Genomic DNA, 288,358 nt, shown 5'->3' with positions numbered 1-288,358 from the left:
ACATGTAGGTCGTTTGGCAGGGAGTCCATTATGTTGGAGTTAGCTGAGAATTTAATATTTCACACCAATTGTGCTATGTCCTTCTACAATCTGCAGGAGACGAGACAGGGGTTTGGCTGAAGTGTGCTTGCAGTACCACTATCGGAAACAATACATTGATCAATCAGACATTTGACATTGCTATTGGTTTTTAAATCACTATATAACCTCTAAGTTGGTTCTCTCAGCCATACCAGGATGAAGAATGAGAAGGAGGAGGAGGAGCAAGGGCCTGCCACATGATAGGACAGCAACACGAACAAATACCACTCCCGGGCAGTCCTTTCTGGCAGGTCGAGTCTGGCTGCAGACCTGCCACAGTTGCTTAGACACGTGTCCACAGCAGCCACTAGCACTACGTAATCTCTGCCCTGGGTCAATGCACGTGGACATTGGGACAAGAGCATACGCGATTTATGAGTGTTCCAGTGATCTTTGACATCTAACCATGACAGCTACTACTACGGAATGAAATGTAGTTTAAGTGTGTGGTGTTTAGCGCTTCTCAATACAGACCAGCGGACTCTATCTTGTAGCAGAAAGGTGGGAGCGGTATTCGTTGTTGTTGATGTCCTATCATGAAATACGCCCTTCCTCCTCCTCTTCATTGCTCATCTTGTTGTAGCTGAGAGAACTAATTTAGGGATTATATAGTGTTTTTAAAACCAATAGCAGCGTCAAATTTCCAAATGATCAATTTATTTTTCCGGTAGTGGTATTGTGAGCACACACCAGCCAAATGCCTACCCCATCTCCTGCAGATTATAGAAGGACATAGCACAGTTGAGCTGAAATTTTAAATTCTAGGTTATGTCCAACATAAGAACTTCCTGCGAAACGACCTACCTGTGCCAGTATCCACCAACAGGATGCAAGGAAAAAAATTTGGAAGGGGGAAGAGTAGGGTTCGAAATTGGGGAGTTGCAGGATCGAATTTCATAATAACCTGCCACTTGTACTGGTCATAGTATCCACCAATACAATGCAGGAAAAAAGTGTCCCTCACAGAGCATACTGAGTTAATTAACTAGTCAATCAATTTGATAGAGTGGGGGACGTATTTTCAAGACATCCACAGCCCAGCATTTTCAAAAGAGCTGAGTGTTTCCCAGGTATCTGCCGTTTTGCTTTAGACATGGGAAGGGTTAGTGTGGCACCATACGACAAGCAACAGGCGAAAGGGCTGGAAAGACGTCACCGATATGGGTTGATGTACTCTAGTAAACATCACAGTCCATAATGTGACAAAGATCATATGAGGATCTGCTTAGGAGAGCCAACGAGAGGAGGTTCTGTGTGTCCTTTTGGTTACAGCCATATTACCCACTCTGTTTGTACACTACAGCAATTCAGTTGAAACTTTCCATTGGTATATTGTGTAAGAGTTTATAAAATGAACCTATCATCTCTTACAGTCAGATATACTCCTCAATGTGTTAAAATCACAAATCTATCCACCCCTTATGACTAGATACACGCAATTTTTTACAGGAATAGTAGTCTGATCACTTCCAACACATGCCTGGTGATATGTCATAACAGCAACTTCACATTCAAACAACATAACATTCCCAACAAGTAGCGGGATTATCATCATTTGTAGAGTCTTGTACTGTAGGAAGTAAGGGAGAGGACGTCATAATGGGTGGCTTGTATCCTTTTTCTACAACCCGCTCTCCGAGTGGACTGACAGATGCCAAACTGGAGTGTGAGTTAGTGCGTCAGTGACTGAGGTGGTGAGGCTCTCCGGTCAGCAGCGGCGGCCTAAATACTGGCTGTCGAGAGGGCATTGGCAGTGTGTTGCTCGCGAGTCTGTCTCTGGTCTCTCTCATGATAATTGCGCTCGATCCAGCGCCTACTACCGATCTTTGCGATACATCTTTGCCGGTCGGTGTGCCGGCAGCAGCTTATGACAGCACATCATTTATTGGTGTTTAGTCTCCGAAAAATTATGGAATGTCCATATTCCCACCATCTGGGCGCCATTTCGCAAAGCCTACCATAGCCTCCCAGTGGTAAAACTCTCCCACCACATCGTCAGTATCACAAATTTGTCGAGGAATAAAGGGCATAATTACAATTAAAAAGCCCTTGCTTCTTTTATTTCTGTTACATACGTTCTTCCACGATAGCTGGCGTTTGCCAGAGCAGTAATAACTGATACCCCAGCCAAATCACAGAGCCCTGATAATTCTCTCGAAATCCCATCACGTTCCAACAGCACTGTTCCATAGTTACAAGGCTGCCTAATCCTCCATCTGTCACTGACTAGGTAGAGACCTGTCACACTGAGAAAAATAGTACACTAACTTACAGTGCACTAAGAAATTCAGAAGCCTAACACCTACAATTCATACATACCGAATGACAGCCTATAAATATCCCCCATTACAAGTCCTTTCGTTTATCGTATTCCTACAATTACCACGCTAGAAATATGACAGTGTAATGGTGTCAGAGTCGTCATTGAAGGCACATTTTCCCCCTACCTCACTCCCTCCCTCTCTCTCTCTCTCTCTCTCTCTCTCTCTCTCTCTCTCTCTCTCTCTCTCTCCTCATTATTTTTGTAACATGCAACGGAGTGAAACTCGCTAACGTCACCTGGCAGAGATTCCAATAAGATTTTACTGCGCGCCTCTCTTTCCATTTATCGGAAACAAATACCGTTTTTGAGTTGATACGATCATGAGTGCCGATCTCATTAAATATACGTGTAATGGTCCATTGGACCGATGGCCAGTGATCGAAGTCGCTTCCACGAACCTGTGTAAAGTTTTGTCGTCTGACTGGAGGAAGGCCATACCCCACAGACTATCAGTCACAATAGAAGTTTTATACATAGTTTTTTGATATAAGACATCGAAGCTGTGTACACATACATACATTTTGTTTTTCTACAATGACTTTGAGGTCTGTGTCTGGTACTAAAACGAGGTCGACACATTTCTCTCCGTTGACTCTACAGAAATCTGAACATCGAATGGTGTAAACTAAGCTGCTACCAAAACACACAGAATGGTTCAAATAAAAGACAGGGGCAGTGGCGGCAGGTAGCAGCTCGGTCTAGGCGCCTTGTAACGCTCCGTGCAGCTCCCCCCACCGGAGATTCGATTCCTCACTCAGGCATGGGTGTGTGTGTTGTCCATAGAGTAAGTTAGTTTAAGTTAGATTAAGTAGTGTGTAGGCTTAGGGACCGATGACCACAGCAGTTTGGTCCCATGAGACCTTACCACAAATTTCCAATTACCAGGGGCAGTGTTTGTTATTGACAAAAATCTAGAAGACATCTCAATACACGAAAATTGGTAGTGTTTGCGGCATTGTGGAATGTTTCCAAACAGCTGTCCGAAGGTGATGACCTTTACATTTAATCTCATCTTCCACAGTGGTGGGATAGCAGATGTCTCTGTGTTCTGTTTTCAAAGAGACCAAGAGCACTGATAGTTCATACTGGTGGTGCATATTGCAACCTGGTATGTGATCGCTGTTTCTGGTCCTAGCCAGTTATCAGTTTGACCCCCAAATCTTTGGGCACTTGTGGCGTCCTCTCAAAGCCTATCTAATGTATGACGCGATTTATTCAACTGATTTGAATGTAAACAGAGAAAATTATGTTTGTAACATTATGAGTCATTTTTTCAACTCTGATAATATTGTGTGACAAATATTGTAATTGTAATCGTAGTATATATACACAAAGGCCATGTTGCTCGACCCTGTTTGTTCTGTTTTCCGCCTGATTGTTGTCTCTCTCGCCTGTAGGTCGATGTATGTATAACTCGCTGTCTGTACAGTTGTGTGAGCTTTGAATTTGCAGTATGTTGTTAATTGAAGGTATCTCGTGTTTCCTTTCCAAAATACCTCTCCCTCCACTCGAAAATTTTTAGAGATGATAATATTGTTGTCGATTGCTCATCTGGCTTCGATTGTTTTGGTGGCGATGAGTCCGCCATTACATGTGCTAGAGAGCATTTCAGTGTTTGCAAACTTCACTCGCAAAGCAACATAATTCTAAATGCTTTTATGAATTTTTACACCTCTGCTTTATAATATTTTCAGTTAATTCAAAGGATTAAAAGCTAACTCAGTTGATAAAGAGATAAAGTTAAAGAAATTCTTTGCAATTATTTCAGTAATACGCAGGTGTTTGCACCACTTTTTCTTTCCATGTAACATTTCATGCTCTATATTCTCGCTGGGTTAGTTGCAGGTTACGTCACGTTGTCATTTATTGAAAGAGAGCGTAACATTTCCATTAATAATAAATAACTTTTTGCCTGCGTATTGAGATTACGTCACGCTACGTATATTCAAGACGCATTTACTCGCGCTCAAAGTATGCGTGGCGTTCCCAAAACAATATTCACTTTTTAAACTGGTACGTTACATTATCATTGCTGTAGGTTGAGACCGACGCCTGCGCGTGTATTTCAAACCACACGTAGCACTGAATTATACGAAATAACTAAATTAATTCTACACCACAAAAATTACGCAGAGAGGAGGTAATCGTACACACCGCGTCCTTCATTTTTATGACTTATAGTGCATAACTGCATTTAGGACAACAGGATATTCTGCAGGACTTAAACACATAGAGTACAGATAAACCACGCGGGGTACCTACGTGGTCTTAGGCGCCTTGCCACGGTTCGCAAGGCTCTCCCCGTCGGACGTTCGAGTCCTCCCTCGGATATGGGTGTGTGTGTTGTACTTAGCGTAAGTTGGTTTCAGTTACACTAAGTAGTGTGTACACCTAGGGACCGATGACCTCAGCAGTTTGGTTCCATAGGAGCTTACCACAAATTTACAACATAGATAATGTGCACCATCAGAAGTCAATTGCACCGATGGAGGAATGGAATTATTTTCATTCACGCAGGCGAGCATGTAATTATCGTCATTCTTCCATACTTTTTCCTGTATTTTCACAATTTTACGAATTTTCCGTCAATATTTGTAATACAGGTTTTCCGTACTTTCAACGCATTTTACTCAATTACTCGATGCGCAAACCACCAATTTCGACGAGTTGTCACATCAACCAAACGTCTCTTTGCGTAGATCTCTTGATACTATCAGACAATGGCATAGCAGCACGGTTCTCAATTTCTGTATCATTACTAAACCACACCGTCCATTACTTTACGAGGGTCACATACATGTGGACATATTGAGAACCCCGTTACACTGCGACCATCACTGTCTCTCAGCGTAGGAAGTAGCCATGAGCAGAGAAGAAGTGCAACAAATACGTTCCTTAGCCGAAACAGTTTATGAATTCGGTAAGATTTTATTACGATAAGCATTCTCCCACTGAGCGGATGGGAGTCACAAAGTATTCTCGCATTTGTTGGACCTATCAACTAAGGACCGTGGGCAAACTCTAGATGACCTCTCTCAATGCATCTCGCAACTCTTCCTCTGTCTTGAACCAACTCTCCCTGCAACATTGTCTCTGATTTAACTTGGAACTGCCGCCGTTGGATAAGCAGCTGAGCAGCATGTCGTATACTCCTAGCTCACTCATTTGTTACATAGTTTAATTCTTAATTTCTTTGCGTGTTTTTGGTACTTGCATTGTTTAATTCATAAATTTCGGGCGTATTATAGTATTTGAGAGTGTAGCATCGCGTTTTAGTACCTGAATAGTGTAATTTCGCTTAGTCTCCTTCCGCCGCCGAGCAGTGTCAGCAGTGCGCAAGTAGCAGCATTACTGCATTTACTAGGCAATCTTGTATTTTAATAACCGTTTAAATTTTGTCGATTTGTTTGCGCTCTCTGTAGATTAGTTCAGACGTTCTTTGCAAAACAGTTTTTAGCATGGATAGGGACTGCAACTGCTGTGTTCGGATGCAGGCTGAGTTGGCATCCCTTCGCTCCCAGCTTCAGGCAGTGTTGGCTTCGGTCACACAGATTGAGGCTGTTGCCAATGGGCATCACTGTGGGGGTCCGGATGGGGGTTTGTCGGGGATGGCCAGCTCGTCCCACGCATCCCCTGATCGGACTACGACTGTGGTTGCCCGGGATACTGCCCGCATTGAGGCTGATCCCTCACCTGTGGTAGAGTGGGAGGTCGTTTCAAGGTGTGGCAGGGGGCGAAAGACATTCCAGAGGGCTGAACGGAAAGCCTCTCCAGTTTGTCTGACGAACCGGTTTCAGGCTCTGTCTCAGGCTGATACTGATCTTCGGCCTGACATGGCTGCTTGTCCTGTTCCAGAGGTTGCCCCTCAGTCTGCAAGATCCGGGCAGTTGCAGAGGGTGGGCTTACTGGTAGTTGGGAGCTCCAACGTCAGGCGCGTAATGGGGCCCCTTAGGGAAGTGGCAGCAAGAGAGGGGAAGAAAACCAATGTGCACTCCGTGTGCATACCGGGGGGAGTCATTCCAGATGTGGAAAGGGTCCTTCCGGATGCCATGAAGGGTACAGGGTGCACCCATCTGCAGGTGGTCGCTCATGTCGGCACCAATGATGTGTGTCGCTATGGATCGGAGGAAATCCTCTCTGGCTTCCGGCGGCTATCTGATTTGGTGAAGACTGCCAGTCTCGCTAGCGGGATGAAAGCAGAGCTCACCATCTGCAGCATCGTCGACAGGACTGACTGCGGACCTTTGGTACAGAGCCGAGTGGAGGGTCTGAATCAGAGACTGAGACGGTTCTGCAACCGTGTGGGCTGCAGATTCCTCGACTTGCGCCATAGGGTGGTGGGGTTTCGGGTTCCGCTGGATAGGTCAGGAGTCCACTACACGCAACATGCGGCTACACGGGTAGCAGGGGTTGTGTGGCGTGGGCTGGGCGGTTTTTTGGGTTAGATGGCCTTGGGCAAGTACAGAAAGGGCAACAGCCTCAACGGGTGCGGGGCAAAGTCAGGACATGCGGGGACCAAGCAGCAATCGGTATTGTAATTGTCAACTGTCGAAGCTGCGTTGGTAAAGTACCGGAACTTCAAGCGCTGATAGAAAGCACCGAAGCTGAAATCGTTATAGGTACAGAAAGCTGGCTTAAGCCAGAGATAAATTCTGCCGAAATTCTTACAAAGGTACAGACGGTGTTTAGAAAGGATAGATTGCATGCAACCGGTGGTGGAGTGTTCGTCGCTGTTAGTAGTAGTTTATCCTGTAGTGAAGTAGAAGTGGATAGTTTCTGTGAATTATTATGGGTGGAGGTTACACTAAACAACCGAACTAGGTTAATAATTGGCTCCTTTTACCGACCTCCCGACTCAGCAGCATTAGTGGCAGAACAACTGAGAGAAAATTTGGAATACATTTCACATAAATTTTCTCAGCATGTTATAGTCTTAGGTGGAGATTTCAATTTACCAGATATAGACTGGGACACTCAGATGTTTAGGACGGGTGGTAGGGACAGAGCATCGAGTGACATTATACTGAGTGCACTATCCGAAAATTACCTCGAGCAATTAAACAGAGAACCGACTCGTGGAGATAACATCTTGGACCTACTGATAACAAACAGACCCGAACTTTTCGACTCTGTATGTACAGAACAGGGAATCAGTGATCATAAGGCCGTTGCAGCATCCCTGAATATGGAAGTTAATAGGAATGTAAAAAAAGGGAGGAAGGTTTATCTGTTTAGCAAGAGTAATAGAAGGCAGATTTCAGACTACCTAACAGATCAAAACGAAAATTTCTGTTCCGACACTGACAATGTTGAGTGCTTATGGAAAAAGTTCAAGGCAATCGTAAAATGCGTTTTAGACAGGTACGTGCCGAGTAAAACTGTAAGGCCGGGAAAAACCCACCGTGGTACAACAACAAAGTTAGGAAACTACTGCGAAAGCAAAGAGAGCTCCACTCCAAGTTTAAACGCACCCAAAACCTCTCAGACAAACAGAAGCTAAACGATGTCAAAGTTAGCGTAAGGAGGGCTATGCGTGAAGCGTTCATTGAATTCGAAAGTGAAATTCTATGTACCGACTTGACAGAAAATCATAGGAAGTTCTGGTCTTACGTTAAATCAGTAAGTGGCTCGAAACAGCATATCCAGACACTACGGGATGATGATGGCATTGAAACAGAGGATGACACGCGTAAAGCTGAAATACTAAACACCTTTTTCCAAAGCTTTTTCACAGAGGAAGACCGCACTGCAGTTCCTTCTCTAAATCCTCGCACAAACGAAAAAATGGCTGACATCGAAATAAGTGCCCAAGGAATAGAAAAGCAACTGGAATCACTCAACAGAGGAAAGTCCACTGGACCTGACGGGATACCAATTCGATTCTACACAGAGTACGCGAAAGAACTTGCCCCCCTTCTAACAGCCGTTTACCGCAAGTCTCTAGAGGAACGGAGGGTTCCAAATGATTGGAAAAGAGCACAGATAGTCCCAGTCTTCAAGAAGGGTCGTCGAGCAGATGCGCAAAACTATAGACCTATATCTCTTACGTCGATCTCTTGTAGAATTTTAGAACATGTTTTTTGCTCGCGTATCATGTCATTTCTGGAAACCCAGAATCTACTATGTAGGAATCAACATGGATTCCGGAAACAGCGATCGTGTGAGACCCAACTCGCCTTATTTGTTCATGAGACCCAGAAAATATTAGATACAGGCTCCCAGGTAGATGCTATTTTTCTTGACTTCCGGAAGGCGTTCGATACAGTTCCGCACTGTCGCCTGATAAACAAAGTAAGAGCCTACGGAATATCAGACCAGCTGTGTGGCTGGATTGAAGAGTTTTTAGCAAACAGAACACAGCATGTTGTTATCAATGGAGAGACGTCTACAGACGTTAAAGTAACCTCTGGCGTGCCACAGGGGAGTGTTATGGGACCATTGCTTTTCACAATATATATAAATGACTTAGTAGATAGTGTCGGCTTTTCGCGGATGATGCTGTAGTATACAGAGAAGTTGCAGCATTAGAAAATTGTAGCGAAATGCAGGAAGATCTGCAGCGGATAGGCACTTGGTGCAGGGAGTGGCAACTGACCCTTAACATAGACAAATGTAATGTATTGCGAATACATAGAAAGAAGGATCCTTTATTGTATGATTATATGATAGCGGAACAAACACTGGTAGCAGTTACTTCTGTAAAATACCTGGGAGTATGCGTGCGGAACGATTTGAAGTGGAATGATCATATAAAATTAATTGTTGGTAAGGCGGGTACCAGGTTGAGATTCATTGGGAGAGTGCTTAGAAAATGTAGTCCATCAACAAAGGAGGTGGCTTACAAAACACTCCTTCGACCTATACTTGAGTATTGCTCATCAGTGTGGGATCCGTACCAGATCGGTCTGACGGAGGAGATAGAGAAGATCCAAAGAAGAGCGGCGCGTTTCGTCACAGGGTTATTTGGTAACCGTGATAGCGTTACGGAGATGTTTAATAAACTCAAGTGGCAGACTCTGCAAGAGAGGCGCTCTGCATCGCGGTGTAGCTTGCTCGCCAGGTTTCGAGAGGGTGCGTTTCTGGATGAGGTATCGAATATATTGCTTCCCCCTACTTATACCTCCCGAGGAGATTACGAATGTAAAATTAGAGAGATTAGAGCGCGCGCGGAGGCTTTCAGACAGTCGTTCTTCCCGCGAACCATACGCGACTGGAACAGGAAAGGGAGGCAATGACAGTGGCACGTAAAGTGCCCTCCGCCACACACCGTTGGGTGGCTTGCGGAGTATCAATGTAGATGTAGATGTAGGTATTAAACCCGCTACATTTGACGTCTCGTGAAGGAACAGAACGACTTGAGTAATCGATATACTTTGACATTTTGCTTTCGCAAAGAGTATAACCCGTGTTCCAAACTTGTACTGACCGACGCTAGTGATATAGTCAGGTATTCTCATTGCAATGCCGTAACTGACGTTCTTTGAAGACTGTTCCACACCAACCTTACTCACTTCACCTGTCCAATTACACATGATCTATATAGATGCTTGCATGCTGAGGAACTGGAAACGCGCCAAGCTCTTATGATATATCCCCTTCCATTTCCTTCTTTTTTTGCCTTGATTCAACTTTTTCTTGTTACGTTCCCGAGTGGTGAAGCCCAGTTAACATCATTGGAGGTATGAAATCTGAAATGAGGCCTTTGATTTTCTTTAGACAGTAACTGGGAGATGGGGCTGTCGCACTTTATTAGGCAGGGAACGATATATGGTAGCACAGCTATCTGAGGGACAAGAGCACAGTACAGCCCACCATTCGCATCACAGCGGGTTCAATGCGTTTTCGCCTTCTATAGCAAGGCGAGCAGCATGTCCAGGACGGGGGCAGTGTCACGGCTGGAACCTCGTAAAGCACTTTAGTGCACGGGGATCCACCGTTCGTCTACCAGACGACGCCAGATAGCTGCATTGTCTGCATTGGTTCGGAAAATTTTAATGCCTGCGTTCACGGGAGTTCACAATGCGGTGCCCAAGTAGGCCACTGCCGTCCAGTGGCCAGAGGCAGTTACATGTCTTTACTTTTCCACGCATGGACAGATAAACGCCATCTGATTGGTAGCTGGGTGTCACGTGTGCTGATGCAAAAGAGTGCACTCCGAATTTGGCAGGACGACCCGTGATAGGAGGAAAATTTGTTGGGAAAATTTGTTGTACTGGTTTCGAGGGGAGAGGTGTGGCAGGATCTAACAGTATCATTGGCAGCTGTTTCTGTGTCCTCCCACTATCAAAGATTTTCCTGTGCGGTGTGGACAAGGTGCTAATCTTTCAGTGTGAAAGCAAAGTGAGGAGTTCTCAAATTCGCGTCTGGACGTCAGAGTTCTTCACTTCTAATCAGTCAGAATGAAGGTGATCGCAAGAGTCAGACGTATTAATGTCTCGATAGTCCGGGCAGAACCACAATGTTACCACCAGGTGACAGCAGTCGGATTTGTTTGCCGTTTCGCGCTCGCACTATTTTGGTCAGATCTTTATACACTGGAGTGGACAGCCACTGAGAGCAGCTAGAACATCATTTTTGCACTCTGGGCTTGCAGGTGGTAATGTGTTTGCTGCACTGGCCCAGTAGCCTAATTAATTTGACCACTCCCAGTTTACGCTGTCGCCTTATCATACACAACCACGGTTTGCACTTGTGATCTGTATCAAGGGCTCTCTTTCCTATCGATATTGTTTATATTAGTCACGGGTAATATGTTTAGGCATTCTCTCACTCACAAAGTTTGTAGTGCTCTATAACATGATAATTGATCCCACTCTTGTAAGTGGATTCAACTAACATCTCATTACCCAAGTTACATTGTTCTTATTTATATTCCCTTCAATATTTGTGTCTGGTAATACTTTAGGAATTCTCATAATAAATGACTTTATGATACCAAAATTTTTGTATTATTTAGTAGTTGACTTTCACGTTTATTATCAGGACCCTCTGCCAGTATGAGTGATCAGATATTAAACTATCATAAGCAGAATTATGTCAAAGACGCAACTCTGAAGCCAACCACAAAAATGGCCCTACCATGATTTCCTTCATAAATTGTCTGTTGTGTGATAGTAAATGGGATAGTTAAAGGGGGGTTGGAGTGTATTAGCCTAATTAATACGGATTTCTTTAACGAATCTGAGTGACATGACCGTCTTTCAACCCCAGCACCACGCATAATATGGCGACCCTGGCAGGGCCTTTCCAGGTTGCCTCTGAGAAGCAGTCCACATTTAATAAATTTCAGTTTTGTTTCTCCCTTCACTTCTTTTAACTCTGCTGTAATATAAAATGCAGTCATTAATTTACTAATCATTGTGTCGTTCTTTGCATTTAGCTGAGGGTATTTTTGTAGTTCATAACTGCACCACATTCCATGTTTTGTGTGTGCTGATATCTGGAGTTGCTAACAGTGTTGTGGATCTATTTTGGAGGGGATGATAATTGATAATGCAAATTGATGTGACAAGTTTCATTGGAAGACTAGAAGGTGTATGATAAATTTTAAAATTTTTACCATATGTAATGCACTGTATATTTTGGTTTGTTGTCCATTTGCGTGAATGTTAATCTGAAGTAAGGCTAGGTTGAGACATAATAGGAGTAAGTCCTAAATGTATAGTATGATGGACAGAATGGACAGAGCAGAAGTTACGAACGAAAGTGGGTCAGCAGATGAGGTGGTGCACGTTTTCACAGAATATGATGATGTTGATGTGAGGTACAGTTCATTAACTGGTCGCGAGTATAGCAGTAAAGGTGATAATAGGGGAGAAGAAAAAGACGAAAGCATCAAAAGGCCAATCTTGCCAATACGATACAGCAGCGCACAGCAGTCGCGTGTCATGTCAGCAATCTGTGGTCCTGAGCGCCAGTACTAGTCGAATTTACTATTCCAGGTTTTGAAAGAAATAAGAGAAGTAGAAAGAAACAGAAAAGAGCAAATGCAAGAATTTGAAAAGACACGTCAGGAGGCAGAAAAGTAGTTGGGGAATCAACTTGAGAAAATCGATGACTACCTAACAGTAGTGGGGAAGATCAGTAACGAGGCTAAGTAGACTTCGTTAGCAGCGAAGAGGGAGGCTACCTTAGTTAGGATAGAAGCGGCAGTCGCTAAAAGAACCACAGCAGTGGCAAATAACAGTGCGAGACTAGCGAGGCGAAACGCAAACATTAATGCGTTTGCAATTGAATCCCTCAAAACGCAGTGACAAGTTCAATTATAAGCACTTCTTGTCAGTGCTAAAATTCCAGACTTTTTGGGGAAACGAAAATCCGTTCCACGAGAAAGTATAGCTGTCTCAGGTTAGCCACTCATTACCAGGGCCATGGCTACTAGAGGCGAAAATGGAACTTATCTATGGACATATTGAAGGTTCAGCAGCTGAGGAAATACCCGGAGTGGCGGCAAACTGCCGATCATTCCAAGAATTCAAAGATGCGAATCTCGGAATATACTGGTCACGGGAAATGCAAGACCGAATAAAACAAGAAATTATCCTGGACTCACGCCTCGAATAGTCTGCGAATAAGAACTGTACGAAATTACTCGAAGGACTAAAAAAAAGAACCAGTTCTTAGACGCGCCGCACAATAACAGTGAAATCATTCGGTTCACCTTCTCGAAATTACCAAGCAATTGCCAGCTAGTCCTAGTTGGTAAATATGGTACAGATATCGAAATTTTTAAGTGTCTACTGCGCGAGCTTGAGCTGATATTCGACAGACAATAGACTTGAAAGAGAAACGCAGAACAGAATAACAACTACCAGGGACAACACCGGAAGAATGGCCTAAGAAATAACAGGGATGGATCGTCAGGGGGACAAGAGCACCGAGAACAGAATTCAAGAAGAGGAAACTTTCACCAATTCCCAAGAGGTAATAACGAGCGGCATTTCGAGCAAAACTGGCGAGAGGCAAACCAAGGTTCTTGGGAGGTCAAATATCTAAATTCATGCATCTAATCCCACCAGCCAACAGCGAAGTAGTAGTGCGACGTGAAACTGACGCCAGGTTTGTGGGAAGCCGGCTCAAAACGACTCCGCAAACACTCTCGGATCGAACCAGGTACACATGCTAAAGTATGAGCTCTTATCTGAGATACGCTGGAGGAGCAGGCAGTAATAACGCGACTGGACCTTCACCCATGATTACTGCAACCATGGGGGACGTGCGTTTGCACTGTATAATCGACAGTGGGAGCTACATTACAGCCATTTTGGAGTCGGCATACCAACGTTGTTCAGAGAAGAAGAGCTGGCCTACCCTACCAACGGCGCACTTGGAGGAAAATGCACGGCAGTAAGCCAGGAGAAGCGATTGGAATTCATGTATCAAGAACACCAGCTAGAAACCAACTTCTTAGTCGTGGCAAATTTGGCAATCGACATTGTAGTGTTGACAGATTGCCAACACTACGCACATTTTTTAAGGGAGGCGGTCATTAAGCAAGCAGGCGATTGAGGTCTGAAACAGGAGAAGTAAGGAATGCTATAAAGAAAAGTACGTAGCTGCTGGAATACTTAACTTTAATCCACCATTTGTATACAGCGTTCTTGATGAGACATTTCCAATACGATAACTATCAAACTATCAATTGCTATGGCGCCTTGCTAGGTCGTAGACTTTGACTTAGCTGAAGGCTATTCTAACTATCTGCTCGGCTAATGAGCGATGCTTCGTCCGTGTAGTCGCTAGCAAAGTCGTCCGTACAACTGGGGCGAGTGCTCGTCCGTATCTCGAGACCTGCCTTGTGGTGGCGCTCGGTCTGCGATCACACAGTGGCGACACGCGGGTCCGACATGTACTAATGGACCGCGGCCGATTTAAAGCTACCACCTAGCAAGTGTGGTGTCTGGCGGTGACACCACATTCATGATCATAGGTATCTATTTCCTAAGGGATTATCAGGTCATTCTCGACCTTGGAAGAGGAGAATTGTATTGCGCAATGGCAGTAACGTCCACATAAAGTTTGAGGAGCACGCGATATAAGCGCAGCTTCCAACCAATTGCACCCGTCTCAGTTATAAGAATGGTGACTACGGAAAAGACCACGCTTTGGAAGAGCCTTCTCAGCAAACAAACGAAAAGAAAGTAATGATCCAAGAAATCAAGGAGGTCATAAAGGAAAGGGTCGGTCCGTTCTACGCACTGAACCTGAGGAGCGCAATGAATTCGTAACGTGCTACTGAAGAACACAGAAGTCTTTGTGCCTAAATCAGGCTCGATTAAAAATTTTCACTATGACTTTAAGGGACGTCCACACTAAAAATTTTAGGTTCCACCCTATGCCATTCCTCTGGTATACAGAGACAAAGTGGCGAGGAAAATCACGAAAATGGTGAAGGATGGGGAAACAGTGCCCTCCAGGTCCACCTATAATAACTCATTCAAGATAATCTAGAAGGCAGATGGAGCTATCCACCTTGTCCTTGACTCACATCAGATCAACACCATTATTGCTACAGAGACAGGAAGATCCTAGAGGCTCGAGGAACTTGTCCAGAACTTTCAAGGAGTATCCATTTCCTTCTCGGTACATCTCAGATACAGCTTCTGGCAAATTAAGTTGCACCACAACTGCCGGCAGTACACAGCATTCCTAGCATTTGGGAAATCCTATCAATTCTGGAGACCGTCTTTTGGGCTTCATATTTCGTCAGCTGCGTTTATCCGAGGTCTTCATGGCATTCTAAGTGATTACCTCAAGAGACACGTAACGAGTTACGTTGACGACCTACTAATAGCCGAAAAGACATGGCAAGAACATCACACGACACTGTGGGACTTTCTTCACACTTTCAAAGAGTTTGGAGTCGTTGTGAATACTGAAAAATCAACATTTGCAACGTCATCCGTGAAATTTCTTGGTCAGATCATAACAACAGATGGAATTAAACCTAACCCCCAAAAAATTGAAGCGATTGAGAAGTTTCGAAGACCGACGACCAAAAGATAGCTAACAGGCTTCCTTGGTATCACAAGTTTTATAGCCGCGCGCTCTGAGACGTCTTGTCACAGTTCGTGCGGCTCTCTCCGTGGGAAGTTCGAGCCCTCCCTCGGGCATTGGTGTGTGTGTTGTCCTTAGCGTAAGTTAGTTTGAGTTAGATTAAGTCTAGGAACCGATGACCTCAGCAATTTCGTCCCGTAGAAGCTTACCACAAAAACAAACAAAACAAATTTTTATAATTGATTCATTCATGTGAACACGTACACCGGCCCACGTCTGAATCAGCTTATGGAAAAAAATAGCATGCCAGTGGGACGAAACTGCGTATTGCGAGTTTCACGCCTTGAAGTCGGCACTTCTAGAAGCGCTAGTACTCTCACATCCCAATTTGACAGAGGAATTCTGAGTGGTCACTGACAGTTCCTATACGGGCTTGGGCTTGATGGTCTTCCAAGATGGTATTGAGGATGGAAATCGAGTGTGGAAAAGTATTTTATTTGGGAGCAGAGTCCTTTCAAAATACGAGAAGGATTACTCTGTTACTGAGCTCGAGGCATTGGGAATTTTCTGGGTGTTTGAGAGGTTTGAAAATTTCATATACGATTGGAAGACCAGAGCCTACACATATCATAAGGTCCTGGAATTTTTGCTCACTGCAAAATTAACCCACAAAAGGCTGATAAGATGGATAACATACTTGCAACAGTACAATTTCACCATGAAATACATAGAGGGCAGTCAAAATGTAATAGCTGACGCATTATCACGGTCACCTATAGGGTACAGTCTGGTATCAAAGAGGATCTTGGCAGGAATCATTACAGTCTCTAGTACAAGAGTAATGTCGCGGAGAGGATACAGGTACGTGTTGGTTTTTATCGAACTGACATAGAAATTTGTTATTTTCACACCACTGGAAAAGACTACAGGGTTGGCTGTGCCACGAGCTCTGCATAAAGACTTTCGGCCACAGGTTGGTCACGTGGAGAGAATTATCTCTGATTATGGGTTCCAAAACAAGACAGAGCGGGAGAAAGAGACACTAAAAAGAAACAGGACTGAACCTATCTTTATCTATTCACACCACCCGAGCTCGAATTCGGCCGAGCATTAGATAAAAGAGTTAGGCAACCTGTTTTGGCTATAGTGCCAGAAGCAACACGTCTCCTGGGACGTTTTCTTCAAGGATTTCCAAGACGACATCAGTGAGACACCTCATAGGATCACGAAGCTAACGCCGATAACAGTCTTAAAGAATCGATAGCCTCAGTACTAAATAAAGAAGGAGATAGACTCCCCACCACGAACTCGACTGCAGCATCAGAAAATTGTAGACATAGATCTCTGCAGAATTCAGTCTGCCGCTCGAAGCAGGAAGGAACGTGCCAACAAGACATCAAATGAAAAAGTATTACAAGTGGGCCATAAGGTCCTTCTGAAAGGTTTTTGGCTATCAAATAAACTGAAGCAAAAATATCAAAAATTATTTTCGGTGTACAATGGATCACACCGAAGCAGGAAGATCTGCCACCAGAACGCCTTTGAACTGAAGTAGATGAAGAGCAAAAAATTAGTTGGGCTACACCATATCTCTCATATTAAACCATCTGTTGAGTAGGTTAGGGTAGCGAACTCGTATGGAGTTAGTTTAGGCCAAAGTACTTAAGACAGAAATGTACGAGGGTTATTCCAAAAGTAAGGTCCGATCGGTCGCGAAATGGAAACGACTATGAAAATCCGATAAAGCTTTGCACAGATGTGTTGGGTAGTGTCTCTAGTATAACCCCAGTTAGCATCACGTCGCTCTTCTCATTTCTGAGCTCGCAGTGAGTGCGTAAAGATGTCTAGAAAATAGTGTCTGCCGCCAAGTACGAGGGCCTGGTGAGAAATTTCGCCTGAAGCTATGCAGCCAACATTACATAACTGTCGTGCTGTTTCGTCTTCACGACAATTCTTAGCCGCATTCTGCAGGGGCAATGAAGATGCTCCTGCATCGTTTTCAAATGGAAATGTGAGATTACCCACAATACAGTCCGCAATTGTCTCCCCCTGAGTTTCATCTCTGGTCACATGAACCGCTGTCTTTGAAGACAACATTTTGACACAGACAACGAGGTGTAGGCCAGCGTGGAGAATTGGTGGAAAGCACTGGCGGCTGCCTTCTATGATGAGGCTATTGAAAAGTTGGTACAACGCTATGACAAAAGTCTAAGTCAGAACGGCGACTATGTAGAGAAGTACCTGAAAGGTGTAGCTAATAGTTACAAGTAAAACATTTCTGATGTTCACTGTGGTTTCAATTTGGCAATCAATCGGACCTTACTTTTGGAATAACCCTCGTACATAAAGTAGATGTAGGAGTGTGTAGAATAATTTTTGACCAAGTTATTTGTTGTTATGTGGACCGATGAACTAAACCAGAAGGATGATGTTATCTTGCCCGTCCTCACTGAGTGTCAATGAAATGTAACTCAGTTCCTTTTCATTCGCAACAAACAATCCGCTGTTGTTGTGGGGGCAACAATACCATCCATTCAAGACTCGAATTATGGGAGAAGTTTCTTGCGCGTGTCGAAACTTGACCGATTTTGTGACATGGATGTGGTTGGGGAAGTGCTCGCCTTATTTTTCGTTGGAGTATGGCAACTAATTGCGTAGGACCATTTTTTTCCGTGAAATTTTTCGTTGGAGAATGGGCACGCCACTGGGAGCGTTGCACTACCTTTCGAGGGGTGTTTTGCTCTAGAACGATGCTAAGGTGGCCACCTAGCCAGGCCACGCCACTGTAGCGTTGGGTACATCCCCGTGGAAGTAGCGAGTTTCTCACAATAATGCCATGTCGGTGGACGTGTGGACTCGACACCGAAGCACCGGACAATGAGTGCGAGGGTGTAAGCAGCATCTCCTCGACCAAATTTTGTCTATGAGTAGGTGAAGTCATGAACACACGCGTAATGAAAGCACTAACATAATGCACATTCAACCTGCAACAGAAGGTGAAGGAGAATGTGTGGGGTATGATACAAGATCAAGAATTCTTGTCTTGTTTCAAAGAACATCACTCTGTTACAGTGTACATCGTGTGGGCGTGGCGGAGAAAAGAGCCATGGTGAGAACGTGGCGCCCAACTGATCACAACAAGTGCAACGTCGCATCTTCAGGACGCACTAGCCTGGGAGCAAAGGTGTCATGTACTGGCAACTTTATCGGTCTGCATAGTAGGTGGATATCTTTAAAAATATCTTTATTATTACTACTTCAAAGTTCTGCGTAACGATCACTAAGATCTTTACAGTGCAAGAATAATTACCTGTGTTCTTTTTTGTGGTATGTACTATGCTCTGTCTACACATGTTGTTTTCAGATGCGATAGGAGTCGGAATTGACTCCAATGTTGCCAGCAGAGCCTAGTGCTGCAGTTTGTCATCGGTAGTTAGCGTAATGAACAATTAGTCATATGGTGATTGGTAGACAAAAATGGTTCAAATGGCTCTGAGCACTATGGGACTTAACATCTATGGTCATCAGTCCCCTAGAACTTAGAACTACTGAAACCTAACTAACCTAAGGACAGCACACAACACCCAGCCATCACGAGGCAGAGAAAATCCCTGACCCCGACGGGAATCGAACCCGGGAACCCGGGCGTGGGAAGCGAGAACGCTACCGCACGACCACGAGATGCGGGCCGATTGGTAGTCAGTTGCTGAATTTCATTGTGTTATTAGAATAACGTATCCTGGGAATAGGGTTAATTATGGCAGTAGTCTATTTTTTCTCTGTCTTGAGCCTGCATCTATTTATTGTTTTGGGTTTTCTAGGCCATAAGGAGGTTCGATTTTTGTACCATTACTTTAAGTTAGTCGGACCCTATAGGATAACATTGCCAACATTAATGTATGTAAGATAGCTAAAGTCTTATAAATAAGAATAATTTATTGTAAGCTATTCAGTCATGAATTTTTTAGACATGATAATGACAATATTACACATTCAACTTAACGCCAGCGATTAATATTGTCAGAGAAAAGACTGTATTTTATTTTATTTCTATGTATTTGTAAAATTGTATTGTGAAAATACTGGGGATAATGACCCATCAGTATCGTGCAGGTGAAGTGAGGCAGATTGCATGACGTAAGCTGAACCCACCGCTGGAGTCGTCAGGTCTGAGGGAAAAGCCTGGGGCTGCGTCAGTGTGCCGACAGGTATCCCGCTTAACAAACGTCAGGGCCCTTCCAAATTCCACAGCGGCTAACGGGCGCATGGCGGAGCAAAGCTAGAGGCCAGGCCGGACCACAGAACTGTATCTACCAACTGTCGGTGGTGGCAGACTGCATGGTGCCTGATTACAAGAGGGCATCCCGGAGACTCCCCTTCACAGCAATGGAAAACAATTAGTAGCAGACTCACCTGTATGGTGACAACGGCATCGGCTTATGGAACCAATATCTCCAGTGCACGCTGATGGTGAACACTGACGACACTACAGTCTTTTCATGGTTCAGTCTCCCATGCAATCCTCCCCCAGCACAATGCAGTTTGTGCTAAGGAGTCTGGATCCCTGAGTCTAATTCAATTTCTTCTCTCCAAGAGAGACTAAAACATGAGCATTCTATCTGGTCCTTCTCGCTGACTAACAAATCAGTGGTACCACACCATCCAGGCCACCCTACTCCTTGCTCAATCCTGAAGTGACCATTTTCTTTTCTCTCATGAGGCAGCTGCCTGATATTCCTGCCATTAGCCATATGAGGTGAGGTCCACAGAGGGAATGTGCCACATACCATGTTTCAGTCATGACTGAGACACCTACAGAGACTTCCTGCAATGACTGACCCCATCTCCCATAGAGCAGTCTACCTGGAATAAGTTGCTTGGCCACAATGTGAGCCACCTGGTCTGGCTGACGTTACTTCTATCGATGCAGAGGGATCTCTGGTGCGGACCTATCCCAGCTGTGTCTTCTGAGGGATATCAGTGTGATGGCCCTTGGAGATAGCTACACCTTCTCCTGAGAGCACGACCACACCAATGCAAACTTATATCCCTGGATCACTGTCAGAGAGGAAGAAGACCCTTGTGAAGTTAGTGAAAGGGTGAAGTGTAAGTGTATGATAAGTTCTTGGTACTGACAATCACACACCATAGTCCTGCAAAACATAGTCCCCCCCCATCAACACAAGTTATCGCTCCACAATCTTGAGACCTTGAAGAACTGTGTTGTAATATTTGACAGTCTTGGAATTGCCTAGCTTACCACTGTCTTATGTTTCTCTCCTTCTTAGTTTCTGTACAATAGAGGTCATTGGACTCATGATATCTTTCCATGCCTCTCAAACATCTAACACTATTTTTTTAATTTGACATGTTTTCTTAAACAATTTTTCTTTTTTGATTTAAGTTTATGGTAAATCAGTTAACAAGGATTCCTTCAATAGGTAGCCTCCTTCAGAGGATCTCATACAACACTCACAGTCAATGCCATTTTATTACTGAAAAAGTAAATCTCTTTTTCTTGTTTCATGCTGGGAGTGTAGATTTCTTATGTATATTTGATGCCTATGTGGCGATATATTTAATTCTGTTGGGTATTTTGTTGTGATGTTGTTGTTTTGATCTTTCGAATTGTCTCATATAATGTGCTACATAATTGTAATTGCTACAAAATCTTACACTATATACATGTCACACAAACAGTGATAATGTTTTATTGTGCTGTCAGGTGTATGAATGCCGAATATTTGTTGCAGATTTCGTGTCTCAAGTACTGAATGTGGGCTATAAGAACCATCAGTCACCTGCATTCAATGTACAATCCTCATTTAATGAGGAATGCTGTACGTACAGAACAACTTCAAAATTTAAATAACTGTAATAAGGAAATTTGCCTTCTTGGAGGATGACGATTGCGTTTGACTTGGCTACACAAAAATGGATTTTTAATTGTCTGAATTTGCAGGGACCAGATAGTCCTATAACAGCAACTTCCAGCACAGCCTTCTGCCAAGTGCCCAACTTTCATTTGTGTCGATGACTTGCTTGTTGAATGTGTATGGTATCCCTGAGGATAAGTCTGTGTTGGGTGAGGTGTTGTAGTTAGTGAGAAAGAGAGTTGGTTGCATGCTGACTTTCTCTGATTTGATTAACGCGTAATGTAACTTCCAACTTCTCAGATTTTTTTATGTGAATGACGTACTATCCTAATGGTAAGTGAGCCAATCACTATGAAACAAAATCTTTTATGAGTGAGGAGCTATGAAAGATGCCAAGCTCTCGTGGCTTACCAATTTCCATTTTTTTCCCTTGTTTCAGCTTTATCTCGTTAAGTTCCCGAGTGGTGATGGCCAATTAACATCATTGGCGTAATGAAATCTGGAATGAGAGCTTTGAATATCTTTAGATAGTAAGTGAGTGACGGGGCAGTCGCACTAGGTTAGGCACGGGACAATATGTGGTGCCAAATCTGGAATGAGAGCTTTGAATTTCTTTAGATAGTAACTGGCAGATAGGACAGTCGCACTTTACTAGGCGTGGGACAATATGTGGTGCCACAGCTACCTGAGCGACAAGAGCAGAGTGTAGCCCACTCGTTGCACTACAGGGAGTACCCAGCATTTCCGCCTGTTGTAGCGAGGCGACCAAGGTGACTGAGACATGGACAGCATCGGGGTGTGGCTGGCGCCTAGCAAATCATTTTAGTGCACTGGAGTAGTAGGACACCCTTTGTATGGCCCCACTCTGCATTGTTGAAAATTTATTCAAGATGGCGGATCCAAGATAATGTCATTAGATATGGCAACATCGCAATGATGTCATGGTGGGAAGTTCAAATTTTTGCGGGGAAAAAAGGTCAACTGGGCTTCCTTCACTAACCAAAGAAAATGGCGAGAAGAAAAGTCACTTGGGCTACCTCCACTAACCTAAGTCATCCAACCACCACCTTGCGAGGTACCGGAGTGGAGAAGAGTTTGTACCTCTTTAATTCAGGCGAATTTTGCGTGAGAACTGGACATGCACTCGAAGCCCTCCTTATATACCACCTAATTGATTATGTGTGCAACAGTAATGGAAGAAAATATTGGTGGACCCTGCTGGTTGGTAAAATAAGGAGTGCACACTCACAATAATTTAATAAAAATCGTAATCTACTCAGAAAAAAAGAGAACTTTATCATAATAAACGACAGGAAATGGGATTCTGCATGTATCTACGAAATGATATGCGGGTTAAATATTACAATAAGATTTCTTATACATCAGAACATAAATGTACATGGTTACCGACACAAACAGTGGGTTAAAGGATAGGGTATACTGAAATATTATGAGAATAAGAGATGGCTCAAGAACACCGGGGCTCCTACTATCTGTGATGCAATAGATTGACGATAATGACTGGAGGTCCTAATGAATTAAATATTAATCTCCCGACTACATAGAAGTATTGCAATTAGTAGTGAGAGCTCAAATGTGATCACATGGAGAAACAAGCAAGGTGGACTTGTAGCAAAGCGAGCGCGCGTGATGCTGAGGGATTCAGCATAAAATTGATAAGGTCCTACAATGCCAGAGCCGCAAAATACTGTACCAGTACTGCAATCTGCAGCACGTCGTCGGTAAGTAGGGTCCTGATGATGTAGGCGCCGACTTCTGCCTTACAGCAACTCTGTGTCAACCCCTGGCCACGAAGGCTGTCCGAGAATTCGAAGTTCTTCCCAAAAAGAGCGAACAAGTCGCAAGACCGTCTGACGCCGAGAAAGATCAGATCCCGAATCTTACTCTGTAATGCGATGCAAGAACGAAGCCAGCATTGCTCAACTCCCTATTCTCCTCGAAAACTGCAAATCAGCATTCGGTTCTGATTCCAAAATTCCCCCACACTGTCTCAGAACATCATTCGCGCCAATAGCGACCGTTCCCTCCAATTTCGAGCAGGGCCTTATGACGTCAACTAGCCTCAGTTTAAGTTGACCAATCATGCCTCTGCTATTCAGCTGAGGGCACTGAACTTGCCGTTTGACCAGCTACAAAAACAACCTGCCTAGACCACTGGCCATCTGGTGCCAGACAGTCGCACCCAGCAGGGCACAGCCGACAAGTATTCTCAGAATCATGCGGACAATGCAGTCAGTCAGTGCTGGGAAACTTCGTTCCGGACGCACCGGAACAGTAAACACATAAACTGCTACGACACTCAGACGTCTCGCAGGTCGTTTCGCCCTGCATACAATAGGCGAAACTCGACCGACGTCAGTTGTTCCACCAGGTGCTTAAGCCTATTGTACGAACTCAGGGAAGTGCAGCTCCCAACCGGAAACGCAGTGTGCCTCGTCCTACAATGCTCGCCTCGCCCAGGCCACCCACAGAAGTAAAACAACATGTTTAGGAATCAAGTGAAAAGTATTTTTGAGCTCTCAGTACAAATACTCCAATTACAATAACCTTATTTGGTCTGTTACTGCCATGCAATGACACAGAACATTGATAACATTGATGAAAATGAGAGGAGACATGCAAAAGAGGGCATGGAACCTCTCAACCTCTTCCTTGGAAATGGCAGGAAAAGGACTCCTCCAGTGCTGGGATGCTGCATAGGATAGACGTAAGTCTTTATTTCACAGGCAGTCTTTATTTCAACAATTTCAGTTTTCATAGGCAGTAGCTCCATCCAGTGAGTTCATCATGAGGTCCAGAGTTCAACTGATCTAGTACACAGTACCACCACTAGAGGGCGCTATAGTCCCTTCCGTGATGTAGTCCAAGATGGTGGTTTGGGGAAAATGGCGGGAAAAGGAGTCAGCCTTTTCTGGGCTGCAGGAAAGAGGCAGAACTGTACTTTATTTATTTTGGAACAATTTATTTAGCGACGGATTTGACATAGTATATTTATAACACTGGTACAAAACACTCACTCTGCTGGGGTCACACTAAATACCCTACCAGACCTGTAAACTACTCATAAATTACCGAAATAATGCTGTATAATGCTCTGCCAACAAGCTCACAACGCTTAAAAGGCCGAAAATAATGTAGTGCACAAACACTCATTGCACTTAAAAACCACATTCGAACTATAATCAACAACAACGTATCAGCAAAATATCTCCAACAAAGGTCCAACGCTCGCATGAATCGACGTCGCCGGAGAGATGAACGCAAGGGCATGAGCCATTGCGCTCAGGCCACTGCCACATACAGCTAGGAGGTGAAAGTCATGTCAGTTTTCAGGTATACAGTTAGAATTCTTTGAATGTTATACTGATGCCACATCTCTATATAAATAAGAGCCTAGTCACCCTCTGGACATGCACATGTTTACCTAACCACTGTGGCTGAGGCGTATCTGCCGGTTCAGAGCCGAGAGAGATGTTTGCATAGTGGCTCATCCTCACAGATGCAGCTAAAAGGTTCTCAATGTTATACTGATGTAACAGGTCGCACTATAGAAACCTGTTCCAATGCTACCCAGAATAGCACAGTGTGCATTAACAGGACATGCGAGCTGTGTCTAGCAGTGCACACATTTACCTGCCTGGCATGGCTGACACATCACTGTGAAATATTCCCGTGGCGACTCACCATTGCAGGTGCATCCAAAAGGTTCTCAATCTTATACTGACATCATATGACTACTTATGTACCTCTCGGAAATTGTAAAGTGTCACAGAAATAGTTAACAGTCGCTTTTGTAGGAGCTTTCATGATGTCTCAGCTTGTCCGCACGGAAGGTTTTGTCCTAACAGAACCTGTTTACGAAAATAGCCCAGAATAATACCGAATGTAGTCGTTCTGATGGTCCTAATATGGCACCCAGTCCATCACGTGTTACCCTTCCTGGAAATCGTTAAGTCCTGCTTTCAACAAACATCTCTGAAACGCAAACGTTCTCATCACTAAGTACATGCTCCTACGTCCTGGACAAAGGATGTCTTGTGAATGAATGGAGCATTATGATTGGAACTTATTGATTTACCCGCCAAATTACTGATGCTGCTGGTGTGGATGCACTGTCTGCCTTTTTCTTTCTGCAGACGAGACATTCAGTGGCAAAACTATTTTGTACAGATCGCCATATTGCACTGACAGTTAAACCCTGCAAAAGTTTCCTACAGATCGTCAAATATGGTAAGACTCTTACTCAATTACATTGCTCTGCCACTGAGGACAGAAGCATGAATATTAGAGTGTGAAACCAATCTCCAACTCGACAATATACACTGCGTACCATGACCATGTAGTAAACAACAATCCGTATCCTGCGCCATAAAAAATCGCTACCTTTGCATCATTCATATAGCTATCAACTGCTAGACACTTGTACGTATACCGCAAAGACCGACAGCACCGTATATACTTCTCATAGCTCTAGATGTTTTCCCGCAAAGTTGGGCAGTCATCCACCAAAGCCGATGGTCACAGATCATCTGCTTCCGATGCATGACCAGTGCGCCCTCAGCGGACTGAAGTCACTCTCTGAACTATTATATAAAGACAGGCTTGTTTCCCCTCAGCACAAAGGCGTTACTGTTTCTGGACCTGACCTGCTTGGTTGCTGGCTTTCTGCATGCATCTCCAGACTGTGGGATTACAAGAACATATTTAATTTCACATGGTTTGCCAGAATATCATACCATTTTGCGATACTTCTCGATATCAAGCGCACAGCAATATTGCTTGCATAGCAGTATCGCTCGCGCAGTTTAATTCCAAAGACACAGACTCGTAATTATTTCTCTAGAAACCCGAAACTTTTGCGAGGTGTAGCGTGCTGTAAACCACTGAGTTACTAGTACCTTACCCTGTCTGCGAAGACCTTTACGTGAGAGCTCGAAAAAAAATAGAGGAAACTGATATTTCCACTCATGAATTATTAAAAATAATCTTAAATTTAATTTCTGATGCACACCTAGAGAAATGAGTCACTAAATTATTTTCTTACACTCACGTTTAAAATTAGATAATGAACTCAGAAATCGGTTGGTTATCGAGGGTAATGAGGTAAATAGCTAAAATCGATAGAGTTATTGAAAAAATGAGGTATTGAGCTAAAGCTCAGAAATCGGTTGAAATGATTTAAATAGACTGAATTTAAGAAAAAATCAGTTGAGTTAATTAGAAAATGCGGTTTGAAGTTAGTGAGTCAGCTAGTGAGCTAGAACATACAAAACATATCTACTCAAGACCGCTTGTGATAGTAATATGGTCGTGTTTTTTAGCATCTGGCTGTCTGTAAGACGATTACGTCTCTCTTCCTGAGACAGATAGGTAGCACCCACAGGAAAACCTTATGGGACTTGTCCATTCATCGCTGATTTTCTCTCAGTATTGTATCGTATCTCCAGCAATCAGTTATTGGCGAAGTATTATACTTAGTAGTAGGAGGTGCATGACAGGTTCGCCATGAGCATCAGGCTTATAAAGTATGTGTGCGTGTTCCGATATGTGCAAAGGAAATGACTATGTCCTGTCGTAAGGAAGGTATGGATTTGATGTGGAATACTGTGATAGCAAAATGGAAAGTATGTCAAGTCAAAAGAATCATACAGATATTTCCAGGGCTGCAGCCGTCAGCAGAGTGTATTTCCGATACTTCGCTCATTGTCGAATGTCAACCAATTGAGACGGTGATCGTAACATTTAATTGCAAGCACAGTGATAAAAGACATACGTGGCCGGTTTCCTAAGATGACTCTGTCTGCGTCAGTAGCCTGTGGATTGAATGATTCACATTTCCGGCTAACGGTAGGAGCTGTTCAAATGGAAAGGCCTGTTAGGATGCAGGAATTTAGTTGACTTAACCATGTTGTCCTCTAGATGGCCGAATAGCAAACTAATACTTAGTATCAGTTGGACAGCTTTTGTGATCGCCTGGAAATTTGAGAAGATTCAATATGGACGTGTGTTTGCGCTGGGCCATTATTCCCTTCCATGTAAATGGTCCGGCTGACTGCTTCTACACATTTCGCGCCTTTATGTAGTTGAGGAGACATCGATTGTGGAGTGTGTATCTAGCGGGTGAAAGACGGGTGGAAGACACATTTGCTGGTTCTCTAGACATGAGAAACACCTTAGTTGACTTTGTAAATTATAAGAATGATTTGGAAACTGTTACATCACTGACACTGGTATTCACGAGTGGAAATATCAGTTTCCTCTATTTTTTTTTTCGAGCTCTCACGTAAAGGTATTCGCAGACAGGGTAAGGAACTAGTAACTCAGTGGTTTACAGCACGCTACACCTCGCAAAAGTTTCGCGTTTCTAGAGAAATAATTACGAGTCTGTATCTTTGGAATTAAACTGCGCGAGCGATACTGCTATGCAAGCAATAGTCTGCAGCTCGTGGTCGTGCGGTAGCGTTCTCGCTTCCCACGCCCGGGTTCCCGGGTTCGATTCCCGGCAGGGTCAGGGGTTTTCTCTGCCTCGTGATGACTGGGTGTTGTGTGCTGTCCTTAGGTTAGTTCGGTTTAAGTAGTTCTAAGTTCTAGGGGACTGATGACCATAGATGTTAAGTCCCATAGTGCTCAGAGCCATTTGAACCATTTTTTTTTTTTTTTTTTTTTTTTTTGCAAGCAATATTGCTGTGCGCTTGACACAAAGAAGTATCGCAAAATGGTATGATATTCTGGCAAACCATGTGAAATTAAATATGTTCTTGTAATCCCACAGTCTGGAGATGCATGTAGAAAGCAAGCAACCAAGCCGGTCAGGTCCAGAAACAGTAACGCCTTTGTGCTGAGGGGAAACAAGCCTGTCTTTATACAATAGTTCAGAGATCAAGTATACTCATTCCAAAATAAATAGGCTTATTAAATGTGATTTTTGTTTTATTAATATGGATAGCAGCAAGATTTTCATTAAATGTAGTTCTGCATTTTAAGTTTGGCTTTGCTGTAAGTTTATCACACATTTTCCCACTGGAACTAATTTTATATCCGCTCTGTTTCTTTTATTTTCCATCGTTTTACCAAACACATAATTGTTCATCAATTTTTAGAAATCTTTCTCAAAGTTATTTGAAGCCTTAGTCCTCATCTGTGTGTTCAGATCTATATATTTCTTTAGCCAATCAGATTGTTTAAATTTTAAAACTCTATGTATTTTTGTGAGTCTCATTCCAAGAGACAGATGCTGTTTAAGGTTTCTATAACGAACTACATAATTATGCTTTTCATTCAGAGTACATATCAATTCGCTTTCATTCGTCCCTGGCACAATTTTCCTTCAGGAGCTAATGGAAGATCTTTATGTAAATCATGTAATTCTTTTGGATATTCTAGATCTACTTCGAATATGTATCCATCTCGACAAGTGTTTGACATCTCACTTATTTTTGTACAATCAAAATTATTTGGTTCATTCCATTCAAGTCCGTCATATGGTAAATATTGACTCATAGCATAACCATACAGATTGTTTTCATCTAAATACGCTAAAAAATTTGATATCTTTTTATCATCAAAATCTTTCAAATATTTATTATTTGCTTTTACATATCTATTGCAACATTGTGATATAATGTTAAAGGACCGTGGTTGCAGATATTTTGGTTGTGTAGAATGAAAACCTGTTAATACACAAATGCAACAACTATATTACCAACACATGACACACGTTCACTCTGTAAGTTTTCTATCCAATACTCAAGATGAGAAAACTGCTATCTTCTACACCAAAGGGAAAAAACATACGTCCTTGCACTATACAGCTTTCCAGAGGTATACAGCACCAACTGTTCACATCCGATTACAGTTCGGGAAATATGCTATGCGTACATCTGTCCTATAAAATGATTGTCAGCGACAGAAAATCCATGAAACAACAACATCTTATAAGATTTTTAACATGCATGACCGCCAAATATAGAGTAACAAATGTATACACGTCGGATCACAAGCCCAGTTGTGGCCCCAATGTTATTGGTAACCACCTTATAGATTTTTATATAAAGTGTCCTTAGTCTAAGAGCATTGTATTATCAGCTTGTGGGTTGCAATATACATCTACAGAATGGATCGAACCTTTGATCGTGTGCAAGATTGATTACATGCTATGGACACTAAGAAAAAAAAACAATATTTACAGCGTGTTTCTCTGTACTCTCCACCAATCACAACCATGCAGTGTCAGCTAACAAATACCTGACGAAACAGTTGCTGCAAGGCTTTTGACAACATTTTGCCCTATGTGTTCTGAGGTAATAGGGATACATAAAAGTAGACTGCTGCCTTTGATGCTTTCCTGGAAAAGAGAAACATCTGCCTCTAAATTGACATGGATCTGCGTTAAAGGATAACAGAAAGTAGATGGAATAATTAGTTGAGAGGGGTTGTAATGAGGTCTAATGTAATGGCAGACTGATGATGCTTTCTAGAGAGAAAGAGATATTGCAGCAGATCATTTATCACATCTTTTACCGTTTTTTCTCCGTTGTTCGCTCTGGGTGTATCAGTTGTGTGGTATAACCTGCGTTCGAATAGTATACAACTGCGTGTTCTGTGTATGACTTAGAGCACTATCTGGGATCATTAACAGCAAACCTCTCCGTACTACAGTCATTAGAGGACTTCCCATGCATCTTCCAAAGCTTGTGTGATGAACCGTGTCCACCAAACCGACGAAAAACTTATTTCGGCACCCTCCTCTAGATGAATAAGATGTACGCCAATTACTCCATTCCCCTGCCACGTCTTGAACATAAATCGAGTCTTCAGTTTCATAATTGCAGTGATTCGAAATAGCGACAGAGGTTTGTGAGGTGCTGCAATCCCTGTGTATACATTTGTTTGAAAGATGTTATGTGTGGAAGAAAGTGTGTTCTGTTGACGGAGTTAGAGTAGCATGGCGTGTAATTTCATATGTCAAACACCACTCCTATCCGTTTATCTCTTTCCTCATAAGATGTAGTTGTTTCATGCATTTTCTGTCGTTGACTATCACTTTATAGGACTGATGCGCGCGTAGCATATTTCCCGAACCGTAATCGGATGTGAACAGTTGGTGCTGTATACCTCCGGAAAGCTGTATAGTGTAAGAATGTATGTTTTTTTCCTCTTGGTGTAGAAGGTAGCAGTTTTCTCATCTTGAGTATTGGATAGAAAACTTACAGAGTGAACGTGTGTTATGTGTTGGTAATATAATTGATGCATTGGTGTGTTAAAAGGTTTTTATTCCACATGACCAAAATATCTGCAACCACGCTCCTTTAACATTAAAGCATGCTTAAGTGCAGGACTGTGTAGCCTTAGGAGTGTGTCCTTATGGTCTACATCATTTCTCTCTTCCTATTACCTTCTTTGTATGGAATCCTAACACTACAACAATTCTACAGAATTGATTACACAAGTGATTTAAATAAAATGTTTGAAACTCCTCTCGAATGATGGCGAATTTCTCCCTAACAGTAGTGTGCTATGTTTTTTCTCATTGTAATAACTCTATACACAGCCAGTGTCAGACATAAGGATGGACGGCCTTCTAACTAATGAACATAGCTGTCGCAACGTGATGGGATTTCGATAAAATTAGCAGAGGTTCGTGACTTATATTGCTATATATATAGGGTGGGGCAGCTAAGTCATAACACCCCTTGTATCTCCCCAACCGTAATAGTTACAAAGATGCCTTTCGGGCAGTGAACTGCAGGGACAGGGGCTACTTGAATACATCACATTTCATGTTTGTGCTATTTTTTATTACAGAGATATGAGGCCATCTTTGGTTTTTTTAAAAATGGAATCCTATGTTAAATTTTAGCGTAACATGATGGACTTAAAAAGACGGTTTCAAATATGTGTATATCATAACATTTAGGCGAATAGTTTTTGAGACAGAGATATGTTCCCGTACCGTATTCGTTCTTCGAAGCGGCGTTATCCAGTGCGACCTTTCCTGTTGACAACTGAGGAACTTAACAGGGAAGGCGCTGTTTTCCTGCTTCTCGATAACACCGCATGGTGACTCATGAGGTAGCTGGAGAGAAGGGTATAAGTGTGCTGCTGGACATCGCATTTCCGTCACAGTTTCTTGAAGCAGACATGTACACCAACGAAGAAAAGTTAGATTGCTTCTAGTGTGGTGAAAGAAGAAATGCTGTTAGAGCAATAAAGCGATATGGAGAGCTGTATCCTGGTCGTGAGCGTCCTACGCGCCAGCTTCTTGCACGTATTTTCAAGAAACTACTTGAATCGGGATCATGGAACGCCATACAGAGGACAAGGCAGAAAACTGCAACTGGCGAGGTACATGAAGAGGGCGTTCTAGCGTTGGCGCATAACGACCCTACAGTTTCGTCGCGACGTATCGACTCGGAATGTGGAATAAGTCAGAGAAGTGTTCTACGCATATTGCACCGGCATAGATTTCACCCGTTTCACCTCTCATTACATGAAGTACTCTCCGGTGTGGATTTCGAACGGCACCAGGAATTTTGCCGGTTTGCTCTGCAGCGCCTACAGGATGATCCAACGTTTTTTCAACGGTTGCTTTTTACTGATGAAGCGACGGTAACGTGAATTTGCATAATACGCGTTACTGGTCAATAGAGAACCCTCATTGGCTTCGACAGGTACAGCATCAGCAACCGTTGAGTGTTGACGTGTGGTGCTGCATCGTCGGAAATGTCATTGTGGGGCCGTACGTCATTCCGGGTATACTAAATGGCAATAACCATGCACAGTTCCTGCGAAACGTTCTGCCCGTTTTGCTGGAAGAAGTTCCACTAACTACGCGTCAGTGCATGTGGTTGCAACATGATGGCTGTCGTGCTCACTCTTGCCGTGTGGCTACAGAGCTGTTAAAAGAAAAGTTCCCGGGTTGTTGGATAGGGCGACGAGCTGAAGTGAAGTGACCACCCCGGTCTTCTGATTTGACCCCTCTTGATTCTTTTTTTCTGTGGGGAGCAATCAAACATAAAGTGTATGCTCAAATGCCAACTACGCCAGGCGATATCAAGCAACGTATCATCGAATCGTGCGCTGATACCTCACGTGACACCCTCGCAGCCGTTCACAAATCATTCGAATGGCGACTAAAAATGTGCATTGCAGTAGAGGGGAAGCATTTTGAGCACATGCTTCAGTAAAGTTTTGCATCATGTGCAGTATGTATTTTGCATGTTTGTGTGTATTTGCTTCGTATTGTGATCAATAGTAAATATCTTCAAATAAAAAGCAAATACGTACGGAATAATTGTGACTAGTAAGGGCCTCCTCATTTACATTTGTATTTCTGTTACTTAAAATGTATTAACATCTTGTAGTATTTTAATACTGTATGTTGTCTACTATTCTGGTATCTCAGTTGTCAAATAACTGAATAATATTTTAGGGACATCATCAGTTAATTTTTGCGCAAAATATCGCAGCATGTATTACTATTGCCTGCTAAATGGGCGTGTTTGTGTAAGAACGGACTCGCGACGTTTACCATGTACTCTACACAACAGGAAAGGTCGCATTGGACAACGCCACTTCGCAGAACGAACACGATACGAGACCATATCTGTGTCTCAAAAACTATTTGCCTAAATATTATGATATATACATATTTGAAACCGTCTTTTAAGCCCATCGTGTTACGCTAAAATTTAACATAGGGTTCCATTTAGATAAACCAAAGATGGCCTCATATCTCTATAATAAAAAAAAACACAAACATGAAATGTGATGTATTCAAGTAGCCCCTGGCCTTGCAATCCACTGTCCAAAAGGCATCTTTGTATCTATTACGATTGGGGAGATTCAAGGGGTGTTATGACTTAGCTGCCTCATCATATATATATATATATATATATATATATATATATATATATATATATGTACTGTTTAATTAACGCACACATGCCTATCAACCAGGAGAATAAAACAAATCCAGAAAAAGTAAATAAGTCATGGGAAGTGTTAGAGAATACAGTCTCCAAAATTCCTCAAAATTATGTAAAGATTTTAATGGGTGATTTTAATGCACAGTTAGAGAAAGAGAGAAAATTTAGAAAAACGGTCGGTGAATTCCCTGCACATAAATGGACCAATCAAAATGGAAAGAGGCTGGTAGAATTTTGCAGAAATTTCAATCTCAAAATTATGTCAAGTCATTTTAAGAAAAAACCTTCAAAACAAAAGACATGGCGATCACCTAACAAGGACATAGGTGAATTCCAAATTGACCATATTGCAATCTCGTATCCATGTCACAAAGAAATTTTAAATGTTCAAGTTCGTAAAGGCGCCAATATTGACTCAGACCATTACTTAACCCGTGTGAAACTAAAGCTAAAACCCCAAAATTTCAACAAAAGGACACCATTAATCCCCAAATTTGACACCAGTAAAATCCAACCATCATTATTAGCAGACGAATTTGACAAAACAAGTGCACAAAATTGGGAACACCTCAAACACAAGATTATCAAAACAGCTCAAGATCAAATTCCTTTACGAAAAAACAAGAAACATGCTTGGTGGAATGAAAACTGTGATCATGCAATCAAAGCCAGACAAGAGACATTTAAAGCATGGAATAGCAACAAGACAGAAGACACATATGATACATTCCTGACAACTAGAAAAGACACTTCAAAACTAATTAGACAAACAAAAAGACAATATGAGAATAGTCAACTCTTAGAAATTGAAGAAGATTTTCAGAAATACAATACCAGAAATTTTTATAAAACTTTTAAAACCAAAATAAAGGGGTACCAACCCCAGAATCTTTGCTTCAAGAAGGAAAATGGACAGTTGGCTCTTAACAACCAAGAAAATTGCAAAGAACTTTCTAAATATTTTAAGAATCTTCTAAATTGCCCCGAGCCCACAGAAAGATTTCCACCAAAAGTTCCCCAACAATGCAATCCAGTTTCACTTGCACCAAATGAAGAGGAAATCATTAAAGAAATTCATAGGTTGAAAAACAACAAAGCATCTGGTGAAGATGGAATTGTTGCAGAACTTTTAAAGGCAGCTGGTCCAAAAACCGTTAAAGAAATTACTTCAATCATGCAAAACATTTGGCAAACTGAAAAAATTCCTGATGAATGGAAAACCGCCTTGATTCACCCACTTCATAAGAAGGGAGACAAAACTGATGTTAATAATTACAGAGGAATTTCTCTTCTTCCAGTCACATACAAAATCCTCTCTCAATGTCTTCTGAACCGAGCACAACAACAACTTGAATGGAAAATTGGCGAATATCAAGCAGGTTTCAGGCCAAATAGATCTTGCCCAGAACAGATTTTAGTCCTCAAACTAATTCTCAGACATCAAAAAATTTACAATAAAAAACTAGTTTGTACCTTTGTAGATTTTAGAAAGGCGTATGACTCAGTGGATCGTGAATCTCTTTTCCAAATTGTGAAAGAACAAGGCCTGGATCCTAAAACCACGGCAATTATCAGAGACACGCTAACTGGTACAAAATCAAAAGTAAAGTTCAGAGGAGAAATTTCAGAATCCTTTGAAATAAAAACAGGCGTGAGGCAAGGTGATGGACTCTCTCCGTTGCTATTTAACTGCGTTCTAGAAAAAGTAATACAAGAGTGGCGCGAACGAAAATTGGAGTTCAAAATTGACCAACCAGTGAAATTAGGACGAACAAATATTCGAATAGACTGTTTGGCCTTTGCAGACGACTTGGTTATTCTAACGCAGGACATCCAAATTGTTCTAAAACAAATAGAAATTCTTAAAGAAACAGCAGAAAGAGTAGGTCTCCAAATCTCATTTGAAAAAACACAGTATATGACTAGCAACAAACTGGCACCCAAACTTTTGGAAACTAAGTCTCAGAGACTGGTCTAGAAAAAATTGGAAATGAAATTCGTTGTCTAAAAGATGGAGACAGCTTTTAGACTTACAAAAGACATCTACAACAAAAAATGTCTCTCGAGGTACTCTAAATTGAGACATTACAACACGGTCATAAAACCAGAGTGCCTTTATGGGGCTGAAACGCTAATTTTAGACAGAAAAAAGGACATTCAAGAAATCCAAAAAAGAGAAAGAAAAGTAATCAGAAAAATTCTAGGTCCAAAATATACTGAAGAAGGAACATACAGGCTAAGAGCAAATAGTGAAATTCAACAATACACCAGCATATATTCGGATATGAAAAAACGCAGATTAAAATTTTATGGGCATATTAAAAGAATGGATGCTACCAGACTAACTAAACAAGTAATGGAATTCTACGAAAATCGAAGTAAAGCTAAATTTGAGACAATAAAATGGATTGCTGCTATAAAAGAGGACATGAAAGAGGCAGATATAAAACAAGATGAAATTCAAGACAGAAAATTATTTAGGCAAAAAATTCATGACTGGGTAGTTGGTCAAGCTGAAAAACCAAAGAAAACTGGAACCACATGGTCTGATGAAAGGAAAAGAGCTCATTCCGAGAGAATGAAAACAATTTGGGCAGAGAGAAAGTCTAAAAGAAAATAACTGAATGCCCCGTGATTGTACTTCGCGTGGTCCAGTAGGGCCCAAACGTGAATAATAATATATATATATATATATATATATATATATATATATATATATATATATATATATTGTTACGTATCACAGACTGGAAGATTCGTGCAAATATGGGAGGTAAGCGATACTCTGACAAAAGAGAGGCTGAGAGGTGATCTTTTTACCTCTTCTTCTAATTGTCGTGAACAAACATATTACTCTCTCCCACATTCGTCTTGTGAAGTGACTACAATGAGAAAATTGGTGGCTATACCTCAACTGACTGACTCATCGAGGCAGCACAAAAATGTTCACAGAAAGATGGTAATACGGCTGTATAAATACCTTAGGAACGAGATAAATAGGAAGTACAGGGCAACCACAGTTACATGGCTGCAATAAAAAAAAGGGATATTTTGTTTTTCTCGTTGTGATAGCTCTCTCTACCTAGTCAGTGACGACTGGAGGACTAGACAGCCTCCTAACTAATGGAACAATACTGTCAGAACGTGATGGGATTTCGATAGGATCAGCTGGGATCTGTGACTGGTGGGGGACACCTCTTACTCATAAAAATCAGGTGGATTCAAATGCTGTATGTCGAAAACTGAAAGATTCTCGAGAATATGGTGGGTAAGCAATATTCTGACAAAAGGGGAGTTGAAAGGTGAGCTCTATACCGCTTCTTCTAAGAGTTATGGGCAAACATATTACAGCCTCTCACATACGTCTCGCGAAGAGACTGCCATGGGAAATTAGAGGCTAATACAAACGTTTTTACTGAAAGATAATCAGCAGCTATTAGATATCAATGACGTGCCATCGGGCGGGTAGAAGCGAGGGCAAGAGTGACATGAATATGATTCATAAGTTGGAGTGGTAAGCAGGTGTTTTTTCGTTTCGGCGAGATTTTCTAACAAAATTTCAATCTCCCACTTACACAAGGAGAGATGGTCATCTTAATAAAAATCAGATACATTACTGAATTTATAAATTTGAACCATGGATCTTGCCGCTGGTGGGGAGGCTTGCGTACTTCAGCGATAAAGATGGCCGTACCGTAGGTGCAGCCACAACAGAGGGGTATCTGTTGAGAGGCCAGACAAACGTGTGGTTCATGAAGAGGGGCAGCAGCATTTTCAGTAGTTGCAGGGGCAACAGTCTGGATGATTGACGGATCTGGCCTTGTAACACTAACCAAAACGGCCTTGCTGTGCTGGTACTGCGAACGGCTGAAAGCAAGGGGAAACTACAGCCAGGCATGCAGCTTTACTGTATGGTTAACTGATGACGGCGTCCTCTTGGGTAAAATATTCCGGAGGTAAAATAGTCCTCCATTCGGATCTCCGGGCGGGGATCAGGAAAAAGAAAACCAGCGTTCTACGGATCGGGGCGTGGAATGTCAGATCCCTTAATCGGGCAGGTAGGTTAGAACATTTAAAAAGGGAAATGGATAGGTTAAAGTTAGATATAGTGGGACTTAGTGAAGTTCGGTGGCAGGAGGAACAAGACTTCTAGTCTACCACAGTAATACACGTTTATGTGCCAACTAGCTCCGCACATGACGAAGGGATTGATGAAATGTATGATGAGATAAAAGGAATTATTCAGATAGTGAAGGGAGACGAAACTTTAATAGTCATGGGGGACTGGAATTCGATAGTAGGAAAAGGGAGAGAAGGAAACGTAGTAGGTGAATATGGATTGGGGGGAAGAAATGAAAGAGGAAGCCGCCTGGTAGAATTTTGCACAGAGCATAACTTAAACATAGCTAACACTTGGTTCAAGAATCATAAAAGAAGGTTGTATACATGGAAGAAGCCTGGAGATACTGACAGGTGTCAGATAGATTATATAATGGTAAGACAGAGATTCAGGAACCAGGTTTTAAATCGTAAGACTTTTCCAGTCGCAGATGTGGACTCTGACCACAATCTATTGGTTTCGAACCGTAGATTAAAACTGAAGAAACTGCAAAAAGGTGGGACTTTGAGGAGATGGGACCTAGATAAACTGAAAGAGCCAGAGGTTGTAGAGAGCTTCAGGGAGAGCATTAGGTCGCCATTGATAAGAATGGGGGAAAGAAAAACAGTAGAAGAATAATGGGTAGCTTTGAGGGATGAAACGGTGAAGGTAGCAGAGGATCAAGTAGGTAAAAAGACGAGGGCTAATAGAAATCCTTCGGTAACAGAAGAGATATTGAATTTAATTGATGAAAGGAGAAAATATAAAAATGCAGTAAATGAAGCAGGCAAAAAGGAATACAAACGTCTCAAAAATGAGATCGACAGGAAGTGCAAAGCGGCTAAGCGGGAATGGCTAGAGGACAAATGTAAGGATGTAGAGGCTTATCTCACTAGGGGTAAGATAGATACTGCCTACAGGAAAATTAAAGAGACCTTTGGAGAAAAGAGAACCACTTGCATGAATATCAAGAGCTCAGATGGAAACCTAGTTCTAAGCAAAGAAGGGAAGGCAGAAAGGTGGGAGGAGTATATAGAGGGTCTATACAAGGGCGATGTTCTTAAGGACAATATTATAGAAATGGAAGAGAATGTAGATGAAGATGAAATGGGAGATATGATACTGCGTGAAGAGTTTGACAGAGCACTGAAAGACCTAAGTCGAAACAAGGCCCCGGGAGTAGACAACATTCCATTAGAACTACTGACAGCCTTGGAGAGCCAGTCCTGACAAATCTCCACCATCTGGTGAGCAGCCGCGCGGGATTAGCCGAGCGGTCTAGGGCGTTGCAGTCATGGACTGTGCGGCTGGTCCTGGTGGAGGTTCGAGTCCTCCCTCGGGCATGGGTGTGTGTCTTTGTCCTTAGGATAATTTAGGTTAAGTAGTGTGTAAGATTAGGGACTGATGACCTTAGCAGTTAATTCCCATAAGATTTCACACACATTTGAACATTTGGTGAGCAAGATGTATGAGACAGGCGAAATACCCTCAGACTTCAAGAAGAATATAATAATTCCAATCCCAAAGGAAGCAGTTGCTGACAGATGTGAAAATAACCGAACTATTAGTTTAATAAGCCACTGCTGCAAAATACTAACGCGAATTCTTTAAATTCGAATGGAAAAACTAGTAGAAGCCGACCTCGGGGAAGATCAGTTTGGATTCCGTAGAAATGTTGGAACACGTAAGGCAATGCGGACCCTACGACTTATCTTAGAAAATGGATTAAGGAAAGGCAAACCTACGTTTCTAGCCTTTGTAGAGTTAGAGAAAGCTTTTGACAGTGTTGACTGGAATACTCTCTTTCAAATTCTGAAGGTGGCAGGGTAAAATACAGGGAGCGAAAGGCTATTTACAATTTGTACAGAAACCAGATGGCAGTTGTAAGAGTCAAGGGACATGAAAGGGAAGTAGTGGTTGGGAAGGGAGTGAGACAGGATTGTAGCCTCTCCCCGATGTTATTCAATCTGTATATTGAGCAAGCAGTAAAGTAAACAAAAGAAAAATTTGGAGTAGGAATTAAAATCCACGGAGAAGAAATAAAAACTTTGAGGTTCGCCGATGACATCGTAATTCTGTCAGAGACAGCAAAAGACCTGGAAGAGCAGCTGAACGGATTGGATATGGTCTTGAAAGGAGAATATAAGATGAACATCAACAAAGGCAAAACGAGAATAATGGAATGTAGTCGAATTAAATCGGGTGATGCTACGGGAATTAGATTAGGAAATGAGACGCTTAAAGTAGTAAATGAGTATTGCTATTTGGAGAGCAAAATAACCGATGATGATCGAAGTAAAGAGGATATAAAATGTAGACTGGCGATGGCAAGGAAAGCATTTCTGAAGATGAGAAATTTGTTAACCTCCAGTATAGATTTAAATGTCAGCCATGTATGGAAGTGAAACATGGACGATAAATAGTTTAGAGAAGAAGAGAATAGAAGCTTTCGAAATGTGGTGCTACAGAAGAATGCTGAAGATTAAATGGGTAGATCACATAACTAATGAGGAGGTATTGAATAGAATTGGAGAGAAGAGAAATTTGTGGAACAACTTGACTAGAAGAAGGGATCGGGTGGTAGGGCATATTCTGAGGCATCAAGGGATCACCAATTTAGTACTGGAGGGCAGCGTGGAGGGTAAAAATCGCCGAGGGAGACCAAGAGATGAATACATTAAACAGATTCAGAAGGATGTAGGCTGCAGTAGGTACTGGGAGATGAAGAACCTTGCACAGGATAGAGTAGCATGGAGAGCTGCATCAAACCAGTCTATGAACTGAAGACCACAACAACAAACAACGTTGTGTTAATCTGATATTTACACCTTCTCTGTGCTGTTTCTTGGCTACCTTAAGAGACTTCGTAGGTGACGAGGCATTTGAATACCTTAAGAGGGTTCGAAATTGAGAAAGCTTCCTGTGACAGAAGTAGAGCATGCTTTAAGCACTCCGTTATGAGCCAAAAATGAGTTTAATATTCTAGTCCCGTGATGCAGGACGTAACAGATACTAAGCGTATTTGAACAAATTTTACCAGATGGAAGAATACTTAGAGGAAATGTGGCCTATGGCATAATGGTGTACAGTATTTTCACAACTAGCGATACTTTAGCAATGTGAAAACTCGTGTATGCTATTATTTCTTCTATCTTCGAAAATAACGCACATAAAATGGACGACTCCACAATTCACGCGAGAAATTCGAGATGTATAGACAACAATATCCCCGTTTTGGACTGGGTAAAGTGGATTTTTTAAACTGGGGAGTCTATGTCAAGGGTGAAATTATAGTTAGAACTCTATGTCCAAGCATTGTCTGCTTGTCCCGCAGGGTGCTGGGGTTAACGATGCCCTTTCGCTTCCAGCGGCAGGCGTAGTCACGAGGCTTCAGCCGACCAGATTGAAGGTCTGAAGGTGACCGGCAGGTACAAAGAAAAGCTCTGACCTGTCGGCTCTTCAAATACACAATACACTTGGCAGATGGCGCTGGGCTAGACTGGAGGTGACTCCCCATTGTTCAAGTAAGATGATGAACACTAGACTCGTAAAAAATATTGTACGATGTATTGCCCGTGTTTCTGTTGGCTAGGATGTGACTTGCAACTCGTAAATAGTTATAACTGGCTTTCATTTCCCAGTGCTGTTGCTGTATGTTTCCTGTAAATAGATAGAATGGATTTACAGCAGCACTGGGACAGTAGATGTTGTTCTAGTATTACTAGCCATTCTTATGTCCCTCTCAGCAGCTACTCACTTGTAGATCGGCAAGGAGGGTCCAGCAGCTATGCGCCAGCTTTGATGTAGCTGACAACAGGTTTTGCTGGAAAGTGGATCTGTGAACAGTATCCCTCCTCGATGCACACCGGTTTTTATGCCATCTACAAATACTGCTGTGTTTCCTGTCTCCACACACAAGCAGTTGCTTCAAAGGCATCCCTTGTGAACAACATCTGTCCCAGAGGACTTTGCGCTGACTTTGATGAAGCAAACAGTTGTTTCTTTCCGGGAAGGCCTGGTGAACGCTGTCGAACACATTCCCCATCTTCCCACCTGCATTCTGTATGTGGGTGGTCCTGAAGGATGTGAACAATAGCTGACGTGTCTGAACATGCAGGCCTGGGTTTTCCCACTGTACAAGCATTCCTACTGGTTCCTACCAATTTTTCACTCATGATGTCACAATTTTGAACGCCCTTTGGTGGCGGTAATGTGAACTAGATCAGTCTCCACGTGTCAAGGTGAGCACAAGCACAATAAAAAAAATTTAGGAGGAATATTCCATCAGGATAACACTCCAAAAGTATGAAATAAACAAGAAAACCATCCTAGGTCCTTCCACGCCAACAGCTCAGCTCAGACTGATCTGTTTTTCTTGCCAATTTCCAGGTTGGGGAGGGGAGGGATGGGAGGAGCCCTGTCTCCTGCAAACTGATTAAATAAGGAATATGCAAACCGGATTTTACAAATAAACAGTATATCCTCTGCCTCCCTCCAAAATTTTAACTTACCACTAATTTTAGCTCCAAAAATAATGAAATAAAGAAAATTTTCCAACAGGATAACACATAAAATAAAGAAAATAAACTATCCTAAGTCCTTCCACACCAACAGCTTAGGACAGGCTGAGTTTTTCCCACCAATTTCCAAGTGGGGGAGGGGAAAGGAAGTGGGATGAGGGGAGGGGAAGTGGGGAAGGGAGGAAAAACCCAGACATTATCTGGTGACATCATCAGTACGACATTGCCACATCTACACCAGGGGGCCAGGGGAGATGTGGGTGGGGGAGGAACCACCATCTTGAATAAACTGAAACTGTCCCAGAACTCTCTTTACCGCACAACTGATGTAGGCTATACATTTTAATGAACTATCACTAGACCTGCGATCGTCGCACGGTGGTGCTGGCAGCAGTCCACATAGGCAGAAGTGTGTTGGTGCATGTCAGAGTATGATGCAGTGAGTAAGTGTGCAGACGTTTTCAGACGTGCTAATGGTGACTCTGTGTTGAAAATGGCTCAAATAACGCATATTCATGACGTTCTGAGGAGTAGAATACTGGGCCGACTGGAGGCTGATCAAACACAGCAGGTCGTAGCATGGGCCCTCCGTGTGCCACATAGTGTGAACTCAAGATTATGGCAACGATTCCAGCAGACAGGAAACGTGTCCAGGCGCTACAGTACGGGACGTCCACAGTGTACAACACCACAAGACAACCGATATCTCACCGTCAGTGCCCACAGACGGTCACAGGGTACTACAGGTAGCCTTGCTCGGGACCTTACCGCATCCACTGGAACATTTGTCTCCGGACACACAGTCTACAGACGACTGAACAGACGTGGTTTATTCGGCCAGAGACCTGCAAGGTTCATTCCACTTATCCCTGGTCACAGGAGAGCCCGTAAAGCGTGGTGTCAAGAACACAGCACTTGGTCACTGGAACAGTGGTCCCAGTTTATGTTCACGGACGAGTCCAGGTATAGTCTGAACAGTGATTCTCGTCGGGTTTTCATCTGGCGTGAAGCAGGAACCAGATACTAACCCCTTAATTTCCTTGAAAGGGACCTGTATGGAGGTCGTGGTTTGATGGTGTGGGGTGGGATTATGATTGGTACATGTACACCCCTGCATGTCTTTGACAGAGGAACTGTAACAGGTCAGATGTATCGGGACGTCATTTTGCACCAGTATGTCCGCCTTTTCAGGGGTGCAGTGAGTCCCACCTTCCTCCTGATGGATGATAACGCACGCCCCACCGAGCTGCCATCGTGGAGGAGTACCTGGAAACAGAAGATATCAGGCGAATGGAGTGGCCTGCCTGTTCTCCTGACCTAAACCCCATCGAGCACGTCTGGGATGCTCGGTCGACGTAAAGCTGCACGTTTTCAAACCCTTAGGACACTTCAGGAGCTCCGACAGGCACTGGTGCAAGAATGGGAGCTATGCCCCAGCAGCTGCTCGACCACCTGATCCAGAGTATGCCAACCCATTGTGCAGGCTGTGTACGTGTGTATGGTGATCATATCCCATATTGATGTCGGGGTACATACACACGAAACAGTGGCGTTTTGTAGCACACGTGTTTCGGGGCGTTTTTCTCAACTTATCACCAATACCGTGGACTTACAGATCTGTGTCGTGTGTGTTCCCTATGTGCCTATGCTATTAGCGCCAGTTTTGTGTAGTGCCACGTTCTGTGGCACCTCAGTCTGCAATTATCCTTAATTTATGAGCATGAGTGTAGATCATTAGAGACAGAGCAAAGGTAATGTCCCGGCATTTAGTTTAAGCGATTTACAAAATCATGGAAAACCTAAATTTTGGTGGTCGAATGAGGGTTTGAACCGTCGTTCTCCCGAACAAGAGTCCATTCAGCTGAACGCTGCGCCATCTCCTCCAGTCACATCACTTCGTGTACAGCCCATCTGCTCCCAAAAAATGAAACACGACAAACCGTAGGCTGCTAAGACTGAATAAGATGGGGTGGGCCAACACCATATTGAATTCCAGCAGTACCGATGGAGGGTGCCACGAACTTGTAAGTCATTTTCAGCCAGGTGTCCGGATACTTTTGATCACATAGTGTATGCTGGTCTCCATAGATCCTCATTATTTTCGTAAAATGACCGTGGCGTCCCTCCGCATTGCTTGAATGTTGGACAGCTCATAGCACAATTAACGAATCTTACGTGTCCTTACGGGAGGTGTAGAGGATCTGTATCCGTTCGAGGATAAGGAGAAGGTGTGGGAACAGAATAAGGTCGTACAGGATCCGCGTGGGAGAGGGGAGACGGATCCGATAGGCGAGGCGAAGAGCATGGCGTTCGAGGATTTGAATTGATTTGTAAAAGGTAGGAGGGGCGGAGATCCAGGCAGGGTGGGCGTAGCAGAGGATAGGGCAGATGAGGGATTTATAGGTGTGGAGGATGGTGGGGGGGTCCAGACCCGATGTGCGGCCAGAAAGGAGCTTGAGGAGACGGAGTCAGGAGCGTGCCTTGGCTTGGATCGCCCGGATATGGGGGTTCAAGGAGAGGCGACGGTCAAGGGTGACGCCAAGGTACTTAAGGGTGGGGGTGAGGGCGATAGGACGGCCATAGATGGTGACATAGAAGTCAAGGAGACGGAAGGAAGGGGTGGTTTTGCCTACAATGATCGCCGGCTGATCGAGAGGCAGGCGCTTAAGTACTCTATTGGGGACGCCGCTATTGGCCGCTGGGACCACGTGTTCCGCTGTGGCGCCAGGAGGCGCACGCCGCCACAGCTTACGGCGCATAGTGCAGAGACCTCTAGGGATCTTCGACGTCCATGACGTCTGATGGGGATTCAAATTCCGCGGCGCAACACGTTATTGACTTGCTTAATTTGTGACGCTCTTCCTCTTGAATCAATCATCCACTTTTTCTGAAATTATAATCATTCACTTGTCTGTACAAGTACATCACATCTACCGACTTCGTGGTGCATTGCTCCCCCCCCTCCCCCCCTCCCACCCCCCCTCCACACACACATACACTCACTTCTTTTTCCTTGTCTTAGAGTGTATGTCGTGCTCTTCAGTTCAGACTGCCAGCGAAACCATCAGAGGATTCTTGTAAATCTACTGCTTTTTACCTTTTTCTAGGAATATATCCCAGAAAATTTCAAGAATTTTATAAAGAAATGACATCAAATGTTTATTTATGCCACAGACTACGATTAGAGCCGTTTCTGGATCAGTAAAAGATGTCTTGGGATAAAGGAGTATACGAAATACCTAGTCATTGTGGGATGGCTTCTATTGACCATACTATCCGTCCTATTCAGGACCGATGTGTGGAACACCCTCGTCACACTCGTCTGCTCCAGCCAGAGAAATCCGCAGTGCTAGAACACTGCCTTAATGAGGGACACAAGATGTTGTATAATGAGGTACAAATGATTGCTCCTGCATCCCGCTACTTGGCATGTGTTCTAAAGGAATGTATTGAAATTCGATTACCTGTTAATATTATTAATCGGGGTAAGGGTTTCCCTTCCAATAAGACGTGGAATCTGATTTCATCTGATACTAAACAGCAACTGTTTTCATTTCGACGAGCGGATTCTTTTAATCAGTGTCCGCCAGTGGTATATCGCTTTACCTACACTATGTGATCAAACGTATCCGGACACCTGGCTGAAAATGACTTACAAGTTCGTGGCACCCTCCATCGGTAATGCTGGAATTCAGTATGATGTTGGCCCACCCTTAGCCTTGATGACAGCTTCCACTCTCGCAGGCAAACGTTCAGTCTGTGATAGAAGGTTTCTTGGGAAATGGCAGCCCATTCTTCACGGACTGCTGCACTGAGGAGAGCTATCGATTTGGGTCGGTGAGGCCTGGCACGAAGTCGGAGTTCCAAAACATCCCAAAGGTGTCCTATAGGATTAAGGTCAGGACTCTGTGCAGCCCAGTCCATTACAGGGATGTTATAGTCGTGTAACCATTCCGCCACAGGCCGTGTATTAAGAACAGGTGTTCGATCGTGTTGAAAGATGTAGACGCCATCCCCGAATTGCTCTTCAACAGTGGGAAGCAATACGGTGCTTAAAACATCAGTGTAGGCCTGTGGTATGATAGTGCCACGTAAAACGATTAGGGATGCAAGCCCACTCCCCCGGCCGCTGTGAACGAGCGGTTCTAGGCACTTCAGTCAGGAACCGCGCTACTGCTGCGGTCGCAGGTTCGAATCCTGCCTCGGGCATGGATGTGTGTGATGTCCTTAGGTTAGTTAGGTTTAGGTAGTTCTAAGTCTAGGGGACTGATGACCTCAGATGTTAAGTCCCATATGCTTAGAGCCATTTTTTGAAGCCCACTCCATGAAAAAGACAACCACATCTTAACACCACCGCCTCCGAATTTTACTGTTAGTACTACACAAGATGGCAGATGACGTTCACCGAGCATTCGCCATACCCACGCCCTGCCATCGCATCGCCACATTGTGTATCGTGATTCGTCACTCCACACAACGTTTTTCCACTCTTCAATCGTAAAATGTTTACGCTCGTTACACCAAGCGAGATGACTTTTGGCTTTTACCGGCGTGGTGTGTGGCTTGTGAGCAGCCACTCGACCATGAAATCCAAATTTTCTCAAAAATGGTTCAAATGGCTTTGAACACTATGGGACTTGACTTCTGAGGTCATCAGTCCCCTAGAACTTAGAACTACTTAAAACTAACTAACCTAAGGACAGCACACACATCCATGCCCGAGGCAGGATTCGAACCTGCGACCGTAGCTGTCGCGCGGGCCACCCCAGACGGCCCAAATTTTCTCACATCCGGCCTAACTGTCGTAGTACGTGCAGTGGATCCTGATGCAGTTTGGAATTCCCGTGTGATTGTCTGGATATATGTCTACCTATTACACATTATGACCCTCTTCAACTGTCGGCGGTCTCTGTCAGTCAACAGACGAGGTTGGGCTGTACGTTTTTGTGATGTACGTCTCCCTTCACGTTAGGTAAACAATTTATTCTTATTAGGACTGATGCAACTGATTCATAGAGCCATCCCTCCCCCCGCCCCTTCCCCCATATCACCTATTACACCACTTTGAGCAAGGAGTAGTTCTGACTACCAATAAATGATAGTACAGGTGCAGCTGGGGGTAATTTTTAAAAGACAAAGCAAATACGAAAACTTGAACCACACAGAGAAAGCTGATGAAGTAACGACACGTACCTAAAAAGAGCGGTTTGAAAGTGGGTGGATAATTTCACGCAGCTATATGTGTCTGTTTTTCAACATCAGAACCAATTTTCACATTTCGGTTATAAGTTACGAAGTAGTTTGTATTTGAAGCATTTGATTAGGTGCAGTCGATAATTTACAATAGATCTTAGACTGAAAAAAAGCGCAAATAATTCAAAAGAATTATGTTAGAGCACAGATTAGACAGCCCCACTTTGCTCATTGCACGTAACAGGTGAAAGAGATTCTGTGGGAGTCCGAGTATCACTGTTGCTCGCTAGACGTCGCGTTACACGTTGACGCCTTCCAATGAAAGCGTACAGATTATCAGGCTTCTGGTTCTGTTAACGTAGCAGCAACTGGTCAGGTGGAAATCCGCGCCAGACTTCCATGAATTCCGATCAGAAAAGCCAGCAGATCTTCATCTATTGACTTCTGTCACGGCTTATAACCGACAGATGGGCTTCTGAAAGTAACATCTTACATTAAATCAGCTGAAATATCTCAGTGTCGCCACCCTCTACATAATCATAAATCAATTACGCCAGGGATCAGGTGCTAGCTTGGAGTTAGTTTTCATCGAACATGTTTTCAAAAGTCCTTTACTGGCGAGGAGTATACACTAAGGCGACAAAAGTCATGGGATAGCGATACGAACGTATACCGATGGCGGTAGTATCGCATACACAAATTAAAAAATGGTAGCATTGGCAGAATGGTCATTTGTACTCAGGTGATTCGTATGAAAAGGTATCCGACGTGATTCTGCCGCACGACAGAAATTAACAGTCTTTGAATGCAGAATGGTATTTGGATCCACGATGTCAAGAGTGTGCCGATAATACCAAATTTCAGACATTACCTCTCACCACTGACAAGGCAATGGCCGACGGACAGAGTGGTGAAATTTATGGTTAATGGGTTATGGCAGCATACGACCGACGCGAGTGCCCTTACTAATAGCATGACATTGCCTGCACCGTCTCTTCTGGACTCGTGACCTTATCGGTTGGACCCTTGGCGACTGGAAAACCCTGGCCTGGTCAGATGAGTCCCGATTTCAGTTGGTAAGAACTGATGGTAGGGTTGGAAAGTGATGCAGAGTCCACCAAGCTAAGGACCCAGGTTGTGAACAAGGCACTGTGCAAGCTGGTGGTGCCTCCATACTGATGTGAGCTGTGTTTGCGTGGAATGGACTGGATCCTCTGGTCCAACTGAACCGATCATTGGTAGGAAATGGTTATGTTCAGCCACTTGGAGACCATTTGCAGCCATTAATGGACAAACAAGGATGGAATTTTTACAGGTGAGAATGCGCCATGTCATTGGACCACAGTTGTTTGTGACAGGTTTGAAGAACATTTTGGATAATTCGAACGAATGATTTGGCCACCCAGTTCGCCTGATATGAATCCCACCCAACATTTAAGGGGCATAATTAAGAAGTCAGCTGGTGCACAAAATCCTGCACCAGTGACACTTCCGCAATTATGGATGTCTATGGAAGCAGCAAGGCTCAGTATTCCGGCAGGGGACTTGTAACGACTTGTTGAGTCCATGCCACGATGCCTGGCAAAAGGAAATCCAACACGGTATTAGGACTTCTGTCACCTCAGTGTGCACACTGACCACCTCACATAGCAGCAGTCCCAGTCACTCAAATTCACCAAGGAGTCATGCATCTGCTGATTTTGCTGTGTACAGTTGTTTGTCTCATCCACTGGTCGCCTCTAATAGACCTGGATGTATACAGTTATTGTCTAGCCTACACTTGACCACCATCTGTATATCTCAGTTATTAGTAGTATAAATCACTAGGTCCAGGATGTCTGTCAATATGTCTGGCTGATATTTGAAGGAACTAAGTTCAATTCGAAGTACTGTCCAGAATTTTCGTTGGTGGGATGCCCCCAGCCTCACGATGCCAGCTGAGGAGCTACTTAGTATTTGTGGATACAAATCACAAAAACCGACAACACATGGAAAAGTGGTGTGCTGACCCCACAACCTCTGAACCACATCCAGTGAAGCCACTGGCAGACGATGACATGGCAGTTGTTCGACAATTATGAACCCACAAGGACCTGTGGACATAGTTTACGTTGTATCGTTACATTCTGTATAATATAGAACTCTTTCAAAGTCACAGTAGTGAGGTAAAGATGGTATCAGTTCAATGTGCCTCATCTCGCCCAACCCCACCACTCCCCTCCCCCCCACCACTGCCTGACCCCACCCTGCCCCATCCCACCTCACTTTGCTTTGCTTACCCTCCCTTCCCCACCTCTCCCCTCCCATCCCCTCATCCCCACTCCCCTCCTCACTCATCCCCTCCACTCTGCTCCCCTCCTCTCTCTGCCCCTCCCCTCCACTCCACTCCACTCTCATTCCACCCCCTCCCCTCCCCTCCCCTCTGCTCCCCTCCCCTTTCCCTCACCCATTCCCCATCACCTCCCCTGCTGTCTACCCACACCTCTACTCCCTTCCCCCAGCCTCCACACCCACAAAGCCACATCTACGTCCACTCCACTGCTTCTGTTCCCTATGACTTCATCTCCCAAGTTGACCACACCTTCTCCACTTGTGTGATTGCCGCTGAAATCATTATTCACATCTGCTCCCCTGCTGCCCTTCGGCGATGGCATCAGTTCCTCCCCTTGATCCAAGGAGACTGTGTTCCTCTTTCTCAGCACACACGTCTCGTAAGTACACCACCCTGATGTTGTCATTGCCTTTGCCAACCTCCTTGGGCATATGACCACAGACATCCCTGACCCCACAGGTAGCGACCACCTCCCTGTCCTTCTCACCATAACATCTGCTCACCACTTGCCTCCAGATCCCCACCCTGCACCCCCTCCCAAGGTAGTCCCTGACTACTGTTGCGTCAACTGGGATGCCTACCTACTTTTTTAGATTTTATCTCCATTTTACAGTCACCCCTTTTGTATGTCCCACCATGTTTTCTCCTGCACACTTTTAATATCACTCGGCTGAAGAGCAGCACCTATGCTGCTGCAAATCCGCCATAGATGGGGAATTGCAAATAAAATAAAGGGAAAAAAAGAGGCGCAGACATCCTGTGGGTTGGAGTCCCACCACTTCCAAATTGGAAGATTCTGCCTCCTGGGCTACTCTCAGGAACAGCTCCCCCCTGCCTGCCGCTATGGCTGCTTCTGCTGCTGCCACTGCCACCATTCACCACTGTACCCCCTCCCACGTATTTGTTCTCTTTCCCCACTGTGGTGACAGTGACAGCTCTTTCCACCATGGACACGCCCACTACCACCATCATTTACATCTCCCCTTCCCCTGCACCCACTGTTACCTCCTGGCGGGCCTCTTCTGGGCTTCCCCTGCCTACTACATCTCCCCTCCTCACAGTCCTCTCCCCTTCTATCTCCTCTCTACCCCTGTATCCCCACCTGTATCCCCACTTGTATGCTGTTCCTGTGCCTGCTCCAATGCCTGCCCCTGTGCCTGCCCTTGTGCCTGCCCATGCTCATGCCCATCCCCATGCCCATGCCTATGCCCATCCTCCTCCCCAGTTCCCATAGCTACCACTTGTCGAGAAGACTTTCTCCCAATCCTCAATTGCTCTGCTACAACCACTCCTGCTTCTCCCACCAGAGTCATTGCCCGCCACTCCACAGTCGCCACCACAGAGCGCACAACCACAATTAAAAGTGCCTCCATCTCACATGATGGCCTGCCTCGTGTCACCTCCCATTCCAACCATACCCTCACCTCTCCTTCCTGGCCAGTCCCGCCCAAAAAATCCCCAAACACTTGAGTGCTGACCTCGCCACCACCCCCTCCTCCAAGAAACCAAAGCACACCCCTCTTCATTCCGATCCCCCCATGAACACCACCCCTCCTTCTTCATCCAAAGCCCCCATCCTGCATACAATCATCCTTTCCCACTCCAATTCCAAACTCCTCGATACGTGCACACTCATCCTAGAAATACAGAAGTATATCCCCAGTGCACCCACTGCTCAGCTTATCCTCTGCAGAGACTCCATCCTTATCAAGTCCCCCTCTTCCTCATTCCACACTGACCTCCTTCCGAAACTTCCCTGTATCACTGTTGGCCCCCATGCATCTCTCACACCTTTCCTTTCTCCTCCACTCCCAGTCAGCTCCAACCCCCTCATCATCCTCCAATCCTCACTGCCATGGTCACAAAGCTCAGTCCCATGGTCACAGAGGCGGAGGTGTTGGCGGAATTGAATGCCCACCCCACCCTGGAAATTCGCTTAGGCCAACACATCCATAACAACTCCACTTCTACCTACCTGATGCATGTGTTCACAGATCCTGCCTCCTCTATTGACCCCCTTTTCAGTCAGGGAGCACTGATTTTTAACCACTGACACCCCACTGACCTCTCCTCAATCCTACTGCTGTCAACACTGCCTCTTCTACAATGATCACCTCACCCAAAACTACAAAAAAAACACCTGGCCCGACTGTACAGCCTCCCACTTCCTAAAACGATGCCCAAAACCTCGCCTCTCCTCCTTCCTCCAACACCTACAATAAACCCCATCCCATCTACTCCTCCAAATGCAAGGCTGAACGCCCTCCCACCAATCCTGAGCTTAACATGCCTGTTCACCCCATCAATCAGCCCGTTAACCCTAAGAATTCCGTCCATGCACCCCTACAGCCAAAGACATAATCTTTTTCCCCACTATCATCCTCCAGGACGTACACCCTACCCTTCATAGTGGACTTGTTCCCATCCCACAGCACACCACCCCAAAAGTAACTCCACCTCAATGTCGTCGTCACTTCCCCCAACCTCCTTGGTCGTATCATCATGGACGTCCTAGACCCCATTGGTAGCAACCATCTTCCAGACCTCCTCACCATCTCCTCAACCCATTGCCTCATGTCCTGGCCCCCGCCTTTCTGCCTGTCCAAAGTCCTTTCATGACTACTGCCAAGCCGACTGGGATGCCTACTGGGAATCCATTCCCTCCCAGGTCGAAAGCCACACACTTGTCTTTCAACATCCTGCTGACTTCACCCATGCCTCGTCCTTCCTCCATAAGACCGTCACTGACGCTGTGAAGGCCCACGTTCCTACCAAACTTATCCACTCTCACTGCCATACTCTTCCTCCACATCCTGTCCTTCTACTCTGTGAATCACAACAGGCGCTACTGTTCCTTCCTCTGCACCCATGACTGGGATACATTCCTCCACCACCAGCAATTACAATGACACATATGTAACCACTTAATAGAAAGAAAGGCCATTACTGGCGCCAGAAATGTTCACAATTCAACACCACCCTCCCTGTCAACTCCTTCAAGTACTGGTCTGCCTTCCCCTGCCTCACTGGTACCTATCTCATACTGCGTTACCCCCTTCTCCATGACAATCACCCCTTCCCTGACAACCTCAGACAGGCTAACTATTTTGCTTCCCACCTCTCTCAGGTCTTCTCCATTCCCATCAGTCCCCACTCTCTCCTCCCCCCAGCCCTTGAATGCACCAATACCTCATCCCGACACTTGCACCCAGTTTCCAGTAGTTCCATCAGTTATACCCCTCAGATTTAAATACTCCCATTACAGCACACGACTTCAAACTCATACTCCACTCTAAATGCAACACTGCGCCTTGTCACAGTAGTGTCACCGACTGCCAAATCAAGTATCCACCCATTCCTTTCTGGCTGTCCTTGCTACCTTGTTGCCCGCATCTCGTGGTCGTGCGGTAGCGTTCTCGCTTCCCACGCCCGGGTTCCCGGGTTCGATTCCCGGCGGGGTCAGGGATTTTCTCTGCCTCGTGATGGCTGGGTGTTGTGTGCTGTCCTTAGGTTAGTTAGGTTTAAGTAGTTCTAAGTTCTAGGGGACTGATGACCATAGATGTTAAGTCCCATAGTGCTCAAAGCCATTTGAACCATTTTTTTGCTACCTTGTGCAATGTCATCTTCTCAACTGGCTTTTACCCTGACCTGTAGAAGATTTCCTGCAGCCCACTGTTCCCTAAACCCAACAAACTCCCCTCTGACATCTCTTCCTATCATCCCATCTGCCTCACCTCCATGTTCAGTAAGGTCAAGTCCATCCTCTCCCAACATATTCATCACCACCTCAATCATCACCACCTCCTTCCCCTTACCCAGTGTGGTTTCCGGCCCTCCTTCTCTGCCGATGATCAGTTCCTTAACCTTATCAATTCTCTTTCCCTCCAACTTAACTCCCATCATTCCGCTATCTTTGTTTCCCTCGACCTCCAGAACGCCTATGACCGTGTCTGGCAACCTGAGCTCCTCTTTAAACTCAAAAGCTACGCCCTTCCTATCAATTTCGTCCATCTTGTCGCTTCCTTTCCCTACCATCGTCCCTCCTATGTCACTATCCACAATACAAACTCCCATATGATTTATCCCACCGCAGGCATACCCCAAGGCTCTGTCCTTTCCCCTCTCCTCTATCTCCTGTATACTGCAGATGTGACCAAACCTCCCCCACCTGTTCATCTCCTCCAATTTACTGATACTACCTCCTTCCTGCCCCTCTATCCTACCTTTCAACAGTCCCAATGCACCCATCAAACCCACCTCGACCAGTTATCATCAATGGGAGCAACCAGTGGCTCCTTCACGTCAACCCTTCCAAGACCCAGTCAATCGTCATAGGTCGTACCACCCTCTCCTTCTGTCTCTACGATTTTTACCTTACCATTTATGGTCATCCTATCCACCTGACTCTTACCCTGAAATACCTTGGCCTCACCCTTGACTGTCACCTCACCTGGACTCCCCATCTCCTTACTATCCAACACAAAGGCCACAATAGGCTCCACCTCTTGAAACTCCTGTCCAGGCTGGACATGGAGACTGCATCCTTCCACCATCCTTCAAACCTACAAATCCTTGATCCATCCCACCCTTTGCTATGCCAGCGTCACCTGTATTTCTGCAGCACCTAAATTCTATAAAACCCTCCAAATCCTCGAATGCAATGCATTCCGCCCAGCTTTCCTTATCCACATCCCATCCCCCACACAGATCCTATATGACCTCATCCCCTTCCTACATCTTCTCCTTTTCCTCAAACACATCCACACTCCACCCCCTCATGTCTCCTATCCTCTGTACCACCCACCCACTGCCACGCCTTTACCATTGTGTCCCACCCTCTCTCCATCTCCACACACTCCAACACCTTTACCAACGTACCTTCCAGTGACTCACTAATCCCACCTTCCCCCATTTCCTACGGGCTCCCTCTTCCATCCTTTTCCCTTTAGCTGAGCTGTTTTTTTCCTCCCTCCTATGCTCTCTCCCTTTCCAGCACACCACTTCCACGTCTCTGCACTCCCTCTTGGTTTTCTTTCCGCCTCCCTCTCCCACCCTGTCCATCTCCTACCCCTTGGTGTGCTACCTGCCACCATTTCTTTTCATCCCATCCTAGCCATTCCCTCCTTCCACCACTGCCCCCTCCTCTCGCCTCTCTTCCATCCTCTGAGGCCTCTTCTCCCTTGGCTGGTCCCTCCCAGCAGTTTTTACTCTTTGTTGTATGTGCTCTGTCTCGTGCAGTGATTTTGATAGTGCCATCGTTCTAGTGTGGATTTTTAATACTGTGGCCAACCTTCATCTTGTACTTGTGACTTCGGTATATTATATGTGCTACACATATCGCCAACTGTGTTATTATCTTTATGTAGTCTTTTTTTAACTGTAACTCACAATGAAAGTCTCCGTGTAAGTATATATTTTAACCCCAATTGTGTCCCCCATTATTGTGTGCTTATGTTCTCCTTTTAAAGCCTTTTCCTAGGTTTTGTTTCATCTTTTTAAACACTATATTGTCTCTTGGCTGAAGAGCAGCGGACTGTGACGCCGACAGCCCTCTCTTGCCCATATGGGGCCAGGGAATGAAATTACAATAAAGAAAAAAAAGGCGTGGTGGGACAGTTGGTCGCTGTTTTACCTATCTTTATGTTCCTCCTAACAGCAGCTATTCACTTGGAGATCGACAGGAGGCTACTGTCATGTATTTCAGTGACAGCTTGCTGTCCTATATTACCACCCATCCTTCCCATACAGGGCTATTGGCTAGTCTGGCTGGTGCAACTCTTCATTGTTAAGCTAATGTCGACGATATCCACTCCGCATCTAGCAGTTATTGATGAAACTGGTTCAAATGGCTCTGAGCACTATGGGACTTAACATCTATGGTCATCAGTCCCCTAGAACTTAGAACTAATTAAACCTAACTAACCTAAGGACAGCACACAACACCCAGCCATCACGAGGCAGAGAAAATCCCTGACCCCGCCGGGAATCGAACCCGGGAACCCGGGCGTGGGAAGCGAGAACGCTACCGCACGACCACGAGATGCGGGCTATTGATGAAACTGGATGGGGCTACTGTCTAGTGATCGATCAACTGCAACTACAATTGTTTAAATAAACAATATACTGGTCTATGTGTGAAATAATAAAAATGTACATCCATCCTATCTGTCCTGTCTGGCAATTCAGCACAGACTGAGTCCTTTTACTGCCAGATGGAGGAGGGGAGTGGGGGAAGGCCAAAAATGCCCTCTGGTTGTAGTGATGGTGGTGTGTGGTGATGGTAGTGGTATTGTGAACTAGGTCAGTTGGTCTCCAGAGCTCAAAGAGGACACGCAAATTTTGAATCTCCTGCCAATAAATTTGAATTCCCTACCATTTTTCCCAGAGCCACCATCTTGGATTATATCATGGGAGTGGTGGGGAGGGGGAGGGGAGGGGACCTTGAGCTGGGAGGTCCATGAGGGGGACTTGTGGGCCAGCTGTGGAAAACTCATGACATCATCAGGTGGTGGGGATAATTAATTGATCAATTAATTCATTGGCATAATTAATTTGACATCTGAATTGCACCAGAACCCGCTTTGTGCCACTTTATGGGAACTTTAAGCAAGGGAGTTCGCGAGAATTGATCTGTGGTATTGTCTCCTGCCTGACTCCACTGAGATACATTTCGTTTTCGAAGAGAACCAAATTTCCCTAAGTATGTCTGACGTTACCTGAATGACACCATTCCAGGACGTTGGATTGGAAGAGGAGGAGCATAAGATGAACTTCATCGCCGATGGCCTCTCAGGTCACCAGACCCACACATTGTGATTTTTATCTGGGGAGTTACGTATAAGACCACATTTTTATCCTCCTTATGCCTGACGCTCTTGAAAGTCTTCGCATTGTTGAAGCTGTGACTTCAATAACGAGACACCAGCTGCTTTGTGTGTGGCAGGAAATGAGCGACCATTTTGCTATTTGTCATGAGACACATTGTGCTCACATCGAATACATAAAAATATTAACTTCTCTCTTTCCAGGAACGTTGGAATTTTGTTTCTATCTTTTGTAGTCTGGAAGCAATAAATGTTTGAATTCTGCCTAAAGAGGGACTTAGTAGTCCAATTTGATACTATGTTGGTGAAACTTAGCAAATTTTTCATGAGGTGAAACTTAACAGCTCCGACTGCTGCAATATAAGAGAGAGCCTTAACAGTTCGTACATTTTCAATTGTTGTCGCTATGTTAAAGAGAAGCGTAGCAGTTTATGCATTTTCAGCTGTTAGTAGTTCATTATTAGAAGTGGCAAAATGTGTATGGGTCGAAAGCTGTTGCTGAAAAATTAAAATATGAACGGATGAACGATGCAATATGTCTGCAGGACATAAGTGTTTAATTGGCGAGAGATCTGATGAGATTGCTCCTCAGGGCAATTGTATACCAAGAAGAGCATGTTGTCTTGCAGCAGACGTGTGTGGATGCACATTGTCCTACTGAAAATGCGCATCACCTTCCTTTCGAGGAAATCGCAGTAGCAAAGCCTGTGTGAGGTAGTGGCCACTGGTTACTTTACCCTGCCGAAATGCCAAATGTGTCCTTGATTTGTAACTGATGGCCACCCACACCATGAAGCCTGGGATGGGAACTGTGTGTCGTAGGTGAATGCTTCTGGAACAGGTGAGGCCTACACGGTATACATATACGAGGGCGGTTCAGAAAGTAACCTCCGATTGGTCACAGTGTGGGTTGTGGGGGGAGTAGCGACGCCATCTGTGCGTTCACGCACTCAACAGGTCAGTCGGCATCAAGCCGTGGTCGAGTGAACGTCGTACCTGCGCTAGTTTAGTTTTTGTGGCAGTTTGAAATGTGTGCTGCAATAGAAAACCCCGCCAAATGTGAAGTGCGTGCTGTCATAAGGTTTTTTTACAGCCAAAGGATATTTTCTGCAGCAGCTATTCATCGTGAGCTTTGTGCCGTGTACGGACCAAGAGTTATGAGTGACGGAGTTGTCCGTGAATGGGTACGTTTATTTAAAAGTGGACGAGAAAACGTTCATGATGAAGAGAGGAGTGGTAGACCATCATTGGTGACTGACGAACTCGTTCAGACAGTTGATGCAAAAGTTCGTGAAAATCGACGTTTCTCAATGTCGGAGTTGTCTACTGGTTTTCCATAGATTTCTAAGACTCTCTTGTACGAGATAGTGACAGCAAGATTGGGTTACCGTAAGTTCTGTGCACGATGGGTGCCCAAAATTCTTACCGACCACCACAAAACTCAAAGAATGGCCTCTGCATTAGACTTTCTGTCACGTTATGAGGACGAAGGAGAACCATTGTTAAACAGAATCGTGACCGGTGACGAAACCTGGATTAAGTACGTGAACCCTGAGACAAAAGAACAATCAAAGATGTGGGCACATTCAAATTCGCCTACCAAACCAAGAAAAGCCTCGCAAAATTTTTCTGCCAGAAAACTGATGGCAACGGTGTTTTGGGATGCCAAAGGGGTGTTGTTGGTTGAATTCATGGAACGTGGTGCGACCATTAATCAAGACGTGTACTGTGAAACAATAAAAAAGTTACGACGGGCTATACAGAACAAACGCTGTGGTATGCTGACTTCCGGTATTGTTTTTTTGAACGATAACGCCCGACCTCACTCTGCTCGCAGAACAACGGCCCTTCTTGAGTCCTTCAAGTGGGACGTTATCAACCATCCACCTTACAGCCAAGTGATTATCACCTCTTCATGCATTTGAAGAAATGGCTCGGGTCACAGCGGTTTGATGATGACGAAGAGCTCAAAGATGCGGTCACAGGCTGGCTTCAGGCACAAGCGGGTGATTTTTATGCAGAAGGAACTTCAAAGCTTGTGAAGAGATACGATAAGTGCCCCAATCGCTATGGAGACTATGTAGAAAAATAGTGCAAAGATGTAGTTGTAAGATGTATATATATTAATATATTTTTATTTAACTTGGTGTATTTTTTTAAATCAACCGGAGGTTACTTTCTGAACGGCCCTCGTACATCCATTACTCGTCTACAGGTAAAACCTACTCTTATCACTGAAAACAACAAATTGCCATTCCACTCTCCAGTCACCTTATTTACGACGCCGGAGAAGCTGTGCTCGGTGGTGTCATGGTGTCAGTGGTAGCCCGGCTGGAGGCACAAATGATCTCAATCCTGCAGCAAGCAAATGGCTCCTGATAGTCCTTGGTGACACAGAAGGTGAAACATGTGCCCAGATTTGAGCCCTGGATGATGTTCTGTCGGCCACCACTGCTCGCACATTGCATTGGTTTTGACGTGCATCAGTCGGACACAGATGTCCAGAACCTGGTCTACAGGTGTGGGAATGTTCCCAAGACCACTACGGAAAGCAGCAACACACCACCAATACACTGAGCCCAAAATATGCAGCATTCCATCAATTCGCCCATCCAGCTTCCTGCAGCCCCACAATATGACCCTGTACAAATGGCTGAAATTGTTCAGCAGGAGTATGAACTCATCAGTGAAGCATGGTTGTATCCTAGAATGGATATTGTAAATACTGATCACCTCTAAGCTCAGCACAGCTACTGCCTGCAGAGTCGAAAATGTGGGTTCTTAGAAAGACTTCCTGAGCGCCAAAGAACATGACAAATGAATCAGTAACGCTACAGTCCCTCAATATGCACGTCTTATACCCCGGTATGGCTTGATGCAGTCCTTGAGGGTATTGCACTTTTCTTTTTTTCGGCAGCGTATTAGATACAGGGTATCTCATACCTTTTGGGTTCTAATTGAAAGGGGTGGTAGTGAGTCCACAACCGATTATAATGAGATAAGGAACCAATGATTGGAAAAGCATGTTTACTGTCTTATGGACATACACAGTGTACACTGAATAATAACAATGAAGCTCATAGTAATTGTTCAAAGTGAAGACCGCCAATCCCAATGCATGCACGGCAACAATAGATGAAGTTCTGCTTCACTCTCTCAAAGTTCTCTGGTGTCTATTGTGGCAGAAGATAGGTAGCTTGGTCCCTAGCAAGCAGGTCTTCATCCGCTTCTAAGGGGTTTCATACTCCAATGTCTTGACGTAACCCCAGAGGAAAGAGTACAGGGGTGTGAAATCTGGCGATTGCGCTGGCCTTGGGCAGACCCTCTGCTTCCAATCCAATAATGAAGGTACGTCAAATGAAAACCTTAAATATTTTTTTAAATATTATTTATTGTGCAGAAGTGGTACAAAGCTGTATCACTTTTCAACATAATCTCCCCCACACTCAATGCAAGTCCTCCAGCGCTTACAAATTGCTTAAATTCCTTTAGAAAAAAATTCTTTTGGTTGTCTGCGCAACCACTCATGCACCACGTGGCGTACCTCCTCATCAGAACGAAACTTCTTTCCTCCCATTGCGTCTTTGAGTGGTCCAAACAAATGAAAATCACTTGGGGCAAGGTCTGGTGAGTATGGTGGTTGAGGGAGACACTCAAAATGCAGGTCTGTGATTGTTGCAACTGCTGTACGGGCAGTGTGGGGCCTTGCATTGTCATGTTGCAAAAGGACACCTGCTGACATCAATCCACGTCGCTTTGACTTGATTGCAGGCCGCACATGATTTTGTAGGAGATCTGCGTATGATGTACTGGTGACAGTGGTCCCTCTAGGCGTGTAATGCTCCAAAATGACTCCTTTTTCGTACCAAAAGAGAGTCAGCATAACCTTTCCTGCTGATGGTTCTGTTCGAAACTTCTTTGGTTTTGGTGATGAGGAATGGCGCCATTCTTTGCTCGCTCTCTTCGTTTCCAGTTGGTGGAAGTGGACCCAGGTTTCGTCCCCAGTAACGATTCTTGCAAGGAAGCCATCACCTTCTCGTTCAAAGCTCTGAAGAAGTTCTTCACAAGCACCAACACGTCGTTCTCTCATTTCAGGAGTCAGCTGCCATGGCACCCACCTTGCAGACACTTTGTGAAACTGGAGCACATCATGCACAATATGGAGTGCTGACCGATGACTAATCTGTAAACATGCTGCAATGTCATTCAGTGTCATTCGGTGGGTTTCCTTCACTATGGCTTCAACTGCTACAATGTTCTGTGGAGTCACAACTCGTTGTGCCTGACCTGGACGAGGAGCATCTTCCACTGAAGTCACACCATTTGCGAACTTCCTACTCCATTCGTAGACTTGCTGCTGTGACAAACATGCATCACCGTACTGAACCTCTATTCGTCGATGAATTTCAGTAGGTTTCACACCTTAACTATGCAAAAAACCGAACAACACAACGCTGTTCTTCCCTGGTGCAAGTCGCAAGTGGGGCAGCCATCTTTATATTGATATTGCGACGGTATGTGTGCATCTGCACTATGCTGCCACCTACAGGCCATTGTGCAAGCTGTTTGTAGCACGCTTACCAACTTACAGGATAATGGCGCAAAATTTCGATTTGTTATTACAAATTTAAGGTTTTCATTTGTCTCACCCTCGTACATGTTATTCACATGCTCATGGCTGCTAGCACCAAAAATGGGCTTGTGCGACATTCTGTTAAAACCGCATCCTTCCATGGACAAAAGTGGTACAATCTGCAAGAACTGTGGCAACACATCAGGTAACGTGGAGCAGTCTAATGGGGAGGCAGCAAAGAAGGTTCTATTGGGTGAGCCTGGACAAAGCACATCCATGCCTTCACAGAGAATTGTTGCTGGTGACAACCAATGTGGGTGGCATGGTGCTTGTCCTCACTCCAGATACGACTGTTGCAGCTGTTTAAAACAGCCTCATAGGGAATGAGGGCTCACCCATGAACAATACAAATTGTTTGAAGTTCAGCATTACAGTACTGTGGTGGATAATCCATTGGCAGAAGTGACTTCAGGTCTCAAAATTCGTTGGTCCCAGTGCTTTCACGTGTTATTTATGATAGAAGAGTAATACCTATTCTACCAGTACTCTTCACACTCTAACCTTCGAAGTGTGTGTTTCACAGGTAATTGACAGGTGCTTATTGCTGGGTGCTTGACCATGTGATCCAACACTCTCTCTTCAAATTCTTGTGTTTGGACATATCTTTGGTGGAAATCTTGACTAGTTCTCTGTGACGCGAATGACCCCCATCTTTCGTAAATTAGTATCCACGGAGATAAACTTTTTCCATTTAGGATGACGTCTGTTGGTCTCTGTTCATTCATATTGCTTTATGGGCACTACATCCTGCCACACTGTACATTAAATGGATTCCTGCCAACTCTCGTGATGAGTAACGTTCCATCTTTGACTTCGCACATTGCACTGTACACAGTAACACACCTCACCATGGACACATAATAAGGTGTATGATGCAATGGGCAACTGACACTATGAATAGTGGTATGCATGCCGTACACGTTAATACCCCTATATGATGCATGTGGTCATCACGTGAGACACATGCTATGAGCTAAGTGGTGTACAATGTGTCTGTTTGGTAGTTAGAGGTGTACACTGTTTATCACCCGCTGCCTCTTCCAGTGAACAACAGACACGTGAGATCTTTGCGAAAGTACAGCAGAACTGCATCTGCAATTGCAATACGCGCACCAAGGCTGGCAGGCGTCACTTTGAACAATTACTATGAGCTACATTGTTGTTATGAGGTGTACACTGTGTATGTTCATAACACAGTAAGTATGTAACCCCTGTCTCAATATAATCGCTTTGAACCCACTATCACTTATTTCAATTTGACCCAAAAGGTTCGAGACAACCTTTACACTAGCATCCATGTCACAGAAATTATGTACAGCTTACAGAATGAGCCAGTGGCTAGAACTACACCGATGGAAAAAATCCCAACACCAATAAAGAATTGCCGCGCGGGATTAGCCGAGCGGTCTGGGCGCTGCAGTCATGGACTGTGCGGCTGGTCCCGGCGAAGGTTCGAGTCCTCCTTAGGATAATTTAGGTTAAGTGGTGTGAACTTAGGGACTGATGACCTTAGCAGTTAAGTCCCATAAGATTTCACACACATTTTTGAATAAAGAATTGTGTGACATAACCAAAAATTGATAACCATGTCCTTACATCTGAAACATGATACACTGTAACGGTCGTGAGCGTTGGTTACATTCGAGATTGGACGTGGTGGGTTGATGTTAATCAAGAATACCTTTAAGACGATAAAGACGCCGTTGTTAACAACTCACTGAATTTGAACGAGGTCATGCAATAGGGCTACGAGAAGCTGGGTTTTTCTTCTGTGGTTCTGCAGGAAGACTTTGCAGAAATGTAACCACTGCACATGATTGCTGGGAGCAGTCGTCACGAGAGGTACAGTCGCAAGAAGACCAGCTCCAGACGGCCACATAGCACTACTAAGAGGGAAGACCATTGTGCTCAGTGCATTGCTCTGGCTCATCCCACATCATCTAAAGCAGCAATTCGACCAGCAGTTGGCTCCACAGTGACACAATGAACTGTTAGAAAGCAGTTACTTAAATGATAGCTCTGAGGCAGACGCCTCATAGTGTGCATTCTACTGACCCCAAACCACAGCCACTTGTCACTTCAATGGTGTCAAGCGAGAGCTCATTGGAGGACGGAGTGAAGGTCTGTTGTGTTTTCTGGTGAAAGCTGGTTTTGCCTCGGTGCCAGTGATGGCGTGGGTCGGTTGGAAGGAGGCCAGTTGAGGGCCTGTAACCAACCTGTCTTGAGTGTTAGACACACTGGACCTGGAGATATGGCCTGGGGTGCGATTTCGTACGATAGCACGAGCACTCTCATTGTTATCCAGCGCACTCTGGTTGCAAATTTGTAAATCTGTCTGGTGATTCGGCCTATTGGCTGCAATTCACGAACAGCATTCCAGAGTCTGTTTTCTGACAGGATACCGTTCGCCCAGACACCGCTGATGTAACCCAACATGCTCTACTGAGTGTCGACATGTCCCTTGGCCTGCTCGATCACTAGATCAGTTTCCAGCCGAGCACATGTGGGACTTCATCGTACGACAACTCCAGCGTCATCTACGAACTTCATTAACAGTCCCTATATTGACTAACCAAGTGTAACAGTCATGTAACTCCTTCTACAAATTGGCGCCCGTCACCCGTACAATACAATGGCCGCATGCTTGCATGCTTGCATTCACATTCGCAGTGGCTAATCTCGCGCTTAGATTAACTTGTGATCTTGCAATATTAATCACTTAAATATATTACCTAAAAAAATATGTTCCGGAAACTTCATTACCCTGATTTAATTATTTTTTGGTTTTGCGATCTTTTTTTGTCAGTGAGTGCAAGAGACATATTATTCGTAATTGTGTCTGCTTGGGTGGACCCAGCAAGGTGGAGCAGTGAAAACAGTGAAACACAAATACACTATTGGCCATTAAAACTGCTACACCAAGAAGAAATGCAGATGATAAACGGGTATTCGTTGGACATACATGTTATACTAGAACTGACATTGAAAGGTGGCTACACTGAGCCACTGCGCCAGAGATTGCGCCAAAGAGTATTATTAAGCCGCCTCCACAGTGCTTGGAGAGAGCTCGTAGTAGTCAGTGCTTGGAGAGAACTCGTAGAAGTCAGTGCCTGTTAAGAGCTCGTAGAACTCAGTGCTTGTCGAGAGCTCGTAGTAGTCAGTGCCTGTTAAGAACTCGTAGTAGTCAGTGCTTGGGGAGAGCTCGTAGAAGTCAGTGCCTGTTAAGAACTCGTAGAAGTCAGTGCTTGTCGAGAGCTCGTAGTAGTCAGTGCCTGTCGAGGTCTCGTGGTAGTCTGTGCTGAGATGTTGTAGCAGAGAGTGTTTGTTGAGATGTGCTATTAGGCAGTGCTTGCTGAGATGTGATATTGGAGAGTTCTGGTTGAGATATAATGTAAGGATTAGAGTGATTTTCATCAATATAAATGAGGTAACTAACTCCGTTTGTTTTTAATTTCAGTATCCTAAATAATGCGTCATTACAGGTTCAGTCAACAAAGCATCTGGCGTGTGTTCTTGTATTAGAGTGTAATTCTGCTTTCCTTACGCAATTATCGTATTTCTAATTTTCTTTTATCACGTCAGTATAATTGGTATTTAAAAATTCTTGTCTTGTTGAAGAAGAACCGTGCCAGATGTGTACGTTGAGTCACACTCCCACACACAGAACAATTACATTTGTGCTTGGGTTTTGTAGGTTTTATAGTTGCTGGGGACTTAATTAATTTACTGTGTTTACGAAAATTTTCTTTCATTGTTTGTTGTTATTCTATGCAGTCAGATTGCGTAATAATACTAGTCAGGGCCAACCGTTTACGAAACAGCGTATTCGGACATACAGCTACTAAAAACTAAAAAAAAAAAAAAATTTCAATCGTATTTAATTAAGCCCCCATGCAACATGTGATTACATTTTCACGCAATTTCGGTGCATAGATCCTGAGAAATCAGTACCCAGAACAACCACCTCTGGCCGTAATAACGGCCTTGATACGCCTGGGTATTGAGTCAAACAGAGCTTGGATGGCGTGTACAGGTACAGCTTCCCATGCAGCTTTAACAGGATACCACAGTTCATCAAGAGTAGTGACTGGCGTATTGTGACGAGCCAGTCGTTCGGCCACCGTTGACCAGACGTTTTCAGTTGGTGAGAGATCTGGAGAATGTGCTGGCCGGGGCAGCAGTCAAACATTTTCTGTATCCAGAAAGGCCCGTACAGGACCTGCAACATGCGGTCGTGCATTATCCTGCGGAAATGTAGGGTTTCGCAGGGATCGAATGAAGGGTAGAGTCACGGGTCGTAACACATCTGAAATGTAACGTCCACTGTTCAAAGTGCCGTGAATGCGAACATGAGGTGACCGAGACGGGTAACCAATGGTACACCATACCATCACGCCGGGTGATACACCAGTATGGCGATGATGAATACACGCTTTCAATGTGCATTCACCGCGATGTCGCCAAACATGGATGCGACCATAGTGATGCTGTAAACAGAACCTGGATACATCCGAAAAAATAACGTTTTGCCATTCGTGCCGCCAGGTTCGTCGTTGAGTACACCATCGCAAGCGCTCCTGTCTGTGATGCAGCGTCAAGGGTAACCGCAGCCATGGTCTCCGAGCTGATAGTCCATGCTGCTGCAAACATCGTCGAACTGTTCGTGCAGATGGTTGTTGCCTTGTAGACGTCCCCATCTGTTGACTCAGCGATCGAGACGTGGCTGCACGATCCGTTACAGCCATGCGGATAAGATGCCTGTCATCTCAACTGCTAGTGATACGAGGCCGTTGGGATCCAGCACGGCGTTCCGTGTTACCCTCCTGAACCCACCGATTCCATATTCTGCTAACAATCATTGGATGTCGACCAACGCGAGCAGCAACGTCGCGATACGATAAACCGCAATCGCGATAGGCTACAATTCGACCTTTATCAAAGTCGGAAACGTGATGGTACGCATTTCTCCTCCTTACACGAGGCATCACAACAACGTCTCACCAGGCAACGCCGGTCAGCTGCTGTTTGTGTATGAGAAATCGGTTGGAAACTATCATCATGTCAGCACGTTGTAGGTGTCGCCACCGGCGCCACCCTTGTGTGAATGCTCCGAAAAGCTAATCATTTGTGTATCACAGCATCTTCTTCCTGTCGGTTAAATTTCGCGTCTGTAGCACGTCATCTTCGTGGTCTAGCAATTTTAATGGCCAGTAGTGTAGGTTAACGAAGAGTACAGAGATACGATAGCTAACTTGCTAACTTAAAACTTGTACTCCAGACAAGTGCTTTCTGAAAGTTCTGTTTGCATCCAGATTAAATCCAGCGTCCAGTCCTTCAAGGAGCCCTATTTGTCTGTGACATTTTTGTCACATAAAAAAGTCTTCCTTTTGATCTCCTCTAAACACTGTGAAATTCTGTATACGTTGTTTGTTAGGGTTCCGCGCCTCAATCTGTAAAAACGGAACCTTTTAGAATCGCTTTTTTGTCCGTCGGTCTGTCTGTCCCACTGCAAAGAACCCTTTTTCTCAGGAACGGTAGACGTATCAAGTTAAAATTTATTTCATATGTGAAGGTCTGTGCTCCTCGGATGTGTAATACTTTTAAGCTTCGAAGTCAATGCAATATAAAGATACGGCTATTCATGTCACATATTTTGATACTCGAAAACTCGTTCTTCAAGACCTATAGGGTGGTCCCCTTTGCCCTAGAATTATGAAATTTTGCAAGAAGTAATGTTCAACTGTACAAACAAAGGAAAAAGATCCGAAAATTGTTAATCTGTAATTATATCACGTGAAAAAAAATTTTTTTTTTTATATTTTTTATCCGTCTGTCTGTCCGTCCGTTTTTAAGATCCCTTTTTCTCTGGAACATGTTTGCATATCGAGTTCAAATTTTTGTCAGATACTGAAATCTATCATCCCTTGACGGTGTAAAAAATTTAATCTTCTAAGTTGAAGCAATCAAAAGATTCGGTCATTTATATCACATATTATGATAATCGAAATCTCACTCATCACAACCTATTGGATACTTCCCGTTGACCTAGAATCACGAAGTTCGGCATGAAGCAAGTTTTAATAGTACATGTTTTAGTAAGTAAATAAAACATGTTTTATTAAATCATCTCTCTCTACATATACACTGAAGCGCCAAAGAACCTGGTATAGGTATGCGTATTCAAATACAGAGATGCGTCAACAGGCAGAATGCGGCGAACACCTATGTGAGACAACAAGTGTCTGGTGCAGTTGTTGGATCGGTTACTGCTGCTACAATGCTAGGTTATGAAGATTTAAGTGAATTTGAAATTAGTGTTATAGACGACACACGAGAGATGGGACACAGCATCTCCAAGGTAGGAATGAAGTAGGGATTTTCCCGAACGTCCACTGTACCGTCAATATCTGGAATCCGGCAAAACATCCAATCTCCGACATCCCTGCGGCCGGAAAAAGATCCTGCAAGAACGGGATCAACGACGACTAAAGAGAATCGTTCACGTGACAGAAGTGCAACTATTCCGCAAATTGCTGCAGATTTCAATGCTGGACCATCAACAAGTGTCAGTTTCATCGATATGGGCTTTCGGGGCCGAAGGCCCACTCGTGTACCCTTGGTGACTGTACGACAAAAAGCTTTACGCCTCGCCTGGTCCCGTCAACACCAACGTTGGCCTTTTGATGACTGGAAACATGTTGCCTGGTCGTACGAGTCTAGTTCCAAACTGTATCAAGCGGATGGACTTGTACGAGCATGGAGACAGACTCAGGAATTCAAATTTCGGCATTATCTCTCACGACAGACAAGGAAGTGGCCGACGGGATTTACATAGCGACAGAGAGCAGTAACATTTCCGTAGAGTTGTCAGTGTTGACAGACGAGCAGCACTGCGTGAAATAAACGCAGAAATCAATGTAGGACGTACGTATCTGTTAGGACAGTTCGGCGAAATATGGTGTCATTGGGCTATGGCAGCAGGCGACCGAAGCGAGTGCCTTAGCTAACAGCACGACATCGCATGCAGCGTCTCCTGGACTCGTGACCATATCCGTAAACAGTGGTCAGATCAGATGAGTACCAATTTCAGTTGGTAAAAGCTGATTGTATGGTTTGAGAGCGGTGGAAATCCCACTACCCCGTGGATCCAAGACGTCAACAAGGCACTGTGCAAGCTGATGGTGGGTCCATAATGGTATGGGCTGCGTTGACATGGAATGGACTGAGCCCTCTGGTTCAATTGAACCAATCATTGACTGGAATTGAGTATGTTCCACTACTTGGAAAGCATTTGCAGCCATTCATGGACTTCATGTTCCCAAACAAAGATGGAATTTTTATGGATGATAATGCGCCTTGTTACTGGGCCACAATTGTTCGCGACTGGTTTGAGGACATTCAGGACAGTTCGAGAGAATGATCTGGCGACCCACACCGCCTGACATGATTACCATCGAACATTTATGGGACATAATCGAGAGGCCACTTCGTGCAGAAAATCATGTACCGGCAACACCTTCGCAATTATGGACGGAAATAGAGGCAGAATGGCTCTAAATCTCTGCAGTAGTTCCTTAGACTAGCCTGAATTTACAATAATAATAATAATAAATCGAGAAGGGGACTTCAGTTGATACACCTAGGAGTAAAAAAACAACTGGTACACTTGCCTAATATCGTGTAGTGGCCCCGAAAGCACGCAGAAGTGCCGATACACGACGTGGCATGGTCTCGACTAATGCCTGAAGTAGTGCTGGATGGAACTGACACCATGAATCCTGCAGGGCTGTCCATAAGTCCGTAAGAATACTAGAGGGTGGACATCTCTTCTGAACAGCACGCTGCAAGGCATACCAGTTATGCTCAACAATGTTCATGTCTGGGGAGTTTGGAGGCCAGCGTAGGGGTTTAAACTCAGAAGAATGTTCCTGGAGCTACCTTGTAGCAATTATGGACGTGTGGGTGTCGCATTGTCCTACTGGAATTACCCAAGACCGTCGGAATGCACAATGTACATAAATGGATGCAGGTGATCAAACGTAGCACCTGTCAGAGTCGTGTCTAGACATATCACGGGACCCATATCACTCCAACTGCGCCGGCCGGGGTGGCCGAGCGGTTCTAGGCGCTACAGTCTGGAGCCTTCGACCGCTACGGTCGCAGATTCGAATCCTGCCGCGGGCATGGATGCGTGTGGTATCCTTAGGTTGGTTAGGTTTAAGTAGTTCTAAGTTCTAGGGGACTGATGACCTCAGAAATTAAGTCCCATAGTGCTCAGAGCCATTTTTTGAACTCCAACAGCACGCGCCCCACAGCATTACAGAGCCTCCACCAGCTTGAACAGTCCCCTGCTGACGTGCAGGGTCCACGTATTCATGAGGTTGTCTCCATACTCGTACACGTCCATCAGCTCGATACAATCTGAAATGAGACTCGTCCGACCAGGCAGCATGTTTCCAGTCATCAACAGCCCAATGTCAGTGTTGATGGGACCAGGCATAAAGCTTCGTTTCATGCAGTCATCAAGAGAACACGAGTGAAACTTAAGCTCCGAAAGCCCATATCGATGATGTTTCATTGACTGGTTCGCACCATGACACTTGTTGATGGCCCAGCATTGAAAACTGCAGCAATTTGCGGAAGGGTTGCACTTCTGTCACGTTAAACGATTCTCTTTAGTCGTCGTTGATCCCGTTCTTGCAGGATCTTTTTCCGCCCGCAGCAATGTCGGAAGTTTGATATTTTACTGGATTCCTGATATTGACGGTACACTCGTGAAATGGTCGTACGGGAAAATCCCCACTGCATCGGCACTTCGGAGATGCTGTGTACCATCGATCGTGCGCCGACTATAACACCACGTTCAAACCCACTTAAATCTTGACATCCTGCCGCTGTAGCAGCAGCAACCGATCTAACAACTCCGCTAGACTCTTGTCTTACGTAGGCGTTGCCGACCGCAGTGCCGTATTCTGCCTGTTTACATATCTGTGTATTTGAATACACATGCCCATGCCAGTTTCTTTGGCGCTTCAGTGTAGATTTTCCTCCATGCAGCAAACGTCCATAAGACGGCGGAGATCTTAGCCACATCATTTTAGAATTTTCAAAATGTGCTCCAAATCAAAATAAATTGTGAGAAAGTCCTACATCAATGCGAATTCCCTTGCCATAACTACTGAACCGCGAATGAGAACAATCTTGAAATTAACAGTATGTAGTGACACATCGAGGGCATCTGCCGTCGTCTGCTGTGTGTCGTTGCGTTGTCAAGTGGAAGTGCGAACGCCGCCACAGATGATGTTGCAGCGATAGTGCTCTTTATTCCTTGGTTTATGCTTACTCTCGTAGAGATTGTACATGGCTACATACAGCTTGACTAGTGACTCATCGTCAACTGTTTCAGCCTTTAAGAGATGATTTTACAGTCGTTTAAAACGTCTTCCGACTGTTCATAAGCGAGCTGGATGCAATTGTTCACTGTTCTAATAAATAAAGTTATGTTCTGCGTAATTCAGAGGGTGGACAATTTACCCACTCTTGTAGGCGGGAAGATACCTACACGCCTAACGAAGTCTAGCAGTCCTCAGCACAGCTGTACGGGTAAGTGTAATATCACGTTATCTGAAAGAAGCGGATTTAAATCTCTGGCGATCGGATAGTGACATGTGTAAATGTATGCTTATATAAAATAGCTGTATGTTGAAGATTTAACTGTCTTCACTAAAGTTAATAAACAACTATAATGACCATGTTGCTTACAACAAAAATAATAAAATTAAATTAAAAAACGATATTATGTGAGGACAGCCAGCTACCACGCAGTGATCTCTGTTGCCACTGCAATTAAAGTTTTATCTTTGAATTATAGATAAATACTGGGACACTGATGAAGTGCTGATGATAACTCTGAGCCTGCGCGGGATGTCTCTCCTGTCGGGCCAGCGGCTGATTTTCCTGCCCATTCCGGACAAGTGCAGAGTGTGGGTATGGTTGTCATTGGGAACTGCAATGTTAGGCTGGTGATGGAGCCTCTCAGGGAAATAGCAGGCAAAGCGGGAAAGAAAGCCAGTGTGAACTCGGTATGTTTGTCGGATGGTCTTGTGCTTGATGTGGAGAAGGTCCTGCCGGTGGCTATCGAGCGCAGTGGGTGCAACCGGCTGCATGCAGTGGCACATGCTGGCAGGAATGACACCTACCTCTTGGGTTCTGGGGGCATACTCGGCTCCTTTCGGCGGATGGCTGATTTGATGAAGGCAACTAGCATCGCACGCGGGGTGCAGGCTAAGTTGTCTATTTGTAGCGTTGTACCCAGGATTGATCGCGGTCCTCTGGTTTGGAGCAGAGTGTAATGTCTAAACCAGAGGCGCAGACGCAGGGTGTGAATTTCTCGACCTCTGTTGTCGGGTGTAGAATTGTAGGGGTCAACTTAATAGGTGCACTACACACAGGAGGCGGCTACTAGGGTAGTGGAATACGTGTGGCGTGCACATAGGGCTCTTTTAGGTTACAGGTACTCTCGCTTGGGATCAAAGACGATTTACCTAATAAATTAGCCACAAGGTCCTCGAGAACGTTCGCCTTCGCAGATCAGAAATGAACAGGTTAACATGATTTTAGTAAACTGCAGGAGCATCCGGGGAAAGATCCCAGAATTAGTATCGCTTAACGAAGGTTACAACGTACATATAGTATTACGGAGAGAATGTTGGTTCAAAGCGGACGTTAATGACAACGAAATCCTAAGTTCAGATTGGAATATTTATCGTAAAGATAGGTTAGCCACAAATAGTGGCGGCCTGTTTATTGCCGCAAGGAATTCAATAAAATCTAGAGAGGTTATCACGGATTCCGATCGGGAATTAATCCGGGTGAAGTTAATTATCAAAGATCGGTCAAAAATGGTAATCGGATGCTTTTATAAGCCGTCTGGAGCAGGAGCTTCAGACAGAACTTGCAGAATATCGTTAATAATCTTCCGATCACGCCGTTGCAATAGGGGATGACTACAACTTGACAGATATAGATTGTTAGTGTCATGCTATCAAAATTGGTACCAGAGACAGGGATTCGTATGACATTGTTCTGGATGTCTTGTCCGAAAATTACCTTTGAGTAGATAGTTAGGGAAACAACTCCTGAGGGCAACGTCTTATACTTCCTGGCAACAAGCAGACCTGAACTTACCGAATCGGTTGACTTAGAGGAAGGAATCAGTGATCATAAGGCTGTGGTAGCATCTATGACAACGAGTCTTACAAAGAATGTTAAGAAAGGTAGGAAGATATTTTTTCTTAACAAGAGTGACAGGACACGAATTTCAGAGTATCTGAGCAGTCAGCATCAAATATTCGGTGATGAGGACGAAGATGTGGAGAACAAATGGAAAAAATTCAAAGGCATCGGGCAATGTGCCCAATGTACACTCCTCGAAATTGAAATAAGAACACCGTGAATTCATTGTCCCAGGAAGGGGAAACTTTATTGACACATTCCTGGGGTCAGATACATCACATGATCACACTGACAGAACCACAGGCACGTAGACACAGGCAACAGAGCATGCACAATGTCGGCACTAGTACAGTGTATATCCACCTTTCGCAGCAATGCAGGCTGCTATTCTCCCATGAAGACGATCGTAGAGATGCTGGATGTAGTCCTGTGGAACGGCTTGCATGCCATTTCCACCTGGCGCCTCAGTTGGACCAGCGTTCGTGCTGGACGTGCAGACCGCGTGAGACGACGCTTCATCCAGTCCCAAACATGCTCAATGGGGGACAGATCCGGAGATCTTGCTGGCCAGGGTAGTTGACTTACACCTTCTAGAGCACGTTGGGTGGCACGGGATACATGCGGACGTGCATTGTCCTGTTGGAACAGCAAGTTCCCTTGCCGGTCTAGGAATGGTAGAACGATGGGTTCGATGACGGTTTGGATGTACCGTGCACTATTCAGTGTCCCCTCGACGATCACCAGTGGTGTACGGCTAGTGAAGGAGATCGCTCCCCACACCATGATGCCGGGTGTTGGCCCTGTGTGCCTCGGTCGTATGCAGTCCTGATTGTGGCGCTAACCTGCACGGCGCCAAACACGACTACGACCATCATTGGCACCAAGGCAGAAGCGACTCTCATCGCTGAAGACGACACGTCTCCATTCGTCCCTCCATTCACGCCTGTCGCGACACCACTGGAGGCGGGCTGCACGATGTTGGGGCGTGAGCGGAAGACGGCCTAACGGTGTGCGGGACCGTAGCCCAGCTTCATGGAGACGGTTGCGAATGGTCCTCGCCGATACCCCAGGAGCAACAGTGTCCCTAATTTGCTGGGAAGTGGCGGTGCGGTCCCCTACGGCACTGCGTAGGATCCTACGGTCTTGGCGTGCATCCGTGCGTCGCTGCGGTCCAGTCCCAGGTCGACGGGCACGTGCACCTTCCGCCGACCACTGGCGACAACATCGATGTACTGTGGAGACCTCACGCCCCACGTGTTGAGCAATTCGGCGGTACGTCCACCCGGCCTCCCGCATGCCCTCTATACGCCCTCGCTCAAAGTCCGTCAACTGCACATACGGTTCACGTCCACGCTGTCGCGGCGTGCTACCAGTGTTAAAGACTGCGATGGAGCTCCGTATGCCATGGCAAACTGGCTGACACTGACGGCGGCGGTGCACAAATGCTGCGCAGCTAGCGCCATTCGACGGCCAACACCGCGGTTCCTGGTGTGTCCGCTGTGCCGTGCGTGTGATCATTGCTTGTACAGCCCTCTCGCAGTGTCCGGAGCAAGTATGGTGGGTCTGACACACCGGTGTCAATGTGTTCTTTTTTCCATTTCCAGGAGTGTATGTTCCGAGTAAGGACTTAAGGGATGGGGAGAAGCACAATGGTTTAATAGTCGTGTTAAGAAACTGCTACGTAAAAAAGAGAACGTCATCTCAGATTCAAGAGATGTAGAAACCTTAGTGACAAACAAAAGCTGAATGAAGCGAAAATGAGCGTAAGGAAAGCAATGAGAGAAGCGTTCAATGACTTAGGAAGTAAAACTTTGTCAACCGATCTGAGTAAAAACCGTAAGAGGTTTTGATAGTGTGTAAAATCAGCGAGTGGGTCAAAATCATCTATTCATTCACTCAGTGACCATCTGGCACCGAAAGAAAAGGCCGAAATAATGAATTCGGTCTTCCGAAATTGTTTCACCGCTGAAGACTGTAACACGGTCCCTCCTTCCAATCGTAGTACGAACGTCGAAATGGCAGATACTGAGATAGAGAAGCAACTACAATCGCTTAGTAGTGGAAAGGCATTCGGACCAGATGAGATACGCGTAATGTTCTACAAAGATTCTGGAAGTAACTTGCTCCCCTTCTAGCAGTAATTTACCGCAGATAGCTTGGGCAACGAAGGGCATTCAACGACTGGAAGAAAGCGCAGTTCATTTTCATTTTTAAGAAGGGCCGTAGGACAGACGCCCAGAATTATAGACCTATATCGTTGGCGTAAATCTGTTTCAGAATTATGGAACATGTTTTGTGCTCAAGAATTGTGACGTTTCTGGAGAATGAAAATCTCCTCTATAAAAATCAACACGGATTCCTCAAACAGAGATCCTGTGAAACTCAGCTCGCTCTGTTCCGCCGTGAGATCCACAGCGCCATAGACAATGGTTGATGTCGTATTTCTTGACTTCATGAAGGCATTTGACACCGTCTCGCACCGTCGTTTAGTGAAAAAAATACGAGCTTATCGAGTATCGGAGAAGATTTGCGACTGGATTCAAGACAGAACTTAACACGTCGGTCTTAATTTAACAAAATCGACTGATGTATAGATAATTTCCGCAACACCCAAAGGAAGTGTTGGTAGACCGTTACTGTTTACAATATATATAAATGATCTAGCAGCAAACGTCGAATGCTCTTTAAGACTGCTCGCAGATGATACGGTTATCTGTTACAAAGTAGCAACACCAGAAGATAGTAATGATTCGCAGAATGGCCTCCAGACAATTGGATTCGCAGTAATGCTGGTAACTGATGGGTTATGCATGGGGATCGTATCAGTCTGTACCACATCAAAACAGCCTGAAGATGACGCAACGAAGCGTCGAAACTGATAGTAACAAAATAAAATAAAATCATAAGGACGGCTGTAGGTGTTTTTATTTTTTGTCGCATATTACTTCCTCCCACATACTTCTCGCGTAATGACCACGAGGAAAAATTCCAAGGAAGGAAGGAAGATTGGGTTAAACGTCCCGTTGATATCGAGGTCATAAGAGACGGAGCACAAGCTCGGATTGTGTCAAGGATGGAGAAGGAAATCGGTCGTGTCCTTTCAAATGAGCCATCCCGGCACTTGCCTCGAGCGATTTAGGGAAATCACGAAAAACTAAACCTGGGTGGCCAGAGACGGGTTTAAACCGGATAAAATTCTGAAAATTAGAGCCATTTCAGAAGCTTACCGACAATCATTCTTCCCACACGCTATTCGTGGGTGGAACAGTGTTGGAGGACTCAGTTAATGATACAAAAGTGCCCTCCGCCATACACCATTAGGTGGCTTCCAGAGTACGATGTAGATGTAGATGCCTTTACTGTATGTTCGACGTCAGTACTTGGCGAGAAAATTTATTTGCCGCAAGAGTCAGCTGCCTACTAGTAGACTAATCGTCCTACGAGAAATAATAGACAATCTTCCCTCATAAGGTCTACATTGGAAATTAGGAACATTTGCCCACTGTTTATGCCATCATTAGGCATACCATCGACAACTGGATTCAAACAGACAGTTATATAATCCCATTTGGAAGTTCATTCAGATATAATTTGGGAAACCTCAATATTCACCATTACAAATTTATGAAAAATTGCTTTGGCCTAATCAATTCAAATTTCAGCACTTACATTAATTTTTCTTGGCCACATGTTGTTCATGCATTACTTACGACTTTCGATATCAAGCGACTTTCTTGACCCCAAGCTGAAATTTCCCAAACAATTTCGTCTGCTCCCATACTGATCAATTTTTACCGCGAAAAAGATGGCGATTCGAGAGGCTCACATATTTGCTTGTTATGCGGGGCTCTAGAACCTGCTGAAAGCGTCAGACTCAAAGAGCATGTTGCAAGCTATTGAAACCCTGAAATGGACCATCAAATGTACAAAGCCCTTTTTTGTTTTCTGCGAGACTGTAACGTGCGTGTCTCCAGTTTGGTGTTCCAGTTGTAGTTGCGTTAACACGTTAATCTCCAGGTGTATGCTCCCCCCTCTGTTGAACTGGTATGTCAAGATACGTTAGCTATAACTGTTCAACCTATATGGAAATTACAAAAAAAAATTAAATAGTTGTTCAGACTATTTGTATAGAGTTTTCTCTGTATGTATAATTTTATATTTATACCTTTTGTTGGCAGTGTGGTTCAATAAACAGATACCAAATAAAAAATTGTAGATATATTTCTTTATTTTTTCATGTTTTCGTACACAAAAACATTTGACGTAAAATTTGGCTGTTAGGCAACAGCTGCGTTAAATAATTTGCTCAGGCAGCCATTATTTGTGGATAAGCACAGTTTTGCGAAGGTGACTCCGAAGGAATTACGTTTGAATTTGCCGCCATTTGTCTACCACTGCCATCTCGATTTGCAGCGGAGAAAATGTGTTGACGCTACCTTAAAAAGTTTATACGCCGCGGTGTAACATGTGAACTTAACATTAATTATAAACTGAAAGGTAAGAGCAGTTTAAGGGAGTGATGCTGCTATTCGAGCAAGGGCTTCTCATTGGATTGCAAGATAATACCCTACACTTTACAGGTACACTCATCGGTATCGACTTTTACGCCGCCTCTTGACAATAGCTGGAACACAGGTACAAAACAATAACAAAGTTAGGATGCGTCCATGTGAAGTGTGTGTGTGAGCGGTGTAGGTATGTGAGAAATTGATGTTATAATGGTTATTTGTGTGACGGAAGAAGTTGCTAGGAGCAGTACGGGTATGTGTAGTTGCATGTTTCAGTGTGAGAACCGAAATACAATATCCATTGAGGTAATAAAGACCAAGGTCTAGGTGATTGAACTTTGTTAGGTCATTACACGATGGTAGAAAATTGCGAGAAGCATCCAATTCTGAGTTGTAGAAGCTGTCGTTTGGTTTGTATTTCATGTAATCATCTCCCAACAACTCTGAAAGAAAGTAAGAATTAGATTTCAGGAACGGAAAGCGCACACGTGCGATTCAGCTTGTATACATAATACGCACGAATGATGGCTCGCGTAAATATTAGAGCTTTGGCGTAAACATTTATCAGTCTGAAAGAATGTTTAATGCCTATTCGAATTAGTAGTGTTACGTTTAACTTTATGTTTGGTGGAAGTGATCATTTTTGCTTTTTAAAACTGGTATCCGTTTCTACATACATTTTTTCGAACTGCTGAAAAACCTCACAATGCCATTCCCAGTACATTTATTCGCTTATGTGATTTGTCAACAAAGGTCGTACTATTTACAAAATAAGCAGTCCCTATCAAAATCATGATACAAAAAGTAAACAATATCTGTTCAAATATACCAAAAATCCTCGGCATGGTGCAGAAGAAAGTTCATTATACAAGCATAAAGGTATATAATAAATATTCATTTAATGTCAGATCAGCCATTGGGATTCTGACTAAAGTCGAAAAACCGCTAAAAACTTGTCTTTTGAAGACTCTTTCTATTCTTAACAGGATTTATTTGAGAATGTAATACTTGTCAACTCAGCTTAATTTTATTTAGGCTATTATAATGTGAACTTACAATTTAGCACTGTTAACTCACTTAAACAGAATACTTTATATATGAATTAAAGTGTAAGCCTTTTTATTTTTGTGCGTGACAATTATTACTAGCCTATAATCATCTGAGCACTTGCACCTCACTTTTCACATACCTGTTTGCATAATATTTAGAGAGTAACTTATGATCATCTACATAAGGCTGTTAGTGTAATAATCTGACGTGCTTTATATACTAGCAATTCGCTCATGTCAAGGATCCATGGTACTCAAAAATAAGCTGGAGGAAGATAATGTCTTATTAAATGTAAGATACCATTTTATTTGTTCTCGTGTTGAACAGATGAGTCGTATTTTGTCAGTAACTTGTTTGTGGATTTGTGATGCCTGTCTTGTAATAAAAAAGCCGACTTCAGTAATTTTAAAACCATTGTAGTTTAAAGGATGTGTTCTGTAGTGCCCTTCATGATGTTTCACACTGAAATGTCTGGATCGTGAATGATCTTGTAATTAATGAAGTTAATGGATATCGTTGTTGGCTATAACCAGTTGCATCACTTAAATCCATATGAGCTGTAATCTCAGGAGGAGGAAAGTATGACTTTGAGGAGGACTGAATGCTGGGATTATGTGTTGTACCTGGCCAAGACCTTTTTAATCGGTGATAAAATGTTGGAACATGGCAGTTTTATCCAAATTACTTTTTTTATTTTCCTTCATTATTGATGTATGATTTCACATTGTTGAAGGTCATTATTTACATATTCCATTTCCATAATGCGGTTTAAAGTTTGAATGTTACCTTTCTCTTCAGTTGTTTTTTATTTTGTTTATAATTTCAGCGTAGGATTCCAGAGAAGATGGGGGAGACAACGCAGTGTCCAAAGCTGTAATGTGCCCTCTTCAGCAATGGTTATCAGCAGAAGTGATATCAAGAAACGTAGAAAGGAGGAAGAATCCCTAGATGAAGATATACAGGGAAGTCCAAAAAGGTAAAAAGTATCACTTTTACAGTTTTTATGAAAATTGAGCCTTTGAATGTTTCACCCCAATACTACCCCTGGTCGCTGATAAAGTACTTTGTCAGGAAGTGTTTGTCATCTATGCTGCTTTTATGATTTCTGTAGCATAGTGCAATGTATTATTTACAAGCCTTAAATTCACACAGTGTTATTCTCCAAATTCAAAGCAAGCTTTCAAGATGAATGATTGTTAATTTTTGCGTGTAAGTTAACATTCCTCTTCTTTACTTCTTTTTACTTTTGAGAGCAAATTTGTGTGCAGTGTGGTTTTCATACCTTGTCTGTTGCTATTGCTGTATAACTTATAGCTTTTGGTTCATCTAGAACATAAAAAAAGATTATTTATTGCATTTTCCATGTCACTTCATTGTTGACAGGGCACTGGACATTACTCAAGAAATGAAATCTGTTCATCAAACAAATGTAACATATGACAATGGATTCAGTGTAAGAGAATTAATATTGGGATGTTAATCTAGATGCCAGATCGAGGGAAACTTTGTAATCATCAGGAGTTAGTGTTAGCTCACCTTCTAGAAAATGTACAAACTAGTGCAACTAGTATTGAATAAATTATCCACCAGATAGAAACAAGTAACTTTAATGTTACTGTTGTTCATCATATCTTCATCAGTTTTGGCCAGTGTGATATGTTTGTGCTGTATTTTCCAGTCCAGTACTACAAATGCAGTATAAGAGCTGTTAAAACACTACAACTAATACTTTGAAAGTAATGCAGAAACTGAATACATCTAATGAATCTTTATCAGGAAAATAAAACAAGTTGAGTAGGGATGTTATTTCCAATGCTCAACAACTGCTAGCTTACAGGACACTAAATATTAATTCACATTTGTAGGGAGGGACTCTGCAAGGGCTGCTGTTGCATAGTTCGACTGACTGATTTATTATGCAGATGACATCAGTCATGAAAACTGCAGAAGTCTAAACAACGCAGCTATGAATGTATAATTTTCTTTATAGTGACAACCCTACATAGGCCTACCCCCTTCAGTCTGTACAGTATGAAAGAGTTGGGAAACTCACTCTGGACAACTCTTGATGTCAGGCACTGGACTGGTGAGAATGGTGGTCCAAAGAGTGATTGCAACTTTCAACACGTGATTCTAGGTCATTAAGTAGGCCCCTACTCTAATGAATTGCAGAAGAGCAGATACTCAAGTGATCTCAGAACAGTTACAATGAGATCTAGTGAACAAAGTGTGTCATTGATATATTCCTTGAAGTGTGATGTCATATAGATAGTGTAAGTGTCAAATGTTCTGAGTGGCAAATCTCACATTTATCAGGAAAATTAAAAAAAAAGTATCTCTTTTTGTATGTAACTTCTTTGCATCCCAGATATTGAGAAGGTATTGTGATCTCATAGAATTATGGTGCTAAGCTCATCAGTGCGAGAAATAGTGAGATAAATTGGAAAATAAATAATTTATTAAACATGTTCTAGTACTATACCATAGAACTGAATGATTCTCAGTGCCAATAAGAAAATTTTTGTTCCAAGTGCTGTTTATACTGAGGTACTGTACTCTGTTCATTATAAGTATGAACCTGATGTAAACATTACACCATGTATTCTTCCACATTTGCTTGAATCTCATTGGATTTTGTTTCATATGAAGCAGAAGCCAAGCTGTGTCCAGTAGTGTCAAGTATGATCATAAGGATATGTTTTATGCTGTGTTACATGCACATAGCTGAATGATAGTTCAGGACAACAGCTTTACCGCCACATTAATCTTAGACAGCACTGGCCAGCCAGCTGGTCCAGCTAACCTGAGCAGTTGCAGTTCAGACATAAAAAGAGAAGAGCAAAGAAACAATGTAGCTTTGAGTTTCATTTAATTTGCAAAGAGAATGAAGTGATATTTGGCAAAACACTTCTTAGGTGACCAGACGGAAAGCACAAAATGCTATCGTTCTTACCTAAAACAATGTCTTAATAACAAACAACCATAATGAAAATTCCTAAATTAAATACAGGTAATTTTTCTGAATGAGCTACTTGTGATACAAAGGCATACTGCAGGGATTTCACCATACTGGTGAATACTGAAACCACTGAAGTTATTAATTACAATCAGTCGTCTGGTAATCTCTTAACTCCTTCCTTATCTGAATCCTCTGTCTTCTACTACATTGATAATGAGTCAGAATCCACAAAGCCACCCAGGCACAGCATTTTCTCCTCTTATCACTCTCGTTCACATGAGACTACATCTGTGGTATAAAACAAAGGACACAGTCCAAATAAAGAGTATTTGGTTTTTCTTTTTTGCCCTAAAAATTAAGTTGTTAAGTTTTCACAATTTAAGCTACCTTTAGTAACAATATTTTATAAAATATCAATAATTAAGAATTTATATTTGAAATGAAGACAGGAATTTTTAATGAAATATGTAACTAGAAACAAGAAGACGTGTATTATTCATAAAAAAGAATGACTAAGGCGAGACTTGAACCAGCGATCCATGAACTGCACTAAATTAACATGTTACTATGTAACCAATTCCACTATACATCCAGCGCATGTTACATGCGTGTTGCACTACAGAATGTGAAGCAGCCTCAGCCGTTTTGACACTCTGTATTAACAGCATGACAATCAGAGCACAACAGTACAGAGACTATGACTGTACATGATTTTTGAAATAAAAACTACATAGCTAAAGCATGATAAAGAAAAGCATTGAAGGCTGTTAATACATTAGAATATATTAAAGTTTCATTTAATGTAACGTGGTTACTCACCCAGTATTGCCTTCTGTTTCTTACACAGCTCTGTTCTTGTGATCAGATGTTATAAAGTTTATTGTAGAACTCCCCAAGCTATTGAGGAAGAAATAGAAATATTGCCATCAAGTCTACCTGTTTTACAACTGATACACATGGCTGGTCTTTCAGATTAAATATGGCATGGCATTCCTCTTTTGAATGCATTGACATTTTTCCATTCTTGTGTTTCAGTGTAAGAATTTTCAATAGCTATTTGAGATTCACTAACTGCTTTCTCCAAAAATTAATTTTGAAAATTAGTTCAGGAGCTCACTCGAAGAGTAAATGGTTGCAAGAACATACTTGCCCTTTTCGCAACAAACATAAGGTCGTTGTATCAAGACTGAATGGTGTAGCATTCAAACTCACCAAAAATAAGCACACTATATTAGACAAACACAGTGTGTTTCACTAAATGTGTTTGCCTCTGTAAGTTACGAAGTAATAGGCGGCGGAAATATTTATTGCAGTAGGTCACCGTAAGAAACGTTACACTGTCTGTGGAGCTATGAACATAGTTTATTGTGTTATTATCCAAAGAGTTACAGCAAAAAGATACAATTTTTAAATGGAACAATAGTTGTTTCTATCATGCACTGGAATCAGTAACACCAGCTGTGTATACATTAATTTAAATTACATTCCTATTACTTTTAGTTTGTGAGCTACAACCCTTCAAAGTTTCAGGGACAGATACCACATGCTGTACATAATACATGGCTGTGTGGTGGCTGATGGTTGTTCTGGCGGTGGGAAGTTGATTTAAATAAGATGTTCAAATGTGTGCCCACGTTCCTGAATGCACAATGCAATGTGCCTTCTAAAGGATCTGCGGACGAGATGTAACACCACTGGTGTCACGGAGCAACATGCGTCCTCAAAGTGGTATTTTAGATCATCTGGGGATGTGGGCTCAGTGACATAAACACGATCCTTTAGATATCCCCACAAAAAGAAATCTAATGTTGTCAAATCGGGTGACCTTGCGGGCCATGAATGAGGACCATGGCGCCCCAACCACCTTCCTGCAAACCTGTTGTTTAGTTCTTCCACAACAGCAAGCACAGAATGGGCTGGGTGACCCACGTGCTGCATCCACATATGGACTCTCGTTAGTAGACACATATGTTCAAGGAGACCACCCAAACTGTCGACTATAAACGCGCGATATAACTCACCTGTCAGTGTACCTGGGAAGTAGTGTGCACTGATGATTTCATCCCCAAGGATTCCACACCATACATTAATAGACCACCTACATTGACGGTCGACAGGTCATACCCACTGAGGATTGTATGCAGCTCAGTAGTGCACGATATGGTGATTCGCTGCACCATAATTTGTAAATGTGGGCTCATCAGTGAACAAAACACCTTGTAAAGACTCCGGCGTGAAATTACGCATGGCCCATTCACAGAATGTAACTCTCGCACAGAAATCGTTCCCATGCAGCTCCTGGGTCAGTGACAGGTGGTACGGGTGAAACCTGTGGCCGTGTACTTTACACCACACAGATGTGAGACTGACACCAACAACTGGAGCAACGGCTCGTCAGCTGACATGAGGATCGCGGTGTACTGCAGCTAAAACAAACACCTCCGTCTCCTCACTTCTTGCAGTTCTTCATCTGTAACTGTGGCGCATTACCAAGCTGCCTGTTTCCCAAAGTTGTTCGGCACATAAAGAATTTAATGGCTGCCGAGGCTCTTCGCCGCCATGGCTGCTTCAGTGGCATCATGTCAGCACTCGCCGAGCATCAGCAACATTTCAACGTACTCATTTGTGTATGCCATCTTCATCCGATGTCAGTAACTGTTGTTTATTGAGCCCCATTTGTTTGTGTGGCTCGAACTGTTGGGCCTGTGACTGTGTGCGGCGACAGTCGGCAGTTTAACAGCACATTGAGGAAGCTTCTCGCTCCGTGACACCGACAACATTACAACTCGGCCACACCACATTTAGAAGGCGCATTGCGTTATGCTCAGTTTGTGTGGTATCTGCCCCTGAAACTTTGAAGGGTTGTAGCTCACAAACTAAGAGTGATAGGAATGTAGTTTAAATTGATGTATAGACAGCTGGTGTTACTGATTCCAGTGCATGATAGAAACAACTATTGTTCCGTTTAAAAAATTGTGTCTTTTTACTGTAACTCTGTGGTTAACAACACAATAAACTATGTTCATAGCTCCGCAGACAGTGTAACGTTTCTTGTGGTGACCTACCGCAATAAATGTTTCCATCGCATATATATTTATTTTTCACCTGATGACTTCCTAAGAGACAGCTTCTATTCTGTCCGAACTAAGTGTAGACCAGATGTGGCCTAGATTCAAAGAAATAGTATTCACAGCAATTGAGACTTACACTGAATAGATTAATAAAAGACAAAACTGTTCCCCATAGTAGACAAAACAGGTCAGAACCCTGTTGCAGAAGCAGTGACAAAAGCATACCAATTTAATAATTTAAAAAAATCTCCAAGATTGATGAAGTTTTATGGAGCATGAAATTTAGTGCAGACTTCAGTGCGAGATACTTTCAACAGTTTCCATAGTGAAACTCTGTTTCGAAATCGGGCAGAGAAAGCAAAGAAATTAAAGTCTTATAAAGGTACACCAGTGGCAAGAAACAATCAATATCTTCACTGTGCAGCAATGATGATAATGTTGCTAGTAGCAGTACTACAGTAGCTGAGTTACTAATGGTGGTTTTCCAAAATTCCTTCACCAAAGAAAATGATTTTAAATTCCAGAATCTGAATCAAGAACATCTGCCAGCATGTGTAACGTAGAAGTAGATATCCTTGGTGTAGTGAATGAAGGCAACTATTCCAGTTCAAATTGTATAACAGTTATGTTCCATTCAGAGCATGCCAATATAATGGCTCCATACTTAGCAGTATTATACAACCACTTGCTCAGCAAAATGTGTGTACCTAAAGACTGCAAAGCTGTACAGGTCACACCAGTCCTCAGGAAAGGAAATGGGAGACTTCTGCTGAGTTACAGACCCATATCATGGATGTTGATTCCAGTAGGATTGTATAACATATACTGTGTTTAGACATTATGAATTACCTCCAAGAAAACAGTCTATTGACAGAAAGTCAGTATGGATTCAGAAAATATCATTCTTGTGTAACACAGCTGACTTTTTATTTTCGCGAAGTAATGAATGCTATTGGCAGGGAATCTCAAATTGATGCTACATTTCTAGTGACAAACTGCCTACCGGCTTCTGTCTCGGGTTCTTCGGCCAACGTTCATCTAATAATTTTTCTGACGTTTCGCCAGCACGAGTGGCTGGCATTGTCAAAGCTCCACCCTCCATTGCCGGTGGTGAACTGGAGCCGAGCTCGCGGGCGCAGACTATATGTACCTGGCGCGCCAATGTCCTAGGACTTCTCCACGGTCATTTCCGGTGCGGTTCTCCTCTTGCTACCTGCGACAGTCGTTCGCTGCAGTACGGGAAGCCAGGATCCGTTTACCTTAAGGCTTTCCTCTTTCTTGTTCAAACTGTTCACGTGTTTTTGTATTTCCACAGCTTCTCTGAACAAGCGCGTGTGATAGTGCTTCTCTAGAGCCAGAACTTCCGTGTCGGCGAATTTTATTGTGTGGTCGGTCTCATTCAGTGCATGCTCTGCCACGGCCGATTTCTCCACCTGCCCCAACCTGCAGTGTCGCTTATGCTCTTTGATCCTGGTGTTAATGGATCGTCCAGTCATTCCGACATAAACTTTTCCGCATGTGCATGGTATACGGTATATTCCCGACATTGCAAGTGGATCTCTTTTCTCCTTCGCCGATCTAAGACACTCTTTGATCTTTCTTGTCGGTTTGAAAATTGTCTTTACGCCATGTTTGCGCAATATACGGTCAATTCTGTCCGTCACTCTGGGAATGTAGGGCAGAAAGGCCGTATCCGACATTTTTTTTTCTGGTTCCTTACTTCGCCGAGTGTTTGGCTCTGTTACACTTCTAATATAATTTGTGGAGTACCCATTGCTCCTCAGGACAGTTTCCAGGTGTTGCATTTCTCATTTGAGGTGTTGCGGCTCACATATTCGTCCTGCTCTCGTTACGAGCGTACTGATCATGCCTCTTTTCTGGCTCGGGTGGTGGTTTGACAGTTTGTGCAGGTATCGGTCCGTGTGTGTCGGTTTTCGATACACACTGTGTCCCAGGTTTTCGCTGTCCCTTGGTACCAACACATCTAGAAATGGCAGTTTCTTGTCCTTTTCTACTTCCATGGTAAATGCTATGTTGACATGGAAGCTGTTCAAGTGTCTTAGGAAGTCACCGAGCTGTTCTTCACCATGGCTCCACACCACGAAAGTATCGACGTACCTGTACCACACCTTAGGTTTGCAAGTCGCCGAGTCCAGTGCCTGTGCTTCGAATTGTTCCATGAAGAAGTTGGCCACCACTGGACTGAGAGGACTACCCATGGCGACGCCTTCCAGCTGTTCGTAGAAATCGCCATTCCACGTGAAATAGCTCGTGGTGAGACATGCATGAAAGAGCTTTCTGAAGTCTTGCAGGAAAATGGAACCGATGTGCTCCAGAGCGTCACTGAGTGGCACTTTCGTAAATAGCGAAACAACATCAAAGCTGACCAGGATGTCGTTTGGTGCAAGTTTCAGTTTCTTCAGCTTCTCAATGAAATGTCCTGAGTCGTAATGAGACCAGGACGAATATGTGAGCCGCAACACCTCAAACGAGAAATGCAACACCTGGAAACTGTCCTGAGGAGCAATGGGTACTCCTCAAATTATATTAGAAGCGTAACAGAGCCAAACAACGGCGAAGTAGGGAAACAGAAAAAGAAATGTCGGGTACGGCCTTTCTGCCCTACATTCCCAGAGTAACGGACAGAATCGGCCGTATATGGGCGTAAAGACGATTTTCAAACCGACAAGGAAGATCAAAGAGTGTCTTAGATCGGCGAAGGAGAAAAGAGACCCACTTGCAATGTCGGGAATATACCGTATACCATGCACATGCGGAAAAATTTATGTCTGAATGACTGGACGATCCATTAACACCAGGATCAAAGAGCATAAGCGACACTGCAGGTTGGGGCAGGTGGAGAAATCGGCCGTGGCGGAGCACACACTGAATGAGACCGACCATGTAATAAAATTCGCCGACACGGAAGTTCTGGCTGTAGAGAAGCACTATCACATGTGCTTGTTCAGAGAAGCTGTGGAAATACAAAAACACGCAAAAAGTTTGAACAAGAAAGAGGAAAGCCTTAAGATAAACGGATCCTGGCTTCCCGTACTGCAGCGAAAGACCGTCGCAGGTAGCAAGAGGAGAACCGCACCGGAAATGACCGCGGAGAAGCCCTCGGACGTTGGCGCGCCAGGTACATATAGTCTGTGCCCGCAAGCTCGGCCCCAGGTCACCACCAGCAATGGAGGGTGAAGCTTTGACAATGCCAGCCACTCGTGCTGGCGAAACGTCAGAAAAATCATTAGATGAACGTCAGCCAAAGAACCTGAGACAGAAGCCAGTAGGCAGTTTGTCAACAAGTGGCCACGAAAGCCTCAACAATTTTGTACATTTCTAGTGTTCCAGATGGCCTTTGTTGCCATTCCTAACAAGCAGCTTCTAATCAGATTTTATGACTGTGGGGTATCACCTCAATTATGTGACTGGAGTTGTGATTTCCTGTCGGAAAGCTCACAGTTCATAGTAATTGATAGAAACAGAAGTTATATCTGTCATTCCCTAACAAAGTGTTGTAGGCCCTCTGCTGTTTCTGATCTATAGACACACATCAAAAAAAGTTTTGTATCACAGTTCCCAGAACTGCGGAAGATAGGTGTTGACTGTGGATATTGTATCACAGACTGACTCTCTTTGACTGTTCAGAGGTGTCACTAAAACCACCCAAAAATGTAAACAACGATGCATGCCCAGCACCTATTAGACGGAGGGGGTCCAACAGCCGATCAGTTCCAGTCAGTCCACGAGAAAGGAGGTACACGGCTTGTGTTGTCTGTAGTTCAACCTTGCCGAGGTGGCCAATACCGCGGTTCGATCACATGCGCGTTCTTACTGTGTGCCAGGAAAGGCTCTCAACAAGGGAAGTGTCTAAGCACCTCGGAGTGAACCGAGGCGATGTTGTTCAGACATGGAGGACATACAGAGAGACAGGAATTGTCGATGACAAGCCTCGCTCAGGCTGCCCAAGGGCTACTACTGCAGTGGATGACCGCTACCTACAGATTATGGCTCGAAGGAACCTTGACAGTAATGCCACCGTGTTGAATGATGCTGTGCGCAATAGACTGCATGACGCACAACTTCACTCCCGACGTAAATGGCAATCTCCATCTTTGCAACCACAACATAATCCAGTGCTGTACAGGTGGGCCCAACAACATGCCAAATGCACCACTCAGAATTGGCATCACATTCTCTTCACGGATGAGTGTAGCATATGCCTTCAACCAGATAATCATTAGAGATGTGTCTGCCTTAGACACACTGTCCAGCGACTGTAGCAAGGTGGAGGTTCCCTGCTGTTCTGGGGTGGCATCATGTGGGGCCAGAATACTCTGCTGGTTGTCATGGAAGGTGCCATAATGGCTGTAAGATAAGTGAATGCCATCCTCCGTCTGATAGTGCAACCATATTGGCGAGGCATTTGTCTTCATGGATGACATTTCATGCCTCCGTCATGCACATATTGTGAATGACTTCCTTCAGGATGTATGGAAGTGAAAAATGGACGATAAATAGTTTGGACAAGAAGAGAATAGAAGCTTTCGAAATGTGGTGCTACAGATGAATGCTGAAAATTAGATGGGTAGATCACATAACTAATGAGGAAGTATTGAATAGAATTGGGGAGGAGTTTGTGGCACAACTTCACAAGAAGAAGGTACCGGTTGGTAGGACACGTTCTGAGGCATCAAGGGATCACAAATTTAGCATTGGAGGGCAGCGTGGAGAGTAAAAATCGTAGAGGGAGACCAAGAGATGAATACACTAAGCAGATTCAGAATGATGTAGGTTGCAGTAAGTACTGGGAGATGAAGAAGCTTGCACAGGGTATAGTAGCATGGAGAGCTGCATCAAACCAGTCTCAGGACTGAAAACCACAACAACAACGACAACAACAACAACAATTGTAAAGTAAAGTGTCGATTGGACCAAATTAATTTCTGTATCCCACTTTGCTATAATATTTCTTGTACTGTACATAAGCCAGTATTGGTAATTTTCCTCTGTGATGAACTGTTGTATCACAGTTTTATATGTGATATTTATGTCCAGATAACCATTTGATGAAAGATTTAATTAATGAAAAGTTAATGTTTGTAACATTCTGGAAAGCAGGGGTGGATTCCCAATGGCACTTTCCAAAGCCCACATGTGATATTAGTTCTTATGTCGTGCTTCCATGGCTGCATTGTCCACATCACCTCAAAAATACTTTCCTGCCACTTGTAGCTGCACATTTTCAGCAACTCCACTAACTCTTGGTTTGTTTTTTGTGATAAAAGCTTGCCATCCTCTTCTTTTTACCTTTTTACTAGTGTGACATTCAAATCCCCATCTGACAGTGCAGATTTAGGTCTTCTGTGATTTCTCCAAATCACTTACAGCTATTGCTGGGATGGTACATGTCAAAAGTAATGATCACTTTCCTTCCCTGTCTTTTCCCAATCCAAACTTATGCTCCCTCTCTAATGACCTCATCGTCAATGGTACAGCAGACTCATCTCTCTTCCTTTTTACTTTTGCCCATCGTATAGGTACCTTACAAGAGTAGGGTGAAAAAGACATTGATCACATTGCACACTGTTATTGTAGTACCACCTGAAAATTCATTATCAGGACATCCAAGAGTAAAAAAAGATACTGCCACCACTAAAGACCTTTTTCCACATACAAACATGTGGCTCAATAATGAATTCCTCCACAAATGCTGGCAACAAGAGAAAACCATTTGACTAAATTGAGAGATTAAATTATCACTGAATGTAAGTATACTTTGGTATGCGGGATGTTTTTATTATCTTTTTCTTTCTTTCTTTCTTTCTTCTTCTTCTTCTTCTTCTTCTTCTTCTCCTTCTCCCTTTTTTTTAAGTGTTCCATGCTCTTAGAGGGCACAGTATTATAAAATAAAAAATAAAAAACGCCCACTCCTAGAAACATATTCCCAGAAAAAAATACATGTACTGTGATACCCATGTGCCTGATACTACACTAGTTGCTCACTGTGAGTACCATTCATTCTTCCACAACCTTCAGCTTCCTTCTAGAAGGTTCACAAACTCGTGCATTGTTAAAGAGTGTGGATTATACTAATGCCTTTCATTATCTCGATAATCTTATATATAAGGGATTAAGGCACAGAGAATGAGGAGCCCTTGCTACTGGACGTCTTTGACCATTCCAGCACTCATTAAACATTTGTTAACTACTGTTTTACAAGGTATAGCAAATGGTATGGTGCCCTGTCATGCACAAGCCACATCAATTTTGTTTTTGCAGTTTGCAGTGGTAATGTTCTCCAGCACATCTCTTCTTCATTGTCCACCCCCCCCCCCCCCCCCATATGCACACGCGTGCGCACACACACACACACACACACACACACACACACACACACACACACACAAACTTTCAAAAGAAACAATAGCAGTCAATTTGTCCAGTAAAATGTATGATGTATGGCCCTGTGAACCCACCACCCACAATTCGTGCTCACACATTGATACTTAAGTGAACTTGGTGTCTTGGTTCCATAATCAATAATTTATATCTGCATACAAGTGATGATTGTGCTGATTTTTTATCCCATCTTGTGTAAATATAGCCTCATTCATAAATAAAATGCAAGCTGTAAACTGTATATCTTCAATGTTCCGTCTCAGAATCCATTAGTAGAAGTATTATCTGACATGGTGTCCTTGTGGCCTCAGGACTCACAAATGCTGTGAGTGATATGGATAAAATAACTGTTTATGCAGAACCGACCAGGCAAGGATGTGATTTATGACTTCAGCAGCGCCAATTTTTTGCACACGTTTCAGGATAATCTAAAGGTTGTCAATTCACTCAAGTACCTAGGAATTACAATAAGGAACAAACTAAACTGGAACAATCACATGAGATAATGTTGTGGGGAAGACAAACCAAAGACTGTGTTTTACTGGCAGAGCAAGTAGAAGAGGCAACAAATCAACTAAAAGAACTCCCTGCACCATGCTTGTCCATCATCTACCGAAGTGTTGAAGTGCTGTATGGATCCTCACCAGACTGGATTGACAGAAGAAATCAAAAAATTGGAAGAAGGGCAGCTCGTTTTGTGTTATCGCAAAATAGGGGAGGGAGTGCAGAGATATAATATGCAAGTGGGGTGGCAGTCATTAAAACAAAGGTGTTTTTTGTTGTGGTGAGATCTTGTCAGCAAATTTCAATCTTCAGCATTCTCCTCTGAATGCGAAACTATTTAGTTGACACCCACCTGCATAAGGAGGAGTGATCATTGTTATAAAATAAGAGAAATCAGAGCTCACATGGAAAGACTTAAGTGTTTGCTTTTCCTTTGTACTGTTAGAGTGTGGAGTGGTAGATAAATAGTATGAAAATGGTTTGTGAACCCTCTGCCAGGCTTTGAAGTGTGTATTGCAGAGTAATCATGTAGATCGTATAATCATCACAACACTCGCTGAATCATATCTGGCATTCAAATGAATTGTGAAAGGTCTGCTGCAATCCCATGTCCTTGTTGTGAATAACACTGTGTCTACAAGTTGCTAGAACAATCTGCTGAACATCTTTGACCCTTGAGTGAATGTGGCTATGTATAAAGTGCGCCATCCACAAATAACATTGTCTTATGCCGTTACATTGTTGTTTTACAATTGCGAGCCCACATCTATTCCTTCATTATTGTTTCAGCTAACAAAGTGATAAGTTGTGGTGTCACCCCATCCAAATGAGCAGCAATAACATAAAATAAGCGGTGAGCTAGGTGAGAAAAAAATTTACAATCTGAGCAGGGAAATGCCCCACATTCCAAGTTAGCAGCACAATCCCACAATGAGCCAGTTGTCTGTGAGGTAATTAATAATAGAATAAGCATGAAGCCGGGATCTGTTGCAACTGTGCTGTTTAATGCTTCGAGTGAGTCATCACAGTGGATTAACACCTGTACATGACTACAGAGTGATACAGTGAAAGTTTATTTTATTATTGTTTAAGCAATCAGTGATTTAGCGCATATAGTATAACTTTATTTTGTCATTGTTTAATTAAACTAAGATTAAACTATTATTTTGCTCATACTTTTTTACCTTCATAACATAAAGATAGTTTCTTTTTTTACATGTGTACAAAGTGTGCTACATGCCCACTCCAGGGGTTAAGATTTAATGCATTGTTGAAGTTGGCTGACATACACAACATGTGCTGCCGATCAATACCATTGGCTAAACAATACCAGAACACCATGTCTATGAGTTCTCTATGGAATAATAAGCCTCCACTTTACTTTTGACATTGTCCACACTCCATGGAATCAAAAATCTTGCTCTGATGCCAGCAAAATCTTGGAGCAACATGTACAGATTGACTAATGTTGTAAGTGCTGTATCACACAATAGCATCATAGTTGAACTAAGCACAGAGACAAATACAACCAATAATAAGTGTTCAATGAAGATCAATAAGAAGACAATCTGTAACACTCTGTGCTTATTATTTCTAGATGCAAGTAAAATTACTTATATCTTGACAAGTTCTTGCTTCCAGACGTATGTTTAAAGGACTTTTTTCTCTAGTTTCAGCCAGAACGTCTCCTGTAAGAGTACAAGGCTCTTTTTCTAGCACCCTGTATTTATCATATAAAAAATAAGAAATATCTTTACTGATCTTATCTCTCATAAAAATTTGCATTTCAGGTGACTCAGAATGGGAGTATTAGTGCCAAATAGTTATAAAACCAAATAACAAACCGAAACACCACACAGAAGCTAGATATTTGTCCCTGTGGGAACTGGGCAGCAAATGCAGAAAAGATCAACTTGATGTCATCACAGTGAGCTGTATTACAGTTCTGTAGTAGCTACCGTATGTCCATGACACCTTTTTTAATATATTGCACATCCCTAGGTTGTGTTAATACCAGAACATGGAGAATTACTTAAATTTATTTGTATGAATCAAGTTGTCTCTCTGCTATTCTCTCATTGGCTGCTTTAAGATCAGCTGTAGACACAAATGCCACACCACATGGAGATCACTTCCAACTCAGCTTCATAAAATGCTTAAATATGAACATTGTCCTTTTTCGTAACTTTTACTGTATTTTGTGCTCCATTTATAGTAGTTATTATTTCTTCATAGTGGAACAGTTAACAGTGTTAGGAACATCACAGCTATTAATTTTGACCCGTTTTCTTCCCTCTACTGTTGCAGAACAAAAGTACACGCTCAGAGGAAATTTGCACAGGGTTCTTCTAACCTAAGCAGCCCAGCATTAACTCCAGTGAAAGACAAGGACAAAGTAAAGAGCAATGGCACCGTCGTCTCTCCAGAACTCATCCCATCGAAGCGGCCAAAGACTGAGGATTTTCTTACATTTCTATGCTTCCGAGGTTAAGCAATTTTTAAAATTACCCTTTAATGTAGTTTTAAAAACAAAATATTTTAGTGATGATTGTAATTAGTGTTGATTTTTTTATACTATTGATGACTGTAATTAGTGTTGATTTTTTATACTATTGGTTATGTAATTTTAACCTCCCCATTTTTTTACTAATTTGTGTACACTCTAGGGACACATATGGTATGTAGCCTATGTCATTTATGTACTAAAACTGATTGATGATTGTAATTAGTGTTGGTTTTTTTTATACTATTGATGATTGTAATTAGTGTTGATTTTTTTATACTATTGGTTATGTAATTTTAACCTCCCCATTTTTTTACTAATTTGTGTACTCTCTAGGAATGCATATGGTATGTAACCTATGTCATTTACGTACTTACACTGTTTGCAAAACATACTGTTGCTGTATTTAAAAGCGGAATTTTTCTTTTGCCAGTTGTTGTGCTATAGATGAAATTGTGTTACCAGTTTCCTTTTTACTATGTGTTACAGTAGTGTAGGGCATTATAAAATGTGCTGGGAATAGCATTTCTGAGATAAATGAAAACTTTTTTTGTTGTATAGGAGGTATTATTAAATTTTAACTAGAACCTAAAAAAAATCAAACTGCAGCCATAAAACTTGGTGATGGGGTTCATCCTTCTCTACATATTCAACCTTCTATGCAAATATTTTTCCTAGCGATGGATGATTTGCTTGAGACCGTGTTTGTAGATGTTTGCATTTTGACTGTTCAGGAAATGTTACCCCCCCCCTCGAAAGCCACCTCATTGTCATTCCAGAAATGCCTGCCACGCAGTGCTTTCTACATGCGAGGAAAGAGGAAGGTGTCATGTCGTGACAGTACTGGGTGCAAGGGAAAATTTAATAGCCCAAATAAGCAGCTTGTCTGTGCTTTGTGCAGAATGAGCTGGACATTGTCTTGGAGCAAAAACTCCCCTTTAGACAGCTCCTCACATTGGTTCAGCTTGACTACCAGTATAATCCTATGGCAGTTTGCACCAAGGAGCAAAACCTGTTTGCACTAAACTATGGCAGTCTCAAAAACACTCAGTTTCACCAGCCTCTATGATGCTGGGTCTATGACTTTTTTCTCACAGCGCTTGTTATGCTCGTCTGTCTTGGGTTCATAGTGATACACACAGCTTGTCTGTGGCAATTGAGTGGCTAAAGCGGTCATCTGGATTGGTGTGGCAGAGCTGCAATATTTCTGCTGCTGGCTCTATTTAGTTGGCCTTTTGAATTGATGCCAACAGTCGCATAACCCAATGGGCAGCGACATTTTAAATATTCTGTACAAGAAATTGAAAACTGATCTGCAGCTGAATTTCACTTTTCCGCTGTCACGTCAGTTGTGATTTTCCAATCTTCAAGCACCGAGGCCTTCGTCGTTTTAGGTGTAATAATCAGTCTGACTTGTTCACACATTGTCTACACAAAAAAAGATTCAAATTGCTCTGAGCACTATGGGACTTAACAGCTGTGGTCATCAGTCCCCTAGAACTTAGAACTACTTAAACCTAACTAACCTAAGGACATCACACACATCCATGCCCGAGGCAGGATTCGAACCTGCGACCGTAGCAGTCGCGCGGTTCCGGACTGCGCCCTAGAGCCGCGAGACCACTGCGGCCGGCACATTGTCTACACATTAGTCCTCCCAGTGCAAGCCTCTTCTTCTCTACATAATTACTGCCACCTACATCCAATTGAACCTCGTTACTGTAGTGCAGCTTTAGTCTCCCACTCCAATTGTTAACCCCCATAATTCTCTTGATTACCAATTTCACAGTGTACTGATGCCTCGGGTTGCGTCCTAGCCTCTATTCTCTCTTTGTCTTTATTATTTTCTGTCCATGTTTCAGTTCTGTATAAGGCTACACTGCAGAAAAATAGTTTCAGAAAACACTTCCTAACACATTTTAAATTCAGTTTTATCATATTTCTTCTTTTCAAGAAATCTTTAGTTTCTATTGTAAGGCTGCATTTTGTATCATTCCTTATTCTGTTGTCAGTTATTTTGCTGCCCAAATAGCAAAACTCGTCTCTCTACTTTTAGTAGCTCATTTCTTGATCTAATTCTCCTGGCACCATCTGCATTGATTACACTCAATTACTTTTGCTATACTTTTATTCATGTTCAGCTTACAATTTCTTTTCAAGACCCTATCCATTCCATTCCACTGATCTTTGAAATTACTTGCTGTCTCTGACAGAACTACAATGTCATTAACGTATCTTAAAGTTTTTCTTTCTTCTTCCTGAAATTCAATTTTCAAGTTCTGTCATAGTTCTCTTCACTGCTTGCTCTATCTACAAACTGAATAACATGGGGAATAGCTTACAACCCTATCTCATTGCCTTGTCAAGTACTGCCTCCCTTTCATGCCCTTCCACTCTGAGAACTGCTGTCTGGTTTCTTCACATGTATTACGTAACCTTTTGCTTCCTGTATTTTAATTTCAGACTTTCAGAAAAATTATTCGAATCAACATAATTGCCACTGTTAGAAATAATTCAGTAAATTCCAGTTCCTACTGTAGAGAAGCCATAAAAGTTGATCATTTGTCATTGTCGAAAACTCTGTATATTCACAAAACAGTGTCAACAACATGTGAAAGTTACTTCACTGTGATGTCATATGCAAAAGTCATTGGCAGAATTTGCAAATATGCATTTCTGGTATGTTGGCATTGCATGTTTCTTACACAGCAACTGTAGCCCTGTTGGTGGAACAGTGCTTTGAAATGTACGTTGGCAAAGTGTAAACGCTACTGAAAAGACAGAAGATGATTTATATTAACTTTTGTTGTTACTTTTGAATACACAGCTCTTAAAACTTTAGAAGTCACAACTGTTCTATTACAGGTACTCCGATACTTCCTGCACGCTTGGACTTTTTCAACACAGCGCCGGTCCAGGAGACGATCGAGGAGGATGGGGGCTCGGTGGTTGGGGAGAGCAGCAAGGCCGCCCCCGTGGCGAGCACCAGCAGCAGCCGCCCCTCTCGCATGGCCGACCAGCCCCCGGTGAGTGGCCCAGCGCAGTTCATAGTGAAAAAGTTGTAATGCTTTGGTGTGCAGGGTGTTCTGAACTTCACCATTTGATTACTGTTGGAATTTCAGTGCTACAACAAATTTCACAACAGTGGTTTCTGTAGGTAATAAAGACAGTAGTTAATAACATTTGTGTTACACCATCATTTATTCAGTAATGAGTACATTGGTGAATTGCTGTTCAAAACATAGGGCAGAGCGCCCACTGGAGTGTTACGTGACAAGTGGTGTGGTACAATGCATGCAACTTCAGATGGAACTCGCACAAAGTCTAATGGGATCACTCCTATCAGACTGACGCAACATAACTATGCTATGTGGCAGTGACACCACTGCCAGATGAATGCAAAGTGCTCCACTTTTGCCATGTGCCTTGGCTATACTACTATCAGTTTTTGGACATTTCTGCTTTGCTTGTGTATAGTTTTAGGATGAATATACTTTGATGTGTAGTGGTGATTGATCCAGCCACCGCGAGTTTGATTATTCCATTTTCTGGCAAGGCATCTGAGGATGTGTGTTAGTTTGTGGAGGACTTGGAAACCACTGCTGTGATGAATGGTTAGTCTGACGAACAGTTGTTACATATAGCCAATGTTAGATTAATGGGTGAAGCGAAGACATATGTAAGGTGTTCTGAGGCCTTAAGGAAGGCGGGACAGTTTAAGGAGGGGCTTTTACAGAGGTACAAGAAACAGAATAGCGCTCAGTACTTCTGGGAGAGGTTGAGTACAGTAACGAAGAGGCAGGGGGAGACCGTAGAGAAATTTGCGGACAGGATAAGATAAATTAACAAGTACACTTACGAGTTGGGTCAGAGCGATGAGGCGAATGGTGTTCTGTTGCAGGAGGCCGAGCAAAGGGCACTTGATATATTTTTTAGGGGATTACTGCCGCGTATGCCGTGGAAAGTGCATGAAGGGACTCCGAAAGATTTGTATTCGGTCATTCAGCTGGCAATTCAACATGAGGAAATAAACGGGGGTACTTGATAGACAAGCAGTGTTTACAGCGGATATAAAATGTACGGGACACATGTACCTAGTCACCAAGGAATAGAGGAGGGGGTGGAAATCAGCAGTGTGGAGGATGGAGAAGTGCAGTTAGTAGAGGTTGACGGTCGTTAAACGGCAGAGGGGGCGCAAGACCCACCAAGGGAGCTCCCATTTAATTTCAATGCTACAAACACATATGCAGAGGTGGAATGTTCCATTGTAAGATCCATAGGAACTAAAAAGTTTAAGATTTTGTTGGACACAGGGGCGCAAGTGTCAGTGGCTACTAAGAGTTTAATGGGACGAAGGAAGTTAGATCCACCACATTATAGGTTGAGTGGAGTGAGGGGTAAGGAGGTCACTCCTTTGGGGTCAGTGACAGTTGACTTTCGCATAGGGAAAGTCCGATTTGATGCATGCATGGAGGTAGTACCATGGGTAAGCCAGGGCTATGACATGATCCTAGGTGTAGATTTCTTACATCAATATCATGCCAAAACTGACCTTGGACAACGAACTGTGGAACTTGGCGGAATGTTACTTCAGCTATGGAAAACTGTTGTCAATGCAGAGCTGTTGCGAGGGGGATTCAACGTAATGAACAAACCAATTGAGCCGCCTACATTAGCATTAAGGCTTAATTCACATGAGTGTGTGTCTAGAGGCACTGGGAAGTCGCTTTGGGGAAGTGTAGAGTCAAATCGACCTGTGGGTACAGTATGTGTTATTGAACCATTGGAGGATAATGAAGTTTTGGATCCATTAGGTTATTTTGTGAAACGTAGTATTGTACGCTTACAAGAGGGAAACGACGGGCGAGTAGTCCCCGTGTTTGTGGATAATTTTAGCGCTGTAGAGGCAAATTTGGGAAAAAGAGTTTTAGTAGCGAATTTGTATGGACCAGATGACGAAGAATGGTGTTCGAGAGGTAGGCGTAGCGATCAACCACTAACTGCCGATGGAACTGCATTGCATAACAAAGTTAAGCATTTGAAAGGAGGAGAAAAAGAGCATATGGAAGAGTTTTTTGTGGGAATTTAAGGATTTGTTTTTTATTCAAGGGCCATTACCAGAAACTCCATTAGTTCTACATAGGATACCAACAGGGAACAAAGCACCTGTTTACTGTAAACCATATAGAATACCGAGGTATTTGCAGCCAGTTGTGGAGGATTTCATTGATCAGCAGCTTGCGGGCGGTATTATAGAGCATAGTAATAGTTGCTGAGGAGTGGGCATTGTCGTTCTGCCTATAAAATCTATGGATGGAACTAAAAAATACAGGTTCTATTGTGACTGCCAATACCTCAATAATAAGACAGTTAAGGACACACACCCCATGCCAAACATATCGGAGACTTTGGATCACTTAGGACAGTGTCAGTACTTCTCTACGATGGAATTGACAAGTGGTTATCATCAGTTAGAGGTGGCTCCAGAGGGTCATCCAAAACCTGCTTTCTCTATTCCTGGACACCATTACCAGTATATGTGAATGCCATTTGGTTTAGAAATTGCTCCAGCAACATTTCAGAGGTTGCTAGACAGTGTGTTGAGGGGTTTGAAACCAAGGCAGTGTCTTGTCTATTTGGATGACATTATAGTGTTTTCACATAGTATGGAGCAGCATAGACAGCAGTTAAGGGAAGTCTTCATGAGGTTAAGAGCAGCTCGTTTGACGTTGAGCCTGGGGAAGTGTCATTTTACATTAGAAGAAGTAAAATATTTGGGTCATATTATCAGTAAGGACGGAGTGCGAACAGATGTGAGGTTGGTACAGGCTGTAAGGGATTTTCGGGAGCTGAAAACAGTTTAGGAAGTGCAATCATTCTTCAGAGTTTGCAATTTCTATCGAAAGTTTGTGATGGGTTTTGCAGATTTAGCACAGCCATTGACGCGATTGTTACAGAAGGGTGTGAAATTTGAGTGGACAGAAGAGTGTCAGAAAGTGTTTGACAAACTGAAAGAAGTGTTAACATCAAGTCCGGTTCTTATGTTTCCAGATTTTGAAAAGGAATTTATCGCGCATGTGATGCATCACATCAAGCATTAGGGTCTGTTCTTAGTCAGGAAATTGATGAGAAAGAATCCTGTAACCTATGCTTCTAGGCAGTTGAATGCAGCAGAGAGGAATTACTCAACAAAATGGAGGGAGATGCTTAGCGTAATCTATGGAATCACATATTTTAAATGTTATTTACAGTGGAGAAGATTTCGGGTAGTGACAGCTCATGCTGCATTGAAGTGGTTGTTGGGGTTGAAGGATTCATCCACTAGACTCGCTAGGTGGATTGTGAGGCTTAGTGAATTCAGCTACGAGGTCGTGCATAAGCCTGGGAAGAAGCATGGTAATGCGGATGCACTGAGTAGAAAGGTGTCAAAAGTAGAAGTCATAGGTTATGACCTAGCAGTATGGCTAGAATTACAGGACGCTGACAATGATTGTGAATTGTGTCGGACACAGCCACAATTTAATATGTATGACAGTCTTCTGTGCAGGGAAATGAAGCTAGGGCCAAGGGTAGTAGTACCAGTGAAGCTGAGAGATGAGGTTTTGAAAGTGTTATCTGGTCATGGTGTGAGTAAAGCGACAAATAAGAGAGTGGTGGATGGGTAGGAAAGTAGATGTGGATCAGTATGTCAAGAATTGAATACCATCTGTGCAGAGAGTAGATTTGAGTTGGAAATGGATACAGCTACAGTGATTGCCGGAAGTGACAAGTCCATTTTCTATGTTGGGAATTGCTGTCTTAGGACCTTTCAGTCGAACACCATCAGGGAACACTTTCGTTCTGACAATAATAGACCATTTTTTGAGGTATGTGGATATGGTGGCTATGCCAAATCAACAGGCAGCAGTGGTCACACAAGCATTAATAAACAACTGGATTTTGAAGTTTGGTGTACCAGAGATAATAATTACTGACCAAGGGACCAACTTCATGTCGGATTTAATGAAGGAACTGTGTAAATTGCTGAACATAAGGAAGTTGAGGATGAGCGCGTTGCATCCACAGGTGAACGGAAAGACAGAATGGGTACACACAACAATCGGGGAAGATGCTGAGTTTTTGTGTGGGTTCTCATCACTATCTGTGGGACAAGTATTTGAAGCATATTGTATGCGCATACAATGCAAAAGTCCATACCAATACCGGTTTGTCTCCATTTGAGGTATTGTATGGGCGAAAAATGCCATCACCGTTTGATTTAGTGAAGCTACAGAAAGGAAGGGCCAGGGAATCTGTACGTCAATTGGCGAGGACAATTCAGGAGGTCTGGAAACGGGTACAAAAGGCGAATACGAAGGCTTTGGAAAGGCAGCAAGACGCAGTGAAGTGGAAAGGGAGTTTACCGCAGTATAGAGTAGGGCAATCGGTAATGCTATCCAGCCCCTATACGCCAAAAGGGAAAACGAAGAAGTTGTCACGAGGTATCAAGGGTCATACCAGGTAGTTGAAACCACATCCCTGGTTAATGTCAAGCTTCAGCTGCCAACTAGAACAACGATAGTATACATTGGGCGGTTGCGGCCATTTAAGGGTTGTCCAGATGTGATTCCAGACATGTCACAGGAAGAGAATAGGAAGAAAGAGAGCGTGGAGAGAGGTGTACCTGTGCGTTGCGATCCAGAAAGTAGTGGAGTATTTGTAGTTTTTTTTTGTTTTCTTGTTATGTGTTATTGGGTTTGCGTAGGTTAATTAGGCATTGTATTTTCATGTGTTGTATGTATTGTGAGCCTGCTAGGGACAGCTGTCTTTTCCAAGAGGGAAGGTAACAGTATGTCCAGCCAGGGTGATAAGCACCAATTCGGACATGTGCATGGTGCAGTTATTTTTAGCCAGGAGTAAAGAAATAGACTGTCCAAGGGACATCACGGAGCCAAAATGAGCTTGCAACAGGTCGGGATGCATTGGATCTTCTCCACCTATGAAAAATTAATAGTAGTAGCAATTTGTTTTGAGCAGGGAATATTTACCGAAGCGAAACACATAGAGCTTGAGGGGAGTGGAATTTTAATCAGTGGAACTGCGTGTAACATAACAGGACCAACCTTCCATCTGCCAGCATCAATTTCAGGAGTCACGCATTTGAATGTTACACAGCCACAGCTGTAATGGCCAGAAGCAACTTTGGAGTTTTTGCCAAGGCAGAATCTGACCTTGCTAAATCAAACTCTGAAGTCAGGTCTTTTGAGATCTGTAAACCAGTTCATTTCAGAGCAAGAGGGGTGCATATCAGCCGAACAGGTTGTGCAGCACGTCACTCAATACAGGGAAAGGCAATGACAAGTAACGATCATCTTAAGCACCTCTGTGCCAAGTGCCATCGCAGCCTTAACTTTGTTGTATGTTGTTTTCATTCTGATCAGGTGGAGAGCCAATCGACGGTAGTCCAAAACCCTGTGGATTGGATACCGAGGGCATAAGATGGGTAGGTAAGGGGTTGATTGAGCTTTAAGTGGAGTGGTCATCCAGTAAGGAATTTTTACATTTTGTTTCATGTCATGTGCTTTAAGAGGACTAGACCACATCTGAGTTTTCTAATAGTAGTAGTAAATATGTCATCAGTACGTGCTGGCCCAAACAAGTTTAAGAGTAGTTAGAGGTCGACCTGGGGACCAGGTCTTTCCGAAGGGGAGAATATGTAGCGGCACCACCATTTAAGATGGGAAAAGGTTAGCTTCGGTGCAATATTTCTGAGCGTGAGCCTGTTGACAGTAAGTTATGCTACCAGTGGTTACAAAGTAGAATGGAAGCCACAGGGCTGTAGACCCACTGCAAAGAGTAAACACAGCAGTTTGCATGGTGCGATTTACAGGCAGAATGGGCTCACTGGCCCAACCCAGGTGTTATGAGTACATGACTCGGAGTGGCGCGTTTGCAAAATAGAGGCGCAGAGCCGCGTATAAATAGGCACCGGTTCACTAACAAGGCATTCAAGTGTGACAGCTCTCCTGGATGGTGGGGCGCATCACACCACCAGCTACATGCAGCAGCAGATGGGGTGCCAGCATTCCAGTCCACGGCAGGTCACTGGCTCAACCCTCTGAGGCCAACACAGGGTCTGCAGCCAGCCAGCGGTGGGCCACACCACAGCTTGCTACTGTGGGCAGTCTTGTTGGCTCCCAACACACGCCGGAAGCATCCCAAGACAAGGGCCGCAGATTCAGACACCAGATTGCGGGCACTTGTTGTCGCCGCGATCTTAGCCACGCCGCCGAGGAAGCATGCTGTGGGCTGCCTTGCAACTCCCAGTTTGCGGCACTGAGGTGGCAGGGATGAAGACCGCTGAGTCGACTGCCGGCGCAACCTGATGTCACAAGTCCGCGGCCAACACACAGCAGTGCGCTGCATGGGTCGCTGAGGCAACCCTTTACATGCCAAGCTTTTTCACAGACACCAAAGTGGTGTCCTCAGCATTGCGGGACCCGGTGACGCAGACCGAGAGGAACAGGAGCACTGTAGCTGGAAATAATAAATCACTTGGGAAATTCGGACGAGTTTTAATATGTCACATCATGACAGCCCATCCTTGTCCAACATTCCTCTACAGATGGATAAAAAGTGAAGTGATGACATCCAAGCTGAACTAAATATGCAAAACATAATTGACATAATAAAGCAATATCAGTTGAGAGAATAACAATAATAATAATGGCGTGTCACAAGGGCCTCCCGTCGGGTAGACCACTCATCTGGTGCAAGTCTTTTGATTTGACGCCACTTCGGCGACTTGCGCATCGATGGGGATGAAAAGATGATGATTAGGACAACACAACCCCAGTCCCTGAGCGGAGAAAATCTCCAACCCAGCCGGGAATCGAACCCGGGCCCTTAGGATTGACAGTCTGTCGCACTAACCACTCAGCTACCGAGAGTGGACATCAGTTGAGATGGGAGGGCCATATAGACTGTATGCCAGATGCAAGAATCGCTAAAGCTATAAAACAATGTAAACCAAAATACAAAATGTCTTTGAGGAGACCAGTGAAGAGATGACTTGATCAGTTCTAAAGCAGACAGAACAGCCTTAAAGGCCCAGTCCATGATGTAAGATGATGTGATGATGATGATGATATTTATAGGATTTGAAAGTCTGTTCTCAGATACTAGTTTCCTAATGAAGTGAAACACAGCTTTAAAAAAGTAAATCTTGAAAAAGTCACCGATAAAAATGAGATGATTCCAAAGCACTATTAAGTGCAAAACAGTTATCACATGTTATGTAGATGCCTGTCGTTGAATGCTTATTGTTGAAGTCTGGGGTGGAAGTCTCCGGTTTGGATCTCCTTTACAGCATTTTTTACTTTTATTTAAATTCTATACATTTGTCAGTTGGAAATAGTAATGAACAAGTATTCAGTCATAATTTTCTAAGGAAAATAACATTTTATTGTCAGTTGTGGGTCATATGAAACAAATTAAAATTTTGTATGAACATGTAAAATGACTTAGGTACATCAATAATCGTCCAGAATGTATTTTCACTTAGCAGCAGAGTGTGTACTGAAAAGAAACTTCGTCACAGAGTAAAACCAGATTAATCTACCAGGAAGTTTCATCGACAGTACTGGTGCATTTCATATGCTCGTTTCTCCACAGAACGAAGAAATTAGTGGGCACGAAACAGAGGAAATGTAGAATATCCTGGGAAAAAATGCAGCATATCTTTCTGTGGATACTGTCCAGCCTTTTGAATTGTATGTACTAGAATCTACTAGATGACTCATGAGGGATGCTTTTTCACTTTATTCACAGTATCTCTCAACACTTTGCGTGACTGTTTCTGTAAACATCATTTGTTCAAACAAGTATGTAAACATACTGATTTTTCAATGAACTACTTTTTTTAAATTTTGTGCATGCAATCACCAGACTTCTACAGTCCTTCCTGGTGACGTAAAGTTTCAGTCTCAGTTTTATCGTGATCCAGAACGTCAGGCTGCCTTTTTTAAATTTTTTTATTACTGATGACTGTTGACATTGGTACATTATGAATGCAATTCCACATTTGTAGTTGATTGCTGTACTGTTTTGTAAATGAGCACCCGCTTGAAGACATTTTGCTGAACAAATAGCCTTCAGAATACGTTAGACTATGAAGTTGGTAGTCACATCATATAAAACACCTGCAAATTTACTATCTACATTAATATATTAATATTTATTGTGTGGTTTTCTCTTATATGCTGTAATGTGTGTTTCATGTTCAAGTACTTGACATAGAAGTAAAATCTTAAAACACCTAAATTTGTAGTCTGTGTTTTTCTTAGTTCAGTGATTTGTCTCCTGAACAAGCTTCAAAGCAGAAATATGTAGCTGCATAAATATCTTTTACATTCGCTGTATTGAACTCCACATATTGTTAGTGTAAGTAGTGCTAGGGAGATGTATTATTGCTCCAGTAAGCGTACAGTAGTATACCGTATTTACTCGAATCTAAGCCGCACTTCTTTTCCGGTTTTTGTAATCCAAAAAACCACCTGCGGCTTAGAATCGAGTGCAGAGCAAGCGGGAGTTCTGAAAAATGTTGGTGGGTGCCGCCACAACTAACTTCTGCCGTCGAATATATGTAGCGCCACACAGGCATGCTTTGTAGGCACAAAGATAAATACTGGTACCAAAATCTCTGCGTCAGTAAATAAATTAAAAAAAAAAAAGTGGAAGACGAGCCTTTCTCCTCCGCTCGGAGTTTAGACCACTGCGTTTTGGTACATTATCCAACGAAGTAAATACAAATTCTGTATTGTTGATCTTCGAATGTAGCAGCATTTCAATGTACTACGAAAATCCGACTGGCAAGACTGTTTGGGATGTTTGTCAATATGGCCAACTCTACGTTCTGAATTTTTTCCTACCTGTGAGAAGAGATGGTTGCTAATAGGAGCTTTTATGAATTGTGAATCACATGTAGTATTCTCTTCGCCATAAGATTAATACGAATATAAACATTTTGCCATGTATTGTTTCGTGTTTACTACTATCTCATTTAAATCCTGTCTGCCTAATAAACTACGAAACTAGAGTGAGACAACAGCAAACGCGGAAGAATATACATATCATGTCATGTTTATATTCGTATTATTCTTATGCCTGATAGTGATACAGTCAGAAATGAAGCACGGCAACTGACTAGATTTTTAAATCTAAGATGACTAATTTCTGTGCAGAATGTAATGAACTAAAGAGGCGCCTGCAAAGATTTTCAAACGGAGAAAAATTTTCGCTAAAATTTCGTTCAGAACATCGTCTATCATACGCAGTCTATTATTTGGTTCTTGTTGATCATTATCAAAGAAAGAAGTGGTGTAAAAAAGAACAAATGTTTCGCTAATGAGACGACTCCTCTCTATTTTTTATTTGTAAGCGGCGGTAGCGCGCACACGAGCGGCGACAGGCCGTAAACACGCACTATCAGAATGCGACAAACAATACATGACACAGTACAGTAAGCATTTTCAGCTTAGAGTGACGTAAACACCTATAACAAAGAGAACGGCACTTATCAGATCAAAGAAAAATAAGCAATCAATTCAAACCAGACGAAGCACGTGAAAAAGGAGGGATATCCGTATAAATACGGACGGAGCGCGTGACGCGTAGCAATGGCTACCTGGTAAACCGTAACTGCTAAGCTTACGACTCGAACCAAACTACTGCAGCTGTATCGTCATTCATTATACCTAAATTGTGTCTCATATTACAACTAGGCGAACTTTGTTTCGATTTGGAGGTGCGACCTAAAACTTTTCTCTCCCCTCGATTTTCGAGTCTCAAATCTCAGGTGCGGCTTAGATTCGGGAAAAATTTTTTTCCTTGATTTCGAGTCTCATTTTTCAGGTGCGGCTTAGATTCGAGTGCGGCTTAGATTCGAGTAAATACGGTATAACCCATTTATTAGTGTATTTTCTGCAATTTCATCTTATGTTTTTGCCACAGTGCAGAGGTCTAACAGCAGACTGTGCACTCGACTATTGACCATTCGTACTTTCTGTGTATAGGCTGTGTAAAGATGATTTTCTGAGTGTAACATTCACTGACAGCACTAGGTATCTGATGGCCTGACGTCACGAGCTGCGACCCCCAGAAAGTTCAGAGTTTAATGTTGAGTAAATATTCATGCTGCAGATATACCCACATTGCCTATAACATTTCAACCATAGTTATTCAAATGATAGAATAAATTAAAAAGAGGGTGAGGGGTACATATTCAAGTCTTTGAACACTTTAAATGTTTGTTGGATTTCAGCTGTAAAGTTTGGAGACATTCCTACATTTCTCTTATTGTTGAAGAGTTGCATCATGCTTCTTCTGACACAGTCGGCTAATAAATGAATGCAACTGTGTTATGACAGAACCTTATAACAAGTATTTTGTAACAGGCTGCTGTGGACAAGTCAAGTCAAATAACTGTGAAAACTTGAAATAATGTGCTTTCTGAAGCATTTCTAGTGTGATTGGTTGACAGACATGTATTTGGAAATGTGTAGTATGTTTGTATAAAGATAAATATGTTATTTTAATTATTTCATTGTAAACATTCTAATCTTACTGTCCCACACATCTCTATTAAAATTCTCTGCCCCTGCACAAGTTTTGAAAGTACTGAGAGGCATAAGATTTACAAAAGAAAAAACTTTTTACTTATATTCATTTTCTCTTGTTTTTGGCTGCAGTTCTTGCGTCTAGGGGTATATTCTTGAATCTGAAATTTTGATTTTGTAGGTTCCTGTTGATCTGAATAAAGATTTGCCTGTTTTACTCTTGAATTTTAGTTTTTGTCACGTTTTTCAGTATCACACCGTCTTTACCGTTTCCACTTCTATAACATCCCAAATTACATTGTTAGTGTCAGTCATAATAATACATCTGTCTCCATGAGAGGCATACCCACTACTACTAACATTCTGTAGTACTTACAGTATTCCAAAGAGTTTACAAAGCAAAAGAAGACTCGTCACCAAGATATAACATTATTTTATAAATGAATCCAGAAATAAATTTAATAAGTAGCATTAGATTGTGCAGTTAATAATATGAATTTTAAGTATGCCAGATATTTCTTAATTTCAAATATTTCTAAAAGAAGAGTAATTTTAACTGCACGTACAGAGTACTAACTAATTAATTTCTTTTTATACATTTTAGCCTGAAATATAATACATAGTATACAAAATCATTTTAAATTCTACATGTACATCTACATTTATACTCCGCAAGCCACCCAACGGTGTGTGGCGGAGGGCACTTTACGTGCCACTGTCATTACCTCCCTTTTCTGTTCCAGTCGCGTATGGTTCGCGGGAAGAACGACTGTCTGAAAGCCTCCGTGCACGCTCGAATCTCTCTAATTTTACATTCATGGTCTCCTCAGGAGGTATAAGTAGGGGGAAGCAATATATTTGATACCTCATCCAGAAACATACCCTCTCGAAACCTGGCGAGCAAGCTACACTGCGATGCAGAGTGCCTCTCTTGCAGAGTCTGCCACTTGAGTTTGCTAAACATCTCCGTAACGCTATCACGGTTACCAAGTAACCCTGTGCCGAAACGCGTCGCTCTTCTTTGGATCTTCTCTATCTCCTTCGTCAACCCGATCTGGTACGGATCCCACACTGATGAGCAATACTCAAGTATAGGTCGAACGAGTGTTTTGTAAGCCACCTCCTTTGTTGATGGACTACATTTTCTAAGGACTCTCCCAATGAATCTCAACCTGGTACCCGCCTTACCAACAATTAATTTTATGTGATCATTCCACTTCAAATCATTCCACACGCATACTCTCAGATATTTTACAGAAGTAACTGCTACCAGTGTTTGTTCCGCTATCATATAATCATACAATAAAGGATCCTTCTTTCTATGTATTCGCAATACATTACATTTATCTATGTTAAGGGTCAGTTGCCACTCCCTGCACCAAGTGCCTATCCGCTGCAGATCTTCCTGCATTTCGCTACAATTTTCTAATGCTGCAACTTCTCTGTATACTACAGCATCATCCGCGAAAAGCCGCATGGAACTTCCGACACTATCTACTAGGTCATTTATATATATTGTGAAAAGCAATGGTCCCATAACACTCCCCTGTGGCACGCCAGAGGTTACCTTAACGTCTGTAGACGTCTCTCCATTGATAACAGCATGCTGTGTTCTGTTTGCTAAAAACTCTTCAATCCAGCCACACATCTGGTCTGATATTCCGTAGGCTCTTACTTTGTTTATCAGGCGACAGTGCGGAACTGTAGCGAACGCCTTCCGGAAGTCAAGGAAAATAGCATCTACCTGGGAGCCTGAGTCTAATATTTTCTGGGTCTCATGAACAAATAAAGCGAGTTGGGTCTCACATGATCGCTGTTTCTGGAATCCATGTTGATTCCTACAGAGTAGATTCTGGGTTTCCAAAAACGACACGATACGCGAGCAAAAAACATGTTCTAAAATTCTGCAACAGATTGAGGTCAGAGATATAGGTCTATAGTTTTGCGCATCTGGTCGACGACCCTTCTTGAAGACTGGGACTACCTGTGCTCTTTTCCAATCATTTGGAACCTTCCGTTTCTCTAGAGACTTGCGGTACACGGCTGTTAGAAGGGGGGCAAGTTCTTTCGCATACTCTGTGTAGAATCGAATTGGTATCCCGTCAGGTCCAGTGGACTTTCCTCTGTTGAGTGATTCCAGTTGCTTTTCTATTCCTTGGACACTTATTTCGATGTCAGCCATTTTTTCTTTTGTGCAAGGATTTAGAGAAGGAACTGGAGCTGTGAAACAGCTTTGGAAAATTTGGAAAAAGATGTTTAGTATTTCAGCGTTACGCGTGTCATCCTCTATTTCAATGCCATCATCATCCCTGAGTATCTGGATATGCTGTTTCGAGCCACTTACTGATTTAATGTAAGATCAGAACTTCCTAGGATTTTCTGTCAAGTCGGTACATAGAATTTTGCTTTTGAATTCACTGAACGCTTCACGCATAGCCCTCCTTACGCCAACTTTGACATTGTTTAGCTTCTGTTTGGCTGAGAGTTTTTGGCTGCGTTTAAACTTGGAGTGAAGCTCTCTTTGCTTTCGCAGTAGTTTCCTAACTTTGTTGTTAAACCACGGTGGGTTTTTCCCGTTCTTACAGTTTTACTCGGCACGTACCTGTCTAAAACGCATTTTACGATTGCCTTGAACTTCTTCCATAAACACTGAACATTGTCAGTGTCAGAACAGAAATTTTCGTTTTGATCTGTTAGGTAGTCTGAAATCATTTAGTTAAACAGCTGAGATAATGTTCACCTATACAAGAATCAATAGTATACATGCAGTTGTTTATTTCTATAAAAAAAGGTAATATTAGAGGAGAGTGTCCTTTTACAACATGTACAACAAATGAATGGCGGATGAGAATGAAGCATCGATGGCAGCACGCACTACGATTTCTTACATGATGTGACGCTTGTTTTGTGAACGAGCGTAAATAGTGGCATCAATTCATTTGCATCACATGAATTGAGCCACATGATCGACTTGGACAATTATGTTATTGGAAAGGATTGATACTGACATCAGCAAAATCAGAGTATTAAACAAACCACATTCAGTAAGCACTGCTCTAAAACAGATTACTAGATAATGTGAGAAAGAGGCAGCAGAAGCAAATTAGTTTGTTTTATTATGTTTCAGAATAATTTACACACACAGCTATTGAAAATAACAATCAAGATAAAATAATGAAATCAACAAAACTACACCTGTAAAGGAAAATCTATATGATGATTCATGTGTGAAAAACATCAGATTTTGGTGTCCTGGCAAGGCACATTACCAGTCTCACTTATAGAAATAATTAACCATTGCATCTATGTTTCTTATTGCTGACATTTTTCTTCTTCTTTCATCCATGTTTGTGGCAGATTCAAGTTCTTTTGCAGTAAATGTGTTTTCAGTTTGCTGACACTCTCTCTCACACATAGGTAATCATTCAGAACACAGTATGCTTTAATTATATCAATAGCAAAGTCCAACTTAACATTCATTTCTCACTGGAACACACAACATGTAAACAGAAACTGTTACTGAATGTTTCATGAATGAAACTGTTAGTGCAAACAAGAAAAATTGACACATGCAGTATATTGTGCTGTTGTATCTGCTATTGTTGATTTCCACTTCTAAGCGAAAATAATTCCTAATACATTGTTAACCTAAAATGTGACTGTAACAGACTTCAGAAACCACATACGTAAGAGATACATGAGCCCAACTCCACATAGCGCAAGGCTATAGTGTCAAGTGTGGCACGACGTAGCCCTTCACAGCCAGCTGCCAAAATATATTACCTGTTTACTTAAGACTGGAAATAGATACAGCTCTCCTTCCATAGTTACAAACAGTTTCGATGTGTTAGCTACATTTCATGCGCAGCAATGTATGACCTACAGTGCACCAAATGTAAACTAGGCAGTGACTGTATTTTTCACTAAAACCTTTTTGAAATACGGGTGATAGATTGCTTGATTTTGAAGTATCATAATAACTACAAGCGATAATGAAAAGAAAGCCAGATCATTATAAAGCTGTGATGTGAGAATATAAGATGTGAAAGAATCAAAAATGTTTATATTGAAAAGTTTCTTCAAAACCAAATGAGAAATATTACGTAGCAGATAAAAATCAAACAGTGGAAAATCCAGGATGGAATGTAACAATACCAGAGTAGGAAAGTTGCTACTCACCGTATAGCAGAGATGCTGATGGCACAACAAAAAGATTCACACAATTAACGCTTCTCAGCTCTTTGAGACTGTAGACGTATGTGCAAGTTGCATTTATGTGAGTGTGTGCGTGTGTGTGTATGTGTGTCTACTGCTGACAAAGGCCTTAATGGCCGAAGCTTTTGTGTGAATCCTTTTATTGTGCCTATCGTGACTCAGCATCTCTGCTATATGGTGCATAGCAACTTTCCTTCTCTTGTATTGTTACATAGCAGATAACATACACAAATCCCAAACATGTGATTTTTAATTTCTTGCATAAAAAGTGAAAGTTGTAATAAGAAAGTAACTACAGAGACAGATATAGCTTTGTTTTATTTACATAAAAATTAACCAAGTTGGCTAAAGCCGAACGACCATCTTTGTACAAAGAAGACAAGGTGTCATATTACTTCTGTTGCTGTCAAGTCACATGCATGCCATGCCATTGTCCTGCCATGCCATGTGTTCACATCACTTATCATGCCACATCAGTGAGTACCCTGCCTAAAATCTTAAGAGTTATATAGTTCAGACAAAAATATTAACTTCCTACCCCACACACATTCTGGAAAATCCCAACCGGAGACATTGCAAAAGCTTTTACTAAGGTTTATGAAGTTACATTTCACTGGATAGCAAGTGCTGATCAAGGCCAAAACCCCTGAAGGTGGCAAACTCGTGAATACTATTTACAACACATCCTCTGGGAAAGCTTGAATAATCACAAGGCCAAAACGGTGTGACAATAGCCTCTTTGCGTTGTTTCATGGTTCTACATGTAGTCTTAAGTTGGAGCATACTTCACAAATTATTTAAAATGCTTATTTTATATAGTTTATGATCAAGTAATATTTTAGTCAATAAGACGACAATCCTTGTGTCCCCCAGTAATTTATAAGCCTTTCTAAACATTAAACTTGTTTGAAGTATAATTTAAGTTTTATTTGTTATTAAGGTTCTGTGTAAACAATGAAATATTTAAATTGAAATCATTTTCAAATTATTGCATGACATGTAAGCTAAATATATTTATATAATGGGAAAGCTTAGTATTTTCATTCAGTCTGTGTCAGTGTTCAAGCAAAAGTTTATTAGCTGGCTCAAAATTTTAGAGCTTATGATACTATGAAAGTTTAAAGATCAAGTTCTCCCGTAAAATAGAAATCCCTCAACAAAGCTGCAAAACTTACTGTCTGAACAACTGGAAATTATAAAACATATCCCTTGAAGTAATTTTGGTATTTACTAGCCAGTTGTTGTGCGGAAGTTACTTCCAAAACAGAAAAACATTAGTATTTATTTGCCCCAGGAGTAATATCAAAGAAAGTGTAGACATTCCAGTTTAAAAATTTTAGCATTTGTGTTTCTAGATCAGTAAAACAATCAATTCAGTTTTGATTAAGTAAAATGCTGTATAGTGCAAATTGTGTGTGAAGAAAAGAAGATTGTATGACGGGAACCACCCAAATGAGGCAAAAGTTGGGATGGTTGCTTCAGCAAGGGTACAGCTGACTGCCTGTCCTATCCTCATTAAAAAACATGCTTATATACTCTGTAGGTATGTGTATTCAGGCTATCTGTTTTGATTGGATTGTGATGACAAATCCTGTATCATAGCAAGATGATCCCAGGATTAATTAATAAAAAAATAAAATTGTCCTTGTCCTTCAGAACCATAGCAAGCTATGGCGGATATCCGTCCTGCAGCTGAATCTTTTCCACAAGTCTGAAATCAGATAATTCTTTATTCCATGCATCTTTTAGCCTGAATCTGCTTTATGCTGAGTGACCAATGGTAAAATGTGTTTGAAATGAATAATAATGACTCGGGTTTTTAATGAAAAAGCATTTTATTAGGTGAAAAACTTTGTAAATTCACAATGTTTTAATGCTTATTAAGTTTCAAAAATTAAATTATTTAGTTTGCTATGTATTTTAATTGGTGTATCATTACGTCCATTTAGCGGGAATGTTATGTTACAGGAAAACTATTTAACACACTGCTAATAAGACTGGTGTTACTGTTGTACTGTTTATTGTGTACTGTATTATTATTATTATTATTATTATTATTATTATTATTGTGCACACTTCATATACTATGAACATTGCAATGTCATCTCTCTAAGAACGATTGATTAGATGCAAGAGAGGGCCTGAAAGGCCGTAATATAAACTATATATATGTGTGTGTTTATATATTGTAGTGGCAGTTGGAAAATGAGGATGATACGCAGAGGTCCCATTTAACGGTTAGCCTCTCTTGCTTGAAAGCAGTGCATTCTGTCAGCCATATAAAGGAATAATATTGAAGTTTCTTGCAAACTGTTTCTTCATTTACATATTTAATTTTTTCTACCTGGTCATTTTTTCTGACAGTGAATTGTTTGTTCCTTAGGCCAGTGTGACTCAGGAATGTGGAATATCTTTGGCTGTTAAGGAGCCACTGGTAGCTTCAAGTTCCAAAGCTCATTGCTCGCAACCGGATGGTCAGGCGTCTAGCCTTGGCTTGTGTGTACGTAGCACGGGGTTATATCAGTCTGTACGTTATTTGAGCTGGAAGATTTGAAATAGCAGCTGCACAAAATGTTATGTTAGAATTTTGCTAATGCCTTGTGTGCCTTTTAATACTGCTGAGAGATGCATTTATCTTGAGTTTGATGTCTTTTATTTACATTTTTGATCGTTTGTGTTTTTGCCTGAGCTGAATTTTTTCTCTGTTAGAGGTAATACAAGGGAAAAAAATGAAGATTATGCTGTCTTCACCACATTTTTTGTGGATGCTAAAATGCATTTGGCATTACCAGCTATACTATTTCAAGTGTTAAAAGTGAAACTTTTGTTTCCAGTTGCAGTCACAAGATATGCTAGTTGCAAAGTTTTGAACTTTATTTGATGTTAAGTTTTTATTAGCAAGTGTTTTATTCAATTTAATTTGCATATAGTGTACTGGCTGTGTAGTGAATGTTCACTCTCTGTCTGTAATGTTATTAATCACACCACATCTGAATTGTTCACTAATTATTCCAAATATATTGGTGGCGTGATGGCTGAACTGAGGTATACGAATTTTTGTTATTCTTATTTAAATTTTTCGAAGAAAAAAGAAAATGTTAATTGGTATCTTTATGGGTTAAAATGGAGCATTATCATCGGGTTCTCATATTAGGCAAGTAAATTTTATAATTTAATATTTGTTAAATTTTCTTTTCTAACAAAAAAACTGGCTTCAGATTATCTGGTATCTAACTTTCTTGAGAATCAGTGTTTTCATGCTATCCACATGGGAACTCAGGAGTAAAAAAAATTTACAGCAAACTGTTTATATCTTGAGACATGCAAACTACTAAAAGTTATTGTTGATGCCCTCCATTAAGATACTTGGTGCATTGGCTGATGGGGCTAGCTGAATCAGTGCAAACTGAAAGTACAACTTTCCCTCACTGCCAGCCAAGCCTAACTTAGCAGTCAGCACTGGATTGAGCATGTTGTCTGCCTCTGTGTACAAGAGCAGAGACAACCCATTCAGTTAACGTCACATGAAACAAAACTCAACATAACGAAGACCGTATAGAATAATGACCATAGTGCCAGTGTACAGTGCATTATGTGCTGAGCTTAGATTGTTAGTTACCCGAAACAAGTGAATATTGATCCAAAGTTGTATGATGCATTGTGGCTTTTGTTGATTCTGCTAAACCCATGAACCACCATGCCAAGTGTCTTCCCAGAGTCTATAGGAGTAAAATGCTCTTCAATTCTTTCCAGGTGCTTGAGGCAAGGTGCTGAAAAAGGTATCCAGGAAGAATACTTCCCTCATTTTAATGTGACTGTAGCAATAGCTGCTGTATTGAAAAATGTGTTGAAATATTGAATGTGTAGGTATTCTTATAGTGGCATGTTGTACCTATGGAATATCCATTGTTACATCCATCTGTATCACATAAAGTGTATGAATATGTGATCCAATAGTAAAAGAACTTGTTCAAAATCCAAAAATATTTTTAGCACTTTGCATTTGCAGACAGTTACATTGACATGTAAAGGGCCTCACATGAGAATAAGAAAATAGATAAGCACAGTATGGATCGTATTGAGTAGTTCTGTAAGAGATATGTGTGAACTTGTAGAGAAGAATTTAAAGGGTGACATTATTTTCACAGAGACCATACATTTGATGAGAAACTGAAAGAAACGTACTTGACTGTACAAAATGTAAACAGCCACTTCATCTAGTCTCTCCTGCAGTCATTGATGGTATTCTTGATGCAGGTGTTTTTTTTTTTTTTTGGGGGGGGGGGGGGGGACATGTGATTCTCCTACGTATAAGTTCCACATCAATAACTGGTTGGTCATAGGGATGACTGCCATATGGAGGGCCTGAGCTTAATTGCTGGTACTGCCTGGGATTTTCCATTTGTGGGAGAACTGAAATTTGATGCACTCAGTTTCATGATGCTAACTGAAGAGCTGTTTGAAAGAGAAGTAGTAGCTCCAAGGTCTGGGAAGATGACAGTGACGGGAAGAGAGGTGTGCTGTGCCTCACCCTCACACGTCTCTGTACTGCATCCGAATTATTGCCATTGGCAGAGGATGGTGTGGCGGCTGGTCAGCACTGAATTGTCCATAAATTGGAAGAAAATCTATGGCAGATGTTATCTTTGTTGAGCCAACTGATAACGTAGTCAAGAGGATAGGCAGCTGTAAAGTAGCTCGAGAAGTAATAATTTCTTCTTCCCATTACACTTAAGAGTTTTCATAAAACAGTTCAGAAAAATGGCGATATGTTTCTGCCAGTATGAGTATGACGGAGGTACTTCCTTCATGTCTGTTCTATTGATGACCACCCCTTGCCCCATCCCCTCTCCATGTTGTTACAATATTATATCTTAATAGTAAAGAATTATATACTTTCTCTCGCGTATAAATAAAATAAGTGAGAAGAGAAAAAAGAGACTGAGTAAAGATTTGGGCTTATGACAGATTTTGTTTAATTTTGGTAGCCCATATTCCGTAAAATGTTTCCTTTTATTTTTTTTTATTTTTTTTCTTTATTATTAAGTGCACATTTTCATTGCTTGGTTTTAGTTTTGTAAGTATTGCATTTAACATATCCATTTATTTGCAGAACTTTGAATAAATTTTGTGACATTAATAAGTGATTTCTCATAAAATAAGCTACATTTTGTTTCCAGCAGTCACAACCTACTCCACGTAAAAATGAAAAAGTGGAGAGTATTGCTAAAAGGAGGCCAACAGCTGCAGTTCAGGCTCTTAAGAAGAAGTACCAAGAGCAACGGCTTGCCAGGCAGAGAGCAGGCAATCTGAGCAAACTTGTCCAGAAAGGTAACTCATTGTCTAGATTTGTTCCCTTTTCCTCCAGTCTTTCTTAAAGATGCTGAAATATGAAATGATTTAATGAAGACCCCATTGTTGAAAGAAGCAAGAAGCTATAAGCCAGGGTAAAGATTGAAATGATGATGTACATCTTCGGCTGGTTGTAAATTGAGTGACTAAGCTAAACATATTAATATTATTGAAATCAAGTTCCCTCCTAGTAGACACCATTTTGAGCCCTGTTTCTCCAATTTTGCATGAATTGATAATAAAGAGAAATCTACATGTTTGCTCTTCATGGGATTGGTAAGGACATCCCAATGTGGGGTGGACTCAAATTCTTTAAGTCTGTGATTCATAAATGTTGGGCAGATTGCTGTAATGGTTCTTTCCTGAGAAGTATGGATGTGCATACATTATCTTATGGGAAACAGACAGACAAAAAGATGCAGCAGAAAATAATAGTCCAAAATGGAAGTTCAAGCAAATAAAGTAAGGAGTAGATACAGCTATTTGCCGTTCCTTGGAGCTAGTAGACTAACATAACATCATTTGCTGGTGCCACATGCCTACCCTTTTCCCTTTTTCCCTTGCTGTCTCTCCCGTCCAGCTTGTCCAGCCTCTTGTCTCTTTTTTACCACTGTAGGAAGCTGTTGTCTGTTCATGCGTTTGTCAACTTCTCAGCCCAAAAATATTTTGTGAGTGGCTTCCCTTTACTCCTTCAATTGTACATCTATGTCTGCATCTACATCTATACTCTACAAGTCATTTCATGGTGTTGGGGAGGGGGGAGTATTTCTTGTACCATTATCTCCCCCCCCCCCCCCTCCTCCCTTTTCCTGTTTCATTCACAAATGGTGCACAGGAAGAATGGCTGTCAGTGACGGTCAATAATGAGCTCTAATTTTCTCATCATGATCATTTTGCAAGGTGTTTGTGCGAGAAAGTAATATTTTCCCTGACTCTCCTTGGAACAAACACTCTCCAAATTTCTGTAGCAAACCTCTCCATGACACATGACGCCTCTCTTGTGGCGTATGCCTCTGGAGTTGGTTGTGCATCTCTCTAATGCTCTGTTGCTGAATAAATGATCTTGTGATTAATGCGCAACTCTTCACGGACCTAGTGTATCTCCTATATTAACCCTACGTGGTAAGTGTCCCATACTGATGAACGGTACTAAGGAATTGCTTGAATGAGTGTTTTGTAAGCCACTTCTTTCGTGGGTGGATTACATTTCCTTAAGCTTCCTCCAGCGAATTTCTACCTGGCATCTGCGTGGCCTACTATCTGTTTTGTGTGATCATTTCACTTTACATTACTCCATTTGGCTACTCATTGATATTGTATGGTAGTTACTGTTCCCAGTGATTTTTCACAAGCAGTGGATTTCTTTGGCAGTGTATGTGCAATACATTAAGATTTATTTATGTTCAGAGTCAACTGCTGGTCCCTGCATCCATCACCGATCATCTGCAGGTCTTCCTGCATTTCGCCATACTCTTCTAGCCTTGCTACCTTCCTGTAGACAACAGCACTGTTGCAAATAGTCCCATGGCACCTCCAATATTATCCACTAGATCATTAAATTGTAAATTGTCGTGGCCCATAGGTCTCTTTGGGTCCCACCAAAATTTGTTAATTTTGTTCTGTTGAGAATGACATGTTAAGCTCTGTCTGCAAGGAAGTCCTCTGTCCAAACATAAATCTTGTCCCATACTCTGTAAGCTCATATTTTGTTCACGAAATGAGAGAGTGGAACTGCATCGAATGCTTTCCAAAAGTCAAGGAACATGTCATCAGTACGGGCACCTTTGTCTGCAGTGCTATGGATCTCAAGAATGAACAGAGAGAGCTTTTGAATGACCTTTGTGTGTGATCCTTACTGATTTTTCTAGAAGAAATTTTCATTCTTCAAACATGTTAATATTTGTAAGCATAAAACATGTTCCATAATTGTACACTAGGTTGACATCAGCAATAAAGGCCTATAATTTGCACATCTGTTCAACAAATTTTCTTGAAAATGAGAGTGACCCATTATTGTTTCCAGTTGCGAGATAGCCTTCGTTGCTCCAGTGATGTATGGTAAACTACTGCTGGGAGAAAAACAAGTTCTTTTGAATATTCTATCTAGAACCTCACAGGTATCTCATTTTACCCAGTTGCCCCTCCACTATTGAGAATTTTTAGTTGATTTTTTATTCCACAGTCAATATGTGCCATTTCAGCATTTGTGAGATGATTGAAAGAGGAACTGCATTATGATCTTCCTCAGTGAAACATTTTGGAAGACTTTCCAGATCAGATAGCTGCATGAAATTGACATCGTACCAATTAGAAAGGTAGATACACATTGACCATCACACACCGAAGCCATTAATAGTTTCAGCCCTTTGATACTTTGTTGACTTCTCTCTTTTTTTTAAAAAAAAAGGAAGAAGAGTGAAAAGCATAGAGATAAAAAGTATTTTTAAGGGATTCAGCCCACAAGTTGCTCAGGGTAGAAGTATATGATAAGATTGAAATATTAACACCTTAGAAGCACAAAGAGTGTAATAGCTATTGCCTTAAGAGGAGGAGAAAAGTAGAAGTTGCAGTGGAATCATTGTGTTCTGTGCTACCGGCAGGGTCCCAGTAATGTTGTTCAGAATTGCTGAATGAACCTAGCTTTCCATTATCGAAATGTTTAACATATAGTGAAATTGAAAGCAAGGATGCCAACATTAAATGTGCAGTGGAAATTCCATTCTTAAACTTGGGTTAGAGAGCAGATGGCGGAAAAGAATATGTTGAAGACCTCTACAAAGGAGAAGACTTTTACAGAGATGTGATAGAAGGAAGAAATGAAAGTCAATATGGAAGACAGAGAGACTGCAGTATGAGAATCAGTGTTTAACAGACCTTTTAAGGCTTGGGATCAAATAAAGCGGACGGTACAGATAACATTCCTTCAGAATCATTGGGCGGGATGACAGTCATATGATGATTCAAGTTTGTGTGTAGAATCTATGCGACTGGAGACATACCATCAGACTTTTGGAAAATATCATCCACTCAATTCCAGAGATAGCAAGCTCAGACAAGTGCAAGAACTATTGCACAATCAGTTTAACAGTTTGTGCATCCAAGTTACTGACAGGAATAATATACAGGAAACAGGGACATAAAATTAAAGATATACAACAAAATTAGGAAAAGGGTATATTGCTACTTGCCATAGGGAGGAGGTGTAGAGCTGTAAAAATGTGGCCACTATCTCCACCTGCTGTGGCCCAACTGCAGTCTGCATCTGCGTAGCAATCTGGTTTGGGGTTTAAGGGAGGGTTGGGGTGGGGAGGGGGGGACAGATAACAGGATAGGGTGGAGGTAGATGTGCTACCTATGAGAGCTAGCAGAGGTGTGGTGGGTACAGGATAGGGCTGCTAGGAGCAGAGTCGGGAGCGTGTGCGGGGTGGGCGGAATAGGGAGAGGAGAGGAGTCAGGTAGAGAAGGGTACAAGATTGTAGGTATGTTGGCTGAATAGAAGGTGTGTGTAGTGCTGGAGTGGGAGCAGGGAATGTGATGGGTAGGTAGAGAACAGGAACTGACAAAGGTTGAGGCCAGGGTGGTTGGGGCAGTGAAGGATATGTTGTAGGGAGAGTTCCCACCTGCAAAATTCAGAAAGGATGGTATTGGTAGGAAGTATCCAGATGACCCAGGCTGTGGAACAGTCATTGAAGTGAAGCACATTGTGTTGAATGTGATCAGAAACTAGATGGTCCAGCTGTCCCTTGGCCTCAGTTTGGTAGTGCCATTCATGCAGACAGACAACTTGTCATTTGACATGCCCACATAGAAAGCAGCACAGTGGTTGCAGCTTAGTTTGTAGAGCTCATGGCTGCTTTCATAGGTAGCCCCGCCTGTGATGGGATAGGAGATGCTTCTCACAGGACTGGTATTGGTGGTAGTGGGAGGGTCTATGGGACAGGTCTTGCAGCTAGTTATGTTGCAGGGATATGAGGCAAAACATTTGGAGCAGGGATTGAGTAGAGATGAACAAGGATATTGTGTAGGTTCAGTGGACGGTGGAATAGCACTGTGGGTGAGGTGGAAGAGTGGAGGGTAGAAGATTCCTCATTTCAGGCCATAACAATAAGTAGAATGTGATTCAGTTGCTCCAGTCCTTTGTGTTACTGAGTCACAAGAGGATTGCTCCTCTGTGGCCAAACCAGATGTACATGGCATAAGATCTCTTTCCGAACAAATTTGGGATAATGATTTCGACCTGTTGAGGCCTCAGTGAGACCTCTGGCAGGTTCAAGAGTAGGGTTAAAAGTAAGGGTTTTGATGGTACTAACCTGGTTCGAGCCTCATCTTCTTCTTTCTGTAGTGCATAAGTTTGTTGTCTCATAACTTAAAACTTTTTTTGGTGTTGAATGGTGTTAAATAATAATGTTTTCTACTACACTGTTTTTAGATCCACTTATTTCACACATTTGTTAAACTTGAATTGAGACTGGGGAGGATAATAGGTAGCATATTCCTCGTTTCAGGGCACGATGAGAGGCAATCGAAATCCTGCCAGAGAATGTGATTCAGTTGCTCCAGTTCTGGGTGATACTGAGTCACAAGATGAGAGCTCCTCTGTTGTTGGGCAATGGGTATGTGGGAGGTGACTGTAGAGACGAGGCATGGGAGATCTGTTTCTGAATCAGACTAGGATGATAACTTTTGTATGTGGATGCCTCAGTTAGACTCTTGGCAGGTTCGAGAGTGGGATTAAAAGTCAGGTTTGTGATGGTACTAATCTGGTTTGAGCGTAATTTTTTTGTCCTCTGTAAGTTCCTTGTCTTGTAACTGAAAATTTCTTTGCATTTTGAATGCTGCTAAACAATTGTGAATGCAACACTACTGTTTCCAGAATGACTTTTTTCACACATTTCTTAAACCTCCGGTGACTTTTATGGATGATGACCAGTTTCTTAACTCTGTTGATTACATAGCGCGACAACCAGGATAGTCCCTACACTATGAAACTGTTTCAGTGGTAACACTTACCATGAATCTCCCAATCACATAAATCACAGGTCATAGAAACACAGTCAATTGAGGGCAGTTTATTTATTATTAATGACACTGTAAGCATTCAACAAGGCATAAATCACAAAAACATATCCACAAAGTGTAAATTGGTAAACATAGTTTATACTTGCACAAGTCAAAGTAGTTCACATTGATATTCCACTAAGACATATTAACAGGAGAAATGACACGAGAATGTTAATCGTTCCAACTATGACAATGGAGAGGCTTTTAAACGTATATAACAGCATAACTTGATCCAAATGAGCACATACTTGCAATGAATTGTGAACTGAATTATTTGTATGCACTGACTTTGATGAAGTGTGTCATTTGGTCCAGAAAAATTAGGACAACAAAACTATAATGGTAAACGTGAGATTGCAGATACCAACACAGAGATGTTAGCAAGTAATTGCAGTATGCGTACTCCTTACATAGATGTTGCTGTGTGCTAGCTAGCCCAGGGCTGAAGATGGTTGGGTTTCAACGGGTGTTTATAAACAGAGATAATGATGTTTTTGGACTTTGGAACATACAGATTTGTTTATAAAACTACTAGGTGAGGTTTTACTAATTCAGACAAGCTACATATTTCTAGGATGACTTGGTTTGCATAAGAAGTACTTAGTAAAGTAAAAAAAGACACAGAACTATTCTGTGTATCTACACTGTGAATTTCCCATTTACAAGTAAAGTTGCCATTTTTGTAAATATAATAATTTATCCAAAGTCTTAATTAGTGGCTTAATTGATTAATGAAGTGTGTCATTTGGTCCAGAAAAATTAGGACAACTAAACTATAATAGTAAATGTGGGATTTAAACAAGTACAATGGCACCAAAGGCAACAATAATTGTGGGTACAGTATGTCTGAACTTAAGTACCAATTACATCCAAAGTTAATTAGTTATAGAAAAATTAAAACATGTTACTGTACAGCATGAATTCCTAGCTTTCTAATGGTAAGTGTCACTACTTCAAAACTTTTGAGTAGCTTACTCAAAATCTAACATTACAATCCGTTATGGTGATGTCAGTTATTCATTATTTTTAATCAATATGGTTTTCAGAAAAGCTAAACACATTAGTGTAATTAGTATCATATGAATGATGGATTTGTATGAAATATGGTCTGACTAGCATTTGGTCTGACTAGCATTTTGACAGATGTGGGTGTTCACTACAGATGTACAATATGTATGACTAGATAAAATTTGCTAAAAACAGTTCTGATAGCATAAATATTTATGCTATCAGGACGGTTTTTATCAAATTTTATTGATATACAGGGGATTGCTGTTTTCCTAGAACAATGTTCCAGAAAATGTTTAATGTCTGACTGGATTCAAGATAAAAAAGAGGAAAAGAAAAAAAAATTAATACAAGTACAATAATAGCAGGTTGGGTACGTCTGTTTAAGATTTGCTGATAATAATATTACTATCCTCAGCGAAAGTGAAGAAGAATTGCAGGACCTGTTGAATGGAGTGACTACAGAATGTGGATTGAGTGGAAACTGAAGAAAGATGAAAGCGATGGCAAGTGGCAGAAATGACATTAGCAATATATTTAACATCAACATAGGTATCCATGAAGCAGATGAAGTAAAGGACTTCTGCTAATGCGGAACCAAAATGAAATATGATGTACGTTTGAGGATAACATAAAAAACAGATTAGCTCAGGTAAAGAAGGCATACCTACCCAAAAAGGTCGTCTAGTATCTAACGTGATCTTAATTTGAGGAATAAATTTCTGAGAATGTATGTTGCAGCAAAATGTTGTACAGTAGTGGGACTTTGGGAAAACTAAAAAAGAAGAAAACTGTAGCATCTGGGATATGGTACTCCAGAAGGATGTTGTAAATTAATGGAGTGATAAGTTAAGTACTAAGGAGGTTCGTAGCAGAATCAGAAAAGAAAGGAGCGTACAGGAAACACTTGACAAAAAGAAAGACAGGATGAAAGGATGTGTGTTTAGACATAAGGGAATAATGTTCATGATACTACAGGGAACTGTAGATGGTAAAAAATTATAGGAGAAGGCAGAGACTGAAATACATCCAACAAATAATTGAGGGCAGAGCATACAGTTGGTACTCTGATGATGATGGCACAGGAGAATAATTCGTGGCAGGGCACATCAAATCAGTCAGAAGACAGATGACAAACAATATTAACAAAAATGAACTGAGATGCTAGTGAAAGAAGAAAAAAAGAAAATCCAGGAGAAACTATATACAATGAAAGAACAGAAATTATAGTTTACTAAGGAAATTCATAGGAGAAACAACAAATAAAGCACCTCACCATGAGAGTTCACTCTCAGGAAATATTGTAAGCAAAAACAGACTCTGAACTGAATATTGCGTAGTTATTTTATGTATCTAAAAAAAGTTATCTGCTCCATTGTTATATGGAATTTTTTCAAAATTGGTCAAAATATTTCATTTTCAAAAACTGTCTTGGACATTTCTTGTACATATTCCTGCCTTCTGTATCCCTCTCTCTCTCTCTCTCTCTCTCTCTCTCTCTCTCTCTCTCTCTCACGCACACACACACACACACACACACACACACACACACACACACACAGCCTCTGGCCGTTGAGGCCTCAACAACCAAAGACAAGGATCATGCGTGAATGTGCATGTGATTTCTACTTTAGATGGCCTTTTACCCGAAGCCTCAAATGTGTAGCAGTCTTTTTCGTATGCCTATCTGTAACTCTATATTTGAGTAGCAGTCTGTCGTTTTCATAATATTATGAAAAGGAAAGTTGCGATTCACCATATAGTGGAGATGCTGAGTCACACATAGGTGGGGAGAGAGGGTAGCGGAAAAGGAGAGAAGCAAAGAGACTGGGTGCGATGGTGGAATGAAGGCTGTCCATCCTGGATTTTCCATTGTTTGGTTTTCATAATATTGTCTTATATTTAAGTGTTTGAGTATAATTTTGTAGCTTAGTGAATTCTGTGAGCAGTATTGAAATGCATGTACTGAATCCTGTCAAAAGGCTTCCGTTTGCCTGGAACCATCCTCTGTCTCCTTTGCTGCCAAGAGTTAAAGCAAAATTAGTGGTGCTCCACAATGTAGCCAGAACATTGTAGTGTGAAATGAAACAAGACAGTTCTCAGGACATAAATCAGGCAGAAGTTCCCAACAAAAATTAATTATACTGACAGTAATGTACAGTGAAATTTATTGCCAGAACATGCTGTAAGACCATAAAATCTAAGTATTCTTTAGAAATATTTCTGTGTTGTTTACAGCACAAAGACAATGATTTAACATTGATGTGTTAGATCAACATTTTGGTATAATAGAAGACTATGGTGCTCCATCTACAAGTACAACAATAACAAGCTCATATTGACTCTACAGTGTTGGCATTAATACATGACCATAAAATCTCAGAAAGAGTTCTAGATCTTGACTTTTCCCATCACTGGTTCCGAATGGCACATCTCACAATACATTAAATATGATACCTGGTTTTGAACCTCTGGCATGAAAATTTGTTGCAGGTTTTTTTAACCTGTTTCATCACCAACCATACAAATCCTCTATTGTAATAAATCGAATAATTCATTAGAATTCACACACACTTTGGTATTGTTTATTTTTGCAACTGTTCAAAGCCATTATAACACCAAGAGAAAGATACAAGTATATGGCGCTGTATGAGTCTCAAAGTAGGGAAGCACATTCTCTCATCTCACAACTACTTTTTTTTATGATACAGGATTTGGGCTGGACATCATTAAAAGAAAGGCGTTTTTTGTTGCGACTGAATCTTCTCATGAAATTCCAAACATTAATTTTCTCCTCCGAATGCGAAAATATTTTGTTGACACCAACCTACGTAGGGAGGAATGATCGCCACAATAAAATAAGGGAATTCTGAGATCGTACAGAAAGATATAGGTGTTCGTTCTTTCCGTGCACTATACGAGATTGGAATAATAGAGAATTGTGAATGTGGTTCAATGAACCCTCTGCCAGGCACTTAAATGTGATTAGCAGAGTATCCATGTAGATGTAGATGTAAATGTACCAAGGTACCCCTGCACTAAAAAGGGTGAATCTTAGTAATGTTTACAAATGTTCAAAGTGACGTAGATGACACTGAGACAAGTAATTTACTATAAAACACATAGGGCTGGAAATGTCAGGAAATACTCCAAAAGCGGATGACAAATGTTGAACATATGATGTCACCAGTCAACATGCCTCGCCACACTTGCGCTGATTGGGTCTGTCATTTCTACCCTTGCCAGTAGTGTGCATTGCTACACATTGCTCCACTAGATTTTTGCTTTTGGCGTCATGTGAAGGAGCTAGTTTACATCACCCCAGTAACGTCCAAAATGGATCTCCTAGCCCACATGGCCATTGCCACTGTGTAAATCCCAAATACAGAGGGTATTTTTGAGCGCGTGAGTGAAGGAATGATTGAGCGTTGCAATACTCGCATTCAAGCAGTGTGATTTGTTGTAAATGAAGTAGTTACAGAATTATGGTCCTCATTGTAACCAACCAAAAGCTGTTCTTATTTTGTTTTTCTTTTCTTTCCTCCATTCTTTGTTTATTTACAGACATAATTTAGTAAAAAAAATGTAGATCACTTATTGGTTGCAGTACAGTATACTCATTTACTTGTAAACTTGTTTACTTGTAAACAACGCAGTAGGTTTTTGTTGTACTCTACTTTTGAATACACCATTGGAGACAGCGAAACCAATAAATTAAATAACAAATCTTACCTGAATGTAAACACAGAATTGTCTTACACACTGTGAGAAAATACTGCCTGCCAGGTGCAAGACTCAAACCCTGTGCCCCATGATCTAAAGTCGTGCACGTGCAACTATATACATTATCTGGTGACATCACATGCTCAAACTTTTGTCAGCCAGTTTTTGGGCATTTCCCGACATTTGTGGCTCCCACGTGTCTTATATGAAGTTACTTGTCTCTGCATCTTTTACATCACTTCGGAGGTTTTTAAACATTATTAAGAATCACCCTGTATAGTTGCAGATGTGCACTGCCCGATTGATGAAGGAAAACCACTGCATAATGTGCGATCTTTACCAGTCTTTATTCAAATGCATTCAGAAACTATCTTTCTCATATTTCCATTTGAACTGTCAAATTAATCCTTTTTCCTTTAGATTTTGCCTAAAGTTTGATCTTTTTTCCCCAATTCTCTTTTCAGTTAAAGACAAGAATATGGTGCGAACGAGATCTGCTGCTTTGATGGAAGAGACAAAATCGAATAAAAGAATTATTTCAGCAGCAAAACATGTTGTCAAGAAATCTCCCGTCAAAATTATTCATGCTGTTAGGAAACTGAGACCAATCAAGCGTTCACCTTTAAGGAGGTAAATTGCATGAAAACGTAATTACAAAGGTTCATTTGATTTATATTTATTGTTACCCTGTAAGTAGCTCACTAATATTTTATTCTAACTTGGGTTTATGCATCTACTTAAGGCTGTATTTCATTTGTACCTTTTTTTTAGAATCTTGCTGCGAAGAAGAGAAATATCAAGAGAGATTCTTGCGAGGCGGCGGGGACTGCGCAGTGGTGGGCAGCTTCCTGTGGGAAGTGATCAGGGAATTATAAACGAACGTGCCCTTAAGCCGGCTGAACCAAAAGGTGACAAAAAAGGTAACTGTCAGAAAACAACAAACTACACATAGGGCACAAGGGAAAAATATTCAGATATATTCCTACTGGCGACCTAATCAGGTTTGCAACTGGATGGGAAATTATCAGCATTTTATCCTGGATTGGAAAGTCATCCTTAGATTCTGAAGTAATATCTGGTGTAACCTAAGAGAGTGCAGTAGTACCACTGATTTTCATGTTATACATTAATGAGTTAGTGAGTAAAATTAGTTGCAATGTTAGGGTCTTCATTGATAATGCTGCTAACTGTGAGGAAATTTTATTGAATAAAAATTGGCCAAGTGCAAGTAGACTCACGCACTTAGGGTTCAGCACAAACTTAATTGTGTATATATAAGGAGCGTTCAAAAAGAAACGAGCCGGAGGCATAATTACAGAAACCAGTACCTGTGTGTTAGAAGTATTGATCCAGGCTGTTGAGACACTTGTCCCACTGTGACACAAATTTCTGGAGCTACAATGTTAACCAGTTCCACACATACAGATGGATGTTGTCATCCGAGGTGAATCGTTTGCCCCTCAGAGCCTTTTTGAGGGGACCAAAAATGATTTAATCACAAGGAGAGAGGTCCGGACTTTATGGAGGGTGGCCGAGAACCTCCCATTTGAATTTCTGCAGGAGTGCCGCGACTGTGTTAGCCATACGAGGCTTTGCATTGTTGTGGAGCAGAATGACCCCACAGGTGATATTGCCTGGTCGTTTTGATTTGATTGCGTGGTGAAGGGTGGTCAAGGTTTGCAAGTAACACTGGGCATTCAGTGTTGTCCCGTGCTGCAGGAAGTGAATTGGAATGGGTCCATCATGCTCAAAGAAGAACATCAACATAACCTTTCCTGCACTCAAGTGGATGGCCTTGGCATTTTTTGGTGGTGGTGACCCTGGGTGCTTCCACTGGAGACAGTCATTTTGATTCTGGTTCGAAGTGATGACGCCGTGACTCATATCCAGCCACCACTCATGCCAGGAAAGCATTCCATCCCAAGCATAGCGCTGCAGATGAACAAGACAATGGCCCATTCAGCATACTTCCTGGTGTAGCTGAAGACTGTGGGGCACCCATTGGGCACAAATTGTGCATATGTGCATTCGTTCTTTCATGATAGTGTGAACACTTACAACACTCAATCCAACCACGGCGGCTATGGCTTTCACTGTAACTCGGCGGTCCTGGGTAAAGAGTGCATCCACCAGTTGTAGGATGTCATCAGTAATGCAGTGTGGTGCTCCAGACCGTGCATCATCGGCTAACGACACCCGTTCTTCCCTGAAGCGCTTGTGCCACGCCTTGACCCTTGCAAGGGATATGCAGTGTTCGCTGTACACTTGTGACATTTGTTAATGAATGTCCATTCCTCCTACTCCTCCCGCTGTCAGAAAACGAACAACACCTCTTTGCTCTTCTGTTGATGCCTCGATGTCACTGTTTGCAATGCGACTGGCAGCATTGAACAATTGATGCATGTTGCTGCTAGCTCTGTATAGTCACGTGACATGCACGCGTGCCCTCTAGTGACAGGCTGTGAACTTCCATGCTCTGATCGGAACCACACTTCGTTACACATGCCACGATATTACCATCCTGTCACCGGTTTGCGCATTCCAGACTCCGGCTCGTTTCCTTTTGAACGCCCCTTATATATAGTTCATACATCCTGGGAATCAAGAATCTCAATCATTTTTGCCTATTATCGATACTGGCAAGATACTGATCCTGGAAATTCCAAGACCATATCTAAATCTCTACAATGGTTCCTCACAATAGTCTGGATGTACAAAAAGAAGTAAGCAGGGAACTTCAGTTTATACATGTAAAGAGAAAAGATTTAAGAAAATGTTATTTTATTTGCTTACCAAAACACGAGTACAGCTTACATTTTGTGTTTGCATGCAGTAGTGTTTGTCTATTATGCGTTTGACAGATGATGAATGCGATGTATGATCAAATGGTGAAAGATATTTTTTTGTGTGTTATATTTTTACAACTTTCATGATTCGGTCAACAGAAAGTAACCTAATGGTTTTGATGACTGAGTTTGTAAATATCAAAATATGTGACAAGTGACTGAATCTTTTGATTGGAGTGACTTAGGAGCTTAAAATTTTTCCACCTCCAAGGGACCATAGACTTTAGTGTGTGACATAAATTTGGACATGATATGCCAAACTGCTCTTTAGACAAAGGGGTCTTAATAGAGGGACAGACAGACAGACGAATAAAAAATGACAAATTTTTTTTTTTTTTTTCGGAATGAGATATAATTTCTAATTAACAAGTTTGGGACTTTCTCCTTTATTTGTACTGTGAAACCTTGTGTCTTGGCAAATTTCGTGGTTCTTGGTCAATATGAAGTACCCTGTCCGTTTTTGATGAGTGAGTTTTTGAGTATCAAAATACAAGACAGAAATGGCTGCATCTTTTGAGTGAAGTGACCTAGAAGATTAAAATTTTTGCAGCTCCAACTGACCATAGACATATGTGACAAATTTGAACTTGACATGTGTACCCGTTCCTGAGTAAAAGGGTTCTTAACAGTTGGACGAACCGATAGATGGACAGACATACAGAAAACAAAGCAATCCTATAAGGGTTCTGTTTTTACTGATTGAGGCATGAAACCCTAAAAATTGTTGCCATATCTAGTTAAATCATGAGGCGATGTAAAATTAATAAAATACGATGGAGACTGCTAATTCTGTAGTTTATCCAGTTAGACTTCCACAAAATATCCTTCTGGTGTAATGACTGGAAACTTGTTCTTAATATAGAGAAATAATAATTGTGCACTTCATGGAAAGTAAAATTGTAGCGTCCTTTGACTGCAGGATTAATTAGTTACTGCCATAGTCAGTCACAACATACAAATATATGAGAATAATAATACTTGTAGAGATATGAAGTGGAATGACCACATAAGCTCAGTCGTAGACCACACAAATCCCAGGCCGATTCATTGATTGCAGCTTGTCTTCTAAAGAGACTGTTCATACAAAATACTTGTGTGGCCCATACTCAGATCCTGCTCAAGTGGAAGAAACCATATCAGGTCCAAAAGGCAGAGAACATCAAGTACAGCGCAAATGGTCACAGATTTGTTGCCTGGAGAGAGTGTAACAGAAATGTTGAAAAATCTTAATTAGCAGCCACTCGAAAAGTGACACTCATGTCAGAAAGAACTTACTTAGGAAACTTATTGGACTGACATGTCGCAAACTACCAATATTTCCAGCCAATACGTATCTATCCCTAGAGGTCATATAGATACAATTTGGCAAATAGCTCACACAGGCGTAGGTGTATGAGTAGTTGTTCTTGCTTAAGTTTAATCTGTGAATGGGCATTTTTACTCTCTAGAAATCACAGAATGAATTCTCATGGCATGTCAGTTGCAAAGATCCCATTGCTTCAATTGGCAGTATTTTGTGATGTTCTTCACATGTTTCATGCTGTATGATTCTGCAGACATAATATGTGTGAACTCAATGCTTGCTGAAATGAATTTAAAGCTGTGTATTGTACACCATGCAAAACAAACACCATCCAGATCTTCATCTACTCTGATTTGCCAAAGAAGCTGTTTTCCTGATATACTGGGCACTAAATGCAAACAAAGCCATAGTTGATTCCATTACAGTGGTGCATGGCACTGTCAACTGGAAGCATAAACATGGATGAAAGCTTATTTTTTGTGCAGACTGTGATGCTATGGCTGGCATCATGTCAGTGTGTTGACAGGACAACCATGGAAATATCAGATGGAGTTATGACTGTTTTCAATGACGATTTATTGTGGGATCTAGAGGCCACAATAGTTGCATAGTAGCTGAGGAGAATAATTTAATGTTCATTATTCAGAAACAACAAGTTGTATGCCAATTGTTTCTTCTTGTTTTGAACAGGATGTTCACTAAAATTCCCAAGCTTTAATATCCATCATTTAGTGTCGTGTACACCAAACAACTTTCAAGATGCGCATAAAGGCTGCCCTGTGAACAGCAGAATGAGTCATTTCATTTTGTACAGTGTGCACACCTTAGTTTATCTCAGTAGAGTCATTCAGACTTACAGTGCATGTTTAAAGAAAGTGTTATGAAAAAATGTGAAATTTCTCCAGAAGATTGGACAGTTTTGTCTGATTTTCATAAAGACCCAACTCAACAATGACACCTAAATAATGCGTAACTCTTTGCGTGCAATAGCTCCCAAATTCTAAGTACATTTTATGTATTTGCCATTGAAGTGAATGAGGACCTGGTGAGTACAGATAATATTGTTCTGCGTGAAACCGTTCACCTAAAGTAACGTAAAACAGCATCACACAACAGCATAAAGCATTTTACTTTATGTTAATAATATTCCTCTCTCAAACACTGTTGAACCAATTTAATGTTTTTGTTTTTAATTGAGTTTATAGATCATTATGTGTTTACAATGATCTAGTTATAGTGTAATGACTTGTTTCCTGATGTATTGTGATGTTTTTGTTTTGAAATTGGATTTTAAATTGAAACCGGTGTATTAGAGGTTTGTGTTATTGTAACTCAATAATTTAGTAGGAATACTAAAGTTCCAAATTATAGGTACTATTGTAAAAATTGTGCTTTTGAGTTGTGATATGACTGTTCTGATTTGCAGTGACTGAGAAGAACGCCAGTAAATCATTTGCAAGCACTCTCTCGGATTTTTCGTCAGATGATGATCAACCTCTGGTGAAGAAAACCAAACCTGTGGAGCAACAAAGACAGCTGCAGAAACAGCAACAAAATCAAAAGAATCGAAAGCAACAGCTAGCAAGAAGAGTTATTAAGCGGATAGTTGAGAGGTCAAGAAGACAAAAACCACAAATTGTAACACGTTCTAGACTTCAAGAGACAGAAACAAAACAAAGAACTAGCAGTGGGTGAGTTACTGTAGGCTTTAGAATAAAATTCCTATTTTTTTATAAATGACCAAGCGAAGTACTGCTGTAGAGGCCTACTGACTTGTAATTTTCATAGCAATTTCCACTACATTTTGTTCATCCACCCCCCCCCCCTTGACCACGTATTTCTGTATTGTTTGGCAGTTGGGATATTCAATGTTCTATATCCAATAAGATATTTTCATCAGTTAAAAATATCAATTTTTTAAGTCAAGTATTCACTTATATAAACAAGACAGTTCACATCAGCAAGATGAAAGGTATGGGATACAAGTTTGAGAACTTTTAATGGTACTACAACAAAACAGTGCAAAACTTTACCAGTGTTTCAGGTGAGTGTCGTGATGTTGAGCTTAAATCTTGATACCATGCAGGGTGGTAAGACACTTGTGACAGTCTGGCTATAGGGAGGTGAATATTAAAATATTCTTAGACTGATGGCCTAACTTAACACTTTCCCAATTCTGGATGTGTAATGACTACTATGTTCAATTCAGGTGTGATAACAAGCAAAAGATGCCTAACATATATTTACAGTAAAAGTGTGATGTTCACTAACCATAAAAGTACGATCGCAATAAAAAAACTTCTTCATATATTCTGAAATCGTCATATACAAGTAGTGTGCCATTAAAATCCCAAACTACCTCAAGTCAAATTTAAATATGTACCATATCAAGCAACAGTCTTGGACCAATATGCAAAGAGAATTATCAGATTTTGAAAATGTGATAGAATTGGGGCAGCAGCCATTAAAACAAAGACTGTATTTCACTGCAACAGGACCTTCTCAGGAAATTTCAGTAACCTACTTTTTCTTCAGAATATGAAAATGTTTTGTTAGTGCCCACCTACATAGGGAGAAACGATCACCGCCACAAAATGTCAGCAGCTCATTGTCTAGTGGCTAGTGTTGCTGCCTCTGGATCACAGGGTCCCGGGTTTGATTCCCAGCCAGGTTGGGGATTTTCTCTTCCCGGAGACTGGGTGTTAGTGTTGTTCTCATCATTTCATCACCATCATCATCATTCGTGACAGTGGCTAGATCGAACTGTGTAAAATTTGGACTATGGAAAAATTGGGACTCTGTACAGGTGCTGATGACTGCACAGTTGTGCACCCCACAAACCAATCATCATCATCATCATCATAAAATAAAAGAAATCAGCTCACACTGAAAGATTTAAGTGTTCATTTTTCTCGCATGTTGTTTGAGAAGTAACTTAACATGGTTCGATGAACCCTCTGCCAGGCACTTAATTGCAAATTGCAGAGTAATCATATAGATTTAGATAAAAAAAATGTACTCACCAAGCAGTGGCAGAAGAAAATACATATAAAAGTTAAGGAAATATGAGAGCTTTTGTAGCCAGTGGCTTCTTCTTCTGGCAAAATGGTTGATGGGAAAGGAAGAGGGATGAAGGAAAAGCACTGGTGAGATTTAGGAAATGGGAAGGATTACAGAAAAGTTGCCCAGAATCTTGGGGTCGGTGAAGACTTTCTGGCCGAGAAAGATTGATTGTAGGGGACTCCCCAAATAGCACTACTAAAAACATATAAGCAATCGGCTATTATTCACTTCCAGTCAGAAATGCTTAAGAGTACCACTAAACTAAATATGTATGTGACCTGTGTACAAACAAACTGCTGCTGCTGCAGAACTCCGCTCTGTTCCGAGGCTGGAGTTCAACCAGTTCCTGTGGGGAAAATCCACAGACAACTCAGTTCCTCACCACGTCCTGACATATGCTCCATCAGCTAGCTATGATGATTGCCTGCTCAGCCTTAGTAACTTCTTGTTTTGTACCACCATTTATGAGTAAGGTGCTCTTCCCAATTTTTGTAACGTTACAGCACCCACCATCTAAGATTGCAGATCTTCTTGGATTAGTGAATGATAGAAAGTTGGAGTGCGTAAAATACTTATCCAGTGTGGTATGGTGTATTTAGGTCAGACCACATGCACTGTAGAAGAATATTGAGTAGAAAAATCAGTGCTGCCTTTACCTTTTGCAACCGATGAAGTCTACTTCTAGTGAGCACTGTATTTCTGCTGGGCATGCAGTGTAATACAGTGAAACAACAATTTTGGCTATTGGTAATTCTTTTTGGGATTCAATTGTTAAGGAGTCTGGAAGCATGGTGGGAAACCCTATTGACTGGGACGTTGTTATCAGTTGGGTAACATGTGGAATACTATTATTTGTACGATTTGCTCTCAGTGCATGTAATAGACTATGCTTAGGGCCATGGTGATCTGCAGCCTACCAGGCATCTGAGTTTCACATTTCTGCAATCAAGGATGCAGTGCAGCAGTGTGGTTGGTCTTGCAACTACAAATCTTGCTCCAAGAGTGGTTTTACAAGGGTCAAAACAACTTGTGACGACATTGGAAAATCCATAAATTCTGCATCCAGCTTTGCCCCTTTCGCCGTGTAAATAATCAGGGACCATATGTGTTTATATTTCAAGTTCATCATCAGCAAGAGGAATCATATAGCCGGGATTACCAGTAAATGGAAATCTTCATGGAGCACGATCATTGTTTTGATCAACAACATGCCACACACTCACCTGTGACCAGTAAACTGTAACAGTCTTCGTTGGCTCAGTTGAAAATAGGTGGCAGGTGCCAAGATGAAATATGGTGTGTATTTGTAAACAACAGCTGGCTGAACTAATTAATGGAAGGAAAAATATTGACTTATACTGTAACCTCCTAATGTACCTATTCCTGCCACGAAACTTTCAAAATGTTACCTGCTTCTTTTTTTTTTTTCCTATGTAATTTTATGCTTTTTGAAAATATATTGATTTGGCAACTCATCCTTGAAAATCTAAGGAGATATTGTAGGTGGAAGTGGATAAACAGTATTACCTGGAGGTAACTCGGACTCATCCCAAATCTCTGCAAATACTCGTTACGTCACATTGTTTTTATTTACAGAGATGAAATTTTTTTATTTAAAGATACAAATCAGGCGGTAGATAAGATATAGATACCAGAATCACACTAGAATGGTATTAGAAATCTGTTTGTGTATGATTCTGAAGCACCTGTGACACACTAGAAGACCTGGCACTGGGGACAGGAGTATCATGATTGTCTCCCCTACTCATGTCGGATTGCTCTTCTTCTCTGTTGTTTCAATGACTTCTTGAAAACATCTTTCCATCAACTGAAGAGCATGGGGCTTCGTCCTGGTTGGCCTGGCTTAGGAGAAATGATAATCCCTTTGTATTTCTCAAACATTTTTTCCAAGATGGTCAACATTTATTACAGGGACTCCTTTTTCCCTCCAGATTTGCCATCCTAAGTTAAAGAATTCCACACAAAAATTTCCAGCAAAAGGACAAAGATTTTCATGTAGTACTTCTACATCTACATCTACATCCATACTCCGCAAGCCACCTGACGGTGTGTGGCGGAGGGTACCCTGAGTACCTCTATCGGTTCTCCCTTCTATTCCAGTCTCGTATCGTTCGTGGAAAGAACGATTGTCGGTATGCTTCTGTGTGGGCTCTAATCTCTCTGATTTTATCCTCATGGTCTCTTCGCGAGATATACGTAGGAGGGAGCAATATACTGCTTGACTCTTCGGTGAAGGTATGTTCTCGAAACTTTAACAAAAGCCCGTACTGAGCTACTGAGCATCTCTCCTGCAGAGTCTTCCACTGGAGTTTATCTGTCATCTCCGTAACTCTTTCGTGATTACTAAATGATCCTGTAACGAAGCGCGCTGCTCTCCGTTGGATCTTCTCTATCTCTTCTATCAACCTTATCTGGTACAGATCCCACACTGCTGAGCAGTATTCAAGCAGTGGGGGGAACAAGCGTACTGTAACCTGCTTCCTTTGTTTCTGGATTGCATTTCGTTAGGATTCTTCCAATGAATCTCAGTCTGGCATCTGCTTTACCGACGATCAACTTTATATGATCATTCCATTTTAAATCACTCCTAATGCGTACTCCCAGATAATTTATGGAATTAACTGCTTCCAGTTGCTGACCTGCTATTTTGTATGTATTCGCAGCACATTACACTTGTCTACATTGAGATTCAATTGCCATTCGCTGCACCATGCGTCAATTCGCTGCAGATCCTCCTGCATTTCAGTACAATTTTCCATTGTTACAATATCTTGATACACCACAGCATCATCTGCAAAAAGCCTCAGTGAAATTCCGATGTCATCCGCAAGGTCATTTATGTACACTCCTGGAAATGGAAAAAAGAACACATTGACACCGGTGTGTCAGACCCACCATACTTGCTCCGGACACTGCGAGAGGGCTGTACAAGCAATGATCACACGCACGGCACAGCGGACACACCAGGAACCGCAGTGTTGGCCGTCGAATGGCGCTAGCTGCGCAGCATTTGTGCACCGCCGCCGTCAGTGTCAGCCAGTTTGCCGTGGCATACGGAGCTCCATCGCAGTCTTTAACACTGGTAGCATGCCGCGACAGCGTGGACGTGAACCGTATGTGCAGTTGACGGACTTTGAGCGAGGGCGTATAGTGGCCATGCGGGAGGCCGGGTGGACGTACCGCCGAATTGCTCAACACATGGGGCGTGAGGTCTCCACAGTACATCGATGTTGTCACCAGTGGTCGGCGGAAGGTGCACGTGCCCGTCGACCTGGGACCGGACCGCAGCGACGCACAGATGCACGCCAAGACCGTAGGATCCTACGCAGTGCCGTAGGGGACCGCACCGCCACTTCCCAGCAAATTAGGGACACTGTTGCTCCTGGGGTATCGCGAGGACCATTCGCAACCGTCTCCATGAAGCTGGGCTACTGTCCCGCACACCGTTAGGCCGTCTTCCGCTCACGCCCCAACATCGTGCAGCCCGCCTCCAGTGGTGTCGCGACAGGCGTGAATGGAGGGACGAATGGAGACGTGTCGTCTTCAGCGATGAGAGTCGCTTCTGCCTTGGTGCCAATGATGGTCGTATGCGTGTTTGGCGCGGTGCAGGTGAGCGCCACAATCAGGACTGCATACGACCGAGGCACACAGGGCCAACACCCGGCATCATGGTGTGGGGAGCGATCTCCTACACTGGCCGTACACCACTGGTGATCGTCGAGGGGACACTGAATAGTGCACGGTACATCCAAACCGTCATCGAACCCATCGTTCTACCATTCCTAGACCGGCAAGGGAACTTGCTGTTCCAACAGGACAATGCACGTCCGCATGTATCCCGTGCCACCCAACGTGCTCTAGAAGGTGTAAGTCAACTACCCTGGCCAGCAAGTTCTCCGGATCTGTCCCCCATTGAGCATGTTTGGGACTGGATGAAGCGTCGTCTCACGTGGTCTGCACGTCCAGCACGAACACTGGTCCAACTGAGGCGCCAGGTGGAAATGGCATGGCAAGCCGTTCCACAGGACTACATCCAGCATCTCTACGATCGTCTCCATGGGAGAATAGCAGCCTGCATTGCTGCGAAAGGTGGATATACACTGTACTAGTGCCGACATTGTGCATGCTCTGTTGTCTGTGTCTATGTGCCTGTGGTTCTGTCAGTGTGATCATGTGATGTATCTGACCCCAGGAATGTGTCAATAAAGTTTCCCCTTCCTGGGACAATGAATTCACGGTGTTCTTATTTCAATTTCCAGGAGTGTATATTGTGAATAGCAACGGTCCTATGACACTCCCCTGCGGCACACCTGAAATCACTTTTACTTTGGAAGACTTCTCTCCATTGAGAATGACATGCTGCGTTCTGTTATCTAGGAACTCTTCAATCCAATCACACAATTGTTCTGATAGTCCATATGCTCTTACTTTGTTCATTAAACGACTGTGGGGAACTGTATCGAACACCTTGCGGAAGTCAAGAAACATGGCATCTACCTGTGAACCTGTGTCTATGGCCCTCTGAGTCTCGTGGACGAATAGCACGAGCTGGGTTTCACACGACCGTCTTTTTCGAAACCCATGCTGATTCCTACAGAGTAGATTTCTAGTCTCCAGAAAAGTCATTATACTCGAACATAATACGTGTTCCAAAATTCTACAACTGATCGATGTTAGAGATATAGGTCTATAGTTCTGCACATCTGTTCAACATCCCTTCTTGTAAATGGGGATGACCTGTGCCCTTTTCCAATCCTTTGGAACGCTACGCTCTTCTAGAGACCTACGGTACACCGCTGCAAGAAGGGGGGCAAGTTCCTTCGCGTACTCTGTGTAAAATCGAACTGGTATCCCATCAGGACCAGCGGCCTTTCCTCTTTTGAGCGATTTTAATTGTTTCTCTATCCCTCCGTCGTCTATTTCGATATCTACCATTTTGTCATCTGTACGACAATCTAGAGAAGGAACTACAGTGCAGTCTTCCTCTGTGAAACAGCTTTGGAAAAACACATTTAGTATTTCGGCCTTTAGTCTGTCGTCCTCTGTTTCAGTACCATTTTGGTCACAGAGTGTCTGGACATTTTGTTTTGATCCACCTACCGCTTTGACATAAGACCAAAATTTCTTAGGATTTTCTGCCAAGTCAGTACATAGAACGTTACTTTCAAATTCATTGAACACCTCTCACATAGCCCTCCTCACACTACATTTTGCTTCGCATAATTTTTTTTTGTCTGCAAGGCTTTAGCTATGTTTATGTTTGCTGTGAAGTTCCCTTTGCTTCCGCAGCAGTTTTCTAACTCTGTTGTTGTACCACGGTGGCTCTTTTCCATCTCTTACGATCTTCCTTGGCACATACTCATCTAACGCATATTGTACGATGGTTTTGAACTTTGTCCACTGATCCTCAACACTATCTGTACTTGAGACAAAACTTTTGTGTTGAGCCGTCAGTTACTCTGTAATCTGCTTTTTGTCACTTTTGCTAAACAGTGCCTTCCTTTCTAGGTATTGGATTCTTAGCCGTTCTCTGATCACGCGATCCACTCCTCCCATTGTGTGGGTGTAGTCAAGCATAAGCTTTGGCTTCATTATTTTGTTTGACCTTATCTTAGTCTCCATCATATCACCAAGCATGGTGTTGCAGTGGTTAGCACACGGACTCGCATTCCTTTCCCTAAATCACTTAAGGCAAACACCGGGCTGGTCCCTTCAAAAGGGCATAGTTGCTTTCCTTCTTGATCCTTCCCTAATCCAAGCTTGTGCTCCATCTGTGTTGTCGACAGAACACTATAAACACAAATCTTCTTGTTTGTTCTTCCACCATATCACCATAGTGTGGATAGTTGAATGAAGTATGACACCTTTCTTGTCTCTCACTTGAAAGATCTCCTTTCATACTTTTTTATTTCCATAACTATCAGTGAACTTCAAAATTAGGGAATCTGCTAAATGTGGGGATGTGTAAAAGCTATCTGTCATTTGACAGTAATCTTGCTCCAGGAGTGGTTTTACAAGGGTTAAAACAACTTGTGATGACAGTAGAAAATCTGTAAAGTCTGCATTCAGCTGTGCCACTTTCCCTGTGTAAATAATCAAGGACCACACTTGTCTGCCAGATGATTCACACAACATGTTGAATTTTTTTCCAGATCTTGCCATTTTCATCAGGATATACTGTACCTAACCCAGTCAGCCCTTGTACAGAGGTGGACCTTCATCCACCATAATGAAACATAAGAAGTTTTGAATTTATTTTCACTTTGCTAATTTCAAGTTGCCGCCGCTCATACCTCACCTGCCTTTCAACAACATCTTTGCCTCTGTACTTCCGCCTCGACTGACATCTCTGCCCAAACTCTTTGCCTTTACAAATGTCTGCTTGTGTCTGTGTATGTGTGGATGGATATGTGTGTGTGTGTGTGTATGTGTGTGTGTGTGTGCGCGAGTGTATACCTGTCCTTTTTTCCCCCTAAGGTAAGTCTTTCCACTCCCGGGATTGGAATGACTCCTTACCCTCTCCCTTAAAACCCACATCCTTTCGTCTTTCCCTCTCCTTCCCTCTTTCCTGATGAAGCAACCGTTGGTTGCGAAAGCTTGAATTTTGTTTGTTTGTTTGTGTGTCTATCGACATGCCAGCGCTTTCGTTTGGTAAGTCACATCATCTTTGTTTTTAGATATATTTTTCGAACGTGGAATGTTTCCCTTACCGTAAAAGAAAATATTCATAATTACATAAATTAAACACGTTTTCTGGCAACGTAACTCTTTACTGTGGGCATTGTACTTTTCACATGAGATAAACTTTATCTCCGACGGTTGATTACATTACAGTATGCAGTAGTACTGTCTGTCTACGTGCATATCGCTATCCCATGACATTTGTCACCTCAGTGTATTGTCTTTGACAACTTCTTTTCATAATTAAATGAAACATTTCACTTCATTAAACTCTCTCCGGTAAGAGAGGGTAATGGGTTTTCAAATAAACTTTTCAGGCAATGTCGCACAATCTTAACATTTCACCAACAAAGTATTATTTCCATTCTTCATAGTTTCCTTTAGTTTCATTCTTAATAGTAGTACTAAACTGTATATTTGTGGCTTCCTATAATGTTTTAAAAACAGAGCAGTCATTCCTTATTTTACGTTGAAATTTGTATCCTTATCACGCCTGATTTTTCTGAAAATACGTTTTGATGATATAGGAAATTAAATAATTTCATTTTTTCCTTTGCAGACAAATTATCACGCTCTCTCACCTTTTTCATAATAGCTTCCTGTGCATCCATATCCTAATTATGGATTATGCCCAGTTCTTCATTATTTCCTATCTGTTCTACTAAATTAATACTTACATTCATTTCACTATTTTCTGTGATAATTTTGATGAAATATTGGTTTCCCTTAAATAAATACTTGCTCCAGATTTAGGATCAGGTAATCAAACTGTTTGTAACCTCCTGGAAATTGAAATAAGAACACCGTGAATTCATTGTCCCAGGAAGGGGAAACTTTATTGACACATTCCTGGGGTCAGATACATCACATGATCACACTGACAGAACCACAGGCACATAGACACAGGCAACAGAGCATGCACAATGTCGGCACTAGTACAGTGTATATCCACCTTTCGCAGCAATACAGGCTGCTATTCTCCCATGGAGACGATCGTAGAGATGCTGGATGTAGTCCTGTGGAACGGCTTGCCATGCCATTTCCACCTGGCGCCTCAGTTGGACCAGCGTTCGTGCTGGACGTGCAGACCACGTGAGACGACGCTTCATCCAGTCCCAAACATGCTCAATGGGGGACAGATCCGGAGAACTTGCTGGCCAGGGTAGTTGACTTACACCTTCTAGAGCACGTTGGGTGGCACGGGATACATGCGGACGTGCATTGTCCTGTTGGAACAGCAAGTTCCTTTGCCGGTCTAGGAATGGTAGAACGATGGGTTCGATGACGGTTTGGATGTACCGTGCACTATTCAGTGTCCCCTCGACGATCACCAGTGGTGTACGGCCAGTGTAGGAGATCGCTCCCCACACCATGATGCCGGGTGTTGGCCCTGTGTGCCTCGGTCGTATGCAGTCCTGATTGTGGCGCTCACCTGCACCGCGCCAAACACGCATACGACCATCATTGGCACCAAGGCAGAAGCGACTCTCATCACTGAAGACGACACGTCTCCATTCGTCCCTCCATTCACGCCTGTCACGACACCACTGGAGGCGGGCTGCACGATGTTGGGGCGTGAGCGGAAGACGGCCTAACGGTGTGAGGGACCGTAGCCCAGCTTCATGGAGACGGTTGCGAATGGTCCTCGCCGATACCCCAGGAGCAACAGCGTCCCTAATTTGCTGGGAAGTGGCGGTGCGGTCCCCTACGGCACTGCGTAGGATCCTACGGTCTTGGCGTGCATCCGTGCGTCGCTGCGGTCCGGTCCCAGGTCGACGGGCACGTGCGCCTTCCGCCGACCACTGGCGACAACATCGATGTACTGTGGAGACCTCACGCCCCACGTGTTGAGCAATTCGGCGGTAAGTCCACCCGGCCTCCCGCATGGCCACTATACGCCCTCGCTCAAAGTCCGTCAACTGCACATACGGTTCACGTCCACGCTGTCGCGGCATGCTACCAGTGTTAAAGACTGCGATGGAGCTCCGTATGCCACGGCAAACTGGCTGACACTGACGGCGGCGGTGCACAAATGCTGCGCAGCTAGCGCCATTCGACGGCCAACACCGCAGTTCCTGGTGTGTCCGCTGTGCCGTGCGTGTGATCATTGCTTGTACAGCCCTCTCGCAGTGTCCGGAGCAAGTATGGTGGGTCTGACACACCGGTGTCAATGTGTTCTTTTTTCCATTTCCAGGAGTGTAGTTCAGTATAGCATAGTATTTTCCCAACCAGTCTAATCCTAATAGTAATGGTACATTCATATTTTGGATTATTTAAGAACTTTGAGTAAATTCTCTGTTCCCTACAAGTTTACCCCTCTATCCAGTTATACACACCATTTTAATTTCATATACTCGTAATACCAGACAAATCAATTTTTTATTTTATTTTATTTTATTTTTTTTTAATTTGATTTATAACTCTCTCCTCCTGAGTCCAAAATCCTCCCCACCCAGTAAGTGGTACTTCATAAGTCAAGGTACCCTTATGGGTTTCACTTGAGACGCCCTATTATATATCTGATTTTCCTCTACCAATTCCTCCCTGAAAGAACATTCTTGTTCTTGCCCTTCTTTTTGGTTATCTTATGTCTTCCAAATGCAAAAACTATCGGGACACCAATTATAAAATATTCCTGAAAGGAACTTGCATACAAAGTGAAATCATGCTGAAATGCAACTATCTAATCTAAAATACATACAGAAGAAATGATGTGTGTTTGCATCAGCTGATGGTCAAGTGAAACAAGGCTTATCACGGCATGTGTGGGGACGGTGACAGGACCGCTTCAGAAAATGGTTTAGTTTTCATCACTGTAGGTCAGCAATGTGTATGCCAGCGTAGCCAGACATGAACAGAACAGAAATGTATATCTTTTTTCTTTACAATTAAAAATAATGGACATAGGTAATCAGAAGAAAGTGGCGCTGTTTTTTCACAGTCGCTGGTTCTCGGCTACAGTTGTTGCTCTGATCGGCTCAGCGATTGTCCTCTCCAGCAAAGTACATTCAGCCATAGTGCTCCGATGTCTGATGAGTCTAAATGAAACATAAAAATACACGCTTTGTAATTATTTCATAAAATCATGATGTTACAAAAAACTCTTTAATTACGTTTTAAAAGAAATGAATATCCAGACATCACTCAGCAGTGTTCACAAAAATTCTTTTACATTACATAGTGTATGTGTAGTAAAGTGTAGCTCATAGCATTTTTGTTTGTAATTTCCAGAAAGGAAAAAAAAACCACTGTTATTGGTGCTTTTATCTAAATGTTATCTGCATTTTACAGACACACTTGCATTTTACAGACACAAAAACCATTCTGTACATACTGTTAAATTTGCATTTTTGCAGAGTTTCTGTTCGACCAACTCGCAAGACAAAGGAAGCAGCTGCTATATACATGGAATTATTGGGAAAGAAATTAGCCACACCGGATCAGGAAGTAGATGAGGATTCTCTCTCAATAGATAGTTTTCCAGAGCTGCCAAATTCAAGGAGAATTGGTAAGTAGCCACTTTCAGATAGACTGAGGTGTACTCAAATAATTTTGTACGGCTTTTTTCCAAACATTTGATTGGAGATACCATGTTTCTCTCAATTGTGTGTGAATTTTGTTGAGATTTGAGTTGCTGAATGGTGCAGTTGTAATAAAAAAGTTTTAATATGGAGCCGCATTTGTTCTGCTTGAAAAAAATAAATTTAATTATACACACTGTATCACCGCACACTTTAAACCTTCTTAAAATGTCTCAAACATCTTCTAGTTAAGAGAAATTAGCCCTGGACAACCATGAGAGAATTTGGAATCCCATAGAAACTTACGAACATAACCCAAATATGCACAGAAGATGCCGTTTTTAGGATCAAAATTAAAATTCTCATTGCAGATGGATTTAATATGTGGCCTATCAGCATATTTATCCGTTCTAGCAATGAAAAAGGGATCGAACTCATCAGACAACTGAGCACAAAATTTTAAAAAATTCCAATATTAATTTACATGACAGAGTTTTTTTAAGATAATGAAAGAGAAATTATATCTCTTGCATAGCAGTTGACCAAAGTCCTCAGAGGAACTGGTTTGCAATTAATGCCAGAAAAACAACTTTTTGTTTTTTGCTGATCTGTGCTCCCAAAGATAATGATGACTTGAATCTTGAATGTATAAATTGCTCCATTTAAACAAGTCAATGAATTTAAATATCTTAGAGCTGTCTTTGGTATAGCAAATAATTTAACAGATTAAATCAAAATTTGAAATCAGAACGCATATATATTACGCTTTGTTAGATATCTTAAAGAGCAGAAATATCTGTAGGAAAACTGTAATATGTAGCAGCAAATCAGTTATAAAACTAGTTGTAACATACACATGTGAAACCCAAACACTGCCAAAGAAAGATGAGAGACCTTTAGTATATGTGAGAGGAAAACACTACGTAAAATTTTTGGAGTAATGAAGGATCACGTCAGTATGTGGCGGGTAAGAATTAATATTTCAATAATAATTATATATCAGTAGTAACACATTTGTGTTCCTAACTGTTCCTGCACTGTTGAAATCTCTGTACTCGCTCAAAAGAGGCTTTAATTACTTTTACATATTTGTACATACTCCACAATCCACTGTACAGGGCATGCCAGAGGGTGCTTTGTACCAACATTAGTGATTTTTCTATCCTATTCCATTCGCGTTTTAAGGGAGGGGAAGAATGATTGTCTGTATGTACCTGTACACATCCTAGTCTCTCTTCTCTTAATGTCATGACTCCTACATGAGATATGTGATGGTGGCAACATAATGGTCACACTATCTTTACTAATACAGTTCTGCAGGAACTTTGTCAACATTCTTCTCATGATTTCAACAGAAATTCCCCCAGCATCTTTGCTACTCTGACGTTTGGGCTACACTGTTCTGTTATGATCTAGCCGTGTATATATATATATATGTGTGTGTGTGTGTGTGTGTGTGTGTGTGTGTGTGTGTGTGTGTGTGTGTGTGTGAATTCATTCATTTTCTGCTGTGATACCTATTTGATGACAACTTTTAAACATTGGAGGAGTATTCTAGAACTGGTCACAGTAATGGCTTGTATGAAGTTTCAGGTACAGATTACTGTGCTTTCTCGAAACCCTTGCAACATATCTGACATCTCCATTCACCTTCGATAATATTGTGTGTCCCATTTCATATTGCTGGCATATTGTGTGCTCCAGAGGTTCACCATCAATTTTGTAGTGGAATTTTGGCGGGTTTTTCTCTGTTTGTTATAGATATTGTCTTGCATTTAAAATGAGCTGTTGAAGTTTTGTCCCAAGGCTTTCTGCATTGTTTACAATCATCCATTGACAATACTTCCTTGACAAGAGCATCATCTGAAAACAGTTTTGTAGTGTTGCTGATCCTATCTGGTAAATAATTAACATTATGAAAAGGTTAGCTGCTACTCACCATGTAGTGGAAATCACACACACATGCAGAGAGAGGATAGGGCAGCTAGGTGCAGGCAGAAGGGGGGGGGGGGGGGGGGCGAAAGGAGAGAAGTAAAAAGACTGGTGAAATAGACAAATGCATAGTGCTGGAATGGGAACAGAGAAGGGGATAGGTAGGTGAAGGCCAGGAGGGTTATGGAAACATAGGATATATTGCAGGGAGAGTTCCCACATGCGCAGTTTAGAAAAGCTGGTGTTTGTGGGGAGGATCCAGAATTTAAGGAGGTATTCTTTCATACACTTCTTACAAGAGACTATTCACTTTTGAGAGCAGAGTGCTTCTCAATGTTGTCTTGCAAACCTATGTGGATTGGAAGTGCGGACAGGCCAAAGGCCTTGTGGATAAAGTGGAGATTGTTATACAACATGTCTTGTTTGAACAGTGACATAATAAATCAGACGGCTCTGCATGAGACTATGATATCAATATACTATAATGTCATATCGTACGACATATTTTAAACTTCAAAATATTAGGAACACTGTAGAAATATGAGGTTTTGTTTGAAGGAATTTATTGTTTTTGGATGAGAACAGTCCTATAGTAAATCATGTATAGAAACAAAATACCATAAATGAAACAAGTAAATTTCGTTATGAGAATTCCATACATTACCAGAAAATTTATATCTCTGCATAGCTTGACTGACAACTACAGTACAGAGTCACACATTAATTAAAAATAACTTAATTATATTTACCTGAGTATAAGCAACCCCTTTTTTTCCAAGAGGCTTCTTGAGAAAAATTTATTTTTAACATATTTTGACTAATTAAAGTTACAAATTTTTATTGACATAAATATCTGCTTAAAAAGTTAACATTATACCTAGTCTAAATTTATGCCATTTGTTAGTTCTCTACATTTTGATAAAACAAGGAGAAATAAAATAAACAAAAAGAAATGGTTTAGGTTAACTTGTGATTCTGAAGTTGTGGTTACCATGGAATCTGAGAACTCAGCTGTTCTTATCCAAGCATATCGTCCGCCTGCTGCTCTCTCATTGGCTGTGTAGAACTAACAGCTGACACTCCCCATTTTGTTCCCATCGTACTGTATGTCTTGGTGAATGTTGACAAAATTCCAGCACAAAACACATAAGTATGTCCTGGGCCCCTATCTAGACTTTTACCATCTCCTGCAGAAATGAATATTATTGTGGAGTACTTCCCAATTTTAAATTCAAATTCGACTACAAAAGGATTCAGGCAAATTGCAGTTAATTTTCCTTGTTATTTCACCTGGATGTCACCATCATGTTCTAAAGCTGATTAAAAGCTGGTCATGTTTTTACTCAGTATTCTAAAATGTGAACAGCAATAAAATTTCTCATTTGTAACCCACTTCGTAAATTGTTACAGTCTCTCATAATCAAATAAAATATTGATTCGGGTTCAGAATCAAATAATGTTTTTTGAAGGACAACATTTCCACTTTTGAAAGTTACCTTCACTTAAAAAGCAGCGTAGTATTTGTGTATGGTATCCATACATGTATGAGAACTTTCATTGCTTCTTTGTTCAAATACAACAACAGTTTGTAAGGTGATAGAATTTAGTGCTATTTCTTCGTGTCTTTCACAAAGTGTCAAATTTTAAGCAGGGCAATAGATTGTTGTAGTGGCTAGTTCGTTGTTTCTCGCATATCCCTTGCACTGGTGCCTTGTGAGTTAAATGTCACTTGGTTGTTCAAATGACATATTGGGAAATCTTGAATGTGTTCAAAAGCAAGTATTGTATGTCCAGCCCTGCCCTTCTGAATTCTTCAAAATAAATTAGCAGGTGGCCCCAATATCCAAAGCTTCATCCGTAAATATGAGATGATCCCTATATACCCTATTAAATGATGTGAACCTGTTAACATCAGCGGCAGTAGTTTGATCTGCAGATATAAGATGGCCTTCTGTTTTTTGAATTACGAGTTTGGGCAAAAATCTTGTCTAAAAATCAAGTAAATATGGTAACTGGATCGAGTATCATAAGAGTAGTCCTGTACCTTGAATGGAGGCAATGATAATACAGAGAGAGAGAAATGAAAAAGAAATTATCATAAATAAATCAAACCCTGTATTGCAAGTTGGAGAATACTGTTTACAACTACTACTTAATGTGTGCATCAGAATTAATTGAAATGGTTATCACTGATGCCATTATACTTCCTTGAGGTGAAAGGATCATCAGATTAATATTTCCCTCAGGCAGTTTCAGAATAGTGGAAAGCACTCTAGGATTTTCAGTATCAAAACTCCTGCTGTCTTTCACACCATCAGTACAACCAGATGCAATACTTGAATTTAGAAATGGTGTCTTGTCACAGCCAGTGTCATTTGTCATCCTTTTTCTGTCCCAGCTCGAGCTCTGTCACTAATTACCTCACCATTGACGAGATATTAAACTCTGATCTTCCTTACCCTTATTCTGATTGCAGTTTCACATAATACCATTCAGTTTTCTTCCATTGAATCCACAATTTATTAGCAGAGGGGTTGTTCCTTATCAATTTAAAATGAATGTGATGTAGAAATATTTGTTTTGAAGATAAAGCACAATGACTTTACTATTCTGCGATAGTCACAATTACTTTACTACTATAAATACATTTTTTCTTTTTTTCCCCCAGAGCAACAAGAAAATGAAATAAAGGCAAAAGCTGTGAAGACCCTAAAGACTATCAGTAAGAGCAGTTCACCTTTACGTTCTAGACAAACGAAAGTGGAGGCTCCCAACAAGACAGAAAAGAAAGGTGCAGATGACGAGAATCTCAAGGGAAAGGATACAAAGAAGGTAAAAACTCCTAGTGCAAAACCAAAGTTGGCCGTGAAGAAAGAGGAAACGCTGGGAAAGGAAAAAGTTCCAGAAGAAAGACGAAAGCTTCTAGCAAGACGGAAAGTTGAAAATGAGAAGCAAGGAAGTAAGTGTAGGGTAAAAATTAAAACTGATGCCAAAGTTTCCACAGATTCTTCAAAAGAATCAAAGGAAGTGGTTCATTCACCTGGATTGAAGGCAAAAGTGAAGTTACAAGCAACTCAGGAAAAAAAGAAATGTGAGACTTCATTGGGTACCAAAACACAGATCACAACCAAAGAAAAGCGTACACCTAAAGAACAGGAAGGTGACGACGGTGGCATGAAACAACCTCAAGTTCCTCGTCGAAGCCTACGAGCACCCATGAAAGATCCTGTATCTGCCATTTCTGAATCATCCGAGAGTACTGCCTCTGAGTCAGCTGCTTCTAAAAATCTTAGAAATAAGGATTCATCTCCTTCCTCACCCAGTAGAGCACTACGTAAGCCTAGAGCTCTCGAAAGTGCTCTGGATGATAAATTTAGTGACTCTGATGAAGAACCATTGGGTAAAATAGCTTTAAAAAATGCTGCAGTTAAGGCACTAAATATTTCAAATAAAGATACCCAAAATTCTTCGACAGGGAAGGCAAACAAAGTGGATGTAAAAAGTAAAATAGAAGCTGTTGTAACAGAAAAGGATAAAAATGTATCTAAGAAAAGCAAAGAACATAGTTCAAAAATCACATCTTCCAGTTCACGAGAACCGAGGAAAACATTTGATTCTGCTCAGAAGTCTTCAAAATTAAAGTTGGATAAAGCGCAGGAAACTCGCGCAAGGAATGTAGTGGATTTATCTAAAAAGGTAAAGAAGAGCAATGATATGAAACAGGTGACAAAAGATGCAAGAAGACCAAAAAACGAAGAGAATACAAAAAATGAGGAAGGCAAGCCTCAGCCCACTGTTGCTAAAGAAAACACGAGGAAGAAACCTGTGTTATCTGGAAGTACAGGCACGCCAGTTACAAGTGGTCAGTTGAAGTCAAATAAGAAAGGTCAGAGTAGTGAACAGTGTGCTGAGGCCTCTGAAGCGGACGACGACTCTGGAGGCAATAAAAAAAAACTTCTAATTGAGGAAGTGTGTGCTAAAACAGTTTCTAATGAAACAAAAGAAAACACAACTGAGAAGAACAGCAGAAATTCTGTTGATAGTGAGACAGTTTTTTCAAAAAATAAAGAACTGAATGATGCGAAATGTGATACTGCCAGTCCAGTTGTGTTATCTAGTGAACAAAAGACTAAAGAAAAAGATAATTTAGGCAAGGAAGAGAGTAAATGTGTTCTAGAAGGGAATGAAAAGAAATGTTCAAATGATCTCAAGGACACAAGCAAAAAAATCTTTCAAAAAAAAACAGCTGTTGATAAAGAAATAGTGAAGAAACATAGCAGGCCGAAAGATGTTTTAAAGGCATCACCCAAGAAAAAGGTGTGTAATATTGATAAAACTCACAACACAAGTGAATTACCTTGCTCCCCTACTCCAGAAACAGAGTCACAGAAAAAAATGTCAAAGATAGAGTCGAGCCGGAGGTCCAGTTCCTCATGGACTGAATCTGAAATGGAAATTCAAAGAAGGTTGAGTCTGGTCTCACTCAAAGAATCAGACACAGAGTCCGAGGATGCAGACAGCCCAAAACAGGAGGGGGTGTCAGGCAAGAGACGAAGATCTTCCGGATCACAAAAAGATACTCAAAAGTTTGTTAATAGTTTTGCTATTGTGGAAAAGAGACATTCTAGTATCAGAACAAATTCATGGTTGTTTTCTGAAAAGCGGATTGAATCAGTTCGTAGTGATGGGGACAGACTCAGGAGAGGAATGTTGGAAGAAAAACAAAATACAAAGGAGGAGGTGTTTTCTTCAAGGAAAGCTGCCTCTTTTCACATTGAAAATAAATTTAGTTCCTTTAGCTCAGGAAGTGCAGCTTTTGGAAGGAAGCACATTCTGACCCAAGGCACATTTTCTTCTCTGCGTCATCCTGACAGTAGTCTTACGAGTAGTGTCTTTGGACCACACTTAAGAGTGCCAAAACCCATTCCAATTCTTTCAAAATCTTTTGGTTTTAGTATTCCAGTCAACACACAAGTGGAGGTGCCATACCTAAAGACAGCCACAAATGGAACTGAGGCAGGCCTTTTCTCAAAACGTAATCCTCAAAATGACATCCAATTTAAAATGTTATCGAGTTCATCGACAGATGACTACGAAATGGAGAGGAAATGTGTACCTGGTATTATGATGTCAGCTATACCAACTTCTATGAACAGTAAGAAAGCTGCTGCAGAGAGAATGTTGAACATGGAGAGACCATTTGAAAGGAAGTTGTCTGTTTCAAGTGATTCGTCATTTCAGAACGATGAGGACACTGCTGTCCATAAAACTGTGCCTGAAATCCAAGAGAAAGCCCACGGAGACTTGTTCGTGGGGGCTTCTGCAGTACTTGATAGAAATTGCAGCATACCAACTGGACGCCACAGTAACGGTGCTAGCGAAAAGGATGTATCCGCAGCATTTACGATAGAGAAAGATGGTGAAGGGAGAGAGAGCTTATTGTTTCAAAATGAGAGCAGTGCTGATAAGAAGAATGCTGTATTGTCAAAAAGTGTAGAAAATCTGGCTGAAACTCAGAGCATGTTAAGCATTTCATCCAGTAGGGAGTCAGTAAAAGACATTCAGAAACTGTTAGGCTTTTTATCATCTCCAGAATCAGAGATACCACCTCAGCAACGCTATCCTACTGTGCCATACAGCTGTCAGGGACTGAGTGAGCTGGATGTACCCAATCGTGTGAATAACAGTTTGCTTCAGGTCACAGAAATTCAGGAGAGTCAAAGAAAAGAAAAAAGTAAAATGGTTTCTCCAAAAGGAAGTGAAATGGATTCCAGGAAACTGAAACCTCAGTTTAAAACTTTTGAAGATATTGCAAAAGGTAATTGTGCTGAGAGATCTGTTGATGGTAATGCTGTTATCAATAAAGATGTCGAAACTGGCAAAGAAATGGAAACAAGGCTCAATGAAGAGCGTCCGGTGGCAGCACCTCCAGCAGAACTACCAGATTTTGATATCCCTCATGATATGAGGAATACTAAGAGTAAAACCAAAGTTAACATGTCAACGGAGAGAATTGAGAAGTGGCTGAATGAAAGTTATAGTGATAACATTGAACACAAAAGAGATTGTTCAGTGTTTACAACAAATGTGTGCAAGTGCTCCTCTTCAGCTGATGAAGATGATTATTTCAATGACAAACTTGTGATAGACAGTGAATATTCTTGCAGTGAAGTTGAAGATAACACACCAAAAATGTGTGATTCAGTATTCTCGAAAGTGGAACAGGACTCATACAAAACGGAAGTTGGCAATAGGAGTACTGCTGGAACTGTTCGAGCTACTTCATCGGGAAAGAGCGGCTATAAATTAAATGTGCAGAACAAAGTTTCACCTCTTCGTGAGAAAGTAGCTGTTGGATCACCTGGTGAGAGGACACCTTCAAACTTGAATTTTGTTTTCAACACATCAGCATCACAAATAATTAATGTTGAAGTGGTTGAATCTCCTCCAACAAAGAAAGTGCCAGCAGAAGACCCTGTCTCAAAAAAAGGCAGCACTGAAACGAGAAAAGAATACGAAACCCACAAAAGTAAGCCCATAATGCAAGACAAAGTGACACCAGTCACTGCTAGTGGTTCTGCTGCCAATCACAATATATTGAACCATACAAAAAATGTGGGTACTTATCCATCTAATGCAAACAGGGCAGAAAAACCCTCCAGCTTTGCCAAAACCAAAAAAGTCAAAATTGCAGGTAAAGTGCCTACCCCAATGAAGAGTCCAGGACACAAAATCCAGCCATCTCCAGAAAAAAAGTCCATATTCCAGCAGCGAAGGTCCTTCTCACATAAAGTTAAAGCAAGGAAAGAGCTTGTACCGAGTGCAAATGCCTTCTCACCCGAAAATGAAAGTAGTGTGTACGCATTTGAATCAGATTCTGAGCTCCCTCCTCTTAGCACACCTTTCAGAAGAAACACTCGTGACAGTAGAACATCGAGCACTACTACATCAAAATCTGAGGAGGATTTAACAAAACTGGGAGAAACTGATGTACCCTCACCTCCTACAGCCACAGTACAACCACTGCCTATGCCGCCCCCTGTCATATCAGTACCACAAGTCGATCCTGGAAAATCTGCAGAGAACACGGAGGTACCTCAGGATAAAGCAGCGGGGATCGGGTGTGCAAAAACTGTAAGCGGTACGGTCAGCTCTACAGTCTCTCGTACAGTTGAAGAATCTAATCAGCCAGTACCGGCTACCAAGGAACATACACCTCATCTGAATAAAGAGGTCAGTGGCATATTGTTACGATCTGGCACAGATCCCAACTCACCTGTAACATTGTTGGTTCTCCCAGCACAAAAACCTACTGAATATGTTGCACTGATCCCAAGCGTTGCGAATCCCTCAGAGTGCCATGTGTCTGCATTGCAAGGTAACAATGTTTCTGTTGTCAACGTTTCTAGCAGTGTGGCTGGTGGACAATTCAGCACAGCACCAGTGAGGGCACCTACTAAGATACTACTAAGCCCAGCAAGAACGGTCACTCAGAAAGATCCACACACAACATGTTTGTACTTGGCACCCTCCGATAAGACACCAGTTCTTGCATGTCCAGTCTACAGTGAAGAACATGGTACTGTGCAAGCGAGCAATGTAAACACAGTGAGAGACAACAGCTTTCCTGCCACCAGTACCAGTGTGCCGCCTATCAAACACCCCGGCAAAATACTTCTCAGCCCCACTCATGTGCCTCTCCTCCTGTTAACAAAAGATGCAGGGGCTCAGAATGTGATTGGTGAGCAGAGCGCACCTCTGGTAGATATGTCTGAAGTTGAAAAGCTGAAAACTGTGGTGTCTGAACAGAAAACTGAAAACAGTGTTTCCAGTCGTGTTGTTCCAGACTGTATTGCACCAACAGACTGCTCAAGAGAGTTACATAAAAATGTTTCAAATGTTCCAAATATATCTGTCAATAATCCTAATGTCCCTGAAATGCCTAAAGTACTTCCACAAACAAGAAATATTCCAGAGAAACCAGTGCTAATTGTTGAAAATATAAATGTCACTGAAGCACCAGCTATAAATACCGAGGCATTTGACATTACTACAACAATGCCATCTGTTGCAGAAAAATTAAGCGGGACAGATTTGCCATTGTCAGCAACTGAAAAAGAACTGTCTCTGGATGGAGGTGGGTTAGGCGTCGCAAGAGAAGCACTAAAAAGTGCATTAGGAAAGGTATGTCCCAGTCCTGATGCTAATGAAACTGGTTTTGAAATTCAAAATGTATCCCTAGAAGGCTCTGTAAGCGAAAATATCATATCTGCTGATAAAGAGGATATGCAGAGAAGTGTAGAGAATTGTGTCATCGCTGATAAGAATGAGTCTTGCTCCATGTCACAAGTAACAGAGAAGAACTTTGAACACTGCGACACGCCAGTTCAACAACCTGAGACTGAACCACAGAATTTAAATAATTCATCTCACTACAGTACTGAAGAGAGAGCAGACACTAATTCACTGGTCCAGAACACACTTATTGCTGAATCTCCACCTTCAGTTGCTCCTGTTTGTACTGGGGCATCAGAGAAGTCCTCAGTAACAGAGAAGGAGAATGTTCCTACCAAAGTGAGAAATTTCCCATTGGAAGAAATCTGTGCACCATATTCGCCCAAACCGAATAACACAGAAATTTTAGATAGACCAGTGTCCAAATCAGTTTTGGAATCAAGCTGCCAGAGAGATTTCTTGGCTCCTTGTAAGACTGACGCTGCCTCGGGAATGGACGAAACAAGCAAAGAATGCCAGTCTTTACCGAATGTGTTTGAGGGGAACACTACAGGGCAACTTGTGAGAGACCCTCATCCCGAAAAACTTTATGTTCATGCTTCTAGCCAATTGTCTGTGACTGATGAGCGGACTATTTCACTTGCCCTGCCAGACAAATCTCAGCAGCAACTTGAAAAGTCAGCATGTGTCCAGGTAGACATATTAAATGAAAGCTTTGTCCCTGGTCAGAAGACCAGTACATCGATAGCTGTACAGGTGAATTTAGACTCTGATCCAGATACTGGGCCTCCCGAACCAGAACCACCTCAGCGCAGCATGGAGATTTCCACTCAGACAGAGGGAGGCGACGATGACGAAGATGATGAAGAAGGCCATCTCTTTTACATTCCCTTACAGTCGTCACCTGGTTCATGCCATGGTTCCTCCTCACAGATGATACAGGGTGTAGCAGTGAAATTGGGGACTGAAGGTCCCACAGGGCCGAACCAGCGTGTCATCATGCGAGCCAAGCTTGTGACGAAACCACCAAACTTCAGCCGCTCATCTGCTTCTGCACAAGATTCTGCTCTTGCTAGGAGGTAAGTTGATTTTTCTTGTTACTGGCATTTGAAGCACATCTCCAAAGAGCAGTCACTAGTTGGGAATAAGATTACATTAGTCACATACCGCAGAGAGGAGTCTCTGGGTCGTGGAAGGAAGTCAATGACATACATCTCATTTTTATTTACTACAGTGAAAGGATTAAAGATATGAAATATTATCAATATTAATTACATAAAATGTAAAACATTAAGAAATAGTGTTACATATTTTCGATGTATAAATGCTGATTGAAGCGACGAATGAAAATTTGTGCTAAGGCCGCAATTCGAACCCAGGTCTCCTACTCAATAAACAGATCCAGTGAACATTGTGCCACCCTGGCACAGTAGCTTTGCACAACTTCACTGACTACCCTATCACACCTCCCTCCTCAGTCCAAATTCCCATTCACACCGCAGCCCACTTGGTATTCCCACTAACCTCAAACAGCATTGCAGAGACTCTCCAACTGTATTGGAACAGCACATCAGCATCAAATGAAATTTGGGATCCTTCCTGAAACCCAGGCATAGGTGCTGTAACCAAATGAAACTATGTGGTACAAATTTTCATTTGTTGCATCAGTCTGCATATATACATCATAGATGTTTGAGACTTGAAAAGATCTCTGGAATCATATAGTTTCATTTGATCTGATTTAATGCTAGGATTGTAACAGGGCAGTAGAGCCCATATGAAAGTGTAACAGATTCTTGAGGAACGTAAATGCAAATCTTTGAAGAAAGGCAAGGTTGTTCTCTCAAAACCGTGTTGCATGAAGAACTAGCATTTCATGGAGATTGTATGACAGTTCATCTGTCATTACAGTACATCTTGTACAGAAATTATAAGAATAACAAAATGGAGATTACAGGAAGTATAGTTAGTTAGTTGTTGTTAGAGTTAGTTATTAGTTAGTTGTTGGACACAGAGTCATAAATATTGAAACAAACCTTTTTTGTGTAGTCAGAACCTAAAACCATATGCTTATGAGTTGTTACTGCAGGATACTTCTCTGGTAATTACGACAGTCTACAGAGCACCACTAGGAAACTTTCAGCTATTTATGAGAAATCTAGGTACATTATTGGACAGCCTGTCAGACAAGAAGAAACAGTAATATGCCAATATTTCAAAGTATCTTTCCTAAAAGATACAGGCAGGAAAAATGAACCATAATCAGTATTTGGGTTTTTCAGTCTAATTTCAATAGCTAATTTTCCAACTCGGGTGCAGCAAGATAGTAGGACCCTGGTTAACAATGTATTAATAGACAGCATATTAATAGACAGTGTTCAGGCTGAACCAATTAATCTGTACCCAATTGTTAATGGACCGTCCAACCTTGATGTACAGTTAATGGAAATTAGCAATGTAGCACCTTACAGCCCTGAGACAGGTTCCTACTAAGCAGTGAGGCTTATTAATGAGAACAGGATACAGTGTTTTAAGAGTAAGTTAAAAAGACGTGATATGGGGTGAGGCATATATATGGAAAGAACACTAATATCAAATTCACTTTATTCCATTGTGAATTTGTATCAGTATTTGAAAATAGCTACCCTAAAAACTTATGCAGAAAACATGGTTAAAAACCATGTAAGCCGTGGATAACTAAGGGAATTAAGAGCTCACGTGCTGCATGTCTACGATAATGTAGATTTTAGTGGTGCTACCAGAAGCCAAGAAAACTGGCACTAATTGGGATATACTCATTTATTTCTGAGTGCTGCCAGAGTTAAGCTGCCCCTAGATGCGAATTGTTATGTTACACATTGTTAAGGGTTATGGTACCAATACTGTGGCAAGCAGCTGATGCTACCTCGCTTCAACACTCTTCTTCCCTTGGAAGTCCTAATACAGGGGTAATTCACACCTCCTGCCATTTCCAACAGCCACCACATGAATAATCAACTTACCATGATGGTGTAGTTGAAGAAGCAAGAAAGTATGTTAAAAATATCATTCCATAAAACTTCAAGTAGCAACAATGTCAGTCACTTAAATTAATAACATTATAAAAAGCCTAAAAAACAAAAGCTAACAAAGAGATAGAGGGGCTGGCCAGTACCTCAGCTCAGTACAGCCGATAGATACACAAAAAACAGAACCGAAAATTTACGTTCCTAGCTTTCGGAACAAATGTTCCTTCAACAGGGAGGAGAGAGGGGAAAGAAAGGGAAGAAGGGAAAGTAGATTCAGTTACTCACAACCCAGGTTATGAAGCAACAGGGAAAGGAAAACAAGGGGGGTAGCAAGGGTGGAGGCATGGTTGACAGAGGGAAGCCAAAGATATTCTACTGTAAGTACTGTGCCAGCTTCAAACCAAAGAGGATGCATACAGAAATAAAGAGGTATATAGTATAAAGATAAACACAACTATGTAGGTTGAAAAGATGTGTGAATGGCTAAAGAGGAAAGGGAAAGAGGAGAAGACTGAAGAGTAAATGGGAATGAGGTTGTTTAACGTAGGTTCAGTCCAGGGGGATGGCGGGATGAAAGGATGTGTTGGAGTGCAAGTTCCCATCTCCGCAGTTCAGAGGGACTGGTGTTGGGTGGGGGAAGCCAAATGGCACATACGGTGTAGCAGGTTCCTAGGTCCCTAGATATATGCTGGATTGCATGCTCTGCTACTGGGTATTGGACATCTCCTAGGCGGACAGTTCGTCTGTGTCCGTTCATGCGCTCAGCCAGTTTAGTTGTTGTCATATCGATGTAAAAGGCTGTGCAGTGCAGGCATGTCAGTTGATAAATGACATGTGTAGTTTCACACGTGGCCCTGCCTTGAATTGTGTATGTTTTACCAGTAGCGGGGCTGGAGTAGGTGGTTGTGGGGGGATGCATGGGGCAGGTTTTGCAGCGGGGTCGGTTACAGGGGTAGGAACCGCTGGGTAGAGAAGGTAGTCTGGGAATATTGTAGGGTTTAACAAGGATGTTACGGAGGTAAGGGGGGGGGGGGGGGGGGGGGGAGGGGGCGACGAAAGGCAACTCTGGGTGGTGTGAGGAGAATTTTGTCAAGGGATGATCTCATTTCAGGGGTTGAATTGAGAAAGTCATATCCCTGGCGGAGTAATTTGTTGATGTTTTCGGGGCCAGGATAATATTGGGTGACAAGGGGGATGCTTCTGTGTGGTGTGGGGGTAGGAACATTGTTGTTGGACGGGGAGGAATGTATTGCTTGGGAGATCTGTTTGTGGAGAAGGTCTGCAGAATAGTTGCGGGAGAGGAAAGCACTGGTCAGGTTATTGGTGTAATTGTTGAGGGATTCGTCACTGGAGCAGATACGTTTGCCATGAATACCTAGGCTGTATGGCAAACGTTTGCCATGAATACCTAGGCTGTATGGCAAACCAGACCACACAGAAGCATCCCCCTTGTCGCCCAGTATTATCCTGGCCTCAAAAACATCAACAAATTACTCCGCCAGGGATATGACTTTCTCAAGTCAACCCCTGAAATGAGATCATCCCTTGACAAAATTCCCCTCACACCACCCAGAGTTGCCTTTCGTCGCCCCCCCTGATCTCTGTAACATCATTGTTAAACCCTACAATATTCCCAGACTACCTTCTCTACCCAGCGGTTCCTACCCCTGTAACCGACCCCGCTGCAAAACCTGCCCCATGCATCCCCCGACAACCACCTACTTCAGCCCCGCTACTGGTAAAACATGCACAATTCAAGGCAGGGCCACGTGTGAAACTACACATGTCATTTATCAACTGACATGCCTCCACTGCACAGCCTTTTACATCGGTATGACAACAACTAAACTGGCTGAGCGCATGAACGGACACAGACGAACTGTCCGCCTAGGTGGTGTCCAATAACCAGTAGCGGAGCATGCCCTCCAGCATAATTCTAGGGACCTAGGAACCTGCTACACCGTATGTGCCATTTGGCTTCTCCCACCCAACACCAGTCCCTCTGAACTGCGGAGATGGGAACTTGCACTCCAACACATCCTTTCATCCCGCCATCCCCCTGGACTGAACCTATGTTAAACAACCTCACTCCCATTTACTCTTCAGTCTTCTCCTCTTTCCCTTTCCTCTTTAGCCATTCACGCATCTTTTCATCCTACATAGTTGTGTTTATCTTTATACTATATACCTCTTTATTTCTGTATGCATCCTCTTTGGTTTGAAGCTGGCACAGTACTTACAGTAGAATATCTTTGGCTTCCCTCTGTCAACCATGCCTCCACCCTTGCTACCCCCCCTGTTTTCCTTTCCCTGTTGCTTCATAACCTGGGTTGTGAGTAACTGAATCTACTTTCCCTTCTTCCCTTTCTTTCCCCTCTCTCCTCCCTGTTGAAGGAACATTTGTTCCGAAAGCTAGGAACGTAAATTTTCGGTTCTGTTTTTTGTGTATCTATTGGCTGTACTGATGTACTGAGCTGAGGTAAGTACTGGCCAGCCCCTCTATCTCTTTGTTAGTATTTGTTTCACATCTTTATATGTGTTTTTCATTAATCATGTAAAAAACAAAAGCACAGCTGGTGTCAATGGCATTTTAAACAGAATACTGAAAAATTTCTCTAACTTAGTAAGGAATTTCCATAATGATATAAGGTGCCCCCCTCCCCCAAACCTGTCACCTTATAAATTTCGAAAAAGAAACAAAATGTGGAAAATTCAATTGGCCAGGGTTGCACCTGTGTAGGGGCTCATACAATGGACAGGAGTGCATAATCTATGAAGGTCAAAGAACACTACTTTCAACACAGTCATTTTTTTAATGTACATGTACGTTTTTTTTCCACAGAAATGAAAACTAGTGGTGCAGTTACTACTGGCAGAACTGCTGTCAGTGTCAAACAGGAAAATACACTGTGACAAATTTCATATGTGTTTCAGACAGTGCTTTCCCTGCTTTGGTGTGGCTTGTGACGTTTGCAGTCATCTCGTCAATATGCCGGTCTTCAGTAATGAAGAGAAACTAGATATGATGTTAATTTATGGCAGATGTCACAGAAATGCAGTAACAGCTGTAGCAGTGTGCACTGAATGCTACCCAGATCGGCTGAACAGTACCCAGATCTTATCTCATGGAAACACTCAGCTGGGCGCCTGGGAAGTGTTCGTGTACAAACACAGCAACTAACAATTTGTACAACAGATTGCACACAGTTCTGGAATAAGCTGTAGTAGTGTTCGGAGAATTTTGCTTAGGCATACATTTCATCCGTATCGCATCTCGCTATACTAAGAAATGTACAGGAAGACTTTTGCACATCAGTGCCGTGAGGTCATTCTGACTACCTACATTATATATTGTTTACAGGTGAAGCTTTGTTGACGAGAATGGTAGCATGAGTTTGTGGAACATACACTACTGGCCAGTACAAAATAACAAAATCCCCCCTAGTTTTGCTCAGTTGGTCATCAGTGACTGTGGGGTTTCAGTGTTTGGTCTGGTCTTCATTGGTATGCATGTTATGGTCCCTATTTTTATCAGGGAACATTAACTGAATGGCAATATGCATCACTTCTGGAAGACACACTCCCCCTTCTCGTGGAGGACATGGTATTGGAAACATGTCTATCAATGTGGTTCCAGCATGATGGATGCCCTGCACACTATGCATGTGTTTCCAGGGAAGTTGTAGCTGCAGTGTTTCCAAATAAATGGATAGGATGGGGAGGTCCTGGGAGCTCACCAGCACAGCTGCCTGATGTGATGCCGCTATACTTCATTCTGTGGGGTGCAGTGAAATAATGTGTGTACTACAAATCCCTAACAAGACCAAAGGGTGTGGAACAACATATTACTGCTGCATGTGCAGTGATACCTGTGAAAATACTACAATCTGTGCAGTGCTCACTTGTTCACTGTCTCCACAAGTGTACTGATGCAAACAGTGGACACTTCAAACATCTGTTGAGGTGATGGAAGTTCATTGGATATGATGTTACTGGTTATTTGTGAGTGTGTTTTCCTTGCTAGATGTCATGCACAAACGTGAAATTTCTGTGGGTATATGCCACTAATAACTGTGTTTAAGACAGTAGAAACATGTCTTGTCACGAAATTGTACCTCTAATTCTCATTTCTGTCAAAAACATGTGCCATTTAAATAAATATATGGTGAAAGTGATGTTTGTTTACTTTTATGGATTGTGCATACCTGCCCATTGTGTGAGTCCCTGACAGGTGGCTGGAGGACAGTGCAAAAAATCCATGGTGCTGTTGTCATTCTTTAAGTCTAATATTTCAGAATGTTTGACGTTAGAACAGTGAAACCAAGTCTGCTGTCAGTAATTGTCCCTCAAGTTTTCAATCCTGTGGAAAAAAACATATATGTGCCAAAAAATCTAACTTTTTTTAGGAAGTGATGTTCATTGACCTTATGGATTATGCATTCCTGCTGCCCATTGTGTGAGCACCTGACAGGTGCATTCCTGACCAATTGCATTTTTCACATTTTGCTTCATTTTGGAAATATATGAGTGACAGAGTTAGGAGGGACATCTTGTATGTAATGCATCACTGGCAAAGGGAATTTTTCCAGGCAGATTAGAATATGTAATTGTTTAACCTTTGTATAAGAAAGGTGACAAGAAAGATATAAATAATCATCATCCAGTTTCTGTACTGATATCTTTTTCCAAAATATTTGAGAAAGTAGTGTACCTGAAAGTAGTCTCACACAAGGTTGCCCATGCCTGGAGGGAAAGGAAAAAATATGATGTAATCAAGTGTTTCTCTTTGAAAAAATGATTTAGAAATTGGTATTATGTAAGTTTTTAACAGGCTTGGAACTGGAACTTTTCAATGGTTACTTAAAAGTTGCCACTCATCTTCCAAAATATTAAAGATACTCCATACCCCTAGGTCTTGGTCTTCCCTCTACAAACAATTGTATGGGTGTCATTGGTCTTACATTGAAGTAGAATCAGTTTATTTAGCTTATCATAGTTTGGATTGCAGCAGGGTTGCTTGATTGAGAATGCTATTTATACATTTACCCACCAAATATTACAATCCGTAAATAATAAAATATCACCATTTGGCATTTTTTATGATCTTTCCAAGGCATTTGGTTGTGTAGATCATGTTACACTTTTAGCAACACATGAGTTTTACGGAATTGATGGCTTTACCCACAAGTGGTTTGAACCATACTTAACAAACAGAATTCAAAAAGTTATGATCAGTAATTCAGACAACATTGAAAAGATAAAAAATTTTAGCAAATGGAGAGACATCAAAGATTGAATCTCACAGGTTTCAATTTTGAGTCCATTCCTATTCTTTACATATGTCATTTACCTTCCACTTAATATTCAGTAAGCAGAATTGGTACTTTTTGCAGATGATACTAGTGTTAGAATGACTCCCAAGAGAGAAAGAAACACTAGAGATTATTAATGACATTTTTCAAAGAATTATTAAGTGGTTCTGTGAAAATGGACTCTCCTTGAGTTTAGAGAAAACACACTACATTTAGTTCTGTACAACGGATGGAGTCATTCCAATAATTGATGTAACACATAAACAGGAGTCAGCAAGTAGGGTAGAATTAGCATTATAGCTGCACGATCATAGTACGTTCACTGAGGTGACAAAAGTCATGGGATACCTCCTAATATCATGTCAGACCACCTTTTGTCCAGTGTAATGCAATAACTTGATGTGGCATCAACTGAGCATATGTCCTGTAAATGCTTGATGGGCAATCTGTGAGGCCAAATCATTCACTTGAATTGTACAGACTGTTCTTCAAACCAATCACAAACAATTGTGAGCCAGTGACATGACATCATTGTTTGGGAAGATGAAGTCCATGAATGGCTACAAATTGTCTCCAGGAAGCCAAACATAAGTATTTTCAGTCAATAGTCAATTCTGTTGGACCAAAAGGACCTAGTACATTCAGTGTAAACACAATTGGCACCATTACAGAGCCACCAACAGCTTGCACAGTGCCTTATTGTCAACTTGGGTCCATGGCTTCATGTGGTCTGCATCACACTCGAATCTTGCCATCAGCTCTTACCAATTGAAATCGGGATTCATCTGACCAGGCCACAGTTTTCGAGCATCTGGGGCCCAACGGATGCGGTCACAAACCCAGGAGAGGCACTGCTGGCAATGTCATGCTGTTAACAAAGGCACTAATGTCAATCTGCTGCCAGATTTCACTGTACTGTCCTGATAGATAAGTTTGTCATAGATGCCACATTGTTTTTTTGCAGTTATTTCATGCAGTGTTGCTTGTCTGTTAGCACCAACAACTCTGCTAATGCTGCTGCTATTGGTCATTATGTGAAAGCTGTCCATGGTGAGAAGTGATGCCTGAAATTTAATATTCTCAGCACACTCTGGACACTGTGGCTCACGGTGTATTAAATTCCCTAACGATTTCCAAAATGTAAAGTCCCATGCATCTAGCTTCAATTACCATTCTGTGTTCAAAGTCTGTTAATTCCCCTCGTGTGGCCATAATCACATGCCAGAAACCTATTCACCTGAGTCCAAATAAGAGCACCACCCATTGCAGTGCCCTTTTATAGTTTGTGTACACGATACTGCTGCCATCTGTAAAGTGTGTATTGCTGTCCCATTACTTTTATCACCTCATTGTATATTCACTAATGAAATTTGTCATAAATAATCCACCGCAGTTTGAGAAGAATTGTGAAATCCACAGCTACAATACCAGTTGTTCAAGCTGTCAGTGGCTGAGAAAGGAATTTAATATGCAGCAACAGAAGAAAGTTTTGATCATTTGCTCAATAACATAAAAAGTCTGACATGTAGCAAAGCAAGTTTTAAATCTAACAAAATCATTTCTCCTGAATAACTCCTTATATACCATTGATAATTTCTATTTAAAAACTGGTAGCCTATAATTTATATAAAAAGGGATTGAGCTCATATCAACTCAATGGGATTATACTGGTAGTGGTAAGGTAGTAGTCACCCAACTTCATGTCCCATTTCCTTTGCAGTGTAGATGGACTCACCTACCTTCTTAACATCTATTATCTCGTGCTTGGAGAAAAGTTCATCCCTCGTTTCAGCAGGAGAAAACTGAACAACCTTATCTGAAGCCAAAATGGTTCAAATGGCTCTGAGCACTACGGGACTTAACTTCTGAGGTCATCAGTCCCTTAGAACTTAGAACTACTTAAACCTAACTAACCTAAGGACATCACGTACATCCATGCCCGTGGCAGGAATCGAACCTGCGACTGTAGCAGCCATGCGGTTCCAGACTGTAGCGCCTAGAACCGCTTGGCCACTCCGGCCGGCATCTGAAGCTAATCCATGATGTCTGCTGTAAACCATTTCGAAGCTGGTATTCTGTCAATGTTGATAGAATGATAGCTGGAATTATCCAGTACAATAATGCATACTACTTACAAAGAGTGTAACAAATTAATGAATCAATTCTTGAAAACACGACCATTCATTTCCAAGTGCTAATCAGATACAACAGAACTCTTACGATCATGAAACACAAGTTTTGCTCCTGATATAAAAACGATATGTGCAGATCCAGAATTAGCCACAATGAGCCGACCAGCTCGACTTTTAGATAGTTTCGAGCCTCCATATTTGTTCGTATGGTTTTGTAAAATCCAAGATTCATCCAAATATTTATTTGTGTTAAGCCATATTTTGTAAAGTGAAAGGTGAAACTCTGTTTTAAAGGTCTGTCCTTGGTGCACCTAGTCAACGATCTATCACGCAATCACGATCTACACCCGTGGGTACTGTGCAACCTACAGCTCGTGGAAGACCTATCAGCACCGATGCAACAACGACAACTGTCGAACATGAGGTTACTCCACGTTCACCAGCACCAGTCGTGAAACAGCCTGTGTCGGTACAGTCCCTGCCAAAGGAACGCAGAGGGTCTGCTGATCAGAGCGCTGCAGGCACGTCATCTAAATCGGCATTGGTTCCAAGTAAGCGGTACGTTTGCATAGCTCATTCTCAGTGATATACATTTGCTTATGTATTAGGATTGTTTGTAGCATAATTTGTGTGTGTAGCAGGCATAATTTGTGTGTGTGGCAGGATTATTTGTTAAGCTGTGTGATTTTTCACAATAATATTTAATATGATGTAGCTACATTCTTGTTTTTCTTGGCAGATACTAAATGGTTCAATCTGCAGCAAAATGTTTGTTGTTAGAATTCTTGATAGATTAAAACTGTGCGTTGTTGTTAGAATTCTTGACAGGTTAAAACTGTGCGACAGATGGGAACTCAAAATCTGACCTTCAAATTTTGTGGGCAGTGCTTTTACCGGCTGAGCTGTCCAGATATGCCCCATGATCTGTCTCACAAAGTCAGTATGTTAGTATAAAAGGTAATTATATCGGTTTACGCTCCGGTTCAATGCGGTGTTTTATTATTTTGTCTAGCACACTCCTTATTTTGGACATAAAGCATTTTCAACAACTGTTTATATGAGTCTGATTAATTAGTAGCCTCAGTTTCATAAAATTTCTTTATTGTCACAACTCATTTTGCCTCCCAGGCCTTTTCAGGTGAACATCAATAAACCTAAATATAAAATCACAAATAAGATGTGTCTTAAAAGTGGTAGAAGCAGCTACACTAAGTACAGCTATGAATAATTTTGCATTACAGCTCTGCTTAATTTAAGTAAAATTTTTATACTTAACAGATGTACATAATTTACACAGTAGAAGTAATGTTGTAAGTCAAGGAGTGCTTGGGACACACTGGTGGAGCAGATACAAGGGGGACGGGGAGTAAAAGGAGTTGCCAGAAGATGTCAGGGAAGACATATTTAACAGCTATTGACATTGGCAGAAAAATAATACATGTAAGGTAGCATATGGCCCATAAATATAGTGTCCAGTAGCCATTGCTCGTTGCAGATCAGTGAAGGAGAAAAAGCACTCCATAATGTCCTCTCTTGTCTGAAATCACATTCCTTTCAATGGCCTCAAGTTTGGGGACAGCCAGAAGTTATAAAGGGCCTAATCGGGAGATTAAGGAGCCTGTTGAAGCACAGGAATATAGTTTTTTTGCCAAAACGCTCTGAATCAGGTGCGAGGAAGTGTTGGAACATTGTTGTGATGGAGGTGCCAATTTCCTATTGACTGCAAGTCTGTTCTCCTGTGCCACATAGCATCACGTAGGCAATGGAGGCCATCCCTGTAGTACTCTTTGGTGATTGTTTGACCCTGTGGTATGTACTCTTGGTGTACACGCCTTGGGAGTCAAAAAAAAACAGTCAGCATCACTTTGATGTTGCTGTGCAATCGATGGGCATTCTTTGGTCTTGCTGAAAAACAGTGCTTCCACTGTGATGACTGGTATTTGGTTTCTGGGACGTACTCATACACTCAGGACTCACTAGTGAAGTTGGGGGTCACTGTGGAGCTCAGCGTGTCCTGCGAGACTTCAACATGAACTTGCGTTTGCTCTACCGTCAGCAGCTTCGACACGAATTTTACCGACACTCTCTTTGTTGCCAAATCTTTGGTCACAATGGAATGTGCTGGAAAAGTTGGTGTCCCCTCTTGCCCAATTTCTCTGATAGTCACACGACGGTCCCGAATCATCACAGCATTCACTTTGGCAGTGGCGTGATCATATGGGCATGTTGATGGCTGGCCGGAACATGTCTCGCCATCCACCAATGTGCAGCCATCTTTAAACCAGTTGTACCACTCCTTAATCTGTGTGATGCCTAGAGAATAGTCACCGAAAGCCATCCGAATAGTTTCCACCTGGCTGTTACCCAGTCTCTGGCAGTATTTGGTGCAGTAGCACTGCTCCAGTCATTCCAATCATTTCCCTTACAATGAAAAACCGACGTGGCCACTACACACTACCTCATGCACCTGCTGCTAACTAGCAACTGATGCTGTCGACAGGCGGGGAAAAGTTCACGCATGCACACAAAGGTTCAAAGTCAGTTCATGCAAGTGCACTAGATTCAAATCCATCTGGTGCTCGCAAAAAAAAAAAAAAAAAACCGGATACTTTTCCAACATTCTCCATATCATGATTTGTTGTTTACAAACTCAGCAGATTCAAAGAATTATGTAATCAGGCACATACTTAGCAAAAAATGCTGATCAAGGAGTGATTTTCACTTACATAAAAAATTATTAAAATAAATTTTTAAGCAGCTAGAGCTTCTATTTAATGAGACAGTTTCAATCTGTAAGGGAATTTCGACTATTTTACATCTGGTGGCCCCATTTCTGAGTTCTGTGTATCATCGTAGGAATTGACTGGTAGGAGCCATTTTGTTGAGGATGAATTAGTTTGTTTCTGTTTTATAAAATTGTCATTATGTTTTTTTCACTTGGCTTGTGAATTACTAAGAATCGTAAATTGTGTAATGTAGATTGAAGACAATACTTCACCAAATTTGACATCATTTGTAGTATTCGTACATTATTTTTAAGTAAGATCACATTTTCAAAATATTGCTCTAAACATTCCAAACAAGTGAGTAGAAATGCTGACACTTTTGAATTTTCAACCATATCCCCCCTACATACTGCTGCTTAATGTGGACAAAGTAGGAGGTTAATAATGTTCTTTGACTTAAAAACCAATTATAAAAATAACTTACAGTATTTGTAGTAAAGTGAAATTGATGATGGTTCTCGACAATAACTACAGTACTTTTATCTGAATAAACAAATAAAGGAACTGAACTGAAATTGATGTTGCTGGAGAATTGACAAGTAAGCTGAAATATTTTGAACATCTTTTATTCTTATGTATTTCTTACCATACAATAAAATGAGCATTTCACAATGCTGTAACAAAGTTCAAGCAGCCTGTAGCTATCTTCAGACTAAAGGCACATGCTGCAAGCAGTATTCATGACACCACAATGTAAAATATATAAAAAATAAACAAAATAGCACAAGACAGTCATTTAAACTTTCATAATGTGTGCTTCTTTAGTATCATTAATTAGTTGTTCAATAGCAAGTGGGACAGCTAAATTTGCGATAACTGATTTGTTTTTGTTTGAGAGCATGTTCTATCAGTGGTTCATTCTGTCAACCTAACACACTTGTCGTTCGTCACAGGAAAAAAAAATATATATATGTCTGCTTGTGTCTGTATATGTGTGGATGGATATGTGTGTGTGTGCGAGTGTATACCCGTCCTTTTTTCCCCCTAGGGTAAGTCTTTCCGCTCCCGGGATTGGAATGACTCCTTACCCTCTCCCTTAAAACCCACTTCATTTCGTCTTTCCCTCTCCTTCCCTCTTTACTGATGAGGCAACAGTTTGTTGCGAAAGCTTGAATTTTGTGTGTATGTATGTGTCTGTTTGTGTTTCTATCGACCTGCCAGCGCTTTCGTATGGTAAGTCACATCATAAACCTGCCTCATGAATCAGCCTATCTGTTAATGAAAGCTGTATCAAAATCACTATGGCAGTTCCTCTGGTTAGCCTTCATATATAGGCAGAAAAAGGAGGGGGGAGGGGGGGACTTTAATTTATAACATGTATAGAAGGAGAATGTGTGTGTGTGTGTGTGTGTGTGTGTGTGTGTGTGTGTAACCACAATTCATTTCTGGTGATTCTCCACGTCATTGAGAGGTGAATGCTAAGTTAAAAGACAGAGGTGAATGCTGAGTTAAAAAAAAAAATCTGCAATCCGGGTATGTTCAATCCCACAACCTTCTGCTTTTCAGATGTGCACTTTACTTCTAGACTACAAGGCCTGACTTGGATTCAGCTCAAGCCTCACTGCTCTCTGGAGTCATGGCAGCTGTGCCGCTATATGGCAATGTCATTCCAAAATGGTTCACAGGTGAACTGAACTGCCGGACGTCAGTGTCTAAGGGGCACAGTATTTCAACAAATATTCACATTATCATCATCAGGTACTCTGATGAACTGACTGATGGTGGGCCCGGCGCTGTGCTTTTATCCCCTGCCCCTCTCCCTTTGATCAGCAGCTATGTCAGCTGTCCACACCCAGCATCCATAACCCCACTCATCCTGCTGACACGATGCTCCGTACTAGGTTTGCACCCACATGTGCATACTGGTAGCACCTCTGCTATTCCTCCACCTGCCCCCGATGTCAGTTTGATGTCTGGTATCTCATTTCTCTTCTTGATCATTCTGATAGTAGGATCCCATGCCTACTTGGGATGTACGTGCTGTCACAACTTATCAGTGATTACCTTATTACTGGAATCTTAATGACACAGTCCAAGAAGTTGGACATCTGTTTCAGAACCTAGGTTATGGTCATAGTCCATTCCATGCAGTTCTATCAGGCAATGTTCTGTGACTTACAATCTGTTAAACTGCTGCAATCTGGTACGCAGTTGGTGTTCGACAGTATGCACCATCTGACCTATGTATGTCTTATCACATTGGCAGAGTATCTGACAGACCCTGGATTTCTGTAGTCCAAGATCATTTTTCACGAGATGTTTCTGGAGAATTCGTTCTGTCTTCCTAGATAACACGCCACAAAAAGGAATATATGCAATGACTATGCCCTGAGAATCCTCTTCTGATTCCGCCAGTTGTACAGAGGGCATGGAACCAAGGGCTCTTCAAATTTGCTGCTCCTTGAAGTCATTCTTCAGGAAAGCTGCTCTCATATGTTCAAGTTCTTTGTTGAAACTTTCATTCTCAGAGAGGGTGCAAGCCCTTTTGAGCATGCCATTCCTCTGAGCTGGGTGGTGGCAGCTGTCTCACATTTAAGTATAGGTCGGTGTGCGTCTTCTTTTGGTACAAGCTGTGGCCCAAATTGCCATCTTGAATGGCATTGTTTTTGCAGTTATGGCTGGCTTTAATTCATCATAGTTCGATCAGTTTGTACAAAATATTTATAAATTAGATACATGAATCAATCAGTCCATCTATTAGTGAAAACTGGGTGCTACAGTTTTGGTGAGATTATCCCAAACATACAGAAAGAAACTGCAGCCATAGTCTGTAATTTATGTATGTATAGATTTCATGTACTGTACATGTTTCGAACATTACATTCTTATATCTTGGTATATAAAAGTGAAAGACTCGTTCCACCTGTTCTCAGAGCTCCATATAAATTTCAAAAACAAGGCAGAAGGCAGTTGTGTTGGCAGAAATAAAAGTATGAATAACAGTCCATTAGTTACATTGGTCTAATGCCACTACTAGAGTGAATCCTGCATTAGAAATCCTTCATAGGTTTCTGCCATTATTTTACACAAGTTTGCCTGCTAAATGGCTGCATGCAGGGTTTTGGTATAACCCAGTTCATTGCAAAGGAACCAGTGTGACCATGTCATAATGGAAGATAATTTTAATGAGTCAGTGATGAGTTTAGGTATGAACTGTGATGTGCTCAATATCTTGATTTTAATATTTAAACTTTCATAGACATTTTGTAATTTTTACTGCGTGTAATATCAGTACCTTTAAGCATCAGTCCAAATGAAACCTATCTACCGTATTTACTCGAATTTAAGCCGCACTCGAATCTAAGCCGCACCTGAAAAATGAGACTCGAAATCGAGGAAAAAAAAATTTTCCCGAATCTAAGCCGCACCTGAAATCTGAGACTCGAAATTCAAGGGGAGAGAAAAGTTTTAGGCCGTACCTCCAAATTGAAACAAAGCTGGTCCATTGTAATATGAGACACAATTTAGGTCGAATGAATGACGATACAGCTATAGTAGTTTGGTTCGAGTCGTAAGCTTAGCAGTTAAGCTTTACCAGGTAGCCGTTGCTATGCGTCAGGCACTCCATCCGTATTTATACGGGAACCCTTCCTTTTTCACATGCTTCGTTTGGTTTGAATTGATTGCTTATTTTTCTTTGATCTGATAAGTGCCGTTCTCTTTGTTATTGGTGTTTACACCACTCAAAGCTGAAAATGCATTACTGTACTGTGTTATGCATTGTTTGTCGCATTCTGATAATGAGTGTTTACGACCTGTCGCCACTCACGGCATGGCTTGCTTTTGTGCGCGCTACCGCCGCTTACAAGAGTTTAGCGGAAAAAATTTTCTCCGTTTCAAAATTTTTGCAGACGCCTCTTTTGTACATTACATTCTGCGCAGAAATTAGAGTCATCTTAGATTTAAAAATCTAATCAATTGCCGTGTTTCATTTCTGACTGTATCACTATTCGGCATAAGAATAATACGAATATAAACATGACATGATATGTATATTCTACCGCGTTTGCTGTTGTTTCACTCTAGTTTCGTAGTTTATTAGGCAGACAGGATTTAAATGAGATAGCAGCAAACACGAAAGAATACATGGCAAAATTTTTATATTCGTATTACTATTATGGTGAAGAGAATACTGCATGTGATTCACAATTCATAAAAGTTCCTATTAGCAACCATCTCTTCTCACAGGTAGGAAAAAATTCAGAACGCAGAGTTGGCCATATTGACAAACATCCCAAACAATCTTGCCAGTCAGATTTTCGTAGTACATTGAAATGCTGCTACATTCGAAGATGAACACTACGGAATTTGTATTTACTTCGTTGGATAATGTATGAAAATGCAGTGGTCAAAACTCAGGGTGGAGAAAAAAAAGCTCGTCTTCCACCTTTTTTAAAATTTATTTACTGACGCAGAGGTTTTGGTGCCAGTATTTATCTTTGTGCCTGTGAAGCGCTACATATATTCGACGACAGAAGTTAGTTGTGGCGGCACCTACCAACATTTTTCAGAACTCCCGCTTTGCCCTCGATTCTAAGCAGCAGGCGGTTTTTTGGATTACAAAAACCGGAAAAAAAATGTGGCTTAGATTCGAGTAAATACGGTAATTGACCTGCGGTCGTCGCACGGTGGCATTGGCAGCAGCCCACATATGCAGAGGTGTCTTGGTGCAGGTCAGAGTACGGTGCAGTGAGTAAGTGTGCAGACGTTTCCAGAATGCTAATGGTGACTGGGTGTTGAAAATGGCTTAAAGAACACATATTGATGACATTATGAGGGGTAGAATACTAGGGCGACTGGAGGCTGGTCAAACACAGCAGGTTGTAACACAGGCCCTCCATGTGTCACAAAGTGTGATCTCATGATTATGGCAACGATTCCAGCAGACAGGAAACGTGTCCAGGTGCTACAGTACGGGACGTCCACAGTGTATAACACCACAAGAAGACCGATATCTCACCATCAGTGCCCGCAGGTGGCCACGGAGTACTGCAGATACCCTTGCTCGGGACCTTACTGCAGCCACTGGAACAGTTGTCTCCATACACACAGTGTACAGACGACTGAACAGACATGGTTTATTCGCCCGGAGACCTGCAAGGTGCGTTCCACTGACCCCTGGTCACAGGAGAGCCCATAAAGCCTGGTGTCAAGAACACAGTACACGGTCATTGGAACAGCGGTCCTAGGTTATGTTCACAGAAGAGTCCAGGTGTAGTCTGAACAGTGATTCTAGCCAGGTTTTCATCTGGCATGAACCAGGAACCAGATACCAACCCCTTAATGTCCTTGAAAGGGACCTGTATGGAGGTTGTGGTTTGATGGTGTGGGGTGGGATTATGATTGGGGCATGTACATCCCTGCATGTCTTTGACAGAGAAACTGTAATAGGTCAGGTGTATTGGGATGTCATTTTGCACCAGTGTGTCCACCTTTTCAGGGGTGAAATGGGTCCCACCTTCCTCCTGATGGATAACACCACACGGCCCCACTGAGCTGCCCTCGTGGAGGAGTACCTTGAAACAGAAAATATCAGACGAATGGAGTGGCCTGCCTGTTTTCCAGAACTAAACCCCATCGAGCACATCTGGGATACTCTCGGTCGACATATCGCTGCACGTCTTCAAACCCTACAATACTTCAGAAGCTCCGACTGGCACTGGTGCAAAAATGGGAGGTATACCCTAGCAGCTGCTCTACCATCTGATCCAGAGTATGCCAACCCATTGTGCGGCCTGTGTACATGAGCATGGTGATCATATCCCATATTGATGTCAGGGTACATGCGCAGGAAACAGTGGCATTTTGTAGCACAAGTGTTTCAGGACGGTTTTCTCAACGTATCACCAATATCGTGGACTTACAGATCTGTGTCGTGTGTGTTTCCTACGTGCCTATGCTATTAGCGCCACTTTTGTGTAGTACCACGTTGTGTGGCACCACATTCTGCAGTTATCCTTAATTTATGAGCATGAGTGTATGTTAATGGAAAATTCTACGGAAATGTAAAGAATTTAAGAGTAAAGGTAACAACTAAACAAACTGCAGATATGTTGCGTCCTCAACACACACATAAACAAGGCTGATAACATGGTACCTTTCGTACAAGTCGTATTTTGAACTAGTGATTTTTTATAAATAATTTAAAGAACAAGGGTGACAACTCACCAAATAATAGGGGCGCGGGCAGCATTGTGCAAGCCAATTTCTTGTACATTGCAGCTGTACAGGTTTTTTACATTACTTAATTTTTTTGTAAGATATTCTTACAACATACCTGGCTAAATTGTGTGAATTTTCCCCTCAAGCTTTGTATTGATATCTGGGCATTTTGTATCACTCAGTGAATTTATAAAAATTTTGGCAAAATTTATAATAATGTCCAATTATCAGTTTCCTCTTGTCTCTGTGAGGCAGTGTAGATGACGTTAGAACACTATCATGAGGAAAATCCCAGGGTACTAGATCTTTGTGATCTTACTCTTGGGGCTTTTGATGAGGTTGAGGCTTCACAGGCTTCAGCAAATGTAAAAAGTGAGTGCACGAATGCTTTAAACATTAATGTGGCACTTGTCATACAATGAGGTGAAAATATTCCATTTGTAATGAAGGATTGCTGGCCGCTGTGGCCGAGCGGTTCTAGGCGCTTCAGTCCGGAACCGTGCTGCTGCTGCTACAGTCGCAGGTTCGAATCCTGCCTTGGGCATCGATGTGTGTGATGTCCTTAGGTTAGTGAGGTTTAAGTAGTTCTAAGTCTAGGAGACTGAGGACCTCAGATGTTAAGTCCCATAGTGCTTAGAGCTCTTTTTTTTAATGAAGAATTGGTTAGTGATTCCAGCAGTCCCACAATTGTAGTACCATTTGTAATTGCTTTTTTCGCATTTTGTAAGTTCATGTCCATATACCCTGTCACCATGGCAATTCACCTCTAACATAGCCTTTCCCTCATCCATTTTCTAAGTAATCCCAAGGTTCCAGTTACAATTTTCTGTATTGAAAATTACCGAGAGACTTTTTTGAAGGCAGTATATCTTTTGTAAGAGGGCTTAGAAATTCTTTGTGTACTTGTTCCTTAGTTGGATTCATCTTGCATCCTTTTCTTCCTACCTGTCAATTCCAAACTTTATTCAGCCATGACATCGGTCCTTTTTGAAATACAGTTTTTGTTAGTATACTTGCCAAGCTGTGATGCATGTGAATTACATTATGTGGTTATGACCAAGATGTATGAGCTTTTCATACTGTCTCACTGTTAAATTTGGGGAGAAATGTGATTTTTACTTCATGGAGAATAATCATTTAATTTTTTCACTAACTAATATTGAAAGTGTCTTTCATTGCCAACAGTTCACTTGAAGATAAATGTGTGATAAAGCGTAAATGACTTTTACCTTTAAGCAGTGTAATATATTTTCCTTTTATAGTCTGATATTATACAGGCAACATAACTTGGCACTTTACATGGGGAGGGGGGGGGGGGGGGGGCACTCCTTTTTGGAACAAAGATGTAAGCCAGAGGTTGAAAATACCGCTAGAATTATAACGTTCTTTCATTTATCACACGCCCGGTTTCGAGCTCTTATATGCCCATCTTCAGGTGTCGTAACTTGGTTCTGTGACCTCGAGTGCTGCGGTGGACGAGTAGAAGACGCAGTTGAAAAGATGTAAGCAATTTGTGATAGCAATGGTTACATGGCAGATAGCATACAAAACAAACATGCAGCTACATTTCTGTGAAAGCAGAGCAGAGTTGATACACAGAGGTGACAATTGCTTAAATGATTTCATGTTGCCAAAATCTTATCGCTGTTTCTATTAATATTGTGAAGAGGATTGTTTACTAAGATGGAAATGACTTAATACCAGCTGACTTTTACCAGTTCCACTGCTTCCAGAGCCCCACCCCATTCTGCACTAAGTGCCAAGTTACATTGCACGTATAGTATGTTATGCTGTAGTTAGAAGTTATTTAGTTTTATAGCAGAACTCACTTCAACATATGAAATTGTAGTAAATGTTTATTTTACCCTTTTTTTTTTGTAATTCTAGGGGTCCTGCAAAGGCAAAATGTGTAAAGTCATCAGATTCAAATTATGTGATTACACCCATCAATTCATCAGCATTCCCAGCTCCAGGTGGTGCTGCACAGTTGGTGGAAGCACCTACATTTCGGCCCACTGAGAAAGAATTTCAGGACCCCCTTGAGTTCATAGATAAGATACGACCAATTGCAGAGAAATTTGGCTTATGCCGTGTTGTTCCACCTCAGAATTTCAAGGTTTGAATAAAAGAATAGTAAATGATTTTCTTTAGTATAGTAGTAGTAGTAACAGTAATAGTAGTTGTAACATAGAAGTAGTAGTAACAGTAGAAGTAGAAATTGTGGCTAAGGTGTTCAAAAAGCAACAGAACCTAACAGGAAAAATATTAGCTTACAATAATAGCTGATAGTGGCATATATGCTGCAAGTCACGTGATAGAATACGTCGCTGCATGTATTGAGGGGTTTCAGCCATACATTGTTCGCTTTCTTTGTGCAGTTCAAGAATAGTGTGAGGATGAGCTGTGTAAGCAGAATCCGTAAGAATTCCCCACAAGAAGAAATCAAGTGGGATAAATCAGGCAATTGTATACTGCAGCCCTTTAGGATAGGTTGTCCATGAAAACAATGAGCTGAGAGAATATTGTTATTGTTGACTGTATGAGCAGTAACATTGTCTTGCTGGGACCACGAGTACTATATTACACAGCAAGGTAGAGTGGTTACCAGCCATAGTGGGAAATCAGTTGGTCACATTACTTGGTTGAGTCATGTTCCATTTCAAAGTAATCCGCATTGTTAGCTGACAGTGTGAGCACAGAAAGTGAGTGAAACGTGACCACCGAAAATACCTTCATGGCTAGCCACATTAATTTGCTGTTGTAGTCATTAATTTTACCAACAGAGAGAGAATCAGGAGTTGAGTGTGTCAGTAGTGTAAAAATCGAAGGAGGGACACAGTGCTGAGCCGATCAGAATTCTAGTATCTGCACTAAAGCAAAATAAGTAAAATGCATATAATAAATATTTCATCCATGAAGTAGATAAATGTGTTATTAGACAACAATTTTTGAAATACGATCTTTGCAAAAACTTCACAGCTTTTGTCACACAGAAGCAGACCTCCAGGCTAAGAAAGAAACTCTGAGAAAAGCTGTTCCACCTATGAAATTTCATTGTTAAAGGTTCCAGAATGAACGAATAATTATGTGTGGACATGAGAACACAGTTACAAAAATAGCTTACTTCATTAGACTTTTTATAAAAAGAAATGAACATCATAATTAAATAGTTTCTTTAGACAAACTGTGGATTCATACACACAACACTGTGAATAAAAGTTGCAAATTTACAGTGTGGTACAAGAATTGTCAAATAGTGTCATGCAACAATTCTTTTCACGTTCACTTCTCTCCTATACTTGTAACAGAAAAACTTTGGACTATCATGTAGAAATGGACAGAAAGTACATAGAAACAAGGAAATTTGAACTTTTGGCATTAATTATTTAAGGAGCACAAACCATCTGCTCTTCATTGCATTGACAAAATTTGACAGGAAGACTGGTTCCCTTCTGACTGCTGTCACACTATCTGCACATAAGTCCTACGGAACTGATCTGGAATCTTGCAAACAATAAGATCGATAGTTCTAATACATCAAGAATATGAATCTAATAGTGGAAAATCCAGGATGGAATATAACAATATTAGGATAAGGAAAGTTGCTACTCACCGTATAGTGGAGATGCTGAGTCACAGATAGGCACAAGCAAAGGACTCTGACAATTGAAGCTTTTGGCCATTAAAGCCTTCATCACCAATAGGCACATACGCATGCACACTTGTACACGCGCTCGCGCCCACACACACACACACACACACACACACACACACACACACACACACACAGAGGACTGCAGTCTCAGGCAGTGACCCTTCTATTGTGAGAATGTTTTGCCTGCGTCCTTATTGGGCCAAACAGATGGAAGTTGGAAGGTACAAGATCTGGGCTCTAGGATGAATGAGGAAGAGGAATCCAAAAAATGAAATTTTGTCAGCTCCTCTTGGGTTCACATACTTTGCCTTGCGTTGCCATGAAGAAGGAGAAGTTTGTTTGCATTTTTGTGGTGATTAACATGCAGAAATTATTTCTTGAGGGTAGCACAGTACACTTCAGATTTAATCATTTCAGCATGAAGGAGGACATGAAATAGAAAAATCCCTTCAGAGTACCAAAAGACTGTCACCATGAATTTACCGCCTGAGAGTGTAGTTTTGAAATTTTTCTTTGAAGAAGAGCTGGCGGGCACCACTCCAGGGATTGCCGTTTTGTTTCCAGATCAATGTGATGAACCAATGTTTCATTGCTTGTGATGATGTTTAATAAACAAAACAAAAAAAAATTGTCAAGCAGCCTCTTAACATGCAAGCAATCCTCCACAGATGATCCTCCATTACTCTTTATGGTTTCGTGTTGGGCAACAAGGAACCCAACAGGCAAAAACCTTTTGAGTACCCCAAGTAGTGGACGTGTGTGTCAACACTACCAACAGACGCCCAATTGTGTAGCGAGGTGTTTGATTGTGATCGGTCTGCTACCTCAAATAAGTGTGTCCACACATTCCAACATCGCAGGAGTCACAGCTGTGTGCGGCCAGTGGGCACTTGGGAGATCAGACAGGTTTGCGCAGCATTGTTGCAGTGATAACAGGCACCTCGCCCAATGACTCATCATGCTTTTATTTAGTGCCAGGTCTTCGTAGACGTTATGCAGATGCCTAAGGATGTCTGCGGTGGTCTGATTTTCCGCCAAAAGAAACTCAGTGACTACTCTCTGCTTGGAATGCCCTTCCAAGGCAAATGCCGTTTTGAAGGCTACATATAGCTTGACTACTTATTGGGATGTCTTAAAGGCTGAAGTGGAAATATTCCACAATATCCCACAACAAATTCCACATTTCATCAGCCAAAACAGGCTGAAGAAAATGTGTTGCATTGCATATTGAACACCCGTCAAAGATAGAAACGTTAAGGGAGGATTTTCATCGACAATTGATACTCCAGATGATGAGTCAACAGACACAGCTGTGGAAGACAGTGATTTCAGGGGGGAAGGTCATTTTATGGATATTGCCAGCAAAACAATGAGAGCACTCTTGGTGAGATAAATTGTATGCCATTTCTTTGTTCTTATTAATGGACACTTCAGTCAGTGGCACATACAACTGTTTAACGTGTGACATTGATCTGCTTATATGAGTACTGGACTGTACGGCAGTAATGCCTCTCCATGTTTCTGTGGCATGAAGGTACTGCCATGCTGACCAAGTAACCAGTTTGCTATGCTGGGTAATAGCTGATTACCATGTATAGTGTCTAGAAAACGTTGGAGCATCTGTTTGTAGTGCTCAATGAATACCGATAACCTCCAGTGAAGAAGATCATATTATGGTTACTGCCAATGAAGCATCGAGAGCAGCCATGGTGAGATATATTGTATGCCTTTTTTCATTCTTCTTATTAACTGGGAGTACACTCAGTGGCACTTACAACTGTGAAACGTGACGTTTCTCTGCTCGCAAGACTGCTGGAGTGTCCTCTAGTAATGCCTCTTCTCCCTCCTCCTCTGACATAAAGGTGCTGCCATGCTGACCAGGTAACCAGTTCACTTTGCCAGGTAAGAACTTATTTTCAAGTATAATGATTAGATATTGTTGCATCATCTGTATGTGGCGCTCACTAATTACTGTGCCATGAAAGAATGTAATGACTATTTGGCTATGTGATGATGCATACCAGACACACAGTTCTTGAGTGTGTAGAGGGGATTCTTGCAGCTGATGTACTTTTTGTGTAGACCAAATGCATGAATTCACTGTTTGAACACCCCGTGGTGGTGGTAGTAGTAGTAGTAGTAGTAATCGTCATAGTTTCCTTTAATTCGTGGAAAGGCTGTCCCTTAAGGTCAAAAAATTACTTTATTTTCCCAAACATTTCTCTTTGACACTAGTGCATCTTGTCCAACTGCATGTGCATTCCATTTGAAGTGTGATTCAGGAATATTAGCAGAATATATATGTCACAGCCTTTCAGTTGAATTTAACACATTCATTAGATTCAGAACATTTCCCAGTCAACAATATCTTTATATCTCAGAGTAGGTTGAAGCCAGATAATGATAATACTAAGTAACATGGTAGTTTGTCCTACAATTTTTAATAAAAATCCATCAGTTTTCCCATTACCACTGTAGATTTGTGGGCAGACAAATTGTCCTGATTCCCCGCCAGAGGGCTCCCATTTCTTTTTTTTTGTGCTTGACTGCCACGGGGCCTGCCCCATACAGTGCTTCTTCCCTTTCCATGCTGCAAGTCTATCCTTCTTCATTTCTCCCTGTACCTTTCCATTGGATAGTCTTCTTGGCACCAATTGTGCGTGGATTTGGCTTATGATTTTGAACACTCACTATCCTGTCTTCCGGCACTTTCTAAAACCTTTCATCTTTCATTATATTGTGTATATTCCATTTTTTTGTGCCTTTCTGTCTTTGTACCCTTCCATTTTGGCAAAAGCAGTACACCCAAAACCCAACACCGTAGCCATTCCAGTGTGTGTGTGTGTGTGTGTGTGTGTGTGTGTGTGTGTGTGTGGAGGGGGGGGGGGGGGGGTTGTCTGGTACTGCATGGTGGTAGCCCCCTGATCATGCAGGGATCGTACTACTGGTACCTGAGCTGGAAACTCCCCATGTATGCCAAGGAGTATGTGCCCATTGTAGCTGGGGCACAAGGACTCCTAGCAATGATTAACGAGCTAGTTTGCTGTTGCTGTGGGTGGTTGATGCCCATGAGGAAAGTCCATGTTCAGAGGGGGTGGCACCAAGGCAGATGACTTGCAAATACAAACGTTTTTTCCACTGGTGGCAACATGGCCCCAACAGTCTCTTTTGAAGGAAAGGACTAATGCAATGCAGAGGAGTATTATTCCGCAATGTTTCCTTCCCTGGCTTTGCTATGCAAGGGATAGAGGGCAAACAGACAAGGAGAGAAATACTCCCCACAACACGTAGTTTGCTATGGAGTCCACAAAGCCATTATTATTTGTTGAACCCCTTGAGGACAGGTTTGGGAAGTAGCAGCTATTTTGAAAATGAAAAGTGATTCAGTTCTGATTAAAACAGCATCCCCTGTTCAGTTGCGGACACTGCTCACCTGTGACAAGCAATTGAGGTGACATTCTTGTAACTAACACCGCCTTGCAACAGTCGCAGTGTGGTATAAGATGTCGTCTTCCACCATGACGTGCTTTACAGACCTATGACAAGTTATGTGCCAATTTGGAGTGACAAGGTATACATTTCATCCATCATGTCCTGTTGTGACGAAAGGACAATAGGGTTGATACTGGGGTCCTCGTCTTGGCGCTTGAAAGTGACCGATTTATTGAAAGGTCAAGGCGATGGTTTATCGCTGTGATGTGAAGCTGTATGTTCTCCCTCCTATGCGGTGCTGCAAATTCACGAGTGGGCACATGTCTTCTCCTTGTAACTTGCCAATGCTCCTTGTGCTATGCCCAAAATCCAACACAGTAGCCATCCACCCCAACCCCCACCCCACACCCCCCACCTGACCAACCCTGCCCATCCTGCTATGTCAACTGTGGGGAGCACCATTCCTCCTGTTCACAAGACTCTTGACCGACTCGCATATCAGGAGGCCAAAACAAAATGTGATCATTTCAATTATGTACATATGGAGATGACATTTGCTACTGCTATAATGCCGTTTGTGCCGTCTACATCAGGCCCTTGGGGCCACTAAACTACCTCCACTCACCTGGGGCCCCTCCTCCTCCTGTTTCCTCCACATCCACTGTTGGAGTGTCGACTGCCCACCCACTAAGGATATTGATCTTCATCTGAAGCCAGAGGTGCAACACCCTCCTCCAGTGTCTGTCACAAGGCAGAGGTTCCTTGGAACACTCCAACACTCCTGTCGCAGGATTCTGCAGATCTACTACTGAATATCAATCAGGGGCTGAAGGAAACACAGGTTGCTGGTCGTAAAGCTAAACATTCTTCCCCTGACCCTGAAACTAAGTTCTTGCGGACATCGAAATCATCCAAAGAAAAGGCGGACAAAAAGAAGACCTCCAGGGCAACAAAGGTTCCGGTGGTCCACTTGCCACCAGACCCCTCATGTTCCACATCTATACCGAGTTCCTGGTGGCTCCTGTGGCACCACATCACCCACACCAACTGACTCAGAACCAATGTGTAATGATGCTGTATCCTTGCAACCAGTGGCAAGCAGGCAACACTAGGGCATGACATGCCTCATAGGTTCCTTCAACCCTGTGTTGGAAACGAATAGCATGATCTTTCAGCAGAACTGTTTTGGTTTTTCCACCATCTGGCTGAGCTAAAATTTGTCTTATGCATGCCCCTTATGGTTGCATTGCCATCTAGGAAACTTTGTTCTGAGCATTGTGAACCCCAGCCCTCTGTGCCTGTTGGGGCTATTTTAAGAATCAAACTGACTGTGACAGAGCATTGGGCGGAGGTTGCATGTACATTCTGGACTCTTTGTCTATAGTGAACATGTGCCACTCAATATGACTTTGGAGGTTGTGGCTGTTTGTGTGAGGATGTCTCTAGGTTTTGCTGTCTACAATGTGATATCTCCCTGCCGATAGTGAAGTGTTTCAGAACACATTGTCTGCACTGGTTTCTCAACCTGCTACCAGATGCTCTGGTGCTAGCGGATGATGCCAAAGTGACTGGTCTGGCCTTACATTTTATATGTAAGGGTGGTTTCTACTCCTTTCTGTGAGGTAGGTCACATCGCCTCATTGGCTGCTTGAAGGATTGGTGGGGTTCCCTCGTCACCTGCTTTGACCCAGTGGGCCCATATCTGCACTTACTCAGTGGTCCAGTGTGATTCCTGCCCTTCCCACGTTGTAATTTTTCTTATTTTTTTACATCTGTCATTGATTTACTGTCTTGTCATCATTGGACTCTTCCCTGAGGTCTTACCAACTTGTCCACGTTGCTAGTTTTCATGTTGTAATGGAGGGTGAGGGAATGCCTTTCACATGCTTTCTGAGCAGAACACTTCCCTCATCTTCACCCTCTTACCCCACTCTCACTTCTACTTGCTTCTCTCTCTCTCTCTTGGTTTTATTGACTCTTGGTTACAACTGAGTTCATCAGGATTTGTCTTCTGTATCATTTCCTGCTGTACACATATAAGATGGAGTTACTGATGACCTCGTAGTTTGGTCCTTCTAGCCCTATCAGTTCAATCCATTGTCCTGATTAAAAATATTATTTGTTATTGACATCACCTGGAAACATCAATAAGCTGTTTTCTGCCAGCACAAAGGTAATATATTCGTATATTGACCTCCACCAGTTTTAATGAGGCGTATGACTCAATTAAACATGATGTGCTTCTTAACGTACTGTGAGAAGTGGTAGTTGATGAAAAACAGCATTCACTAATAGCGAGTCCAAAATAAAATTCCAAGGACGTTCAATAAACAATTTGAAGCAAAGCAGTAGGTTGGCAGGGAAATGCACTTTTGTCACTGTAATTCACCTGTGTGTGTGTGGGGGGGGGGGGGGGGGGGGGGAGAAGAAGAAGATACAAGTATTGCAAAATAAATTAAAGGTTCAGACCATGTTTAAATTTTTCATGCTTGAGACTAACAAGAGTGGTGTAGAAATAGAAGGCTTAGCTTTTGTAAATGGCATAGCCATATTGACAGAAGATTGTGAAACAGTGACAGAACAAATTAACATACTGAGAGAAGTAGCAGCACAAACTGACTTGCAAGTATCTTTTGAAGAAGTGAAAGTAATGCTTAATATCTGTGAAAACACAGTCCCACTAAGCTCCACATTCAGACCATTAAAATGCGTATGCAAGTAGCTTTAAATATCTGACAGAGTAGAAACCTTGACAGCAGGAGCCAGAAATAGATTCTTGAGACAAACAACACATTTGCAATAGAAAACAGTTCTCCATAAATACCAGAATTAAACTCTCCAAAATTGTCATAAATTGTGTGTGTGTGTGTGTGTGTGTGTGTGTGTGTGTGTGTGTATACATCCAAGTGTCATATCGTTTCTCAAAGAAGTTTGTTATTTGTTAGTGGAATTAAAAAGAAAAGAGAGAAAGTTCATACACAATATATTGGGTCAAAATTGTTAACATAAAGAATCCAATAAAAGAAACACATTCTTAAAAAAGTGAAAGAAAAAGATAAAAAAAGGAAACTGTGCAAAAAAGGTAATTAAATGGATGAAACACACCTTCAACATCCTTGACTTGATCCGAGAACAAGACTATCCCGATACATGAAGATTCTCATAGTTGATTCTCCATGTAAAATCTATGTTACTCTCCCTCCAATATACTTATGGCATACTTGTGGCTAATTCGGTTCTAAGCACATTTCATTCTATACCATATTGCACATTTTCTTGATGTTTACATGTGTGGCTGCAGTGTTGCAACATCCTTCATATGGCTCATTTTCAAGAGACATACGAATATATTCTAATTTAGTCGCTCAAGTATGAATTATTAGAAATGTTGGTTGAATTTACGTATGTGATTAACTGACCGACAAAGAACTTTATACGGAGAGAAAACTCCCATTTACTGATTTTAAGGTTACATGCACAATACAACTGTTTTGAAATCTGTAAAAACAAAATTATTCCACAGACCAAGTTGATGATTGATGTTATTAAATAGCACTTACCAACACAAAAAAACCAGGTTCGGTGATATCAGCTGTAGAAAATTAGCTTAGAAAAATGTAAAGTTTACTTCAGTTCATTTAACATTTTGCAATTAACTTGTAATGTCTGTTGCCTTTTTAATGTAAGGCCTTTTTTTTTACTAACCTTTTTACTTCTATTCCTACTCATTGTCTCATCCTAGATGCGGTAGGATTTTGTATAGCTATGGACTGAGCGAATACTGCTCATATAAGTAAGAATCTTGCTGCTGATAGAGTGGGGGGGGGGGGGGGGGGGGTCGTGTGGTATGTTGTTGCCGTCCAGTAACAGGTGAATTAACAATATATTGCAACATTAATGTGAATAATGTGTTCAAACTGTAGAACAGATTTTCAGACAGAGAAAAAAGTATCTGGGGAATCACAAAAAAAAAGAAAAAAAATCAATATTCTAATGTACACCATGAATCAAATTAAAGTCCGCACAATCTCTGATCGTTAGTGACATCTGCAGAAGAGTGTGAAATATTTTATGTGGAAAACATGAAGTTAAATTGGAATTATGCTGAATTAATATGTGTTACCAAATTTCCATTTAAGGAGGCATCAAATGAGAATAAAATTCTTGTTATTGATGGTAAGTCAAGAAATACAGCAGAACTAACAGGAGGTGGATGCAGGGGAGTGTGAGATGTGAGTGTATTGGGGTGCTTTACCAAAAACAGAAATACAAGAAAGTTTTCTGTAGTATGGTGATTAAGACCCCTGTATCAAAAGAAAGGATGTGAAAAGCATGGTCTGATACAGGATTTCCAGCGTGAGAAGCCTCTATCGGGCCAAAGCAAACTCAACCAAGTGCCCACAACCAGAGCTTGAGTAATGGTTCTTACGTTGGCAGTCAACACTTTTCACATAACAATGCAGTCTGGTTAGTTAACATTGACTGTTTAACAGAAATATTCCACCCAAGTAAAAAATACTGACATTTTATTACAGATTTGGTATATGACATTGATTCTTATTCATAGCTGATGAAATATATGTCATCAGATTCTGTAGTGTCACAAGATGCAGAAAACTTTTCAGTCTTGGATAGTAATGCTATGATCTTTCTACAGCTTTTTTTCTACGTGTCAAGAAAAGAAGAAAGAAAGAGAGTTAGTTGATCACAGCAAAATGTTGACCCAAGCATAGGCATGATGTCAATCACATTTCAGTGTCATTTGGGAAGCACTTTTACCTGTACATCGCAAATTCGTGCCACTGTAGTACATATTGCTGAACAGAATTTAATGTTGTAAATCAATTGCTTCTTATTGTATTTCGAAAGGCACAGTGTCATGTGCAACTGAAAAATGGATTGCTTAATTATTTCACTTCATTTTATAGGCTACACTACTCCTGACATCTTGTTTCAAAAGTCAGATGACAGTGAATAATGTTTTGCTGATAAACGATGTGAAATATCTAAAGTTAACCATAGATATAAAGACAGGTAGGGGAGGGAGGAAATGCGTGTCATTCAGATAGATGGACTTCAATCATGAATGTGGATAATCAGTAGGTTCTTCCTTTGAAGCATCATATTTAAGTTATTTAAATCTTGTGTAATATCATTGAGAGATCAGGCTGTTCATACACAACTGAAGAAGGTGTGAACATGGTGCCACAGGTCACCTGTGTACTGCACATGCCCAGTGGATGAGGAGCAGAGCCTTGTGAGCTCTACAACTACATCTACATCTACATACAAACTGCACAAGCCACCATATAGTGTGTGATGTAGGGTACCTTGCATCATTACTAGTCATTTGTGTTCCTTTTCTACTCACAAATAGAATGAGGGAAAAACGATTGTCTGTAGGCCTCGGCGTGTGCTCCAATTTCTCTTATGCAAAACATGCGTTGGTGGCACTAGAATTGTTCTCAAATCATCTGGTTTCTGTAAATTTTCTCCGAAGTGTTCTGTGAAAATAATGCCGGCTTCCCTCCAAGGATCCCCAATTGAGCAAATCCATAGTACTCGTGTGTTGATCAAAACTGCCAGTAACAAATCTAGCTGCCCGCCTATGAATTACTACAGTGTCTTACTTTAATCCGATCTGGTATAGGAACCAAACACTCAAGCAGTACTCAAGAACGGGGTTACACTTGTGTTCTTATATGCAGTCTCCTTTTCGGGTGAATCACACTTTCCTAAAATTCTTCGAAAAAACTGAAGTTGACAATTTGCCTTCCCCACTACCTTTGTCAAGTACTCATTCCATATCATATTGCATTGCAATGTTACATCTAGATATTTCGTTGATGTAACTGTGTCAAGCAGTACACTACTAGTGCTTTATTCAAACATTACAGGATTGTTTTTCCTACTCATCTGCATTCACTTACAATCTTCTGCATTGATAACAAGCAATCATTCATCACACCAAGTAGAAATTTTGTTTAAGTAATCTTGTAACTTCCTACAGTCATTTAGCTACAAGTCTTTTCTGTACACTGCAGCATTGTCAGTAATCAGCCACAGATTGCTGCTGTCCCTGCCTGACAGATTATTTATGTATAAAGTGACCAAGAGCAGTCTTATTACATTTCCCTGGGGCACTCCTGACTGTACCCTTGTCTCTGATGAACAATTGGCATCGAGGAGAATGCACTGGGTTCCATTACTTGAGAAGTCTTTGAACCACTTACATATCTGGGAACCTATTCGATATGCTCGTACCTTTGTTAATATTCTGCAGTGGGGCATCATGTCAAAGTAATGTAGGAAATCTAGAAATATGGAATTTCCCTGTTCCCCTCCATCCATGGTTTTCAGGGTATGAGGAAAGGGCAAGCTGAGTTTTGCATAAATGATGATTTCTAAAACTGTGCTGATTCTTGGACAGAAGCTTTTTCATCTCAAGGAAATTTATTGTATTTTAAAAGAGCATATGTGTTTAAGAATTCTGCAGCAAAACAGTGTTAAGGATACTGGTCTGTAATTTTGTGGGTTTGTTGTTCTACCTTTCTTGTTTACAGGAGTCACCTGCACTTTCTTCCAGTTGCTTGGGACTTTGTGCTGTGCGAGATTTATGATAAATGCGATCTAAGTAAGGAGCCAATGCTGTAGTGTATGCTTTGTAAAACCGAATAGGGATTTCATCCTGACTAGGTGACTTATTTGTTTTAAGCTCTCAGCTGTAAATCAGTGCCAGGGATGCATATTACTATGTCCTTCATACAGGAGCCTGTACAACGGTATGCTTAGTGTGATCCTCCTACACAAATGAGTTGGAGCAGCCTGGTCGGATAGGTGTGGACAAATAAAAATAGTGAAGAAAGTGAAAATGATGTATCATTACATGATTAAAAAACAATCACTAGAAGCAGTTACTTTACAAACTGTCTAGGAGTATGTGTACAGAATCATTTGAATTAGAATAACCACATAAAATTAATTGTCGATAAGGCATATGCCAGACTGAGGTTGATTGGAAGAATCCTTAGGAAATGAAGTCCATCAACAAAGGAAATAGCTTACAGAACTCTCATTTGACCAATACTTGAGTATTTCTTATCCATCTTGGATACATATTGGATTGGACTGATAGAGGAAATAGAGAAGATCAAAGAAGAGCAGTATGTTTCATTATAGCTTCATTTGCTAAGCAAGAAAGGATCTTGGAGGTGCCCAGCCAACTCCAGTGGAAGACAATGGAAGAAGGGTGTTCTGCATCATGGTATGGTTTGCCGTTAAAGTTCAGAGTGTGTACATTTGTAGAAGAATCAACCAATATATTGCTTCCTCCTACATATATCTCATGAAAAGACCACTAAAATAAAATTAGAGAGATTCAAGCCCACAAAGAGGCTTACCGGCAATCCTTCTCCCTGAGAACCAAATGTGCTTGGAATAGGAAAAGGGTGAAGTGACAGTGGTACATAAATTACCCTCTGCCACACACTTTGAGGTGACTTGGGTAGTATAGGTGTAGATGTATATGTAATCGTACTCCATCCTTAATATCCTTTGATCTATACAATCAATTGATTAACTGTATCAAAAAACAAGGCTGCTGATCAGGAGCAAACTAGTGTAGTACATAGTTTTTGTCACATACAATAAATATAAAGTGTTTTGACACTGTAAGCCACAAAATTTACTTGCAAAACTGTATAGATCTCTGTAGATTTCTACTTTGTTCAAATAATTCAATTTGTACGATGGATTGCTGAAGAGTAATGCCTCTGAATTTCTTATGTGAAAACTCTTAAAGCCTTTTTAAATAAAATAAACTTTATTAACATTCTACATCTTTATTCTTCATGAGTACATATTTATTTCTCAGCATTGTCACATGGAAAACAGTGCAGTCATTGTTGTAATGCATAATTGGAGCAATTTATCTGACATCCAGAAGGGCATGATCATTCTCATTCGGGCCAAGGGTGAAAGCATTTCTGAAACAGCTCTGTTCGTAAGCCATTCATGTGCTGCCGCAGTTAAAGTATACCGTGCATGACAAAATTGGACTACCCAAAACAGGTACCGAGGCAACTTTGAAGCACTACAAGCCACAGATGGCTGTGACGATGTGTAAGGGTGAATAAATGTGCAACTGTTGAGCAATTGACCACCCAGATGAGCCAAGGGGCTACAAACAGTGTCTTCTTAACAACTATTCATTCAACATTGCTGCATATTGTCCTCCACAAGGGGTGTCTGTTTTATGCACCCAGGCCAACTGCTGCTTATGCGTGACAAAAGCTGGAATTTGCACACCAATATTGTAACTGGACATTCACTGAGTGGCAGATGGCCTTTTCAAATGAATCCTTTTATTCTCAATTGGGCAGATGGTCGTTGGTGTGTACATCATGAAATGTCCGAAAGCAAACAAGCAGGGAGGGTTATGGTCTGAAGAATGTTTTTATGGCATTCCCTGTGTGGTCTTGTCATTCTTGAAGGCACACTAGACCAATACAAGTATGCATCCGTCCTGGGAACCATGGCCACACCTGCATGCAGTTTGTTTTTCCTCAGCGCAATGGCATCTACCAGCAGGACAATGCATTGTGTCACATAGCTCGCAGTCTATATACTTAGTTCAAAGAGCATCAGAATGAATTTACTATATTCCCCTGACCACTGAGATTTAAACTCGATTAAGATTCTGTGGGACCACATTGATTGGGCTCTCATGCCATGGATTCTCAACTGAGAAACCTAGCACAGCTGGCCATGGCACTGGTGTCAACACGGCTCCTCATCCCTTTCGGTACCTTCCAGAGCCTCAATGAGTCTCATGCAGAAGGGGGGGGGGGGGGGTGGGGGACACCTTGATTGATTTAATAAAATGTTATTCACAAACTAAAAATACTGGCAGAGCATATAGTTGAATGATCAGAAACTATAAGTTGGCCTAACCTGTCAAGTAAAGTAATTGCACATATATAAATATAAACAACATAGAAATATTTGCAAGATGGATTGGAAATGTAGGAACGTACTCATAAAACCATTGAACAGGGGAGAAATGTCATGTAGTACGTGCATAAATTAGCAATCAAACAATAATATAATTGAAAGTGTTCTTCATCAGAACAAACGTACAAGACATCTTCTAGTGTGTACTTTATTGGTAGTTGTTAAGCTAATATCTTAGGCAGACTGTGAAAACGCATGTGAGAACAGCAAAGTTAAGGTTAAGTTGAGGTGATTAAAATTCATTTTGGTTAATGACATGATGCATTGACAACTGCTCTGCAAAGCATTCAGAGTGTATCAATGTTGAAAGGTCAGTGTTGGCGGACATTGGTGGACACTGCCAAAGTGGAGGGGATAGAATGGACATGAAGGTGGTGAACTCTAATCATCAAAGAACACTGCTAACTGTGGTGCACCTTTGCGATGACGTAGCTGCAGAATCAAATCTCTGCTACGTTGCTTCTATGGCTGTGTATGTGGCTCAGGTACATAAAAAATAGACAGTTGATACCAGCAGTAATAAAAAAGAAAATACACAATCATGTGAATGTGTTATTCTTTTCTTGCAGTTTTTGCTGTTAAAACGCTTGCTTCAATAAGTTCTGACACACACACACACACACACACACAATTTGTATAAAACTGCACTGTTGTGATGTCTCCATCAGATCAGTCACTGTCTGTAAGATGAAAAACAATGCACACACACAAATAATCTTCTTCTACGCATAAAAAATCCTATACAGTAGAAAATAGTTACAGTTCCATAGTATTGTCCATTTAAGTGAAAAACTCTACACCCACATTTCAACATCTGTAGTACAGTGTAATATTCTCTGTGTGCTGGAATCCATAAATTTGCCTGAATTGCTGTTGTGTGCAAATAGATGCACAGTCATTTTGATTGCAAAGGGGCCAACGTGATGATTAAATTCCTTAAATTCATGTTTCACCTTGGAAGATTTTGTATGAAATTTGACAAGAATCCACTCACTCACTTTGTGTATTAGAGGTGTCACTACTTCATGATGGCTCTACTTGTGAACATTAGCTTTCTCATTTGTGGAGCTTAAAACTTGTTGCAACATTTCATCATGTGGGATATCAGTTTTTTTATGGATAAGTTACATACTGTTCAAAAATACTGGGCTACTTTTGATTGCATAAAACTGTGCGTGGTGTCATACTTAAAATGCTCATTGCTGTTTTGAAGTTGTGAAGGTTTGCTTATCACTTCCTATGATATTTGTCATAGTATGCATGAAATAATCTTCCACGTTCTCACATAATTCACGCTATTGGATTCAAAGCTGGACAATAAGTGGAAATTAAAATTTTCTTTATGGCTTGATTCTCCATGAAACTTCCATAATTTTGATCTAAGGTGTGAGCCATTATCGCTGAGGATGCATTCTGGTTTCGTCATATTCAGAAAATAATCTTTCAATTTCTTGAGCATTCTGCATTTGTGTTGAGACAAACATGCTGTGCATTATGCAAAGGATAAAGACAAACAAATTGTGCATACTGTGCATAAAATTGCCTTTAGCTCTTGGCACTGATTCATAGAGATCAGCTGAAAGCACTGGGGCCAGGTTTGTCAAGTATTTTACTATTGATATATCCTCTATGCTACTCAGTTGAAACCTTTATTTTCTAACACAAAGTCACACAGTTTTGATATCACAAAAACTGTTTTTGCCATGTTATTAAATGAATTATATTCATGCAATTTCATAATGCATTTACTTGGGCCAAAATGTGTGTATCTATTATTTATCGTCATCTGTTGCATGTTGTGGTATAAATAATCTCCACTAGTCAGAATTAAGACTGGATCATTGGTACAAAATAGTCTGCTGTTTTTGATAATATTGCTTGTTCTTCACTACAGTAGAGTTGGAGTGATCTGGGTCATCATACAAAGTTTTCACTTGCTTTAACACTTCATCTGCACCTTGTTCTGCCAACATATTGCATAGTAATTTCTTGATAACTACTCTCCTCCAACACCCTTGATGAAATTAATGTGTATATCTCACTGTAACAGATGTGCACTGTCTGTCTCTCCTACATAATCAGTAAGATGTGACAATGTGTCAAAAATACTGACTTGGAGTGGCAAAAAGCTTTCATAATCAAATTCTTGTAAACTTAATCCCCAGCATGTCATGGTTGTGCATTCAGCGACAGCTCGTTAAGAAAGTTAAGGTCTTGTGGTCTGTGAAGATAATGGTTTTTCTTCCAAGTAGGTAAAAGTGAAATTTCTGAAATCCCCAGACAATCATTAGAGGTTCACGATTGGTAACTATGTACTTCCTCATAGATTTAAGGAGCGATTTGCAGATGCATTTGTATGATGGTCTGTTTTGCCATGTATTTCATACACCTCAATACCTATGGTGTATTGCTACTGTCAGTCCGTGAAAAATTCCTTTGCTAAATCCGGATGGTGTCACGGTTTAGCTTGACATAATTTTGACTTGATAAAATCGAAATTGGATCATCATTCCTCTGACCATATCCAGATTATGTCTTTCTTCAGTAACTTCATTAGTGAGACAGTAATCTCAAGGAATCAACGATAATTTCCACAGAATCCCAAAATGCTTTTATGTTGTTTCCCGCATTTCAGCATTCCAAACATTCTTACAGCTTTCAGTTTCTCCGGATCTGGCCCAGTTCCATCTGACGTTATAATGTGTCCCAAGAATTTTAATTGTTTCTGCCCAATTTAGTTTTATCCACACTGATGATAATATTTGATATTTTACATGTTTCTAATACTTCTTTCACGGGATCAAGGTGCTCTTCCCAAGTTTTGCTTCCAATTAAAATATCATCATTGCAGATGACTACCTTTTGCAGCAACTTTTCATCTAAAACTTTATCCAATGAATGCATAAAAGTGAAAATGACACATTCAGGCTGCATGACATTATTGTGGACTGATAATCTGTGCCATTATTTTGAATGGCATTGTATCCTCCTCTAGCTTCATCAATTCCAGCTGCCAAAAACTGCTTTTTAACTTGAAATTTGTTAAATATTTGATGCCTTTAAATCTCCGTAATAGTTCTTCTAGATTCTGTGTCTGATGTTGTTATACAAGTATAATTTTGTGAACAGCATGTGCATCCAAAACCAATCTGACTGATGCATTTTTTTTATTATTATTTTTTTTTCTAACTACATAGATGGGATTACAATAGTTGCAATCTGACTGCTCAGTGATTCCTTGTTACAGCTTTCTTTTGCTTTCTCATTTCACAGCTTCACACTGTATTGACAGAGTAAGATAAGGTCTGCCTTTAAACATTCATGATCCGTAATATGTAATTTTGCGTTTACAGACAGAATCAGATTCGTGTCTTCATTTTCCTCAACTGCAATGACCTGCGTATCAGCATAATTAACCACACTGACTTGAGCTTCAACTTCATTTTCTCGTACATCAATATATTTTTCTTTTACACTCGGAGTGTCAACATCTTCTAGAGCACCCTTTAAAATATACTATCATCTCTCCTCTGCTACCTTTAATAATTAATCTACTGCTTGTGAAATCCAATCTACACTTGTATTTCATAAGCCAGGCATTGCCAATCAAGAAATTAACAAATAAAGATGGAAATATCAACATTCATGTTCAAATTCTCTACTGTCAACAGAAAACTTTAAAAATATCTGCTCAGTTATGGGTTTACTTTTATTTTTAATCACACTAATAATTCTCACACTATTTGCTGGAAAGACCAGAAATAACAATGCTGCATAATTATTGCTGTTATTTATGTGAGACTGTAGTCAGTTGACTGTCATTTTCCATCTTCTTCTTTGTCTATATAACAAAGGCTAGTGAGTATACATATTGACAGACTTTTCTCCATGACCACACTTTGCCACCCACTTGTCTTTGTGGTGGTAGACAGCCCTTGGTCTCATGCTGTTAGTAAGAGAATTTGGCCATGGTGCGTGGCAGTGGGCGAATGTGACAAGCAAAAATCCACGAAATATGGAGCAGTAAATACTTTTAGGAAAACCCCTGTATAGTGTGTGACTTAGGAACTTTACCGCACATGTGAAAATGCGTTTATTGTATCAGTTGTCCAACGTAATATGATGATTGTGTCGTTTCATCATTCAGACTTTAATCACTGTGTAATATCAAATAGATCAATTTTTAATCTCTCAGTGCATTTTCATCAATCACACTTTACCGATGATGAACAGAGATACACAGGAAAAAATCCAGATAGACTCAAAGACAAAAATACTTGTAACTAACAAATGAATAATCGAATGGTAGACGTAACTAACAAATGAATACTCAAATGGTAGACTATAGTGATTTCGAATAAACAGTTTGCTTATCCTTCATGAGTACAATCCTTTTCATAATTTAGTGCATTTTTGTCACTCACTTTGCTTTTTCTTTTTTTGCATTATTCTTTTAGGGTATATCCTTATCATACTTCTATTAGTTACTGTGGATGATTTAGTATTACTCAGTACATAATTTCATTTCCAGACAACATGCTGAAGCATAAAACTATGTTCACACGCTCTTATGTGAGCTCCCAATGAAGAAAACTAGCATGAAGAAACGAAATGGAAGAAGAAAGAAAAGCAACACTTACAAAAATGCGCACAAGAATGTGACAAAAGTGAGGAACAAAAAGCAAATGTTAATGAAGCAATGCGACTCAGTGTCTTCGCTCACAAATCTCGAATCAGATAACCGACATCAAATCTGGATGCATTCATAATATCCTTGATGAGATATACATCTGTATGCATCTCATATCTAGAATGGTGCTCATGCCATCTGCCATGCCATATATTCCAACTGGACAATGCTGCATTTCTCAGCGAGTAAATTATAAATTTAACCCACAGATATGAACTGGTATAATAGCCATTAAGACATTGTCCATAATTACTTCAATCTCTCACAATAAATCTTCTCTCATGTCATGTCCATAGTCATATGAGGTAGCATGACAAATTCTGTGGCTGCGTTGTTTTGAATTGGATCTTATTCCAAACTGAACTTAGTTTTCCAAGTAATGATGCACTTGTGTCTGTTGATCATTATTTGATTTTTCAGGTGACCTATCACACCTTTGTTCATCATAGTGTGACTGAGAATGTCCTTCATATTGTTGGTGTTGTTCATTCACGTACCGATTATCTGTCTGCCTATAATTTTCTTCTACCTATAAGCTGTAATTACATTGTTGGTTATGATTATTGTAGTGTTAGTCATGCTGCGTACCCAAAATTTTGGTCGCATCAATTATTCTGGTTTCGTTCCTGCATTCAGCACTCATCGTTAATGACTTCCATGTGATCGAGCATCAAACACAATACCTCTTCACAGTCATGGTGCAGCATTATAGCAAGTCTTTCGCGGAATCTCGATTCTTTACCAGATCATGCAGATGTGTGTTTTTATCCCAGTGATACTGAAAATAGCTACTCATTGTTCCTTTATTTCAATCTTTTATTGGCAGCAGCTTTAATTCAACTCCAGTTTTCTGCTGGAAGCTTTGACACTATTATTCACACCAAAATTCCTTATCAAATTCTTGGAAAGTGTTATATGTTTTGGAGGCTTCGCTTCACTGTATATGTGATCCATCTTTCAAATAATTTACACATATTTTGACCTTTTGCCCTTCAGGGCATGCCTTTGGGAAAGAATCACAAAATTACTCCACGAAAGCAGCTGGATGTGTTATATTCTATATTCTTGAAATATTTGCAAACTGGAGTAACTGTTAACACCCATAAAAACATGACTTCTTTGTTCCAAAAACCTATTAATTTTCTGTTTTAATATTTTGCAGGGTTGGCTTATGTTTGCATCTGACTATGCATGCCTAGTCTGCAACAATTTTTCTCACATGCCATTCTTAATAACATTTACTTAATAACTAGTTGCTTAAAGCCACAGTTTTTATGAACAGCTCTTAAATGCAGTGAGGAAATCAAGCAGACCATTAATAAAATGCACATTGTACATGGGGCGGAGGGCATAATTATTGTACCATGATGATTAAGATCAAAGACACAGGAATTCTGGGAACAGGGAATCCTTTGACTCATGAAACAGTGGGGTGGTTGTGCTCAAACCTCTGGTGATTACTTTCGAATACTTCGATTGTACACTGTGTGTATAATCGAAGTGTATGATTAAATGATGATGGCGACCTCTTGTGTAAAATATTCCGGAGGTAAAATAGTCCACTATTCAGACGTCCGGGCAGGGACTACTCAGGAGGACGTCGTTATCAGGAGAAACAAAACTGGCGTTCTATGGATCCTAGCATGGAATGTCAGATCCCTTAATCAGGCAGGTAAGTTAGAAAATTTAAAAATGGAAATGGATAGGTTAAAGTTAGATATAGTGGAAGTTAGAGAAGTTTGGTGGCAGGAGGAACAAGACTTCTGGTCAGCGGATACAGGGCTATAAATATAAAATCAAATAGGGGTAATGCAGGAGTGTGTTTAATAATGAATAAAAAAAAATAGGATCGCAGGTAAGCTACTACGAACAGCATACTGAACGCATTATTGTAGCCAAGATAGACATGAAGCCTGTGCTTACTACAGTAGTACAAGTTTATATGCCAACTAGCTCCACAGATGATGATCTGATTAAAGAAATGTGTGATGAGATGAAAGAAATTCAGATAGTGAGGGTAGATGAAAATTTAATAATCATGGGGAACTGGAATTCAATATAGGAAAATGAAGAGAAGGAAAAATAGTAGGTGAATATGGAATGAGGTAAGGAATGAAAGAGGAAGCCACCTGGTGGAATTTTGCACAGAGCATAACTTAAATCATAGCTAACACTTGGTTTAAGAATCATGAAAGAAGGTTGTATATGTGGAAGAGACCTTGAGACACTGGAAGATTTCAGATAGATTATATAGTGGTAAGACAGAGATTTAGGAGCCAGGTTTTAAATTGGAAGACATTTCCAGGAGCAGATACAGATTCTGACCACAATTTATTGGTTTTGAACTGTAGACTAAAACAGAAGAAACCGCAAAAAGGTAAGAATTTAAGGAGATGGAAAATGGATAAACTGAAAGAACCAGAGGTTGTAGAGAGTTTCAGAGAGAGCATTAGGGAGCAGTTGACAAGAACAGGGGAAGGAAATACAGTGGAAGAAGAATGGGTAGCTTTGAGAGATAAAATCGTGAAGGCAGCAGAGGATCAAGTAGGTAAAGAAACGAGGGGTAGTAGAAATCCTTGGGTAACAGAAGAGATAGTGAATTTAATTGATGAAAGGATAAAATACAAAAATGCAGTGAATGAAGCAGGTGAAAAGGAATACAAATGTCTCAAAAATGAGATCAACAGGAAGTGCAAATTTTCTAAGCGGGGATGACTAGAGGACAAATTTAAGGATGTAGAGGCATATATCACTAGGGGTAAGATAGATACTGCCTACAGGAAAATTAAAGAAACCTTTGATGAAAAGAGAACCACTTGTATGAATATCAAGAGCTCAGGTGGAAAACAGTTTTAAGCAAAGAAGGGAAAGCAGAAAGATGGAAGGAGTATATAGAGGGTCTATACAGGAGCAATGTACTTGAGGGCAATATTATGGAAATGGAAGAGGATGTACATGAAGATGAATTGGGAGATATGATACTGCGTGAAGAATTTGACAGAGTGCTGAAAGACCTAAGTCAAAACAGGGGCGTAGAAGTAGACAACATTCCATTAGAACTGCTGATAGCCTTGGGAGACCCAGCCATGACAAAACTCTACCATCTGGTGAGCAGGATGTATGAGTCAGGTGAAATACCTTCAGACTTTAATAAGAATGTAATAATTCCAATACCAAAGAAAGCAGATGTTGACAGATGTGAAAATTACTGGACTATCACTTTAATAAGTCACGGCTGCAAAATACTAACATGAATTCTTTACAGATGAATGGAAAAATTGGTAGAAGCCGACCTTGGGGAAGATCAGTTCGGATTTTGTAGAAATGTTGGAACAACTGAGGCAGTACTGACCCTATGACTTTTCTTAAAAGATAGAGTAAGGAAAGACAAACCCACATTTCTAGCATTTGGAGACTTACACAGAGCTTTTGACACTGTTAACTGAAATATTCTCTTTGAAATTCTGAAGGTGGCAGGGTCAAATACAGGGAGCGAAAGGCTATTTACAATTTGTACAGAAACCAGATGGCAGTTGTAAAAGTCTAGGGGCATGACTGGGAAGCAGTGGTTGGAAAGCGGACCATGGCAAGGCATTTCAGACCGTATGGCTACCCCACGCAGTGGTTTGCTTAAAACTTGGCCACTTCCCACACTAGACCTTGAGGTACTGTTTGACTGTGGCTTAATTTTGACACTGGCCCCTGTACTGGCATCACATTTTTGTAACCAGTTGGGTATGCTTACAAGTACTGTAAGTTGCACCTTTTCAACAGAAATGTATGTTTTCTAGCAGTGGAAACGTCAGGTAGGATTATCAACAAGATAGAGTGCTTCTCACCGTAAAGAAGACGTGTCAAGTTGCAGACACCTGTCTGAAACTGGGGAAAGGAAGAGGGTGCACACACACACACACACACACACACACACACACACACAGAGAGAGAGAGAGAGAGAGAGAGAGAGAGAGAGAGAGAGAGAGAAAGGGTGGCGGGGAAGATTGCTCATAAGTTTGTTTTTGTGTGAGTCGACACAGGACTAATGTTTTTTATTGTCGCTGATGTAGTTTAAGTGGAAGTATTGTATTACATTTCTCTAGCTCTTTCTTTTTTTATTCTATGATGGTACTAACTTTCTGTTGTTATTTTTTTCAGCCGGAATGCAAAGTTTCCGATGAAATGAGATTTACAGCCTATAACCAGTATGTTCATAAAATGTTGCATCGTTGGGGACCAAATGTAAGAGAAATGATGGCAATTAAAAAATACTTGGCCACTCAAAGCATACTCTTGAACAATCCTCCTTGGGTGAGTGTTGTTGACCACGTGTAATAACTTATGAATGTACAATCAAAATTTTGGAGATTCCTTTTAACTTTTAAGTATGGAACAACTTGTTCAGTTAACCAGTTTCAAAGCTGTATCACAATTTCTTTTTGAATTGAGTGTCCCACTGAATTTAAGTAATTTATTAACGCATAATATGTACAACATACAGATGAGCCCATGTTGAGCTCTTTCAAGCGGTTCTAACCATTGGATTTACAATATATAGTAGTTTATGAGAGAGCTCGTGTTTTAGTTTGTAAGAAACTAAGTTTCTGAATATTAAATAATTTGTTTTTGAAAATGTGTTTTCCATGTGCTCAACTTATAACCGCATGCATAGATAATGAATCTTGGAATCCAAATGTATATGGGAACTCATTTTGCAAATTTCTTGTATGTAATCAGCAGATAAAAAATCTGATGAGGAAAAAGAGATTTAAACTATGTATTGACTTTGATATTAATATCATAAACTTATAGTTACGCCGGTCCCAAGCCCAGGGCCTCACCATACAAGAGGTGAGGAAGGAGGAGGGGGAGGAGTAACAACCTCGTTAAAAAACCAAGGTTCACCTGGCCCGGGTGATAGCACCTTGTAAGGGGTCCTTGCTAGGACTACAGTGAAGACCTCAATGGTAGTGAAGGCGGAGGGAATAGTTCTCGGTACGGCGGAACTAGCAGAAGAGGCAACCAAAGAAAAAAATCCACTTGGCGTCTGTCTTGAAACAAGCGGCTGAGTGGTCAGCGTCTGTCCACCAGTGGTGCGGCTGAAAACCATTCCTCGGAGCTAATAACCTCGAGTAGAATCCTTAGGGGACTTGTTCCCCTAACCCAACAAACAATCAACAATGGATACGCACCTTGTAAGAGATTTTACCCCAGGGAGTAACCAATCTCCAATTTCTAAGGAAATTAAAAGTAGGCATTCGGATTCTGGGGGCCTACAGCAATGTGTGAAGGATGAGTCGGAGCATCCTGAAACCTGCCTTAAGCAAGCAACAAATAAAATTAAACACAAAAATATAAACTACTTGGCAACGTTCAACGTAAACTCACTTCTAAAAACAGGAAAACTTAAAACGTTAATAAATTTTATAAAACAGAAAAATATAATGATAACTGCACTCCAAGAAACAAGGTATACTGATGAACATTCATTTGATTCAGAGGGATTCAGAATCTTCAAAGGGAAGCCAGGAAAAAGAGTTATGAAGAATGTACCCCAATTTGGAACAGGATTCATTGTAAACCAAAATATATTAAACTCGATAGTAGAATTTAAATCTGTCAATGAAAGGCTTTCAACATTAACCTACAAATCAGTAAACAAACTGTATACCATTGTAAACTCACATGCACCAACAAATGAGAAAAACAGAACACAAAAAGAACAAACAGAAATTTTTTGGCAGGAACTGTCAAACACCTTAGACCAGATTTCATCCAAAAACACAATAATATTGTTGGGAGACTTTAATGCTCAAATCGGCAAAGAACGTCATCACCAGTCCATAGTAGACAAATTCCCTGCACATAAAAGAACCAATGCAAATGGAGAAAGACTTATTAGTTTATGCAGAGAACATGACATAGTTCTAAAGTCTACATATTTCAAAAAACTTCCTAGAAAACAAACTACATGGGTATCCCCGAATCCAGTCTGTGGGGAGAAACAACTTGACCATGTTGCTATAAGCAGACTGTCTGCATCAGAGATACTCAATGTAAAAGTCGCTAAGAGTGCAAGTTTAGATTCAGATCACTATCTATCTGTCGTTAAATTCAAAATTAGACCAATATATAAAAGAAAGAGCGAATATCAACCTAAAAAGTTTGACACTCAGAAATTAACCAAGGAACACAATTTCAGGACACTTTTGGAAAAGAAAACACCTAAAACATGGGAACAACTTCAAAAAGATATAGTACAGACAGCAGAAGAAACCATTCTCCTTACCAAAAAATGGAAACATGCCTGGTGGAATGATGAGTGTGACAAACTAATCCTAACAAGACGACGAGCATGGAACATTTGGAATGCCAACAAAAATGATAAAAATAGGAACTCCCTAAAAGAAGCCCGGAAGCAAGCTTCAAAAGGCCTTAAAAAGATCCAAGTTCAATACATAAAAGACCAACTAGCATCAATAGACTCCAACTTCAAACAGAACAATGCTAGGGACTTTTACAAAACCTTCAAAAGTAACTTAAAGAAATACTCTCCTCCTAGTCTATTTTTCACGGACCCAAAAACGCAGAAAACTGCATACAATAGCATAGAGAACTGTAGAATACTTGCTGAATATTTTGAAGAACTACATAACTGTTATCCACCGAAAGAAAAATTTAATTTCAATATTGTAAACCCAACACCACCAGACTCCAAGCCGCCAACCACAGAAGAAATAAAAGAAATCATAAAACAGCTTAAAAATAATAAAGCCCCTGGAGAGGATAATATAGTTGCTGAACTATGGAAGTACTCTAGTGACAACATGATACAGTGTCTATCAGAAATACTAAAAGAAATCTGGACAACACACAGATTACCACCAGACTGGACATCTGCATTAATACATCCACTACATAAAAAAGGGAAGAAAACAGATCCTAGCAATTATAGGGGAATCTCCCCTATAGGACCTATAAGATCTTGTCTAAGGCGCTTTTAAAAAGAGCAGAAGAGATACTTAACAAACAGCTAGGAGAGTATCAGGCTGGATTTAGGAAGGGAAGGTCATGTGCAGAACAAATACTAAATTTAAAGAACATAATAGAAATGAGGAAAATCAGGAACTTAAAATATGTAATTACTTTTGTGGATTTTAAAAAAGCCTATGATTCAATTGACAAAAATACACTGCTTGATATCTGAAAAGAATTGGGACTCGATGCTAAAACAACTGCAATAATTAAAGGTACTTTGACAAATACAAAATCGAAAGTAAAATTTAGGGGAGAGCTCTCAAAATCGTTTGAAATAAAGTCAGGTGTTCGACAGGGAGATGGTCTGTCACCTCTGCTTTTCAATTGTGTCTTGAAGAAGGTAGTTCGAGAATGGAGGAAGGCCATCAATACTAAAGGGATTCAACTAGGGAGAAATCCAAACAAGATCACTGTCGACTGTTTAGCCTTCGCAGATGACATGGCATTGATTACAGATTCACTAGACAATGCCCAAGAACAAGTAAGAGAACTACAAAAACAAGCAGCCAAAGTAGGACTACAAATATCCTATGAAAAAACAAAGTTTATGACAAACATCTGTGATGCTCCTCAAAATATTGCAGTTGACAACAACACAATACACAATACACAAAGCAGATTCCTTTAAATACCTAGGAGAGCGGATTACATACAATGCCAAAGAAAAGATAGCTATAGAAACTAGAGTGCACAAAATGGAAAGAGTGTTTCGTATGACCAAAAACGTTTATAATAAAAAATCCTTGTCCTGGAACATGAAATTAAGACACTACCAAACAGTGGCCAGACCTGAAGCTCTCTATGCGGCAGAAACACTTAAACTAACAAGAAATGGGGATCTTGAGAAACTAGAGAAGGTCGAAAGAAGAATTTTAAGGAAAATACTGGGAGCTAAAAGAAACGATAATGCTGAATACAGGTTAAGACCAAACAGAGAGCTATATCTGAAAACGGAGAAACTAACTGATGTAATGAGGAAGAGGAGACTACAGTTTTTTGGACATATATTCAGAATGGATAACAACAGACTAACCAAGCAGATATTCACATTACTCAATAGCTACAAATCCAAGCCAGCATGGTTCATAGAGACTGAAAAGGACATTGAAAATGCTGGAGTTACAGTAGACACAATAGAAAACAGAACACATTTCAGAAAGGCAGTTCAAAAGGCAGAATTTCAGGAGAGAAAAAAAATAACTAGACGAAAGTGGACTCAAGAAGAAAGGGAACAACACTCTAAAAGGATGAAGGAAATTTGGAAACTGAAGAAATCTAATACAGTGAAGAGTAGCCAAAGTTGATTCATCATACCCTCCAAATGGGTTATTCGAAAGAAAAAAAAAACTTATAGTTAACCAAAAGCTTAACTGCATATTTGTCTCAGTTGGCTACTTTACAATACATCTGATCTGACACTTGGAAATTCTCTGTGTAAACCATACATGTTTTGTTTTAATTTTCAGTGTTCTCTGCCATGATGATGTAGTTTCTTTGTTGCATTCCATGTCTTTCATTACAACCATATGCATTAAACTACTGTAACATTCATAATAACATTGTGTCTTCATCACATTTTCAGCACAATTGCAACCGTGTTCTGATGAAAATAGAAGCTAACTGACAACGATGCTACTAAAAATAAAAATGCAATTTAAACATTTTGCTGACCTGACCTTTTTAAGTTTTGACTGGGAACTGCTATTATGAGTTACTTCAAAAGTCTTTTAAAATATTATTATTATTATTATTATTGTAGGTCGGAGGTATGGAAGTAGACCTGCCAAGGTTGTATCAGACAGTACAAAGTTTTGGTGGACTGAAGGAAGTGATTGAAAAGAAGAAATGGCAGCGAGTTGCTGATGGAATGAAAATACCGAAAGCAGCACAAGACAGGGTTACAAAGTTGGATGATATATATTGCAAATATCTACTTCCATATGACACATTGTCTCCAGGTATTCCTAACACATTCAAATTCCATTGCATTAGGTCACTCCGCATAGAATGCCAAATTTCATGTTTATGCAAATTGAATGCTTGCTAGTATTCTAGAGGTTGTGTTCTGTCAAATACTCAGACTCTGTGACCTTAAAATCCCACTATTCTCCATTTCGTTTGTTTGCTCAGCTGGCTTCCTCCCCATATGTTTTTAACATTTTTAATTAATTATTGCTTGGCTTTGTAGTTTTTTTCCAAATTTTTGTATTCGTCCTAAACTTCCTGCGTGTATCTGATATTATTTATGTAGAATTGTCCAAGGCAAATTTCTTTCAGTTGACTTACTTTAGTTCCATGCACCACCGTGATGTAAAAGTATAAAACAACAGTGAAACAGAATTGTTGGCTAATACTTTCTTTCGGGAGGCAGAGTGCCAAGTATTTGGCAAAAGAATCCCTTAGAAGTAGAGAAAAATATAGTTTCGCAGCCATTTTTTTTTAGATTTTCCCCAGGTATGTCAATACCAGTGAAGTTGTACATATGCTTCATATGCCACTTGCATCTGACTTGAAAACATTTCTATCTGCAACATGTATTGTATTTTTAGTCTGTCTTTGTGGATGCAACTTGCTCAGCAAAAATACATTATTTTAAAAGCTAAACTACAGCTTTCAGTTGCTTATATATATGCATCTACTGCTTAGCCCCTTCTCTTCACAATGGCTCATCGCCTTTATTCATTCCATAGTTTATCTGCTGTTTTATTAGTGTAAATTGTCTCCATAACTGAAATTATGATACCTAAGTAAGAACAGCAAGTTTTATGTAATAAAGTTGTTTTTGCTATATAGGTGAACGAGAGAAATTGTTTGAGGAAGTGGAGAAAGAATGGGCACTCCGAGAAAGTCGTTTACCTGTACCAGATAATACGTCAAGTACAGGCACGCATGAAGATGATTCGTCAGACGGAGATACAAGTGATGAAAATGAAGAATGTATTGTAAAGGTAGGTGTGTGTGTGTGTGTGTGTGTGTGTGTGTGTGTGTGTGCGTGTGTGTGTGCGTGTGTGTGTGTGTGTGTGTGTGTGTTTCCCCCCACCCACCTGTAACCTCCCCCTCACTTATCGACCTTAATGACAGTGAAAAATTAAACCGCGTGTACCTAATGGAAATTTGGGAAAAGCAATCGTCACCGAAGTTAATCTGTCGGTAAAGAGGGAGGAAAGGGTTACATCTAAATGAAAAGAAAAATGCTAATGAAACTGGTGGAAATTAATTTTGAAAAGGGGTAAAGTTAATAAAGAAAGTAAATGTGCGGCCGTTACGTTAACAATTAACTAGCGGTAATTAGATATTTGAGATTTGGGGGAAATTACGGTCGCCAGTCCTAAGGACAATTACTATAGTAACTGAAAAAGAAAGGTTATTACACATATAATTAGCACTAGAAGCGTGGCAACTGAAGGTTGACACGTGTAGTGTGAAAACCGAAAGTTTGTCAGAAGTAATAAATTTCGCTACACTCTGACTTAATTTAGCAAAAGAACTAATAAAACCGGAAAATCGAAAGTTAATTTAGTGACTGAAGTTAATAGTGAGCTTTCTTTCTGAAGCACATCGAAATTCAGTAAAATACGGTTAGTCTTGGACTACCTCAACAATCATTTCAAAAGCTACTTGAATCTACGCAATTTAGAAATAAGAGATTTAACTTTGAACTTGAGTTAAATGATTCTGAACAATTAACAATAGTAAAATTTAGTACGTACCAAGCTGAGCTGCAGTCACAGGTAAGCTAAAATACGGTAACAAAACTCGCACTCTTAATTTGTGCTTGTGTAATCTAAATATTGTAGGCAGCTATGAATACCTTAACTGAACTCTGAAATTAAGGCAGTGAAATCGAATGATGCTGGCGTTTGAATTTCAAGGACTCTCGGGTTCATTCCGGAAAAGGAAGGGACCGTGCTTGGTAATGCAATTGGGACAATGAGCAACAAAGGTTCATGCTACGTTGCTGTAATTTAGTTATGAAAATGGAACAGTTTGAAAATCTGAGGTCTGCCATACAGTTCTAAAACTTTACGTGCTTCCAGTCTTCCTTGTTGGTTGATTGAAGGTTTGAAGCCGTCGATCGAGGAGGTGGCGACAGTCACTCATTGTCGGCCGTCCCTATTGCAGAAGCTGGATGTTGGCGCGCCTTCTTCTCGACACGGTCACCAGGCGAAAAGGGCTCTTGATGTGCGCCAGCTAATGCTTCCCGTCCACGACACCGTGTCAGAAACTATCATAGCAAGTCGAGTGCAATTACATGCTGCCCAACCCCGAAAGCGCGGCAACTCGCGGGAGCGTCACACTACACACCTGCTCCACTGCACCACCCCAGCCAGACTCCCCCTCTGCCCGCACTCCACGCGACAGAGTTAACACTACCAAAGAATCTAAACACTTTGGTTCTCCACATGACCTATCGATGTATTCGTTCGATAGCATAGTTTTCCCTAGGCCAGACCCAGCGTATAAATACAAATAATATTCACAAAACAAACCAATTATAAATCGACATAAATGCATATATATACAAATAGTAAAACAATTACAATATATAAAGACACAGAAATGTCATATCTTGAGGTAACAAAACAAGGGGAAAAAATTATAGTACAATAGATGGAAATAGGAGGATATGCATTTCCAGCGTTACACACCCCCTCCCACCCTGGGCACCAACAGATTTGTCTACAATTTTTTTTCTTTGCTTCCCGATTCAAACTAAATACCTTTCTCCAATAGAGACAAAACAAAGTTTGATGCACTGCACTGCTGTTGTACAGAGTTAACATTTGAGAAAAATGTAAATAAAATATACCCACAGTTGGCATTAATGCACATGCTCATTCATTAGAAGAACCTGTAAAAGGTATTAGTCCACAAATATAGAATACTCAGGTTCTTTGTGTGCATGCTGTTAGATCAGGTGACTACAACAGAAGGAGAAGTGTTCACTTTGCCCTGTTTGCATATACTCTTCAGCAGTCACCATGAATTCAGTATCAGTATGAATTGACTATTCTGTTGTGACTACAACAGAAGGAGAAGTGTTCACTTTGCCCTGTTTGCATATACTCTTCAGCAGTCACCATGAATTCAGTATCAGTATGAATGGTGGTCAGGTGTAGAATGTTCATGAGTAATGAGGTGATGAGTTTTCTTCGTACAGCTGTGACTCCTTTTTACCTAGATAAGGCTGCTATTAATAGGGAAACAACCAGACAACAGATATTCATATGGGTTAGAGTTCACAATGACTGACCACAAGTCACTATATTAAATGTTTTTTTAGAGTGTCTTCTGTTGAATTTTTTAGACATGAATCAGTGTAGTCCCCTCACCCGAATTCCTGATGCTCTTTCACTGAAAACAGTGAGGTGTAAATGTCCACATACAATCATTTGAAAGGGGGAAACATTAAATATACAAGGTTCTGAACTTGGCCCACTCCTGTACTTCACCTGTTTAAAAGAATTACAAGAGGCATATAGGCAGTCATTTTTCCCTCGTTCTGTTTGGGAGTGGAACAGGGAGAGAAGATGCTAGTTGTGGTATGAGGTACCCTCCGCCACGCACCATATGGTGGATTGCGGAGTATGTATGTAGATGTTGAAAAATCCTTCAAAATTGGTGATCATTGATGATGACAAAAGTATAGTGATAAAGGGCTCAAATGAATCTCCACGTGTGAAATTCCCATCCATTCAGGTAGGTAATAAACTGTGATGACGAAAGCACTTGGATAATGTAACCTAAACTTAATAATTTCTCTCATTATGTTTACTTGTGGACAAGATTGCTTTCATATGTTGCATACTTTCACTCAATACTGCCACATGGCATAATTGTATAGGATGAAGCAATTCAGGTCAAAAAAGTCATTGTACAGAAGTGTGCAGCAAGAATATTACATAATGCCTGTTCCAGTGTTTTCAGTGTATAAATAGCTTATAGAGTTCTCTGAAACCAGTAAATTTACAGAAATGCTTAAAGTGAAGCAGTACATAAAAGCAGCAGATGAGTAATATAAGAGCAAAAACATTGGCAGTTTTCGAACTAGTTACCTGTATATGTAATGAAGATGTAATGTCCGCAACTATCAATGTTAGTAGATCAGCAATCTCTCTCTCTCTCTCTCTCTCTCTCTCTCTCTCTCTCGCCCCCCACCCCCCCTCATAACATGCAAATTTACATCCTTGGGCAGTCTCAATAAAGTACAAATTACAGCATTATTTGTATCCACAGATAAGTGTTTTTACAGTATTCTCCAATTGATAGTTGCTCCAGTCCTGGGTGGTACCGAATTACGTGGGGAATGCTCATCTGTGGCCAGATGGTGGGACTTTGGGAAAGTCCCACCATCCAGCCACAGAGGATCATTCCCCTCATAATTCAGAACCACCCAGGACTGGAGCAACTAAATTACATTCTCTGCCAGGGTTTCGACTACCTCTCATCATGCCCTGAAATGAGAAATGTCCTGCCCACTATCCTTCCCACCCCTCCAACAGTGGTATTCTGTTGTCCACCGAACCTAAACAATATACTCGTCCATCCCTACACAACCCCTTAATGCTCATACCCCTGTAATAGACCTAGATACAAGACTTGTCCCGTACATCCTCCCACCACCACCACCATCACCACCACCACCTATTCCAGTTCGGTCACAAACATCACCTAACCTTTCAAAGGCAGGGCTACATGTGAAACCAGTCATGTAATCTACAAGCTAAGCTGCAACCACTGTGCTGCATTCTATGTGGGCATGACAACCAACAAGCTGTCTGTCTGCATGAATGGCCACCGACAAACTGTGGCCAAGGAACAAGTGGACCACCTTGTTGCTGAGCATGCTGCCAAAAATGACATCCTTCATTCCAATGACTGCTTCACAGCCTGTGCCATATGGATCCTTTCCGCTAACACCAGCTTTTCTGGATTGTACAGGTGCTAACTTTCCCTGCAGTATATCATACGTTTCTGTAACCATCCTGGCCTCAACCTTCATTAGTCATTGTCCTTTCCCATCCAGCCCCCTTCCTTGTTCTCATTCCAGTACTACACAGTCCTCATTTCACCATCGCACCAAGTCTTTTTACTTCTCTCCTTTTCCGCTAAACCCCCGCCCGTCCCCCCTCCATCTAAACTCCCAACTGCACATAGCTGCCCTGCCCTACCCTCTCTCCGCCTCATCCGTGCACACTCCCCAGCAGCATGTCACTGTCTGCCACCCCAACCAACTACCCGTCCCCTTCCCCACCCCAGCCTCCTCCTTACCCCACCCAGTCACCATTCCCATCATGCTGCTCGCAGTGTACCTTCAATTGCCTGAGACTGTAGTCGTGTGTGTGTGTGTGTGTGTGTGTGTGTGTGTGTGTGTGATCTATTGTTGATGAAGGACTTGCTGGCCTAAAGCTTTGTTTGTGACCGTCTTTTTGTTGTGCCTACCTGCGAGTCTGCATCTCCACTGTATAGAGAGTAGCAACTTTCCTTTTCATCGTATTGTTACATTCCATCCTGGATTTTTATTTTTTGATGAAAGCCCTTTTGATATTAGTTTGAAATAGAATTTAAGAGTTAAGCTATGATGCTAATCTCCTTAATACTTGTAGATAGGAATTTTTTTTTCCATTAAGGAGACATAGTCAACCTGATGCTTCCATGGAAGTCAGTTACCTAAGTACATACTCAAAAATTTACTTGCTGAACAGGTTTTTTTTTTTTTTTTACAAAATCTGATCATTTACCATCTTTTGTCTATTTGGACGACTATGTTTAAAGTGAATAATATTTGTTTTTTGTATGTTAAACTTTTAAGTTACCACTTTAAGGGAGCTGTTTCATATTCAATAAATTTTGTAATCTCTTCAGTATGATTGGGTTAGATGCCTGCGCAGTAGACACAGGGTGTGTCATGGCGTATGTAGTGATCAGGTGCTTACTGTCTAGAGCACCTAGGGAATGCATTTACATGCCATATGACTAGAATCTGAAATGGAGCCCCAAAGGGACACCAACATGTATATTTCATATTCTAAGATATCTCCTGTCAAGTTTTTCTCCATTGTCATACATAATTTTGTACGCTGTTGTCTGCCTTCTTAACATGTTTTTGGTAATTGCAAAGTAGTCTGCAATTGTGCTTTCTATGTGTTTGTATATAACTTACTCATTTTGTATGCTGGATGGTTTGGATTTACAAAACACAATTTGTGAATGAATGAATCAGTCGTTCATGCCAACTCAAACACACAACTTCATAGTTGTAAGTGAAATTTTCTAAAGTGTGAAATTACAATAATGCAGTATCTTTAATTTTTGATTTTTTTGGTAGTATTCATTTTATCGTCTTCTGATGAAATTATTATATTCCATTTACAGGGTCGAAGCATGGCTCTCAGTGCATTTTACCGGATTGCAAGGAATACTATGGCCATGTGGTTTAAGCAGCCAGAACCCCTTGCATCTGAAGTGGAGCAGGAATTCTGGAAGCATGTGGTGTCCCGGCAGGCACATGTCTGCGTCCATTCTGGTTCTATTGATTCCAGTGGCTGGGGCTATGGGTTTCCTGTATCAAAGAATAGCCCATTTGCAAAGCACCCATGGAATCTGAAAGTTCTCACGAACAATAGTGGTTCTGTTCTACGTTCTCTTGGTCCAGTGATGGGTGAGTAGTACTTCTAATGCAGTAAGGTAGTAACATATTTAGATGGTAAGGATGTATTCAGTTGAAAATTAATGAATGGTGTGTTTTGTCTTGCTGATGAAAAGCTATTTTATTTTTAAAAAGTCATGATTAGCCACTAACAGTTGCTGAACAAGTTTTTCTTTTTTATACAACCTGTTTTGGTCTACAGATCATCATCAGATAGCCTGTATAACAATGGAAGAACACATGAAATACATTACAAATTGAACTTTCTGTATATCACTAACTGCCATATATTTAAGAAAAACTTGCATAATGTAATGTTATGTACACACACAAAATCTTTACAAGCGCTTACAAGGTGCTATGAAATCAATGGGTTCAAATAATATAAAATCCTTAACTCGTCACTGGAAATAAAAGTGCAACACATAAAGTAATGTAACGGAATGTGTCAATACATATCACGAAATACTTAGATACATTGCATACATACAGTTTTATCTGTTATCAAACTGTAATATAAATTTTGTTGTTAGCAATGAAATTCCACCAGACACTGCTTTCCTTCAGGTTTTATTAATAATCAACGTACAACATTACGAGAGGGAGCACTCAACATACTGCCAACTCCACAGCTTATTACAGTTTACAAGTCAAACCAAAGATGACCCAGGTGTCTACATACATCGATAGCTACACATAATCACAATTTTAAAGCACAGCATGGAAAAAGTTTGTTTTTCAACATTTTTCATGAAAAATGTAACTTTTTGCACATTATGTCAACTTACTGGCCAACACAAAAAAATTGAGGCATGTAGGTAAACTCATTAGTGAGTAGTAGGTATCTGAAAACAGGGAAATTGGCACCTGAATAATGACCAGGTACATGCCCTAGAGTCTTCAGAATTTATCAAAAATGATTAGAGTTAAGACAATGCTAGGGGCAGTTTTAGTATCAAGACATGTAGGTATCCATGTACCAAATATGACTAAATTCTAAAATATTCACCTTAGGACCCACCAAAATATCTGTGTTTTTACACGGAATGACCCATATGATTCCAGTGACTGTTACCCATTTCGTAATGATTGACCCCTGACTTGGAGCTCATATTGTGATTACATCACACAGTGAACATTGACGTGTTGTACTTTGCCAGAATAGTCTTTAAGTGTCTGCCTTTACTTGATTTGTGAATATTAGAGTTTAATTGGAATGAGGACAGCATATGTGGTAATATTTAAGAGGAAGCATGCTTTTTTGAACATTTTCCCCTGAGTGTCAACCTTAAGGGGTCATAGAAGCCAGACCATGATTAGGAGAATAATTTCCTTTGCACACTTTATAGCTACAAGCTTTTTCTATTTGCAGGCAGATGTTTGCTGTTTTCAGAGCAGACATTTCATCACTATAGCATCAAATGTGAGATGCTGTGATTGCACTTACCATTGTAGCTATAACAGCAAAGAGAGCATGGGCACAAAGCTTGAACTTTTGTTAATTACATCGTATGTCATGCTCCCTGTTAGGGATGCCAGTTATCTCTGAAACAACCAGTTTTCAGTCCCCCCTCCCACCATTTTTTTCTGTATCCACTTTAACTTAGCTGTTAAAATTGTTCAAAATAACTGGTACCTAAAATAAACAATTTGTGTTTTTTTATTGCTGTTATTTCCAGTAATAAATATAGACATCGACGAAGATTGAAAAATTCTAAGACTTTCTCAGACTTTTGCATTATAGATTTCAAGATATGTGTAACCAAAATATCAAATAAAATAGGCAAATAAGAGAAAACTTAGTCCATTCACCACTCACTGCTTTTCTTGAAAAGTGATTGAGAGATTGAATATACAAAAAACACCAATATTCTCCCACTTATTTTAATGTTTGAAACTGCTCAAAAATCATGTTGTAGTCGAGGATCTTAGTAGTACCTGGAAACCACAAATAGCCAGTGCTAAAGGGTGAAGGCTGAAGTTTGATATCTCAATTTTTCATGTTAAGTTGTCCATTTCCAAGGGCAGCAAGCAGATAAAGGCATATTACATAGACACAGGCAGCAGATCAGCTATTTTCTATTTGTATTATGAGCTGTGGGATTGTTAAATTTTTAATTTATTACTGTTGCCATAATTTCCATGCTGAAATTTCCTGGCAAATTAAAACTGTGTGTCAGGCCAAGGCTTGAACTCGGGTCCTTTAACTTTCACAGGCAAGTGCTCTGCCAACTGGACTACTAAAACGTGACTCACGAACCATCCTCACAGCTGTACTTCTGCCATTTCCTCATCTCCTACCTTCCAAACTTCACAGAATCTTCACTCATATCAGTAAAGTCTTCCACTTCAGTCTTGAACTTTTCCAATATGCCTGCTGCTGCTGGAAACTGCTTTTCCACATATAAGTTATGAATTTTCTTTCTTATGGCTCTGTGTTTAAACTTGCTGAATGCAAACTTTATTCGCCCACCAGAACTCTCTCTCTCTCTCTCTATCTCTCTCTCTCTCTCTCTCTCTCTCTCTCTTTAAATACAAGGCATAACCATTTTTTTGTTTTGCTTTTAATTGCTATTATTTCCAGTAATAAACATAGGCATTGAACGAAGATTGAAAGACTCTGAGACCTCCTCAGGCTTTTACATTATACATTGCAAGATACATAGAATCAAAATATCAAATGACGTAGTCAAGTAAGAGAAAACTTAGTCCGTCCACCACTCACTGCTTCTCTAGAAAAGTGATTGAGAGATCGAATACTACAAAAATCACAAGTATTATCCTATTGATTTTAACACTGCTCAAAAATCATGTTGTAGTTGAAAATCTTAGCAGTACCTATTCTCTCTATACTCTCGAAATTCGCTTCCTTGTAATTTCCTTACTATTGAGGCATTCTTCTCTTTTCTGTACTGACTGAGATACAGAATTCCTTGATCTGTTCTTTTTCATCCTCAAAGTAAGCACAGGCACAAAATACCATTGACTTTTCACAATTTGTTAACTGATGCACAATTTCACACAAGTACAAGGCAAGTAATTATATCATGAAGGCCGTCTCATATGAGTACACGACAACAAATGACAACAAGATTGTTTCATATCTGTCAGGAAGCCCCAATGTAGATACTGCAACAATGAACACTGAAATGGAAAAAAGGTCCAGTAACATAGCATCTGCGAGCCCAGAATGAAAAAACTAATGATTTAAACATGCCCATAAAAACACAATAGCTGTGAAAGGTAATGACAGAGCTTCCATTTATACTTCTCATCTTGCTCAAATGTGTTGCCATAGGGGAAACTATGTAAATCTATCCACCTTTAAGAGGGGTGCTTGAAAAGTTCATGCAAAAATAAAAACTACTTACATGTTTGGGGTAAACCTTTTTTATTTCTCAACATAGTCTCCTTTTAGACTTATACACTTCATCCAACATTGTTCTAATTTGTTGATCCCTTCCGAATAATAGAAATTGTCCAAGTCTGCAAAACAGCTATTGGTTGCTGCAATCACCTCCTCGTTTGAATAAAATCTTTGTCCCACCCGCCATTTCTTCAATTTGGGGAACAAATAGTAGTCCGAGGGAGCCACGTCTGGAGAATAGGGTGGATGTGAAATGAGTTGGAATCCTATTTCCATTAATTTTGCGACCACAACTGCTGAAGTGTGTGCTGGTGCATTGTCGTGATGGAAAAGGAGTTCTTTGCAGTCCAATCACTGGCGTTTTTCTTGCAGCTCTGTTTTCAAATGGTCCAATAATGATGAATAATATGCACCTGTAATAGTTTTACCCTTTTCCAGATAGTCAATGAGGATTATTCCTTGTGAATACCAAAGGACAGTCGCCATAACCTTTCCGGCCGAAGGAGTGGTCTTCGGCTTTTTTTGTGCAGATTCTCCCTTGGTAACCCATTGTTTAGATTGTTGTTTGGTCTCAGAAGTATAGTAATGTATCCATGTTTCATCCACAGTGATGAAGTGATGCTTAAAGTCCTGCGGATTCTTCCTGAACAGCTGCAAACCATCCTTGCAACACTTCACACAATTCTGTTTTTGGTCAAGCATGAGCAATCGCAGAACCCATCTTGTGGATAGCTTTCTCATGTCCAAATGTTTATGCAAAATATTATGTACCCGTTCATTCGAGATGCCCACAGCACTATCAATCTCACGCACCTTAACTCTTCTGTCATCCATCACCATATCATGTTATCAATGATTTCTGGAGTCGTAACCTCCACAGGGTGCCCAGAATGTTCACCATCACTTGTGCCCATATGGCTACTCTGAAAATTTTGAAACCACTTATAAACTGTTCTAATTGAAGGTGCAGAGACACCGTAATGTTTATCAAGCTTCTCTTTAGTCTCCCGAGACATTTTGCCTTTCGTAAAGTAATGTTTAATCACCACACAAAATTCTTTCCGTCCATTTTTTGACAATCACTCAACTTCCTTGATTCACACGAATGCCAAACACAAAGAAATAGACCAATATGGCTGAAACTCAGTGTCCGTTCTTTCCAAAGATGCTACTAACTAAACATGACCTCGACATGCGCCAGTGGTGCCATCTCTCGGGCTTTGCACAAACTTTTCAAACGCCCCTCGTATTAAGACAGAATCACTATTCAGAAAACAACAAAAACTGCCTTCAAGTAGACAATGGTTTCTCTTTATACTGTTAACATAATTGTGACCTGGCTTCTGTGTCTCTCCAAGGTTGACACTCGCCAAAACATGCACAAAAGAGCTTTCTTGTAAATATTACTGCAGATGTCACCCCTTTTCAACTAAAAAGTGATATTAGTACACCAGATAAAAGTAAACATTGCTGCAATTCCAACGAGATAAAGCACATAAATTTTCATCAGGTAGCCAGATAAGAAGCTCAAAACGAAGGAGTCAAATGTTATGAAATAGGTAGTAGTATATTTATGATTATTCAAGTTCGGTATCATAAAACTACATTTTATTTCTTGCTTACGACTGGATTGTCATGAGTACTTTAATCAGAGAAATACAATGAAGTTATTATGGATATAACCGAAACAAAGTGAGAAAATAACGTGTTGTTTGAATTTACCAATTTATTATAGTTAGTTGTGATTATGAATTGTATCATTGCTAGAATTTGTTGCTTAGTTATTCTGATTGGTATTAGGTTATTAGGTTTAGTTATTCTGATAGGTTTTAACTGATTGTAAAACAAGATTTTTTCCCCATCAAAAACTACAGGGTCATATTACATTCACATATTAAACAATTGCTGCTGCGTTCAACTTTTTTATGTTCTTTAAAAGATTAATATAGGGGTCATGTTACATTTAAAGATGAATGTTTGGAAGTTGAGATCATATGCAGTTATATTTTGAAGATGTCCGAAAGAGAATGTTGAGATCAGCTTGGCTAAGGACTAGGACAAATGTGGGGAGGAGAATGGTAAGTGGGCAGCACAATTCGTAGTGCTGCCAACAGTGAATGTTTGATGAAAGCAAGAGACAAAGGAGTATTCTCAAATTCTAATGTCAATATGAAAGAGAAATTCACTGTGTATCTGGGGAAAACAGTTGAGTTCTCTGGTCCCACGCAAATCACAACCTTAGAAATTGCAGCATATAAGAAACAGCCAAATATTTATGACATCCAAGATTATAAGCTTGCTCTCGTAACCCCCATCCTCTGGCATGGGCTAACTTACGGTTAACACACTGCAGAAATACAAGGCCTCCTTTTCTCACCTCTCATTTGTTAGGTGTCACTATCATCCAAGATAATGACACCAGAGATGATAATGATGGTGGTGGTGTTGGTGGTGATTAAAAATAATGATACCACACACGATTGCCTTAGATAGAAAGCTAAAAAGGAATAGACGAGAGTAGTTTAACAATTTAAGTAAATCTGCTTATGATACACTGCATTTCATTTTAGTCAAGGAGTACGTTGTAACATCATACTTCATTGAATAGCGAACGTATGACCCAATTTTCTGTCTGCCCATCTGTTTGCAACAGATCAATAAAATTTGGAAAACACCACCAAAAATGTGAATCTTCAGGTTTTGGCGGCGCAAAGACTGTTCCATTAAGTTTCGGGTGTGCAGCCGCAAGAAATCTCCTTCTTCTTCTAATATTTCGGCTGTGTAACGTTCAGCCATCTTCGGCACAGAGAGGATGGCACTTTGGGACATGTAGGAAGCCGACGCCCACCGATCTGTATTTACGTGCAAATAGCTGCCACCATCCTGCCCAGACAATGAGTGTTCTCCGAACTTTGACTCACAGATCGCATATTGTTTCTGACAAAAGCAGACTGCATCATCCTTTTGGGACTCGATAGTGAAGGAGGCAATTGAAATTCACTTGACGACGAATTTAATTAATAGAGATAGTGGTTTCAATCTTGATAAATCCTGGAATCCGGCACTTGCCTTAATAAACTTGCAAAGACGTTGTCACAGTGCAGCTCACAATGATATATCGATATGCCAACACAGATCAACTGCGGAGTCATAGATACAACTCGCGCATTATGCACGTCTCTGCCGCCCAACGTCTCTGGTGCATTTGCATCTGTGGCCGCACGCCCGGTAAAACAGTATAAAGGGACGAAGCGAGCACTGGAGCGGCAGTCTTGCGACTCACTCTGAAGATGGCTGAACGTTACACAGCCGAAATATTAGAAGAAGAAGGAGATTTCTTGCGGCTGCACACCTGAAACTTAATGGAACACCATCAAAAATCTTCATCTACTGAAAATTAGGCTATCATTTTCTGAGTTAACATGTTCACTTTGTGAATGAATCAAAATCATACTTTTATAATGGCAACGGAAAGTCTTGACAAAACATATTTCTGTTTATTTATTTATTTTATTTAGTGAAGGTAACAACACACTGAAAAGTACAGGCATTGAATCATTGACAGGGACGAAACAAGACAAAAAATTTCGCTAGCTTTCGGACAAATTCTTTTTTGAGATGGATTACACACACACATACACACACACACACACACACACACACACACACACACACACACACACACCAAAAGAGAGAGGATAGAATCAAAGAAAGATATCTGAATAGAGAGGGAGAAGGAAGGATACCAAAGTATGTTTTATAATCTATGTTTTCTATAGTATAAGAGATTTTATAAGGCCAAGAAAGTTTTATCAGCTAAGCATAGAATAATATAAGATATTTTGGAAGACAATGAAAATGTTTGTGCAAAAACACTCATTTGCCAAGGCTTACTCAGTAGATCAGCAGCCAGATAATAGTTTGTACCATTCACATCCCATCTGGCATCCAGCCTGTATCCAGAATTTGTCAGTACCACAATCACTAAGAATTCTAGGAGCATTTATTTGCAAAGTCCTTGTAGCACAGTTGTTGTTGTAAATGAGTCCTTCCAGCGAGTACTGAAGGGCATTGGCTTTCTGAAGTATGCTGACCAGAAGTGACCGTAGATGCCTTTAGTGCAATGCCTGACCACTGGACACTTCGTGCCCACAATACCCACTACGGCCTTCAGACATAGACACATGCCCAGAGCAAGATGAGCTGCTCCCTAGTGTGTTAAACACACCTTTAGCTGCATGATCATTTCTCAAAGTTCTGTACTGATATTACTTTTAGAAAGTAACTTAACATTCTCTCCCCCCAAGTGTGGTAATCCAGTAAGGTATACTGGAGCTTCCCGTCGGTGTTAGAAAAATGTGCACCTAATAGCTAACAGCTAATTTTTATTTTCAAATATTATTTTTGTAGAACATTTGAGACAAGATATTCTATATTTCGGGCAGAAGTTCAATGTGAGACCAAGACAAATGGCAAAGTTCAATAAAAAATAAAAATTAAAGTGTCAGGTTAATTAGGACACCACTTTAAATACTGATTACAGTAAGCCATACTAAGCTCAATTTTTTTTTTCAGGCGTGACAGTGCCAACCCTCCATGTGGGAATGTTATTCGCAACATGCTGTTGGTACAGAGATCCTCATGGTCTCCCTTGGATTGAATACCTTCACACAGGCGCAAGCAAGATTTGGTAAATTAATGATTCTTACAAATTAAGTTGTGTATCATTTTGTGTTTGTAGTGAAAACTGCTTCGGGTGGTTTCTCAGTTAAAGAAATCGTGTGCTTACAGCTTTGTACTTCACCATATAAACATAAAATTTGGCAAGCTTTTAGATTACTGAAGGAAATATGTTATTTACAAACAAATAGATATATTAAACAATCATAATGTTTAGTTAGTTATGAGAACTGTGAATTGCCTAATTTTTTAATCATTAATATGGCTGTTATTATTTTTTAATCACTAGTATGACTACTATATGTGTGGTGTCTGATCTTTTGGACATGGAAGAAAGAAGAGAGACCACACATATAATTATAATAATTATAATATAAATGCCTTGATGGCATTACATGATACCTTAAGCGAATGCACCCAGGTCCGACCTCTTGTAGGAATCATGCTAAGTGCTGCGAGCAATGAGGATTGTGGACAGTGGATCACTAAGGAAATAGTGTATGAGGGTTTGGGAATTTGGTTTGGATGGGAAGTGTGCTCAGATAGCCAAACAGTTAAGGCGACCACGGGTCCATACAAGCAGAGCGAAGTAAAGGCGAATGGATGAATGCCAATCGCTGTCTGATTATGTGGTTCATTTGGTTTGCGAAAGATCAATGTTGTTATAATTACTAGTGAAATCTATAGATTCAGACTACCAGAGTGGAAATAAATGACTAACAGGTATAACAGGCGAGAAAAATTATGTATTATCTTCTCGATGTATCCAAGAAAATGAAATTTTGCCAGAAAATTTTTGGCCAGATCGCTACACTAGTAAGGACCACTGTGTGCAGGACCTGTGAGGATGGGTTGTGAGTCATGCTTGGGTAGCTCAGATGGTAGAGCACTTGCCCACGAAAGGCAAAGGTCCTGAGTTCGAGCCTTGGTCTGGGACACAGTTTTAATCTGCCAGGAAGTTTCATATCAGCGCACACTCCGCTGCAGAGTGAAAATCTCATTCTAGTAAGGACCAGTTGTACAGTCCCCAGCTAGCAACTGCTTAAGTTCTATTCTGGAAGTAATGCGGAAAACGTGTTGTATGAACATGTAACAACGCATAAACGGAGAATAATCGCGGGTTAATTAAACTGCTGATTCTGGCAGCGTTAGTGAAGGTAATCGGCGAACAAATTTTGACAATGGCAGGAATATCTACAGAATTGGTGATGACAAGATTGTTTGTTAGAACGAGGAAGGAGAAGAAACGAAGGTATCACACAAATTATGGAAGAATAAGATGATTCCAAATTTATATAAAAATACTACTTTTCGATCTCATGCTTGAGAAACTGGTGTGTATGAATGAAATGTGAAACTATTTCCTAACATGCAGCTTTTTTGTTGTAGTAGGCCTAATAGGCATTTGATATTGGTACTTCATGAACTTCGTGTTATAAAAATGACCATTTGCGCCAAAACAGTCTTGTTTATTTGGTGTGTGTTAAAAAATTGCTGCAGTATTAGAAAGGCCTATTTTGTTTTATCTAGCAGGCAGTGACGAAATAGATGTAATCAGATCGAGGAACCACACCGTTCTTGGGTATTATTTGTATTAACAGCTTTTTCAGTATTAGATAACGACATTTCGATTTTTCATGTAGCAAAACGTTTGATGAACTTTGATGAGGTAATAGATTCTTTCGCAGAAAGGAAAGCACATCATGTAAAGCTGTAGCAAGATTAGAGAGGAAAAAATGCTAGGAGCTAAGGATTGAAGAAATGTGTACTTTCTTTACTTTCTTGCTTGTCTCTTGTCTGAGTTCTTGCTATCCCAATTACAAATAATCCCATCTGCTATTAATTGCAAGATTTTTTTTAAAGAGGGGCAGGTTGTCAAACCAGTCAACTGGAAGCAGGAGAGGCACCACAGGACATTTCAATTCCCACTGTCCTGAATATAGTCTGATGGCATCCATTACAAAATATACTTGTTTCAATTCTGCAGAGTAAAATACAGCAATGTGCGATAGAACAATGCTGTATGAAGAGGCGTGGCACTGCACTTCGGCACACTTAAGAGCAAATAACATTCTTACATTTCCTCGAACACGTACGTTTTATGTTTCAGACTTTTCATAAAGATGTGCGCTACGATGTGAACATATTTTTGAAAATTTGATTTTCTTGTAGTACTGACCCAATTCGCAAATATCGGTAGATCCCGGGCTGATATGCAGAGCAGTCTGAGTTATAGTGGATAGTCTCCATGTGACCTGTGTTTACATTTAGTGATTTTGCTTGTTTCCCCTTCATTTATTCTCACGTCAAATGAAAACAAAACTGATATCTGAGGCCGGGAGCTATCAATTTAATTGAAATACATTCACATAATTACGGAAGGCTAAAATATGTTATTAGTTTCAGATTTTATTTTATTTCCACCTTTCTGACAGTCAAGCATTAATCGCCTTGCAGAACAATGAAGTTATTTTTGTGTGTTTGCTAAAGAAATTTGACTTTTATTAACCTTTTCCCCAGAGGCAGTCAATGTATTTGAAAGAAATGTTTAATTCCACTGGCTGGTTTCAACTGTTCACTGCATTTCAAGTGCACATTTTCATCTTCTAGCACATACGGCATTATGTGATAATAAAGAACCAAACATGATATAATACAGTACTGGTGCTCCAAGAAAATTTACACCCCGAAAACCACACTGAAAAGCTTAATATCAGGTCGAAGTCTACTTCATTGGGAATCTGGACATACAAAGGTGCACTTTGAGTATGCACTTTAAATGTGCACATTTTAGTAAGGGTCATGAAATTACGGCGCTCTTGGAGTATCCTCTGATGTCTTGTTTCTTTTATGACATAATGTATGATCTTTAATGTTTTACATGTACGTACATACGGGCTTTCTAAGTCATGATAGCTGCGCAAGCATGATGTTGCCTGTTACCTGTGCTCTCTGGCAGCTGCTGAAATGAACCTATTTCTAATAAGTTGCGGGAAAATATTGCGAATGGTGGTTTGAAAAGTGTTACTTTCAAAGTAAGTATCCTTTTACGTAAGTTGAACTATGTGCGAGAATGTACCATGAATTTCTTAAATCACAGAGCGTTTGATTCTCATTTAAAAATCAACTCTTTGATGATGAGCCATTTAGAAGAATGTCAAACCCTGAAGATCAGACATTTATGTCATTATTAAAAATTTTACTGCCACATTTGTGTGATATATCTTAAAGTGTAACATGGGCAAAAAAAAAATCAACATTATATGTGAAAGCTTAGCTTCTCTTGCAGCTTATTAACCATAGAGACCAATATTATATGTGTAGCAACATTATGTATATTAATTTAAACTATTAACTTTCCCTGTTTGTGTGTTCGTGTTATGTAACAGTGATGTTGCTGTTGGCTGACTACATCACGTGTCCTATGCTCTGAATATCCACTGTCATTGACTGTCAAGATCACTTGACATGAGCTATGACTGGCTTACAAAAGTGCATTAATTTCAATGATTCAGAAAGCAATATGCGGTGTTTGTTGGAATCCCAATGTATACTTTCATAATATGAAAATACGCAGTGTACAGGTTGGTGCACATCAAAGATATTTCCAAAACGTGTCTTTTTCCCTGAGTTTCATTTTCTAAAGTACCAGGAAATTCTACACTCTTGTATAAAACCTTAACCATTCAAAGGGTTGATAAGTTTTGCAGTTCCGCAGGAAAATATACTGTCACTTAACACGGAAAAAGTGTGTTTCACCCGGGAGAAAGTGTATTTTTAACCGGGAAATCTGGGAAAAATCAAGGAATTTTTTTTCCTTGTTCGCATATACACTCTGAATTAATATTGGTAGACTATCTACCCTCTGCCACATTCCATACAGATGAAGATGTAGATCAGTAGTTAAGTACACAAGAGTTTATTGCCGGTGCACCACAACTAGAAGTGTTGCATTGCAGGTAAAAGTTTACAGGTTGTATATTGTACTACAATTAGGTAACTTTGAAGGACATACGTCTATAATTTTTTCCGTTTCTGTTGTTCAGACAATTTACACTGAAGCTCAACTTTTCTTGCAGGTATGGCATACCCGACACCTACAGTACAGCATTCAGGAACGCTCTCGGGAAACTGGTGCCACGTTATTGCCGCAATCGCACCATCTGGTTGCCTTCTGACACTGCCATGGTGCCGCCCCCAATGCTCGTGCAACACGGTGTCTCTCTCTGCCATACTGTCCAAGAGCCAGGCCAGTTCATCATTGTCTTCCCACGAGCCTTCACTTCAAGCATTTGCACAGGATACCTGGTTTCTGAGAGTGTCTATTTTGCTCAGCCACATTGGCTTGACACTGCTGAGCAGGTTTTTAAGGTAAGTATGTTTTTCCTTTTTAGGTAGTACTTTTGAGAGAGAACAAAATGTAAAAGTAAGTTTTATAAATAGGTGGAGAGGTGACATGTAAAAATAATTGAAAACAAGTGACAAACATTGAACGCATGATATACTATCTAGGGGGAGGGGATTAATTTCTTGGATGTAGGTCACCTATAGCACTTCCAGGGATGGGAGTGGTGGTAGGAGAAGGAAGGGCTGACATGTAAGCATACATCTGGAACACATGTGTAATTCAAACCAAACTTCATACACATTGATGGGGAAAAAAGGTTGGTAGGCATGTTTCTACACCTGAAGGTTGATGTTTATTCAAATATCGCACCAGTCTCCTATAAGAGTGGCGCTAGTAGCACCATTACGAGGATGCAAATCAGGTTTTCTTTTAATACATGCTGTAACAGAATGAGAATGAACGTTTTAAGTTGATGTTAGTCAAGAGTGCCTTTAAGACAACGAAGAAGTCATTATCAACCACCAGTGAGTTGAATGAGGTTGTTTAATAGTCCTACAAGGAGCTGGAGGTTCCTTTTGTGATACTGCAGAAAGACTCTGCAGGAATGTAGTCGTCGTACATGATGACATACAGTGGGGGTCACGAGAATGTACGGTTGCAAGAAAATTGGGCTCCAGACAGCCATGTGGCACTACTGACAAGGGAACCTCTCCATCGCACCCCCCTCAGATTTAGTTGTAAGTTGGCACAGTGGATAGGCCTTGAAAAACTGAACACAGATCAATCGAGAAAACAGGAAGAAGTTGTGTGGAACTATGAAAAAATAAGCAAAATATACAAACTGAGTAGTCCATGTGCATGATAGGCAACATCAAGGACGATGTGAGCTCAGGAGCGCCGTGGTCCCGTGGTTAGCGTGAGCAGCTGCGGAACGAGAGGTACTTGGTTCAAGTCTTGCCTCGAGTGAAAAGTTTAATTTTTTATTTTCAGTTTATGTGACAAACTCTTATGTTTTCATCACTTTTTGGGAGTGATTATCACATCCACAAGAAAACCTAAATCGGGCAAGGTAGAAGGATCTTTTTACCCATTCGCCAAGTGTACACGTTAGGTGGGTCGACAACATATTCCTGTCATGTGACGCACATGCCGTCACCAGTGTCGTATAGAATATATCAGACGCGTTTTCCTGTGGAGGAATCGGTTGACCTATGACCTTGCGATCAAATGTTTTCGGTTCCCATTGGAGAGGCACGTCCTTTCGTCTACTAATCGCAAGGTTTTGCGTTGCGGTCCCAAAACACAGACACTGAAGTTATTATAGTGAACAGAGATATCAATGAACGAACGGACAGATCATAACTTTGCGAAAATAAAAAAAGTAAACTTTTCACTCGAGGGAAGACTTGAACCAAGGACCTCTCGTTCCTCAGCCACTCACGCTAACCATGGGACCACGGCGCTCCTGAGCCCACACTCTCCTTGATGTTGCCTATCTTGCACATGGACTACTCAGTTTGTATATTTTGCTTATTTTTTCATAGTTCCACAAAACTTCTTCCTGTTTTCTCGATTGATCTGTGTTCAGTTTTTCAAGGCCTATCCACTGTGCCAACTTATAACTAAATCTGAGGGGGGTGCGATGGGGAGGTTCCCTTGTGAGAGGGAAGACCACCTTGTTTGGTATATGGCTCTGGAGCATCGTACTACATCTGCAGCAGCAATTTGAGCAGCAGATGGCACTACAGTGACAGAACGAGCTGTTACACATCCGTTACTTCAAGGACAGCTCCAAGCCAGATGCACTGTAGCATACACTCCACTGGCCCCAAACCACTGCTGTTTGCGACTTTAATGGCGTCAAACAAGATCTCATTGAAGGGCTGGATGGAGGACTTTTGTATTTTCTGATTAAAGATGATTCAACCTTGGTGCCAGTGGTGGCCATATGTTGGTTAGGAGGAGGCCAGTTGAGGGCCAGCAATCAACCTGTCTGTATGCTAGACACACTGGACCTACACCTGGAGTTATGGTATAGGGTGCAATTTCGTATGACGACAGGAGCACTTATGGTTATCTCATGCACCCTGACTGCAAGTTTGTACATCATGCTGGTGATTCGACCTGTTATGCTGCCATTCATGAACAGCATTCGAGTAGGTATTTTCCAACAGGTTAAAGTTCACTCACACACCACTGTTGTAACCTAACATGCTATACATAATGTCGACATACCACCTTGGTCTACTCAATCACCCGATCTGTCTCCAGTCGAGCACATATGGGACATCTTTGGATGACAATTCCAGCTTCATCCACAAACAGTATCAACTGTCCCTGTATTGACCGACCAAGTGCAACAGGCATGGAACTACATCTGACAAACTGACAACTGGCACGTGTACAATACAATGCATGTACATTTGTATGCTTGCATTCAACATATGTGCCAGCATTTCACATTTGCACTGGTTTATCTCACACTTACATTAACCTGTGATCTTGTAAATGTTAATCACTTAAATACGTTACCTAGATAAAGGTATTCCTGAAATTTCATTACTCTACATTAAATATTTTTTGGTGTTGTGATTTTTTTTCCATCAGTGTACATATGGCCTACTATACCTTTGGAAATTCTGATGGGGTCATCAATTTCCAAGAGAAATTCCTACACTCACATGATCCAGCCCAGTTCACCATACCACTCTTAACTTTAAGTGAGATCTCCAGTTCTTTTAATACAGAAACTTGACCTGTCAAAACTATGTATTGGCACATGGCAGTATGTGTAGGTGATTGCAGTGCATTTGAACTGAACTGACAATCTGAAAAAGGAAAGGAAGAGAGTCGAATAACCTTTATTCCACTGATACTACTCATTCCAAAGGCTCTCTCTTTTGACCTTAGGAGACAGCAATTTCCAATGAGACTTACATTCTAGATCATGATCATTAAATCACAGGTGCAGTATATTAAGTGCTGTTGAGTTGATGTACACTAACAAGCCTAAACAATATGACCACTGCCAACTGTGATGTTGGATGCAGTCTGGTGGCATTTTGGGCACGTGGCGTGGTAACAAAAGTATGTAAGTGGAGCAGACACGGATTGGAGATCACCGTAGTGAAGATATAGGCAGCAAATGGGGAAATCCATTGAGATAAGTTATTTTGACAAAGGGCAGATTAATAAGCAGAGAAGGTGAATGAATATCTCAAAAGTGGTGAAGCTGATTAAATGTTCAAATGCCAGTATCCTGAGCACCTAAAGAGAAAGGTAGAAGGACAGTGAAACCACAACTAGGTGCTAAATGGCTGGATGTCCACGACTCTTCACAGAACGCATTCGGAGCTCGTCGACTCTGTAAAGTAGGATAGATGGTGATCTGTGGAATCTCTGCTAAAAGAGCACAATGCTGGTGCATGCACAAGTGTTTCGGAGCACACCATTCATTGTACATTGTTGAACATGGAGCTCTGCAGCAGACCACCCATACGTGTTCACTTGTTGACCCAATGACACTTTCAATTACGATTGCCATGGGACCATCAGGATTTGACTGTTGATCAGTGGAAATGTGTTGGCTCTTTGGGTGAAACACATTTTTGGTATATTAGGTCACCGGCTGTCTTCACAAAACCCATCATCGAGGTGAACGGCAGCATGAAACGTCCAGCACGCCAGTGATACAAGCTGGTGGGAGCAGTAATATGCTATGGGAGACATTCTCCTCCACTTGCATGGGAACTGTGGTGGTAATCAAAGACATGCTGACAGGGCCAGAACTGAGCTACAGCGGTTTGAAGAGCATTATAGTGAACTCACATTGATGTCTCGATGACCAAATTCACTTGCTGTAAATCCAATGGAACTCATCTGGTCTCTATTAGGTGCCATCACTGCATACACAAATCAGCAATCTGTTATTTACGCCAGTTACATGAACTGTGTGTAGACATCTAATGCCACATACCTCCACAAACCTGCCAACAAACTGTCATATCTGAGACACACATAATCAGTGATGTATTTCGTTCCAGAAATGGACAAACAAGCTATTAAGCAGGTGGTTATAATGATTTGGCTCGTCAGTGTATAGTGTGCTGTACTATATAAGGATTTTTTAAAAGATTATGTGTTTACTGCATTTATACTTCGAAAAACATGTAAAATTTATTTTTACACTACAGAGGTCATTCCTTTTGCTGTTTTCTGTGTGATTGGGATAAATAAATATCTATCCAAGGCCGAGTAATCGGAGAGTTTTCTAAATAATTCACTCGGCAACACCTCAGTAATATACATGTTACAATGCTGTAGCTAATGATATTTTGTCACTAACTGAGTAAATGTTAAGGAAAAGTTGTTATTAATCTGTCTCTCATACAGGATATTCAAGAAAGCTGTGAGCCTTCCATGTTTTCTTTGGAGAGATTGCTCTTCAGTATTGCAACTGACACACGGTCCAACTTGGAGGTTTTAAAACAGGTGAGCATTTAATTATACATCACATACTTAATAATTTGTTCTTAGCACCATGTAATTGTAGTTTCATGCAAGTCAAAAGGTCTTAAACGTTTCAAGAATGTCGAAGATGTTAGAGCAGAAAGTACTGACACTTTAATTTTAAAAATTCTTTTAGATGTACAAGATCATCTATTTCTGCTTTAAGTTAATTGTCAGTCAGCAAAAATAAATGTACTTACCAGATTACAATAGACTGATACATACACAAAACCTGACAAACAAGTTTTTTCTGGTGCATCACGGTGCTAAGCAGTTGAGGTTCTGCAGTTCAACTGAAATCTCATCAACTGGACTATAGAACCACCAAGAGACTTTTAGCCTACAATTTTAATTCTGAGACTGCCTAGAAATCAGAGTAGTTATATTCACTCCAGTACAGCATCTTGTGAGTCAAAACACGGGTGCCAAATTCTTGCTTTTGTGCCATCCAGTGCAAATATGGCCACATCTTTTGTGGCGCAGGAAGAACTGCCTCTTCTTTCCACATCTGGGCATTGCAAAACTCTGCCAGGTATGATTGCAGGAAGGTGATGCAGGCAGTATCACATATCCTTCGGGACACTCTTTTGCATGCTTTCGTGAAAACCTTGGAAGAACTGCATCAGGCGGGTCATGAAGTAATCGAGTAGCTGGAGAACCTGACCTTGAACATTAATTTTTCCTTTTAATTACATTGTTGGTTGTATATATTTTTTGATGTCTCAGGTTTTCTTGGCATGGCTGATTAATATTGTGCTTCTGGGTGATCTGTCTAGTTGTTTCCATTTCCTGCACAATATTTTGACAACTGACCCAGCCATCTTTTTCAGGTGGTGTGTGTTTTGCTGTTATGTGTACTCACTGCCTGGACCCCAACCAGACTGTGAAATGTTGTTTGTCTCACACCACAATGTATAGCTGAGTTCAATTCCTGATGCTAACTCTCAGTTTTGATACTCATTTGTCAGAGCTCACATTGTTGTTATGTGAAATGCAAGGAACATCAGTAACACACCTGATTAAACAACAAAGCATATCGACTGCCGCTGAGCCATGCCTCAAATATAATGATGAAATGAAATATGGAAAGACCAATATCATGGTACAAACGGCAAACTTGTCGAACAGCAAAATTGAGGAGTCTGTCAAAATAAAGATGCCAGAAAACCTAATAAAAGAGGAGTGGAGGGTTCAATTCAAACAATGCATGGGGCCTGGAACTCAATTTTTAAAATCTCACTGGCCATAACACCCACCAGAGTTGGAAAATCAGCCACCAGAGTTGGAAAATGTTGAAAGAATTTCCGTTTCACTGAATATCAAGGCAAAATATGAGAAACAAAAGAGTATCATGGAGTGTAATGGGTTTCGGGACACAGTCCCTGCTATAAATAGCTGCATGAGACCAAGAGTAATTTTCAGTCCGGTGGAGTCCAGGCAGGCAAAAGTCACAGCTCCTGAAAATGATAGCTGGGTAGCAACAAATGGAAACAACAATTTGGCATATCACCCAGAAGCACAGTCTTATATATTTTTGTTTGTAATTGTTACTGTAGGAGAGCTATGGAGTCCAAGACTTTGAAATGCTTAAACAGAGGGAAAAGTTTTGAGAATGGTTTGATTTGTAAGCTGGGTAGGATATCAACAGGGCTCCAGACTAAAAGTGAATACATTTGAACAAGGCAAAAGGTAGATCAGAATGACATCCCAGCAGCAAATGAGTTTTAAAAATTCTGTCAAGTTAACAGGTGCCAGAAAGACCACCCAACAAGTCAAGAAATAAAAGAATGACAGAGTAAACACTGAAGTGTAAATGAGTGTTAGCCGGACAGCCATCATGAAAAAAGGGCAAAAGCTTGAAATAACAGAAGAAGAAGAGCCATTTATTTAATTTGTTGCTGCTCCATTCATTCTTCTGTCACCATCAGCATTCCCTCGTGTATCCCTTTATTCCAAGTTTTTCATTTCTTTATCTTGTTAAGTGATATCACTGCCATCTATAACAATGACTTCTTTTGCTAACAAATGATTGTCACATGCTGTCCTATTGTCTTTGTGAAATAGCCATTGAAGTTGAGCATGTCATGCTCATAAGCATGTCTGTCACTGGGTGGTCATCTGTACTGTGACTACAGTTTTTCAGTTTCTTTTCATTTGGGTGGAGATAGTTTTCAGTTCATTTGGATATGGTCATGCCCACATAAAAGGCTGTTCAAAATTTTCTGCAGAGTTGATATGTGGTTGGACTACTTTCACAGATGACACTGCCTGCGACGGTGCTGTATGTTGCGTGAGTCCATAGCTCAGGTCTTTCACCAGGGTCTTCCTCAAATGTTAACCCATGTGACAAGGGATTGGGGATATGCAAGGAGTAAGAATAAAACAGGATACTTTGTAGATTGGGTGAGCAGATGAATACTGCTTTGAGAGGGGTGGAAATTCCAGTGGAATACATATTGCAGTTATTCCAATTAAGGGCGTCACTGAGTAATGAAGGGAATGCTCCTCTACACCTGCTTCATGAGGATAGTTTGAGAATAAATGGCATTTGTGGATGTCTCATGAGAAAAGTCGTTGTGGACTCAATTTGGGAGGTAATGCCTATCTGTGAAAGCCTTAGGAAGATTTTCAGCATACTGGGCAACATGTTGCTCATCTCTGCTGGTGGACTGCCAAGGAGTTACCAAACTGTATGGAAGGAACATTTTTAATGTGGAAGGGGTGACAGTTATTGTAGAGGTACTGCTGATGGTTGGTGGGCTTCATATGAACAGAGGTTTCTATGAACATAGAACAGTGGCGTATTGGGCTCATGATGGCCAGATGAAATGTACAGGACAGAAAATGTTGAGACTGTTGAGGAATGAGTGTAGTGTTCTGACCACGAGTTCATATTATGAAAATATCATCATTGGACCTGAACCAGTCGAGATTCAGGATCTGGGGTAGTCAGGAAGGCTTCCTCTGATGGCTCATAAACTGATTGCATACGAGTACACCATGCTGGTGTCCGTCGCTGTACTCCACATTTATTTATGTATCTTCCCCACAACTGTTTCTCCATCACAGGGTCAAAATTCTGTCTTACATTTGTTTAGAGTTGATGATTTCTGTGGCTTAATGAAAATTCTGTTGTTCAGGTGCTGCCAATGATACTGAAAGTCAGGGAGAGAGAACTGGATCAGCGAAAGCAGCTTTTTAATCTTGGTCTTAAGACATCAGAGAGGCTGCCATTACCTGAAAAGAAGAAGTATCGACCTGCAAGAGAAGAAGATGGGGATTACGAGTGCGAAATTTGCCGAGCAAATCTTTTTGTTTCACTGGTAATACATTATACCTCAACTCTTTTTGTTTTAACTTAGAAGTTCAATGTCATGGTTATGGTTACATTTTGTGTGTACTCAGGTTGTAATAAACTAGAGTTTGGTCACTCCAGCTATAATGATTTAGGTTGTCTATTATTTCAAAAATTCATTTCAGATTAATACTGAAATTTCCAAGCCCTAACTCTCAGAATCGGACATATCTTCACATTGCAAGAAGTAGGAAAGCAGTAGAGCAAACAAGATTATTGTCCAGAGTAGATGAGCAGATAATCCAGGTGTTAATATAACAGAAAAAAAGAATTTACAGAAGTTTTTATTTGTATTTTGTTCTCTCTCTGTCAAGTGGTTGAATATCTTGGCTCAAAAAGCTGAAACTTTCCCATAACACTGTTGTTAACCTTTCCACCAAAACCCTCAGCCCCATGGAAGTTTCAGTGCTATCCAAAGGCCTCACCTTGAGCCATACACCCAAATTTAACCATGATTGACTTGTCAGAGACAATCCCTCCAACCAAAACATTGTTGCAACATTGAACCCCGCCTCTCTGAGTTCATACCACCATCCAACCGTGATCCTCCCCCCCCCCCCCCCCCCCATTACCTAACTACCTGATGATCACCTTCCAGAAATTCCTTACTTCCTCAGGTCCCTTCCTCAGAATAACAGCCTTTCAGCAGAAGAAAAAATAATGATACACAACCTCAAAACAAATCCTGTCCTACACATCCTACCTGCAGACAAAGGTTCCACCACTGTTGTTATGAATCACAGTGACTACTTGGCAAAAGGCTTCTGCCAATTATCTGTTTCCTCTACCTATAAACTCTGCCAAAGTGATCCCATCCCAGGCGCCCAATACAACCTCCAATCCCTGCTTAATGTCTTAGGTCCTTTGCAAAATCTCACCCTTGAATCCATTTCCCTCCTCACCCCTATGACACTGTCCACACCCACCTTCTACGTGCTCCCCAAAATCCACAAACCCAACAATCCTGCAACCCCACCCCCCCCTCCCGAGTGTAGCTGGTTATTGTGCCCCCCACTGAAAGGATTTCAGCTGTCGTTGACCAACAATTCCAACCAATTACCCATACTGTAGCCTTCCACATCAAAGATTCCGATCACTTCCCTCACTGATTCTCCCCCATACCCACCCCTTTACCTTCTGGATCCCTACTCGTCACTGTTGACGCCACCTTCAACATCCCTCATGCCCATAATCTTACCGCTATTGAACACTTTCTTTCTCAATGTCCTTCAGACGCCAAACCTGCTACTACCTCATTCCTCATGCACCATACTAACTTTATCCTAACCAACAACTATTTCTCCTTTGAAGGGAAGGTATACAAACAAATCGATGGCACAGGCATGGGCACTCGTGCAGCACCCTCCTGTGCCAATCTGTTTATGGACCATCTAGAGCAAACCTTCCTTACCTCCCAAAACGCCAAACACTTAGTCTGGTTCAGGCTCAGATGCTATCTTCATGACCTGGACTCAGGCCCAAGACACTCTACCTCATTCCTTTACAACCTCAACACCTCACCGATCCACTTCAACTGATCCCCATTCCTAGACATTGACCTCCTCCACTCTGATGCCTCCATCCACATCTCTGTCCAATTTAAACCCACCGACCATCAGCAGTACCAGCATTTCACACCAAAAAATCCCTCCCTTACAGCCTGGCTGTCCAGGGATAGCATATCTGCAGTGACAAGAACTCCCTTGCTGAGTATGCTGAGGATCTGACCAAGGCACTATCCCCCAGACCTAGTCCAAAAACATATCTCCCAAGCCATTTTCCCTCACACCCCCAATCCTCCTCCCCCCCCCCTCCCCCCAAGAGCTGGCCACAAAGGAGTGCCCCCTTTGTCACCCGGTACCACCCAAGACTGGCAACTGAACCACATCCTTCACCAGGTCTTTGATTACATATCATCACCCCAGTGAGGGACATCCTGCCTGAGATCTCTCCCACCTCTTCTACACTTCCATCCCCTTGCCACTTCCTAGCCCAGACCTTTGCCACAAGGATCATATCCACGTGGAAGATCCAGCTGCAAGATCTGCCCAATCCACCCACCCAGCGCTTCCTATTCCAGTCCTGTCACAGGTTTATCGTACCCCATTAGGGGCCGAGCCACCTGTGAAAGCAGCCATGTCATTTACCAGCTTTGCTGCAACAATTACACAGCTTTGTATGTTGGTATGACCACCAACCAGCTGTCCAGCAGGATGAATGGCCACCGCCAAATTGTGGCCAAGAGCAAAGTAGATCACCCTGTGGGTCAACTTGCAGCTGATCATAATATGCTTGATTTCAATGACTTCTTCACTACCCACGCCATCTAGATCCTTCCCTCCACCACCAGGTTTTCTGAATGCTCAGATGGAATTTATCCTCACAATGCATTCTCTGCTTCTGTAATTATCCCGGCCTCAACATGTGGTAATATACTGCAGCCACACACTCCACCCAATGGTTTTACAGCTGTGTCCTGTCATCTCCTCCCCATTCTCATGTCTCCCAGCCTCTTTGTTTACTGCTTTCTGCCAATGCACCCACCCATCTTTCCACACTCCTTTCCTTTATGCTTCTTTTTTCTCCATCTCCCTGCCTCGCGACCTCCTGACAGTACACCTGTTAGCATTCTAGACCTTGCACACTCCACCAGACAACTTACCTCTGTCCTCCCACCAATACACTACTATCCCATGTGATAGTTGTCTTCAGGCCTCAGCTGCCAAATTTGGGTGTCGTGTGTGCATGAGGTGTGCTTGCTTGTGTGTGCAAATAGTGTGTGTCTCTCTCTCTTTGTAAAAAGACATTCAGGCTTTAGCTGCCATAGTTGACAGAGTCGTGTGTGTGTGTGTGTGTGTGTGTGTGTGTGTGTGTGTCATTCTTGGTAACAAAAGAAAAGAGAAAAAAAGGGAATGCGAGTACAAGAACCCTGTCCACAGTTTGTGGAAGATGATTTGCCTCGGAATATAGATCTAATTTCAGACTTTATGTTCAGGCCCTAGTTTTCATGCAATAATAGTTTCTGCAAATGTGTATCGAAGCCTATGTATTACTCCTATATGTATCTGGCAAAATGATACCCCTCACACAACAAGGCTACAAAATCCAAACAGCAAAAGAATTTGTCAGTACGTAAAGGAATGAAAGAAGTGAATAGCATAAGAGTGAAGAATCATACCTAAAAATATTTCCTTCCTGACAACATTGTGGATCTGTGTGAAACTTAAGTTTCTCCCAGTGTATAAAATGTTCAAACAACTTACAGTAACGCAGTTGGGTGATGCCTTTGACAACCACAGGCCAGTTGTCAAAGAAGTCACCTAGCTGAATTCTCTTGTGGTACTGCATTTTCTCTGATAACACTTTTCCATTTGAGAAATGTCCTGACGGAATCATTCTCTATGTTCATCACTAACAGAACTTAGGCTATCCAAAAAGAAGCTCAAATGATCATTCAGTAAATGTAGTTTAAGTGACATGATGCAACCCATTAGGCGATATTATCTCAATAGTTCTTATATAGTGTTATGATAGTTCTCTGTATTATGGTTGCCTAAAAATTTCATGCAAACACTTGTGAAACACAGACTTGTCGTTCTTTCAGCATCAATCAACAAATAATTTATGGTCTTACATATTTCCTTTATTTTTGCTTCACTGTTCCTTGGAAACATCTTAAAAAAATATATGAATCATCACGACCATGCCTTTTGGGGACAACGAAAGGGGCTTTCACCGTGTTCTTCTGTCCATGCAGCAGGTCATTCTGAGTGGGTTGTTTTTTCCCTAATAGTGACTTTTCCTGTCTCTGTTGCCCCATTCACATAGAAACAGCAGTGCTTCGTGTACTCGAGCAGCATGCCAAGAAGTATTGAAGTTATCTTGAGATCTCCAGATACACCCTTTTACTAATCCTCTAACTGGATAATTGTAGTACCAGTTTAATGTTCTCATATTTCCTTCAGATTAACTGCGCAAGCAACGGGAACAGAAGGAAATTTGTTTTCGTTGTGGAGAAGCACTGCTTTCTAACAGTAAAACCTCCTTTTACACTTTTCAGCTAACTGACCCAAAAAAGTGTAAAATGCGGGAAAGTGTAAAATAAAGAAAAGCATAGACAACATAACAAGCGAAAGTGAATAAATTACTCTTACCGTCATTCTCTTTATATTGCTCAAAATACGAAAATAAAAAATTTGAATTTTGTCCGTTTGAAAAAAATCTGAAATAGTTAATTGTTTTTGTTTCTTTCTAACAGCAATTAGCCCTGCTCTTTTGTGAAACTGCATAAAAAGATATTTGTGTCCTAATGTGAGACTTATTATTGATATTCACTATAAAATTACAGTAAATAAAACTTTTAGCGCAATATTGGTTAAAACACTAAAGTTTAGAGTCTTCGTAAACAGAGAACAATAGGCAAAATATGTACAGCTTGTTGCTGACTAGGTCATTCAGTCCAGGGACATCCTGGGTGAGAAAGAGGGCAGAAATTACTGTCATGTTGTGGAGCATCTTGAGGAGGAGTGTTTACATTTAACATCAGGTTGTACCAGCATAAGGCTGCCTGGCTTGGATTAGCGTTTTTCATGCAGAAATTACAACAATTTGTGGAAGCCCATTATAGAGACGGCCTTCTTCAAAAGCAGTGTTTCTTTGTGTAAATGACTGTGAAATTTAATTTAAGCTCTTGTAATACAATGCAATGAGCAGAAGGATGGTTGCTACTAGACTCACTATGATCAGATCTGATTATCATTCACGCAATGACTCAGCATACTTTCCCGCTCTTCCAAACACTGCAAATCTATAATACAAATGGCCTTGATTGAAAATGCTTGCAATGAAGGCTTGCTTACTGCAAGCCTCTTCCATCTCTGCATAACTACTGCAACCTACATGCATTGGAACCTTTTTACTGTAGTCAAGCGTTGGTCTCCTCTACAATTTTCGCTCCCACCACACTTCCTTCCTGTAGCAAGGTATCGATTACTTGATCCCTCAGTATATTCCCTGTCAGTTTATCCCTTCTTTTGGTCAAGTTGTTCCATAAATTTCTTTTCTCCCCAGTTTCATTCAGTACCTTCTCATTATGTATTTGATCTACCTATCTATTCTTCAGCATTCTTCTGTAGTTCCATATTTCAAAATCTTCTATTCCCTATTCATCTCAACTTATTATTGTCCATATTTCACATCTGCAAAAGGCTACATTCCATACACATACTTCCTCTAGTCTAATTCTGTCAGCATTACTGGAGCCAATTTGACTACATTCCGTTCCCTTTGTTTCACTTTTGTTGATGTTCATATTATAACCACTTTGCCAAACACTACCCATTCTGTTCAATTGCTCTTCCAAACCTTCTGCTCTGTGACAGAAATACGACAATCAACAAACCTGAACATTTTTGTTTCACGTGCTTGAACTTAAATTCCCTTTCCAGATTTGTCTTCAGATTACTTCACAGCTTGCTCAGTACATAGATCGAATAACACTGGAGACAGGTTACAAAACTGTCTCACTCCCTTCTCAACTATTGCTGCCATTTCATGTCCTTCGAAACTTATAACTGCGGTCTGGTTTAGCAGATGGTAGATTGGGCTATTGCATTGTTTTTCTTACTTGAGGTTATTCCATCTATTTCTGCATAATTAACTCTCCACAGATACAAAAAGAAAATTTATACTCATTAATTGGGTATGAGGCATTTCTTCTTCTGAATTATCCCAAAACACAAACCATAAACCTTCACAGACTTAGAACAATAGTCACTTCCAACAATTGTCAGCACTCTCAATGCTTAGATGCAAGTACAACAAACACACGAATCTGTGTGTACTAAAATCCTGGATGCAGATTTATAAACTGGAGTTTGTGTGTTTCAGTTCCTTGTAAATATTTCTGTTATGTTTCAACAGTTAAACCTGTCAAATAAATAAGTTACGACAGAGACTAATAACCAATATGTAGTGTTTTCAAGGATTTTAATAGATAGAGGGTAATGTGTCACAATAAAAGTGGGCTGAATAGCCAAAAACTGATTTCATTTTGAAATTCAACACCCATATATTAGCAAATAACACTATTCACATCCTTTGTAACAGAAATGTTGTTGACAAGTGATAGTTAATGAAAGGAATAAATAGTTGGAGGTAGTGAGCTGTCGACAGGTGCATAAACAAAAGATGAAAATGTTGCCAGGCTTTCAGACAGTAATCTCTTCAGGTATATATGCACTGCCAGACTAAAAAGTGAAGCACGCAGAACACATGCTTGGGTGCCAATGTAACTTCATACATGTGCATATCATCAGCAGGTATGTAAATGATTACTTGCAGTTCTCTGCAGTAGGTTGGAATGGCCACCATAGTGCATTAGTGTTGCTCATATTTAACGTTTTTACCAAGCCCACTTGGGTATATAAGGTATTCGAACAGCATCTGATGTTGAGTGATCACTGTAAAAGGCACAGATATGCTGCAGATTTGTGGCACGTTCGGATGTGACAATGGCCTGATATTGGACACGACTGTAAATTGAGGGTTGTCAAATTTCCCGTTGACCATGTCAGACAACAATAAGGTAAGATCAATATTTTGTGTACTGAGCACATCATAAGCCCTTCATACAAGCACCTGTCATCCGAGAACTTCCTGCAACATTCTGAGTTATCCTGCACCACTGGTTGGAGACTATCAGCTACCAGACTAGGGAACTAACATCCCATGTGCAGGATAACATTAATACCCCAACTCAAATGGCTGTGTTTGTAGTGGTGCAATGACCGCAAAGCATAACTGCCAATAAATGACATTAGACTGTGTGCAGCAATATACTGCTGTTCTGTACTGTCCCAGATAATAATAATCAACAAATATGGCAGCAATCTAGGAAGAGGTCCCGACTCAACACAAGAGGTTTCATTTTAAATTCTCTTCTCTTTCTGGGTGCTAAATTTTGTTGTCTGGAAGCTTAGCAACCTTTTCATCCTCTGACAAGTGATTGTCTATTGCCTGTACCTCTTCAATTATTTGTGTGCCCCGTCCCTTCTAGGACTTTCTAACTTTCCAGTATCTCATTGACTAGCATTAAAATATAAATGAAAATTAAGTTCTGTGGTAGCTGAAGTGATGCAAGTTTTGTGGAGGTAAACGTATCCCACTTGGACCATGCTATTGAAAGAAATGATAAGCTTTTTGATTAATGTTATCTACATCTACATCTGTACTCAGCAAAGCATCTTGTAACATATGGTGATCAGTACTTCTGATCAGACCCCACGGTATTCAGAGATGAGAACTCACAAGGGGAGGCAACAACATTCAACTCTTGGATTTACTTCAAACTCGATACACTTTTAATAGTACACTAGGACAACATAATGTGCAAGTAGTAAGGTGTACCAGTTATATGAATTTGATAAAATTGCAAGATAAACTTTATGCATGATTGATATATTGGTGCATTGCGATGCAGTGCACGAGATGGCAGCAGTCATGTGGAGCAGTCATGTGGTTAGCATTCAAGCGCACTGGATCACTGGATTATGTCTCGCTCATATAATTTTATTTTTTTATTTTTTTTCCCCCACCAACTCTAGTTACATTATTTTGTACGTGTTACATTGGAAAGGTAGTATGATGAAAAGACACGTGTATTTGCATGGACTTTTATTGAATTTCGAATGCTATTTGATTTTTTGCTAATTTTATTATGGCAACAAATACTACATTTATAATTACAGTAAATAAACAGCCAAATGCATAAAGTTTTCCTGAAAATGTGTGCCTGTCATGATATCCAAAACCTTGTATACCTGCAATTGAGTAAGGTACTGAGAACTGCTTGGCACCTGGATGCTTTGATCTACAGGCACAAGTTTCAAGGACAGGGGACAGGCTAGGAAAGACCAAGTCAAACATCAATAAATAAAGGTGTAAATAACTTTAATCAATAACACAATGAGGTACAAAATGCCAGAATGTGAAGGTAAGATACGATTAATTGTTAGAGGCACATTTGAAGTTGTTCTTTTGACATTACAAGTTGCAGGATGATATTTTTCATATATACACAGAAAACATAAATTAAAATACCTTATACTCCATTGAATGAATGCAGCTTCCCGCATGCACAAGGAATCTCCTAAATTTGTAAGGCGAAACAAAGCTCATCAAATTTTTGAAAAATTTCTCTTCCTTTTGACAATTTGGAGCAAAATATTCCTAACACAACATTTTTGTAAATATCAATACCAAAAATTGGCGATTTACAATTGAATGCATTTTAATAACATCTTCAGGAGAGAATTTTTTTTGTTTGTTGTCAGTCAAATATGGACAAGCTTGAAAGTGCTTGATAAAGCTTTAAACTTGCTTATATATTTGTTGTAATAATAAAAATCAGTAAACAGCAAAACAACATTGGAAATTAAATAAAGTGCATGCAAATGCACATCTCTTTTCATCACATTACCTTTCAAATTCAATATGAACAAATAATGTGACTAGTGTAGACGAAGAAGAAGAAGAAGAAGAAGAGCAGAACTCAGTCCAGCTATCCACCAATTCTGAAGCTTGAATACTAATCACATTACCACCGCCAGCTCATGCTCAGTGTCACAGTGCACTGGTACATGATTGACACACAAAACTTCTCTTGCCATTTGCTTGAAATCTCCTAAGCAATACGTCTTATTAGTTTCACATTATGTTATCCTAATGAACTATTAAAAGTGTGTGAAGTCTGAAGCAAATCTGTGATCCAAACATCGTGGTCTCCCCTTATTAGTATGTTAATTTACCTTAGTACAGTTCATCGGCTGTGGTTGTAAATAGGATTAAAGTGAAACTTCCTGGCAGATTAAAAATGTGTGCCGGACCGAGACTCGAACTCAGGACCTTTGCATTTCGCAAAAAGTGTTGTACCATCAGAGCACCCAAGCATGACTCACGCCCCGTCCTCACAGCTTTACTTCTGCCAGTACCTCGTCTCCTACTTTCCAAACTTCACAGAAGCTCTCCTGCGAACCTGGAGTTCTGCAAGGTTCACAGGAGAGCTTCTGTGAAGTTTGGAAAGTAGGAGACAAGATACTGGCGGAAGTAAAGCTGTGAGGACGGGGCGTGAGTCATGCTTGGGTAGCTTAGATGGTAGAGCACTTGCCTGCGAAAGGCAAAGGTCCTGAGTTCGAGTCTTGGTCTGGGACACAGCTTTAATCTGCCAGGAAGTTTCATATCAGCGCACACACCACTACAGAGTGAAAATCTCATTCAGGATTTAAGTGTATGCACATGTGCACCTCAATTTGCATGACTTCGGGTTTATATTTGCTAATCAACACTGCGTGATGATGAAACTTGTTAAATTCTAAGTCAATATTGCTACTCACCATATAGTGGAGATGCTAAGTCACAGATAGGCACCACAATTCCTTCCTGAATTTTCCAATCTTTAAATTCTAAGTCAATTGTATGTAATATTTGTACATCAGTAAATACTTTGGAAGGAAAAGTCATTATTTTTATCTTGAGTGAAGTTGGAAGTGTGCATTGGTACAGATATAGAACAGCACACAGCATTTTAAATATACTGATTATTAAATACAACAAATTCATGGAAGGAGGCATTAGACCTGTGGGGTTTACTCATGGTAAAGGAAGCAGAACATCTGCTAGTGCTTATCTGTAACTGTCACAGTGTGGAATCACTGACACTCTTGATTCCACAGTCCTAAAGATTTTTGCTCTTGCAGTAACATGTGCAATATGGACATCTGTCGGCAGTATACCGCTGTCTGGTGAGGCATATTATGGAAACAACAACCATTTTAACTGAATTGAATATGAATACGTAATAAATAATTATACAGGAAAACACAGTTTTCTGCCTACAGTTCATTATATTTTATTTTACATGACTAGAATTCAGGTTAATAAAACTCTATTTTCTAGTGTCACTGCTTGAAAGATGTTATTCACGTCTTCTATTCTTGTGTAAAACAAAGAACATGTAATGGCCAAAGAAATTAGGTGTTAATTCGGAATGGATCAGATGTTATAATATGTATTAATGAAATTAAGTGATGATACAAGACATTGATGGAGCACTGCCTAGTAGATTAAAAGTTAAAGATACAGTTTCCCATCATATAGTATTGACAGTGGGTTAAATAGATTACCTAGGTCATGTAAAATAAAATAAATATTGCTGATGCAAAGGCAAAAATGTATTTTCTTGTGTACTTTTATTAAGATGGGAGAACATATGTTTATCAACAATACTGCCACCATGTAAACGAGATAATACAGTCATTTTTATATTGAGTGTAAGCCTACTCTTTCCATCTTAGTAGTCACGTATTGGATGCTCTGTTGTGGTTATTAATGAAGCTATAACCGCTTGGCTTGTGTACTGTAAGTGGGCACTATATTTCAGGTTCTAGCCCATATTTTAGAGAAAAATGTATTTTATTTTAAATGCTTATCTTTAGCCCTGTTAATATTGTTGCAGGTTACAAATTCCCATGAGGAAGGAGTCTACTGCCTTCCCCATGCCATTGATCTACTTACAAAAAAGAGGCATCATTTAAAATACTGCAAGTTGATGTATACTTATGATCAGGTAAATTTCCCTTTGCATAAAAAGAATATTCTGTTTAAAGTGCATGCAATTTCAGACTGATATGATTTTTGACCCATACATGAGATACACGTCTGTACACATTTGATATATGCATTAAATGTTCAGTTCAAAAAGTAGCAGGGGGCTCTTAGTTTCTTTTTACTATGAAGATTTCTGAGAGTATTTTTAATGCTGGCATACAGCTTATATTTCTCGGGGTAGTCTACACAGACATGGATGCCTAAATGTGGGGGAGGGGGGGGGGGGGGGGAGTGCTTGTGTGTATGGTAGATGTAGAGTAGATAAATATAAAATACTTTGCTGTTGCAGCTGTGACAAAAAAAAATGTAATAAATATCAATTGAGAAAACAGTAAAATTATGAGGCGGAATTGTTGACCACTACTTAAGGAGGAGAAACGTTAAGTGCTACTTTGAGACACATGCAAAAAAATAGAAAAAATAACTGTTTGTCTTTTCCTCCTGGGGGAGGAAAGAGGGATAGGTTAAGGAAGGTAGGGGTTGGGGGAGAGGGCAGGATCACGTAGACCATAAGTTGAGATGGACCCACACAGGTGTTGAGGACAAGGGGAGATACATATTTCATACAAAGCACTGGTTGTTATGCCCCCAAATATTTGGGCTACAGTGAGAGTGGATTTTGTTTTGCTCATCAGTAACCACTACTTTTTGTGTGCCTTGAGTTAACTTAAAAAGAATGCATTCTTCATCATCACTACACTATAGTTTCGAATTTATGTCAACAATAACATCCATTTTCGATTCTTGTTTTTGGTTGCAAAGTTTTTGTCTAACCATGGTGTTGGTATATTTCAACTGGTAGCCACCATTTCCCACAATTCTTTCAGCTTCTGTGAACTGCATGTGTGGGAACTGCCCCTCCAACACATCCTTAAGGTGTCCTCTCATGGGACATGAAAACATTCATGGACAAGGAGCTGGTGACATAACAGCATGGAATTCCGCATTCCACTACATCGCAATGTGTGAAAGCAAGAATGTGCCAAGTCAGATTTTTGGCTCAAGGAAAGAAACACGACCAGTGAGATGCAGCATTGGTATTACATCACAAGCAGAACTTAGGAGATGCCATATTGTATTAAGTCCATGGAGTTGAGCTTTGTGTTTGGTAGTTTTTATATTCTAGAGTATGGAATGTGAATATATGATGTTTTGAACAACAAGTATCTTGAGATCTCTCAAAACAATCATTTTGAGTATAAACAATATTATGAAAAGGATACGTTGCTAATCACCAAAACAATAGGGATGTCACTTAGGAATCATTCATAATAATTATGAATTTCTTCCAGTTGTTATGACTTTATGAACAACATGGCAAAAATTATGATTTCTTGTTGATTTATAAATGTAAGCATGTAAAGTGCTCAAAAGGATGCACAAGAAAAAATCATTCTTCACCACTTGAATTCTCAACAATACAGTTGGTATACTTTTCCTTTTCTGCGTGCGTAGAATTTTGATTACACCAAAAGTCATACATGGTATATGACTTCATTCATTGTAACGTGTGACCAGGTATGAAGTGATATATCTTGTGCAGTTGTTCTCTTTTATAGTCACATGATGTCTCTTCCTGGTGACAGGTGTATGTTTTGTTGTGACATATAACAAGCATTTTTGAATTTATCATAAACAAAGTAACATAGAATGCTCCTCTAGTGCATACTAAGCATGTGTTGAGGAAATGCGTGCAAAAGATTTTAAAATAAACAGCGAAGCAATTTGTGGTGCAGCAAAATGTGTGTGGTGACAGTACCAGGACTAGTGCATTGTTAACAAACAGAATTGTTCAAAAATTTAGGGAGAAATGCTCAAAATCGTGTCCTGTTTACCACATCTGATTGACATGTGTTATGTAGTGTGTGCAGCCAGGATTTTTCAGTCGCGCATGGTGGAAGAGACAGTTAGTGCAAACAGACAGCGAGCAAAATTCATTCATATACAGAGAAGCTGCGGGACTCAAACAAGAATTTAATAACAATTTTTACTAAATCCTCGGGAGATGAAAGTTTGGTAAGAAACCCAGAGTTCTTATGTACAACATGCCTTGTTGAGCTCAACTGCCTTGAATATGCAGAGATCATGCAGGACAATTGTTCAAGAAAATGTTTCCAAATTCAAAAAAAAGCCTCCAAGTCTGGTTGTGCGAGAACAAAAACAGGAGCACTAGTTGAACTGTGGCTTCTACAATTGAGGGAATGGTAACAAATTAATAAGGTCCCAGTCTTGTGCTCTGGCAACAGACAGCAGCAAAGATATGAATGGCGAAAATCTGTACCCAGTAGTTGTGTTGCTTTTCGATGCCGAAACTACACAGATTGCAGGTGTGATTCTCTCAAAAAGAATGACAATACAGTCAAAGGAACATTCAGTGTTTTGGATAATGAACTATAGAAGAGGGAGAGTCCATGGAATAACTGTGTATGTTTTGCATGTGACAATGCACATACTGTGTGTGACTGGTGTTTCCAAAGGTGTAAGTTCTCTTATTTTCTAAAGAAAATATTAATATTCACTGTGCAAGGCTGTGCTTGTCATCTTGTGCATGTAGCTGCTTAAAAGGACTATAATAGTCTCGTAAATATTAATATTGAACAGTGTTTAATTGACATTTTTTATTACTTGCTAAAGAGCTCAAACAGGCAAAATGCTTTTAAGATAAGTCAGTAAGTCTTTGATGAAAAGCCACACAAAATGTTTAAGTATGTTTCCACTAGGTGGTTGTCTCTGCGACAGTGTGGTAGAACAGTAAAACCCTTTAAAAATGTTCTGCGAATCATATCCAGGTAAGGCTATGTTGAAGTTTCTACAAGTTAAGGCACAGTTTGAAAGTCAATCTACTAAGCTTTATATTTTGTTTCTCACCTCTGGTCTTCCACTTCTCAACTCTTTTAATATGTTCATCTAATAAGAAGCCCCATTTAAACTTCATTCAAAATTAAATAATCTTTTCATTGATTTTATTGTTCACTTTGTGAGAGCATCCTCAGTTTCGGAGGCCGATAGTAATTTGTTTCGTGTAAATTTTGGGTCTCTTGAGATACAGAAAAGTGACAGTCATTGGGACAAACACGAGGGCTTACGTAAAGGAAGTTGCTCTAGATGAAACTACACTGAAAAATTTTTATTCCGATGTCGGACTGCTCTGAACAAAAAACGTGAATACATTGTGAACAAATAGCCAGTTAAAGACAAGTTTCTTAAGCATATGTAAGTTGCTGATGTTTTCCAATGGAAATCGAAGAATTTTTCACCCCTCCCACCCCACCTCCTTGTCGATGCCTGCACTGTCCGGCACATTACTAATTGGCTTTCTTAGAAGTTGGCATCTCTGTAAAGGTGACACTGTGGAGCTGCAGACAGACACTGCTGCACACAGAGCTACACAACAGTGCTTAGATTTTGACAGTTGCCATCCCTTCCATGTCAAATGTTCCCTCCCATACAGCCTAGGCATTCAAGGCAATGTATTCAGAGTGCAGACTCTGTACAGCAATACACTACCATTCTCACCTCAACATTCACTGGACATAATTACTCCACCAGCCTTGTTCAGAAGCGGATTCCTCGGGCCATCACATCCAATCATGGTACTGCTGATCCCTACAAAAAACAGCTTAAGAGTACACCTGTTCTCACACAGTATTATCTTGGTCATCAATGTATTAATCAGCTACTTTGACAAGGCTGTGACTTCCTAAAATCATGCCCTAAAATGAGGTCCAGTATGTCAGACATTTTTCCCACCACACGTAGATTAGCTTTTGCCCCTGCCTCCACAATATCCTGGTCAGACCCTATTCTCCTCCTACCACCACCTATACCAACCCTGTAACTGGCAAAACAAACTGAGAGCCACCTGTGAAAAGACACGTGTTGTGTCCCAGATGTTGTGTAAACACTGTTCAGCCTTTACATTGGTGTGACTACCAACAAGTTATCAGTTAGAATTAAAGTACATAGACAGAGGATCTACACTAGCAACAAACAATTCACACACATTCTTATTAATTTAACAAAAGTGTTATCTGCAATGGTTGATGTTATTTATTGTAAATAATGTACTTACTGCAATTCTTGTTGTATAGGCCAAGGACTGGAATGTTTCCCCAGTAGCCAGAAACCCGTGTGGCTGCAAGTTTGTCAAAAAGTAAATAAAAGTTACACACTGGAAGTTTTTGCTATTATGAAACTTTGTGTAAAAGATATATACCTGTCTCTTGATTTGATGACCTGCTTCATGTTTTTATCTTGCCAGTAAATATCTTTTTCAGGGATGGGAGTAGCTTTGAAAAAAATCCATTTGAATAAAATTATGAAACGAATATCTATCTTGAAACCTATGTAATGAAGTGCGTTACTCCAGAGTGATGGTAGTCAATACAACATAAAGAATATGATTATTATGCAAGCATAAAGTGACATTTAAAACTGAAAATGTGATGAAGATTCAATTGAGTTAACAAATAACTCTACTATAAACTACAGTGTGTTGTACAGAGTATGTAATGTTCCTCTACCAGCAATTCAGTTTCAATATATCAACAAGTCCAAAATCTTTTTGATGGTTTTCTCCATACTTCAACTATTGCTAACAGAGTTAATGCAACTGTATTCTGTACATCCATTTACATAAACAAACTCTGTAATTAGTGCACCAGATGCAGCCAACAACTGCCACTGGAGAGTGCTGGAATCACAAATCCCGATGATGAACACATTTCACGAACTGTAGCAGGACATTTAAGAGCGTGTAACAACCACAAAGGATACCACGTCTAGCATACTTCTCAATGAGAAACATATCCCATGTGAGGATGGGTTTAGGTCCTGCAAATCCCCTGTCAGCACTCCTTGTCTAACATGTGTCACTGTTGTTGCTACCATTTCCCTCCCCCTGTCTTCTCCTCCTTATTCCTCACTGCTTTGCTCTGACCCCCTTACTCTAGTCAATTATACTTCTGTGAGTCTATGAATCTTCATCTCCCTTGTTCTCTCAGCAGACACCCTCTCCCTTCTTTCAGTTTTGCCCCCGCCTCTGGTTCTCCCAACCTCGTTCCCCATATTGCTATATTGAACACATTGTTGCCCCCTGACTAGGCAAGAGGGTTCAGTGGTTAAGACACTAGACTTACTTTTGGGAAGCCCAGGGTGAAATTCTTATCCAGACTTATGTTTTCCATGGTCTCTAAAATTGCTTGAGGCAAATAACTGGATGGTTCCTTTGAAAAGGGCACAGCCAATTCCACCAGGGTGAAATTCCTATCCAGACTTATGGTCTCCATAAATTGCTTAAGGCAAATACTTGGATGGTTCCTTTGAAAAGGTCACAGCCAATTCCACCCAATCCTCCATCCTTCGCAGTCTGAACTTCTGCTTCATTTATGACAGCCTTGTTCATGGTGGAATGTCAAACCCTACTTTTCTTTCCTTCACTGCTACCTGTGCCTACATTAGGGCGAGTCCACTCAGGTGCGATACCCCTACCACTGCTTCTCTTTGCCATTCCTCCTCCTCCTCCTCCTCCTCCTCCTAGCACATTCACCTTTCTTCTTCTCCCTTGTTCTTTGCACATCTCACCTGCTCACCTCTTGTCCATAGGTTATCCTGTGCTTTCATGTTAACTTTTATGATACAAGTAGTACTTTGCTGTTAGATTTCAGTGATTCACAAAAACTATTAATCACAAAAGCTACTTAAATTATTTTGAAGTGATGGCAGCTATCTCAGTTGAAGTATTGGTGGTGCTTGAGGATCCGGCACACACAAAGGCTTTTATGGAGTTACAGGAGAGATAGGAGTCTAAATCTAGGAATGTGATGGGTTGAGCTGAAGAGGATGTGATGAAATAAGTAGGAGAGATGATGTAAAGCTGTGATGGAATGTGATTCAGTTTCTTAATCCATATCATGAAGCTATCATGATGAAATCTCAATCATGCTGGATCGTAAGGGTTCTGAGTGACTAGGGAGGATTCCTGTATATAATCCGTAAACAGGTTGATGTACACTAATCAGCCAGAACATTTGACCATCTATCTAATAGCTGGTACGACCACCTTTGGCACGGATAACAGCGGCGACCCATCATGGCATGGAAGCAGTGAGGCCTTGGTAGGTCACTAGAGGTAGTTGGCACTATATCTGCGCACACGTCAACTAATTCTCGTAAATTCTGGGGAGAGGGGCGATGAGCTCTGATGCCACATTCAATCACATCCCTGATGTGTGCGTTCGGGCTCAGATCTGATGACTTGGAGGTTGGGGGAGGGGGGTACATCTATCAGAGATCACCACTTTGTTTCTCGAACCACTCCATCACTCTCCTAGCCTTATTACATGGTGCATTATCTTGTTGAAAAATGTCACTGCCATCGGGAAACATGATTGTCATGAAGAGTTGAATGTGGTCTGCAACCAGTATACAATACTCCTTGGCTGTCATGGTGCCTTGCACAAGCTCCTCTTGGCCCATGGATGCCCCTGTGAATGTTTCCCAGAGCATAATGGAGCTGCCGCCAGCTTGTCTGCGCCCCACAGTACAGAGTCAAGGAGCTGTCCCCCTGGAAGACGACAGATTTGTGCCCTCCATCAGCATCATGAGGAAGGTATCAAGCTTCATCAAGCCATGCAATGCTCTACACTTGCCAACATCCAGTGCTGATGATCATATGCCCATTTCAGTCATAGTTGCCAATGCCATGGTGTTAACATCAGCACCTGCTTGGGTCATTGGCTGCGAAGACCCGCCATTTGGATTGTTCAGTGCACTGTGTGCTCAGACACACTTGTACTCTGCCCGTCATTTAAGTCTGATGTTAGTTACACAACAGTTTCCCACCTTTCCTGTTTTACCAGTCTTCCCAGCCCACTACATCTGACGTCTGTAACGATGGGTGCCTCCCAACCCCATGATGTCTGGACATGATTTCACCTGGGTTTTGCCACATGTTGGAGACACTCACCACAGCACTCCTTGAAACCCCATAAGTTGTGCAGTTTCCGAAATGCTCATGCTGAGCCTCTGGATTCTCACACTCTGCCCTTGCTCAAACAGCACGCTCACTGATACTACATGCACCGTGCGTGTATCTGACTAGCAGTCATTCCTAGCCAGGTGATGCTGCTGTTGCCTGGATGGGTTTATATCGATAGTAAGATGGTGGCCACAGTGCACTGGCTGATCAGTGTATGCATTAATTATGTGACACGTTTGGTTGTATTAACCTTTCTCCAAAGACTTTGAAGTGAGAGTATGAGTCACAATTTACACATGGAATTAGGTGTTTGGTCTGGAGTACACAAGACATTTGGAAAGACTGTATTCACTGGCTGCAAGGTCACAAGCATGGGAGGGAAGTTGGTTTATAGGGAGGTAGCATCAGCTGTGGCAAGCGAACAGCTGGTTCATAACAACTTGTGACCTGTGGAGAGGCAGCAGTGTTTTGTGTATTTGGTGAGCAGTGTGTTGAGGCTGTAAGGAGAAACACTCTTTAAGTGCTAGCACAGTAGCCAACCACAGTGATGTATAGAGAATAGCTTGCTATGTGTATTTCTGGAATTTAACAGATGGACCCAGCATTTAAGTCTGATGTTAGTTACACAACAATTTCCCACCTTTCCTGTTTTACCAGTCTTCCCAGCCCACGACATCTGACGTCTGTAACGATAGGTGCCTCCCAACCCCGTGATGTCTGGACATCTCAAGGATATAAGGATATCTCAGTAGTCTCCCTGTCTCTTGTGTCTCTTACCATCCTACCACACTATTCTTCCTCACCCCCTTCTCCCTCCCACCTTTGACCTACACCCTACACTGTTAACATCATCACATCCCTACTTCCAACCCCTACACCGCCCCCCCCCCACTCTCTCTCTCCCTCCCTCCCTCCCTCCCTCTGTGTGTGTGTGTGTGTGTGTGTGTGTGTGTGTGTGTGTGTGAAGGGGGGGGGGGGCGCATGGGGCACTTGTGCAGTACTATGCCATCAGCCAGTGACCAAGATATGATCATACAAAGTATTTTTCTGTTGGCTCTGTTAATGTTTTATTGATATATCCCAGTATGCTATACACAATGACAAAATTAAAATTCAGTGTGCACAAAGTTAGTGAAAGTGGACATCTGATTTTCTTTACATACATATGTGATTTTAACAGATAGGTTTAGCAGCACCATCAGATTGTTCTCTGTTGATGCTGTTATGTACAGGAAAGTATCACTATTCGACAATCATAAAGAAATTCATAAAGACTTAGAAATTTCTTTTATTTCCTTAAATGCATGGAAGCTCTCTTTCAATTTTGATAAATCCACAATGATATGTACGACAAAAAGGAAGAACCCAATTGTACCCATTCACTATATTAGTTGTCAACATCTGGAGTAAGTATGTAGGGGTAGTAACAAGAAGTGATATGAAATTGGATACACATCCAATCAGTAGTATGGAAGGTGAATGGAAAACTTGGTTACACTGAAAGTTGAAAATTTAGTGTGTCTGTAAAGGAAATACTATTCCAGCACTTCCAGTTCTCATCGAGTAGACATGATACCAGAAATTGAAAAAAATTCCCAGATGGCTACTAGACATATAACAGATTGATATTAGCCTATGCAGAAGTGTAACAGAGGTTATTCTTCTAAAAACCTGTTGTGTAAATGTAGAGACTTGGTAGGTAAACATAGATAATTTGTATTCAAAGGAGACTGTGTGACAAATCTTCTGCCACCATTGCATACCTTGCGTATAGATGCATAAGGTAAGAGAAATTAGGGAAAGTATGGTCAGACATTTTTCTCTCATTCAATATGCAAATGGAATAACACAGAAATTTGTTAATAATGGTACAAAATACCTTCTGTTACACTACAGTGGCTTGAGGAGTACTTACAGGGAGTAAAAAAAAAAATGTGTGTACTACGTTTAGAATGTTTAGGGGAGATAGAAAAAAAGCTGTATGCACCATTTACCCACTAGGGACCCTTGAATATTTTGATGTAGTGATCTTTACAGGCTATGTCCAAACAGTTGCTTTAGAGATGTTGCTGAAAATGTCTTCTGCTTACAATAATACACAGCTCATATCTGTATGGTAAATGATTGTTTAACTTGATCAAAACCACATAGTGTTCCACGAATGGCTACAGTTTAAGGCAAATGGGCAATCAACTCTTCTGGAGTATCTATTGGTGTGTTGTACACCAAATGCTTCAGCTTCCCTAACGAATAGGAATCCATACGGGCAAGATGGGAGAACATGATGACTATGGTACATCCCTGCCAATCCAGCAGTTGGGCAAGACATTGCCTAAATGTTCTCTGACATAAATAGCAAAGTGTGGTGGGCCTCTGTCTTGCTGGAACCATAATCATTGCCTGACTAGGAGCAGGACATTCTTTGACATTTCTGGTAGTACTTCACGGAGAAAGATAGGGTAATATTCTCTGGCAACGTATTAAGCAGAAGATACGGCCCAATCAGGTGTAAATGAATAATACCAGCCCACACATTTATGGTAAATTTCTGTTGATATTGGAACACAAGAGTTGCTTAAGATTTTCCATCTCTCAGACAGGGTTATTGTGGCTGTTGACTATTCCTTGCCTTGTGAAGGCAGTCTCATTAGTAAGCAAAACTCAGGGATTTTTACAATTTGATGTGGACACCATTGGCAGAATTCTGTGCACTAGGGAAAGTCATCAGTTGATAAATCTTGTGCCTTCTGATATTTGGATGGATGCATGCCTGACTCCTGCAGGATGTTCCAACATTGGTGTTGGAGGTATTTAGTTCCTGTGGATGACATATTGGTGTTGGGGTTGCCCTCAGTTAGCTACAACACAGCTTCCTCAAACTGAACAGTTAGCACACTGTGAGGTCCACCAATTTTCTTCTCACTTTAATCTAAGGAATCCCTTTTCACAAAGAGGACCATCAAGTCTCTGAAATGTGACATGATTTATTTGATAAGCTCTTTCATGGAAAATATTCTGCGTACAGATAGCTTGCTGCTCTACTGTTGCACCTTGCCTCCCCATAACTTGGTTAGAGTGTAATCAGCCCTCAAGAAACTGCAAACATCAGTAGAAACTTTCATGTAAACACAACATAACAAAAGCAGTAATAATGTTATTGTATATCCAGGAACATGGACACTGTTGTCAGTAATGAAATCTTACCCTTACTACCAATAAGGTATAATTGTGTTGCAAATTTGACTCCAGTGTCAACATGTTGTACATGTAGCAGTCAAAACAGCTGTGAACTTTGTGTCAAACCCTTGAAGGACACCTGGGAAACGGTACACCTATGATATTTATGTCACATAACAAAAATGTTTCTCTTTATGTCTTACAGAAAGCACTAATAAGATCCAGCTTTTTTTAAAGTCACAATATCAAGCCTCCTTTAAGTCTGTAAGTGCCTTAGAATACAGGGCAAAAACATAAATTTTTTCTTTGTTTGACATACATTTACTTGTTAAAAATGTCTTATATAATTTTGTTACTCACAGAAAACTTATAGAATGTTTTCTTTTTCAGTCTGAGCTGCATGAACTGGTTCAGAAGCTACAAGATAGAATAGATGCAAAAAGTCACCGGAAAAGTCAGCCAAAACATAGTGCTCCATCTCAGAAATAACTAGTCACTCCAATTTCTTACAGTCTTGTAAATATCAACCATTAGGCATCAGTCAGTTGTATTACTTACATGTCTTTTGCTTGCTGAATCCCTGATAGTAGTCCATTTGTGAAATTTTTGTTTTGTAGTATTATTTCCAGGATGTGTGTATGTTGTGCTTTTCCTAGAGTAGATCATTTTAGCCTTGCCATTAGTTTTGTGATCATGTCAAGTATCTTAATACTCTCCAGTTTCAATGCTGTTGTTGTCTTTTCTACAAAAATGTCAAGGGGTGAGCTTGACATTGAAAGTTTTCTCTGTTACCAGAAGTCAGCTTGCTTCAGCATTCCATTACTCATATGTACCAGTACTGCAAACAAAACATAGCAGAGTCATTGGGCAGATGTTACTGTAATGTTTCCCTTGTGGTAGAACATATTATGTAACACGCTCCTGTACCCAAACAGCTTCCATTTTGGATCAAAGTCCTACAGTAACATTTAGTCAAGTATAATATGTTATCAGGTCTACTTATCAACCACTTCCCATAAACAGTACTGAGTTATGAGTGCTCAGTCTGCTTTCATTGTAGCAAAGATCACAATAAAATACTATGTGAAGGTATTTAGGCAAGTGTTATTACACATTTTAGAAATTGTGACATGTTTGGCAATCTTCAGAAAGGGATAACAAATTTTGTTATTTTTCGACTCCGTGTATTGCCAAGGGATAAAAGAAGAAAATAAATAAATGAAAATGACAAAGAAAAGTGGGCTTGCATCCACTGGGTTGAGTGACCAATTTCTTAACATTTTTGATATAACCCTACTTTTCTTTGGAAATGTAAAATTAATTGGCACTGCTTACATTGGCTTCACAGGAACTAATTTCTAACAGATGTGTTAGTGACAGTGGACAGTAGTACCATAAGAAAAATTTATTTGATTAATTGCCAACAATATAGTTGTTCTTTATATCAGTAAATATTTCTATATAGTATTTTATTGTGATTAATTTCTGATTGCGATAAATAAAATATGTAATTATTTGCTACTGTAACTAATACCCCACAGGTATTCAGATACCTTGGGCTGTTTTATAATTTGACAGAAACATCACAGCATTTTTAAAGATAAGCTTACATGTAGATATGCATATACATGACAGTGCTAAATATTAGTCACATCTGCCGATGTGTAAAAATGACAGGTGAACACACCTAAAATGACAGCCATAGCATTCCACAGTATTTATTTGTTTATCTTAGTATTGAATTGTCTAGGACACACAGTGAAGCACAACTGTAGCTTCCGTCAATAGCTGTTACAGCTAGTGAGCCCTGAAATAGTTTTAGCACTTTGCCCTCATCCCACTGTCATATGAATTATACTGCATTTTAACTATCATTTTCACTTCATTGTATTAACCTTCACTGCATTCTTTATGACTGATATGGCTTCTTTGCCCTCACTTCCTTTTCATTCTTCCTTCCCTATTTGACACATCTAGTCTTCCCTATGGAAAGTTCCATGTTGAAACTGATACTTTGTGAGTGACGTGGTTTTGGCAGTAATAGTATTGCTAGAAATAAGTGCTTCTATTGTTTCGGATATATGGATGTCCTCATTACTATTGTATACTTTACATCATTTGTCACAATTCACTTTCATTTTTTCCTGCCTTTGTTTTATTTGACAAGTATTAAATATGACCTTTTTTTCATGTGACTGTTTCTTGATAGTTGTTTCTTGGGTAATTGTCAGTCAGTATCGGATAAATGATTATTTTAAATGCTTCCAACATCTTCATACAAAGACTAGTTTTCCATGCAGTATCTGGATGTGTTCCATGATATTGCAGCGTTCCTTATAGGTATGGTATCCATAAAGTTAGATGTACGATCTGGAAAAGCTTTAAAGTTCTACTTATTACTTTACTCACATAAGGTTTATGTGTTCCATTGTTTCATGCTCACACATATATTTTGAATCTCTTTTATGCTCATGGTCATTGAGAATCCATTTAAGATGAATATTCTTTCAATGTTCTTATTTAGAATGACATGTTGAAAAACCAATCCTATATTGCTTATAGTTAGTTATATACTTTCTTATTCTGAAATTTTTCTTACCTTTTTTTCATATACAAATTTATATTTTTGTATAGGACGAATTGCTTTTTGTAAGTTGAATGGTGTATAGGATTAGCCGTGTTCAAGGTGTTTGATAAGTTACTCCCTATTTTCAAATAATTTATTATGAATTAAATGGTTACATTAAAACTTGGTCATTGCATAGTAACATTCAGGTTTTGTATGATGCCAGCTAAATTATTACATAAGGCCAGTACTGACATCATGTTTTTATAGCTGGTTCAGTAGACTTTCAAGTGTTGCTATCAACATGTGTGGTACAGATCATTCAAGGGTACAGTGATGATTGTTACTTCCATTTCATCCATGTCTTGGTGCCTGATGGCAAACCTCTTCCTTCATCCACCCCCAAAGAATAAAATTACAACATATTACATGTGGGTTGAAGCTGGTCATTTGTGTGTGCCATGGCTGCAGGCCCATTGATCTGGAAAATAGTTGTGTAACCACTAGTGAGCTTTATTTGAGAAATGCTGTGAGCATCACTCTGCATAAAGCAATGTTGTCACAGTGAGCAGTCACTGACCATACAGCATCTCCATATATCTTCCACCATACATTGTTGTGTGGAAGCACTGTTATGATCTTGCACCTCACTGCTGTCTTGGGTTCAATTCTAAACTTTTGACCACTAGCTCCATGTTTACCAATTGTATATATTGTTTGAATAATGATATTCATTCTTTGGAGCAAAGGGATGTAGCAAACAACAACTGAATTGCTCTTTGTATTGTCTTCCTTAGAGCTGTTTGATTTCATAATTAATTGTTATATAATGTTGATTTGCAATTCATGACCTGTAGACAGTGGAAATCATAGGAATTGGACTGGACAGTCTCAAACCTAAATGTAATATTTGGTGAGCTTTACCTTTAATAATATGTAACAATGAAATCAGCACTTGTATGTAACAAATGAAAAAATTGCAATATCTAGGACAGATGGTGTGAAACAAAAGACATCAGAATTCGAGAACAAGTGAACACATTGGTTGTAGCAAAAGACAAGACAAAAATGGCAGTAAGTTGGGGGGAGGGGAGGGGGGGGGCCACAGGGCACAGATCTTTCTTGTCCCAAACTAGGTAAACTTTTCCTACCCTCTACCAGCTACACATCTTTTCTCAACTTTTTCTTTTATTGTGCCTTGCCTGTTACTTCAAATGTAAGAACTGCCTTCAGAAAAACCTTGTAATCTTACACAGATTTTCTCAGCTAAATTGATTATTTCGAAGTTTCTGGGTTTGCAGTCACGTTAACGTCATTTTCCTTTCACAATATTTTGATAGCTTCCTTAGTTGTCTTCATCAGATGTAGAGTGCAGATTTTTTATGTTTTGGCATAGCTATTTTGGTCGGTCCTAAATTTCTGTTATACTTTGGCCAAGGACAGCATGGTCCATTCACAGTGTAGTTGGAGTTCAAACAGCAACCAGCGAGATCTGCTACCAAAGATGGCTGGGGAAGCTGTCAGAATATTGTGGAAGGAAAATGGCAACATTAACTTGCCTGAAAACCCAGAAACTTGGAACTTACTGAAAGCTTATTTCTCAGTACTTTTTGCCTTTACATTTTTGACAGCCATATTATAGTTGTTGTATATTAGTCTTAAATTTCATTAGTCTTCATCTTTTACTTTGGTGTTCATTTTATCAACTCATTTAACCCTCTGTCTGACTTTTAATCTGAGGGTGTCCCAATGCAATTCATTCAGAATATTATGTATTAGGATGAGATACAAAGGCAACCAAATATTTGTGGGAAGGTGTGAAACACTTTCTACAAGCACTACTGAAAAGTCCCTTGTGTGAGCATGAAACAACAATGGAAATACAATTCTTGATAACTATCTGATTACTTGTCTGACAGAACAAGTTCCACAGTGTATTTGTCAAAGACTCCTATTTCTCTGTCATAAAGAAGATATCTTGTGAAAGTTCTGTACATGTCTGCCAAAAACTGTGTTGCTTAGAAAAGGATCATCTGATTATTGTACTTAATACTCAAAAAATTTAGTGTTTGTGTTATTGTTATTGTTGTTTTTAATTATTATTTATTCAGTATTTGTAATGTAGATTTATAATTTTGTATCTGATGATCTGTCAGCAAGGTACACAAATATGTTGTTTCTATATTATACACATCTGCAAGATTGCAATTTAATGTGGACCGAAAAATTTGCTAAATCTCCCTGTTTATCATTGCATTTAAGGTACAGTTTTTGAGTGTTCAGAAGAAAGTTTCGCACAAAAAAAAGATTTTAAAATTTGTAGTGAAATATTTTTCATTTTTATGATACAGTTTGCTATGTGCCATGCAAATAGTGTTGCATAAAAAAATACTATAGTGTATTGTTATATGGTTGTAACATACAACTCTTTTGCATATGGAAAATGTAAAACTAAAATTGTTGTGTTGAAGAAATTTATATCTTGGTGATGCCATAAAAAAAACTTACAATGTAAGGATGCATAGAATGTTGAATGTTTTTAAAAACGGGTTGAACAAAATTATCACTGCCATTAGCTTTTAAAAGAATTGTGAAAAGAGAATCTGCATTCAGAATGCATAAATCTAAATTTTCTGATTTGGTTTCTTAGTCTGTTCGTGTATTGAATATTAGTTCACATAAGAACATAAATAGGAACAGTATATAAAAAACTTTAATAATACTGGTTATTTATTTTTGCAATGACAGGTGTGATTTGTTTTAATGAAGTATTTCAATCTGCTTTTTGTACAGAATTGAAATATGTACTGTTTGTTTAATATTTTTGATGAAACATCATTGTATTTATTGACAATGTTTCAGACATGTATATCATTTGGATTAAAGTTTTACTAATGTAGCACAATGTGGTATTTTAAGGAAAAAGTAATTTATATGTACAGAAATTACAAATGAAAAATTACTTGTAAGCTTTTTTATATTTATTTTATTTAACTTATTTATGCACAATTAATGTTTTCACTAATTCTTGTGCTTAATAGAAAAGTACATCATAATTTGTGATCAGCTGCTATTTTGTTTATACATGAAGTTCCATATGATGCAGGCATACATTAATGCTTTACTTAAGGACGGGTTGGAAAATTTGACTGTTATAAAACATTTTTGATTGAATTGTAAATGTTTAGCACCTTAGTTTTGTCTGTTTAAACAGTGACATAAATGGCCAAAAATTTTGTATGACTGCTTTATCACTATACTTTTTACTTTTTTGTGAAGGAATAGTCATTTCAAGTTCCAGCTTTTCTACTATAAAATATCTGGTGGAAAACAAATTTTGAGAAATTGTAACCAAAAGTTTATTTAATATGAATTCTGCTGTTCTTTTATTTTGCATTTTCAGGCTTTTATCTTTCATTACAATATGTTGTTTGTACAGTTGTACCTCATTACCATTTGTACTCTAATTGATGATCTGTCTCCATATCCTATCCAGAAGTTCATTGTAAGACAATTAAAGAAAAAATATATATGTGTCAAAAATTTAACATAGAAGCAAAAGCATTTACATAACATCATGAACTTGTACTGAAAATATGTCTGCATCCTATGTGAAATTGTGTTTTAAGATTGATTTGTATTTCCATCAAGACATGCAATAACCTAGCACGTTTTTGTTTTGTGAATTAGCTGTTGTCATCAGCCTCCCTTTCCTGTTTAATAATGTCTTCTCCAGATTCTGTGTAGCAGAAGTATTAAATGATTGTACAAGTGTTAAAAGTGGTACATTGGAACCCAGTAGCATATCATTTTTCCTCCTCTGAGTTTGCTCTGTAATGTTGTGATAAGATAAATGTTTTATTTTATACCTCAGTGATGTAATAGCAGTTAGGAACTACATAACCAAAGTTGATACTTACAGAACTACATAAGTGTAATAGTGTAGCAAATTTGTTTTTTCATAATACATCATTTAAAAATAAAATGTCTTGATTGTTTATACTTGTCAGTTTTTTGTGTCTGAGTATATTAGCCATGATACAATATAAAATTAGTGAATTAATAAGTTATACAATGTATATTGAACATATTACAATAGAATGTTATGTTGTCATAATATCTATAGAGTTTGTGTCAGAATGCTTATGAATTCACACACCCTGTTCTGTAAATCCTGGAGAGCCTTCAGGGAAGTAGAACAAGTCAAGCTGACATTAACAAGCAGAAACAACCATTGTTGGCTGCTTCAATAAAATACACTTACAACAAACTCTTCTTGTACATGCATACTCTGCAAATGCTCTGTGAAGCACATGGCAGAGGATACATTGTATGATACCATATGTTAGGATTTCTTTCCATTTTAGTCACTCATGAAGCACAGGAAGAATGACTGCTTAAATGCCTCTGTGAATGCTGTAATTATTCTAATATTTTTGAGCCCTACGGAAGATACACACTGAGGGCTACAGAAACTGATAATTACTTATGTCATTACTGATTGATTCATCATCACCCAGGCCAAACTGCTAAAGATAGAAACTTGAAATTTATATCGGATGTTGATCTTATACTGTAGGCTTCGTTTAACCTTTAAACTGCTCTAGATGTGCCAATGTGTGCACCTTTGTACCTGCCCCTGTGTACTCTGAACGTGTTTACGTGCACCACCATTCCTTCTACCCGTTACTCTGAACATGTCTACGTGTAGACACATTCAGAGTACCAAGTAGGACGACTGGTGGCACATGTAAACACGTTCAGAGCACACAGGGACAGGTAGCAAGGTGCGCGTGTTAAGACATCCAGAGCAGTTAAATGGTTAAATGGTTGTTTAAAATTACACTCCTAAAGGGGTGAAGTAGGGGTGAATGGTTTTTTGAAAATGTCTATTAAGGAAATTTTGAAGCTATAAAACTTTGAATTTAATAATTTGTTTCTTGGTAAAAAATACCTGTTTTAGCGTTTTTGGAAATTCAGCCATTAAGATTGTAAAACAGCAGGCAAAGAGTGTGTGTGTGTGTGTGTGTGTGTGTGTGTGTGTGTGTGTGTGTGTTAAAGTACCACTAAAGAATTTTTAAAGCTAGATCTATGAAAAATGCTATTTGGGTTCTAAAGAAATATGTGTTATGAGATGAAAGCTTCCATGTAAATATCACCGCAAGAACTCAAAAGGCAGGATTAACAAAGACCTCTGATTCCAGTTACAAGATTTGCTTTTTGGTCAGAAGTACATTCTGAAAAAACCATGCTTCTAGGACCTTAATTAATTTGAAAAGTTTAAATGACACGGCAATTCGTGAACAACATGAACAACATAACATGCTAAGCTAGTTGTATATCCAGTGTGTCCCGTGAGGAATGGTCAGTATTTAGGGATATTACAGGCATGGCCATTCAAAGCAAAAAAAGACTAGTAAGCAGGGGCACTAATATTCATATTGTAAGAGCTATGAGCACTTGTTCAGTAAAAGATATGAAGATGAAGCAGTGCTCATAGCTCTGGTGGTGTGCACTTTAGAGCCCATGTTTACTGGACATTTTTTCTCGTTTTGGTCCGTACTACCACCTCTCAAAATAATGAAAGCTAAGAGCTTTCAGCAGAAGAGGTTTAACAGTACTCAAGATGAAGTGGTGCTCATAGCTCTTAGGGTATGCATTTTAGTGCCTAGTTTAGTAGACTGTTTTTGTTTTGAATGGTCGTTCCTATCATATCCCTCAATATTAACCATTCCTACTGGGACTCTCTCTCTCTCTCTCTCTCTCTGTGTGTGTGTGTGTGTGTGTGTGTGTGTGTGTGTGTGTGTGTGTGCACGCGCGCACACATAAGCATAGCTCTCAAACTAATCCTATTTCAAGTTAGTATGTCACGTGTTCCTAGGTATGCTGTCCACCAGGAACAACACCTTACCTACTAAAACATCTGAACGAGTACAATATCATATATATATATATATATATCTCTCTCTCTCTCTCTCTCTCTCTCTCTCTCTCACACACACACACACACACACACACACCCCTGAACAGCTGCATTGTGCTGGCTGAATACGTAATGTAGGTAGACTAGAGCAAGGGGTTTTGTCAGGGGGAAGGAGGGTTGGGGAAGCGTGACTGACGGCTTGCAGGGAGGTAGCAGGTGTACAGGATAGGAATGTAAGAGGGAGAGGCAGTAGGTGCAGAAAAGGGATGTGACACACAGGTGCCAGCCCTGGTGAGTTTGTGCAGCACCAGATGATGATGATGATGATGACACAGGGAAGTGGGTTGGCAGGCAATGATAGAACAGAGGAAGGAGAGACTGGGGAAGAGTGTGTGGGTGCAGGATGAAGTAAGTTAGGGTCCTGAGACAGGCTGGAGGTGGGTGGCGGGCTGGGGGTTTGCAGAGGGGGAGGCCAAAAGCATTATGGGAACAAAGGATTTTTTGCAAGGATAACTGCCATTTGTTTACTTTAGAAAAGCTGATGCTGTGGTGAAGGAACCAGATTACTCAAATTGTGAAACAGCCATTGAACTCTAGCATGTTGGGCTGAGCACCATGTTCTGCCACTGGATGGTCAACTCTGCTCTTGGACACAGTTTGGTGGGAGCCATTGATTATGTTTGCGGCTGGTTGATGATATAGCTGATATTTGTATCACGGGCATTTGGCCGTGGTCCAAGACACAGTTCTTGCCTAATGTCTTGTCTTCAAATGCTGCAGACATGGCTAGAGGCTTTAATGATTCAGAAAGCTATTATGGACTAAAATAAGCTCAGCACGCCAAACTGTTTACATGTATCCACGTAACAGAGGATTCGAGATGTCATTAGACTGCCGCCTGTGGTCAAGAACTCACGCCAATGTATGCTGTGGAGCTTGTTGTGGGGAAGAGTGGCACTGTTTGTTTTATTTAGTTCTGGGAAGGCACACAACTTGTCTAATTCCAATCCGTCTTCTTGTCTCTTGAAATTGTTTTTATGCTTTTATATTTTTATGGTCTTCTGTACATCCTAGCATATTAATTATTAGATCTTTCTTAAATCACAGTATTGGAGAAACTAATTCGATGGTTTCCTGTGTTATATGAGCAAAATGATGGTGTGGATGTGGGGAGCCCACTCAGTGCACTTGTATTTAATTGTTATTTGGAAAAATTTGAAGAAGCAGCACTTCACAAGGTAAAGAAGAAACTCTCTTGTTGCTTTCGTTACATGGATTATACTTTCACTATATGGCCTCATGGAGAAAAAGAACTATCTGAACTCATTAATCTTGTAAATGACATTACTTCTAATGTAAGAAGATAAAGGAGGTCGCATTTCACTTATGGATGTACAGGTATTTCGAAAATCTGGTACAACTTTAGGCTATAATTCTAGTTTTCATGTTTTCACACAATGCTCGGTTCATGAGACCATCAGACTGCTGCCTAAGATGGCGGAGTTGTGTTTATGTATGATATGGAGCTTGTTGTGGATGAAGTTTGTCCTGTTTTGTTCTATTTAGCGGTAAGGCCCACAACTTGTCTAATCTCAATCCTTATTTTGTTGGAATTGTTTTTGTGCTTTTGTATTTCTGTGGTCTTAGTGTAGTAATCTGCAACTGATGATTTATCGATCTTGACTGGGTGACAACCACACTTGTCTTTCTTAAGCCAGGTGTTAATGCTTATTTTTGTAGTTCCTATGTACACATGGTTACTGTGGCACATGGCAGGTGTATGTCCTTCACCATGTTCAAATATACACGCAAATTTCTTGTTGGTTTGAACACTGTATTAATACATTTTTTTTTTTTTTTTTTGTCTGAGTACTTTGCTGTTGCAACCCATGTCAGTTTTAAAAGATGGAAGGAAAATGTTTCCTTTAGTTGGTTCTTTTCCTAGAAACTCTAGACTTTTAGGATGTAGTGCCCTATTTAATTCTTTGTTAGAGCCGGCTTTTGAAGGCTGTTCTTAAATGATCTTGCTCATCTTACCAGTGCTATGGTTCATAGATTCTTTTAGCCCATCTACCATTGTTTTGATCACTCCTCTTTTCTGCTTGGGATGATGATTAGAATTTCTGTGAAGTATCTACCCACATACACAATTTTACATTTCTGAACATTTAAAGCAAGTTACCAGTCTTTGCACCACTCTGACATCTTATCAAAGTCTGACTGAATATTTATACAGCTTCTTTCAGACGGCGGGTGTATGTCTTTCACGATGTTTAAATAGTCACCCAAATTTCTTGTTGGTTTGAATACTGTATTAATATCGGGTTGTCTGAGTACTTTGCTGGTGCAACCCATGACGGTTTTAAAAGATAGAGGGAACTGTTTCCTTTAGTTGGAACTGATTCATCCATAACAAGTCTGAGGTTGTTATTAATGTCTGCAAGGTCAAATAATATGCAATAGAACAGCAAGGGTCCCAACACACTTCCCTGGGACACACCTGAAGTTGGTTCTCCATCAGAAGATGACTCTCCATCCAAAATAACATGCTGCTTGACACCCCATATGATTGAACTTTTGACTATAAGCATAGGTGTGGTACACTGATCTAACACTTTTGGGGAATCAAGAAGTACTGGATCCACCTGACTAGCTAGATCCTGAGCTTTCAATATGTCATGTGAGAAAAGTGTGACTTGAGTTCCACAAGATCAAAGTTTTCGGAATCCATGATGGTTGGCGTAGAGGAGGTCATTCTATTCAAGATATCTCCTTATGTTTGAGCTCAGAATATGTTCTGCGACTCTACAACAAATTGATGTCAAGGGTACTGCACAGTAGTTTCATGGATCAGTTCTACTACCCATCTTCTAAGTGGGTGTAACATGTGCTTTCTTCCGACTGCTGGGCACAGTTTTTCGTATGTTATAAGAATGGCTAACTCAGCCACAAATCCAGTATAGAAGCATAGGGAGTTATTCAGTTGTAACAATTTCAGCTGTTTCTCAACATTAATGACACATATATTGGCTTCACACACCTTTCCAATGGTATGAGTATTAAATTAGGGCAATTCTCCTGGGGTCTCCTTTGTAAAGGAACATTTGAAAACAGAGTTAAGCATTTCAGTTTTTCTTTGCGGCTCTCAATTTCAGTTCCTATCTCATTTGCTAGAGACTGGACACATCTTTCTACCGCTTCCCTTGCGGCGCTTTTAACATCCTGTTTCTCTATGTGTTGGTTGATTCCAAATCTCCGTGACCCAATGAACTACAGCACGCAAATTTCTTCTGCGCTGCACTTTCTCCCACAAACTTTCCAGGTTGTAATCCATTACTTCTGTGATGCCATTAATCCTTCTCATCCTTTACTGCTCTCTTCTCCTTGTGCCTTTGATATTCTCCAGCATTAATGTCTTTTCAAGCAAATCATGTATTCTTATGATGTGCCTAAAGTAAGTTAGTTTTTGTTTCAGTATCAGACCTTCCAAGGAGCAATCTGGTTTTATTCCCATAATAGTGACCTATTTGTTCTCTTTGTGGTCCATGGAAAGCTAAGGAGTCTCCTCCAACACCAAAACTCAGAGATATCTATTCTGTCCTGTTTAGCCTTTCTTATGGTCTAGGTTTAGTATCCAAGTATCACAACTGGAAAGACCATAGTCCTTACTACATGGATCTATGTTGTGAAATTTATGTCTGTACTTGTTAAAACATTGTAAAAAGGTTGGACATTGCCTTTCTGCCAAGTAACAAGCGTCTCTTGATCAATCAGTAGAAATCTGGGAGCTGAGGTAATTGAGTATAGGAACCACCTGCATTATTTCTAATCCTATATTCCATGAAGGGCTAGGTGTAATTGCTATACTTTTTATTTCCTTCACATCCAGCATTAGACCAGCCTTTGCACCTTCTTCTTTTACCTTCCGTAAGAGGTTCCTTAGCACTTCTTCACTCTGCCATCAGCTTAGTGTCATCTGCATATATCCCAGCTATTTTAATTCCGGTCTCTTCTTTACTTAAGCCAACATTCCTTATGATATGCTCTGCATACAGAGTGAATAAATAAGGTAACAATATGCAGCTTTGCCATACTCCTTTTTCAATCTTGACCCGTTTAGTTGCTCCATATAAGATATCACCAAGGCTTCTTGACCGAGTATAAATTCCATCTCAGGTAAAGAGGTGATCTGGCACCCCCATGTTTTTGAGTACTTCCCTCAACTTAATGTGGTCAACACAGTCAAAGTCTTTAGCATAATCAATAAAGCAGAGATACAAATCTTTCTGGAATTCTCTTGCGTTCTTGATCATCTATCAGATTTTGGCAATGAGATCTTTGGTTCCTCTTTCTTTACAAAATCCAGTTTGTTCTTTGGGTAGCTCTCAGCCCACAACTCTATTATGAAAAATTTTAAGCATGACTAGGTTATGAGATAAATGTGATTGTCTGAAAGGGTTGGGGTCTCCATTTTTTCTGATGTATTGAATGCAGCACTTTCATTGTGTTCTTTCCAATTGTTTTGAATAATTCTGTTAGAATTCCATCCTTCCTTTCAGTAGATTTCCAAGGGCCTATTTGCCTTTACTGTTGAAAATATCTGGCTCTGGGCTAAAATCACATTATCTTCATTGTCATCAGTATGCAACTGTTTCTTATGTGGATCTTCTACTCTGCTTCTGTTAGATCTTAACTATTCTATCTTTTATCATTCCAATTTTCATCTGGAATTTTCCCTTAAGTTCACCAATTTTCTTGTAAATATCCCTCATCTTCCCCATTCTCTTCAACTACTTTGCAGTTTTCATTTGTCTCTTGTAGCTACTTTTCAAAACTCTGCATTTAATTTAAACATTGCTGATCTATTCCATTGGCTTTTGTTTTCCTTCATTCTTCTGCAATTTGCAATGCCTCATCCGACAACCATCTAGCCTTCTTGATATTCTTTTTCTTGGGAATGTGTTTTTCTACTGCCTCCTTGACAGCATAGCATAAAAAGGGGCGCACATCGCTGCAACAAAAATTTTTGACCACTTATCCAGTGATATAAAATGTCTGACAGACAGCAAAGTAAAATCTGATAACAAACTGAGAGAGTTTGTCATTGACAATTCCTTCTATTCTTTTGAAGAATTTCTATTACTGTGATGTATAAAAAGTGGTGACTAGGAATTACTAACTCACACCTGAATATCATTTTTTTTTAAAGAAAAGAAAAAAAATACTTATAAATGTTCAAAATTTAACCGTATGCACAAATTAATTTGTGATGTGAATGTAAAGTTACTCATTCCACATCATTACGATCTGTCATGCAAAATGATCCCTGGAAAATGTAACTAAGTATGCTACTTGTGTCAGCAGCTCTTGCGGTTTTTTTTTTCTAACTCTAATGCATTAACTTGTTCCTGAATTATACTGTATACTCACAAGATATGCTCTTCAGGTCGTATCTATAATGTGGCATATCTTTGGTTACATTCCTCAGTTTCAGCTGAAATTTTAGACATACACTTTTTAAAAGAAACGGTATACCTCACTTTTCCATCCAGTTCAGACTTCTGGTGTTCAAGTACATAATTAAAATTCCAGTTTCAAAACCCTGTAGAAAGAGAACAACTACACAGAATGATGTCAAATTTGAACAGCATATTATTGACGCAGGGGGAAAGTCATGAAAAAAAAGAAATTAGACCAATAGACGGTGCTGCAAGTGTCTTAATGTAAATGGGGTTTGCTGCAGATGACAGATGAATCACAATATGACAGCTATTCAATGTGCATAGCTGCATAAGTTTAGCAGTCAACAGCTGTGGCACAGTTAGTTAAGTAAGTCCATCCATGATGCCAAGGTCATACCACACTGGTTGGGAAAAAATTGTTTTTAATTCCCCCAAGACCAAAAACCACTCAAAAAGAATATGACATAGGTTTTTAATTGTCCTGGGGGCAAAAGCAGCATAAAAAGCAAAATTGCATTGGTTTTTAATGGTCCTGGAGCCAAAAACCACATAAAAATCAAAATGACATTGGTTTGTAATTGTTGTGAGAATGGTGCAAGACAAGGTCACTCAGATCATGTTGTGCAATGCATGCCTTCAGTTCATCTACATTCATAACTGGAGCACTGAACACACCATCACTCAGATAGCTCAACATCCAGGAGTCACACAGATTAAGATTGGGTAATCTGGGAGGCCTGGCTGAAGGGAAATGATGGCTGATAATTCAATTGTTTCCAAAATGCCTCTGCAGCAGCTGTTTGACTTGCTATCCATTGTATAGAGGAGCGCCGTCTTGCATATAAATGATCCTACCCACACATCAGCACCATTGAAGAGTGGGACTGATGGTGTGCAAAAAACACTCCCAGCATTTACCAGTAACAGTACAGGTAACAGGACCCACAGGCTCTTCTCCTCAAAAAAATACAGCCCTATGATAAACAATGCCGTCAACCCACACAACACAGTAATCTCTGCAGAGCGAAGTGGTACTGGTTGATGTGTATATGGATTTTCCATTATCCACATTCTGTAGTTCTGCATATTGACATGTCCTTAGAGTTGCAAATGGGTTTTGTCTGTACGCAGAAAGCTCCATGGCTATTCATTGTCCACTTCCATGTGAGCAAGAAATTCCATAGCAAATGTTTGTCTTTCTGGCAGATCAGCAGAAAGCAACTCCTTGACATGGGTGATTTTGTATGGATAGTAATGCAGAGCATTTCGTAGTATTTTTTGCACCATGCTTGCAGGCATGTCCTACATTTGCGCAGTTCCCTATTCACTGCATGTTTGCACACCACTGCTTGACCCCTCCTGCGATGCTGTGGCCACATCTTTGACACGCTGGATTGATTGTGTTCCTACCTCTGCCACATTGCACCTTTTCAAATTTTGTAATCATTTTCCCAGACATCAGATCAATGCCCTTTTTCGTACTCTTGAGAGTCCGGGACTACTGCAGGGCTACTAGTACTCAGTCACTGTTCTTGTAAAATAGCTTTACCAGCAATGTGTGGTCCTTCATGGAGACAGTTATATTAGGCATCTAAGATGCAAACTGAGAAACAGCTACGTGCTGTGTGCGTGTTGGTTTGCATATCCGTTCTGACACTTACAGCACCACTCACTGGTTAAATTTTTGAAACTAGAACTCCAATTACAAACATATACCTATTTGTATCCATTTTTTCTGCAATGAAAACTGGAATCTGCACAGCTGTACTGCAACTGGATGTCCACTGAGTGGTAACAGATGGCCTTTTTTAGATGAATCACATGTTATGCTCCATCAGGCAGAAGGCGTTGACATATAGAGCGTGCAATGTCTGAAAGCAAAACACGCTGCAAGAATCGCCGGCAGGGTCCAGGCCGAAGGATGGAGCATTGTGGTCTGGAGAATGCCTTCGTGTCATTTCCTACGTTGTTCTGGAAGGCACAATGGATCAGCACAAGTATGCAACTATTCTTGGGGACCATTCCCTCCCCTATATGCAGTTCGTTTTTCCCCGCCACAGTGTCATCTACCAACAGGTCAATGCAATATGACACACAGCTTGCAGTGTGCGTGCTTGTTTCAAGGAGCTACTCCGTGCGGCAAAATAAGTATTCACTATACGGCAATGTTGGTAATCTACAGTATATACTAGAATCGAGAGGGAATATTCAGAATGGAAGACTCAGATAGAAGTACTCCGATCAAAAGTGACGATCTTTCCCTCTACTATTCAAACAATGAAAGAGGTAAAAGAAGATTCAGAACTGAGATTAAAATTCAGTGCAAAATGATATCAGTGATAAGATTCGCTTATGAGATTGCTATCCTCAGTGAAATCAGAAGAATTATAGGCTCTGTTGCATGGAATGGACAGTGTAATAGGAACAGAATATGGACTGAGAGTAAACCAAAGAAAGATGAAGGTACTGAGCAGGAGCAGAAATTATATTAGTGACTAACATCAGGAATGGATACCACATACATGGTCCAGACACATTAATGTGACCACCATGTATGTTGAATGTCTACATGCAATAACCACTCACAGACAACACTTTGTCAGCACCAGCAGTCTAGAGTAGATAAAGGGTGCCGTGAGATGCGGAGAACAGTGCAGTAGTTGTCATGATGCAGAGACGGAGCAATTTATCTGACATCCAAAAGGCCATGGCCATTGGATTTCGGACCAAGAGTGGAAGCATTTCCAAAACGACTAGTTTGTAAACAGTTCGCGTGCTGCTGTGGTTAAAGTATGGGAAAATGGCGCTGTCCAAAAAAGTATGGGAAAATGGCGCTGTCCAAAATCGGCGCCAAGGCAACTGTGGATCAATACAGGACATAGATGACAGGGGTGAATGATAGCTGTGGAGATGTGTACAGGTGAATGACGTGCAATTGTTGAGAATGAAGCATCGCCAATGAACAGCAGTCAGCATTGGTGCATGAGCCAGGCACCTGCTGCATAGGTCCATACGCAGCAACATTCACTGAACAATCCTTGAGAATACTCTGTTGGTAGCCCCTTGGTTACATCTCTCTCTTCAGGTACAGTTTTAATCAGTACATCCATGAAAAACCTCTCAGTGTTGCATGCAAACTGTGCACCGTTTGCACACGTGCCAAACACAGGGTCAGTATGCACACGTTGACAGTCACTGTCTTATGTTGTAGCCACATTAGTCCAGTAGCAGGGTATTTTTTGCTTGCAGAAAACGATTTAGAAGATTTAAGCTTTTTATCTCATTCATATAATTGAGAGCCGGCCGTGGTGGCCGTGCGGTTCTGGCGCTGCAGTCCGGAACCGCGGGACTGCTACGGTCGCAGGTTCGAATCCTGCCTCGGGCATGGGTGTGTGTGATGTCCTTAGGTTAGTTAGGTTTAAGTAGTTCTGTTCTAGGGGACTTATGACCTAAGATATTGAGTCCCATAGTGCTGAGAGCCATATAATTGAGAGTATGTAGAATCTAAGTTTTTGATCTCCAAAATCTCAGGACAACTTTTTGTGGGGAAAAAAAAGAAGAAAGAAAGAAATTGGCACTTTTATCAGATTTTCACCTATTACTACTGAAAATTTTACTATTACCAAACAAAGAGCATTAAATTTTATGTCAAATGACTATTTAAAGGTCAAAATTGGTGAAGCTGTCTGGCTTCAATCAGTTGTCAAACTTCGTTCATTATTACCTCCTTGGTTAAAAAGTCATCTCCAATGCCTGTAACTCGAAGGTGACTACTCCAAACGAAAAACTGTCAAGTTACCAAAGTTGTAGAGAATGAAATTTAACGTAACAAAAGCATCTAGTTTTTCAGTTTTAGGCACTATAAAGCGTTCATACACATGAAAAACAAAGTAATTCCATTTTGTTGCTTTTTTTTGTATGTCAAAGTTTTTCAATGAAATGAAATTTGCAGTGGGAAGATAGCTCTCTAATGAGCACATATTTGTTTCTATGTACATATTTTTATTTGTTCATGTGTATTTTTATACATTTTTATTCATGCCTTTATTTGTAAGAGTCGGTCACTAAAATGAAAACCAAGTTCATACTAATGGTAAATATGTATTTACATACACTCCTGGAAATGGAAAAAAGAACACATTGACACCGGTGTGTCAGACCCACCATACTTGCTCCGGACACTGCGAGAGGGCTGTACAAGCAATGATCACACGCACGGCACAGCGGACACACCAGGAACCGCGGTGTTGGCCGTAGAATGGCGCTAGCTGCGCAGCATTTGTGCACCGCCGCCGTCAGTGTCAGCCAGTTTGCCGTGGCATACGGAGCTCCATCGCAGTCTTTAACACTGGTAGTATGCCGCGACAGCGTGGACGTGAACCGTATGTGCAGTTGACGGACTTTGAGCGAGGGCGTATAGTGGGCATGCGGGAGGCCGGGTGGACGTACCGCCGAATTGCTCAACACGTGGGGCGTGAGGTCTCCACAGTACATCGATGTTGTCGCCAGTGGTCGGCGGAAGGTGCACGTGCCCGTCAACCTGGGACCGGACCGCAACGACGCACGGATGCACGCCAAGACCGTAGGATCCTACGCAGTGCCGTAGGGGACCGCACCGCCACTTCCCAGCAAATTAGGGACACTGTTGCTCCTGGGGTATCGGCGAGGACCATTCGCAACCGTCTCCATGAAGCTGGGCTACGGTCCCGCACACCGTTAGGCCGTCTTCTGCTCACGCCCCAACATCGTGCAGCCCGCCTCCAGTGGTGTCGCGACAGGCGTGAATGGAGGGACGAATGGAGACGTGTCGTCTTCAGCGATGAGAGTCGCTTCTGCCTTGGTGCCAATGATGGTCGTATGCGTGTTTGGCGCCGTGCAGGTGAGCGCCACAATCAGGACTGCGTACGACCGAGGCACACAGGGCCAACACCCAGCATCATGGTGTGGGGAGCGATCTCCTACACTGGCCGCACACCACTGGTGATCGTCGAGGGGACACTGAATAGTGCACGGTACATCCAAACCGTCATCGAACCCATCGTTCTACCATTCCTAGACCGGCAAGGGAACTTGCTGTTCCAACAGGACAATGCACGTCCGCATGTATCCCGTGCCACCCAACGTGCTCTACAAGGTGTAAGTCAACTACCCTGGCCAGCAAGATCTCCAGATCTGTCCCCCATTGAGCATGTTTGGGACTGGATGAAGCGTCGTCTCACGCGGTCTGCACGTCCAGCACGAACGCTGGTCCAACTGAGGCGCCAGGTGGAAATGGCATGGCAAGCCGTTCCACAGGACTACATCCAGCATCTCTACGATCGTCTCCATGGGAGAATAGCAGCCTGCATTGCTGCGAAAGGTGGATATACACTGTACTAGTGCCGACATTGTGCATGTTCTGTTGCCTGTGTCTATGCGCCTGTGGTTCTGTCAGTGTGATCATGTGATGTATCTGACCCCAGGAATGTGTCAATAAAGTTTCCCCTTCCTGGGACAATGAATTCACGGTGTTCTTATTTTAATTTCCAGGAGTGTATGTGTAACATAAAAATTTGTACAAATGAACAAATAGAAGTGCATGACAGTATTAAAAATCACAATTTAAATAACAGAGATTCACATTTTATCAAATTTCAATTCCATCAAGCTCATATAGGAAACTGTGGAAGGTCCCGGTCCAGCATATGATCGGATCTATTGTGGTACCTTCACAACTTCCTCGTCCTCTTTGATATCTTCCTCATCCTCGCTGAGTACAATTTCTGTGGCGTCCTCACAAGATAATTCACAACAGTGTTTGCACATCAACTAGCAATTGAGTCCAGATTTGCGACATCCACATATAGCTGTGCATCCTGTTCTGCATGCGCAGTAAACTGTCTTCAGTAGCGTGTGTGGTGCTGCGTCTATTTCATTGCCATTGGAAACAAACCTGATAAGTTTTTTTTGCAGCCCCACTGACATGGATCAATTTTCTTCCCCAGCCAAGAGTCCACCTGATGACAGGTCCACAATGAGTGCCACCTTACTGTGTCCAATGTTGCTGGTAGCTTTCAAGTTTGAAAGATTTTCTCAGGGCAGACTTTACAAAAAGCTTGTACAAAATCATGCAGTTGGAATTCCCTACAGTGCTAACAATAGCTGTCCTCCTACCTGTGCCATTACATCTTGAGAGACAAGGTTTAACGAATTCAGCAGCTTGCACTTTGAGGTGTGGCTGCTGCTCCCTAAAGTTAAGTAATTTCTCTTTTCCTTGGCCATTCTGTAAGGCATTGTTGAAAAGGCAAATGCAGGATAGAAAGTGAAAAAATTACTGAAGTACCACACTCCTGCTGATTTCTGTCTTCCCAGTTTAGGAAGTACAAGTTGTTTCCTCGACCCATTATTAGACAAGCACATCGCTCTCCTCACTCATGATTACTACACTGTCAGACTCACCAACTTTGGAAATAGCTGTTTCCATAATTTATGAATCTGCTGTATCTTCTTTTGCCTGTAGCACTTGCATACATCCATCCTCAAATTTCTGCATGAGCATCAAGATCAAGTGATTCTTGTTGCTCTTATTTGTGACTGCAGCATTTTTATTTTTATTGAAAATGTTATTTGATGAAGAACCTGATGTCTTTTAACAAAGAGATCTTTTAGAAGACTTTATTCCCCTTTGCGAAGCATCATTTGGCTAGCCATCAAATATAACTGTGATTTAGGATCCATGGTGCTTTCTCAAATGGGTTTCATATTTCATACAGATGCTTACAAACTTTTCTTTGACATGCCAAACAAACTTATGAAGCAGGTGACCACCATCCACCACAAAGCTTTTCATTTTGGGTACTTCATTCTGTTGGAGGGGTGTGACTGCATCATAGAGATATTGATTTTGTAATGGGTTTATGATTGGAATCCTCTTCTTCCCTATCCTGAGAACCATAGTGCAGGGTGCAAGTGTTATGACCTTCGGGCTGCATTGAAATGAGATGTTTTTACAGTTCTCTTTTTTAATGCTGGTGACCTGTTTAATTCTCTCTATTAATGAGTCTGACAATTTACAGATTAATCACAAATTACTCCGTGATTATTGACATCAGCACATTATATTTTGGAAAAGATGGATGTTTTAACAGCCAGTAATTCAGATTGGCACTGCCTGCTGCGTTTCGATCTCTGTGTGAAGCTCTTAAAACCACATGTTGCTTGCTTGTTCCTGATGATATACCACAGAATTTTTCAATTTTTTGACAAATTTCCCGTAAAGATGCCATCCCTGAAGTCCACTTTGTGAGCACAGAATCTGCAAACTCACATCCGTGAGTTTAGCCACCTGTTGCTTTCATTGTCTACATTAAAATTTGCTCTATTGTCATATCAGACCATACGCCACACCAAAATTTATCAATTCGCCTAGTGATGAAGTAGCCTTCAATTGTAAATCTTTTGATTTCAGTCGCATCCATTCAATCTTCCAATGTGAGCATCTCATGTAAGGAAAAGTGCAGGGCCTTTAGTTTATTTACATTGTCACTGACAATCTAGTTAGTTTTGAGTTCTTGTACTTCTTCTGACAAGTATTGTGCACTTCAACTTCAGCCAACTTCGAATCTTCAATCATACAAGAAGGTATTTGATTCTAATAAACATTGCTTTTGTTGTGGTGAGGATATTAATACTCATTGGGAGAAACTTAGCTTACTTCCCTATGCAAAGCAAAATATTGTTCATAAAGTGATGAAACTTTAATTAAAAGGTACTGGTATAGAAAGACTACACACTGCTAGCACACTAAGGTGTCAGGTGCCCTTAACCCTTATAAAATGGATGCTATTGCTCTGTTTGAACCCTAAGATATTTAATAGTGTTTAAAACTGAAAAAGTTGATGCTTTTGTAACACGAAATTTCGTGCTCTAAATCTTTGATAACTTGACATTTTTAATTTGGAGAAGCTCTTTTTGAGTTAGAGGTGTTGGAGAAGACTTTTTAGCCAAGTTGGCTTATTGCAACCAAACAGCTGCACCAATTTCGACCTTTAAGTAATCATGCGATGCAAAATTTAATGATCTTTCATTTTGGTAATGGTAGCTCTTCCAGCAGATGCATAATTTTTTAGCAATATGTGAAAATCTGAAAAAAGTGCCAAATTTTCGTGGTTTTTTTGCCACTAAAAGTTGCCCCAAGTGTATTGAAGGTTGAAAACTTGGATTCTACATACTCTCAACTATATACACAAGATAAAAAAATAATATCATCAGAGGGCCTTTTTTGTGACACTGTGACTGGACTATATGGTTCACTTTTTGCACAATGTTATTCCTGTTGTTGTTTTTATTTATGATGTCCAATGAAGTATATAATGATGGAAAACAGAGGTCAAGAATTCAAAATCTGAACACAACAAGAAAAAAGCTGGACAAGGAACAGCACTTAAAGGACAGTCATGTTAATCTGCAAGAGCCTGGAGGACTATTGTGAGAGAAGACTGGTACTTGGCACCCTGTGCCATGCACCATATGGTGGCTTTCAGAGTATGTAGATGTAGAAGTAGAAGTGGAACCATGTGAGCCTCTCTTACAATTTTGACTGAATAATGTCGTAAGTAACATATTTATTTTTACTTCAAATTACAAGAAGTTTTAGACTTGGGCCATTTTTAACCATCTTTTACACAAAATGCAAGACACATTATAAAGGATTACAGCACGTATGGAGGTTCAACACAAATAATGAAGGTTATGACAATGTGAAATTTATGACTGCGGGAGTAAAAGTGTGAATCAAATACATTAGAATGTCAATAAATGTGGGTAGATGCCCTGAAACAAAAAAAATGAGGTAAGTATACACCCAACTGACGTTTCCCAAATTGTTGTATCTACCAAGACTGTAGTGAACAAACATGAAGTAATTGGTTTTTGTATTTGGAATATTCAGGAATAAAAGAAATGAAGTAGGAACCACAGTGTTGTGACACTAGTTGATTTGGGAGATTTTTAGAAGCATGCCTGAAATTTTCTGCAGATGTGATTTGGCATCATGTATACAACCATCATCATTGTAGAAAGCAGCCTGCTTTAGATAAGCTTCCTGTGAGATTGCAGAAGTCCAGAATTTCTGAAAGTCCTAAATCAATGTGACAGGTTCCCAAAAATCTCTGTTTCAAGAACAAAAATATTTCAGGTGACAAAATATTGATCAAGCAAGTAGACATAACTGCTTGGTGATGTAGATTTTTGTGTGAAGTGGAAGACGTCAACTTTTATTTACTACTTTTGGTGAATGAAACATGTACAAGTAGCAATCACTGTTAAGAAAAAAAGCTATTATGACATTTTAAATTGCCTAAAAATTATATCTTCCAAATTTACAAAAATTCAATCTATCATTCTGTTATAATAATTAGGCTCCAACCTTGTCCTCTCAAAGGGGGGAAATTGTTTTATGGGTACAGCTCCAAGTCTGTTGACAACAAGAGTGAAAAAGCAGAGTTACAACTACTTACTTCACTTTACAAGCTGTAATTCCTGGTGTGAGAATATGAGGTGATGGGACTTAAAATACTAACATCATAAAACTATTTCTTTAACACAGTTAATTTTCTTTTAGGTTCATGTAACATGACATGTTGCTTACAAAAATAAATAGTTTAGTATCAATGACATTCAAAAATGAACTATTATTCACGGACACATCAATATGGCTAACACCAGGTGACTGACCAGAGAAAATAATGGAATAAATAGATTCTATTCTCCATAATAAGACTGGGTCCCCCATCCAATTGCACAAATAAGTATTTTCCCAAAATGAAAAACCTGATACTTGTAATCTACGTGAGGGAAAAAGTGCATAATCATCAGACTAACATTAGAACATTCATGGAAAAGAGTGACAGAAACATTTTAAAAAAGAGAGAAAAAAACTCTTTACAGAGTTGGGACCAATGAACTGACATTATTCCCCCACCAAGCTTCTGGTAACATTTAAGTATACATGAAGTACACAATGTTGTTGCTAACTTTGCCTTGTTTGATGACAGTAAAGCTATGGTGTCTATGTGAACTAGTTGACATATATACAGTCTTCACTTCATATTCTCTGGCAAAGGTATCCAGAGCTTGGTGGTTGTGTGTCCATGTTCTTGCACATTCCTTGGGCTCCAACGGGGTAACAAATTAAAATGGAGGCAACACACAAATAAGGAAATGAAGCAGCTCAGAATAGCAAATTTTGCTGTTTCAGGTACCTCTGATTTTATTGAGTTAAAGATGAGTAATCTGACTCATGCAAAATATGTTCACTCCCTATTGTCCTACAGAATTGTTTTCTAGGGACATGCACCTAAAGTAAATAAAGTATTTATTCAGCAGAGGTGAGCTGCATAACCATTGTGTAAAGCATATAAGTGCACAACGTGCTGAGGCCTCTTGGAAGCCTTACACTCATTTACCAGTAAATGAGCTTGATACTTTCTCTGCTGATGATAAAAACCATAGTGCTCAGAGCCATTTTTGATAAAAACCAGTTTCAGTGAAACTGCGATTTGCACAACCACAATACAAGACAAAAATAATTTTCATGTAGACTTTGCCTGCTTGTCTAGCATGTACTCTGTGCAAAGGTATGCAAAAAACTCCACTATCAATTCAAATAGAGTCTTCTTGTAGCATTCAATTTCAAGCCATCGACTTAATATTTAGGAGACTTGTCAAAACACAAAAGCTGGTTCACAATTTTCCTTATAATATCAGTAATATAATATGTGGCACTGAATAATTATTTACTTAAGCAAATAATAATTTTTCTTCAGAAGTAACAAACTTTTAAAAATTAACAGTCCTAAATATTTGCTCTCTCCTGCTCGAATTTTCAGGTTGTCATTTATGAATTCTTCTACTGAATAGTAACATTTCTGCACTAGTTTCTCATATAATGATCTTTTCAGTGTTTCTAAATTCATGCTGAGCAATTCTCTTCCTTTCACTTTGTTATAAATTTTCATACCCATATTCTGTGGAGTTTGAGCATAAAGTTTTAAACAATAGGTGGGCAGCATAAAATTATTTTGATTTCTGGTGTTGTAATCATGCCAAAAATGATTTGCTACTGATTTTCTTCGCTCTACATAGTATTAGACACATATGGTTTGAGTTACCCCAAAATACAATTCCATACCTTGTTACTCACTCAAAGTAGCTGTGATAGACTACTTTTCCTATGCCCATACTGGTAGCATTGTACAATATCCTCATTGCAAATGCTAGGCTATTTAATTTATTTGCAAGGTACTGTTTATGTGACCCCCATGATAGATTTATCTAGTTGCATCCCAAGGAATTCCTGCAAATCCTGGTTTCTGTGACTGACCTGAATATCACTTACGTTTGCTTGTTTTGTTTTAAACTGCATTAACTGAGTCTTTTCAATGTTTAATTTTAACCCAACCAGGTATCAAATTTTTCTAAAGTATTTAATATAGTTTGTGGAATTTGATCAGTACTGTTATTTTCAATGATTACAGAGGCATCATCTGCAAATAAAACTGAGTGACACTCAATATTAAGTGGCAGATCATTTATGTTAAACAGAGACAGAACGGGTCCTAAGACAGAACCTTGGGGTACTCCATGTGAAATGGTTTTCCATTTTGAAGTACAAGTTCCTCTCTCTAATGATGTAACCACTCTTTGTCTTCAGTTGGTTAGATAGAACTTAAACCGTTCTAATACCATGCCCCCAATTCCACACTTTTCCAGTTTACAGAGTAGCAAGGAGTGATTCACACTATCAAAGACCTCTGATAGGTCACAAAAAATTGCTATGGCATGCAGTGAATTGTCTAGAGATGAGCTAATTTTATGAACAAAATGATTTATAGCAGATACTGTGGTTTTACCTTTTTGAAATCCATACTGATTTTTTGAGATTATTTTCAATTTTTCTATGAAATTTTGAATTTGTGTGGTGACTACCTTTTCAAATATTTTTATATTGATGGAGGAAGAAAGACTGGGCAATAGTTTCCCATATGTTCTTTTGAGCCTTTTTTGAATAGTGGCTTACCTACTGGGAACATTAAGGTACCAATAGGAGTGTGGTGTCGATAGGTCATATTGACCATAGACAACATTAATCTTTGGGACTCAGGTCGCTCATCCGGGCCACCGTTTTAATTCAGTCTGTTCTTATACTTTGTACTGTCTGCATGTGTATGACAATTGTCGAAATATATGTATGTGCAGATGTTAGTGGGGACAGTTTATTCCATATACTACTATTCGTATCCTGTTCCCATACTGGTGACCCCGAAGTTTCTATGTCTTCTGCGACTTCCGCACTGGGTGTTGTAAATCAACAGGTTATGCACATGCCGCCATCGCCACCTCACCCAACACTTTGTTCAAAGATTTGGAAGCCCAACTACGACTGCCAGGCCCCTTCAATCCTTTGCCAGCTACCGGCTCTCCATTACTCCATAGTGATTCGTGATCTCCAACCACATTAACCTCAAACTTTGTTGTTCTACAATGGTTGAGTGCTACACCGTTAACTCAAACAATGGACTCGGGTTTTGCGTTGCTGGACTGTGCTCGCTACCATGTGAAGTATGAAGTGGATAATATTCAGAACTGTGTACCTACTGATCGATCGTATAATGGTCAAAGCAATCTACATTCGCACAAGTACTTTGACTCTCAACAGGCCGCAACAACAGTTACTGTTGTGCCGTGTGCAACGCCACCATGTGTGCAAAATGCACCCGGCCACTATCATTCGCGACCTGTTCTGGTTTTGTCTCATTTGCAGACTAACAATGGACATTTTTGTGTGCAAAACTCTCCTTGCTCACCCCCCAGACCTGTTGCTCAACTTTTCGATCACATGGGTTCGAGTACACCTTTTGGCATTTTACCTTCCAGGGGCATCTTACCACACCGCAGTGATGTTCTGCAAGTTCCATTGGTAATTTATAGTCTGACCCCACGGGACATGTTTTCAGTGTGCACGGAGAACTCACACTTTTGTCACATGAGTTACTAACCCAACCACCCCCCACCCCCCTCCCCTCTCCACACTCACAGGGGGCCCCAGTTCTGACTGCTCAGGCACTCGCCTCTCCCACAGCTCCACCTGTGCCTGCCATGCCAGCCTTCCACATTATTTCCGAGGTGGGCAATTTCAAATCAGTACCTGTAAACTATGGTCCAGTTTACAGGACCCCTACATGTATCATGCAACCTTTCGTTCCTAAGGTACGAACCATGCCAGCCGCATCGTGTTTTCGCGACATGTCAAGGACAATGCAACCCACCATTGCTATGGACGTTCTTGTCAGTAACACGCACATGCCTACTGTGCCAGCCTGCTGTACAGCCTCTCCTGCCACAGACCACCTGGTTTTCCAAGGGACACCAAAGCCGCCTTTGTCCCCTCCCCCAGGTCATCTGCCGAAGCTGCCACCTTTGTATGAAGACAACCCTGTATGATGGTTTGCGCTTGTCGAGCATCTTTTCGAGTTGCATCATGTGTCCGACAACAACTCTAAAGTCCTGTGTCTCGTCATGCACCTCCATGATCACTCAGACTTAATTTACGATCCACTGCTCCCGCCACCGCCTCCACCGAAGTATGAGTTCACGAAGAAAACGATCATGGAATGACTCACCTGCACACCACAAGAATTAATCATCAAGATCTTGTACAAGGAACACCTGGGGGACCGAACTCCATCACAACTCTGGCGCCACCTTTGGTTACTTGTGAGTGAGCATACCATGCCAGACGTCACTCTGTTGTGCAATGTGGTCTGCCAGATAGTGTACCGACCTACAGATCCACCTGCTACCACACTCCTTTGAGTCAATTGGCTCTCATCTCCTTGGCGCAGACCAACTGTATTCACTGCTACGACAATACCAACCAGCTCACCACTCACCGCTAGTTGGCACAACTGCTCCTGCTTACCGGCCGTCTGCTGACAGAGGCAGAGCTCACTCCACCTCCACACTTTCTACATCACCTGGCAATATCCGCTCACTCTCTCCACTGTCCAAGCACTCCAGGATCACCCACGCACCATATGTGTCAGTATACATGCCAGAACAAATCAACAAGGACAAGCCTTCTCCGCTGCCACAGTCACCACCGCATCCGGTTCATCGGTACCTCTGGTACCACAACATTCGGCGATAATGCCAAAAAGTGCCAATTACCTTACCAGCACCCAAACGCTGACTGCAGGACCTAAGACACACCGAGTCCTGCGGGGAACCTCACAGGCGTTCTCATACATTGCACTCTGTCCACTTGTCCGCCCGGCTGAGAGGTTGTTTGTACATGACTGACATTTCATCACGGCTCGTTTTCCTAGTCGAGACTGGTCTTGATGTGTCTGCCATACCTACATCGATGGCTCCCCCATCTTTTCACCAACGAAGTCACTTCTACGAGCTGTCAATGCATCAATGTTACAAACCTCAGGCTCTGTCAAAGTTACAGTGCACCTATCTTCTTCTCTGTGTTTTCAGTGGACTTTCTACATTTCCAATTCTCAGTATGGATTTTTTGTCCCATTACAAACTCTCTCCAAACGTAGTTCAGGACTCAGTGCTACACCATCCCACTAACACTCAGTTACTGTGCTCCCGCACTTACGTTCCATGTTCTGTTTCTCTTGCGAAATGTGAGGTGGTACGCAAGTGCTTCCCCTTTGTGGGTGACATTGTGACCCACGTCACTGACCTACTATCAAAATATGACTCGATGGCACCACTCTGTGTGGAAAACAATGAGCTGAAACAACGAATAGCACCCACTTACTACGAGCTTGTCGTGGCTTGTACCTCGCTGCTGAAACTGCAGTCCACAGTCCAAGTGCAGCATTGACAGCAAACAGTTGCCGCACATTCCGACCCGCTCCGTGGGCGCCCACAGCTGCCCTCTCCAAACAAGCGCAAGCCATGCTCACGTACTAGACATGTGACTTTCGTGCTGCCTTTTCCCACTCGCACTAATGGCTACACCTCGTCGCGCCCTACCTGTCCAAAAACTTCACGTTAGGACATTAATCAGTCTCGTGTGAAGTTCTCAGTTTCTTCAGTCACTGACGGAATGACACACAAGATAGTTACCACTGCTGGCCCTCCTATTAGGCACAGGGTTAGACGCTCAACCCTCAAGTTGCGTGCAGCCCAGCAGCAAACTAACGAACTTTTGGAGGCAGGTATCCTGCAACTGTCAGACAGCAAATGGTCTTCACCGATCCACCTTGTCCTCAAACATGATGATTCTTTCTGAATGTGCTGTGACTACAGACGTTTAAACGCTCGTACTGTCATGGACAATTACTCTCTGCCTAACATAAATGATTTAACTCATATGTTATCGGGCGCTACAATCTTCATTGTTACTGACTGTAAATGTGCCTACCATCAGATCACCGTAGCGCTGGATGACATCCCTAATACAGCTATTATCATGCCACTTGGTTTGTTCCAATACAACTTCATGCATTTGGCCTAAAAATGCAGTGCATATGTGGCAGTGTTTCATTGATTCCATCTTACAACAGTTCGAGTTTTGCTTTGCATATCTGGATGACATCCTCATTTTCAGCAAGTCAGCTGAGGAACATGAAAATCATTTATCCATGGCCCTCCAGACCTTGAACTCCAACGGCGTCGAGGTCTACAAAGAAAAATTCCAGTTGTGTCAGCCTTCCATCACTTTCTTGGGTTACACCATCTTCACCGACAGAATACAGCCTCCCAACTCTCACGTGCATGCCATCACTTCACTGCCACCTCTGGCTACTTACAAAGAACTCCGACATTTCCTGGGCACAATAAATTACTATCGTTGTCACCTGCCTTCTGCTGCCACCGTGCAGGCCCTGCTGACAGACTCACTGTCGGCTAAACAGACTTCAGGACTCAAATCCATTCGCTGGACTGCACCTATGCTGAAAGACTTCTTTAGCTCATGCCGTGACACTCACCCACCCCAACCCCTTGGACGAGCTGTTCATCATGACGGATGCCAGTGACATTGCAGTGGCAGTGGTACTACAGCAACACAAGGCAGACACAGTTTCCCCTCTTCATTTCTTCTCTAAAGAAGCTCAGAAGAAATACTTCACTTTCGATAGAGAACTCCTTGCAGTATACAAGGCTGTCAAACACTTCTGCCCCAACGTGGAGGGTCACTCGTTCTTCATTCTCACGGATCACAAACCACTCGCAGATGCTTTCTGCAACCCCCCCCCCCCCCCTCCTTCCCCATGAGGATCCACCCCATCAGTGTTCCTGTCACTTTGACCTAGTCCCCTAATTCACAACCAACATTCGCTACATCAAAGGCACGGACAACATCGCCGCAGATTTTTTTTTTTTTCGGATCAATACTATTTCACGCATCATTGACTTATCCAACCTGGCCGCCCTACAAGCTGCCGACGAGGAATCTCAAGCTCTCCTTACACAGACCCTCAAACACCCCTTGTGTTTACTAAAGCTAAATTCCCTGGCATTGTGGATGAGGTGTGCTGCGACTCTTCTACCGGTACCTTACACCCATTACTCCCCCCCCTCTGCACCAGCAGGACTTCGATGGTCTACATAACCTTGCTCAACCTGGCGTCAGTGCCACTACATGGCTCATCTCCGAGCGTTTCATTTGGAAAAATATAAAACGGGGCTGTCGCACCTGGGCACGCAGCTGCATCCCCTGCCAATGCAACAAAATCAGCCGCCAAACCACCCCACCACTGGGCAAGTTGGACATCCCTCCAGGACAATTTCGTCATCTACATATCGATCTTATCAGCCCTCTTCCACCATTGGAGGGCCACAGATACATTCTATCCACAATTGACCGCACTTCCCACTAGGACTTACCTAACATCACTGCTGAGACTGTGGCCGAGGGTTTTATATCCTCATGGATTGCCAGGTTTGGTTGTTCGACCACCATCACCATTGACCAGGGTCGGCAGTTTGAGTCTTCCCTGTTCACCATTTTATGTAACGTCTGCGGCATAAAGAAAATTCACACCACAGCCTACCACCCACAAAGTAACGGGTTTGTGGAACGGTGGCACTGCACTCTAAAAACGGCGCTCAGGTGCCATGACTGCATCTGGTCTGAAGCACTTTCATGGGTACTGTTCAGCCTCAATTCAACTTTCAAGCCCAACTTACAGGGAACTATCTCAAAATTCGTTTTCGGGGAGAACCCTGTCCTACCAGGGGAACTCATTCAGCCTCAAGGACCTGAAGCTGAAGACGTCCCCCCCTCCCCGGATTTCATAAGTCACATGTGCACCCATTTCAAACATGCACACCTGCACCCACCTATCAGCCACTCCCTGCTGGACACTTATGTGCCAACCGCTCTCAATGCTTTCTCCCATGTAATGCTGAGAGATGATTCGGTCTGACAGTCTCTGCAACCACCTTATCTCAGCCCCTTTAAAGTCCTCCGGTGGGGTGATACAACTCTCAACATCATCGTCAAAGACAGTCCGCAAACTGTTTCATTACACCAACTCAAACCAGCATTCATGGACCCCAACGTCCCTCTGCTGGCTCAGTCTGATTCTCCTAACGACTCTCCCGCCAGTCTACCTCCCGCTGTGGATTCCGACAATGTTTCTCCTTGGGTCACCACGCCATTTTGTTCACCCGATGCCTCCCCGTCACATTATGCAGGTATCTCAGACACGTCACCCTCCACCCCATGTGCGGGTTTCGCTGCTACCTCATCAACTATGAAGACATCCTCTCCCATAATCACCTTGCTTTGCAACGTGCCCCCACACCGCATGGATGACATTTCAATCATCACTCTTGACGGCCGAATTCTCATTCTACTCACAGACACCGTGGCCCCACCACCCAACAACCAGTTAAACGTCAGTGTTGTGCATAGCCTCACCCTCCCTCATGAGTGTGACCCGACGACAATTCGCGCCTTCCTCTTGCCGGATGTCTCAATTAGCATCCGGGATTGCCACACCTACACCCCGCCATCCACCGTTCAACCCACCTGCTCTCGGGCTAGCCACCACATCATCCATCCTCGCTGGCTCAACTACTTTGAGGTGGACCTGCCTCCTGTCCCTCTGCGTCCGCACCCTGCCTCGGTCAGGGTGGAGGTCCCAGTCGTGCGTCTACCAGCTCGTACGACCACCAACAGTGTCAATACCCACATGGGTCTTCCCTTAAGACTCACATGTGGTACTCCATACTGCGGGAGGGGAGGGGAGGGAGGGGCTGTGTGGCGTTGATAGATTATATCGACCATAGACAACAGTAATCTTTGGGACTCAGGTCGCTAATTTGAGCTGCCATGTTAATTCAGTCTGTTCTTATACTTTGTGCTGTGTGCGCTTGTATGATAGTTGTCGAAATATATGTATGTGCAGATATTAGTGGGGACAGTTTATTCCATATACCACTATTCGTATCCTGTTCCCATAGAAGTGGATAACAGTTTCTTAATACAGCTTACAAAACAGAAGCCTTTTTGAAAATAGTGGTTTTCCTGTTAATTTACTAGTTTAAAAGTAACTGGCACAAGCACAAATAGCATTAAGAAGTCAGTGATAGTTCGAGGCTGATAGTTTCTTAATGCATTTCTCATAATCTGTCTGTTATATATACAAAAAGCAGAGTGTGTATATATGTGTATGTCCAAGATCTCCTTCCAGACAACATTTTCGATTTCAACTAAATTTGGTACAGAAGCAGTGGGCCTCACAAACATCAAGACTGTATGTTTTATAACCACCTGACTACAATAGGTGAAGAGGTATGGCCAAAAATTGGTTTTTCATGGTCCCTGGCATATAGGCTGCATGTAGAACAGGCAAGTTGTGTGGAAACTACTGGCTTGCCAAATCAACCTGTTTTGCAGGGCAGCCTACATGTCGGGTGCAAGAAACAGTTTTCCACTCCCTAATATTAGGTTCCCCTTCATGACAGGCGTATTGTGTTGGAGTAGTATTGGCATGTTTTCTCAACCAGCTTTGCATGGCGGCCTATATACCAGGGGCAAATAAATGATTTTCAAGCTTATGTATGACAGACGTGTTGTGGGAGTAGTATTGGATTGCCTTATTGAACTGTATTGCAGGGGCTACATGTGCCAATAAGCATGGCTGGGGACAGACTGAGAAGGACAGAGGAGAGGATGGAGAGATCGAATGGGTGGAAGAATGGACACAGAGAGAGAAGGTGGGAGAGATGCATGAGGCAGGTGGAAGGTGTAGAAGGATAGTGGACAGGTGGAAAAGGAAGACAGTTAAGCTGAGATGAAAAGAGAAAGGGGAAGAGCATATGGTCAGAGGGAAAGGGGAGGAAGATATGGTCAGAGAGAGGAGATGAAAAGATGGAAAGAGTAGGGAGGAGGAGATAGACAGAGGTGGGAGGAACAAATGGACACAGAGGGGAAGGAGGAAGTGTGTTCAATATATGTGTTAAGCAATGGAAACTCCATGTAAGAATATCAACAAAGTAAGAAAAGGTAGACTACTACTTACCGTAAAGATGACATGTTGAATTGCAGACAGGTGTGGCTAAAAGACACTTACACAAAGCTTTTGACAGAAAAAGAGAAACACAGAAATATACACCATTCATTCACACAAGCAAGCACTCCTCATGCACACATGACGGGGGTGGCCTGGGCTAGAATGAAACTAACTATCATGTGGGACAGAAGCAGCAACCTGGGCGGGGTGGAGAAGGTATAGCAATGTACGGGTGTGAGGAGTGGGGGCGGGGGGGGGGGGGGGGGGGGGGGGGGAGGAGGGCAGCACTCTCTGGCAAAATGTGCAAAGACTAGTGAGGTGGGGAAAATGGAGTGAAAAAGGAGAGGAGTGAGAAAAGATGGTTGGGTGCGTTGTCAGAGGGCAGCAAACAAATAAGGTAAGAGATGCAAATGGGGACGGGTTGATACAACAGAAAACGTAGAAACTGTTGGCTGAAGAGTATGGGGATGGTGTGTTACCATATGCTGAGGCCTGGATAATTACAGGAGTGCAGAATGTGTTGTAAGGATAACTCCCATTTGCACAGTTCAAAAAAACTGGTGACTGAGGGGAGGATTCAGATGGCTTGGGCAGGAAAGCAGCCATTGAAACCAAAACTGTTATCAGAATGAGATTTTCACTCTGCAGTGGAGTGCACGCTGATATGAAACTTCCTGGCAGATTAAAACTGTGTGTCCGACCGGGAATTCTGGAAACATCCCCCAGGCTGTGGCTAAGCCATGTCTCCGCAGTATCCTTTCTTTCAGGAGTGCTAGTTCTCCAAGGTTCGCAGGAGAGCTTCTGTAAAGTTTGGAAGGTAGGAGACGAGGTACTGGCAGAAGTAAAGCTGTGAGGACCGGGCGTGAGTCGTGCTTCGGTAGCTCAGATGGTAGAGCACCTGCCCGCGAAAGGCAAAGGTCCCGAGTTCGAGTCTTGGTCGGACACATAGTTTTAATCTGCCAGGAAGTTTCAAAACTGTTATGTTCAGCTGCATGTTGTGCCATAAGGGGGTCTACTTTGCTCTTGGCCACAGCTTGGAGGTGGCCACTCATCCTGGTGGAAAAAGTTGTGCAATGATTGCAGCAGAGCTGGTAAATGACATGGCTGCTCTCACAGGTGACCTGGCCCCTGCTTTGGTAGGATAAACCTGTGACAGGGTTGGAATAGAAAGTGTTGGGTGGTGGACTGGGGAGGTCTTGCACAGGGGTTGGGATTGGGAGATGCATAAGGATGGACTAAAATGTTGTGGAGGTTGGGTGGGAAATGGAACACCATTTCAGGAGCGAGGTGTGAAGGATTTTGGGTAGGATGTCCCACAAGGGCCGCAGGCAGCGACCACGTGTGCGATTTCAGAGTCGATGTACACATGATGGTGCACCAGAGATTTTGTGCGAGAGACACCCCAGTGCCCTCGGTGAAGGAGGCGCAAGGCTGAAGCACACAAAGACGCAGGTACCACAACACGCGGCGAAGCATTGTCGGTGGAAAGGAGGATAACACCATCCCTAGCCGTGAGGCGGTAACGCAAAGCGTAGTAGTTCCGCAACGGATCAGAAGTCTTAGCGGATGGACGATCTAGCCAACCCTTCTGAATACAGTGTAAAATCCAGGAGAGGGTAGGATCAGAACCAGTAGCAGCTGCCAGCCGGTCCCCAGTGATGGGGAACCCGTCCACAACCTGCTGCTCGGCAACAGCCAAGCGGAACACAAAAGTTCGTCCCTATCGAATGCCAGATCAGGACCCATGGGAAGGCGAGACAGTGCACCAGCATTCACATGTTGAGCTGTCGGCTGGAAATGAATCTCATAATTGAAACGAGACAAGTAAAGAGCCCAACGCTGGAGGCGGTGTGCAGCCTTATCGTGAAGTGACGTTGATGGATGAAACAAGGAGACAAGTGGTTTGTGATCCATAACAAGATGAAATCTGGATCCATAGAGAAAAACACCAAACTTATGAAGAGCATAAATAATGGCCAAAGCTTCTTTTTAAATTTGAGAAAACTTTTGCTGGGCATCCATGAGTGTTTTGGAGGCATAAGCAATGGGTTGTTCATAACCGTCAGAAAAATGGTGCGCAAGGACTGCACCGACCCCATATTGAGAGGCGTCTGTGGCAAGAACAAGATGTTGGCCAGGTTGATAAGTAGCCAGGCACGGGGCCTGTTTCAGCATAGTCTTCAATTTCTGGAAAGCCACATCGCATGACGTGGACCAGTGAAAAGGCACGTTTTTATGCAACAGGCGATGCAACGGCTGAGCCACCGAAGCAGCAGACGGTAAAAACCTGTGATAGTATGCTATTTTCCCCAAGAAGGCCTGCAGTTCCTTAACAGATGTAGGGCGAGGAAGGGCATCGATCGTAGCACAGTTTGCTGAAGCGGACGAATACCATCCCGAGAGAGTTGAAACCCCAAGTACGTGATAGATGCCTGAAAAAATTTTGATTTCTGAAGATTACACTTAAGACCGGCAGTCTGTGAGACATGAAAAAGTGTGTGGAGATTCTGAAGATGTTCTTCAGTGGTGGAGCCAGTGACAACAATGTCATCCATGTAATTTATACACCCAGGGACAGTGAGCAATAATTGTTCCAAGAATCGCTGAAAGAGAGCAGGGGCGCTGGCAACCCCGAATGGCAATCGTTGGTATTGATAGAGGTCGAAAGGCATGTTAAGGACCAGAAACTGCCGGGAAGCAGCGTTGAGAGGAAGTTGATGATGAGCCTCTGACAAGTCAAGTTTAGAAAAATACTGGCCTCCAGCAAGTTTAGTGAACAATTCTTCAGGTCGAGATATACGGTAAGTGTCGATGAGGCATTGAGCATTTACAGTGGCTTTGAAATCGCCACAGAGACGAATATCACCATTGAGCTTAGCAATGACAATGACAGGAGAGGACCACTCACTGGAAGTGACAGGAAGCAAGACCCCCGAAGCAGTGAGACAATCCAGCTCCCGTTTGACCCGATCACAAAGGACCACAGGAATGGGCCGAGCCCAAAAAAACTTAGGCTGAGCAGTGGGTTTGAGCATGATATGAGCTTCAAAGTCGTTTGCACTGCCTAACCCAGGAGAAAAAAGGGACAAAAATGTCGTCAACAAGGAATCCAATTGAGCATAAGGAATAGCATCAGAGACAATATTGACAGAGTCATCTATGGAGAACCCAAAAACGCGAAAGGCATCGAAACCAAAAAGATTCTCCACATTACTATGGTCGACCACAAATATGGGAACAGTGCGAACCACAGATTTGTAAGATACCTCAGCATTAAACTGTCCCAAGAGAGAAATCTTCTGTTTATTGTAAGTCCGTAATTGCCTAGTGACAGGTGACAGGATTGGAGAACCCAACTGAAGATACGTCTGAGAATTGATGATAGTGGCAGCAGAACCAGTATCCACCTGCGAACATCCCGACCAAGTATTTGGACAGTGAGGAATAGCTTCCCTGAAAGGGAGGAAGTACAATTGACAGACAACACAGAAGCAGAATCAGCGTCATGTGCACGAACATCAGGTATGCGGTCGGATTTGCAAGCGGATGACACATGACCCTTCTTTTTGCATTTGTGACACACAGCCCAACATTGGGGACAATCCTCTCGTGAATGTTTTGTAAAACGCCGTGGACATGAAGGAAGTTGCCATGGGGTTTGCTGCAGTTTCTTAGATGTTTGCTTACAGTTAGGCCGAGGCTGCACTTGGGAGCGTACTTCGGCCACATCGGCCGGCAGCGACACACCGCACGCTTCGTCAACAGCCCACAGAGGTTGTACATCCCTGACGTCACCCCCTGCCTCTATTTGCGCTCCAGCGGCACGAGAAATTTCAAAAGACTGAGTGATGGATAGGACTTCATCTAGAGTCGGATTTGCCAACTGAAGGGCACGTTGCCTAACTTCTTTGTCAGGTGCCGACCGGATAATAGTACCCCGTACCATGGAATCGGCGTAGGATTCTTTGTGAACGTCAGTAACAAATTGACACTTTCGACTGAGGCCGTGAAGTTCAGCAGCCCATGCGCGATAGGATTGATTCGGTTGTTTTTGACAATGATAAAAGGCAACACAAGAGGCTACCACATGCGTATGCTTTTGAAAATATACGGTCAGAAGTGAGCACATTTCATCAAAGGACAAAGACGCAGGATCTTTCAAAGAAGCCAATTGTGACAATAACCAATACATTTGAGGTAAAATCCATGAAAGGAGCAGAGACTTACATGTTTGGTCATCCGCGACATGAAATGCCAAAAAGTGCTGTCGAAGACGTTTTTCGTAATCAGACCAGTCTTCCGCTGTCTCATCGTAAG

At 41.2% G+C, this 288,358-nt stretch overlaps 1 protein-coding gene across 1 annotated transcript; it reads left to right on the top strand.

Annotated features, from left to right (window-relative positions):
- The first annotated feature begins 76,708 nt into the window (after positions 1 to 76,708).
- On the top strand, positions 76,709 to 257,400 carry LOC126480718 (uncharacterized). The gene is made up of 22 exons (XM_050103973.1): positions 76,709 to 76,755; positions 78,445 to 78,594; positions 92,862 to 93,040; positions 95,923 to 96,083; positions 116,048 to 116,198; positions 126,476 to 126,641; positions 126,783 to 126,931; positions 131,587 to 131,851; positions 143,282 to 143,433; positions 148,047 to 154,692; positions 164,360 to 164,623; positions 174,901 to 175,129; positions 197,955 to 198,107; positions 202,594 to 202,792; positions 203,628 to 203,782; positions 209,211 to 209,496; positions 217,427 to 217,541; positions 221,611 to 221,902; positions 226,272 to 226,370; positions 229,529 to 229,711; positions 240,257 to 240,367; positions 250,955 to 257,400. The coding sequence occupies exons 2-22, from the start codon at positions 78,512 to 78,514 to the stop codon at positions 251,051 to 251,053; spliced, it is 10,137 nt and encodes a 3,378-aa protein (XP_049959930.1). The 5' UTR covers positions 76,709 to 76,755; positions 78,445 to 78,511; the 3' UTR covers positions 251,054 to 257,400.
- The last annotated feature ends 30,958 nt before the right edge of the window (positions 257,401 to 288,358 follow it).

Source organism: Schistocerca serialis, chromosome 5 (assembly GCF_023864345.2).
Source record: "Schistocerca serialis cubense isolate TAMUIC-IGC-003099 chromosome 5, iqSchSeri2.2, whole genome shotgun sequence".
In the NCBI taxonomy this organism is placed as follows: domain Eukaryota; kingdom Metazoa; phylum Arthropoda; class Insecta; order Orthoptera; family Acrididae; genus Schistocerca; species Schistocerca serialis.
The sequence above is the reverse complement of the archived record's forward strand: the minus strand, read 5'-3'. Positions and strand labels throughout refer to the sequence as shown.

Coding starts and splice junctions, on each gene's coding strand:
- LOC126480718 (XM_050103973.1), top strand. CDS start 78,512: ATGGTTATCAGCAGAAGTGATATCAAGAAACGTAGAAAGGAGGAAGAA. Junction 143,434..148,046: donor GCCAAATTCAAGGAGAATTG/GTAAGTAGCCAC, acceptor TTTTTCCCCCAG/AGCAACAAGAAAATGAAATA. Junction 198,108..202,593: donor TCTTGAACAATCCTCCTTGG/GTGAGTGTTGTT, acceptor TTATTATTGTAG/GTCGGAGGTATGGAAGTAGA.